This window comes from Molothrus ater, chromosome 25 (assembly GCF_012460135.2).
Source record: "Molothrus ater isolate BHLD 08-10-18 breed brown headed cowbird chromosome 25, BPBGC_Mater_1.1, whole genome shotgun sequence".
NCBI classification, from domain to species: domain Eukaryota; kingdom Metazoa; phylum Chordata; class Aves; order Passeriformes; family Icteridae; genus Molothrus; species Molothrus ater.
This window is the reverse complement of record NC_050502.2, coordinates 2904970-3186739: the sequence shown is the minus strand read 5'-3', so window position 1 is coordinate 3186739 and position 281770 is coordinate 2904970. Positions and strand designations below refer to the sequence as shown.

Here is a 281770-nt window from a genome sequence, read left to right as displayed (position 1 = left end):
TGTAAACTCTGAATCAAAGCAAAGTCAACAGAGTCAAGGAGAGTTGATCTGGAGTTGATCCCAATCATTTGATCTGGAGTTTGGTTTATGAGGAAGTGATTTCTACAGCTGCTCTGTAGGGTTTGTGTTGCCAGCTGAATTAGCCCCTCCAAAGGGAAAATGAGCTGTTTACACAACACAAATTCACAAGCACAATATGAATTCACAAGCAATACATCCTTGTGGTGGCTTGTTACAGCCCTCACACTTTTGGAAGCTCTTTTCCCTCTTTCTGCCAGGATGATGTGGCTTGGGAGAAGCTGGGGATGGGGAGGATGGGGTGGATGAAGATCCCTGGTGTCCACCTTGGTACTTGGATGAGGATCCCAGGTGCCCATCTTGGTACTGAAGTGGATTTGGGGACTTTGCCCAGCTGGGTTCTGGCTGGCCCTGCAATTCCTGGAGCAGCTGCAGGATCCCTCCAGCAGGCCTGGCTGGTGGCCACAGCTGGGGGAGAAGTTGGAGCTGCTCACAGGAGGGAAATCCACTGGGAACAGCTTGCACTGGGGTGAGACACAGGAACTGGCGTGGAGAACGACCAGGGAATAATTCCTGCCCAAAACCCTGCCAGCCTTTGGATGAACCTTGAAGCCCAAAGCCCAGAGCTCACTCCTGGTTCAACAGCAAGCTGCCCATGGGCTCCTGGTGTGATATTCACATTTTCTGAACAGAGAGAGACATAATTCCCTCTCCCAGGATTTTCCTGGGAAGCTGTGAAAGTCTGGGAGAAAGCCCAGAGAAAGAAGAAAACATTTCTTATCTCTATCTGCTACTCCTGTTGTTTAGCACATGTGGAATGTGTTATAGAAATTGTTTGCCAAAGAGTGATTTCTTAATTGGCCACTGGTGATAGTTGTTTTAGATTGATTGACCAATTAAGTCAAAGCTGTGTTGTGACTGTCTAAAAGGAGTTTTTCTTTAATATTATACAGTTTTAGTATAGTAGAATAGAATAGAACAGAATGCTTTATTAAGCTCTTAGTAAAAATGAATGGAGCATTAAAATTAATATAATATAATATAATATAATATAATATAATATAATATAATATAATATAATATAATATAATATAATATAATTCCTTATTAAGCTATACTAAGAGGTTAATAAACATTAATATATAATGTAATATTATAAATAGAATAGAATAAATATAAGTGCCTTATTAAGCTCTTAGTATAGCTTAATAAAGCATTTCTCCAACCTTGTGAAATCAGAGTCATTACACATTATCCCCTAAGGGTCACCCTGCTACTACAACACTCCTGGCTGCTGCAGGGCTCGGGAGGGTGCCCAGGGCTGTGCAGCAGCCCCACATTCACCAGGGCTATTGCTCAAACCCCAGCAACGTCCCCAAGGTCCTGGCAGTGTCCTGGGCACAGGGAGGCAGGCAGGAGCACGGCTGTTGACTCTGGCATCTGCTCCAGGGCAGCAGCCAGCACCAGCAGGGTCAGAGACAACTTCAAAGTGTGCATGGACATGAGGTGGCCTCGTGTGGCATTCACATTCTCTGTAAAAATCCCTTTGCTCAGGATTTTGCTCCTGGGAAGCTGAGAAGCATCAGAGAAAAGGGAAAAAATTCTTATCTCATTTGCTTCTCCTGTGTTTTGCTCATGTGTTTGGAGATTGTTTACCCACAGGTGATTGTTTCATTGGTTTCATGTGAATTATTTTCACTCTTTAGCCAATCAGTGCCAAGCTGTGTCAGGACTCTGGAAAGAGTCACGAGTTTTCATTATTATCTTTTTAACCTTCTGTCTGTATCCTTTATGTATTCTTTAGTATAGTTTAGTGTAGCATTCTTTAATATAATATAGGATCATCAAATAATAAATTAGCCTTGTGAGAACATGGAGAACATTCATCATTCCCTCCTGCCACGGGGCACCCCTCAAATACAATAGCCTTGCTGCCTCCTCTCCCTTCTGGTGTCCCTGGAGGTGTTTTAGCTGTGCACAACCTCCACAGGGCCCTGGGATGGGGCAGACAGGCTGGAAAACACCAAGGATGTGCCTGTGGACTCACCTCTCCGGAAAGGTGGCACCTGGGGAGGCTGCAGAGGTGCCAGGGCTGGCAGTGGGCAGCAGGGAGATGGTGCCATGGGTGACAGTGCCCATCATGGTGTCCTTGGGGACAGTGCCCATGGAGGTGCCATGGATGACAGTGCCAATTCTGGTGTCCTTGGGGACAGTGCCCATGGAGGTGTCATGGGCGACAGTGTCCATCGTGGCGTCCTTGGGGACAGTGCCCATCATGGTGTCCTGGGTGACAGTGCCCATGGAGGTGTCCTGGGTGACAGTGTCCATCATGGCGTCCTTGGGGACAGTGCCCATCATGGTGTCCTGGGTGACAGTGCCCATCTTGGTGTCCTTGGGGACAGTGCCCATCATGGTGCCCTTGGGGACAGTGCCCATGGAGGTGTCCTGGGAGACAGTGCCCATTTTGGTGTCCTTGGGGACAGTGTCCATCATGACGTCCTTGGGGACAGTGCCCATCATGGTGTCCTGGGTGACAGTGCCCATCTCAGTGTCCTTGGGGACAGTGCCCATCACGGTGTCCTGGGTGACAGTGCCCATCTTGGTGTCCTTGGGGACAGTGCCTATGGAGGTGCCATGGGTGACAGTGCCCATCATGGTGCCCTTGGGGACAGTGCCCATGGAGGTGTCCTGGGAGACAGTGTTCATGGTGTCCTTGGGGACAGTGCCCATCTCGGTGTCCTTGGGGACAGTGCCCATCCCCTGTGCCCGGCTGCTGTGCCTGGCTGTGCTGTGGCCAGCAGGACGTGGTGCTGTGGCTCCCTCAGGAGTGGCTGTTCCTGGGTCCCGTGAGGAGCAGGTTTCTACAGAGAAAGGCTTTATTATTGACTTTTAAAAAAATTATTTATTTATTTATTATTTATTTGTTATTTATTTATTACTTAATTATTATTATTATTTTACTTTTTATTTTGAGGCTTTAGTACCCAGCCTTTGGCAGGGGCAGTGTGTTTGTTAGATTTACCACAGATTTACACATTTCACCTGGCATCGCATGTGAAAAACCACCAGACTCCGGCATTCCTGTTCTCCTGGGAGTGCTGTAAAAGCACTGATGAACACCTGGGTACCTGGCAAATATTCCTGCCTTAACCCCCCTCGCTGTGCCTTTGCCAGAGGAGCTGTTCCATGGATCTGTCTATTTACCCTCTGCAGTTTCTCAAACTGCAAAATAACTTTCAGCTTCTCTTCAGAGCCAAACACCTCCCTGTGCTGCACTTGCCAGGACCAGAACGTCACATCCTGGGGGTTTGCATCATAACTAATCAATAAAATCACCCAAACCTATTCCATTTCTTTGGAAAGCTCAGCTCAGCTCTCCCACCCCTGAAAACCTTCACCATCACCCCAGCTGCTTGCTAATAATGAAAGGAAAATGTAGAATGGTTTGGGGACTGTTGGATTTGTGGGGTGCCCTGTGGCAGGAGGGAATGATGAATCCAACTCCATGTTCTCATAAAATAATAGTATCATTATTTTATGATACTATATTTTATTAAAGAATACTAAACTAAGCTATACTAAAGAATGCAGAAAGGATACTTCCAGAAGGTTAAAAAAATAATAATGAAAACTCGTGACTCTTTCCAGAGTCCAACACAGCTTGGCACTGATTGGCCAAAGAGTCAAAACAATTCACATGAAACTGATGCAATGAAAATGAAACAATCTCCGAACCCATTCCACATGAGCAAAACACAGGAGAAGCAAAACAGATAATTATTGTTTTCCTTTTTCTCTGAAGCTTCTCAGCTTCCCAGGAGCAAAATCCTGGGCGAAGGGATTTTTCCACAAAATATGAATGCCACAGAGAACCACCCAGGCCAGGCCACCTACCCTTGTGGACGAGCAGCTTGAGGGGGGCTGTGAGCTCAGTGTGCCCACTCCTGGCCCCACACCAGTACCAGCCTGCATCCTCCTCCCTCAGCTGCCCCAGCAGCACCGTGGAGCTGCTGGACATCTGTGCCCGCCCTCGGTGGGACTCCAGCACGAACCCCTCGGTGTCCAGCAGCACCTGGCAGCTCCCTGCCCTCCACCTGCACAGGTATTTCCTCTCGTGGGTCCCCTGGGGGTCCTGGTGGCACTGGAAGGACACTGAGCCCCCGACGGTGCCGCTGAGGAATTTGGGTCTCCTGGGAAGGGTGGAGGCTGCAGGAGAGGGCACAGAGTTAGAACAGAGTTAGAATTTCATGTCCTTCACCCAGCACTGAGCCCCCCTATGTGTGGGAATCCATAAAATCAGAGGGGTTTGGGAAAGCTGCAAAAGGCCTCAGAGACAGCAGAACTGGGATTGGAGCTAAGCAGGAGCCATGAGATTGGTCAGCAGAAAAATTATGTAAGAAGTAGAAAAGTAAGGACAAATAGAACAATGGTCTGTGTATTAATGCTTGTCTAGAATAACTCCCTAAGCTGCAGAAAAGTTTATCTAGTGAGATATTAGGAAGTTCTAAGCTTAATAATGGAGTTCTGTGCATTGTGTTTGAAGGCTCACAAGCAGGTATTGTATTTGAAATAAGCAAGCATTGTTTAACCAAAGGTAACTGTGCTTATAGTGGTTGGATAGAACTACTGTCAATATAGATTATATACTATACAGATATAAATACTGTCAATGTGCTTTTGCTTTGTGTGATTGGTCAGAAAACTTTTAAAGTGAGTTGTAACATTAAGTTCTTGGTGTGCTGCCTGGGATGTGAGCTGGTGGCATCTTCCCATTGTCATAACCACGTAATGAGAGTGATGCTGGAAAATGAACCAGCTCCAGGCACGTTCCCAGCAGTCCTGTCCTGTTTGGGATTTGTACAGAGTGACAGCGAGCCCCTGACTGTGCCACTGAGGAGTTTGGGTCTCCTGGGAAGGGTGGAGGCTGCAGGGAGGGCACAGAGTTAGAATTTCACACCCCTCACCCAGCACTGAGCCCCCCATGCCCTGTCCTACCTGCGGCCACCTGCACAAGCACCTCCTGTGGGCTGTCCTGACCCTTCAATCCTTTTGTCCCACACAGATACAGCCCCGAATCTTCCTCCTTTAAGTCGCTGATCAGGACTTTGAAAGCTCCAGAGCTCTCCTGGGGGGTGATAACGATGCGTCCTTGGTACCTCCTGCTCACAAAGCCATCAGAGCTGGCGATGGGAGTGCAGCTGCTTCTGCCCACTTTGCACCAGAACCTCTTCTGGTCACTTTGGGTGTCCCCAGAGTCACACAGGACTGTGGCAGAGCCGTGGAGCTGCCCTTGGATGAGCTGGGTTGGCTTTGGCACCGTGGCATCTGTAGGGAGAGAGCAGGACAGGGACTGTCAGCACACAGAGCCCCCAAAACCTGCCCCATCCTTTTGGCTCTACTTATCTCAGGCCATGCTGCTGAGCTCTGCTCTAGGATAATAAATATTCATCTTTTTAGCTTAAAATATCTAAAAAAATATCCACACATATAGTTCACACCCTGCAACTCCAGCAGTTATCTCCTTTACCTCTCCAAAACCCATTCACTCAGACATTTCCCCTGTGCCCTTCCCCAGAACCTCCAAACCTTTGTTTCCAACAGGCAGCAGAAGGAAAATCCTTTCACATTTCTGAACAGCTGATTTGACCAAACCTGGGTGCTTTTACACCCAAAAATGATGAAGTTATAGAATAACTTTATATAAAAATACATTATAAAACTCTGTTATCTGGCTTGTCACTGTCATATTTTGTGGAAAAATCCCTTTGCCAGGATTTCTCTCCTGGGACGCTCAGAAGCCTCAGAGAAAAGAAAAACAATAATTATCTCATTTGCTTCTCCTGTGTTTTGCTGCTTTGGAATGTGTTTGGAGATTGTTTATCCAACAGGTGACTGTTTCATTGGTTTCTGCTGTGAATTATTTTGACTTATTGGCCAATCAGGAGCCAAGCTGTGTTGGACTCTGGAGAGAGTCCTGAGTTTTTCATTATTACCTTTTTAGCCTTCTGTCTGTATCCTTTCTGTATTCTTTAGTATTGTTTAGTTTAGTATTCTTCAATATAATATAGTGTCACGGACATATTTTATTATAATATATAACATAATAAATTAATTATGTTTTATTATATTATATTTTCAATATAATACAGTGTCACGGACATATTTTCTGAAAAATATTTTTGCTAAGATTTTTCTCTTGAGAAGCTGAGAGGCCTCAGAAATGAAATGTAACCAATGATTACCTGCTGCTGTGGAATGTAACAGGTGCATCTGTGATTGGGCTCATGTGGTTGTTTTTATTAATGGCCAATCACAGTCCAGCTGTCTCGGACTCTCTGGTCAGTCACAAGATTTTATTATCATTCCATTCCTTTCCTTTGCTAGCCTTCTGATGAAATCCTTTCTCTTTCTTTAGTGTCATTTTAATGTATCATTTTCTTTGAATATAATATATATCATAAAATAATAAATCAGCCTTCTGAAATATAGAGTCTGTCAGAACCCTGGAAATTCCTCTGGCTGCCCTGGAGGCCTCAAGCCCCTGCCCGGGAGCTCAGAGACCTTGGCACAGAGCCCAGGACACCTGTGCCTTTGATTTTGACCTATGGAGCAAATAACCACCTTTATATGAAAATTACAAGTCAAGAGAGTTTAAGTAGAATAATAGTTAGTTTGTCACAGGGTGAAAAATAGATTTTTGAGGTTTTTAGAATGGGGGCTTGGGGTCCCAAGATGGAGGAATTTGGGTGTGCCTTGTCCCTTTTCCTTCTTTTTCCTAGCCTTCATGTTCTGGGTGGTGTTGGCATTTTTAGATTGGTTTAGAGTAGAAACTCACTGTCTCTAACATAGGTGATAGGTATTGGGTAGTTATGGTAAATAATGTACACGTAGTTTTTAGTATAAAAAGACAACACCGCCTCTGAGGGTGGTCAGTGTGCCTCTGTCTGATCTGCTGGACAGATCTCAGCGGGTCAGAGAAAGAATTTTATAGATAAGAAATAATGAACAGCCTTGAGAATGAGAACAGAAAAATCCTGACTCCTTCTTTGACAGCTGGACTGACAAAAAGAGGCTTTATTATCTCAGAGTCACTCTGACCAGCAGAGATTCTGAGAGGAGTCAAGATTCTCATCTCTTAACCCATCCTAGGACCCCTTTGCATCCTAGGACCCCTGTGCACACCACCACAATTTAGACCATGAAACAATAAATTAACCTTCTGAGACCATGGAGCCAGATCCATCATTCCTTCATCTGGGCACCCCACAAATACAAGACTGGCTGACAACAAGAAGCTGAGGCACCTGACCCCAAACCTCTCCCAGACAAAGCCCTACCTGCCAAAACAGCCAGGGTGAGGCTGGTGTAGAGGCCTCGGTTGGTGCTGCCAATGCCACACCTGTAGGTGCCCGAGTCGCTGCTCCTCAGCCCTGTCATTGTCACTGTGATGGTGCCATTCTGGGGGACATCCCTCAGGGCCACCCTGCCCTGGTAGTGGCTGGAGGTGAAGCTGCTGGAGATGATGGTGGAGCAGAGCCCGTTGGCCGATATTTTACACCAATATTTCCGCTGGCGTTGGTTGGCTGGGGTGGGGGTGTAGAAGCACTGGTGGGTGATGGAGCCCCCAAGGCTTCCTGCCAAAACCCTGGAGCTGTGCAGGCTGCTGGCCACGGGCCCTGGGGGACAGACAGACAGACAGACAGACAAGGGTTGGGTTACTGCCAGCCAGCCAGCAGAGCCCAGCACGGCTCCTTCCAGGCAGGGCTGGGGTTCTGAGGGGCACCAGGGCACTCAGGGATCAGGAAATCTATTCTGGATGTGGTGTTTCCCCCCATGAGTGTCCCTGGTGTCACAGAAAATCTATTCTGGATGTGGTGTTTCCTCTTCCTGAGTGTCCCTGGTGTCACAGAAAATCTATTCTGGATGTGGTGTTTCCTCTTCCTGAGTGCCCCTGGTATCACAAAAAATCTATTCTGGATGTGGTGTTTCCCCCCATGAGTGCCCCTGGTATCACAGAAAATCTATTCTGGATGTGGTGTTTCCTCTCCCTGAGTGTCCCTGGTATCACAGAAAATCTATTCTGGATGTGGTGTTTCCTCTTCCTGAGTGTCCCTGGTGTCACAGAAAATCTATTCTGGATGTGGTGTTTCCTCTCCCTGAGTGCCCCTGGTGTCACAGTCTCCCACCTGTGAGTTCTGCAGCTTTTCATTAGTGAGGCACAAAGCGGCCAACAATTTCTTGTTACAAGGTCTTCTAAGGCTAAACCATCCAATTAAGAAATGACACTTAATTATCTTCTCTTTTAACTCAATAACTGATCTCTTGAAGTCCACAATGCAGACTTTTCTGCCCAATTACAAAACATCCCTCAAACTTATGAAGAAGAAGGAAGAAAAAGGTGAAGAAGAAGGAAGAAAAAGGTGAAGAAGAAGGAAGAAGAAGGTAAAGAAGAACAACTTGCTTCTACCCTAAAACTCCATCTTGCTTCATATTTATTTCTATATTCTAAAACCCCGAACTCTAAGTTTTCCACCCTGTGACATTACACACTTCTAACCAACTCCACACCCATAATCCCAGTGCTATTAATCAATTTTGGGAAGCTTTCTTTACAGCCTCTGCTCAAATGCAGTGTTCTCTGGTGAGTCTGTGCCTTTCAGAATAATAATAATAATAATAATAATAATAATAATAATAATAATAATAATAATAATAATAATAGTATTTAAAATTTTCAAGACTTAAAATTTAAAATTCTGAGCATCCAGGATTCCAGCCCAGGTGGGTGTGCAGGGGAGGATCCAGCCTGGTCCCCTGTTCCTGTCAGGGGCTGCCACTCGTGTCTTGCTGACTCTTACCTGGCAGCAGAGCTGCTAGAAGGAGGAGAAGCACCATGTCCAGCCCTCCTGAGTGTTCCCTGGGCAATCCTCACCGTGGGGAGGGGATTTTGCTGATTTCTGTGTTATCAAGCACAAGAGAGAGCTTGTGGCAACCTCTGCAATGCTCTGGTGGCCACCCAGGGCAGGGCTCTGAACCAAAGCTCTGACCTGGCCTGGGCCAAAAACAAGAGAATTTTAAAAGGAAAAAAAGAGTTAATGGTGCTCTGCAGATCTCACAGTCCTGCTCTGAACCCTGTGTGTCCCCCCAGTTTGTGCTGGTTTGGGGCACAGCTCCAGTGTCCCCAGTTTGTGCTGGTTTGGGGCACAGCTCCAGTGTTCCCAGTTTGTGCTGGTTCGGGGCAAAGCTCCAGTGTTCCCAGTTTGTGCTGGTTTGGGGCACTGGGCACAGCTCCAGTGTTCCCAGTTTGTGCTGGTTTGGGGCACAGCTCCAGTGTCCCCAGTTTGTGCTGGTTTTGGGGCACAGCTCCAGTGTCCCCAGTTTGTGCTGGTTTTGGGGCACAGCTCCAGTGTGCCCAGTTTGTGCTGGTTTGGGGCACTGGGCACAGCTCCAGTGTTCCCAGTTTGTGCTGGTTTGGGGCACTGGGCACAGCTCCAGTGTTCCCAGTTTGTGCTGGTTTGGGGCACAGCTCCAGTGTCCCCAGTCTGTGCTGGTTTTGGGGCACAGCTCCAGTGTCCCCAGTTTGTGCTGGTTTGGGGCACAGCTCCAGTGTTCCCAGTTTGTGCTGGTTTGGGGCACAGCTCCAGTGTCCCCAGTTTGTGCTGGTTTGGGGCACAGCTCCAGTGTTCCCAGTTTGTGCTGGTTTGGGGCACAGCTCCAGTGTTCCCAGTTTGTGCTGGTTTTGGGGCACAGCTCCAGTGCCCCCAGTTTGTGCTGGTTTTGGGCACAGCTCCAGTGTTCCCAGTTTGTGCTGGTTTTGGGGCACAGCTCCAGTGTCCCCAGTTTGTGCTGGTTTTGGGGCACAGCTCCAGTGTTCCCAGTTTGTGCTGGTTTTGGGGCACAGCTCCAGTGTTCCCAGTTTGTGCTGGTTTGGGGCACTGGGCACAGCTCCAGTGTTCCCAGTTTGTGCTGGTTTGGGGCACTGGGCATAGCTCCAGTGTTCCCAGTTTGTGCTGGTTTTGGGGCACAGCTCCAGTGTCCCCAGTTTGTGCTGGTTTTGGGGCACACCTCCAGTGTTCCCAGTTTGTGCTGGTTTGGGGGCACAGCTCCAGTGTTCCCAGTTTGTGCTGGTTTTGGGGCACAGCTCCAGTGTTCCCAGTTTGTGCTGGTTTGGGGCTCTGAGCACAGCTCAAGTGTCCCCAGTTTGTGCTGGTTTTGGGGCACAGCTCCAGTGTCCCCAGCTCTGCTCACTCAGGGCAGAGCCTCAGCAATTCTCTCACTGCAGCAACAGGGACAGAATATGTAAAAAATGGGGATTTTCACTCAAAGTCACAATTCCCACCAGACTGGAGGACTTGAAGCAATGAGAGCTAATAAAAACGCCCTGTAAAGAGATGAATGTTGTCTTTCTTTTTAAATAAAAAAATCAGTAAAAATGCAATTCCTATGCTTATTTAATCTTTTCTGATGTCCAGCAGTGCAATCCCTCCTTTCCTTAATTCTGCTCTGCAGGACAGAACCCTCAGCTCCATTTTAATCTTATTTAATGGCAGTTTTTAGGCAAGGAGTTGTTTTATAATGCTAACCCACAAACAGGCATTAAATATAAAGCAGAAAGAGACAAGAAAGAGCTAGAGAAATCCCAGGAGTAAACCATGTATGGTTGGGTTTTTCCTGTCTTTATTTCAGTCTTGTGAAAATGTTTTTAGGATCCATTTTTGGCACCATCCAGAACTAGGGTGCATTTTACCTTGTCCATATCATTTTTTTGGTTGTTCTTGGCCAAAAAGGGCAGTAATTCAATTTATAGCTTTAAAAGGAAAAAAAAAAAAATAAGGGCACAGTGGGGAGAAAAATCAGCATAAGTCACTGCCTTTATTTTATAGAAATAATTATGCTGAATTTCAGAACTGTTGCATCCTGTAGGTGAAATCTCTCTCCTATAATCACTCTTGAACAGCACTGTTCTCCAAAAAACAATATTTTAAGGGCAAATTGAGACTCACTTACCTTTGATTGTGATGCTTCTTCTGCTGGAAATTTTCTCTTCCTCCACCTCCAGCTCGGATTTTGTTTAATAAAGTTGTTTTTGCAGCCTGCAGCTCGGTTAGTCTTTCCTTTTCTCTTGATGTTTAATTCCTTTTTTTTCATATATTGATGTGTAGATTTTAAAATGGGTGCACTAAAGATCTTCTGAGGTCTCGATGTGCATTGCTGAGCAAAGTGGAGATGGACAAAATGCTCAGAGGGGTGGCAGAGATGTCATCAAAAAGACCCAAAAATGGTCTTTTTTAGCTCTCTAGGGATGTGACGACACCATGGAAGGGGGGAAAAAAGGGTGAAGAGGCCAGGAGCAGAAATTGCAGAGTTTGAGAGGAATTCCCCTGCTCTACAGACAAAATGCTTTCATATCAAACATGCAGCATGTCACAAAATGGTGTTTGCTGTGAGCCACTTCCAGGCAGAACTTCCCACCAAGAACTTTGTGAAAGGTTCCTCAGACACCTGTGCTTTGACTGGCCCTTCCCTGAGCTCATGTCTGTGTTTTGATCCTGTTTTGGGGTCAAAAAGAAGATTTCTGCTTCCATTTTTGCCCTAAACCAGTCCCTGAAATGTGACCAGGGTGGGTTCAGACCATGGGGTGTGAAGAACAAACTCAGGGCAGTTTGTTCCATAAACACAATTCCTCCTTTGCACCAACCAAAGGATTGAGAGGAGTTTATTTGTCATTTATTTATTTATTGAGGGATAGCTCCAAAACTACAGAGGCATTTCAGTTATTTCCAGGAACTTGGGGCTGCTTTGCCTTCCATTAAAAATGATGGATTAAAAATTAAAAATTCCCACCCGTGGCACCTCTGGGAGGCCCTGGGCTGGCTCCAGCACTTGAGTGTCCCCAGGATGTGCAGGGCAGCATTCCCTGGGTAATGTGTAACTGCTGAGCTCTCAGAGGAACCCATCCCACCTGAGACAGCTCTGATCCTTCAAATGGTACAAAATCAGCAGCATGGCTTCTGAAGTAGCGCTGGAAACATAAAAAGGTTTCGTAAAAGGTAAAATAACAAAGCTCTTCTAGAGAAAAACTGAGCTAGGGGTAAGAGGTCCTTGCTCCTGCTAGAAACCCCCACAAAACTATTTCCTTTATTATTACTTCCTTTATTATTATTTCCTTTATTCTCTCCTTTTTCTGGTGGGTTACCCAGGCTGGACCTCTTTGCCTCTGTCCAATGGGAGCCCCAGGTCTGAGGTGAAGTCCCAAAGGTCCTTTGGGAGGTGTCTTTGTGCCAAATTAAGGAGAAAATCTTCTGGGCTTTGTCACAGACACATTTTATGGAAAATCCTTTCCTTAGGATCTTTCCTCCTGAGAAGCTGAGAGGCCTCAGGAACAAAATGCAAACAATGGTTATCTGCTGCTGTGGAATGCAACAGGTGCATCTGGGATTGGTCCCATGCAGTTGTTTCTAATTATTGGTCTCATGCAGTTGTTTCTAATTAATGGCCAATCACAGAATGCAACAGGTGCATCTGTGATTGGTCTCATGTGGTTGTTTCTAATTAATGGCCAATCACAGCCCAGCTGGCTCAGAGTCTCTGGTCAGTCACAAGATTTTATTATCATTTCATTCCTTTCCATTCCTTTCAAGCCTTCTGATGAAATCCTTTCTTCTATTCTTTTAGTATAGTTTGAATATATCATTTTCTTTTAATATAATATACATAATGAAATAATAAATCAGCCTTCTGAAACATGGAGTCAAGATTCTCATCTCTTCCCTCATCCTGGGACCCCTGAGCACCACCACAGGGCTTTTTACCTTTTTAAGCAGACAAAAAAATTATTTGGTCACTCCATCAACAGGGAGCACATTCCTACACCTGGGTGAGGAGTGGGAAGGGTTCAGAGGCAGATTTAGAAATTCTCTCAGTCCTGTGGGGTCCAGGGCCTTGACCTTCCCCTCTGTTTTCAGTGTGAGACAATCCCTGAAGCACTTTGGAATCTCCCTGGCTGGGGATAAATTTCCAGTGAATAGTTTTGTGCTGTTAATGGTGATATGAATAATCTTGGATTGCAGTAATTGTTGTGTTTTGTACCAAACCTGTGCCATAAATTCCCCACTCTTGGCCGGGCTCCAGCAGAACTGAGGGCATTTATTGCCCTGAGAGCATCAAAGCACCAGGATTGGCTTTGTGGGAGCAATAAAATGGGATAAAAGTGCTGGTGGGAACCCCCTGGGAATAATCAGTGTTATTTCAGAGAATCATAAAATCATGGAATTCCAGGAGACCCTCCTGGGGCAGTACCACTGCCTTGCACCCTCCACTGCTAAAGGAGAGTCGAATTCGATTAAATTTAAGTTTAAAAATGTAAAAGTTATATTTAATTTAAAAATTATTTAATTTAAAAGAATTAATTAAAAAAAAAATCTTAAATTTAAAAAAATTAAATCTTTAAATTATAATTTTAAAATCTTTAATTTTAAAAATTAAATCTTAATTTTAAACTTAATTTTAAGTTTAAATTGAGAGTTAAATGAATTCAGTTAATTAAAGGAGAGTTAAATTCTTCTGGCTGTGCTAGTAAAGGAAATTCCTGATCCTTGCTCTGACAGAGGTTCTGGAGGGGGAATCTCCTTCCTGGAGCAGCACCAGGACAGGCAGAGGCTCCATCCCACCATTCCCATCCCTGTGCAGATGTGGAGGTCACTGCCTGCACCTCAGCCCAGCCTGTCCGTGCTCAGAGCTGTAATTAATTAATGAGAACAACCCCTGGCTGCTCCTCAGGGCCCAGTTAATGATCAAACCCCTGCTTGGAGCCAGCCAGGGCTGGTCTTGTGCACATAAACCCCTCTGCAAGGAACAACACTGCCCCTGTCTGTCTCCTCCTGGACTTCCAACCCCAGGGGTGCTGGCAAGAAAAGAGATCTTGGGGAGGTGGAGACCTGCAGGGTGATCCCAAACCCACCAGGATTTACCAGCAGGAACTCCAGGTCTAGCTCTGCTTTAGGGTATTATCAGGTAAATTTGCATCACTGGCAAAGAGAGGAAAGCAAAACCCAAACCAATAAAATCTGGTTGCTCTCACACAGCAGTGAAAGGCTGCACTGGCCCTGGTGGGTGTTGGTTCTGTTGGTTTGCAGGGTGCTGCTCCTGTGGGGCCAAGCACGGCTCAGGTGGGAGCTGCAGTGACGAGGTTGGGCCTTTTTTCATTTACAGTTCCATTAGAAACAAAGAACAGGGGCAAAAAAAGGAACAAAGTGATAATGGATGCTGCTGAACCAAGCTGGGGAACACCAAACCTGGGCTCCAGGATCCAGCTGGGATCACTGCAGGATTGAGCTGGGATCACCCCAGGATCCAGCTGGGATCACTGCAGGATTGAGCTGGGATCACTCCAGGATCCAGCTGGGATCACTGCAGGATTGAGCTGGGATCACCCCAGGATCCAGCTGGGATCACTGCAGGATTGAGCTGGGATCACTGCAGGATCCAGCTGGGATCACCCCAGGATCCAGCTGGGATCACTGCAGGATTGAGCTGGGATCACTGCAGGATCCAGCTGGGCTCTCTCCAGGATAGAGCTGGGATCACTGCAGGATCCAGCTGGGATCACTGCAGGATAGAGCTGGGATCACCCCAGGATCCAGCTGTGCTCTCTCCAGGATCCAGCTGTGCTCTCTCCAGGTTCCAGCTGTGCTCTCCAGGATCCAGCTGTGCTCTCCAGGATCCAGCTGTGCTCTCTCCAGGTTCCAGCTGTGCTCTCCAGGTTCCAGCTGTGCTCTCCAGGTTCCAGTTGGGCTCTCCAGGACTGATCTGGGCTCTCTCCAGCCCTGTGGGAGATGCTGGAGGTGTTTGAGGCTTTTTAACCCCGTTCCAGCACGGTTTGGGCAATATCCAGGACTGAGGCTCTGCCCTTTCACAAGAAGACAAAAACCTTCCCAACCCCACCATGCCTCTCTTCATTACCTTTCTTTTTTTTCTTTTTTTTTGCCCCTGTTCTTTGTTTCTAATGGAACTGTAAATGAAAAAAGGCCCAACCTCGTCACTGCAGCTCCCACCCGAGCCGTGCTTGGCCCCACAGGAGCAACACCCTGCAAACCAACAGAACCAACACCCACCAGGGCCAGTGCAGCCTTTCACTGCTGTCTTAGAGCAACCAGATTTTATTGGTTTGGGTTTTGCTTTCCTCTCTTTGCCAGTGATGCAAATTTACCTGATAATATCTTAAAGCAGAGCTAGACCTGGAGTTCCTGCTGGTAAATCCTGGTGGGTTTGGGATCACCCTGCAGGGCAGGGTGAAGGTCTGCACCTCACTCTCAGCCTCAAGGCTCCCCTGATGCAGCCCTGGAGGGGCTGTAATTAACTGTAATTAGCACAAATTATTTCTGTGTGCAGCTGCTGCTCCCTGACACTGCCAGAGTCCCACCAGCCACTGCTCCTGAGTTTGATCTTGGTAATGAAAGATGTGCACAGGGATGTTTTTAATTGGGACAGGAGGTCTTGACAGGCTCATGCAGACATGGAAATGACAGGTCTGAGCCAGGGTGGGACTGATGGGTAGGAATTAGATGAATATTCTGTGCAAAATGCAAATTCTGGGTGCTTTCTTTGTTGCTTTTAACATTGTTAACACATAAACTCAGTCTGGATAATCAGCCTGAAGACACTGAGGGTACATTCACCAACCCTTCTGAGACTTGTTCCTGCTGCAAGGCTGTGATCTCTCTTCCTGGCTGTTTTGTGTCTGGGCCCTGCTGGGATTTTGCCTTCCAGGCACAAATCAAGTTAAATATGCCCAGAATTAGAGAATCACAGAATGGTTTGAGTTGGAAGGGACATTAAAGCTCAGCTCATTCCACCCCCTGCCAGAATATGAAGCCTGATTTTGATTTCAGGAGTTCCAAACAAGACCCCAGGAGTTCTGCTGGGCTCTGCCTGAACCTGGGGGTGGATTTTGTTTGTGTTGCCCCCACCCAGCCTTGGAAAAAGCTGGGATGGTGAAAGGGGGATGAAACTGGAGGAGCTTTAAGGTCCATTCCCACCCAAACCATGCCATGATTTTATGATGGTGACAAACCAAGAGCCTTTGTTCCTTACAGGCAATTTAATTTCCAAACTAATGCAGGCTTTCTTTAGAGAGAGGGGCTGACCCGTGGAGGCGATTACACTGAACAATTAACTGATGTTAATGAACTGCTTGCAGCACGGAGCTGCACTCAGCCCTTGCCATCCCTGACCTTGCAGCAGCAGCAGCAGAGGCACCTTTCCAGGACAGGCTGGGAACACCAAACAGGCACAGCCCACACCAGGCTTTCAATCCCTCTGCAAACATCCCTGGAGCTGCAGAGCTGCACCACAGGAAAGGTGTGCACAGGGTGCTGACCCTCAGAAAGAATCCAAGGGATGAGAGGCAGGGAAAGGAGCAGGGAAATGCTGGTTTGTAGCTGAGCAATGAATTGAATTATTCTGGGCTGGCACACTCCACAGCCAGGCTTTAAATCCCACTCCAAACATCCCTGGAGCTGCAGGGCATCCTGCTCAAGAGCTGCACCACCCCAAAGGTGTGCATAGGGTGCTGACCCTCAGAAAGAGTTCAAGGAATGCAAGGCACTGAGGCAGGGAAACGCTGGTTTGTAGCTGAGCAATGAATTGAATTATTCTGGGCTGGCACGGTCCACAGCCAGGCTTTCAATGCCTCTGCAAACATCCCTGGGGCTGCTCTGCATGGACAGAAGGGCAGGGCATCCTCTAAAGAGCTGCACCACACCAGAGGTGTGCACAAGGTGCTGACCCTCAAAAGGAATCCAAGGGTTGTGAGGCAGGGAAATGCTGGTTTGTAGCTGAGCCATGAATCCAGTTCTTCTGGGGCTGGCACACTCCACAGCCAGGCTTTGAATCCCTCTCCAAACATCCCTGGAGCTGCAGGGCATCCTCCTCAAGAGCTGCACCACCCCAAAGGTGTGCACAGGGTGCTGACCCTCAGAAAGAATCCAAGGAATTTGAGGCCGGGAAAGGAGCAGGGAAATGCTGGTTTGTAGCTGAGGTGGCCTCAATCCCTGCAGGAGCAGGAGTAAGAGTAGGGCAGGAGCATGAGTAGGAGTAGGAGCAGGAGTAGGGCAGGAGTAGGAGTGCAGGAGCAGGAGCAGGAGCAGGATCCCTCTGCCAGGTGAAGGAGAAGGAGAAGGAGAAGGAGAAGGAGAAGGAGAAGGAGAAGGAGAAGGAGAAGGAGAAGGAGAAGGAGAAGGAGAAGGAGAAGGAGAAGGAGAAGGAGAAGGAGAAGGAGAAGGAGAAGGAGAAGGAGAAGGAGAAGGAGAAGGATCCCTCTGCCAGGGGCAGAAGTAGGAGCAAGATCCCTCTGCCAGAAGCAGAAGGAACAGGGGTAGGAGTAAGAGCAGGAGCACAGGAACAGAAGCAGAAGGGGCAGGAGCAGGGGCAGGAGCAGGGGCAGGAGCAAGAGCAGGATCCCTGTGCCAGGAGCAGGAGCAGAAGCAGGAACAGGAGCAGGATCCCTGTGCCAGGAGCAGGAGCAGGAGGAGGATTAAGAGCAGGAGCAGGATCCCTGTGCCAGGAGCAGGAGCAGGAGTAGGATTAAGAGTAGGAGCAGGATCCCTGTGCCAGCAGCAGGAACAGGAGCAGGAGCAGGAGCAGGATCCCTGTGCCAGCAGCAGGGCTGGGCTCTGGGTGGCACCAGGCACAGTCGTGGGCTGCTCTTGCATCAGGCCCCAGCCCTGGGGCATAAACAGCTCAGTTTCTAAGGGCTACAAACACATCCAGCAGGTAAAATTCCATATTGCCCTGGCAGGATTAAAGGGCTGGTGGAATGGGACTTGCCTGTGGTGAGTGATTCAGCCCAGAGCATCTGGCAGCTCCAGGAAAGGCACAGAAATGTGGAGTTCATGCCCAGAGGAATGACCCTGCTGCTCTCTGGCTGTTGTTTTAATATGTTCTCTTTTGTTCCCACTTCATAGCAGCTCCTGTTTGTGAGCATCACCACGTCACAGAGCGATAAGGGATCTTTGGGAGTGAGATTTCTCCTTGGAAATCTGAACAAAACTCAGCCTTCATGACACCAGCACACAATGGCTCTGACTAAAGCCAAGGATTGGAAGAGAAGCCTTTTGTTTCCAAAACAATCTGGTTTTAAGAAATGTTTAGGTTCTGTTTCAGGGCAAAAATGCTTTGAGAGAGTCCTTAATGCTCTCCTCCTTTCTCATTAGATGAACAAGCTGAGATTTCCCTTGGGACTTGCACAATGCAGGTGCTGAGCACTCAGAGGAGAAAAAAGAGAGCTCAGAGGGGAGGAGCACAGGGATGAAAACACAGCTTTAACCCAGGCAGGAGCCTGGCTGACCCTTTTATCTCCCCCCCCTCTCCTCTCTGTGTTCTTGCTGCCTTTAAAGTCAAACATTTGCAGGTGGAAGTGCCCAGCCCGAGCTGCTGGGGCTGGGGGGAAGCCTCTGGGGTTGGCTCAGGCCTGGCAGCAAACATGGGAGCACCAGGAATTCCACATTCCCTCTTTGTGCCTGCAGGGAGAGCTGGCAATTACAGCACCATGCAACGCTTTGGGTTGGAAGGGACCTCAAAGCTCTCCTTGTTCCTCACAGGCAGGGGCCACCTTCCACCATCCCACGGAAGACTTTGCCTGTGCTAATCAAATAATTCCATTTTCTAGGTGGGACAGACCTGACCTGGCTCATCCTTTCTCTCAGAACTCTTTGTTTTAAACCCCTTTTGTTTTTGTTTTTAAAATATTTAGGGGCATTTATTATTTATTACCTGACTGTGACATAAATCTGTACCACATGGCACTTTCTGATCACACACAGGTTTATTTAGGGACATCAGCCACCTCTGTTCCCCAGGGTGAGCAGCAAGGTGTTGGCAGCATCAGAGGTGCCAGGACAGCTCAGAAGGGAGGAGTTGGAGCTGTCCCAGCTTTGCATCTGCCCCATTTTGGGCAGCACTTCTGGATCTGACACCAGCACAGCCTCTGGCCTCCTCAGCTGTTGTTTTCCTGCAGTTCAAGCCTCTTCCAGGTGCTGGATGCAGGTGGTCAGGGCTGGGTGGGAGAGCAGAGTGTGCCAGGGAGGCAGTGGCATGTCTGGGCAGTGGCATGTCTGGGCAGCCCACCCAGCAGGCAGTGATGATTTTGCAAGGCACTTTCACATGGCAGGTGAGTGCTCAGCTCTCAGAGGCTGTGATAAAATTAATTTTAAAAACCCCAAAAAGTTCTAAAGGAGCAGCAAAGTCCAGCAGTTCTTCCCAGAGGCGCTTTATCCACAGGCAACCCTTTTGAAAACAAGCCAAACCCCGAATTCCATGGCTTCCCTGTTTTGATGGATCCCCAAATGCACTAAAGCCCTTGCAGGAGAACACACCCCATCCACGCTGAGAGCTGCCTGGTATAAAAATCCCATGTACACCTGCTATATACAAAATATCCTGTACACGCCGCCTTCCTTTACTTGATGTGAAGCTCCCAGCACCTCTGGCAGCAGATGCTCGTGCCCCAAGGCAGTGCAGGCCGCTGGATTTGGGGTGAAAATCCCCTTTTCCACCAGCCCCCACGAGCTACTCCTTCAGCAGCCCCAGCTTCTTGAGCGCCTCGCGCCGGTTCTCATCGGCCGCGCCTTTGGGCGAGATCTTCACGCTGACAGCAGAGCGTGGCGGCCTGGGGAAGCTGGGCAGAGGGTGGGATCTCCTCTTGCTGCTCTTGTCCTTCTCCTCCTGCTCCTTGAGCCCCCCAAAGTCTTTCCCTGCCGCGAGGGAGGCGGGCCGGGGGCGGCTGCGGAGGAAGCTGGGCGCCAGGCGCTCGATGAAGGACATCTTGCCCAGGGAGCTGCTGCTGCTGCGCCCGTTCTGCTCCTTGGGGCTGCCCATGGAGCTGCCCAGCCCCACCCCAGAGCGCTCCAGGGTGTTGGATTTGAAGGGGATCTGCCGGATCCCCGGCACGGAGCCCTCCCCAGGCTGTGGTGTCTCCCTGGGGTGGGGATGGAGGTGGGCGCTGGGCTCCCGCCTGTCCTGGGACAGTCCCAGCTTCTCCAGGGCCTCCCTTCGGGCTTTCTCCTTCTCCTTGGGGTCGAGGTGGCCTGAATTCCCCTTCTCAGCAGTGCTGTCGCTGGCAGGGCTGGCCTGGGAGGTGGCTGAGGGTGGAGGTGCTGCTTTTACCTTCTGGTTGTGCTCCGGCACGGGGCTGGTCCTGCTGGTTTTCAGGATGATGTTTGGGGGCAATTTCCGCGGTTTGGGGGCGGTTGGAGGCCCACGTTTGGCATCAGGGTCCTGAGGGGCCTCCTCCAGCGTGGATTTCTCCTGATGGCCCCACGAAGTCCAAGTCTTGGTCTCCTTGGGTGCCTCCCCCCTGGCATCTGAGCGCTGGCTGCGTGACCACTCCAGGTCATCCTGGAAGGGGTCTGGAGGTTGGATAATCACGGACTTGGTGTGGCTTCCCAGGTCCAGCCTGCCCTCCTTGGGCACCTCCTGGGCAGGTTTTCCTGCTGGCACTGTGGGGACACCTCCTTTGCTGCCAGAAGCTCCATTTGCTGCAGGGATGTTCCTGGGGAGGCTGGAACAACCCGGGCCTGGAGCAGCTGCTGGGGCTGAGCTGGATGGGGCAGAGATGATTTTACCACTCCTCTGTTCAGCCCCACGTTGCTGAGCTCTGCTTGCAGGGGGAGTCCTGTTCCCCAAATCTGGGAAGAGAGGGAGTTGGAGTCATGCTCTGGACACAGAACAGCCCTCACCCCTTCTGGGCCAGCACAGGCACCCAGGAATCCCCCAGCTCCTCTGATGTGGAAACCCAGGGCACACAGGGAATATTTCTCTGTCTGTGCTGGGGTGCCCTGACCCCCAGGGGAGCTCTGACTTTGACCCTCATCCATGGAGAAAGTTTCCTGGACTTCAGGATAGACTGGAATACCCAAAAGTGTGAAAGAGATTATACAGAGTAGTGTAGGTGTATCATTCAGGTGGGAAATTGAGGTTTTGGGATTTTTAATATGTTGTGGATGGAAGCAAGATGGAGGGCACAGGGTGTGGTCCTGGGTTTCTTCTTCATGCTTCTTCTTCCTCCTTCTCCATGGGTTTGGGTGGCATTTTGTAATTGGGCAGAAAAGTCCCCATTGGGGGCTCTGTGGGATCAGTTATTGGGTTAAAAAGGAAAATAATCTAGGTGTTCTTAATTGGATGGTTTAGATTTAAAAGACCTTGTAGGAAGAGATTGTTGGCCATTTTGTGCCTTCTAATGAAAAGCTGCCCCACTCTCAGTAGTGAGACTGTTTTACTGATAAGAAATAATGAACACCTGAGTCTGAACATGAACTGCCATCTCAAGTGCCTTCAATCCCGACCCAGAGAAACCCACAACTGGTACCCCCACACTCTGATCCATCACTGCTGGGGAAATTGGATCCTTTGGGCCTGACAGAGCCTCGTTAATTACTGTGATTACTGACACTGAGCAGGATCCCTGCAAGATATTTATATATTGTAGAATTTCAAAGCCACTGAGTTGAGGTATCGGAAAATTCTGTAAAATATTCATGCCTAGACAGGACGTGTATTATACGTATCTGTGCTTGAGAATAAGGCCTGTAGGAAACTATTTTGGGGAAGGAAATAAATAGATTTTTATATTTTATATTAAAATCTTATCTGCAGAAGGGTTTCCAGCTCACCCCGGGGCACAGGGCCTTTCCTGGGCTTGGAGGGCTCCCCGTAGTCGGTGTCATCTGTGGACACCCCACTGTCCCCCTCTGCATCCAGAGAGCCAATGGTTTCCTCCAGGAACATCAAACACTCCTTCTCTTCCACAGATAAATAGTCATAGCTGTTGTCACTCTGGAAAAAAAAAAAAAGATAAAGCAGAGCAGGTAAGATAAAGAGGTTTACTTTATACACACTATATATATATATAGTGTGTATATATAGTATATAGAAATAAAAATATATATGTATATATTTATTATATATACATATAAAATATATAAATATATATGTATATATGTATAAGTGTGTATAAATATATATAAGAAAGAGATGTTTACTTTATACTACATATATATATAAAATACCTATAAATATATATGTAGTGTGCATCTACAGTATATAGAAATACAAATATTTTCTATTTTTATATGTATATATTTATTGTATATACATATAAAATATATAAAAATATAAATGTATATATTTATAATATATGTATGTGTATGAATATATAGAAATATATATAAGAAAGAGAGGTTTACTTTATACTATATATATTAGAAAGATATATGTAGTGTATATATAGTATATATAAATATATAACCATATTATATTTGTATATATTTATTATATACAAGAAAGATGTTTAATTTATACTAAATATATATAATAGATATACATATAAATATATATGTAGTATATATATTATATATAAATATATATTTATATATATTTATAATATATATGTGTATATAAATTTATATAAGAATGGTACTTTATACTATATATATGAGAGGTTTATGTTATACTACACACATATATAACTTTATATCTATAACTTTTAATATCTATTAAAACTGTATGCATTTTAATATATTATATGTTATTTTAATATTTTCTATATTTATATTTAATGTCCAGGTAGTTTAGAGAACCTGTGACAGCTGCTTGTCCAGTGGCTGTTCAATAATGAGTATTTACAGATCCAGAACACTAGATAGCCTCCTCTAAAAATAAGAAATATATATATACCTAAAGCCTTTTTTATATTAACCTCCTCTGTGGGTCAGAAGGTGGATTATTCTGAACTTGGGAACTTGGCCTCTAACTTTCAGTTCTTTAAACTGGAATGTGAGCAGATGGGTAACAAATCTGTGGGTACAGACACCTGTAGTGCTCAGCAATGCTGAACCTGAACAGAGAACACCACCAACACTGAAGGGCTCTGTGCAGGTGATGAACTCTCCTTGTTCTCCCATTCATTCCTGAGCCAGAATTGTTTAATTTTTGTTGTATTTTGAGCACCAGGAGATGTTATTGCAGTATCAGATATCAGGGTGATTCCTGCAACCTGTCATGAACAAAATGAGGCACAGGACAGGATGGAATGTGCATCAGATCAACAAGCACAGGGCAGGAATTATTATCCCAGGTGGAGTTGTTTTGCAGGGACACCTTATCCAAATCTTTTACCAGGCAGTATCACAACCAGTTCTTCCATCCCCATTAAACTCAGAGGGTTTGGTTCTGGTTTGCAATACATCAAATGGAAAAGCTGCCAGGACTGAGCTGCTCTCACACATATCAATTATGCTCCAAGTCAGGCAGGATGTAATTAGCCCATCAATCTTGGGATCAGTGTTGGGAGACAAACAAGCTTTAATGGACAGATAGTGAAAAATTACACATCTACACCCCTGGTCCCAACTCATCCCTGCCTTAACTGGGGAATTCATCCGGTGCCAGGCAGGAGGAGCTCAGCAGGAGGAGCTCAGCTCGCTGTCTCCTGCAGGTGTTGTCACTGCTTTGAGCCAGCGTGACCCAGTTACACAACTGGTCTGGTCCCTGCACCCCTGGCAGCACAGGAGCCTCTCCAGGGTCAGGATCCCCTCTCCAGGGACAGAACACCCTCTCTAAGGATCCCCTCTCCAGGGGCAGAACACCCTCTCTAAGGATCCCTTCTCCAGGCACAGGATCCCCTCTCCAGGGCTCCTCTCTCTAAGGATCCCCTCTCCAGAAACAGGATCCCCTCTCCAAGGATCCCCTCTCCACAGATCCCTGCTCCAGGGACAGGATCCCCTCTCCAGGGGATGGATCCTCTCTCCAGGGATGGGGTTCTCCCTCCAGGGCTCCCCTCTCCAGAAACAGGATTCCCTCTCCAGGGTTCTCCTCTCCAGGGATTCCTTCTCCAGGGACAGGATCCTCTCTCTAGGAGTCCCCTCTCCAGGGACAGAATCCCCTCTCCAGGGACAGGATCTCCTCTCCAGGGCTCTGTCCTGCCCCACAGCAGCCCCTGCAGCACTAAGAGCTCCCCACACACGTGGCAGGATGGAAAGGCTGGGAGTGCTCTGGGGCAGGGATTCAGGAATCCACCTGGTCCTGCTGCTGTCTCAGGGCCTCCAGCTGCCTCCAAAGCACTGACAGAAAGCAGATTTGGGCTGAGATCTGCCCAAAATCCTTCTCCAGCTCAGAGGGGTGAGCTGGGCTGGGCACCCCAGGGTTACTCACCCGCTGGGAGTGGTTGGAGGCCGTGCTGACCATGCTGTCACAGCTGCCAGAGTTGCAGCCAGCCATCCCCAGCTCCTTCCTAGGCATAGCCTGGGCTGCCCTGGAGGCTGGCACAGCGGGAATATCCTGGCTGGAGCAGGAAAAAGGAGAAGCATTGAGTTGTGAGGTTCCCCCAGGGGTGACTCAAGCACGCTGGGAGGGAGACAGGCAGGCTCTGAAGCTGCTGGATGGAAGAATTGTGCTCCACCTTCAGCTGCTGTCTCCAGGAGAAGGCACAGCTGGGCTTTTAAAAATCATCCTTGAAGTTTTCCTCAAAATAATTGGGAATAGGGAAATCTCTGCACAGCCAGCTGGTGTTGGTGGCTCTCTGCTCACCACACAGGGGTGGATAAGGCACAAGAAAAGCTGTGAGCCTGGCTCAGAAATCCCAGCACAGCCCCAGCCCCAGCTCATGGGACCTCTTTCCTCTGCCACACCCTGTGCCAGCCCTGCAGCTTGAACTTGTGAACGTGCTGGCCCAAAATGCTGCTGGTTACTCACATCCTTGCTCTGTCAGGAGCTTCCTCCTGGCAAGGAGCTGCCTCTGCCACCCTTCCTTGGGGGCCCTGGGGAGGTGTCCCCAGGGAGGTGGCCCCAGGGAGGTGCCCCTGGGCCTTTGGGGCACGCCTGGGTGTGTTTGGGCACAGGGCTGGCACAGCCTGTGGGGAGCAGGGCAGGCTGGGGGGGTTCAAGCAGCACCCCAATGTCCCCTTTGCTCGCAGCAGATGCAGCCCAGACCTCCCATCACCAGTGGGACCCCAGTGTGGCAGCAGGGTGACAAACAGCCTGGATTTGGGTTTCTCACATTGGGACAGGGTGCCCAGGGCGCTGCTGAGCACCCACAGAAGGTGCCATTGCTGAGGGATGCAAAGCACCGAGCTTCCAAAAATTCCTGGCACTACTAATGAGTCCCCTCCACATGCACCACCCACTTCTTGGGGAGGGATTTGGGTTTCCCCCCAGCCAGGGGGCAGAGGGCACAGTTATCCCTGCCCACAGCTCTGCTGAGCACCCACAGAAGGTGCCATTACTGATGGATGCAAAACACCGAGCTCCCAAAATTTCCTGGCACCATCAATGGCACCACAGAAGGTGCCATTACTGATGGATGCCGAGCACTGAGCTTCCAAAATTTCCTGACACCACCAATGAGTCTCCTCCACGTGCACCACCCTATTCCTGGGGAGGGAGCTGGGCTGTGGGGGCGAGAGGGAGCAGCAAAACAAACACCAACAGCCCCTGCAAGACACACGGACCCACGCGAGAGGATTTGCTCCTTGGGAGACAGAGGAGCCCTTTGTGCTGTAACCTGCAGGCAGGAACACTCTGCTGCTTTTTTTTTTTTCCTTGTAGCAGGATCAGGGAATTAGATCCAGAGATAAAGTGAGCAGAACTGGCTGCTTGTTCAGAGTGTTAGACCCTGAAAGAATTCCTTTGTAATTGGAATACGCCGCAAAAATCAGATTTCGACACCCACGCCCTGACAGGTCTAATCCTTCCACGCAGGAGGAGTTTAATATTTCAGTCTCAGCTTTGCATTATTTACTGCTTAAGTGACGTTGAAGTAAGTGGTGCCTTTGGAACAGCAATTCCCTGGATTCTTTGAATTCAGATCTCTTCATAGCCAGGGATTTGAGCTGTGAGGAAGCAGAGCTGAGCTTGGGGGACTTCAGGCCTCTGCAGGGTTTTACTGTGCACTGGAGCATCCATAATGTGAAATTTAGATTTATATCAAAACTATTCTAGATTTACATCGACTCCTGAGTAGCAGGAGGCTTGGCCATGGTTGTTGTGCTGCTCCTGGCTGCCTCCCTCCCAAATTTCAGTCAGCAAAACCCTCCTGGGGAAGTGAAAGCCTCACTGGAACTTGAGCGTGCAGCTGCTTGGGGCCAGCAGAGAGGCATTTTCTCCATGAGGAACCCCTCCACCACCAATCCACTTAAGAAATCATTTTCTCTCATTCAAAACCAGAATTTGCAGGGATCTCAAGCAGCTGCCAAGGCTTTGGCACCCACTGAGCCCCAGCTCATGGGAGGCAAAGTCCAGCCCGAGCTCGCCGGGCACTGCAGAGGATCTGCACCGAAACAAGAAGTTCCTTTTCCTACCCATTAGTTCTTGATATGATTACAGCTCCAGCACACTCATCCAGCATGGGAAAGGGGAAAAAATCAATGTTGAAACCCTCGGTTTTAATGATTCAGAAGGACTTTAGTTCCCTCTTTGCCACAACAGTAACAACCACAAACTAAAAACGTGACTGTTTGATTTAAAAGACACAGTACTCAAGAAACTGGTTTATAGCTGGGTTCCAGTGGTGTAGCCCTCTTCCCCAAGTAAAAACATATCTGGAAGAAGCTATTTTTTATCAAAATTCATAGGCCAGGTCCCTCAGCTCTTGTGGCCGTTGCCATAACTGTCCTTTAAAAGCCCACAGAGCCATCAAAGAGGTGCCGGGTAGCAATTAATGCTAATTGCTTTAGAGAAGAGGCTACTTTCTTTCAGCCAGCACCACTCCAAGCTCTTCATCCCGGGGTTAGAACATCTCACTTTTGCTGAATGGGGTACAGCAACCAGACCCCTCCTGCCTGGGAAAGGCTTTGTGCTGGCCAGCCCCAAACACAACCCAAAGCAAACCCTGCCTTGCAGGCACTGTCCCAGCTCTGGGCAGCCCAGGGGATGGATCCCAGCTCAGTCCCAGCTCTGGGCAGCCCAGGGGATGGATCCCAGCTCAGTCCCAGCTCTGGATGGATCCCAGCTCAGTCCCAGCTCCGGGCAGCCCAGGGGATGGATCCCAGCTCAGTCCCAGCTCTGGATGGATCCCAGCTCAGTCCCAGCTCTGGATGGATCCCAGCTCAGTCCCAGCTCAGGGGCAAAGGGGTCAAGGGCAGATCTGAATTTCCTCCTATCTCAACAGGTAAATGAAGCACCCCAGCAGCTGGAAACCTGTGCTCAAGACAGCCTGAGATGTTTCCTCAGCTTTCCTCCCACCACCACCACCTCCAAACCACCTCGTCCAGCTTTGCTGGTGAATCCCCCACCACATTTCACCCTTGCAAAAGCAGAGCCCTGCAGGTACCCAGAGCCCCCCAGCCCATCCAGCAGGAGAAGCACAGAGAGCAAAGGACAAGCAAGGACAGAAATGATTATTAATCCGTTTTGTAGTTTTACCAGGCTGTCCGTCGTTCCGTGCTGCCCAATTCCTTGTCCCGGCCGTGCCTATCCCAGGACTTCTTTGCTTTTCTGGGCTAACCAAACACAGCCGGGTTACACATTAACTCCGCTCCGCCGCAGATAAGGTGGAGTGCTCGGCAGGTACGTCCTGACAGGCGATCCCTGGCCCCTCACCTGCACCCAGCCCGAGTGCAATTCATCCTGCAGCCCTGCCAGGCGCTTTTCCTGCTGTTCCAGCCTGGATCGCAGCGTGGCTGAACCCCCAAACCCCGTCCGTGCTGGGTGTGAGCTGGGGCAGCTCTGCCGGTGCCACCCAGCTCCTTCACTTCCCTGCTGTCCCCTGCTGTCCTGGGCACGGCTTTGGCCGATAGGAGACTCCTTAATCCGTCATCCTGTTCTGCCGCATAGCTGCTGGCTGACAGCGGAGCCCTGAGCCCAGCCTTGCCCTCGCTAATTACCGGGTTCTGCTCTCCGGGATGCCGGGCTCAGCTCTGCAAACAGCCTGGCCCGGGACAGGTCGCTACTTGCATTTCGCCACAGCTTCCCAGAGGCCAAAAGTTTGCTGCTTGCAAAGGAAGGAGGTTGTAAAGACAGGCAGAAAGTGTTTTGGGGAGGGAAGATTCGGCACGGATTTATTGACGTGCCCAGGTCTGCGCAGCTCCCCGGCTCCGGCTGCCTGTCCCGACCTGCAGCTGCTTTTGCCCCAGTTGGCACCGTGCCCTGTGGGCACCAAAACCCTCTGCAAGCTCCTTCCCCGTGCTGGGGACTCCTTCCACAGGCAGCTCCTGGAGCTCTGGTGAAAGCTGAAGCCCCCCGAGATGCCCATCAGGCTCATCTTCACCTTCTCAGAACCTCTGCAGGTGAAAGCTGAAGCCCCTCAAGATGCCCATCAGGCTTGTCCTCACACTGACACCTCTCAGAACCTCTGCAGGTGAAAGCTGAAGATGCCCAAGAAGCCCATCAGGCTCATCCTCACACTGACACTGTCTCAGAACCTCTGCTGGGGCATTTCTCCAGCAACATCTCCTGAGCCCCTTGTGCCACCCCTGCTGCCTCCTCCAAAAAGGGGCCCAGATGTCCCCACCCTGTGCAGGTGACACAGACCCCCAGGGGCAGGCAGAGAACAGCAGGGCCTCCTTCTTACCCTGACTTTGGGCTCTGTTGTTAAAATTGGAGCTTTCCCTGCTGATTAACAATGCTTTGGCCATTCCCCACACACAGCATGGACTTGTACCTGCTTGACAAGGTGCTGCTCACTGCAAATCTACAAACACCCTGCAGGAAATTTCCAGGGCTGACACAGCTGCTGGATTCATTCACATTTCCACGCTCCAATGATTTTTTTTTTTTAATTGGTATTTTTAGCAAAAGGATTTGTTACCACACATGCTCCCTGCTCCACAGAACAGGGAAGTGGAAACATCAGCTAATTAAAGCCAGGGGAAGATGGAAGGAGAGCAGATGACCCAGAGGCTTCCACAGGCAGTGCTGAGCCCAGCCAAGTGCTGTTCCAGAAGGGAACATGTGCTGCAGAGCAGATCCACAAAGCTGAGAGCCCCAGCCAGCCCCAGCCCTTTGTGATGTCCCTGGTGAGGGATGGGGATGCAGCCAGAGCTGCTGGAGCATTGTCACAACCAGGGGTTGAGGGCAGGATTGGTGCCAGGGCTTCAGGAGCTGTGAGTTTAAACATGGTATTAATTAATTAATGAAGTGGGTTTGGTTAATGCACCCTAGCAGCTGCCTGAGCTGTTTGCTGTCCCAAACCCAGGTTTCCCCAGCTTTTAGTGAATTAATTTTAATTTGAAGTGGAAGCTTTAGACCTGCCTGGGTTTTGTCGAGTTGTGCCCTGTACTGAGGCTGCTCTGAGGAGGGAGGAAAGCAAAGCTGGGGTGATTTTGTTCAAATTTCAATGAATTAATTTTAATTTGAAGTGGAAGCTTTAGACCTGCCTGGGTTTTGCCGAGTTGTGCCCAGTGCTGAGGCTGCTCTGAGAGAGGGAGGAAAGCAAAGCTGGGGTGATTTTGTTCTTGCAGTGCCAGCAGGGTGTGAGTGAGCAGCAGCAGGGCTCCAGTCTGGGCAGTCCAACAGGCAGAGCTGGCAGGAAAGTGTCAGGATCCATTAGGAGAAATCTGGAGCTCCTCTGAATCAGGAGCCCAAAAACAACCTGTTCCTTTTCCACATTCCTCTCCCTCCAACAAATACAAATAGCTACAACTCAAAATTGTAATGAATTAATTTTAATTTGAAGTGGAAGCTTTAGAGCTGAGTGGGTTTTGTCGAGTTGTGCCCTGTGCTGAGGCTGCTCTGAGGAAGAAGGAAAGCAAAGCTGGGGTGATTTTGTTCAAATTTCAATGAATTAATTTTAATTTGAAGTGGAAGCTTCAGAGCTGCGTGGGTTTTGCTGAGCTGTTCCCAGTGCTGAGGCTGCTCTGAGGAGGGAGGAAAGCAAAGCTGGGGTGATTTTGTTCTTGCAGTGCCAGCAGGGTGTGAGTGAGCAGCAGCACGGGCCAGGGGTGTCTGACAGCAGCAGGGCTCCAGTCTGGGCAGTCCAACAGGCAGAGCTGGCTGCCTGCAGCCCCTGTGGGTCAGGAAAGTGTCAGGATCCATTAGGGGAAATCTGGAGCCCAGAAAGAACCTGTTCTTTTTCCACATTCCTCTCCCTTCAACAAATATAAATAGCTGCAACCCAAAATAAGGTGTGATTTCACACAGATGGCATGAAGGATATGCCAGGAGTCAAATGATGCAGAGAAAACTTCCCAGTGCCCTGGAAGGACTTTGGCAGCTTCACAGCCCTGCTGAGCCTCACCCTGTTCCTAAACACCAGGGCACAAGTGACTCAGGCCTGGCCCTGAAGGAAAAGCATCCACAGGCGTCACTGATAAGATTCCTGTCAAGGTAGGGAGGTTTTTGTGACTCTGTGGGACTCCTGGGCACTTTCCTTCACCCAAATTGCAGGCACAGCCTGTCTGCTGCCAAATCAGTTATGGAAAATTGCACATAGTTAATGCCTCCTGTTGCACCGCACTCATTAAACCTTCCTATGGCCAAAGAAGGTTTTATTTATTTACTAAATAAATATCTATTTATTATATAAACATCATTTATATAATATTTATATAAACATTATTCATGTAATATTTTCTTTGTTTCACAAAAAGGAGCTGGAGAATGTAGTTAATGCTTCCTGTTGCACAGCACTCATCAAACCTTCCTATGGCCAAAGAAGGTTTTATTTATTTATTAAATTAATATTTATTTATTATATAAACATTATTTAGATATTTATTTTCTCTGTTTCACAAAAAGGAGCTGGAGAATGTAGTTAATGCCTCCTGTTGCACAGCACTCATCAAACCTTCCTATGGCCAAAGAAGGTTTTATTTATTTATTAAATAAATACTTATTTATTATATAAACATTATTTAGATATTTATTTTCTCTGTTTCACAAAAAGGAGCTGGAGAATGTAGTTAATGCCTCCTGTTGCACAGCACTCATCAAACCTTCCTATGGTCAAAGAAGGTTTTATTTATTTATTAAAGAAATATTTATTTATTATATAAATATTATTTAGATATTTATTTATTTATTATCTCTGTTTCACAGAAATGAGCTGGAGAAGGGAGCTGAAGTGTTCCCATAGCTTGCTTACCTTTAACACCAGAAGTGAGGAGGCAGCTCTCAAGCTTTAATAGCTCCCCAACATTTTCCTCAAGACTTTAATTAAAAATAATAGACAAAGGCACTGTGGTCCTGGACAACCTGATTTTGTTAACTCCTCTGTTGTATTCCTGTTTCAGGGGGGAGTTGGTGCTCAGACAGCTGAAACAGCAGGAGTGATTTCACCAATTGGAAGGAATTTTATTTGGAACAAACCTGACAGCACTCTCAGAGCTGGATGCAAAGTTTGATTTCAAATGCAGGCAGACATTTAATTGCATGGCAGCTGCAATTTTCCAAACAGCAAGTTGACAACTTTTAGTTCCTCTTCTGGAGAGTTTCCTTGGCAGGGAGAGGCTGCCAGGGCTGGCCCATGGGTGGGTTGTGCAGTGAAATCAGGCACACACAGATGATTCAGCACCCAGCCTGTGTCAGTCTGATTGCTCAGAACCTCCAGCAGCAGCAGAGAATTTCTGCTCTCCTCATTCAGCCCCTGCCAAGAGGGACAAACACAACACTGTGGGGTCAGAGAGGTTCCAGCTGGCCCAGAACAGATCCCAGTTCCAGAGCTGGGATATTCTCCAGGAGAGCAGGACGGGCACAGGACACTGTCCCCAAACTGTCACAATGGCCCCCTGTGACTGTGCCCAGGGAAAGGGGCTGATTTGAGATGTACCATGGAACAGGATGTTCCTTTTCTCAGTGCTCTTTTGAGAGGAGGTTGCTCAGAACTTCAGAATTTAGGTTTGTCCTTCAGAAATTCCAGTTATTGCTGATTTTCTCCCCAGACTGCTCTTTCAGTCTGTTCATCCATGGAGTAGATCTGTGTAATACTGGACACAAATACATGTGAAGTTGGTTTAATAATTTGTATATAAGATTCTGGAGGGATGTCAAACTCCCTTTACAGCTGAGTCCTGATATCTCAGGTACCATATTTCACAGAATCCCAGAGTGATTTGGTGTGGAAAGGATCTTGAAGCTCATCTCATCCCATTCTGATATTCAGAGTTCATCCCACCACTAGAAGGATGCCATTTTTGGGATAATTCCCTGACTTTGTCACTAAGAGCAGGAAAATCCTAGTTAAAAAGTACTAAAAAACACTCTAATTTATTAAAAGAAAAAGAGTTGTACTTTAAATCTATCCAGCCTTTTATGTTTTAAATAACGGAGATACTTTTTGTTTGGGAAAGTTTAGCAGAGTAAGGAGAAATTTTTCTTGCAGTCAAGGAGTTGTTCTTTGTCCCCCTGTAACAAGATCAACTTTTACCACCACAAATTACAGGTATATCTTTTTTTTTTAACCAAAGAGATTTTATTTTTCTAGGCAACAAAAGAGAACATCCAAGCAGTGATAGTGACACGTCTCCCTCCAAGGGAACTGATTCTCTGGTAGCAGATTCCCAATGCAAACATGATCTAGCAAAGCTAAACACTCTGGATTAAATAAAGCTCATTTTTCAAATACTGCAACTGAGAAATACCAGGAAAAAAAAAAAAAAAAAGGTTTCACACATTTTGAGAAATCCATCCAGGACACAAAGCTAAAATCTAAGGGTTGCTCCCCAAAGTCAAGGCAGACAATAAATATGGATCTTCCACTTGTGTTCCAAAGACACCTGGTGCACCTCTCTGAGGTAGGTATTGTGTCCATGTGACAGATGGCAAAGGGGGAGGATCAGCTCCTTGTGCCAGGCATGTCCCTGCTCCCCTGGGACAGCTCAGAGCACACCTGGGGCTTGCCAGTCCCTTGGTCTCGTTCCTAGCCAGTATTTCAGCTCAAGTAGTTATAACACAGTGTCATCTTCAAGTTCCTTTGAACTGTCAGGTACTTCTGGAGGTTTTTAAGCATCAGCTTCTACAGGGCTGGGTTTAATGCTGGGTTTTGGGGGGTTTTTATCTTCTTTTCCTAATGACAGGCTAAAAGCAGAGTGGGGTTTAACACTGGAAGCTAAGTGGCTTTCTATAGGGAACTCCCAACAGTGCTAATGTGTGTTTTAATACTGAATTAAAAACAAACCCAGTCCACAGTGCTCTGGGTGATCCTAGAGCTGTTCAATTATTCATGCCTTAATTCAACAAAGCACTTAAGTAATTATGTTCTTTCTTCAGTAAAACCCTCCTGTATTTCAAGATCCAACTGGGAGCCTCTGCTGAGAACTAGAAATAGGATTTTAGCAGAAAAGGTGGTGTGGCTGCACCAGTTTGGTCAGGTGCCTGAGGGAACAGAGCCCTTTCAAACTGGGTTTTAGGTTAAACCCACGTGGGTTTATTTCTGCCTCAGTCTGAGGATGCTCCTTCCTGTTCCCCAGTCTAAAAGTGCAAGGAAGGTCACTCAAAACAGTAACAGAAGAATGGCAGGCAAATGATATTTTAAAATTCAAGAAATAAGGATGTGTTGCAGGCATTTCAAAGAAAAAAAAAAAAACCACAACATAAATCCCCTTCAGTAATATGCACCTTTACAGCACCTTTTAAAAGCCCTCAAAAGCACTTGCTGTTAAGCTTCACAACCCCACTGTGAGGTAAAATAATTCCAATTAAACCAATTTCACCTTCCCTGATTCTGAACAGTCCAAGGAGTGGGGCACTTTCCCCAGCTTATTTTCATCTGAATATTCAGCTGTGATATTTCATTATCACAATGAAAGTCTTGCTACTCCACAGTCAGTGGTGAGAAATCAAACACATTAAGGCAGAAAGCAGATGGAATTTCAAGCCTCCCTTCTGGCTCTGGCCTTCAGAGGGCAAAACTTTTTACCAGCAAAGAGTGAGAACTCAACCTTAAAGTGCTCATTCACAGTATTTGGAAACTGGAACAGCTTAGTAACACCATGGCCTTAATTGGCTCTACTCAAGTAAAATATTCAATGTATTCATTTAACAGATGCAAATTAAGTCACTTCCCTAACTACTCACTTCCCTCTTGCAGGAATTTCCAATGCTATTATGAAGAAGAATCCCAAGTATTCCAGGCAACATGCTTATGCTCTGATGCAGTGTAAACACCAGGGGGTTGAGAGTTATTTTTCAAGCAACTAAAAACTACCTACGGAGGATTAATAAGTTTTATTCAACACTTATCCATCTACTCATTAATTTAAAGGCTACCTTAAAGCTTAGAGGCCACAGCTTTCCCTAAAGTTCTCTGCACACAAACTACACAGTCTATTCCTGATGGTATAGGGCAGCTCAGAGATCCTTTTTCCACTACAAGTTGTATTTTTGATATCACACTTGGTATTTCCATTATAAATCATGCACCACACGAGCAGTTTCCCCTCTGAGAGCTGCACATACGTGCAGAGCCCAATTCTCAGTGTGAGTGATGCTGATATGTGTGTTTCCCAAAGCCTCAGATTAATTGAATTCCCCTGAAAATGTACATTCAGCACCTCAGAGATGGATTTTACAGCAGTGTTGGTAAGCCTGGCTGTGTGTGTCTGCTTAGATCACGCATTCAGCACCTCAGAGGTGGATTTTACACAGGTCTGGTTGTGTCTGTCTGCTCAGATCACACATTCAGCACCTCAGAATGGATTTTACAGCAGTGTTGGTAAGCCTGGCTGTGTCTGGCTGCTCAGATCACACACTCAGCACCTCAGAGGTGGATTTTACACAGGTCTGGTTGTGTCTGGCTGCTCAGATCACACACTCAGCACCTCAGAGGTGGATTTTACAGCAGTGTTGGTGTAAAATCCTGGCTGAGGATTTTACAGCAGTGTTGGACAAGCCTGGCTGTGCCTGTCTGCTCACTCACACACACACACACACACAGAAGGTGATGCAATCAAGGTGTGGCTGCCACTGTCCACCACCAGCCCAAGTGCCATCCCTACTCCCAATCCCCTACTCCCAAGCCTGCGTGTTGGCCACCATGAAGTTAATTTAGTTAATTAGTTAATAAGCTTTTCAAGCTATGTGAACGGAATTTTATGATTACAAACAGCTTATCTGGGACTCCAGAATCTGATTCCAGAGCGCTGAGGTAGTCGATGGCACCCTCCTCGTGCTGCTGAGCTCACACCTCGCCGAAGTTGGTGTGTCCAGTCTCCCTGGCGTGCTCCCTGGCCTCCAGCTGCCCCGTCAGTCCCTTCTGGCACACCATGCAGCGCAGGGCGAAGCGATTCACATCCGTGAACTGCCTCTTCCTGCGGGCTTCATCCGCCAGCTCCAGAGCCTGTGCCAGCACCACATCATCGCTGCTGGGGAAGATGGTCTGGGGAGGAAGGTCCGAGGAGGGCAGGCGGCGCTCCAGGGGGTCGTAGTGGATGCCATCGTAGATGAGCAGCACGCGCTTGCTGTAGCCGGCGTCCTCGCCGAAGCGGTCGATGCGCACGGTCTGCGTGTCCACCACGCAGATCTCGCACTGGTAGAACTTGGAGAGGATGGAGACCTCGATGGCTCCTCCCCAGGTCTCCTCCCTGCGGATCCAGTCACAGTATTCCCTGTTGGTTTTGCCCAGCACGGCCTCGCAGTACGACTCGGGGTCGCTGGCCACGATCTGGGCGATGAGGTTGCGCATCTCCGGGGCGCAGCCCGGGTCGTACACGCCGCCCTCCACCACGTAGAAGACGCTGGTGAACAGGCAGGAATTGTCTGCTGGCACCACCCTCCTGACCAGCACGGGCACGGCTTCCCTCACAGGCTGGGACATGGCTTTTTTGGCGATCACCGGCGAGCCGGGCTCAGGTTTGGATGTATCCTCTTCCACTATCAGAGTGTCACCTACCACACAGGAGGAGGGACATAAAGGGGAGAACTAAATTAAAGGAGAATTACTCCTCCAACACAACAACACAGCTGACATTGCTGAGGGTCACAGAAGAGAATCACAGAATAATTTGGGGTCTTAAAGACCACCCAGTCCCACCCCTGGCAGGGGCAGGGACACTTTCCACCAGCCCAGGCTGCTCCAAGCTCTGTCCAACCCGGCCTCGCACACCTCGCCCGTTTCCCCCAGCTCGGTATCCCGCCGGGAAACAGCCTCGCCCAACAGCCGCCGGCACCACAACGGTCCCCGCGGGACTCACCTGGCCTGGCCCGGACCCCGTCCCCTCCAGCCCCGCGCGCTTCTCCCTCCGGACCCCCGGGACGCAGCCAAAGCACCGGCGGCGCCCGCAGCGAACAGGAAGCGCTGCCGAGCCGGGCGCTGACGCCTCCCACGGCAGAAGGAACCGGCCCGACCGCCGGTTGATGAGGGGTGTGTGTGCCACGGCCTCTTTAATTAACGTAATTGCAGCCGGCGGAGCTGCAGAGCCCTCAGAGCGCCGCCCGCCGCCCTCCTCCCCGCGGGGCCCTCACCCGAGTGGATGCCGAGCTCGCCCAGCCGCCGCTCGCCGTCGCTGAGGTCGAGGCTGCGCGGCGGGAAGCCGAGCAGGAGGCGCTGTGCGGGCGCGGGCACTCCGGTGAGCGCGGCGAGCGCGGCCTGCATGTCGCGGAGGCGGGAGTGCGGCGACAGCCCCGGCAGCGCGTGCGAGCCGCTCCGGGCCTTGCAGCGCAGCCGCAGCATCCTCGGGGCCGCCGCCGCACCGGCCGCCGCCGCTTCCGCTTCCGGCCCGTGTCTGCCCCGCTCTCGCGAGAGCACGCCAAGCCCCACCCCCCCGCAACCCCAGCAAGCGGCCAATCAGAGCGCGCGCGGCGCCCGGTCATTTGCATAGCGCCCGTACATTTGCATAGTGCCGGGCTCATTTGCATAGAGCCCGTGTCGTCGGTACGGCACGCGGGGCATCTGATTTGCATACAGCAGGTGACACCACCCACTTAATGTGCATGCAGCCGGACACCTCCTTGCCATCTCATTTGCGTAACGCGAGGTGTCGCCGTGATTTGCTGTCCCCTCCCTTCCGCGACGATTACCTCCCCATTTGATTTGCATAGCCCGCCTGGATTTGCATAGAGGCGCGAGCTCCACTCCCCTTTCATCACCGTCCATCTCATTTGCATGGCGCGCGTGCTCCGCTTCCCCACTCGCCCCTCCCACCGCCCTTTCGGTCTTATTTGCATACTGCGCGCGGCTCTCCCTCCCTCCCGGTCTTATTTGCATACAGCACGCGGCTGTCCCGCCCTCCTGATTCATTTGCATACAGCGCACAGCTCTCCCTCCCTCCCGGTTAATTTCCATACAGCGAACGGTTGCCCCTCCCTCCCGGTCTCATTTGCATACAGCGCGCGCCCCCGCGCGCGTGACGTGGGCCGCTTTTCCCGCCCCTCCGCGCCCCTTTTCCCGCGTGTTCGGTCCCCGGTTTCCGTTCCCCGCTGCTCCGCCGTGCGCGAGCCCCGCCGCTCATTTGCATGCGATTTGCATGCGGCGGGGTGGCGGAGCGGAGCCATGTCGGCGGCGCCGCGGGGCTGCGGCGGGGCCCCGCGGGGTAGGGCCGGCGAGAAGCAGTGCTGTGAGTATCCCCGGCCCGGAAAGGAACGGAACCGGTACCGGGAGGGGGATAGGGCTGCGCCTTCGCCCCGAGCCTCGCGTCCGTCCCGCGCGGATCCCTGTCCCTGGCTGTCCCCTCCCGCCCGGATCCCATCCTGCTGCCTGTCCTGGCTGTCCCCTCCCGCCCGGATCCCATCCTGCTGCCTGTCCTGGCTGTCCCCTCCCGCCCGGATCCCATCCTGCTGCCTGCCCTGGCTGTCCCCTCCCTCGCTTCCCCTGTCCCCAACCTCCTGGATGCTGCTGCATCCATCCCCATCCCGAGCTTTTCGCCCCAAATCCGCCTCTCCGCGGGCGTTTTGGGAGCCTGCTCGGGCTGTTGGCCGAGAGAACGTGACCGTTTTGTTAAAAACATCTTTGGTTCGCCCTTGACGGCGCTGCCCGGGCGGTAAATGCTGTTAACACTGAAAGCCCCATTAGGCAGCGGCGCTGCCTCATGAGCGAGCACCTGGAGACCACAGAGCGGTCACAGCAGCTCATTAACGACAAGGACACAAGGCGAGCCCGTCCTGGGATGCTCGGAGGTGCTTGAACCACCGGGAGATGGGATAACGCTGTGCTGGGTTCTCGCTTTATGCTCTCCAGCGCCCCTGATGCTGTTTTGGGGTGGGTTTGGGGTTTTTTTTTGGTTTTTCTTTTGCAGCATGGGCTTCCTACATGACCAACTCCCCGACGCTGATCGTGATGATCGGGCTGCCTGCCAGGGGCAAGACCTACATGTCCAAAAAGCTCACCCGCTACCTCAACTGGATCGGGGTGCCCACCAAAGGTGGGTGTGTGTGTGTGGGGACACCCCTGCCCCGTGCTGGGACGTCCCTGCCAGTGGAATGCCCTCACCCTCCCCTCTCCCGTGTGTGAAGTGTTTAATTTAGGGGTGTATCGGCGTGAAGCAGTGAAGTCCTACAAGTCCTACGACTTCTTCAGGCACGACAACAAAGAGGCCATGGAAATCCGCAAGTGAGTCTCTGTCAGGGCTGGGGGCACTGGAGTTTTGGCAGGCTGTGGGTGTGAGGAGCAGAAAATAACCCAGAGTCCCTGGGGAAGGGAGAAGGAACAGCACAGCCTGTGCAGGGATCCTGCCAGGGACGGGCGTGTGGGTTTGGGGTGGCACAAAGCTCAGGGGCTGCAAGGGTCAGGTCACAGAGGAGGTGCCCCAAGAGTTTTGGGGCTCTTAGGACAGTGCAGGGCTGTGAGGGAGGTGTTTGAATCCCTCCCTTTGCTGTGGGAATGCTTTCCATCAGCTGTGACCATCCCTATTTCTGTCCTGCAGACGCTGTGCCCTGGTGGCTCTGGAAGATGTGAAGTCTTATCTCTTGGAGGAGTCTGGGCAAATAGCTGTAAGATCCTCTGCACTAAAAATAGTTTTACATCAGGGCAGTTCAAAGCTGCCTGAAGTGTTCAGGCACCTGATTTGGGGCTTAAAAGTCTTGAGATAAACTTTGCTCAGTGCTCCTTCCTCATTTTCTGCCAGGTGTTTGATGCGACCAACACGACTCGGGAGCGCCGGGACCTGATCTTAAACTTTGCTAAGGAAAATGCTTTCAAGGTAATGCTTCAATTGTGTGTGTGATTAATTGTGTGCTTAATTTGCAGTCACTGTGGCTCCCTGGCACAGGAGCTCTGGAGTTTTGGCTCTGAAATGTGCTCCCTTGCCTTTTTCCTAGGTGTTTTTCGTGGAGTCTGTCTGTGATGATCCAGAGGTCATCGCTGCCAATATCCTGGTGGGTGCTGCCCTTCCCAGGCTGGGCTGCTATGGGAGTTTGGGTGCTCAGTGCAAGGTCACGGGCTCAGGGAGCTCCTGGGGATCTCTGCAAACGCCTCCCTCTTGCCTTTCACCTGCCCAATAGGCAGCTGGGATTTGCAGGTTTATTAAAAGGCAGAGATGCCGTTATGTGAGAATGTGGAAATCAAGTGGAGCTGGGAATGGGTGACCTTGAAGCTGAGCTGGCGAGGGAGGGAGGGCAGAGCTCTGAGCCAGGGTGTCTGTCAGGGCCAACCACTTCAGTGCCTTAAGAGTCGCCCTTTGTTTCCTCTCCAGGAGCAGGTTTTTCCTCGGGGCAGTGTTAAACAATGTGGATTTGTCATCTTTTGTTCTCTCTTGAGTTTGCTTAACTCACTATGTCTATTGGGCAGGAGGTGAAAGTTTCCAGCCCTGACTACCCGGAGAGGCACAGGGAGAATGTGATGGATGATTTCCTGAAGAGGATTGAGTGCTACAAGGTCACCTACCAGCCCCTGGACCCGGATGCTTATGACAAGTAAGCAAATCCCTTGGCACATCGCTTTGTCCTTGGGCACAGGAGCTGCTTTGCTGTCAGGATGCTCCAACACCTCTGCCCTCCCCAGGTGTGGCTGTGTGCAGGTGAATCACAGGTCCCAAGTGAGATTTGAGGGGATTTTTCCCTGTGTGCTGCAGAATCACAGGATGGTTTGGGTTGGAAGGAATCTCAAAGCCCATCTCTAAGAGCCATGGGCAGGGACACCTCCCACTATCCCAGGCTGCTTCAAACCCTGTCCAACCTGGCCTTGGTCACTTCCAGGGATCCAGGGGTGCCCACCCAGGGCAGGATTTTTAAGCCCAGCAGTTCAGAGCCTGTCCTGCCTTTCCTAGAGGAGCAGTAGCTGGGTGACACCCACAGCTACTCCTGCCTCGTTTTTCAAACCACCCATGTGGGTGTTTTTATTTTATATCCACTCCAGAGATCTGTCCTTCATTAAAGTGATCAACGTGGGCCAGCGGTTCCTGGTGAACCAAGTGCAGGACTGGCACAGACATCTTTTGTGAAAAATCCTTTCCTTAGGATTTTTTCTCCTGAGAAGCTGAGAGGCCTCAGGAACAAAGTGTAAACAGTGATTATCTGCTGCTGTGGAATGCAACAGGTGCATCTGGGATTGGTCTCATGGGGTTGTTTCTAATTAATGGCCAATCACAGTCCAGCTGGCTTGGACTCTGTCCGAGACAGAAGCTTTTGTTATCATTCCTTCTTTTTCTATTCTTAGCCAGCCTTCTGATGAAATCCTTTCTTCTATTCTTTTAGTATAGTTTCAATATAATATATATCATAAAATAATAAATCAAGCCTTCTGAAACATGGAGTCAGATCCTCATCTCTTCCCTCATCCTGGGACCCTTACGAACACGGTCACACAGGACTGCATCCAGAGTAAAACTGTCTATTACTTCAAACAAACCACCACGTGGGTGTTTTTATTTTACATCCATTCCAGAGATCTGTCCTTCATTAAAGTGATCAACGTGGGCCAGCGGTTCCTGGTGAACAGAGTGCAGGATTACATCCAGAGTAAAATTGTCTATTACCTGATGAACATCCACGTCCAGCCACGCACCATCTACCTGTGCCGCCACGGCGAGAGCGAGTACAACCTCCTGGGCAGGATTGGAGGGGACTCTGGGCTGTCACCCCGGGGCAAACAGGTATGTGGGAGTCAGGGCTGATGCCCTGGAGTGGTTACCCTTAAGTTTTAGCTTTTGGGTTTCTTGGATTCTGTGCTGGCTCGGTGTGGGACTCTTGAGCTTTGTATGAAGTGTTGTCTCACAGACATTGCTTTATGAAAAATCCTTTCCTTAGGATTTTTTTCTCCTGAGAAGCTGAGAGGTCTCAGGAACAAAATGTAAACAATTATTATCTGCTGCTGTGGAATGCACCAGGTGCATCTGGGATTGGTCTCATGGGGTTGTTTCTAATTAATGGCCAATCACAGCCTAGCTGTCTCAGATTCTCTGGTCAGACACAGGATTTTGTTATTCATTCCATTCTTTTCCTTTGCTTGAAAGCCTTCTGATGAAATCCCTTCTTCTATTTTGTTAGTAGAGTTTTAATATAATATATATCATAAAATAATAAATCAGCCTTCTGGGACATGGAGTCAATATTCTCATCTCTTCCCTCATCCTGGGGCCCCTGTCAACACCACCATAAAGTGTTAGTAAGTTCTCTTCATAGAATCACAGAATCACCAGGTTGGAAGAGATCTTTAAGATCATTGAGTCCAACTCATCCCTAACACTCAGGCTCTGCTCCCAGCCTTACAAAACCCAGCTGGGAGGAGCACAGAACACAGGGACTTTGTCTGAACTGCCTTTGTTGGAGCACAGCTCTGTCCAGCAATCCATGTGCCATGCAGGGGCTGCTTGCAGCTCTCCTGGGGGGCTGCAGGCATGGAGAGGCCATGGGATCTGCTCCCAAATACAGGAAATCCTGCCTAGGGTCACTCTCCCTTCAATAAAATACCTTTCCTCCCCTCTTTTCCCACATCCAGTCTTGTTTTAAACACATAGGAATAGTGACTCCACCACCTCCCCAGGCAGCCATTCCAGAACTTGATTACTCTTTTCTGTAAAAAACTTTTTCCTAACATCCAACCTAAATTTCTCTTGGTGCAGCTTAAGACTGTGTTCTCTGGTTCTGTCAGTGCTGCCTGACACATTCAATTCCTTTAGAATTCCTGACCTTTTCTCAACACTTTTATCATCTATCATTTTCTGTCTAAAGCAGCATCTCTTTCATATTCTGTCCTAATCACTGCAGAATCATCTACGTTGGCTTTCACTACACATGCATCACCTTTTCACTCTTTACAAATTATTGCAGCAAGTTCCTCTTCCTGGGCCAGGCTGATCCCCCAGCATTCCTTTCTGAAGCCTTACCTAACTTACACTTTCAAAATAAGACTCAACTGAAAAATACAGTCCAACAGAATCAGAAAATGCTCCAAAGTACAGTTGTAAAAGCAAAACAGAAATATTGGAAATGATAACACTAGAACATAAGTAATACTTTATTGAAAATATATTCTGATATAAACTATATCTAGTTTTCAAACAGGGTAGTTAGACAAAAGAATCCTTTTCCAGCTGGAGAATCAAGGACCAAAAAGCACAAACAATGGTGAATTGAGGGGAGCAGACCAGGGGGTGGGGACTTGATGACCTGAAGCTGTAACTGGACAATTAACCCCAATATGGAAATGGACCAAAAACTTACATGGGACCCATCTTGGATCCATCCTGGGTGTAGCCCTGGCCAGGCTCTTGTATCCTTTAAAGGCTTTTCAATAATTACCTGATTTATTCTTTTAGCTCTGTCCAGTCTCTGTTCCAGATCAGCCTCTCTAAGCATCACAGGGGCTGGACAAGACTAAGAGAATAAGAGTAGGTATTTATTAAAGGCCCTCAATAGATACACCTTGGGCACTCAGAAGAGGCTGCACCCAACATAAGTGATGGTCATGAGTTTCTCAGACTAAAATAAGTCTGGTCCATTTGCATATCAGGGGTTAATTCTGCAATTCCAGCTCCAGGTAATGAAGTCAGATACCCCCAGTTCCTCTCCCTCATTCACTTTTGTTCACCCTTTTCTCCTTGAGTTCCAAGCCCAGAGGGATTGTTTTGCCTGGCCAAAATGTGAAGATGGTAGTTAACCCTTTATATGGAGTTTAGAGTTAGGCACTAATGCAGTACAGCATTGAAAATGATAAAGGTTAAAATAAATTATAAAGGTTAAAATCTGAAGGCATCAGGGCTCCACAGCCCCCAAAGATGCTCAGAGCAGCTGCAGCTTCCCCTGCCCCTTCAATGCCTTAGGATTTTAGCTTTTTTGTATTTAATATATTTGTAACCCTGCAGTTCTTTAGTGTATAACTCTAAACTCCATATCCAGTGTGAGCTGCTGCTTTCCCATTTTGGGCAGACACAGCAATTCCTCTCCAGGCCTGGCAATCAGGGACACTTCCCTGCCTCAGGCCCTGAGAGATGGAAACAAAAGTGAGTTGTGGGGAGCAAATTACTTCATTACCTGAAGCTGTAATTGGCAGATTAACCTCCAACATGCAAATGGCCCAGACTTACAAAAGTGTGAAAACCTGTGACCCATGGTCCATTTTGGGGTGTAGCCCTTGGGGGGATTTTTCTGCCCTAAATACACCTGAATATTTATATTCAATAAACATACCTGCTTTTTATTCCCTTAATTTAGTCTGGCCTGTGTTTTTAGGGAGCCCAAAAAGGCATCACCCTCCTCCTAACCTCCCTGGAGCTTTTCTCTCCAGTTTTCCCAGGCTCTGAAGAAGTTCATTGAGGAGCAGGAGATTGTGGACCTGAAGGTGTGGACGAGCCAGCTGAAGAGGACAATCCAGACTGCAGAGTGCCTGGGGGTGCTCTATGAGCAGTGGAAGATCCTCAACGAGATTGATGCTGTGAGTGAGAGGCTGCTTAAAAACCTCAGCTTTTCTAGGTGGGGAATAATGTTTAAAGCCAAATTATTCACCATAAACCCAGCTGATATTTGTTGGAACCCTGGATGGTGAGAATTTTCAATTTTCTGTGCAGAGCACTGCATTTGACCTGTGGAGAAGGTTTCCAAAATTGATGAATAGCACTGGGATTATGGGTGTGGAGTTGGTTAGAAGTGTGTGATATCACAGGGTGGAAAACTTGGAGTTTGGGGTTTTAGAATATAGTAACAAAGATGAAGCAAGATGGAGATTTTAGGGCAGAGACAGGTTGTACTTCTTCACCTTCTTCTTCTTCACCTTCTTCTTCTTCTTCTCCATGGGTTTGGGTGGTATTTTATAATTAAACAGCCAAGTCCACACTGAGGGCTTCAAGAGATCAGTGCTTGGGTTAAAAAGAAAAATAATCTAGGGTATAATTTCCTAATTAAATAGTTTAGCCTTAAAAAACCATATAACAAAAAATCATTTACCAATATGTACCTTACTAATAAAAGACTACAGAACTCATTGCTCTGAGGCTGTAGCACTAATAAGAAGCAATAAACATCTAAGTCTAAACATCTCAAGTGCCTTCAATCTTAACCCCAACAAAAGCAGAAAAAACCAACAAAACCCCACAATTTCTGTTGATTTATAGCCATGTTTTTGTGTCATGGACCTCAGCCTTCCAGGATGGGGTTTGGGGTGGTTTTTAGAGGGCTGAGAGTGTTGAGAGCTGCCAGGTCTTGCTGGGGATATTCCAGGTGGTGTGGAGGAGGAAAAGAACACTGAACATCCCAGACATCTGTCACACCCTCCTGCCTGGGCAAAGGTTGCTGCTCCCACTCTGATTCTCTCAGGAAATTGCAGGGTGGTTGCTGGGGAAGTGATGGCTCATTTTTCATCCCTGGCAAACACCAGGGATGCAATCTTTTTTTGGTTTTGAGATAAAACCAAAGCCCAGCCTCTTCAAACCAGCCTGGCACCCACGCTGGGGGCAGGGCTGGGTCACTTGCAGCACCCAAAATTTCCATGCCAAAAAGGGATCTTGACCTCAGCCTCTGCTTTTCCTCCCCTCCCTGCTGGCCCTCTGATGAAATGAGGTTTGTGGTAAGCAGTTTCTCCTTCCCTCAGGGGGTCTGTGAAGAAATGACCTATGCAGAAATTGAAGCCAAGTATCCAGAGGAATTTGCCATGAGGGATCAGGAGAAATATCTTTATCGTTATCCTGGAGGGGAGGTGAGGAGCCTAAAAAACAACAACAACAACAACACACAGTGCAGTGAAACAAACATTTATGTGGGGGGTTGGACTTAAAACTGACTCAATTTGAAGTTATTCTGCCAATATTTCTATGCAAAATTGCAAATTTTCATCCTAATGAAAACATTAGGATCCCCAGTTCTCTTTTGGGGGAAATGTTTCTTGATTTCCCTCACTGGGGTGTGCAGATGATGCTTTTCAATCCATTAATTTGGCCACTTGCTGGGTGCTGCCCTCAGACGCCATCAAGGGGGTTCTGCATCCCAGAATTGTCACTGAGAAACCACCTGGGAAACAAAATTATCATGGGTGTGGCCTGGAGTCACTTCTGGCTTTACTCACAACCTGTTTAAATGAATCATTTACTATTTTATTTGGTTTTTTCCCTGACTGCACTCATTGACTTCCCAGTAATCTGAGCCCTCCCACGGTCTGAGGCTTCTGACACTGAATTTCACTTTCTGCTGTTGCCTTTTTTGGTTTTTTTTTACTATTTTGACCCCACTCCCCATAACCTCCTTGAACTTTCTGCTGCTTTAACTGATATTTCCCTGAATGTGACTGTGTTAATTGCCACCTCTGTTTAACCCTGTGTTTACACAACCCCTTGACCAATTCCTGTTTGGTTTTCCAGTCCTACCAGGACTTGGTGCAGCGCCTGGAGCCAGTAATTATGGAGCTGGAAAGGCAAGGAAATGTCCTGGTTATCTCCCACCAGGCAGTTATGAGGTGCCTCCTGGCTTATTTTCTTGACAAGAGTGCAGGTACAAAAATAAAGGGATGGCTCCTCTCCCTGCTTCCCCTCATGGGGTTTTTGAGAGGGTGGTTTGGAATGACTGGGTGGATTTTTATTTTATTTTTATTTTTATTTTTATTTTTATTTTTTTATTATTTTTATTTTATTTTATTTTATTTTTATTTTATTTTTATTTTATTTTTTTCTTTTTCTTTTTCTTTTTATTTTATTATTTTTTTCATTTTATTTTTATTTTATTTTATTTTTATTTTATTTTTATTTTATTTTTATTTTATTTTTATTTTTATTTTATTTTTATTTTATTTTTATTTTATTTTTATTTTATTTTTATTTTATTTTTATTTTATTTTATTTTATTTTTATTTTTTGTTTTTATTTTTTTTTTATTTTATTTTCATTTTATTTTTATTTTATTTTCATTTTATTTTCATTCTTATTTTTATTTTATTTTAATTTTTTTTTTTTAACTAGGCAGGGTTTTTTAACAAGCTGTTTAAAAAAGGAGGAAAGGAAAGGTTTCAGCAGTGCTTTAACCCTTGCACTGCAGCAGTGCAAGGAGCTCTCCAGGGATGTGCTGCTGTTGTGCTGCCCAGGTGTTGTTCCTGGAGCTGTTTTCAGCAGCAGTGCTTACAGAATGTGTAAGGGACTGGTTTTTAATGTAAAAAAAAAATTAAAAAGTCATCATTTTCTGATGAATTAAAGAGCCTCAGTGGCCTGGCAGGGGTGGCAGGAGTGCTCCACCCCAGGGCAATGCTGGTTTCTTGCACAGCACACACACCTGGAAGGTTCCAGTGTCCTGCAAGCTCCAGTGAGTGGCACTAGAGCTTCATAAAACTTTTAATGATTAATAAACTTCTAAAAAACTTCATAAACTTTTAAATACAGCTCTGAATGAATCTCCTGTGGGCCTGTGGCAGCTCTTGCTGAGGTGCTTTCCCAGCCATGTGCCACTGGAGAGGTTTCCTCTGGCCGGCCCTGAGCACCGGAAATGGAATTATGGAATTATTTGGGTTGGAAAAGCCCTTTTAGAGGGTGGGATCCAACCCCTAACCCAGCACTGCCCAGAGCCCTGAGCCACCCTGGCCTCCACTCTCATTTCCAGCTCCTGTATTTTGATTTTCTGTGTGTCACTGCTGTCCTGAGTGCCTGTCTGGGTGCCATCCACAGGCTGCCATCCCCAGCACAATTCCCATTCAATCCTGGAATGGTTTGGGTTAAAAAGACCCTTAAAATGGTTTAATCTGGGTGCCATCCACAGGCTGCCATCCCCAGCCCAATTCCCATTCAACCCTGGAATGGTTTGGGTTAAAAAGACCCTAAAAAGGGTTTAATCTGGGTGCCATCTACAGGCTGCCATCCCCAGCACAATTCCCATTCAACCCTGGAATGGTTTGGGTAAAAGGACCCTAAAAAGGGTTTAATCTGGGTGCCATCTACAGGCTTATTCCCAGGACAATTCCCATTCAATCCTGGAATGGTTTGGGTTAAAAAGACCCTTAAAATGGTTTAATCTGGGTGCCATCCACAGGCTGCCATCCCCAGCACAATTCCCATTCAATCCTGGAATGGTTTGGGTTAAAAAGACCCTTAAAAGGGTTTAATCTGGATCCCATCCATAGGCTCTCACTCCCAGGACAATTCCCATTCAACCCTGGAATGGTTTGGGTTAAAAAGACCCTTAAAACGGTTTAGTCTGGGTGCCATCCACAGGCTCTCATCCCCTGCACAATTCCCATTCAATCCTGGAATGGTTTGGGTTAAAAGAACCCTTAAAGGGGTTTGGTCCAACCCCTCTGTGGTGGGCAGGGACATCCCAGTGCTGCTGTGGGGCTGGGGAGGGGACAGGGGGGCTGTGGCATCCCAGGTGACCCCAGAACCCCTTTTTGTGCCCTAGATGAGCTGCCCTACCTGCGCTGCCCCCTCCACACCATTTTCAAGCTCACACCCGTTGCCTATGGTAAATAACTGCTTTATTTTCATTTTTAATTTGAGTTCCTCTCCTGGTTTGTGTGTGGGGATGCTGTGGGCAGGTTTGGGTCCATGTGTGGCAGCACCTGGCCGTGCTCTAGAAGCTTCTGGTAATACATAAAGAGGTTATTTCCTGGTTAATATACAAAAAGTTAAAATAGAAAAGGGATCTGGAGGGGTGGGGAGCAGATGTGGAGGTGCAGGATCTTCTCCCCTGGCCTCTCTTTTAATGAATTGGATTTTCCCTGTGGGTGAGGAAGGCTGTGCCTCCAAACTTGGGGTGCAGTCAGTTCAAATTGGCTTTTCTGCGCAGCCCAAACAACTCAGGGCTGTGCTCTCACACTTGAAAACCACCAAGTGTAAAATTCTGTTTGTGGGGTGAACTGTGGATTTGCGAGCTGGGGTATTTTTATAAATAAGATATTTACTCCTCTTCATTCTCCCTGCTGTGTTTTTAATAAATTACTCACATAAACCTCTCTTTCTCTTGGGTGAAGGCTGCAAAGTGGAGACAATTACCATGGATGTGGAAGCAGTGAACACCCACCGCGAAAAGCCCTCCCTGAACTCAGTAAGTTTTGCTGCGCCCCTCTGGCTCCACCTTTTCCAAAACAAGCCACAAACCCTCTTAAGCACTTGCTAGAACTGCCTGCTGCCTTTCAGGGAGCAGAAGGATTCTCTTCAGAAGTAACCCCCAAAAGCAGAATTAATTTTAAGGTGCTTCCCAGGCCAGGGGGGATATTTTTCAGAGCTGTTGTAGGGAGCAGAAATGGGCAAATTTAGGGCATAAGATTTTAAACTCCAGGTTTTGTTCTCAGTTTTCAGTGCAGTGTTTGTTGCTGATGTTTATGGGTAATTTCAAAAAGACTTGGCAAAAGGGTTAAAGTGGATTTTTTCTCCTTGTCTTGATGAGTTTTCTCTTTCTGAAATCGTCTCTCTGCTGTTATTTAAATTACTGTTGCCATTGTTTAAGTTGCTATTTAAATCCACCTTGTAACCACCTCAAAAATCTGGGGGAGCTGCTGATCTCTGAGGGCCTTGACTTTGCAAACCCTGTTTTCCAAAGGGACTGTAAGGAAAGCCTCAGTGATTGCCTCTAATTAATTCCCCCAATTAGAGAGCACAAACCAGCTCTGCTGGCTCACAGGAACTCTGAATGCATCTGATTTTAGGTTTTATCCGTTCAGGCTTTTTGTTGTAATTTATGAAGATCCCTTGGGCTGGGATCTGGTTATTCTTTTGTGCTGAGGGCCTGGGGAAATTGGGAACCTGCAGCTGGGCCTGGAGGCTCTGTGGAGCTGTCAAATGCCAAACTGAGGACATGGGGCATGATTTGTGTGGATCCTCGTGGTTTCCAGCATATCCCTGCTCACAGGGGGTTGGATTAATGATGTTTAAAGGTTCTTCCAACCCAAACCACTCTGGGATTTATCACTTTTCCAGCTTCTCTGTGACCCCTGCATGGAAATCATTGCTGCCCACTTGGAGGCTGCTTCTGTTCTTTGCTTTGCTTGGGTAACACAGCTGCTTTGGGGCAGAAGAAACAAGAAGAAGGGAGAGTTTTCTGTTTGCTTATTTTTTTCACTTAAATTCTTCGTGCAGAGAGAAAGAAAAACAAACAAAAAAAACCAAAAAAAAACAAACCCAAAAAAAAAACCAACACCACCCAAACAGAGCCACCTAAGCAAAACAAAGGTCCCAAAGGGAAGTAAAACTGCTGAAAAATCACTTTCCAGTTGTCTCCAAGCTGGATGAAGTTGTTTCCCAGGCTGCTGCAGACTGGGGAAGGCCCAGCCCGGTGCGGGGTCACTCAGGGTGGGGTGCTGGAGGTGTGGGACGTGGCTTTAAACTCTGGTTCCCCCTTTTCATTCCTGGTGATTCCCTCTGTGTGGGATCAGCACGAGCTCCCCAGCAGGCAGAGCCCTGTGAGGATGAGGAGGAACAGCTTTACCCCGCGGGCCAGCGCCGACACCGTAAAGCGCCCGCGGCACCACAGCCTGGGCAGCAAACCCCTCCATCTGCTGGGGCCTCTCCCATCCCTGGAAGCTCGAGAAGGGGCTGAGCAGCCACAGCTGGAAGTCACTGTCCAGGTGCTACCATCCCTCTGCTCCCCTCCTCGCCATTGCCCCGGGTCCTGCCCGAAATCCAGACCCAGGATCTTGAGCAGGGTCTCTGTTTCTGCATGGAAATGATCCAGGCTTGGTTGGATTAAGGAGAAAAAAACAAAACAAACTGGAAAACCCCTTCAAAACCAACCCCAAAACATCAAAATCCCCCTATCCAACTGGAATTGTGGTGCCAGTCTTTCAGAGTCAGGCTCCACGCAGGCAGGTTTCCATCAGTGCCGTGGGGTTTTGCCAGGGGGGCTCTCCCATGCCTGGAAGCTCGAGGAGGGGCTGAGCAGCCACAGCTGGAAGTCACTGTCCAGGTGGTGACATCTGGATACCATCTGGGTACCATCCCTCTGCTCCCCTCCTCACCATTGCCCGGGGTCCTCTGTTGAATTTGCAGGCAACCCCAGCAAGGGAAGAGATGAGAATCTTGACTCCATGTTTCAGAAGGCTGATTTATTATATTATTTTATATTATATATAAATATATTATATATATATATATATATATATATATAATTTTATATTATATATATTCATATATATATTATATTAAAAGAAAATTATATAACAAAACTACACTAAAGAATAGAAGAAGGGATTTCATCAGAAGGCTTGAAAGGAAAGGAATGGAATGATAATAAAATCTTGTGACTGACCAGAGACTGAGCCAGCTGGACTGTGATTGGCCATTAATTAGAAACAACCCCATGAGACCAATCCCAGATGCACCTGTTGCATTCCACAGCAGCAGATAACCATTGGTTGCATTTAGTTTCTGAGGCCTCTCAGCTTCTCAGCAGAAAAGATCCTAGCAAGAGGATTTTTCATAAAATATGTCCATGACAGTCCTCTCCAAAGTCCAGACCCTGCCCAGGATCTTGAGCAGGGTCTCTGTTTCTGCATGGAAATATCCAACCTGGACTGGATTAAGGAAAAAAAAAAAACAAACAATTAAAAACCCCTTCAAACCAACCCCAAAACATCCAAACCCCCTATCCAACTGGAATTGTGGTGCCAGTCTTTCAGACTCAGGCTCCATCAGTGCCACAGGGTTTTGGCAGGGCGTTTAATTCTGGATAGGATTTTGCTTCTGGGCTAAAACCTGATTGGAAAAGTTAAAAACACCCTCTTTGTCCCAGTTTTTTATGCAGCCAAGTGCTGTCCCTGCCTTCTGTCACCTCCTGCTGCAACACAACCCTGCCCTGGGCTAACAGGAAATTTTGGGGCTGTTTCACTCCTCCCTCATTTGCTTTGCTGCTTTTCCTATTTCAGTCTCTTTAAGATGCACTATGAGCCCTGCTGTGCTTCTCTGTTTCCTTTGCAGCCTCCAGAGGGAAATGCTTGCCTCTGAGTACCACTGCAAGCAGCTTGGGTGTGCTCTCTTTGGGGTTAGTAAGTTGGATTTCTCTTGATTCCTGTTGCATGGAAACCACTCTGGGCAAAGACAAACCCATGGAGCAGAGGGAATCTTGTGCTGGATAAAACCTGAGATTCTGGGGGACCTCAGTGGGGGCTGAGCCTGCTGATCCAGGGGCTCCAACTGGGCTTGTGCTTGTGCTGGCTGCTGGAAATTGTGGTTTTAGCCCAGCTTGCTCCATCCCTGGAGCAGGACATGGGGTGGCTCATGGTGCTGAGCAGGGCAGGGTCCCAGGACAGGGTGTGGTGACATTGCTGCTCACAGGGATTTTGTAGGAGTCACTGGATTGCGGATTTACCTTTGATTTTCACTGTCTGAGCGTGTTCCTGGTGTCTGTTGGGCCCTGAGTGAGGCAGAGGAAGGAGTTTTGTCAAAGCTCTAAGTATTTATTGTGGTTAATTTGCAAGGTGGTCACTGTGATGGTTCTTGGGTGGTTCTGGCAGTGTCATTCCCCATGGAGAAGGTAAATAAAAGTGAGAAACCAACCTGCCTCCTTCCTCCTGAGCTTCTTCACCTCTCTGAGCTTGTGTGGGCTCAGGCTGAGATGGGAGAACCCTTCAGGGGGGCTTGGCAGGAGGCTGAAGTGTCACTACAGGACACAGAGCAACACAAGGGCACACACTGCTGCTCTCAAGGTGAAGAAAAGGGAAGTTTATTTTTCTTTTGACTCCAACATTTATAGATTTCCAAAAGTGACCCTGGATTGGAGGGTGACAGTACCACCTCTCCAATGACAAACCAGCAGCCCATCAAATTTGTCCTCCTCCATAAAAGAATGCAAAACAATCAGTTATTCACAGAAAGCGTGTGAGAAAGTTTGCTACAAGAATGTAAACATCAGAAGGCTTAGAAAATCTTAAAAAGTCAGGGCAACATGGAAGGGTGATGTAAAGAATGAAAGAGGTCTTTGTGTGTCAGACAATGCCTTTTCCTGACTTAGAGATGAGGCAACTGAGAGGTGTTTAAAAACTTTTATTCCATTTTCAGTCTCATTTGAAGGGTGAGACAATACAGGTGCTATAATTCACACTATCACCATCAAAAGCCAATTATTTCCTAATTACAATACATTCTCAGTGTTTCTTGGCCTATCAGCTTTTTGCCACACCATTCTCTAAATGCCTTAAAGCCAAAAATCTAAAACTACCCCTCGTGGGTCCCATCACACACATTTCCCATATTTTCGTGCTTGGATGGAGCAAATCCTTGGATGGAAGGGATGAAGCAAATCCTCAAGGGGTTCCTGCCCTGGGCAGCGGCTCCATGGAGCTGGACTCACCTCTCCATGAGCTGAGCTGCCTCCTGCTTTACCCCCTCCTGCCTTCCTTGCTGTGACCTCTCCTGTTTATCTTTTCCCTGCAGAAAATGGCCACTTTAGGAGTGTAGGAGTTCCTGCTTTCCCCTTGGGTCCAGCTGGGAATTCCAGCACCAGGAGGAGCCGGGACTGGAGCATCCCTGGGGTACCGTGAGCCACCCTGGCCAGTACTTGCCTTGAACTGTGATTTTAGAGCCTGTCTGTGTCTTTTTTTCTTTCCAAATGCTGCAATGTCTGTCCATGGGGCTGGAGAAGATTTCCTGTGGAGATTTTCCAAGCTGCTTTTAGTGCTCCTAAGCCAACACATCCCTGGGTGTTGAAATTGTGTCCCACGCCTTTCCTCCTGGCCAGGAGCCAAAATTAACCAGAGTGGGAGGACAAAATAATCATGTTTTCACTCGCTGAGGCAGCTTTTCTTTGGAAAAGGCATTTCCAGGCCAAATTCCCGAGGTTTTAGTTCTCCATTTCCAAGTTATTTCCAAGTTCAACCTCAATTTTTTCCTGGTTTTCAGCCATCCAGGGAGCTCCAGGTAGGGTTTGACTTTCCCTCCTTGAGTGCTGGTGTGAATCCCCCCTATCTGAGCCAGTTCCTTTTTGTCTGGATGCTTGTTCCAGGCTTTTTCTTGCATGTGACACCCAGATCAGCACATCCATCCCCAGGGCTGCCTCCTGTGAGGGACAGATGGGATAAACCCTCCTGCCCCTCTCTGGGAGCAGCACAGCTCCCAGTGCTTTAAATCCCATCTCAAGCCCTATTTTAGCTTCTCCTCCCTACCTAAACTCCATCCTCTCACTCATTTTTTCCTGCATTTTGGGGGTGTTTTTATCCATTTACCCCAGAAAATGGGAGCGTGGCTGGGACCAGCAGGGCTCCTGGGCAGGGTTTGCAGGAAGCACAAGGTTTTTTACCAGTTTTCTTTATTTTACATCAAATTTTAGGCCCAACAACAAGCTTTTAACTTGCCTCTGAATAAGCTGTGAATGTTCCCAATGCTGCCTTTCATAGTTTTAAGCTGTTGCAGAGTTTGGAGCACAGGTGGTGCAGCTCTGTGTGGCCGTGTTTTAACTTAAATCCTTCCCTTAAATCCCCACCAAACCCCAAATTTTCAGTTCTCTCCCACAAGTCTTGACTTGCATTTTGCCAAACTCCATTTTACCCCACTCCAGCTGTTCTTGCAATAAGGGCAGGACCCTCAGGTTGGGTGAAGAAAGGAACATTTGGGTCCAGAGCAGGAGGCTGTTCTGGACCTGCTGTTCCCAGGTGACTCCAGGATTTATCTGAGCAATTCTGGGCCCCAGAAGTTGCTTATTTTAAATGTGTAAATAAATGTTGGATATACCTACAGCAGGGAAAATATGCCCTGGCTGTGGAGGAGCTCAGCAACCCCAGAGCTTGAGGCTTAACCTGGGCATTTTGAGCTCAAACTTGGTTGTTTTAAACACTCCCAGAGTTGTAATTTGATAAAACTGAGATAGAGAGGACCAAGGCACAAATCTGGACCCCTCAGGATTTCTGAGGAGCAGAAGAACGTGTTGATCTAAAGCAGTTGTGCCACAGAGGGGTGAGATTTGCTGGTGAGAAATTGAGTTTTTATTCGTTTTTCTCCTCAGGGTTTTCCCCCCCAGGTCTGGTTTTGGGTTTTAAATGTTTTTATGCTTAGAAATAAACCAGGAAAAAAAAAAAAAAAGAAAAAAAAAGAAAGAAATGTTGAAGGAAGAGATTTAGAGCCTGTCCATGGCAGTCCTGACTGTCACACTCCAAAGTGCTCTGAACGCACAAACCCGTCCTTGTCAGGCTGGCTGCTCTGACCAAACCCCTCCTGCTCTGGAAAAAGGAGTGGAAAATGTACTGTAGGATGTTTACACACAAAAATGCTGGGATAACTTGCTGAAGAGTTCAGGATGTTCATATCACTGAGCAGTAAATGATTGTAAGGAGACGAAAAAGAAAAAATCTATATTTTTACCTGCTGGGATTTGTGAATGTCGCTGTTGATTTGTTGTTGGTGGTCGTGACTTTTTTTTTAAAATCACTGCTGAAAATCTGGTGTTTTGCAGTTTGGGTCAATGGCTCCTTTTGGGGCTGTGGGGTGGAATTTCATCTTTCTCTGCAGTGTTTGTGCCTCAGTGCTTTAATTAAAGCTTTTTCCTCCTGCATTTTTAGCCTTGGAATGGTTTAAAGCAAACATACCCGGAGCAGAGCAGCAGATTTGGGAGCAGATCATTGCCCTGAGGGGCTGCAGGGCTGGGGTGATGCCAGTGGGCATTTCCTGGCAGCTCCCTGTGCCAGGGATTACCTTGAAACCACCTGATTTCCCTTGGCACCGGGCGTGCAAACACCCCAGAACAAACAGACCTTGCACAACGAGGTTTTTTGAGATGTTTTTTGGTGGAACAGCTCAGCAGGAGCTCCTGCTGTCAGTGGGATCAGTGCCGTGGGCTGGGCAGGTGGAGGTGGGTGTGGAGGTGCATTTGGAGGTGTGGAGGTGCATTTGGAGGTGTGGAGGTGCATTTGGAGGTGTGGAGGTAGATTTGGAGGTGTGAATGTGAGCCTGGCACCTTCCTGAGCATTTCCCCAGGACTGGGGGGGTTTTGTGACCCCCTGATTTTCTGTGCCTCTGTTTCAAGCAGCACAGGTGGAGCTGGCTGCTGTCACCTTCAGTGGGACCTGCCTGCTCCTGTGTGTCACTGCAGAGAAAAAGGAGCACTTGGGCTAAAAAACTGCCCCATCTCTGGGAGAATCTGCAAAATGGGGGAAAAGAGTTCAAGCCAGCCTGGCTGGCTGCTCTGTGTACACTGGCTGTGACCTCAGAGCTGCCACCTCTGCCAGGTGTCCCCTTCCCGGCAGCTTGGGTGGGTGACACTGAAACCCAGCCTGGCTCGGCTGCCACGGAGCAGCTGAGGGAGGGGAGGCACCTGCACCAGCCTGGCCAGGGCCACCTGCCCTGGGGGTGTCCCCAGGGCTCACCCTGTGCCCCTCTGAGGGTGAGCAGTGCCAGTGCCACCCCTGCTGTCCCCTGCTCTGCTTGCACTGCAGCTCTGCCTGGAGTGTTTGGTCAGAGGGATCTCACCCAGCTGTGACCTTTCCTGTTCTGCTGCCTTCTAAGTGTTTGGTTTTTTATAGGTTTAAAAGCTGCAGTGTCTGTCAGCTCGTGCTGTGTGTTGTGTGCTCTGTGCACTTGAGCATAAATATCTGTCAGTGTTTATTTACAATAAAGAGACTTAAAAAAACACAGATAATGTCCTCTGTTCTTTTCCATTGTTTGCTCTACCTCTCCACTGGGTGCTGGTTTTCTGAGGAGCTCAGGGAGTCTCTGGGATGTGTTTGGAGGAAGAGAGGCTGCAGGGGTGGGCAGGTGTCCTCTGGTTTGGGAATCTGAGTTGAAAATGGGGGCTCTTAAACCCTACTGGTGTTCCCCTTGTCTTCTCACCTTTAAGGGTGTTTTTCCTGGAGGTCAGGATCCCAGGGTTTCCATGGAACTGAGCTTGGTGCTTTCCAAGCAAACCATTCTGGAATTCTCTGTGTGTTCTGCTCCGAGCAATGCTCCCGGTGCCCTCCTGGGCTGCTGAGCTCCAGCTGGAGCTGCTCCCATGGAGAAACCCCTTTTGGAATGCTCTCTGAAACCCCTTTTGGAATGGTCTCTGAAACCCCTTTTGGAATGGTCTCTGAAACCCCTTTTGGAATGGTCTCTGAAACCCCTTTTGGCCATGGCTTCCTGAGATCAGAGGGTGTCAGAACAGGACATTCCTCTGACTGCCCTGGATGGCGCGAGACACTGGCAAGGTGCTCAGAGGCCTTGGCACGGAGTAAGAACACCTGTGCCTTTGATTTTACCCCATGGAAACAATTACCAACTTTGTGTGAGGAGTTACAAGCCACAAGAGTTTGAATAGAACGATAGTGAATTTGTCACAGGGTGAAAAAGTAGAATTTTGGGGTTTTCGGTATGGGGGTTCAAGAGGCAAGATGGAGGAATCTGGGTTCTGTCTTTCTCCTTCTTCTTCTTGTCCTCCATCTTCTGCTGTGCTGGTGGCACTTTTGGATTGGTTTAGAGTAGAGGCAGACTGTCTAACATAGGTGATAGCTATTGGAAAATTATTGTAAATAAAGTACAGGTAGTTTTTAGGATAAAAAACTAACACCACCCCAAGGGCAGTCAGTGTGCCACAACCCAACCTGCTGGAGAGATCTCAGCAGGTCAAAGAATGGAATAGATAAAAGAAAATAACCTTGAAAACCAGAGCAGAGGAATCTCGACTTCTTCAGTCTTGGAGCTGGGAAAAAAGGCTTTTTAATACCTCAGGAGCCATTTCAGCAACGCAAAACCCGAGAAGAGGGGATGAACTCAGGCTGGCCTTGCCCTGGGGTGGAGCAGCTCCCCTGAGGACACCCCTCAGTGCACCCGAGCTCCCAGTGGAGCAGCTCAGCAAGGATTATTTCAAAGACTTGGCACCTCCACACATAAATCCAAACAATTTCAACATCTGCTTGGGTTGCATTCAGTTTTGTAGGGTTTTGCCCTGGGGGTGGAATAAACTCCTTCTTGCTCAGGAGGAGTTAATGATTTATGGGTCAGCGGGCCAGCTCTGATTTCTGCAGAATTGAAGTTTCTCATTGTGGAGCCAGATCTGAGCGTGTGGGCACTATAAAACTCCTCCTTTGCCTGGGGGCTGGAGGAGAGCAGTCCCTGTTCCATCCTGTGAGTGCTGAGCACACCAGGGCTCTCCATCTCCTGCCTCCACAGCCCCAGGTAAGACAAATCCCAGCCTGGCAGCTCCAAGGGCTGCCCCTGGGAGCTTGTGTGCAGCTCCAGCAGGCACCCAGGTCAGGAAATTAAATCAGATTAAAGCAGGAGGGGTGCCAAGAGCTGAAAGAAAGGCAGAGGAGTGAAGCAGGCATGGGAAGTGTTGGGTTTAGGGCAGGGAGCACCCAGGTCAGGAAATTAAATCAGATTAAAGCAGGAGGGGTGCCAAGGGCTGAAAGAAAAACAGAGGAGTGAAGCAGGCATGGGAAGTGTTGGGTTTAGGGCAGGGAGCACCCAGGTCAGGAAATTAAATCAGATTCATCCACGAGGGGTGCCAAGGGCTGAGAGAAAAGCAGAGGAGTGAAGCAGGCATGGGAAGTGTTGGGTTTAGGGCAGGCACTGGGAGATTCTGGAACTTTGGGAGGGCTCAGGCTCGTGAGTGACCCTGGATAACACAGAGAGGGCTCTTCCAGCTCCCTAGGGGTGCCAGCTGAGTGCAAATTGCACTTAAATTCCATTTTGTAAAGCAGTTTGGTTTGATTGGCCTGTGACCCTTACAGCTTGAAATATTCCCTTCACTCAGGGAATATTTGCACAGACTGATGGAACTTTTTGCTTGGATACTTCTCTCTCTCCCCGAGGGTGATTCATTGTCAGGGAGCTTTTCTGGTGACCCCTGTAGGATTTCTCCTGACTAGGAATTTATTTCCTTCCAAAGAGATTTATTACTACCAATAAAGTGTTTTACCAGTAAGTTTCCAGAAAAGAAATTCAGCTCCTTCTCCTTCTACTCCTCTCCTGTGACTGTAGGAACTGCTCAGGGGTGCAGAAATAAGACCTGTGCATGTAGCTGAGTATAAATACCCCAAATACCCCTCTGCTGTCTACACAGGTACTGTCCCACGAGGGGAATGTGGTGACATCCGTGGGACCTCCAGGCAGGAATAATCATGTCAGCTTTGGAGCTGGGGAGGCAGAGGAGCTGTGCAGCTGTGCTTGGGTCACTCCTCACTGCTGCTCTCATTGTCACTGTCCACAGTAAGTGAATGAGTCCACCAGGATGAACTGAGACCCCCTGGAGGAAAACCTTCTCCTGGGCTTTACAAGAATTGAATCTTTCTCTTTTCCTCATTGCCTGTGCATTTCAAGGGCTCTGTAAATCTTTGTGATCAGCTCTTCCTTTGCCTTTTTTTTTTTTCTTTCTGTGGGAAGCAGGTACAAAACTATTTTAGCTGCAAAAGTGCAATAATTTATACTAAGTGAGGAGAAGAAATGCTTCATCTGGACTTTGTGTCCAGCCTTTGAATCTGCTGGGTGAGATGCAAGGAGTGGGACTGGAGGGGTCAGATCCCTGCCAGCCACAGGCTGCTCTTCTCTTTGCTTTGGGGTGCTGAGGGGAACAAACCAGAACAATCTGTGACATGGGCTTGTGGTGTTTGTGAGGTCCCCAGGACGAGGTGAGAGATGAGAATCTGACTCCATGTTCTCAGAAGGCTGATTCATTATGATATGATATATTATATTATATTATATTATATTATATTATATTATATTATATTATATTATATTATATTATATTATATTATATTATATTATATTATATTATATTATATTATATTATATTATATTATATTATATTATACTAAAACTATACTAAAGAAAGAGAAAGGATACATCAGAAGGCTTCACAAGAATGATAATGAAAGCTCGTGACTGACTCCTCAGAGTCTGACACAGCTGGCTGTGATTGGTCATTAATTAAGAACAATTCACATGGAACGAATCAAACATTCACCTTGTGAAAAACGCCAATCACTTGTTTTTAAAGTTTTAAAAGTTTAATAGTAATAAAATGGTTATAAAAATAGCAATATAATTAGAGTAATAAAAATTTGGACAATTTGGATTAGGACAATATGAGATGATAAAAACAAAGAGTTATGGACAGTCCGGGTACCTTTTTCTGGGCAAAATAAGCCCAAAAAAGGACCCACATTAACAGAGGATTAACCCTTAAAAACAACAGCCTGTTGCATATTCATACACCTCATACATAATGCATAAATTCCATTCAAACAAAGGATTCTGTCTGGGCAGTGTCAGCTTCTTCTTAATCCTGATGGCATCTTCAGAACAGAGCAAGGCAGGAAGAAGTTCATTTCTCCTGATAATGGAGCAATAAATTCTTTTTCTCTGAAAGATTTAGGTGTCCTGTGGCTGCTATCTGGTGCAAGTACCTCATTCCTTTCTTAAAAAAAATATCTCGCATACATGGTTTCTACTTTAACATTATGTTATAACCTAAAACTATATTTAACACACTACTTAAAAAATTAATACAGCATAACTTTCCAACATAACACATATAATATTGATTTTAATAATTGCGAAAAGCCAATCATAAAATACACATTTTTCACACACCTGTTGGTAAACAATGTCCAAGCCACATTCCAAAGCAGCAAAACACAGGAGCAGCAATCAGATAATTATTGTTTTCATTTTTCTCTGAGGCTTCTCAGCTTCCCAGGAGCAAAATCCTGGGCAAAGAGGATTTTTCAGAAGATGTCATGGGTGTTTTCATTCCTCTCTGAGGCTTCTCAGCTTCCCAGGAGCAAAATCCTGGGCAAAGAGGATTTTTCAGAAGATGTCATGGGTGTTTTCATTCCTCTCTGAGGCTTCTCAGCTTCCCAGGAGCAAAATCCTGGGCAAAGAGGATTTTTCAGAAGATATCATGGGTGTTTTCATTCCTCTCTGAGGCTTCTCAGCTTCCCAGGAGCAAAATCCTGGGCACAGAGGATTTTTCAGAAGCTGTCATGGTGACAGGGCCCTGTGTCCCCAGGTCGCTGTCCCCCTCCACCACGATCACCGTCAGCAGAGCCCAAGCGGCGGCTGGAGGGCATCGAGGTCTTCCCCTATGGCTCCAGGATTGAGTTTGTCTGCAGGCCAGGCTATGTGAGAAATGCTCGCGTTCCAAACGTCCTCACCTGCGGAGTGAACGGGCTGTGGCGTGGATCGAATGACATCTGCATACGTGAGTGTGTCTGGGGGCGTCCCTGCCCTTGGGTGTGGTGGTTACGGGGTCCCCGGATGGAGGAGGAAGGAATGAATCTGACTCCATGTTCTCAGAAGGCTGATTTGCTAATTTATGATATTATATGGTATTCAAGAATACTATAGTGAAACTACACTAAAAGTGTTGGAACACAGGAAATTCCTCTGGCTGCCCTGGAGGGCTTGAGCCCCTGCCCAGGGGGCTCAGAGACCTTGGCACAGAGCCCAAGACCCCTGTGCCTTTGATTTAGCCCTTGGAAAAACAATTACCAACCTTTATATGAAGAATTACAAGTCAAGAAAGTTTTAGCAGAATAATAGTTAGTTTGTCACAGGGTGAAAAATATATTTTTGGGGTTTTTAGAATGGGAGTTCAGGGGGCAAGATGGAGGAATCTGGGTGTGTCCAGTCTTTCTCCTTCTTCTTGGCCTCCATCTTCTGCTGTGATGTTGGCACTTTTAGATTGGTTTAGAGTAGAAGCTTACTAACACAGGTGATAGGTATTGGAAATAATTGTAAATATTGTACATGTAGTTTTTAGTATAAAAAGACAACACCACCTCTGAGGCGGGCAGTGTGCCTCAACCCAACCTGCCAGACAGATCTCAGCAGGTCAGAGAAAGAATTTTATAGATAAGAAACAATAAACAACCTTTGGAACGAGAACAGAAGAATTCTGACTCCTCCTTCAACTGCCGGGTTGGGAAAAGAGGCTTGTATGTATCTCAGAGTCACTCTGACCAGCAGAGATTCTGAGATAAAAGAATACTAAAGAACAGAGAAAGAAGGCTGGAAAGAATGATAATGAAAACTCGTGACTCCCTTCTGAGAGTCCAACACAGCTTGACCATAATTGGCCAATAAGTAAAAACAATTCACATGTGACCAATGAAACATGCACCTGTTGGTAAACAATGTCCAACCCACATTTCAAAGCAGCAAAACACAGGAGAAGCCAATCAGATAATTATTGTTTTCATTTTTCTCTGAGGCTTCTCAGCTTCCCAGGAGAAGAATCCTGGGCAAAGGGATTTTCCAGAAAATATGACAGTGACACTTGGGTTGGTACAAGATCATCTCTAGGGCCCCTCCCCAACCATTTTGGGATTCTGTGGCATTGGTTTTGATTGCTGATGCAGCCAGCTCCTTCTGTTGGAGAAGAACACAAAGCGAGCCCTGGGGATGGTGGCAGTGAGTGACCTGAAGGGAAGCACTGGGTTTGTTCCTCTGGGTGCTGGCAGTGATGGCAGGAGCTGAAATCACCTTTGGTGCTGGCTGTGCTTCACTGCTAACTCAAAGGATGTCCTTCTGCTCAGGCATTTTGAGCCCCTGTGTCTAGAAAAGCACTGGAGCTGCAGAGGGAGGGTCCTTAAGCTGGGAAGAGATGGTGCCACAGGTCTCTGCAAAGCCCAGAGGCAGCAGCTCACAGGGCAGGTCTGGCCAGCACCGGGAGTCACAGAATAACCTCAGGTTGAGGGGACATCTGGAGGTGTCTGCTCCATCCCCTGGCTCAGAACTGGGCAATTCTTTGGCTCTCCTGCCAAGAAACTGAGCTGGGAGCTGACTGGAGCCCTGTTGTCCCCAGCCAAGGCGTGCAGCTACCCCGGGGAGCCGGTTAATGGCAGACTGGTCCTGCCTGAAGCATTCACCTTTGGTACCAAAGTGAACTTCACCTGCAACACTGGGTAAGCCACGAGCACCTGGGCCACAGGGCTGCTTCCTCTCCAGCCAGTTTTCCAAAGCTTTTTCCCCCCTTTGCTGTCAGAGCCTCCTCCATGTAGGTAATTGCAGACCCTGACTGAAATACCTTTTAAGCTTTCCTTTGAGAGCTTTAAGACGGACTGTGAGTGTCTTAATCTCCTACTTTGAGGCAGTTCTTCCCAAACTCAGGTTCACCCTCCTGGCTCTTTTCAAACCATGCCCAATGTTTCAGGGTCCTTTTGAAGGAAAGATGTGAATACTGAGCTCAGAGCTGTAAGTAGTTGATAAAGATTACTCATTTCCCTAGAAACGTGTCATTTTTTTAAATTAAAAAAATGTTTTTGTCAAAAGCCAGTGTGTCCTTGAGGAAGTGACACTTTCTGACCAATTTCTGATCTCTGGAATTCTGACAAAGGAGCCCGAACCTTGCTGGTGGTGATGTGGGTAACACATCAGGACGGAGTCTGTGGAGTAATTCCCTCTCCCCTGTCTCACACAGGTACAGACTGATTGGAGACTCTGAGATTGAATGTGTGTTCAGAAATGAGGTTCTTACCTGGGACAGAGAAATTCCCATTTGTCAGGGTAAGCAAAGCTCCTTAATTATCTATTCTTTAATTATCAGGGATGTGGCTGGGGCTGGATAAAGAGGCTGTTGTGTTGCTCTGCTGAGGATTTTGGTATCTCAGTGGCATCTGCAGTTTGGCATCTGCCCAGGATTTTGGCATGGTGGAGCCTAGAAAGGCATTTTTAATCTGTGTTTCCCTTCCTGCAGAAATGTTCATTCACTCTCTGGGAGAGATGCAGCTACATTTGAGCCTGGGATATCCCAAACCCCCTCAGTGCCCAGCCAGAGCTCGGGGCTGGTGCAGCTCCTCAAGACCTGCCTTTGATTTTTGACCCTTCTGCTACCTCCTGTTTCCACATTTTTCTGGCCAGATCTTTGGTTCAAAATTAATTAAATTCTTTTTTTTTTGTCTTCTTCTCATTCCCATGATGATCTTCCCCTTTTTCCACAGCAATTCCCTGTGCACCCCCTCCAGAAATAGCAAATGGGCAGCACAGTGGGATGGACAAGGAGTATTTTCAGTATGGGGACTCTGTCACCTACCAGTGCCACAAGCCCAGGATGGGAGAGAGACCTTTCTCCTTGCTGGGAGAGGCCTCCATTTTCTGCACAAGCAAGGACAACGTGAACGGTGTGTGGAGCAGCCCAGCTCCAGAATGCAAAGGTGAGCTGCTCCCACATCCCAGCACCAGCCCCTGCGCTGCTGCCTGCTCCTGCTCTGCTGTTTCCTCCCTTGGAACCTCCTCTCCCCTCCATCCTGCTGGAATGGAATCACCTCTTGCAGATGGGACCCTCTGAGTGTGGCAGCTGTGACAGGAATTGGGGTCTCCCCTCACGGTCACAGTGTCAGCAGGGAGGTGGGAGTGGGATTTCACTGTGCCCACAGGGCAGGGGATCCCTCTCACCTGCTGTGAAACAGAACGGCTGCAAAGAATTCCCAAACCTGCTCCTCTGGGTTCTCTTTATGCTTTGCCTTAAAAACCCCTGCTGTAACATGGGGCAAGATGTAGAAAACCACCACGTCACCCCGCTGCTGTTTTCAGCCCTTCTGAAAAAGGTGATGGGGTTTTTTTCAAAACCCATATATCCCATATATCTGTCTCAGTTTGGAAAGCCAAGTGTCTGCTAAAGAAGGCAGGAGCCTCCCCTGTAATGGAAAATGTAAACCCCCTCTCTCCAAATTGTTATAAATTTGAAATTAAGGGGATCTCAGGCAAAAAATATGGGAGCAGGAAATAACAGTTCTTTATTAGGGAAGAAAATAAAAGGATAAAATAAACAATGCAGTAAACCAAAACAGCACTGACAGAGTCAGAACACAACCTGACACCCTGTGGGTCAGGCTGTTGGCAGCAGAACCATTGGAATTGTGGCTCAGCCCTCCTGCAGTGCCAGGGCTGGTTCTGCTGGAGCAGGGATCCTGGAGAAAGGTGCAGTCTCTGCCTCTGAAGATCCAGGGGCAGAGGCAGCTGCTGTTCCTCTGGGCAATCCAGTGCAGAAGCTGTGCTGGTGTTCCAGAATCTCCAGATTATATCCAGGTAGGAATGCTTGGCTCCTCCCTCTGGGCTCACATCTGCCAATGGGATGCTGTAGCTCTTATCAGCCATGCAGTGACATTCAATAGTCTGTTATCAGCAGATGTCTCTCTGGAGGGAGGATTGGTTGTGGAAGAGATGAGGAAAACTGCCTAATTAACAGAAGATAACTGCCACACCTCTAACAGATGGCAAATAGAATACACCTTGCCTTGCAATCTGGGACAATATCACAACCCTCATATCTCCATCTGGAGCCTAACTGCTGCTTCCCTGTGTGCTTCCCCTGGTACAGTGGTGACCTGCAAGCAGCCAAGAGTGGAGAATGGGAAGCTGCTGAGTGGATACCAGCCTGACTACAGCTTTGGGGACACGGTGCTGTTCGACTGTAACCTGCACTACAGCCTCAGTGGCAGCGAGGCCTCCACCTGCAGGGACAACGGCCTCTGGGAGCCCCCCCTGCCCCTCTGCCAGCGCAGTGAGTCTGCAGGGACAGTGCTGTACTGCACTAAGTAGTTTATTTAGTTGTTGATTTGCACTGGGTGATTGGAGATTTGCACTGAGTAATTGCACTGAATAGTTTATGTTATATCACATGGTTTGCTCTTCCCCTCTCTTATCACATGGGTTTTCCCTCACACACCTCTCTCCCCAGTACCCTCTGGTGGGGGTCTCTCCCCTGGCCCGTCCCTCCCCTCACCCCTCCTCACTTGTATCCCATTGGCTGTGGTCACTAAATAGTTTATATAGTGTTGTATTGCACTAAATAGTATATTTAGTTGTTGTATTGCACTGGGTGATTGGAGATTTGGACTGAGTAGTCTATGTTATATCACATGGTTTGTTCTTCCCCTCTCTTATCACACACCCCTCTCCCCAGTACCTCCTGGTGGTCTCTGCCCTGGTCAGTCCCTCATCTCACCCTCCTCACTTGTATCCCGTTGACTGTGGTTCCTCCCCTCCAGCCCCTTTCCAAGCTCTTAAAACCCCCTGACCTGGCCTCTTTCCCACCTTGGAAATAAATGTAGGATGTTGGTCTCTATGTGGAGAAGAGAGCTTCTGGTCTTTTGCCTTTGTCCATGTAAGATTGTGTGGGCTGGGCTCCATAGCTTCTGGATTGGACCTGGACAGCCCACCAGACACAAATTCTTACAGTTGGCGCCCAGCGTGGGTTGGGGATTCTTACAATTGGCGCCCAACGTGGGTTGGGGATTCTTACAGAACAGCACCCCTGGGGACCCCCCCACACTCAGGGAGTATCATCTTGATTGGAAATTACAGATTGTTGTAACAGTGAAAATCGTTGTGTGGTACAAAATCATAGTCCTGGAATGGTTTGGGTTGGGAGAGACCTTAAAGCCCATCCCACCCACCTCCTGCCATGGGCAGGGACATCTTTCACTAGCCCAGGCTGCTCCAAGCCCTGTCCAACCTCTCCTTGGACAATTCCAGGGTTGGGGCAGCCACATCTTCTCTGGGCATCACCCTCATAGGGAAGAATTTCTTCCCAATATCTGATCTAAACCCAACCTCCTTTATCTTAACGCCCTTCCCCCTTGTCCTGTCACCCCATGCCCTTGTGAAAAGTCTCTCTCCAGAGGGAAAAAAATATCTGTATATCTTCATTTGTCTCCTTTGCATTCCCTCTTTCCCCTTCCTGAGCCTGGATGATTCAATGCATGTCAGAATGAACAATATGAGCCCGTGCTTTTCACCCAAACTCCCTCCATGCCAGGCCCTGTGATGCAGCACTGTCCCTAAATTGCTGTCTCACCCCCAGGCAGTTGTGATGACCCCCCAGATGTGAGGAATGCTCTGAAAACCAGGCTGGCTGGCAACCTGTTCCCTGTGAACACCGTGGTCACCTACGAGTGCCAGCAGGGCCACCAGTTCAGAGGAGGGCAAACCACCTGGAACATCAGCTGCCTGCAGGATTTTGTGTGGAGTGAAGTCCCACCCCCATGTGAAAGTGAGTGCCTGGGGCTTTTGTGACTGCCAGAGTGTGTGAAGGAGCTGCACGTGGGGTGGGGACAGCCTGGGGGACAGGGGGATGCTCCAGGGCCCAGCTTGGTCTTTGCTGACTCTCGAATTCCTTTGATTTATTCCTCAGCTGCAGAGTTGCCTTGCTTTATTTGCCAGCTCCTTGAACCTCTGGAAAACATCCAATGTGCTCTTGAGGCTCCACCACCAACATTCCACACCCCAGGAAAGCCCATGGATGCTTTTGGGGCAGATTTAATGTCATGATGTGTCTGTCCATGCATCCTTGTCTTCACAACAAATTTCCCGTCACCCAATTGGCTTTGCCATGGTTTCACCCTCACTGATGTTTGGCATTTCCCAGGAATTCCTTGCCCAGATCCACACATCCCAAATGGAGGGCCCTTGCACCCATGGCAAATGAAAGAGGTTTATGAGAGCGGGGACAGGCTGGAGGTGGCGTGCAGTGAAGGATTTGCTTTCAAAGGCCATGGCAGCAGCGTCACCCTCCGCTGTGGCAGAGATGGTGAATGGAATCCAGCAGTGCCAGAGTGCATTCCAGGTGGGACAGAGTGGTGAAATGAGCATGACAGAAGCCATGGAGAATTTCCCACCCCCACTCCAGGTGGCCCCAGATCTACTTCTCCTGGGTTAATGTGGAATATACAGGCAGCAAAAGGTCCAGATGGGCCCCGTGGAAAAAGGGCAGGGTTTTGGCAGGGCTGAGCTGGTGTCTGGAGGGTGCAAGGGTGGTGGGTTGGAAGCTTCTAGAGGCTTGGGAGGTTCCTGAGGAACCCAGGGAGACATTTACCCAGCTGGAAGGGGATGTGGTTTGTGCTTGGGGCTGCTTTTCTGGGGAGCAGAAGATGTTCCCAAGGCATTTCCCCTGTCAGGAGAAAATGAGTAAATAACTGACACTGCTCCAACTCCTGACCCAGCACCACAGCAATATCCCCAAAAAACTCAGGAAAACCTTGCCAGGAGGGAAAAACCTGCTCCACCTCCCAGGGCAGGCAGATTAGAGCATGGAGAATTCCCTGTACTGACCCTTCAGGGTTACAGGGGCAGCCTGAGACCTGCATCTGGGGCGTGGTCACTTTTCTACCATGGTTCAGATTTGTTGGTAGCTCTTTTCCATAGAAAACATAAGTGGAGTTCTTTTTGGAAATGCACAACATTTTTTATTTCCCATTATTTCTAGAACTACATTGCCCAAAGCCAGATGTCCCTCATGGAAAGGAGGTTTATAAAAGCAGCAGTGACTACTCAGTGGGGACCCGGGTGAGGCTGGCCTGTGAGGAGGGCTTTGCCCTCAGGGGCTCTGAGTCCATCACCTGTGGGGCTGATCTGAGCTGGGAGCCCGAGGTGCCCTTCTGTGACAAAGGTATGTGTGACACACAGGGGACAAGAGATCTGCCACCAGTGGGTGATGTCCTGCCCCCAGTGGGTGATCTGCCTGCAGCACCTGCTCCTGGGGACACGACCTCAGCCAGGTGTCCCCTCCCCAGAGCTGGAATTAGAATCATTAAGGTTGGAAAATACCTCCAACATCATCAGGTCCAGGTTTTGAGTGAATCCCACTGTGCCATGTTCACGTGTTTCTTGAACACTTCAGGAGTGGGGTGGCCACCACTGGAAATATCCTGATATTTCTGGGGTGCTGCAAAAGGCCAGAATCCAGGCAGCAGCTCCCTGTGAATTTGCCTCACACCAACCACAAAATGAACTTTGTGCTGATTTCACAAAAATGTTTTTGATTCTCACCTGAAGGTGCTAACTGCACTGCACGTGTCTTTCTTTCTCAATTCCCTTTTTTCCACAGCGTGTGGGCCCCCTCCCCAAATAGCCTTTGGGCAGCACTCTGGCAGAGGTGGCAGGGAGTTCTCTTATGGCTCCAAGGTGACCTACAGCTGTGCAGAGGGGCTGTCCCTGGTGGGGGACGAGTCCCTCTACTGCACCTCGGACGATGGCAAGAGCCTGGCGTGGAGTGGACCTGCCCCAGAGTGCAGGGGTGAGTGGTTTTGATAGTGAAAGATTTTAAAATCATAGAAAATTCGGGGGGTTAGAAAGAAAGTTAGGCTTAGTAGGCCCTGGGAAAATGTTAAAGGTAGGCCCTGGGAAATAATTAATGTGGAGGAGACACAAACAAGGCCTTGAATTATCTAGAATATGTTAGGCCTTGTATTTGCTAGAATATGTGAAACTACACCTGTGTAGTCAGTATATGATAAATGATATAATTGTTAGATGTGATTAGATATAATTATTGTTTAAAGAATCATGAGAAACTCTGTTAGGGGTTTGAGTGGGATCACAAGAAATCCATGCTTGGATGAAATCAATGTATACAATAGAACAATGTAAGTTTAATAATTAATATATAATTTATATAATGATAGAATATAAATATGCATAATATATACGTATAAATATAAATATAAATATAAATATAAATATAAATATATAAAATAAAAAATATGTTCAGCTCGAAACCATGTTGGGTCAGATTTGGGTCTATGCACCCCTGACACCCAGAGCTCTTCAATAAAAGCACCTGCATGTAATCATTCTGTGATTATGTGCTCTTGAACGCTGACAGTTTGGGGTCACTGTGGGATCAGGGCATGGCAGTGCCAGCACTCAGAACAACGGGGTTAAAGTGAGCAGGGCTGCCTGCAGATGCTGCTTCCTCCACAGGAGGGGGGGATGATCCCTCGGGAAGTGGCAGACTGTAAGAGCCTGAATGAGGGATGTGGGATCCAGGCAGCTCTGCAAAATGCAGTTTATTCCATCCAAGATGTCACAGCAGCCCAGGGTTGTGGGTGACAGAGCTGTGCCCACAGCTGTCAGCTCCAGCTGCAGGCAGGCCTGGAGACCCTTTGGGTTTGGTCACAATGCATTATAGACTTTTCTTTTGGTCACAATGCATTATAGACTTTTCTTTGCTGAGCATCTCAATACAGTAGAACCAATCTATACCTTAACTATTATCTATAGCCCATCATAACTGCTGTAATTACCATATTCATGTTACTGTTCTCCAATCACTCAAAGTTAGTACATTACAGTTTAAGCTAGAAGTTGTTTTTCAGATTTCTTGCAGTGGAAAATTCTGAGACCTTTTTTCTAGTTGCAACTTTGCTGATTTGTTTGCCTGTGCTCTCTTTCTGCTTGGTAAAAACATCTTCTTGTTTGGGGTGGGTTTATCTTTTGCTCTAAGTCATAACATATTTTTTGCTTCCTTGGCTATCCAGTAAGACTGGCTCAGCAATTCTTTTCTTCGATATCAAAACTTGCTTCCATCTCTATTCCTTCTTCAGATTCTACATTCAAAAATCTTTCTGCTAAACACACATATCTGTGAGACTTCCTTGTCAAACTTTCATCCTTCCCAACATCAGACCCTGGTTCTCCTCTCCGGGGGCCATCAGGGCTCGGCAGGAGCAGCCCTGCCCGGGTTCTGCTGTGCCCAGAGCCCAGTGCCAGCTCTGCTCTGTCCCACAGCGGTTCGGTGCCCCAAGCCCGTGGTGGAGAGGGGAAGGATGAGCCCACAGGTGTTCACCTTTCCCTATGGGCTGCTCCTGCACTTCTCCTGTGAGGAAGGCTTCAGGCTGAGTGGTGCTGCCCAGAGCCAGTGCCTGGCTGATGGCACCTGGGACCCGCCCGTGCCCACCTGCCAGCCAGGTGAGTGCCAGCCCTGCCCTGCTCGGCCCGGGGGCTGCTCTGCTGGGTCACAGGGAGAGTTTTCTCTTCCATCTCCTCCCATTATTGGGTTTTTTGTGTGTGTTTCCCCCTCAGTTCAGTGCTCCAGGCTTGCCAGGCAGGATGATGTGGTGATTAACTTCAACAAGATGTGGTATGAGGTGAATGAAACTGTGAACTTCTACTGCAGACATCATGGGCACTTAGAGGCACCTTCCAAAACCACCTGTTCAGCTGATGGCACCTGGACACCACCACCCACATGTGTAAGTCCCACCAGCTGTCCCGTTTTTCCTGTTTCTTGCCCCATTTGTAGCTTTGGTCCAGCTTCAGGAGGGTGGTTGCTTTGTCACCCCACACTGGAGTCTCACTCTGCCTTTGCTTTGGTTCTTTTTAAGAGGAGAAGTGAGGTGTGTGAGAGGGTTCTTCAACACAAAGCAGCTTTCCAGTGTGGAATGCCTCTGTCAGAACTGAAAACCCAGCTGGAAGTCAAGAAGCTGCTCCTGGAGATCCAGAAACTTGAAAAGGAGCTAAAAGCCATCACATACGGCTGACTGGGATTTTAAGAACCATCCTCTCTGTGTTGGATCATGATGCTGACTGAGGATCTTTATGACTTTGTAATTTGTGCTAATGCTGAAGTAGCCAGGACAAAGTTTAACAATTGGCCACAGATTTGGTCACATGAGGAGTCAATGACTTGTGAGTCAATGACTTGTGAGTCCATTTTTAGAGCTCACCAGGTTCAGTTTGTAGATCACTTTATGCCTTTCAAAGCTTCACATTTAGATCTGTTTGCTACACTGGCAGTGCACAGTTAGGAAGGAACTGAGTGGAAAGTGAATTTTGGTGGTAGAAACAGGCATGAACGTGGTGAGAGCCACTCACCTGCAGCTGCTGCACCTCTCCAGTCTATCCCAGTGCTGCCCAGTTCATCCACACTGCACTCATTAGTGGGAACAACCCCTTCACTGCCTAATTACTTTTCTCATCACCAAGAAAACCTCAAAGCCTCTATCCTAGCAAAGCAAAAATGCCAGGTATTCTTCCCAAGCAGGATGGAAGTGCCACATCTCTGTGTGTACCCCAAGGACAAATAACAGTGTACAGAAAGAAAGGAATGGTTTTGATTTTTTTTTTATTTTGCACCATCCAGTGAGGGGGAAGCACTATGTGGGCCACGTATCTTGTGATGGGAGATTAAAATAAACCTGAAATTGTAAAGACTGCTCTGTCTGGGTTTTAATAATCTGTTCTATCTCTAGTAAAGGGAAGTATTTCTGTAATAGGTATGAAGTACAGATAATATACAAAGCGTATATAATAAATAGTTTTATTTATAGTGTACATAAATAAACAGCTCAGTTAGGTGCTGTTCCATGAGTGCAGGGATGTGGGGGGTGTTTCCACAGCGGCCTGACACCCCCCACCCCACCTGCCCTGGGTCTAAACCTGCCCCAGACACGAGGCCAGGCTGCTGCAGAGCACTTGGAGCTGTGAACCCCCTTCACTCCCTCTGTGCCCAGAGCAGCCTCCCTTGCCTTGCACATCCCAGGGCTGGGGGTGGTGTCAGTGGTGTCTTTGGCCTGTCCCCAACTTCCCACTGCTGCTTCCCCTTCCCTGGCAGGCTCTCAGGGCAGAATCTCTCCTTGCCAGGGCAGCTCCCACCCTCACCATGCCAGGGCAGCTCCTGGCAGTGCTGGTTCTGCTGCTGCAGCCCCTGGGGACTCAGGGTGAGTGTCCTCCCCTCCCTCCATCCTCGGGGTCTGGGCTTCTGGGGCTCTGCTTTCCTTCCACAGGGGCTTTGGGAAGAGCTGACAGAGCCTTGCAGGGCCTGAAGGGGCTCCAGGAAGGCTGGAGAGGGGCTCTGCACCAGGAATGGCCTGGCAGGGAAAGGGGAATGGGTTTAGGGTGAATAAGGGCAGGGTTAGATTGGGTGTTAGGAAGGAATTGTTCCCTGGGAGGGTGGGCAGGCCCTGGCACAGGGTGCCCAGAGCAGCTGGGGCTGCCCCTGCATCCCTGGAAGTGCCCAAGGCCAGGCTGGACGGGGCTGGGAGCAGCCTGGGACAGTGGGAGGTGTCTCTGCCCAGGATGGGGTTTAATGTCCCTTCCATTCCAAGTTTTATGTCCCTTCCATAATGTCCCTTCCCTGCTTCTGTGACTGATTCTGTGATGCCTCAGCCCTGGGGCAGGCCCCAGAGCTGCCCAAGGCAGCAGGGCCATGGGCAGGCATCCCCCAGGCTGACCTCAGAACTGCAGAAGTGCAAATCTGCTGAGCACTGAATGTCTCTGGGAAGGGGAATAAGCAGCAGTTTCTGTCTGGAAGTTGGGGGTTCAGTTAAACCCAAACCTTTCCAGAAACTTCTCCAGGGTGCACAGCCCTGCACCAGCACTGCCTGTGCACTCTGCTTTTATTGTTAATATTTATTGCTTTTACTTCCTAATGCTTCTCAGCCCATTTCCCAAAGCCAAACATTGCTAATGAGGTGCCAATAATTAATGTGGAGGAGACACAAACAAGATCTTTTCCAAGATATTTTCCATGGGGACGGCACCAAAGGCAGCATGGGTGGCACTGCCCTGGCACGGTGCAGGTGGGGGATGCTACAGCACCTGGATGTGGACCAGGATGTTCTGACATGTTTTTAACTCTGTCTTGGGGACCTGCCAGCACTGCCAGGCAGGAAGAAACCCCAGTTAGAGCTGCTGGAGTTTTGTTTACTCTGTTATTTGTGATAAGCCCCCAAATATTTCTCATGGGAGACATGGAAAGAGGAGTTTTTTGTTGGGACATCAGTGATGTGCAGGTGTGACAGAGGTCATGCAGTTGTTGTAGAGCCTCTTTTTTTTTTTTTTATGAGGCTGGAGGGAGCTGCTGCACCTGAGCTGAGTCACTTCTGCCCTGCCTGAGCAAGGGCTCCAAGGGAAAGGCAGGAAAGGTTTTGGTTGTGTGGAAAGGAAACCCTACAGGTTTGGGGTCCTGCTGATGGCTCAGGATGTTTATAAACCTCCAAACCTCTGCCTCAGTCTCTGTAGTCATTACACAGCTTTGTCTCTGTGGATATTGACAGCCTGGCCAGAGAAAGCCAGATAAACTTCCCCAGGAATTGTTCTGGGGAGTTTTGAGAAGGCTGAGAGAAAGAACTAAAACAATCTTGCAGCTGGTGTTTTGAGCAGTTGTTTTCTCATAAGGTGTTTACCAAAGGGGATTTCCTTAATTAGCCAGTGGTGATGGTGTGTTGATTAAATGACCAATCAGGTCCACCTGTATCAGAACAGTGTACAAAAAGGAATGGCTTTCGAATAAAGAGATCATATATAAAGTGTATATAACAAATAGGTTCATTTATAGTGTATGCAAATAAACAGCTCAAATAAGTGCTGTTCCATGAGTGCAGGTGGGAACCCAGCACATCCCTCTGGCTGTCCAGGATGGCCAGGACCCTGCCAGGGGGCTCAGAGACCCTGGCACAGAGCCCAAAACACCTCTGGGTTTGATTATGACCCATGGAGCAAATTACCAACCATAGATGAAGATCTGCAAGCCACAACAGTTTAGGTAGAATATTAGTGAAGTTATCACGGGGTGGAAAAGGAGATTTTGGGGTTTTTGGTATGGGAGTTCAAGGGGCAAGATGGAGGGAACTGGGTGTGTCCAGCCTTTCTCCTTCTTCTTCTTGGCCTCCATCTTCTGCTGTGATGGTGGCTCTTTTAGATTGGTTTAGAGTAGAAGCTCACTGTCTAACACAGGTGATGGGTATTGGAAAGTAACTTTAAATATTGTACAGGTAGTTTTTAGTATAAAGACATAACCCTGCCCTGGGGGCAGGCAGAGTGCCTGGAACTGTCCTGCTGGATGGACCTTGGCAGGGCAGGAGAAAAATTTTTATAGATAAGAAACAATGAACAACCTTGAGACCAAGAAATGAAGAGCCCTGACTCCTTCAAGCGCCGGGCTGGGAAAAGAGACTTTGAACAATCTCGGGGTCACAGCGACCCAGAAAGGCCCCGAGATGCAGGGATGTGGGGGTGTTTCCAGCAGCTGAGGAGTTATTGTTATTGGCCTGCTGAAGAGAGCTTGTGTCACCTTCACTTCTGTTCCTGACCCAGCAGTGCCACATCTCCTCTCCCCCCCAGCCATAGCTGCCATGACATTTGGCCACCATGATGCCATTATGCAAAACACCCCTAAACCCCCCTTTTTTTCTTCTCTTTTTTTTTTTTTTTTTTTGATGCTCCACAGAGTCTCAATGTCCCATCCCTTCCATCGCACACGGGCAGCTGAGCTCTGCAGAGAACTTCACCTTTGGCAGCACAGCCACACTGCAATGTGACCCCGGCTTCGTGGGCACTGCCAGCACTGCACGCTGCACACACAGCGGCAGGTGGTACCCACGGGTGCCCTCCTGCATCCCAGGTGAGCTCACACCCCCTGCTGGCCTCTGCCAGCTGCAATCGGCTGCTCCTGTTTCCCCAAAAGCACTTTGGGGGGGGGGGTTGGAGGGTGGGCATCACCGGGAGCGCTGCTGGCTGGCAGGATTCAAGCTGCACCAAGGGAAATTTAGGTTGGATATCAGGAAAAAGTTTTTTACAGAAAGGGAGAGTTTTTATAGAAGTTTTTTACAGATAAAGTTCTGGATTGGCCTGCTCAGGGAAGTGGTGGAGTCCCCATCCCTGGGGGTGTTTAACAAAGCCTGGATGTGGCACTGGGTGCCAGGCTTTAGTTGAGGCGTTGGGGCTGGGATGGACTCGATGATCTTGAAGGTCTCTTCCAACCCAGTGGTTCTGTGAATTCTGTGAATTCCCTCTGGGATCACCCTGGGGAGCGTGGCAGGGCTGTCCCTCCCTGCAGGGGACACCCACAAGGTACCAAAGCACACAAGAATAAAGATTCTCACTCAGTTCACATTCTCTGGGGAATTTTCCCCGCTGTTTCTCCCTTTCTCTTCACCCCACAGCCAAGCTCAGGGGTTCTGCTGTCCTCACTTATTGTTGGGGTTTTCCACCAAAGAAAAGCTCCCAGTGCTGAGGCTCTCTGCTGTCCCTGCTGTCCCCAGGGTGGTGCTGAGGCTCTGTCCCTGCTGTCCCCAGGGCAGTGACAAGGTTCTGTGCTGTCCCCTGAGGCTCTGTGCTGTCCCTTGCTCTGTGTCCCCATGGCAGTGCTGAGGCTCTGTGCTGTCCCCTGAGGCTCTGTGCTGTCCCTGCTGTCCCCAGGGCAGTGACAAGGTTCCGTGCTGTCCCCATGGCAGTGCTGAGTCTCTGTGCTGTCCCTGCTGTCCCCAGGGCAGTGATAAGGTTCTGTGCTGTCCCCAGGGCAGTGTTGAGGCTCTGTGCTGTCCCCTCCTGTCCCCATGGCAGTGCTGAGGCTCTGTGCTGTCCCCTGAGGCTCTGTGCTGTCCCCTCCTGTCCCCAGGGCAGTGATAAGGTTCTGTGCTGTCCCCAGGGCAGTGTTGAGGCTCTGTGCTGTCCCTGCTGTCCCCAGGGCAGTGACAAGGCTCTGTGCTGTCCCCAGGGCAGTGATAAGGTTCTGTGCTGTCCCCTGAGGTTCTGTGCTGTCCCTGCTGTCCCCAGGGCAGTGATAAGGTTCTGTGCTGTCCCCAGGGCAGTGCTGATGCTCTGTGCTGTCCCTGCTGTCCCCAGGGCAGTGATAAGGTTCTGTGCTGTCCCCAGGGCAGTGATAAGGTTCTGTGCTGTCCCCAGGGCAGTGTTGAGGCTCTGTGCTGTCCCTGCTGTCCCCAGGGCAGTGATAAGGTTCTGTGCTGTCCCTGCTGTCCCCAGGGCAGTGATAAGGTTCTGTGCTGTCCCCAGGGCAGTGATAAGGTTCTGTGCTGTCCCCAGGGCAGTGTCGCCACCCTCCCTCTGTGGAGTTCGCCGATTTCCAGCCCCGCCGGGAGTTCCCTGTTGGCACCACGCTGTCCTACTCGTGCCGAGCCGGCTTCTCCCTGATCCCCGGGGTGTCCCCAACCATCACCTGTCTCCAGAACTTCACGTGGTCTGCGGTGCCCAGGCTGTGCCAGAGTGAGTACATCAGTGGTGTACTCTGTCATGTTTTCTGAAAAATCCCTTTGCCAGGATTTCTTCTCCTGGGAAGCTGGGAAGCTTCAGCTTCTCCATGTTTTGCTCCTCTGGAATGTGATTTGGAGAATTGTTTACCCGGCATATGAATTGTTTTAACTTAATAAGCAATCCCAGTCCAGCTGCATCGGGCTCTCTGAGTCTGTCACGGGTTTTTATTATTCATTCTTTTCTATTATTCATTCTCCTTTCTTTTCTTTAGTGTAGTTTTAGTATATAATTTTCGTTTAATATAATATCATATCATGAAATAATAAATCAGCCTTCTGAGAACTTGGAGTCAATTCTCATCTCTCACCTCATCCTGAGGACCCTCAACAACACTGCAACAATTGGTGACCACAATTGGTGACCACACTCAAGGGTGATCCATCTCACCAAGGCATCTTCAGGAGGCTGGGATGAATTCAGAATAAAAGGATCAGTTTCTGCCAGCATGTTCTGCCATCGTGCTCTGCCAGCACATCACCATGGGGTGACACCACTGTCACACCCTGCCCGGGCTTCCTGCAGCACCCTCGGCTCTCCCTGGCAGTAATTTCGCTGCTCAAAAGGTGGCGTGCCTGGATAGGAAAAGCTGCAGCTCCCCCTGGTTATTTAGAGGCTCCAATAAGGATTCAGGGATGCAGCCAGTGAGGAGCCATCCCCCAGCGCGATTTCCAGCTGATCACAGGCTCTCACATGGAGCCCCACATTTCTCTTCACACAGAAAAGCAAGGCACAATTCTTCCCAAGAATATTCTTATCTCATTTGCTGTGCCTGTGTTTGTGCAAAAGCAGAATGCAATATGGAGATTGTTTGCCCAAAGTGATGGTGTCGTGTTTCCTTGGCCTGTCACGGCCAGGTGTGTGTGTGTGTGTGTGTGTGTCAGGACTGTTGGGTGACAATTACGAGACGAGTGCAGTTGTGTGCAGGGTTGAGTGCTTGGCAGATTCAGTTTAGATGTAATGTAATATTGTGTCATATAATATAGAATAATATAGTATAATAATATACTATATAGTAATATATGATTATATTATATGATTATATTATTATATTTATTATAGTAATTATAATCTTAATATATTTATTAATGATGTATAATATTCAATAATATGTAATATTAATAATATTATAATATCAATATTATATTATACATTATATAATATTAATATATAAATTATAATATTATTTTATAATATATTATATGATATTTAAGAATGTATAATTATTATAATTGTATATATTATTAATAGAGTTATTATATTATTATTGTATTATTATAATAATATTATATTATCATACTATATTATATTATTAATGTAATATAGTAATAATTAGCCTTCTGATATCAATAGACTCCTCATCATTTTTCCCCCTCATTGGGGTTGCCTGTGAATACAATACTCACATCCTTCTGCCTTCCAAGAGCAGCTCTTGTTATCCTGTAATTGCCATCCCTGAGCCTGCCAGCTCTGCTTTGAGGTGCTTGGCAGCGCTGCCTGGCAGCTTGGCTGGGAATGGCTCTGTGCCAACCTCTCTGCTGCTGCTGTCCCCCAGAGGTGCAGTGTCCCAGCCCAGCCATCCCCCACGGGACAGAGACCAGCCCCAGCAGAGCCGAGTACACCTTTGGGCAGCAGGTGGAGTTCCAGTGCGACCATGGCTTCATGCTCCGGGGCAGTGACAGGGTGCAGTGCTCCTCTGATGGGATATGGAGACCCCCCGTGCCCTACTGTGACAGGGGTGAGTGGGGACAGGGCTGGGGATTCCATCCGTGGGGAGGTGTCAGGTGTTTTTTCTGAAAAATCCCTTCACTCAGGATTTTGCTCCTGGGAATCTGAGAAGCCTCAGAGAAAAAGGAAAACAATAATTATGTGATTTGCTTCTCCTGTGTTTTGCTCCTTTGGAATGTGGTTGGAGATTGTTTACCCACAGGTGATTGTTTCATTGGGTTTCTGTGAATTATTTTGACTCTTTGGCCAATCAGGGCCAAGCTGTGTCGGGACTCTGGAAGGAGTCACGAGTTTTCATCATTATCTTTTTAGCCTTCTGTAAGTATCCTTTCTGTATTCTTTAGTATAGTTTAGTTTAGTATTCTTTAATATAATTTAGTATATAAAATAATAAATTAGCCTTCTGAGAACATGAAGTCAGATTCATCACCATGGAGCACCCTGCAAATACAACAGGGAGGGACAGCAGGGAGAAAACCATGTGAGGTGTGAGGAGAAGGTTCCCAAGCCACAGCAGGGAAGGGCTTTGGCATTTCCATCCTCTCCCAAAACTGTGATTGGTGAAATGTGTTGGTTAATGGGATTTGCAGTCATTTCTGAAAGGATTCTTCAAGCGGTTTATGATGTTTACCATTCCCTGACCTTGCTTAGGAGCAGGATGGAAAAGAGAGAGGATGAGGAAGGAGAAGGGGCTGAAGGGGAGGGGACGGGTGCTGCAGTGCTGGGGCTGTGCTGAGGGTGGGTTCCTCTGCTGGGTCAGCCTGGGAGCACTGGCACAGCCAAGGCCAAAGCGGGCCAGGGGCAGGGAGGACTGTGAGGAGAGCAACACATGCCATAAACACAGAGAACCAGCCTCTCCTGTTACCTCCCTGCCTTCTGCCTCCCTGATGGAATGAGGAAAACCTGACTTTTCCCTTTACTCTCACACAGTCTGTGGTCCCCCTCCCAAAATCACCAACGGGCAGCACTCTGGCATGGGGTTCACACAGTTCACCTACGGCTCTGAAGTGAAGTACAGCTGTGCAGAGGGGCTGTCCCTCATCGGGAACAAATCCCTCTACTGCACCTCCGAGGATGGGGAGAACCTGACCTGGAGTGGGCGTGCCCCGGAGTGCAGGGGTGAGTGGTTTGGGGTCACTGTGGGATCAGGGCATGGCACCAGCCTGAGCCAGGCCCTGGGGGCAGTGCCAGCCCTCAGAACAAACCGGGCAGGGCTGCCTGCAGATGCTGCTTCCTCCACAGGAAGGGGGGATGATCCCTCTGGAAGTGACAGACCCTGGTTCTCCTCTCCGGGGGCCATCAGGGCTCGGCAGGAGCAGCCCTGCCCGGGTTCTGCTGTGCCCAGAGCCCAGTGCCAGCTCTGCTCTGTCCCACAGCGGTTCGGTGCCCCAAGCCCGTGGTGGAGAGGGGAAGGATGAGCCCACAGGTGTTCACCTTTCCCTATGGGCTGCTCCTGCACTTCTCCTGTGAGGAAGGCTTCAGGCTGCGTGGTGCTGCCCAGAGCCAGTGCCTGGCTGATGGCACCTGGGACCCGCCCGTGCCCACCTGCCAGCCAGGTGAGTGAGCATTTTCTCCTCCACCTCCTGTTCCTGGATTTTTAATGTGCATTTTCCTTTCAGTTCAGTGTCCCAAACCCCCACGGCAGGAAGATGTAGTGATTCACTAACAAACTGTGGTATGGGTAAATGAAACTGTGCCCAGCTACTGCATTTAGGGGTGCTCCCAAAATCTCCTGCTCAGCTGTGGCCCCTGGGGTAGAGCAGAGGGCTTGGGGTGCAGGATTGCCTGCCTCTGTCTGTCCTTGGGGCTTCCTGAGTCCTTCTCCTCTTTGCAGATGAAACATCTTTCCCAAAGCTGGTGTTTTCCAGGTCATAGTTGAGTTTTTATTGACAGCTGTGTATAAAGGAGGTCTAAGACAGGTCAGGAGCTCACTGACTTTCCTTTCCCTTATTGCCAAATGTTGACCCCCACCATGGGGATGCCTGGATTGAAACACTGCCAGAAACAGCAAATCCATAAGGAATTCACAGCCCCTCACAGGGGCTGCTCTGACCTTCACCCTCTTCTTGAAGAGAAATGTTTTTGATTTCACAGCTCCACAATTTTTAAGTTCCTCTGCACTTCCCAAACTCCTTTCTGACCTCTGGCTGAAGTGCCTTCTGCCCTGGGTTTTCCTTTCAGTCCTGTGTCCACCACCACAAGTGCCCTTTGGAAAGCTGAAAAGCCCTTTGGGTGAGCAAAGGTGGTACCAGACCAACGAGACTGTCACCTTGGAGTGCCTTCCTGGCTACCAGTTTCCAGACAATGGAATGATGGAAAATGCCTGGACAGCCACGTGCTTGCCTGATGGCAGCTGGACACCACTGCCCAAGTGTGTGAGTACTACAAAATTACAGAATGGTTGGGTTGGGGGGAGCCTTAAAGATCATCCAGTTCCACCCTGCCATGGTTGAACCTTCCCAGGTGCTCAGAGCCTCAGGTTGCTGAGCCTGGCTGAGTCCCTGGGTGGGTGCTTCCTGATTTCTAACATGAAAACTGCTTAAACTTCTCAAAAGATTTTCATTTCTGCTCCTGAGGATGACGCAGCCCCTGTTGGGACAGGGCAGCCTCACAGCTGAGGAGTGGGTGGCTCTGCCTCTGCTGCAGTCCATCCTCACAGGCTTTTCTGGGGTTTGTTTTCCTGTTTAACAGATGAAGGAAGGTGATGCTGATGTGTGTCAAGAGGTTCATTACATTAAATCGACCTTTGAATGCGGTATGCCTGTGGAAAAAGTGAAAAGTCTGCTGGAAATCCAGAAACTGTTCCTGGAGATTAAAAAACTAGAGATGGAACTAGAAAACTGAAAGGAAACTGGACCCCTGTAACACTCACCTTTCCTTTAGTGAATTCAGAGTTTGTGCAGTCCCAGCATCTCTAAAAAGGTTCAGGGTGATTTTGTGGTTTATGTTTGCATGCCTGGAGCCAGGAAAATAATCACCAGCTCATGGGAGGCTGCTTTTGCTGTGCTGGATGCCAGAGCAGGGAGTGGGTTTTGCTCTAACCTACAAGCTTGATTTGCTCTCTAACTAATAAGTTGTTTCATGTTTCATATTAGGAAGAATAGAAAGAAATTAAATTTAGCTTTTTAAAATCACTGTCTTAACTGTGGTAAGCTGAGGCAAAAGGGAGTGAAGTCCAGAAAAGCTGAGATGAGTCCAGAGTTGGCTCTGAAGGTTCTGCTGCCATGGTTTGGGTACATTTGGGTACATGGTTTCTGCTGCTGAGGTTTGGGTACATTTGCACCCTGCTGGAAACAATGGTGGCAATAAATTTTAAACCTGATTTCTGTCCATCCAGCTCCTGATTTCTGTTTGTTTGAGTAAGGGCAGCTCACAAGAAGTGTATTGTAAAGGTTGCCTCACCTCATCCCTGGGTTCAAACAGGTTCCTGGCCATGCCAAATATCTGAGCTGGTGTCTTCTTCCACATCCCAACTTTTGGTGCGTAAATGCTTAGAATAATTGTTGGTCGGTGCTCACTGCCAGCCTCAGCACAAAATAAGAACAAAGCAACACAAATAACACCTGCCTGGAACCCAACAAATAAGAAATAACCTGCCTGGATCCCAACAAATAACAAATAACCTGCCTGGATCCCATCTGGCTTCTCTGGGGCTGGGCTGGGGGATGCCACAGATCCAGCCCTGGCTGGTGCCTTCCCACAGGGGAACCTTGGGCCATCCCAAGCACCCTCCTGGGGTGGGGAAGGGCTCAGAGGAGGAGCTCCTCACCTGAGGAGATGCTCTCCTGCCGCAGGTAACTGTGGGCCCCCTCCTGCCATGAACCACTCCAGGCCCTCCAGCAGCTCCAGCAGCTTCCCAGGGGGATCCAGGGTGATGCAGGATCCCAGGGCTGCTGGACACCAAGGGGACAACCCCGCTGGGCTGGCAGTGTCCCTGCCCAGGGGACAAACCCTCTGTGCTGGCAGTGTCCCTGTCCCTGGGGACAACCCTGCTGGGCTGGCAGTGTCCCTGCCCAGGGGACAAACCCACAGGGTTGGCAGTGTCCCTGTCACAGGGGACAACCCGCTGGGCTGGCACTGTCCCTATCCTAGGGGACAAACCCTCTGGGCTGGCACCCTCCCTGTCCCCAGGGACATCCCTGTCCCCAGACCTGGACGTGGCTCAGGTTGGCCGCTGGCTTTGGGCACCTCTGCGGACAAGGAGCCGGGGCTGTCCCCTCGCTGTCCCCAAAGTACGGCTCATGAGGACGTGTCCTCTCACTCAGGGCTCCTGCAGCTCTCCCCACACCCCAAACTCCTGTCCCCAGCCCGTCCCCAGTCTCCTGCCCCATCCCCGCGGCTCGGGGGCAGCGCGCTGGCTGGGGCACGAAGGGGTTAAAGCGCTCGGGGCTGGTCTGCGGGGAAGGAGCAGCGTCCCCTCCCTCCCTGTGCACATCTGGATGCAATAAGGGCTGGGGAGGCCGGAGCATTCCTGAGCACTGAGCTGGAGGCTGCAGCGCTGCCGGCCATGGGGCCCTGGCGCTGCCTGCTGCTGCTGCTGCCGCTGCTCGCCCCGGCCCTGCGCGCCCAGCAGCAGCAGTTCATGGAGTACGTGGAGCGCCGCATCACCCTCCTGGAGGTACAGCCAGCCCCGCACCCCGAATCGCCCCGGGACAGGCAGCCAAACCCTTCCCCAGGGAGGCCGGAGGGGCTGGGAGCGGGGCTGGTGAGGAGGAGCCGGGGTGGGGATGGAGCAGGGGGTGGGGAGCCCTGGAAGCTCCTGCCGGGGTCCTGCACAGCCCAGCTGGGATACACAGGGGCAAGATGGGTGTGGGAGCACTGGGGGATGGGGGATCGGGGGAGCAGGGGCATTGTGGGCCTGGGAGAACCATGGGGGCATCACAGGAATGGGAACATCAGAGCCACAGGGGACATCACAGGAATGGGAACATCATGGGAAAGCAGGGACACTGTGGGTCTGGAAGAGCCATGGGAACATCACAGGAATGGGAACATCAGAACTATGGGGATATCACAGGAATAGGAACATCAGAACTATGGGGATATCACAGGAATGGGAACATCATGGGAAAGCAGGGACATTGTGGCTCTGGGAGAGTCATGGGGACATCACAGGTTTGGGAACATCGCAAGAGAAGGGGCGTTACAGTCCCAGGAGAACCACAGGAGCAGGAACAGGGTGGGATGGGACCCAGAGCCACAAGCCCCGTGTGGGCAGGCTGGGACAGCTGCCATGGTGGGCTGTGAGGTTTGGAGACCTCAGTGTCCCCTTGGCCACCCCAGGAGAGGATCTCCCAGTGGCATGACCAGAGCAGCCGCTACTCCACGGAGCTGCGGGACTTCAAGAACCAGGTGCTGGGGATGCTGGAGGCGGCCGAGAAGGAGCGGGAGGCGCTGCGGGCGGAGGCCGAGGGCGCGGCCGTGCGCGTGGACCGGCTGGAGAGGGAGGTGGACTACCTGGAGACACAGAACCCCGCCCCGCCCTGTGTGGAGGTGGATGAGACGCTGATGGACAAGCAGGTGGCCACAGCCAAGCAGAGGAAGAACGAGAAGTACACCAAGCTCACAGGTGAGGGGCTGCCGTGGCTCCCTGGGGGATTGGATATTATGCAAATGCTTTATAATTCAAATTAAATTTGGATCTGGTGTTGTAGAATGGAGTTTAAATGTTAACCAAGCTCTTAGGCAAAGGTTTAAATCTTGGAGGCACTATAGGAAGAGCTAATATTTCCCACAAAGTTGGAATTGCCAAAAGCTGTGTTAGGGTGACTTGGATATGAATTGGATACTGCCCTTGATGGCTGGGTTCAGGGAGACCCAGGAGCTCAAACTCCCAAGGTGCTCAGCAGCCTGCATCCCCCTGCACAGCAGATGAAACCACCCCAGGTGTTGGAATGACTCCTGTCTGAGCGTTACCCTGACCCTTCCCAGCCCACCCCAGTCCAGGTGTCCCCCAGCCATGGGCCAGGGCATTGTGTCCCAGCAGGGCATCTCAGATGCCTCTGGCACAAGCTCCTGCATCCCCCCTGGCCTGAGAGCTGCATCCAAGCCCCGGGCTGGAACCCTGTGCATCCCCAAAGCCTCCGGGGCAGGGCTGGGGTGAGGGTGGCTCCTCTCTGTGTCATGGGTACACTAGGGGACTTCCCAATGCCACCTAAATCACCACCCAGGGATGCACCTAAACCCCTTCAGTGAATTTCCAAGGGGTTTGGGTGGGACAGGGTGAGAACCCAGCACGGAGCAGCAGCAGTGCTGCAGGGCCAGGCTGTTCCCAGGCTCTCACAGCCATCCCTCTCTCACAGACTGCAGTGACACCATTGCCAGTGTCAGGGCCATGAAGATCCTGAAGCGTTTCGGCAGCGCCTCGGGGCTCTGGACCAAGGATGCTGCGGGGACCTCAGAGAAGATCTACGTGTTCGACGGCACCGCCAACGACACGGTTTACGTCTTCCCCCGCATGCGGGAGTTCACCCTCTTCTCTGCCACCCGCAAGGCCGCCCGCATCAAGCTGCCCTACCCCTGGGTGGGCACCGGGCATCTCGTCTACGATGGCCACCTCTACTACATCCGCCAGCAGGGCCTGTCCTTCCAGGTGATCAAGTTCAACCTGGCCAACAAGACGGTGGTGGACAGCTCGGTGTTCCCGGCCGAGGAGCAGATCCCCGTCTTCGGCCTGTCCCCCTCCACCTACATCGAGGTGTCGGCGGACGAGGAAGGCCTCTGGGCCATCTACGCCACCAAGGAGGACGAGAAGAACATGTGCCTGGCCAAGCTGGACCCCGCCTCGCTGGACATCGAGCAGATGTGGGACACGCCGTGCCCGCGGGAGAACGCCGAGGGCGCCTTCGTGGTGTGCGGGGCGCTGCATGTGGTGTACAACACGCGCCTGCCCAGCCGCGCCCGCGTCCAGTGCGTCTTCGACGTCAGCGGCACGCTGGCCCCCGAGGACGCCTCCCTGGTCTATTTCCCCAAGCGCTACGGCTCCCACGCCAGCCTCAAGTACAGCCCCAGGGAGAGGCAGATCTATGCCTGGGATGACGGCTACCAGATCATTTACCGCATGGAGATGAAGAAGAAGCTGGAGGTCTGAGGGTGCGGCCCGGCCCAGCCCGGCCCGGCCCTCAGGACAGCGTCTCTGCTCCTTCTCCCATCACTGTGAAATGAAGAAATGCTGGATCCCCACCCCAGCCACGCCCTGGCACTGGTGTCCCCACCTGGGAGCAGCCAGCAGAGTCCTGGACTAATTTAATGAGGTTTTTCTTTTCTGATATAATGAATAAATAGTACGCAGCGAAGTGCGGCCGCCTGCCTGGGGGAGCGTGGGGTGCTGGGCAGGGCTGTCAGAGCCCTGAGCTCCACCTTGCCCCTGAGACACCCCAAAAATCACTTCCCAAGGGTGGGGTGTCCTTGCAGGGCTCAGAGCAGGGAGCACAGACGGACCTTGGGAGGGTGCCTGGGCAGGGGTTTGTGTTTGGTGAAGGTTTTGGAAGGGCTTAGGGCAGAGATGGAACACGAGGCTTTGGGCAGGCTGCTGCTCAGGGCCAGCTCGTTTTACATGTACAAAACTGTGAGCAAACAGCAAAATCCTTTAATCTGGGAGGACAACAGGAGATTTCCCTCCCCTGCTGGGGCGGTGCTCCAGCCAGCAGGCCCCAGATGTTGCTGATTTACTGAGTTTGTTTCTAACGAAGCACAGGCCACCTCCCCCTGCAGCCACAGAATCTCCACCTTATGTAAGGCCCAGTTTGCCCCATCCCCTTCCCTTCCCTCTTGCTCTGGCATTGAGCAGCCCCAGAGGGGATGGGGCAGGACAGGGCAGGTGCTGGGAGCCCCTCAGGGACTGGGGACAGTCCCAGTTGTCCCCACACCATGTCTGTCCTTCCTGCCCCAGCAGAGACTGTCCCCCGTGCTCTCCTCACGCACACCCCTGCAGGGTGCAGGGTTTGCCCCATTTCTGTCCCTAGAAACCCAGGATTGCTGTGGTTTGTTCCCATCACAACATCCTGAGAGCGCAGAGGATGGATTAGGAGGTGTTTCAGTGCCATGAGTGTCCCTTTTTTCCCCAATTCTGGGGACAAGCAGTGCAGCCATTGGCCAGGCTGGCTGGGTGAGGGTTGCATCCTGCTGATGCCAGTGCCAGGCTGCTTTTTGAACACCCCAGGGAGGTGCCAGCGCTGTGGGGAGCACCTGAGGGGCAGCACCTGCTCTTCCAGGGCTGGGCAGTGGCCGTGCCACCCTGAATCCCATCCAGCTGTGCCCAGCTCAAGCCAAACTGTTCAGCCACATGGAGGGCACTTGGTATTTGCCTCAAGTTCTTTGGTATTATAATCAAATTTGTTGCATAAGAAAAATCTTCAAATACCCACTTTGAATGACTGTAATTGGCTGGTGCTGAAAGTTCAACACACAGTGCAAGTCAAGCAGAGAAATTATTCAAGTGTGAAGGACTCTGTGAACTGTCAAGTTAATTTATGGCCCTTTTCAAGATCAATAAGGGCAGTAACAGAAATATAATTTTCAGAAATCTCACAGTAGTAAATAATTACACCCATGATTTCTCCAGCCTGAATTAAAATTGATGGGGCAGTAATGATTGTGCACCAGAAACATCTTGTAGCCTGGAACATGTCCTGCACTTCCCTGTGACACCTGGAGCCTTCTCTGCTCCAGGTGAGCACCCCCAGCTCTCCCAGTGTAGGATAGATGGGGGTGGCACAGGTTGGGATGGATGGAGATGAGAGATCTCTGCAGCCAGGGCTTGGAACTTGTGGGTTATTGCAAAGGGCCTGGGTGCAGGGCCCTGCTGGGAGCTGCCAGCCACAGCTGGAGCAGGACTGAGAGAAGAGAGGGGGAGAGAGGATGAGAGAGGGAGAGAGTAAAAGGGTAAGAGAGTAAAAGGGGTAAGAGCATAGGAAAGTAAGAGCTAAGAGACAAGAGGTAAGAGTTAAGAGAGTGAAGTTCCCATTCCAATACAATAAATAATCTCCTGTGTTGAATATTCTAATTCTCACTGACCAATCTAGTCCAAGATACAAATCCTATAGCATTTCCATACAGCCTATAAGAATCATTACATTCCACACTGTGTTACATTTTAAACCCTACAAACTCCTCTTTGGGCCCCTTCTGCCAAGCTGGCAGGGTCTGCTCTGACCCTTGGGCCTGTCTGCAAGCAGAGGGTGTTGTTCCATCAAAAGGGGATCACCTTCAGCTGGCCACACCATTGTTTTCCAGTTGTTCAGTAACTGGGGTATCTCAAAGCTTGCTTTCATTTCAATCTCACTTATAGTTTCCATATTCTCAAAATGTTTTGCCAGACAATCATATTTATAAGGCTTTCCTGTCTCATCTTCCCCATCATCCCAGCCTGGCTCCAGAGGGGCTCCAGCCCTGGAGCAGCTCTGTGGCTCCTCTGGGATCTCTGCAGCCTCCTCCCTGCGCTGAGCACATGGGCAGAGGTGCCACTCACTAAACCAGCTCAGCCAGAGCCCCACCAGCTCCTGTGGGATTTGTTTTTGTACAAACTCTTTGGGAATGAGGAGGAAAAGGAACAAAATAACTGCAGCACCCGATGGGCTCCTAGAGCACAGCACTTATCTCACACTCCACATCTTCAAAGCACTTCAGGAAACGTCAACTAATTAATCCTTGGAATAACTCCCGTCAAGCAGAGCAGCCTGATCTCCATCTGCTGGCAAACAAGGGACAAACCCCACGTGTCTGATCAGCAGGGGTGGCTCAGCTCTGAGCTGGAGGCTCCTTGTGACACCAGGTAGGGAGCAGGGCCCTCCAAGCTCTGAGTGCTCCCAGCTCCTGGAATCAGGGGTGTCCTGAGCTGGAAGGGACACACAAGGATCAAAAGCAGCTCCTGCCCTGCACAGAAACCCCAAACCCCACCCTGGGCATCCCTGGCAGTGCTGTCCAAACTCTCCTGGAGCTCTGCAGCTGTGCCCATTCCCTGGGCAGCCTGGGCAGTGCCCTCTGGGGGAAGAAACTTCCCTGAGATCCAACCTAAACCTCCTGACACAGCTCCAGCCCTTCCTTGGGTGCTGCCACTATCACAGAGAGCAGAGATTGTCCCCAGGCTGCCGCCAGGACGGGGTCACCCTCCTCATCCCACCAGAGCTGAGTCCCTGCCATCCTCCAGTGCCACAGAGGAGTGTGAGGGACCTCAGAGACACCTGTGTGGGTGACCCTGCTGGGGTGACTGCTGGGAGAGAGGAGCAGCAGGGCCACAGGGTCCTGCTTGCCATGGCATGGACACCCCCAGCCCCATGGAGCCCTGCAGGTGCCAGAATTCATCTCCTGCTGGGGTCATCAATTCCTTTTCTTCACTTGTTTAAGTAATTATTGGCCCCATGGGGAGAAAGCAAAGGCTGTGCCACAGCTGGGGCAGTTGTCAGAGCCCTTGGTGCCCTCAGGGGTGTGGATTGTCCCCATCAGCCACCCTGGCACTGCTCAAACCCAGCCAGGAGCCCCAGTGGGAGCAGCAGCCCCTCCATGGGACCCGGGGATCCCTGGTGGGATGCAGGGACCCCAGAAGGATGCAGGGACCCCAGTGGGATGCAGGGACTTCCAGCAGGGTCCAGGGACCCCAGAAGGATGCAGGGACCCCAGTGGGATGCAGGGACTTCCAGCAGGGTCCAGGGACCCCAGAAGGATGCAGGGACCCCAGTGGGATGCAGGGACTTCCAGCAGGTTCCAGGGACCCCAGAAGGATGCAGGGACCCCAGAAGGATGCAGGGACTTCCAGCAGGGTCCAGGGACCCCAGAAGGATGCAGGGACCCCAGTGGGATGCAGGGACTTCCAGCAGGTTCCAGGGACCCCAGAAGGATGCAGGGACCCCAGTGGGATGCAGGGACTTCCAGCAGGGTCCAGGGATCCCTGGTGGGATGCAGGAATCCCAAAGGATGCAGGGACTTCCAGCAGGTTCCAGGGACCTTGGTGGGATGCAGGGAACTTCCAGCAGGTTCCAGGGGCCCTGGTGGGATACAGGGATCCAAATGGGATGCAGGGACCCTGGCAGGGCTGCCTCAGCTCCCTCTGTCCTGTGTGGAAATGGATTTTTGTGGCTGCTCCCAGCTGCCTCTGCCCTCCCACCATTCCTGCTGCGCTGACAGATTCTCAGGAAAACTCAGCCTTGACTCAGGGTCTCCAGTGGCAGAAACTGCCTGGTGCTGTGCAGGTGCTCACCTGGGGCTGGCATGGGCAGCCTCTTCCCCACAGAAAGCTGTGGAAAACCTTCATTCCTTCATTCCCTGCCCGTGGTTCTGCTCAGCCCCAAATGGGGGCAGCTCTGGGGCCAGCATTGCTCCTGTCCCCCCTCCCAGGGCTGCAGGAGGAGGTGGCCCCACAGTCAGCCCAGAGGCACTGGGATCATCCTTTCCCAAAGGAGGGGGCAGTGGAAAAGATGCTAATGGGGCTGCTCCAGCCCTCCCCCGAGTCTGCAGCTCCCTGGGCTTTAATTGCCAAATACTTTATCTCTTTAAAGAAGAGCCTCTAGAAGTAATAATCCCTTTCATCTCTGCTCCTCTTGAAAAATGCTCCTCTTTGCAAGGCAATCTGGGCAAGTAAATTGAGAAGTTGTGTTATCAGTGAGAAAGAGAAACTCAGATCTTTGGGCTAATTTTTTCTCCTTTGTCTCATTCTCAAGGATATTGACTTTATTCCCGTCCCTGACTCTTTTCCAGCTCACAGGAGCAATTGATAAAGTGAAATGGTGGCTCAGTGTGTCCTGTTGGAAACGGGGGAACTAAAATTAAAACCAGGCAACTTAAACAAGTGCATTATGAAGCTCCCATTGTATTGAAACAGGAAGAGGGGGATAATTCTCCATTTAATACTTCCTTAATGGCTGGTTGGCAACTCTAATCACTGGCTTTTAACTTCAAATAGGTTCTGCTGCCCACAGAACATCTGGCTGAGGTGAAACTCATCCCACACCAGCTGCGAAGGGAGGCAGAAAATCTCCCCTCAGGGGTTCCCAGCAGGGCTGGGAGGACACAGGGCTTGGGGACATGCCAGAAGGGACACGGAGAGGCAGCCAGTCCTCAGCATCTCCTAATGGAAGTGCAGAGGAAGCAAAACCGCATTCACCAAAACAGTTCCTGCATCGTCCCTCTGGCAGGGGGATCTGCGATGGGGCACAGGGGTTTGGCCTGTGTGCTCCAGCCCAGCTCTGACATTTCTCATTTTGGCACTGTCAGTGAGCCCAGGGACCTGCAGAGCACTTTGTGGGACACTTTGTGTCCCTCCTTTGGGGACAGGACTGGGGGGTGCCAGGGGAGGTGGCAGATGTGCCCCTCACCTGGAGCTGGCCTGGCCAGGGACAGAGCCCTGGGCCCCCTCAGCCACAGCCTGGTGGAGATCCTGGTGCTCTGTTGAGATCTCAGGATGGGCACATTGTGCCCCTGTTGCCCTGATTTTTTAAGATTTTCTAAGCCTTCTGATGTTTACATTCTTGTAGCAAATTTCTCACACACCTTCTGTAAAAACCTGACTGTTTTGCATTCTTTCATGAAAGAGAAGAAATTTAATAAACTGTTCGTTTGTCCAGTGTCATGGCAGAGGTGGCACTTTCACCCTCCAATCCACTGTCTCTTTTAGAAAACTATAAATGTTGGAGTCAAAAAATAATCTTCCCTTTCCTTCACCTTAAGAAGAGCAGTGTGTGTGTGCTCGTGTTGTTTCATGTCCTCTGTAACATGTCCCAGCTGGGTCCATTCCATCCCCACCTCCCCCTGCCCCACTTCTCCTCCTCAGACCCCAAACCAGCTCCTGCAAATCCTCCATGGCAGGATTGACCCCTTCAATATCAATATCAGCGTCAGCTGCCACCTCCTCTCACTGCTGACCTGGGCTTGCCTGGGAAATTGAAATGTTCAGCTTGGTAGAGAATAAATGAAGAAAGAAATATAATTTAATCAAGAGACACCAGTACCAAAAAATCCCATGAAATCTTGCACAGCTGGGGTGTAGTGTCATCATCAGCTCCTCTCCTCCCTCCTCAGCCCCCCAAACCCTCCAGAGACCTCACACCCCCTGCCCTCCCCTCCTGCTGCACCTTCCCAAAGGAAGGGACACAACTAAAATTTCCTTTTAAAAGCTGAATTTTGCAGAATGACAGGGGCCCTGCACATCTGGATCCCCATTGACCCAGCCAGCCTGGGGATGCCCAGGCTCCTCTCATTCATCCTTCCCAGTGTTGCCTGCTCCTTCCTTCCCTCTGGAAAGGAGGAATAAAAATAAAGCCTTCAAAGAGGGAGCTCACAGCCCTGTCAGAGGAGCACTGGCTTGTGACACACCAAGTTTCAAGATTTTCTGGACAGTTTCATTTACTAACAGATTTTTTCTGCTATTTTGGTTCTTTGATCAAGATGGATTATTCTCCCTGAGCTGCTCCCAGTGGTGGTAATGTGTCTCCATCCCCTCCAGGAAGGATTTTGCTGACACAAGGGAGACCCACACCCCATCCCAGGGATTTCACACATCCTGCAGGCTCTACATGATTTCACCAGCATTTTCTTTGGGGTGTTATTATTACTAATGCTGTTATATCAAAGTTGTTTCCTGAGGACAGAAAAATACCAGCTCAGCTATTCAGCTAAGCAGTTCTTTAATTTCTTGCCTCTCAAAATCAGCTCCCCAGTGCTTTTTTGGAATGGATCTGAATTTTCTGCTTTAATCCCTCTTCCTGAGGCAAAAGTGCTGAGGGGTGAAGTGACTCTCCCTGGGAAAGGAGGGCTGGGGTCTCTTTCCCAGTGCTGCAGCTCAGGGATTGTGAGTGCACTCCAAGAAATATCAGTAGAGATTTTTTTATCTCTTTGCCCCTCAATCCCTCATCCCCAGCGGGGAGACAGCAGCAAATTTGGGGTTCCCAGCCCTCCTGACTTCCCATCTGCTGGCTGGGGAAGGGGGAGTGGTGCAGGCAGGGCAGGGGAGGCTGGGGTGGCACAGGGGTGCAGAATTTGGGGGTTTGGAGCAGTTTCCCCCCAGCACAGCAGCCCTGGCTCTGCCCATGCTGCTGTGTCCTCCTGCTGTAGGTGGCCAAGGTCCTGGAGGGAGATATAACGAGATATAACCATGGTAACTGGGATTATCCTGGAAAATTGCTGCCATTGCTGCAGAGGTAGGGTCAAAACAAACAGAAATTATCAATTTTTCCTTTTCTAATAAAATGCAGAAGTGTGTTATTGACTTGCTAATTGCTCAGCTAAACGGATTTCTCCTAAATTACCTCCTAACCCTTGTAAATGAAAATAGTGCTAAGATTAGCACTTCCATGGATTTGCTCAGGGGAGGAAAAATGAAAGGTCTGATTCCCTGCCCATGGCAGGGGGGCTGAAACTGGATAATCTTTACAGTCCCTTCCAACCCAAGCCATTCCATGATTCTATGATTCCCTTTTAACCTAAAATTGCTCCAAGCTTTGCAACCTGGGGGATTTTTGGCACCACACAGGCCATGGAGCCACACTTGGCTTTGTGAGCAGCTTCTGCAGGAGATTGCAGCTCTCAGCTTCAGCTCTGAATTGTCAATTCCTCCCTGAGTGCAGGTTTTCAGGAAATCAGAGGTTTAAATGAGAAGTATTCCTCTCCAACTGAGCCCCCTCAATATCAGTGTCAGCTGCCACCTCCTCCCATTCCTGACCTGGGCTTGCCTGGGAAATTGAAATGTTCAGCTTGTTAGAGAATAAATGAAGAAAGAAGTATAATTTAATCAAGAGACATCAGTCCCAATAAATGCCATGAAATTTTGCACAGCTGGGGTGTAGTGTCATCATCCCCTGGGATGCTCAGCTGTGTGCTGGCAAACCAGGCGGCTCTGAGCCCTCCATTCTCCTCTTCACTGCAAGAGCCACTTCCAGAGGCTGGCAGGGCCGTGCAGGTTTAGGAAATAATTATTTTAATTGCATCATCAGCTCCATTCCTGCTGCCAGGAACTTTTGTTCGCATCCAAGAGAACCCCAGGGCAGCAGAGCCCTCACGAGTGGCATTGTCCTGGAGGGATGAGCTTGGGAAGGGCCTGATCCATGGCAGCACCATCCCTTTAGTCTGGAGACTAAATAATCCATGATCCCAATGAGCAGCCAGAGGAGGAGAATGCCCCACATCCGTGTGGGATCCTGGGGAAGGAGGGGAGAATTCCCTCAGCACTCAGGAGCAGGTGGAGCATCCCTGCAGAGGCAGCAGCTCCCTGGGAGCCAGCAGAGCAGCAATTCGAGGTCATTAGGCAAAGCCCAGGTCATGCAACAGGCAGGAAGGTGCTCCTGATTCCTGCAACCATCACATCCCAGAAAAACCCCGTTAAATCATCTCTAGGAGGTGGGAGCTGCTCCCTGTGCCGCTGCCTTTGGGGCAGAGGCGCTCAGGGGGGTTTCACCTCTCAGGATTTCTGCTGGTCAGAGTGACTCTGAGATATGTACAAGTCTCTTTTTCCAGCCTTGCAGTCGAAGAAGGAGTCAGGATTCCTCTGTTCTCATTCTCAAGGTTGTTTATTATTTCTTATCTATAAAATTCTTTCTCTGGCCTGCCAAGGTCCGTTCAGCAGGTCAGACAGAGGCACACTGACCACCCTCGGAGGTGGTGTTGACTTTTATGTCCCCCCCTTCTAAAACCCCAAAATTTTACTTTTCATAAAATTTTTTACTATAATTTATTTTTACTTTTCATAAAATTTTTTTACTATAAAATTCTTTCTCTGGCCTGCCAAGGTCCGTTCAGCAGGTCAGACAGAGGCACACTGACCACCCTCAGAGGTGGTGTTGTCTTTCAAACTAAAAACTACATGTACATTATTTACCATAACTAAATACCTACCAATACCTATCACCTATGTTAGACAGTGAGCTTCCACCTTAAACCAATCCAAAAGTGCCACCATCACCCAGAAGGTGGAGGTTAGGAAGAAGAAAGAAGAAGGACAGGGGCACGCCCAAATTCCTCCATCTTGGGACCCCGAACCCCCATTCTAAAACCCCAAAATTTTACTTTTCACCCTGTGACAAACCATTATTCTACTTAAACTCCCTTGACTTGGAATTCTTCATATAAAGATGGTAACTTGCTCCATGGGTCAAAATCAAAGGCACAGGTGTCTTGGGCTCTGTGCCAAGGTCTCTGAGCCCCTGGCAGGGGTTTGAGCCATCCAAGACAGGCAGAGATGTCCTGGCTTCTGACATCACCCTGCCAGGACCTGCCTGGGTCCCCCTGGGCTGGTGCAGAGCAGAACCAGGACAGGGACACTTGGTGGGGTGTCCCAGAGGAGTGGGCAGGGGGTTCTCCAGGAAATCAGCAGCAAAATCCTCCCTCGTCTCTCTCAGACATCCGAGAGCAGCGCCGGCAAAGCGACTTAATTAAAAAATTACCAAAATTACCGCTCCTCCACTCGGTCCCTGCCGACAGCCACAAAGCCTCAAGCACGGCAATTTGAAATGGAGAGGGATGTGCAGCTGCTAATGGGAGATTAGGAGAAATCTTCCACTTCGGAAGCAATTAACGAGCCAGAAGAAGTATTTGCATGTGTGAATTGGATGGCTGGGTCGCACTCCCATCCTCCACCTGGCTCTGGGATGGTTCCCCGCTGATGCCTGGTGCTCAAATCCCTTCCAGGCTGCCCCAAGCCCCATCCAACCTGGCCTTGGGCACCTCCAGGGATCCAGGGCCTCCCCACCCTCCCAGGGAGGAATTCCTTCCCAATATCCAGCCAGGGTGATATTCTCCACTGCTGGCTTCCCACTGATCCCATCATTGTGTGATGAGCTTTCTTTCATACATCAGCAACACATTTGTTTGGCAAAGGGGAGAATCTTGTCATAACAATTCATATTTAGTCTCCAAATGTGGCCTTTAATTGCTAATTACAGAATGCTACTCGCAGGTTGGCAAATCACACACACCAAACAGAAAAAAAACCCCAAAACAATTAGGAAGAAAACAATTGGGGGTTTATAAGGGTTTAAGAAATAAACAAATGTGTTTTGGTGATATTTTTGCCCGACGTCCAGGAGGAATGATGAGGAGGATTCCATGGATATCAGAAGGCTAATTAATTACTTTATTATACTATATTATACTATATTACATTACATTGCATCTAAACTGAACCTGAACAAGCACCCACCTCCACTCCACTGCCCAGCATCTCATGACTGTCAGCCCACAGTCCCCCCCCACACCTGGATTCAACTGGTCAGTGAATCAAAACCAGAATCCAGTTCCCAATTCCCTTCAGGTAAACAATCTTCCACAATGCATTCCACTTGTTCCAAAACACAGGAGCAGTAAATGAGATAAGAACTGTTCTTTCTTTCTCTGAGGTCCAGAGAATGTGAACCCCAGAAATATCCTTGGGAAGTTGTGCCTTGCTTTTCTCTGTGAAGGAAAATGCGGCTACAAACGTGATCTTTAATTATCTTAGGGGGAAAGATAGCAGCTGAGAAATAAATGTAACTCCAATATTGATGTCGCATTCCTGTGGGGCTCCAGCACTGGGATGGCCACTCCACCACTCCCGACAGCTCCTCCAGCCCTGGGAGATGGGATCTGGCCCAGATGTGCCACAGCTGGCACGGCAGCCAGGAAAGGCCACTGGGACTGGGGCTGGTTCTGTCCCCAATCACATTTTCAGCCAGGAAAGGCCACTGAGACTGGGGCTGGTTCTGTCCCCAATCACATTTTCAGCCAGGAAAGGCCACTGGGACTGGGGCTGGTTCTGTCCCCAGTCACATTTTCAGCCAGGAAAAGGCCGCTGGGATTGGGGTTGGGGCTGATTCTCTGTCGGAACCCAGGAAATTCCTCTGACTGCCCTGGAGGACTCGAGACCCTGGAAAAGGGCTCAGAGACCTTGGCACGGAGTCACAAACACCTGTGCCTTCGATTTTAACCCATGGAAACAATCACCAACTTTGTGGGAAGAGTTACAAGCCACAAGGGTTTGAGTAGAATGATAGTGAATTTACCACAGGGTGGAAAAGTAGAATTTTGGGGTTTTTAGAATGGGGTTTCAGGAGGCAAGATGGAGGAATGTGGGCATGTCCTGTCTTTCTCCTTCTTCTTCTTGTCCTCCATCTTCTGCTGTGATGGTGACACTTTTGGATTGGTTTAGAGTAGAGACAGACTGTCTAACATAGGTGATAGCTATTTGAAAATTATTGTAAATAAAGTACAGGTAGTTCTTAGTATAAAAAGCCAACACCACCCCAAGGGCAGTCAGTGTGCCACGAACTGACCTGCCAGACGGATCTGAGCAGGTCAGAGAAAGAATGTGACAGATAAAAGAAAATAAACAACCTTGAAAACCAGAGCAGAGGAATCCTGACTTCTTATTTGAGCGCGGGCTGGGAAAAAAGACTTTTTAATACCTCGGGAGCCATTTCAGCAACTCAGAGCCTGAGAGTTCTGTCCCCAGTCACATTTTCAGCCAGGAAAAGGCCACTGGGGTTGGGGTTGGGGCTGGTTCTGTCCCCAGCCACATTTTCCCCGGTATTTCGGGTGCTCTTGGCTGTTCCCACGGCAACAGAGCAGGCTCTGTTTGTCCTGGCCCATCCAGGTACTTCATTAGCTTTAACCAACTGCATTTTTAATAGAAGCCTATACTGGGTTTTTTGAGATGTACGTGCTTTAAATACCATGTTTTTAATTAAAAATGACACGGGAACGTAAAATATGTAATTATATTTGCATGACTAATGCACTGTCTTTTATATATATATATATATATATAAAGCTGTAAAATATAATTACAAATTATCTTTGGGAAAAGTCCAGGAAAAAAAAAGACATTTCTTGTACATTTAAGTAGCACTGCTGATGAAGGCTGCAGGGTTTGAGAGTCAGTCAGGACTCCTGGGATGCCTCTGGCTCTTGGACAGAAATCCGGAATATCCAAGCCTGTGCATCTGCAAAGAGGAGACAAATTCCACTTCTCCCAGGCTCACCTGCAGCTCTGGCTTCTTGTCAAAGTGGATTTTGGAGTGATGCTCACCCCAGCAAAGGAGCAAACTGCATCACTTCTCATTGCCAAGTGAATCACAAAATGACAGGATGGTTTGGGTTGGAAGGGACCTTAAAGCTCATCCAGTTTCAATCCTGACACCTTCCACTGTCCCAGGCTGCTCCCAGCCCTGTCCAGCCTGGCCTTGGACACTCCCAGGGATCCAGGGGCAGCCACAGCTGCTCTGGGCACCCTGTGCCAGGGCCTGCCCACCCTCCCAGCCAGGAATTCCTTCCTAATGTCTAAATTAATCCCCTCTCCTTTAGTTTAAAACCATTCCCCCGTGTCCTAATCCAGCTGGCGTCTCCTGCAGTGTGCAGAGACAGCCCAGCTCTCCTGGGATACCCAGCGCAGGGAGGAGCATCCCACCCCCTGTGCCCCTTGGGCTTGTTCAGGGAGGAGCTGAGAGTCCCTGGAAATGGCAGCCAGGGTTTGCAGGCCCAGGGAGAACATCCTTGAGTGAGGAACTCACAGCAGAGATGAGATCCTGACCTGGCATTTAAATAAGTGCACAACTGTACTGATGGATAATCTTAAATGGCAGGAAGAACAATGAGGCCCCTGGGGGAGAAAACCTCTGGCAAAATGAGATTGAGAAGTCTGGGGTTGCCTAATTAGAGACACAATTAGGAGGGCAAATAACAGAAGTCGTAAAAGTGAAGAACAAACAGAGACTGAGATCAGGATCTCAAGGATCAGGGCTGCAATTTTCTCCAATGAGCTATATATAATTTTCTGTCCAATTTATTATCTTGCAAGCAAAGATAAAATTATCTGGGCTGACATTGCTTGAACTGAAGACTGAAGGAGGACTGGGACTGAGCCCATTGACTGAATGCTCTTTACAGGCTAATCAAGAATTATGTGTAAATAAAAAGTTTGTGAAGAAATAAAATAAAATAGAAATCAAAGCACACAAAGCTGCTCCTGCCAGAGACCTGGGCCCTGGGAGGTGCCCACAAAGCCCTGTCTGTCCCCTCTGGGTCACCCTTGGGGGTGGTGAGATCCATTGTCCCTGCTCTGCCCTCTCTGCTGCTCCCAGCATCCCAAAGCTGCGTTTGAGACCCAGAGCCCCAGAGCCCCCAGCTGTCAGCCCCTGTCTGCAGCCCCTGCCATCCTGGTGGGCTTTGCCACTCTTGTTCCCACAAACTCCCTGCAGAATTAGTGATTCCCAGCCCTGGGGACAGCCATGCTGTGGCAGCTGTGACATACCCCCCTTCAACATCAATATTGGAGTTACATTTATTTCTCAGCTGCTATTTTTAACCTTAAGATAATTAAAGACCATGTTTGTTTATTTCTTTAGCCCTTATAAACCCCCAATTGTTTTCTTCCTCCCTGGCTTTTTCTTTTTGGTGTGTGTGATTTGCCAACCTGCGAGTAGCATTCTGTAATTAGCAATTAAAGGCCACATTTGGAGACTAAATATGAATTGTTATGACAAGATTCTCCCCTTTGCCAAACAAATGTGTTGCTGATGTATGAAAGAAAGCTCATCACACAATGATGGGATCAGTGGGAAGCCAGCGGTGGAGAATATCACCCTGGCTGGATATTGGGAAGGAATTCCTCCCTGGCAGGGTGGGGAGGCCCTGGCACAGCTGTGGCTGCCCCTGGATCCCTGGAAGTGCCCAAGGCCAGGCTGGACAGGGCTTGGGTCACCCTGGGACAGTGGAAGGTGTCCCTGCCATGGCAGGGGTGGAATGAGATGGATTTTTATGTCCCTTCCAACCCAAACCAGTCTGGAATTTCATGCCTGGAACTCACTTCCCACTGGATGTTTTCCACCATTTTTTCTCAGATACAACTCATTTTGTCGTTCAGTTGGTGGGAAGGAGCAAGGCTGGGACAGTTCCCAGCCCTCTGAGCCCTTGCAGTGAGCTGGACCCGTGGGATTTCCCTTGTCCCTGAGTCCCCACATGAAACCAACCCTGGCCACCCTCCCTGCAGTGTCCCCTGCCCTCCCTGCAGCCCCAGCCAGTCGTTGATGAAAATGGAGACTGGGAGACTAAAACTGAAGAGAAAGGAGGGAAAAAAAAATGAAAGGAAGGTCTGGGAATGCTCCATGTGTTTATTTTGCTTGCGCTACTCAATAAAACAGACTATTCATTTGTGGCTGCTTGCAGCAGCATCCTCCCCTTTGCAGGGACTTTCAAAGGAGCCCCAGCATGGCCAAGCCTCCTGTGGGACGTGGCCCTGGGGTGACCCTCCTTATTTTGCTTGGAAATAATTGAAATGTCTCTATGAGTTGCTATTACAGGGTCAAGAGCAGCAAGTGAGGAGCAAGAAAACAACTCAACAAATCTTGGCATGGCACTTGTGCTGGGCTCAGCTGCTTCCCAGGGCTCTGATTCCCCCCTGGATGGAAGGGAAGTGTTTGCTCTGGTGTGTGGAGCTCATCCCCATGAGTGTGACCAATCCCCCCCAGTGACAAACACACAATGGGCTGATTATCCCCTGGCTGAGGGATGTGGCAAAACCTCAGCATTTAAAATATAAATGAAGGGGGGGGTTGAGCCAAGCAGGCGTGGGTGTTATTCACTAACGTGAGATCCAGTTTTCCAGCAATGCAAGTGACAGCCAGTATTGAGTGGAAATTGATTATCTGTGTGAAGCAAGGATTAAAAATAGCAGCTTTGTGTCAAACCCCACGTATGTTTTGACTAAATCCTCGATAACAAGGAGAATGGATAAAAGATGGAGATTATACAGAGAAAACCAAAACCAAAAAGCCTGGATTAGAGAAGAAAAGGATTTGAGTGGGTTGCTGCAATTAATGATTGTCAAGTGCCACCAGCTGGGACTGCTGTGGCTTCTTCTGGGGACGTCTTGTCCTTTGGTTTGCCAACCTGCCAGAGGCACTGCCAGCTCATTGCCCTGCTCCCCTGAGGCTCCTCCAGCTCAGGCAAAGGTCCAGGGGCTCGTGGGCAGTGGTTGACCCACCCAGTCAATCAGTTTTAATGGCCAGAAACTCATCCCCTTAATTAAACACAGGAAGGATGATGGTCTCAGGAAGGTTGTCCTCCCCTTGCTCCCCAGCAGAAGCTCTCAGAACACTCTGTGCTGGGAAACCAATGCCCTTTTACCACTTTTTTTTGTGGCAGTGTGCTTGGAATGCACTTTTTGCTGCTGCAGGGGCTGTCCCTGGGATGGTGTGGCTGTCCCAGCCCATGCAGGGGCTGCAGAGCCAAGGTCTGCTCCAAATGCCAAGCGTGCCCCTGCCCAGCCCCACACCATGCCAGGCTCTGCCATTGTCACATTTTTATGGCACCCTCTGTGATCACTGCACCCATCCAAAACCACACAACCCACAATTCCTGCTCCCACAGGAGGAAATATTCCACCAGACAGGGCAGCACTTACAAATCAAATCATTTTATTGAGTTTCTGCTCCTATAGCATGTGGCACATAAAGAGAATTAAGACACAAGGTGTGATGAGGAATGATGTATTTACCCTTCACTGAACAAAGGATTCATCTCACCCAGGAGCAATGCAAACAGCCCTCTGTGCCAGCCCTGATGTGCAGCCAGGGGTGACGTGGTGACATTTGGGAAAATGGGAACTGAAGCTGACCTGAGGATTGGGGCTGATGAACACAGTCCTGCTAACCTGAGGCTGCCTCGCTCACAAATTCTGCCTCCAAACTAAAATATTTGCTTTTGCCTAATTTAATTAGGGTGGAATAAACAGCACTAACACGCTTCTTAACTCAGAGAAAAATCCAGGATGAGAAAGTGTCCAAAATCCACAGCTGGCTGATAAAGATCAGCTGATTTAGCTGTAAAGCCAGTGCTTGGGATATTCTAAATTCATTCTTGGCTTCTACAGCCAAAGAACCAGCAAAGCTTCATTTTTTTTTTCCCAGAACTTGACCTTCCTTCAGGGCTTGGGCTGAGAAACTTTATTCCTTAAGAAAGTGCTGACAGTCTTTAGAAAAAAAGTTTGGAAGCTTTTTTAGCATCAGTCATGTTTATGTAATTCCCTTTGCCCCTTGGGTCACCCATTATTACTTGGATGAGATAAGAAATGGAGACCCAGTGGTCATGCAGGGCTGTACCCATTTCTAAAATGGGTAAAGTAAAATGGGTAAGTAAAATCTTCCCACTTTTTTCTGAATCCCACCTGTGGCCGCACTGTTTCCTCCACTCCAGATAACGTGGGGATGTCCTGGGGGATGAGCAGCAGCTACAAAGGGGGCTGAAGAAACTGTTCATGCAAATAGCTCTGGGGAGATTTCAGATACAGGGGAAAAAACCCAGGGTTCCCCTCCTGAGGAATCAACAGCATTTTTTAAATATATGACAAAAGGAATTATGGGGTACACACTACACAAACTTCTAAGAGCTCATGGACACCCCTACATGAACAGGAAACCCGGGGACACTCTGCAGGGCTGGGGCTGACCACGAGGATGGAGCTGCTGGTGGCTTGGAAGAGTCTCTCCCATCTTCTGCCACGGCTTTCCAGTGGCCACTGTCCCCTGTCCCCTGTCCTGGCCACCTCTGCTCTCTGCAGACACCTCCTGGCCCCTTTCCAGCCTTTTCACACACTAAAAACTATTTTACACATTATTTTACAGACCAAACTCCCGGCACGTGTCTCAGTCCACCTTCTCCCTCTGGAAACAGACCCGTACAGCAAAAGCCACAAAAATAACATCACCTTGGGAGACATATTAGACAAAAACATATTTGACCACAAAACGGGTTTCTACCTTTACTTACGCAGGAACAACTACCCGGAAAGTCCCGCTGCTGCCACCGCCCCTCAGCAACCACTGAGACTGAAGGCCAAGTGCAAAAATTACTTGGTTTAGTCCCATTTTGCTGTCCCTGCTCCAGATCATGGTGTGGGGGGTGGTTTGGGGGAGGGACAGGAGCCCTGGCTGTCGAAGCTCGCTGCCCGGCCGTGCCACTGGGGACAGAGGAGAAATCAAGTTAATCAAACAGGAGAGGTTGGCTGGGATTATTCCCAATCCTGCATTGTGCTGTCCATCTCATCTTCCTCAGGATTCCCATCCATTCCATCCCACCCCATGGATTCCATCCCATCTGCAGATCCCATCCCATCCCATCCCATCCCATCCCATCTGCAGATCCCATCCCATGGATCCCATCCCATCCCATTCCATTCCATCCCATCCCATCCCATCTGCAGATCCCATCCCATCCCATCCCATCCCATCCCATCCCATCTGCAGATCCAATCCCATGGATCCCATCCCATCCCATTCCATTCCATCCCATCCCATCCCATCCCATCTGCAGATCCCATTCTATCCCATCTGCAGATCCCATCCCATGGATCCCATCCCATCCCATCTGCAGATCCCATCCCATCCCATCCCATCCCATCCCATCCCATCTCATCCCATGGATCCCATCCCATGGATCCCATCCCATCCCTGCTGTGCCTCTCTTCTGCTCTACAAGTTCCATTTTATGCAATGCCCGTGTTTAACCACTCAGGAGGAATTGCTGAACAATTTACTTTATTGCTTTGTAAATCAATTCTCAATTGTGAGGATTCCTCACCAAAAAAAAAAAAAAAAAAAAACCAAACAAAAAGGAAAATAAACAGTGTCTGTGTGTGCTGTGAAGACAAAGTGCTCTCAGCTTTTCCTTGCTTTATTGCTGTTGTCTCTTTGGTTTAAAAATACTGTCTAAGCTCAGGAGTACTTGAGTCTTTCCAGTCTGCTAATTTTTACTCCACAGCAGCTCTGTCCACAGCACCAGAGACATTTCTCAAAGGGAAAATCAGATCAGAGACTCGGTGGATGGAGCAAACATTTTTTTTTTTGCCATACTTAGGGGATCATAAATTATTTGTCATCTGCCTTGGGGGCTATTATCATAATTCAAACCCATTATTCCTGAAGCTTTTGAGCACTTGCCCATCTCACCATCTTGTTATATTAAATTCCAGTGACAAATGATAGAAATCTCCCAGAGACAACGGGAGGCAGGATTTCCACTGCCTGGATCAATTCCCTCCCCTCCCACATCAGCAGAAACTTTTTGCTGGCTGATATTAATGTTTAAGCATGTATGAATTTCATTTCTCTGGGTGAAAACCCACTTGGGGAACCAGACCTCACCCTTGCCTTGGCAAAACCATCTTGAATGAAAACAAGGGAACAGCAGCCTGGTGCTCACAGGGAGGCTGAGCAGGGCAAGCAGCTCCTTGCAGATGCTCCATGGGTTTGGAATGGTCAAAAATGTGGCCAATTTGGCCAATTTCCTTCCTCAAAGAGATCAGTCAGTGTAAAGTAACTCACTGCACAGGTTTGCACTGAACAGCCTCTATTTCATCAGGGCTGAGCAGAAATTAATGAATGAAGAAGATGAGAAGCTCATCCTGCCAAACAGCTGCCTTAAGGTAAGGAAACACTTTCCTCTATGCTTCTCATGTCAAAAAAAATGTCTAAAATCCCTGAGGAATTGATAATACAGGTACAACCTCCCCATGAGAATTGCCAGGGAACAGATTGCAGAAATTACAACAGGAATGGGCTTTTGGCAGAGCCTTCCCATGCTCTTTGCCTTGCGCTGTCTGCATGACAATGACAGTGTTGCTACTCCAAAAATGTGATGAAAACTCTTCCAAGGACAGGTCCAAACAACCAGAGAGGAACCTGGAGATACTTTTCCTTCATTTAATTAGAAAAGGTGAGCCATGGACTGTGCAGCCAACAGTCAGAAACCGGGACCAGTTCAATCAAAATCAAACTGACCCAGAAGTCTGGAAGGGCTTATCTTTAAAGACAATTATTCTTCGTTATGGGCATGACTTGGCTCTCAGGAGAGTTACCAGTTTTTATCTGGAGCAATGCTTTTAAACCAATAAATGTTGAATGTCTGAGGCACTTGGCAGCATCAAAGACCCGTTTTGCATCGCGCTGATGACGCGACCCCGCGATTCCAGGGTTTGTCTTTCACAGATCACAGGGAAAATCCCCGTTTTCAGAAGTTCCCTTCAAATCCTGGAAGAACGAGCTGTAATTTCTATTTCCCTTTGTGCACACAGCCCTGAACCTGGCTGATGGGTGGAGGAATGCAGGAGGAACAGGGGTGCGGTGGCTGGAGGACCCGGGGAGGGAGCAGCTGCCAGCAGGGCCTCGGGGCTGAGCACTGGGAACAGCTTGTGCTGAGGGGAAGAATTGACTGCCAGAACAACCCCACAAAGAGGGATTCTCCCTTTCTGCTCAGAAACTCGCCTTCTGAACATCTGTGTGAGGAGGATAGCGCTTAAAAGCCTGTAATTAATGATTCATTTGCACATGTTCTCCATGTTCCCTCTTTAATGATGATGGTCATTAGAGAAGTGCAGTCATTATGGTTTGTTATTCACTGTTGATAAATATGGAGCAACCAAAGACATGATGTGCATCTGAAGTGTTTCCCTTTTCACTGGAGCCTTTTCCAGCAGTGAAAGCAAAGAGGGAGCGGCACCAGCTCATGGAGGAAGGGCCCAAGTGGCACAAAAATGAGGGGTTGGGCCATGTTAGCCCAGCACTGTGGCTGCTGGGACAGGCTGGAGCTGCCCAGGTCCTCATGGCGGACAAAGAATCATGGCTCAATACAGGAGGAGGCTGTTGGTCCAACACCACGGACACAACCATCCATCCATCCATCCATCCATCCATCCATCCATCCATCCGTCCGTCCGTCCGTCCGTCCGTCCCTGCTGTGGCAGGGTAAGGGGGTCAGGACTGGGCCATCCTCTTGAAGCAGCACAGCTGTGGTGACATTTTCCTGGTAAATTCACCAGAAATTGTGACTCTGAGCTGTACTCAAAATATGGTGGGAGCTCCTTCTCCTGGCCAAAGCTTTTCCAAGGCGCACCAGGCAGGGTGTTGGTTAGCAAAGAAATTCCATATTTCCACACTTTTCTCCCTCCTGAGGGGTGGGGAGGGGTGTGGGACCCCAACCACAGCAAGGGGAGATGGCAGTGCCTGGAGCAGCTCCAGTCAGCATCCCTCCATTTAGACATCAAAGGGACAATTCAATCACGGCTCCCTCGCCTTGGTTTGAGGTCAAGCACTCAATCAGGGAAGATTTGGATGGAGCCAGAGGCTGCTACTGATGGTCAGAGCACACAGAGACCATCACGAGGATCAATTGGGAAGCAAATGCTCCATTTGCTGCTGCCCGGCACAAACGCGCTCGCAGAGGAAGGAGATGAAGAGGAGGAAGAAGAAGACGAAGAGAAAGATGGAAATGATGGCTCAGGATGCCAGCACAGCCTGAGGTCACCCCAACAAAGGTGAGGAAGGCATGAAGGGCCAGCAGTTCTCCCCCAGCATGCTCAGGACAGATGGACAGACAGCCAGCAGCAGGATGCAGCAGCTGCACAGAGACCCAGAGCTGGGATTACAGGACAAAAACCCCAAATTTCTTCTCAAAGATACCCAAACACAACATGGAAAAGGTGATACAATGTCTTGTATACCAACAAATACCATTTCCCATTAATTTCTCCCCAGGAGCCTGTGCCTTTTCTGTTTGGTTTTTCTTTTAGGCTGCACTGGGGATTTGCAGACAGCAATGCTAAAACCTAAAAGGGCAAATAAACACAGGGACCATTTGCTTGCTGGCTCTCTGCACCAGTTTGTGGCAGAAATACCAGAGCAGATGATCAGAGGGCTTTTTCTTTCCTTTTAAGCAGAGCTCCTGACCTGTGCATTGAGGGGTGAAATGATTCACTCAGTTTTTTTCCAGAGTCTTGGGGGCTCAGCCATGGTTTTCAAAGTATATTTTAGAAGGTGAGTCATCTTCCATGTCTTCCTTGGTTTCTCTGTGTTTCATCATAACAATAATGCCTTTTTTACTTTTTTCTTAGTGATTTTCAAAAACTTTACTGGAGTTTTTCTTTCAAAACTCCATCTGCATCTGAAAAATAGTGCAGTAAAGCCATAAAAATTGCAACCTGGAGAAGGAGCTCCTGCCCCTGGGTCAGCCATGGCTGTTGGTGTCACACTGTGAGGTGCTACAGATGCCAAGAGATCAAATGAGAGATCAATTCCATTTCTGAACCTTGTGGCTGCTGGTGCCCAGCTCCCCTGTGGCAGTGGGAGGTGACACTCAGAGCCTGCCCAGATGTGGCTCCTGCCCAGGGCCAGCAGGGGCAGGGGAATGAAGTCCTGGAGCTGCTCATCACCCAAAGGCAGAGCTGGCACTGCACACAAAGTGCACAGGGGTTTAATTCTGCTCTGACTCACCCCAGCCCTGCACAGCTGATCCCTGTGCTGATTCAAGGTGAGCTCACAGATCACCTCAAACAAGGGAGGCAAATTTTCAGGTGTCTATTGTCTGATAGATCCACCTCCACTGTGTCTTAAGCTAAACTATCAACTGCCAGGTTTTTCTTTGTGTGTAACCAACCTGGGCTGACAGAGGGCACTGAGCACAAACTGACTTAATCGTGCAATGGTTTGGGTTGGAACTTAAAGATCATCCAATTCCACCCCCCTGCCGTGGGCAGGGGCACCTTCCACTATCCCAAGTTGCCCCAAGCCCTGTCCAGCCTGGCCCTGGGCACTCCCAGGGATCCAGGGGCAGCCAGAGCTGCTCTGGGCACTTCGTGCCAGGGTCTGCCCACCCCTTCTTGTTGGAGGAAAGAGCAGATTTCCCAGAAAGACAGGGTTTATACACTAATTCACAGTACTGTGGAGTCTCAGCAAGCCCAGTGTCTGCCTTTCAGCACAGCTCAGCACTCAACTTCAAGGGGAAAATGAGATGATTTTTGTTAAGTACTTATTCTGTGGCTTTGAGGGAAAATACCTCCTCAGCCCCAGATACAGTGGGAGGCTTTATTGCCTTTATTATTGTATCACTGGCCTCAAATGTTGGTGCTTTGTTCTCATACTTGAAGTGTCAAATGCGTGTGTGCCCTTTTCCACATCTCTGTCCTCCAGAAATTATGACCTAAATCAGGCAAAGCCAAAGAGCTCCACAGAAGCGTGAGAAATTGGAGTGCAAAGGGGAAGAAAATGCCAGAGATGGTCGAAATGGTACCCAGGCATTTCAGCCCTATTTTATCATCTGGGGCTGCATCAAGTCAATCTCTTTCTCTGGAGATGCTTAGAGCAATTACATTTGTTCTATTTATTCTCCCTCAAAGGCTCGGAGATGAGTCAACAGAAAAATCTTTTAGGATGAAAAATTGAAACTTGAAATAGGCAATATCCCTGGACAATTTGTTCTGCAATCAGAGCAGCATTCTCTTTCCTTACTGCTCTCAATTTCTAATTTAAAAAGGAAAAGTAAAAAAAAGAAAAAGAAAAAGAAAAGAAAAACCCAAAATGTAACAGTCACATCTGTAAATACAGTTCTTCTCAGTCTTGCTTGCAAGCTCAAGGAGCTATTTCGAGGCAATACAGAAGTGCTTGTTTTCTAGAGTTCATTTCTGGTGAGAAAATTCCCTCAGCTCTGCTCAGAAAATCCCAGGCGAGAGCAGGAGCTCTCTGAAAGCCTGGAGCCAGCCCAGTCCCGCCCAGCCCAGGCACTGGGAGGGAAGGACACCCCCACGCACCTCTTTGAAGGATTTCTTCACCTCCACCAGCGGGTGCCAGTGGGCGATGGGCTTGCGGGGGTAGGCCAGCATCTCGTTCCAGTGGTCTCTGCCCAGGCCCTCGGCGTTGACCCCCACGCGGCAAACCCCGATGATCTCGTTGTGGCCCACCCTGAGGAACGGCAGAGAAGGAGCACCATCACCATCCACCCATCCATCCACCCATCATCCCATCCATCCCTCCATCCATCCATCCCTCCATCCACCCATCCATCCCTCCATCCATCCATCCATCCATCCATCCATCCATCCATCCATCCATCCATCCATCCATCATCCCATCCATCCACCCACCCATCATCCCATCCATCCATCCATCCCTCCCTTCCTTCCTCCTTCCCTCCCTCCCTCCCTCCCTCCAGCCATCCATCCATCTGTCCACCCAATAAAAGGGTACAGGGATGCACCTACCTATTCCTGATGTACATCCATCCATCCATCCATCCATCCATCCATCCATCCATCCATCCATCCCTCATCCATCCCCCATCCATCCATCCATCCATCCATCCATCCATCCATCCATCCATCCATCCCTCCATCCCTCTGGTTGCCCAAACCTGGCCAGGTAAAGCCTGGACCCTGCTGCTGGTGAGCCTGGGCTGTGGTGTCTGCCCCAGCCCTGCCACCACCACAGGTAATTACAGCAGCTTTTAAATTATTTCTGCAGGTCAGTCCAGACACAGAGGCGTGAGCAGTGCCCAAGAATAACCCCAGCTTCATTAATACATAATTCATACACCCAGAGCTGCTTGGGCTCACACTATTTGCTTTCTAAAATGGGTTGCAGGACAATAAATAACCAAGGGGAACGTGGCACTTGCTCAAGGAAATGCCATAAAGCAAGGAGCAGCCTTGTCAAACTCGTTATTTTTCCATAACCATAAATATCAATGTCACTGTAGCAATATATCACCAGAGACAGGTGGATACCACTGAGTTCTGCCATGAGGCTATGGAAAACACTGTGGAAAATTGCATTTGAGCTGGAAAATCTGCACCCAATAGGATGCTCTCCCCTCCAGCTCTCCAGAGCCTCCCACCTACCGATCATAATCCATGACAGAGATAAGGAGGCTGACTTGATCCATGTTCTCGGGGGGAATGTCAAAGATTATTGCTTCATTGTAGGTGGGATTAAGTGTGTTTTTCTTTATGGTGGTTTTCTTCTTTTTCAGTCTTCGCCCGTCACAGAGCAAAGACACTTTGACGTATGGATCTAGGGAGGAAGAGACAGAAGACCTTTTGTTGATGAAAATGTGTTTTGTTACTTTTGCAATATAGAAACAGCTTTATCAGAGGATAGGCTGTGAGTTCCCATGAGCCAGAGGTGCTCTTCAAATGGACTTTTAGAAAAAAGTTTATTTGCAGACCAGTAAAATCTTCCATTTCTCATACTGGTGTGGGTGGTGACCTGAACTTCAGGCACCAGAGAACCAGCACTGCATGATTATTATTGCAGAAAGGGTGAGCTGGCTTCACCTGAAGTCTCAATTCTCAGACATTTCATATGGCATTAAGCTCCAGCTGAGCAGAAACATTTTTTGCAAAGGTCTCTGTTGTTACTGCTTTTTGTACAATGAAATTCAAATACTCTGAAGTTAGTGTCTGGAAAAGAAATTGGATTTTATGATGAAAACCAGAATTTGTGCGTGCTAAATTTGCAAGTCAGCTCTTTGAAACTGCAAATGCAAACAGTCTATAGATGGCTGTGATCCTCAGGTTTGACTGCTGGCCACTGCACAGGGGAATGCACATTCCAGTGGGATTTACCCAGGTGGGCCATGATCCTTTCCTGATCTTGGGGTCAAAGAGTTGATTCTGGCTATAAAGGGTTACAAGGGATCTAAGTGTCCAAGCCAAGAGATGGATCAGAGCTCTGACCCTGCAGACCCTCCAGGGGATGGGAAAAAAGTGACAAATTGTCTACTTTAAAAATTTTGTTTGCACTTGAAACACAGACAAAGCTTTCTCAGGTTTTCCTGTGATGGTTCACCCACCATCTATTGAGGGTAGAGTGAGGGAAGAGGAGGAGATGTGGCTTCAAGGGGATCCTCCTCAGCCACCAAACACCCACCTGAGTAACCAGTGATGTCCATAGCTTTGAGATTCCTGCATTTAATGACTGTTAAGGTGAGGCGACCTGCAGTTGGCAAATAACAAAGGGAAAACATGATCTCGCCCAGGTCCACGCTTTCCTTCAATAAAGCAGAGAACAGATTTTATTGGAAATGTGCAGAACCAGCCAGGTGCCTCCTCCTCCACCCCAGCATTTCCTCTGCTCTGCCATTTGTAGCAAAGGGTATTTTACTTTATCAGAGTGCACCCCAACACGATTTGGCTAAAAATGAATACAGAGAATGGGAAAAATAGGTTACACCTCCACATCTTAGTTAAGGACAATCTTCCTCTGCCTCAGTGGAGTTTGTGCTTCCTATTGCAACCTCCCAGCTATGCACAGCTAATGCACAGCACTCCTGCTCCACTGCTCACACAGAGGAGATGGGATATCTCACACCAAATCAATGCAGTGAGGAAATCAAATTAGTATCAAGTCTTGTTTGAATGTACTGTACATGTCTCTGGTGCCTGGTTCCTCCAGGAATGTGACAAACACAGTGAGGTGACAGAAAGATGAGCTTCTGGCATGCAGTGGTGCCATGTTCTCCAGTTTGCACTGCAGAAATCTCCTCAGAAACTTTCTGTGACAGCCAGTGCCATCAGTTCATAACATCACAGACTGGTTTGGGTTGGAAGAGACCTTGAATATATTCTAGTTTCAACCCCCTGCCGTGGGCAGGGATGAATTCAGTAATGAAGGTTTGTGACTGACAGTGCCCAACATTTCTGCATAAAATAAAAATGTCTTTCAGTAACACATTGGTTTTCTCTGAAGGTGAGCAGGAGTTTTTGGGCAGTTACAAACTGGGGGGTAAAACTTTAAGCCAGAAGACAGCCAAGAAGGGTCTGTTGAGCTTTTAGTTTGTGACATGTCCACATTTGGACCACCAGGCCCTTTGAGATGCCCTCAAGGAGCAGGCACAGCACGGGGCTGTGTTTGTGAGTATAAATGGGGAATTAACCAGCAGATGGCACTCAGAAATGTCTGGTACTTTAGGATTACACAGAAGCCAACACAATTTACTCTTTTAGTGCCCCATCAAATAACTTTTATCCGTGGCTCTTAGCACTTCTTGTACCTGCAGCTTCATCGACTACACCTCCTAAAAGCCCTTTCCATCACTGCCTTGCCCATGGGAAGTCAGGGGAAAATAAACAAACCAAATGTCTGATTTAAACTAGAAAGCATCGTCATCCGAAGTCAGCAGAAAGATTTCCAAACACCTTCTAAAAATGGATTTAAAAAAAAATCTTATTTTTCTACATACAGATCCCACATCTGTAGAGCAAACAACCAGTTTATTTTGGGAAACAGTGTGTTTGATTCCTTTCGATGTGATATAATGATCTGCCGAAGAGAAATTGTGGCTGTTAGGAGTAGAGTGATGGAACTAGAAAGACAAGTAAATGCACTTAAAGCTTTTCTAAGTGTTAGGGGAATAGATCTTGTTGATGGATGAGGTTTTTGCCAAATTATTTCCTGCTCATTCTCAGGTAAGGCAAAGATTAAATCTTTATTCCACTTAGATGTGCAGAATACTAATGAATATTATATAAAATTTTGATTGGGTCTGTTCTTTCATGCATTCTTTGTTCTTAGTTGGTGTGGGAGGGACGAGGGCAGGAGACTTTGGACAAGATGTCAGAAGAGAGCAGCCCTGTGTGACATGGTGAGAGCACCCTCTGGACACTATCTCATCTTCTATTCCTCTCCTTGCACTGAGAGGACCCGTTCAGGGTATAAAATGAACATAATTTATTCTTTGACCTCATTGTATCAGGTCAAGAGATCTTTCTTTGCAACCATAAATACAAGAGAGCAAAGCGTGTCCTGTGGGTACATTATTTTCTTGCAGATTATAGACATTGGGACATTTCCAAAATTCATATCAGTACTTTTAGGAAATAATGGAAGCTCTGAGTCAATAGACTTGAAACCAAAGATGTTTCCCTAATTCACAAGCTGTACAGTCATTAATTAAGTAGCTGAGTGCTGGCTGCTTGACCAGATCAGTTCTTAAGTGTGTTCCTACCCTCTTACCCACACCATTGATCTCATGCATTATTAGGCACCCAGAGCTTTCTTGGGGTTTTGTGCAAACTGTATTTACCCTTCTCAATTTTGATTAACCAGAAATGTCCTTGGGTGTGCTACAGCTGGCTGGGATGTTCCAGGAGCAGCTCATTCCTTAAGAATGGCACAGAGAGGATGAGGGGATGGAGCCAAACGTGGTGCTGGACGTGTCTGTGGCAGCTCTGTGGGGTCCTGCTCAACACATCTTGGCCATGGGGCTGGCTCTGCTCCCCTCACACCTTCTCTGGAGGCTTTTCCCTCAACAGCCCTTCTGCTGGTCTATCTCCACCTGCTTTTGTGGGGTTTTCCCCCATTAAATGAGATTATTTAGCCAGGAAAACATCCACTATTGCTTGCAGAAGCAACAGGCAGGTTTCTCCAGGAGGCATCAGCACATCAGGTGCACTTTGCTCCCCTTCCAGCAGCCCCTCTCAGGGTGAAGGATGTGCCTGGTGCCTGCTTGCCTCTCTTGCCAGCATTTCTGCTTTCATTACCACCCATCAATCACAAGAGCCGTGGCTGTTTGCAGGTTGGAAGCCAAGAGCTGTGAGCACCCTGCTAACTCAAACTGTTGCTTTCCTCATGGTTGATCCTGTGCCTCCTTCCTGCAGCTCTCCCAGGCAAGGTGCTCAAAAGGCAGCACAGCAGCAGCTCCCAGCACTGCCCCAGGGTGCCTGGCAGGCACCACCTCCACCCCTGTGTCCTCAGGCTGGCAGGGCCAAAGCTCTCCACGCCCTCCCAGGACAGCTCCAGCCCCTGAGCCACCTTCCAGGGTGATGTGATGATGTGCTGTGTGTCCCCTGAGTGCCCTGGGACCCCGCTGGGCACAGGACACAGGGCTGTGCACACCTGCTGGGCTGCCAGAAGGCTCTGCACACCCTGCAGCAGGAGAATGAGCACTGCTGGAAGTCACCAAAAGGTTCAGCTGGTGGGAAACATGGTGCTGAGAGACAAAGCACCGGAGTTACAAAGCAAATATCTTGTGGCACTGCTGGCCACAGTAAATATTTGTGTTTGACAGTTCCCTCCTCGGCACAGAAAGCAGGGGAGCAAAAGGTATGAGATGAGCTATGAGGGAAGCTGCAGGACAGATTTTTGCAAGTTGTGGCATTCTGCCAGTCACCAGGAAAGATGTGACAGGGCCCACGCTTCCAGCCACAGGGGTGGGGATGTCTCATCTTTCAGTCTCAGGAATAACAATGTGACATGACAATGACAATGGCTGATTTAGTGTCCAGCTGCAGAGCAGTTCAATCGTTCATTCGCCCTGAGGACCAGCCAGATCCTCCTGGGAGGGCAGTGGAGGAGCAGGCAGCTATTATGGAGAGGTTAATGTCACTGCTCTGCACTCAGTGATCAATGTGAGCACTTGGCTTCTCCTGCCAGCTCCAGTGGGACACAGAAAGGGCTGGGACTTTTCCTCTCTGAGCCTTGGTTTCTCTTCCAGAGGGAATTCAACAGAACTATTAAAAGACCCAAATCCAGCTCTGGAAGAACTGCCAGCAGCACATCCAGCACCTCTCAGTATCAAGGGGTTGGTACTGGCCCTGCAGAGCTCTTCCTTACTGTGATCATGTGGTGCCTTAAGTTTTTAGCTTTTATATTCTCAGATCCTGTACTGCACTAGTGTAGAACTCTGAACTCCATATAGAGTGTCAGTAAGCTCTCTTCACATTTTTGTCAGACAAAACAATCCTTCCAGGCCTGAGAACCAAGGTCAACCTCTGCCTTGGGTAACCAAGTATAAAAAGTATAAACAGAAGTGAATTGGGGGCGTAAGCAAACCAGGGAAATATGATTTTGTTACCTGAAGCTATAATTGGACAATTAACCCCTGATATGCAAGCAGACCAAACTTTTATCTGTCTGAGAAACTCGTTACCATTGTCCATCTTGGGTGTAGTGTCTGCAAGGTTTTTGACTGCCCAAGGTGTATCTATTGAAGGCCTTTGATAAAAACCCACTCTATTCTCTTTAATCTGTCTAGCCTCCATTCTAGGTAGCCAGTCCAAGGCATCCCATGTGCACATGGCAGAGAGCTGGGCCATGGCTGCAGGTCCTGGGCTAACAGGAGGTGAGGAACCTTCAGCTGGGAGCCATGGAGGATTGATTTGGAGAACCCCCACCCTGCCCAGCAGATACTCACCGTCGTGGCATACTGAATGTCCCTCCAGATGGAAGTCTCCCGTGAGAGGTCCGAGTCCTCGAACAGGTTCTCCAAGATAACTTCTCCAATCATGTCGTGCCTGGAGAACCTGTCAAAGTCAAAGACGCTCAGGTGGAGCTTCCTGCTCGCCAGCTCCTCGTGGGGCACGGGGAAGTGGAAGGACTCGTCGAAGGTGGGGTTCAGAGTCTTCCTGTGCACGCGCGTCTGGAACTTGCGCTTGCGGTCGGGCAGGAGGTAGATCTTCACGTAGGGATCCGAGCTGCCGCAGAAGTCTTTGGCTGGCAAGTCAAAAGCCCTGAGAATCCGGACAGTCAGCGTCTCGTTCTCGTAGTCGTACTTGAGAGTGAAGTTGATTTTCCCACAGGTTTTCTCTGCCTCTTTCTTGGGGTCCTCGGTGTCCATGGTCTTCTGCTTGTAGAGCTCGGGCTTGATGCGGCCGATGCTGGTGGGCTGCTCGGCCACGGCCGGCGCCTCCAGCCCGTAGTCCATGCTGGACACGTGCATCTGCCGGGGCAGGTGCCTCTTGAAGGAGATGTGCCTGCAGGAGGGAGACACCAACAGCTCTGTGGGTTTCCAAGGACATGGTTTTCATGTCCTTTTTCACCCCTGGACTCAAAAATCAGCACAGAACGAGCTCCATAGGTGCTCCTGAGCTCTGCACTGAAACTGGGTGTGTTATGGAGGGAACGCTTCCAAAAACCTGCAAGGATCCAATCCAGCAAATTTCTTAAATTCCAGAGCATTGCACAAGCTGTGTTTTCTCACCTGTGGCAGAAGTCACAGCCCACAGCTGAACAGATGGGCCCCAACAACTCCTTACCCAAACCACAGACAGCACCACGTGGAGAATTTCCCCACCTCAGTCCTTACACTTCTAAATACTGGCACTAACCTCTCCCAGACAAAAAAACCCTTTTTTTTCTGTTTTTTTTTTTTGTTTGTTTGTTTGTATGTTTGGTTTTTTGTTTGGTTTGGTTTTGGGTTTTTTTGTGAGAGAACCACAACCAGTTCAGAAGGTGAGGCTTTCTTCGTAGAACTAGAACCACAGAATGATTTGGGTTCAGAGTGTTTTAAAGCTCATCTCATTGCATCCCCTGCCACAGACAGGGACACCTCGCTTTCCCCTAGATCAGTTTGCTTCAAGCCTTGTCCAGCCTGGATTTGCTGGGTATTGCTGCTTCCAGACTTTTCCAACAGACTCATCAGAAACTGATAGATAATTGTTGACAGGGAGGGAGGCACAGCCTCATCAGGAAGATTCTCTTGCCTTGAGCTCTCCTCCAGCACAAGCTGTATGTAAGCAAAGCCTTATCTGAACAAAGCATAAAAGCTTTCTGTGGACTGAGGGCATTATTTCAGATTATCTGGTGTTTACAAGAGCAGTTTATAGAGTTATTTAACTAAACTAAGAACTCTACACCCAGAGCATTAGCCTTCAGTGATACGTGGTGCTTGGAGACCTTGGCAGGCTTCTCAGAGGTATTTTGGACAGGGTTAGGCTGGGCTGTGAATCAGAGGAACCTGCCAAGGAGAAAGTGTGTTTGAAACCTGCCCACGTACAGCGAAGTCCCACTTTGTTTGTCCTAATTCAGACTGGCTGAAGGTTTTCTCCTCCTCTGTTGGAAAGGTGTAATAAAAGCAGAAGGAGAGTGTGCATGCAGAGAGGGAATCAGCTGCCCAAAAAGCAGTGTGGATAAATAAAAGAGTGTGGCTCACAAATGCAGGTGGCACCGTGCTGATCTAACCCAGCTCCTTTAAACAGGGAGCTGCCATCAGTGCCTCACTAATCCTGCAAAAGTGCAGCCAATTTTCTGAGCTGTGCCTGATTTCCCTGTCACACTCCTGTGCACATCCCAGGCACGGCCAGCGAGGCAAACAGAAGTGCTGGGGCACAGCCAGGACCCTGTGATCCCTCTTTCCTGTCCCTGTTTCACCTCCTTCTGTGTCAAGGAGAGATGCTGCATTTCACAGAATGGTTTGTGTTGGAAAGGAGCCTCAAAGCTCAGCTCCTTCCACCCCCTGCCATGGGCAGGGGCACCTTCCACTATCCCAGGTTGCTCCAGCCTGGCCTTGGGACAGTTCCAGGGATGGGGCAGCCACAGCTTCTCTGGGCACCCTGTGCCAGGGCCTCAGCCCACTCTGAGTAAAGATCCCCTTTCTAACATCTAATCTAAATCTCCCAGTGTCCAAGGTTCACACAGCCTTTTCCTGACTTCCTGAGGATGATGTTGATGTCTCTGTCCCCATCTGAGCACAAGCACCGAGCACAGCTGGTTCAGGGCTTGTGCAGTGAGCGATCCATCAATTGTGCTGATCTAATTGTTTCTGCCAGGAGCCACAACAGAGAGAGAGAGCCAAAAGGTCTAATTCTGTCTGACAGGGTACATCACTGATACTTCAGCCTGCCTCTCATATTGGAACAAAATTAAAGTGGCCAAAGCGTGTGGGTGACTTGACACAATGAGGTCAAGTCGCAGTAACAGGACTTGAATCCCTAATTTTTTAAAAGAGCCACAGTCTTAACACATTCATTGGTTAATGGCCAAGCTTTGGACAGTAATCTGCTGTGTAGGTGCTCTCTTTAGTCTCCCTGATGGTCTCTGAACCTCTGGCTCCATCCAACAATCCTCCCACCTCCCCAGCTGCTCACAGAGCAGTGTCCCTGCTGAGCACCTCGGCCCCACCCAGCAGAATCATGGAATATCCTGAGCTGGAGGGGACCCACAAGGATCATCCAGTCCAGCTCTTATCCCTGCACAGACACCCCAACAATCCCCCCTGTGCATCCCTGGCAGTGCTGTCCAAACACCCCTGGAGCTCTGGCAGCCTCGGGGCTGTGCCTATTCCCTGGGGAGCCTGGGCAGTGCCAGCACCCTCTGGGGGAAGAACTTTTCCCTGATATCCACCCTAAACACCCCTAACCCATCTCCAGCCATTCCCTGGGTCCTGTCACTGTCACAGAGATCAGAGCTGCCCCTCAGGAGGAGCTGCAGCTCTCATCTGCAGATCCCATCTCATCCCATGGATCCCATCCCATGGATCCCATCCCATCCTATTGTTAGCTTTCAGAAACACATAATCACATAAGCCATTATATGCAGTGCTTTTTATTAAGAGCTCTGGGTGTCAGGAGTATTCAACTCAAATCTGACTCCGACCATACATTCGAGGTGAACGTGTTTTATACTCTATCATTATATAACTTTCATGTTAATTATTAAACTTATATTGTTCTATTGTATACACAGATTTCAGCTAAACATAGCCCCCCTTTAAATTTCCAACATAGTTTCTCATGATTCTTCTTATGGTTATATAATAATTACATTTAATTACTAAACAATCATCACATCTAGCAATTATATCTTTTATCATACTGCATACGCAGGTGCAGTGATCTGAGAAAACACAAAGCTTAATATTTTCAAGGACTATTTTTAACATTTTCCAGGGCTCCACTATCACTTTCCCATCCCATGAAACCCATCTCATGGATCCCATGGAACCCATATCATGGATCCCATGGAACCCATATCATGGATCCCATCCCATCCCATCCCATGGATCCCATGGAACCCATATCATTGATCCCATTCCATGGATCCCATCCCATCCCATGGGTCCCATCTCATGGATCCCATGGATCCCATCCCATTCCACTCCATCCCATGGATCCCATCTCATGGATCCCATGGAACCCATATCATGGATCCCATCCCATCCCATCCCATGGATCCCATGGATCCCATCCCATGGATCCCATCCCATGGATCCCATCCCATCCCATGGGTCCCATCTCATGGATCCCATCCCATCCCATGGATCCCACCCCATCCCTCACCTGGTGGAAGAGGCTGGCTCCGTGGTTTGCCTCTGGATCCGCGTGCGCCTCATGATGTGATCCTTCATGGACATCTGGACCTCTGCAGGGATGTCTGGGGAGGTGTGGCTGATCTTCACAGCTGCCTCCAGGAAGCTGATGGCCCCCGTGTCCTTGAGCTTGTCTGCCATGCTGTCCTTGTGGCCTGCCTCGCTCCTCAGCACGGCCAGGTGGGAGGAAAGGGCCTTGTTCCTCCAGGGAACCCAGCACAGCTTCCAAAAGAGAAACACAAACACTGCCACCAGGGCCAGGCCACACACAATGACTATCACTGCAAGGAGGCTGACGGAGAGCTCTGAGGGAGACAAGGACAGCGACAGGGAGGGATGGGAAAGAAGAAAAGAAGAGACAGATGGTGAGAAGATCGTAAGTAAAAGGAAGAAATGGTCCAAACTGACTTAAATCACAACTAATGGAGAGCTCTTAGCTCAGAGCCAAGGCCAAGTGAGCACCCCCTGGCAGGCTCGGGACACACCTTGGGAGAAAATGGGTGTCTCCATATGGGCAGAGCTGTGAAGTTTTACACCCTGATGCTTAAACTGGCGATAAAATACCATCCTTGGTTTGTTCTGCAGCATCAGCAAACTGCTGAGTCTGAAATCAAGATCTGTACAATTCCATGATAGAAACAAGCTCTATGCTGGGTGCCTTTTTGCTTCGTGTCACAGCTGCTCAGGCACAGGAATGAAAAAATCCATCTACCAGGGTCCTGGAAGTGAATTGTTATTGTACTGTCAGCACCCACATCTTGTCCAGATGCGCCCATAGGGAATACAAAATAAATACCAACACCAAGGAAAAAAATAATCACAAGCTGCTGATGCAGAGAAACCAAACATAGCAGGAGTTTGTACAGAAAGTGCTACACAGTCTCCCTCACTCTGAGCAGCACAGGAGCTGCTGTGTGTTCTGATGCTCTGAGACACTTTTACCTCATGTGTGCTGAATTTCAGTCTTTTTCTGGAAAGAGCTTCCATACGTGTGGCTGACGAATCAGGAAAAATGGAAAATGAAGATATATATATATATGTGTGTGTGTATATAAATATATATATATATACACACATCATCTAGGCTGCGAAATGATTCACAGCGCTGCACAAAGAGAAAACATTGGCTATTTTTGCTTCTTTTCCTACAGTGTATTAATTCCCAGATCCTCATCCAGACCAAAACTTTGAGAGCTCAGAATTCCAAGGAATACCAGTCCCTGATGGTGGAGGCAGGATTTGTTCTGGAGGCAAGTCTGCAGCATCAGGACTGTGGAGAATTCCATCATGGATTGCTTTGAGCTCTTGGACATTTCCTTGATGGCTGTGTTATTTGTAGTGCCCAGTAAAACCACACTCCTTAAACTATCCAAGTGCAAGTCAGGACAGAAAGACAAACAAAAAAATCACCAAAACATGCAAAAGTTTTTATGGAACAAGCATTACCTCTTATCCATCCTATTTATGTCTATTCCTGGACCACAAATGTTTTGCGTGAGTTTGAATTCCCCACCTGAGCCCCAGGGAATGGGGTGGGCGCCCTGAGCATTTCTGAACTGGGGAGCTCCTCTCTGGGCTGCATCACAGCTGCTCTAAGTGTGAATCCTGATGTGCTTTACCTTAAACAGGAGCCATAAAACACCTCCTGTTCCCTTTGATCATGCAGTTTAGTTTGTAAAGCTGTAATAAGACATTTAATCATAAAATCACAGGATGGTTTGGGTTGGAAGGAACCTTGTAAATCATCTCATTCCACCCTCTGCCGTGGGCAGTGACGCTTTCCACCAGACCAGGTTGCCCACACCCCCATTAACCTTGCCTTGGTGTTAAGGCTGAGAAAAATCTGTGAAAAATGAGGAAAGACTTGGTTTTTAATCTTGAATAAATAGATGAATGTAAAAATTATGGAAAAATACCCCCACAATAACAACAAAACAACAAACCCCCACCCACCCCTGGCGAACCATGACAGCAAAGTGCTCAGGAGCACATTTGTACCATCACATTTTGCTCAGGTCTCTCAGGGAGTGCAGCAACCACTGCAAATTTGGGATAAGTGAAATCTCCAGGCAGCACCAGACACAAAATGTGACATCCACACCCGAAGAAGCCAGCCCTGCACAGTGCCTGGGAGCCATCTGTTGTTCCTGATATCCTGGAGGATTTTGTTTTTCCACAAAATTACCGAGCCCAGCAAATCCAGCAGGAGCTCCAGGCAAAGCTCCCTGGCTGCCTGTGGGTTTTTGACTCGAAGAGAAGGGCTGGAAGGGATGGGATGGGAAGGATAAACATCACCCAGAGGTTTTTTCAACTTTCTTTCCCTTCCCAGCCTCCTGTACGGGTTCATTTATTTTCTGTTGTAGCTCTGAGGTGGAAACACAGATCGCTGCTGGGGGGAACAAACAGATCCCATCTTACTCAATAATAAATAAGGCTGTACCAGCAGCAGAGCTTCCTCAGAGATTTGCCTAAATGTATTCTCACCAAAGCTGAGAGCACAGAGGTTCCACTGCACTATCCTTTGAGTTAAATCTTGGAATTGTGCCCAGGAAACTCAGTGTCAAACATTCATAAGAAAACTCAAGAACCTGGACTTTTTGCAAATACCTCTGTGTTGGTACAAAGGAAATCATTGCAATGCAGAATCTCTCACTGCTGGGAATTGCTGCGTGACAGGGAAGATTTTTTAAAGATATTTCCACCCATTCCAAGGAGTTTTATAGGCTGCATGTCTCTGCCAGCACACCAGGCTCATTAATGGGAACCATCAGAAATAATCAATTATCCTTTCAGAAAACCTGTTGCCAGCGTGAGAAATATCCTGGCTCCTGTCACTCCTTGCAGGGCTGGCATTCATAATGCATCTGACAGGATTCACAGATACTTTTATGCATGACCTCCTACTCCTTCCTCTGACAGCTGACACAGAGCACGAGTGGAAGGGATCAGGATTTTACAGACAGTTTTAAGCATCTGCCTGCTTAGAATATTGCGTTGTTTGAAGATGACACTGAATTTTCCAAGACTTTTTTGTGACTTATTCAACTTAAATATCAATTGGACAGAGTTGACCTTCATTGAGTTAATGATCTTTCTCTTATGAATTTGAAAATACCTGTTACTTTCTCAAAAATACCAGGTATTGAAAATGCTACGCTTTAAATGTCCTTTAACTTACAAGAAACTGTAAAAACAAGATAATTCCTCACCTAACAGAAAATGCCCTGGGGCCAGAGGCTGCTTTGGTTTTCCTGGAATGAGCGGAGGTAAGGTCAGCTCCCCCAAAAGGACACCTGAGCCCAGGGGAAGAATGAGCTCCTTGGGTGATATTATCCCCCCTTTTTCAAGGTTTGGATCCAAGATTTGGGGAAGAGAGGGAAAAGAGAGATGTGCCTGCATCCAGCAGTGAGGAAGAGCTCTGTCTAATGCAGGAACAGCTCAGATCCCAACTGCTCACAAGGGAGACTCACATCATCATTCTGAGCAATGTCCCACCTGGGGAAAAACACGACAAGAAATATTGTTTTGTTCTGTTTTCCTCTTAAAAATTCACAGTTATTTGCCACTTTGTTATCAGGTAAGTGCTGTGGTACAAGTGCAGAGCAGCTCCAGCCGTTCCTCACCCCAGTACCATAGAACTCAGTGCTGCTCCCTCATCCTCACCCAGTTCCCATGGGAGACCTGGGAGAAACTGGAAAATTGGTCTTATTACAACTTGTAATTGAAAAGATAAAGCTTAAAAGAAGGAGGTTGCAAACACAAATTAACATGGCTCTTTTCCAGCCTGGCTCCCTTTGGGAGCAAGCGCTGCTTCCCCGAGGAGCCTTTGGCTGGAAAATGCTTTTGGATGCAGGGCAGCAGTGACAGAGCTCCCTCCCTCAGAGCAAGGAGGAGCAGGGAAGGGATGGACATGGACACTGACAGGATCCACCCCTGGAAGTGCTCAAAGCCAGGCCAAAACTTTGAGCAGCCTTGTCTAGTGGGAGGTGTCCCTACCCGTGGCAGGGATTTGGGACCAGATGATCTTTAAGGTTCATTCCAACCCCTCAGTGTTCCATGATTCTGTGATTCTGTGATCTACCTGCTTTAGCTGATATGTTTAGGATAAGCCATTGAGCTTATGTATTTATTATATACCTATTTTATATCCCACTAGTTACCAAAACACCACAGAAAAGTCCTGAAGCTGACAGCAATGGGGACACCAAGAGCACAAACAAGACTGGATTCCCTCAACATCACCCAAAACTGATCCCATTTCTCCTTTGACTTGACTTCTTGGTTTGTGTTTTTACTGGTTTTGTAACACCCTAACCCCTTGCTACTGAACCACACCAAAAAACTCAAAACTGCAACATTTCCAAGGTCACTACTTCTTGCTGCCTTTAAATCAAAGATAAACAGCCCAGGGCAGGACAGAGAATCAATGGTTTACAGTTTAAAACTGTGAAGCTCAAAGAAAACTGAAGAAAGGGCAAACACTCCTTGGTTAGTCCAGCCCTTCCCACCACGGTTTCCATGGATCACAGAGCAGCTCCTCGGCACAGCCCTTTTTTGTTTCATCCTGGATGGGAGCTAATGAAGAGATATGGTCCAACAGCCTTTCAGCTTGATGTCCCTGCTGACTTCCTAATGCCTAAACTGAGTTACCAAAGGGGATAATTAGCAAAAGTCCAACCCAAAAGCGATTAATAATATGACAAAGTCATGATTAGAGCAGTCTATTAACTGCAAGACAATAGTGGTCTAATTGTGGCAACATTGACTTTTACTGCTGTGAAGTAGCTTGTGCTGTCATTAAAGAGATTCATGGATAACTCTGAGTTTAATGTGCAGAGTTATATTTAATATCCCAAGATGTAATTTAGCTTTCCTTCCACCCACTCCCCACAGAGAAAACACAACATGTTTGATGGCTCTCTCAGCACTCCAGCAGCCATTAGTCATTCCAGCTACCTGTTGCATTTAAACAAAGTTGAAATGGCACGAGTGGAAGTTGGAGAGGCTGGAAATTCTCTGTGAGGTGCAGTGTGGAACCAGGGTGATGCCACCAGCCCCCAGGACCTGGCTGTCCCCTTCCTCTCTTGTCACCTGTGAGGGCACAGATATTTCCTCAGGCCCTGGAGCCCCTCACCAAGGCAGTGGTGACACTGACCTGAGCTTCTGCCACCTTCTGCCAGGCACAGCCACCAGCCTGACCCTGCCAAGAGTCCAGGGACATCTTCCTTGTCAGAGGTTCTTCCTCCTAAGCTCTCTGGTGGTTCAAGGAAAATCTGGGCATCAGGGAGAGCTTGGGATCCCTTCAGCTGAAAAAGCAGCTCCTGGCTGTTCTGAGCTGCAGCCTGGGGCATGGAACATCCTCCCACAGCCAATGCCCCTGGAAGGGCAGCTCCAGGAGGTGGCAGAGCCCAGAGCAGGGTGATGGTGATCACCTCACTCTCACTGGCTGGGTGACTGCCTCCCCACACTGCAAGCATTACTCACACCAGCCCAGCAGATACTTGCAGGCTTCTCTGTCCATTATCTGCTGGTTTTTTTCTCTTGCAGGAGTGTTTGTGAGGATATATTGTTCTGTTTCTGCAGGGCTTTGCAGGGAGCACGCACTCAAGTGATGGATTGGTACAAGAGGTGCTGCTGGAGGAGAGCAGCAGCTCTGGGGCTACAAGAGACCACGTGAGGCTCCCACCAACTGCTGATCTCATTTTCTCTCGATTGAGGAGCATCAGAAATGTAAGCCTGATTAGCTGAGGGCTGGAAATTGGGCACGGGGGGCTGTGGTGGGTCTCAGAGGTGAGGGCAGGGAGGTGCACAGGGCAGCAGCTGCACAGGAGGAGGAAGGGTTCCATTAAACCCTGGTCACAGAGATGTTTATTTAGCAAAGCTGCTCAGCTTTGGAGGAAGGAATGGGGACTGGATGGAGCGGAAATCAAATATTGGAACCCCACAGCAGCACCACAGAGACAAGAGGGAATGTCCCCTTTGGGGACACAGCACAGAGCAAACCCTGAGGGGCAGCAGGGAGGGCAGCAGCAAGCAAAGCCCTTTGCAACAGGGATTCTGGAAAGGCAGCTGGCTGGCTGATAAATCCTGGGATGCTGCACTGGGGGAGAGGTGAGCTGCAGTGCAGCAGTCCTCAGCCAGCTCCTCATCCCCCTCCAAGCCTGCCGTGGCCTCGGGAATGGTAGCAGAGCAGATGGTACAGATCAGACTGTCCCTGTCACCCCACAGCCCCAGCTCCTGCAGCAGCAGGCTCTGTGTCCCCAGAGCTCACAGGGGGAGCACAGGGCGTGGCAGTGACAGGGAAGCACTGCAAGCCCACTCAGATTTATCCCTCTTTGGTGGGGTTGTGTCCAGTGTTTCAGTCCCCTACTGATGGCTTTGTTGTCACATTTCAGACCCCCTCGCTGCCATTTGGCCGCCATTTGAAACTTCATCAAGTTCTTGATTTGCTGGTCGTGTTCTCCAGGCTGGCAGGCAGGCAGACAGGAGCTACAGGAATATGCCCTGAAATATTCCTGAGCTAGACGAGTCATTAGGAGTTGTCACTTCAAAGTCTGGCTGCCGTCAATTGGCTCTTCACAGGCAGCCTGGCAGCAGGAGCTGCTGCTCCAACAGCAGAGCTGGGTCCTGGAGAGGGGGAAATATTCCATCAGCTTCTCAGCAGATGTTAAAGGGCCAGGTCAGGACACAATTCTGGGTGGGGCAGAGCTCCTGCTGCCCCTCAGATGTTCTCTCACGCTGTGGGAGGTGGGAAGGGCTGCAGAGCCCCCCTGCAGCAGCACACCCCAGCCCGTGGATCACTGTGGGTCCCAAGGTCACAAATATGGCTTTTTAGGCCCTCACAGCTCCTGCTGGCAGCAGCAGGAGCAGGTGTCAGCTGTGGACACCCTCAGAGCAGGCAGAGCTGTTACACCCCACTCAGAGCAGCCAGAGCTGCTCAGGCTCCCTCAGGGCCCACGGCCCAGCCGAGGGCAGCGCTGCACCCCAGAGTCTGGGGAGAGGGAAAGGAAATCACAGCAGTGCTTGGCACTGTGACCCATCCAGAACAAGGCACAGAATCACAGAATCACCGAAATACAGAATTACAGAATCACCGAATCACAGAATCACCGAATCACAGAATCACCGAATCACAGAATCACCGAATCACAGAATTACAGAATCACCAAATCACAGAATTACAGAATCACCGAATCACAGAATTACAGAATCACAGAATTACAGAATTACAGAATATCCTGAGCTGGAAAGGATCATCCAGTCCAACTCCTGCCCTGCACAGACACCCCAAATCCCACCCTGGGCATCTCTGGAGTGTTGTTCAAACACTCCTGGAGCTCTGGCAGCCTCGGGGCTGTGCCCATTCCCTGGGCAGCCTGGGCAGTGCCCCAGCACCCTCTGGGGGAAGAACCTTTCCCTGATTTCCTACCCTGGCACAGCTCCAGACCTTCCCTCAGGTGCTGTCCCTGCTCACAAACCAGGTGTTTTATTCTCTTGGTAGTGAAAGTAAAAAAACACTGATTGTTCCTCTCATTTGACCAGGGCTGCACAATGGTATGAAACATCCAGGGGGACCCTGACCCCTCACTCTGTGCACACTCCCAGCACCACAGGACAGGTTTCTCCAGGTGAAGGCAGCCAGTCCCAGGTGCTCTGGACATGGCCAAGCCTTGTTTTGTTATTCCATGCCGACCACAAGTAATTCCACAGAAGACAGCACAGGGAATGGGATTGAAAATGAGTTCTCACAGTTTGCTGAGCACTTTCACACTCAGCTCATCACACAGAGCTCAGTGGCAAAGGCTCCTTTCAAAGCAGAGGGCTGGGAATGCTCAGGAGGGGAATGTTCTGAGAGGAGACATTCATAAAATCATGGAATCATGGAATGGTTTGGGTTGGAAGGGACTTTAAAGCTCATCTCCTTCCAACCTCCTGCCATGGGCAGGAACACCTTCCAGCTTCCAGGTTGCTCCAAGGCCCATCCAGCCAGAGTCTCCCTGGAAGCTAAAATGAGATTTTTCCTGTTGCTGTGCTTCCCCAGTCCTTGGACAGTGAGTCCTGCACTATCAGCTCCCACCAGCTTCCTCCTGCCAGCACAGGCTCCCCAGGAACCCTGACAGAGCCTCCTCATCTCCTGCACACACTCAGCCATGAAATGGATCCTGGAAGGTCAGGACAGGAATGCTCCAAGTGGCTGTGCCAAAGTTTCAGTTAGACAGCAAAAAACTTCTTAAAAATTAATTTGCTGCTACCACAGGGTTCCTGCCATGCAAGAGCTTATCAGAATGCAAACTATAAGCTTCAAAGGGGAGGATGAATCAGAAGCTATTTTGAGAGTAATTATATAAGACTATAAAACTCAAACCATCTCATTATTGCACGTTGAGGATGGAGACAACCCCTTCATATGGAGACCTCGCAGGGATCCAAGTGTTTTCCAGTGGCTGATCCATGGCCAGGAGCAAACAGCAGCCTCATCCCCCCCAGCCAGGCAGAATTTGCTTCACTGAGCAAGGCCAGGGCTTTCCTCACCATTGGCTGTGTTTCTTTGTGGGGATTTGATTCTGCAGCTGGGAAATGAGCTGGAACAGGAGACAACTTCATCCAAAGTGTTTTCCTTTAACTGATGCATAATTTAGAATATCCTGAGCTGGAAGGGACCCACAAGGATCATCCAGTCCATCCTCTGCCCTGCACAGAGAGCCCAAAATCCCACCCTGGGCATCCCTGGAGTGATGGCCAAACACTCCTGGAGCTCTGGCAGCCTCGGGGCTGTGCCCATTCCCTGGGGAGCCTGGGCAGTGCCAGCACCCTCTGGGGAAGAACTTTTCCCAAAATCCAAGCCTAAACTCCCTGGCACAGCTCCAGCCCTTCCCTTGGGTGCTGTCAGTGGTCCCAGAGAGCAGAGATTTCTCTGAGAATTGGCTGTCCTGGATAGCAGCTCTCAGCTCATTAGTGCAAACACTTGCAAATTCCCCAATTTTATAAACTCCAAGTTATAATGAAGGAGAAAATGCTTAAACCATAAATCTGCACATGGAATAATGTTCTATTCCAGCATCCCCAGCCACAGCCTCGAGGCTTTCCCATGTCAGCCTGGAGCCTGGGGCACCTCAGGCTGGGAGAGGATGAGCTCCTGGGACACCCCCGAGCTGTCACCTGCATTGAGCCCTGCCTGCAAGCAGCAAAGAGAGTTTTTTTATCCTTGTCTACACATCCAGGCTGCAGCTGAAGCTCCTGCTGTGTGCTAAAGATACATATTATAATATTGGCTTTTTTGCAGATATTAAAATGGATTTTATATGTGTAATGTTAAAGTAACTTTGTTATAAAGATGTAGTTTTTATTTCTGTTGTTAATTAAGCTTAGTGAAATAGCTGATATAAGTGTGCTTGTGTTAAAATGCCTGCTTGGATGGGATAAGATCCAGTGAACACAGGATGAGGACACCTGTACAGATCTGCCAACCATCAGCACTCAATGTCTGAAGCCAGTGAGGACCAAGGCCCAAAAACTGGAGGTGATAAGAATGGACTAAAACCACAACCAAAAAATACACATGCTCTGAAAAGGCAGAACCAAAGAAGAGATATGCTAAACAATTCTTGGAGCATGTAAGCTAGTTTGGGCAAAAGTTCACTGTGCCTAAGGGTCTGTGAATAAGCAACAGGCTGGTGTAAGGGTAAAGGTATTTAAGAGGTGTCCCCAAAGATTAGGGGTGCTCTTGGCTGAGTGCCAATCCTAACAACCTTTGCTCTGTGGTCCTTGTCTCCCATTGTCCTTTATTAAAGTTTTTACATTTTCACAGGAGAGTGAAGGTGTTTTTCATGTGTGTCTTGGCCCAGAGGAGGCAGCACAGAGATCTGGGTGATGCCAGAGCTGTCCCCATCCCCTCTGCACCCCATCCCTGGCTGGGGACTGTCACACCTCATGGGCTGATTAAAAGAGTGCATTAAACAGAGAAAAGACACTGTCACACCCTTTGTCACCTGGTGCTCTTCAGTTCATGGTTTGGTCCTTCCTTCAGGGAACAGACAGCAAATGCTCTCAGACATGGGAGTGAGAGCTGCTCCAGGCCCCAGGGGAGTTTAAAAAACAGAGAGAAATCTGAACAGAATAATTCATAGGGACACATCAGAGGTGATTTTCAATTGCAGAGTCAACTGTGAGGACTTCACGTCCCTATGTGAATATGTAACAAAACAAAGGAAAAAAAATCAACACTTACAAATCACAGAATCCCTAAGGTTGGAAAATGCCTCTAAGATCATCTAGTCCAACCAAATGGAAGTGCAGAATACACCAAAGAAAGGGATGTGAGGTCAGATGAGAGTTTAGTGGCCTGGAGCTTGTGCTTTTCCCACTGAAACAGAATGGAGAACGAGTAAATTGCCCAAAAAGAAGGCAAAAATCCTGAATAGCTGAGGAGCACTGCGTGGCTCTCCAGGCAGGAGGAGCCTCCAGTGCAGCAGCCAGAACAGAGCTCTGAAACCCCAGAGAAGCTGCATCTCTGCAGGGCTGCAGCTCCAAACCTGAGTATCCAACATCCCAGATTCCCCCCTGGACCCTGACTCTGCCCATGGACAGCCCTCAGCCCATCCTCAGCTTCATCTCCCCTGGTGGACCTGGGGACAAAGCTCCCCTCTCCCACCACCAGCCACAAACCCCGCTGGTGACAAGAACTGACCCCCAGAGAAGTGGCTGGGCGGGAGGAGACCCATCACAGGCTCCTGAAGACAAAAAATGTTGGTTTTCTGCCATTATTGACTGATTTGGGCTTTCCCTCCAGGCTGCAGATTTGTCACTGAAACTTCTGCTGGCATGTGCAACCCAAAGGGGAACTTTGTGCTGTCAGAAATGCAGCATTTCTGTTATCAAAAGTGACAAAAAAAGAGGAAAAAAAACTTTTCCAAGCCGAAGGAAACATTCCCTGGTGATTTATGTCACTTTGTGACTTAATCAGCTGCTCTCTAGAGCATTATAAATGTGATAGGAAGAGTTGTCATTGCTTTCTGCCTAACTGATGACAAGCTAATGAACTATTATAAGCCACAGTGAATGCAATTATGGCACAAGGCTGTGTGTTAATCCCTTGACATTTTATCACAATATGCTGTAGCAACATCTGTAAACAACCCAGTGGTGCTGAACACACCCAGTGGCCAGGGCTGGGGTTAAATCCCTGCTGAGCATCCTCATCCCCCGGGCTGTGACCCTGCACAGGCTGAGCCCTGTGTGCCAGGGCAGCCTGGATGAGGCTGCTCAGCACAGGGGAAGCCTCTGATCCAGAGCTGGAGCTGAGCAGAGCCAGGCAGAGAGGAAACCACGGGAATCCAGACACTTCTGGGCTGCAGAAATCCAACTGCGTTTCAGGATGCAAAACGGAACAAGTGAAAGCTTTTCACTCTCTCTCCCTCTCCCCTGAGCAACCAAAAAACCCTGGAACTTGAAATTTCCTTTTAAAAACTTGATCAAAGCTGTGTCTGCTGTGAGACACCAGGCTCAGCAGTGCCTCTGTGCCCAGACTCTCCCTCCTGGAGCTGCCACATCGCTGCCCCTCACTTCCTACAGTGGGATCCAATTTTGGGGAAAGGCTTCCCTGTGTCTCCCTCTCAGACCCCATTTTGGCTCAAAACCCCACTAAAACCAGGCTGCCTTGAAAAGATCTCAGGGTAAAGCTTGGCAGGGAGCAGAACTGGGGTCTCTCCTCATCCCAATGCTGGAGGTCTCCCAGGCTCCGCAAGAGGACACAGTCTGGGGACCCCAAAATCCTCATCCAGGCTGGGCAGAAGACCCCAAGCATGGGACAAGGCAGCCCTGAAAAGCTTCCCAGAGCTTTCCTGAGTGCCCCCCGCCCAGGATACAGAGCCCCCCCAGCACCAGAGGCTCCCTGAGCTCCTGAGACGTTCTGGATGCATTTATTGCCTGGACCTGCCCCATGGGACACCCAAAACTGGAGGTGCAGGATTCTTCCAGAACTGCCCTGCCTCCAGGTGCTGCACAGACCAGGTGATGCCCAGCCTGGTGCCCTGGAGCTGCGAACTGGAGCCACCTAAACCCAAACCAGCCACACAAACCCAGAGCAGTCCCCCTTCCTTTGTGCCTCTCAAGCAGCACAGAACGGGCAGAGCAGCACTGGCACACCCAGAGCTGGGCTCAGGTGGAGCAGCCAGGAAGGACTGACCTGCCTGGAGCCCCTACAGGGTACAGGGAGCCTGCACTGAAATGCAGAGGTTTGGAACAGAGCATTTCTTTGTTCAAGCTGCCCTGAGTGAGGAGGGAACTTCCTCCCCATGGTTCTGCTCCTGCCATCAGCAGCTGCTGCTGCTGCTTCCATTAGCTTGGAGCAAAGACAGGGATCTTGAACCCCTCCAATGTGCTGCAGTGAGCAGGCTGGGCTGCCTGATCCTACTCATTGATTAAATGGATTCTGAGATGCTCTTTTCCAACAGCTCCTACCACTCCATCCCCTGCAGCTCACAATTCTTTCAGCACAAGCATTTTGACCAGAGCTCAGATTCAGAGCTGGGATCAAACAACTCCAAGTAAACGCTCACCAGCATCCAGGAGATGAAATGCTGCATCTGGAGAGAGAAACTGAGAGGTGGCACCTCACACTGTGCCACACAACTGTATTCATTTCTTTGCAGCGGCTACAAAAGCACAGAAAATCAGATTATTACAACACCAAGGGCTAGAATTCCTGGGCAATCATTATTCCAAACGGTCCAGGGCCGTGTGCCTCAAGGATGGTTTGGAGAGGGCTGGTGTGAAGGGAGCTCCTGGCATGCTGCCTTCAGGCTTCACTGCACAGTTTGCTGTGATGTTGTCAAACATGAACCTGCTACAGCACAACAAACTGAACTAAACAGAGAGACACCCTCAGTCAGCAGCTGCGGCTCCGCCGCGCGCAGGGCTCCCCGCAGGAGAACTTTCTTTTTTCCCCCAGACAGGGAAAATGTACATTTAATAGCCAATCACTCCAAAAATCTCCTCCCTGACCCTCCAGGATGCCATTTTGCAAGGTACAAATATAATTAAAGACAATACATGGCAGAGGGACTTAATTGCATCTCTCCCCAACAACTGCCAGGGCGATTGCTCTGTCAGGGAGTGCGCTGGATGGAAACACTCCCAGACAAGATCCCTGATTTTCCAACACACAGATGGGAAGGGGAAATATAGATTGTCGTCTTTGAAAGAGAAACAGCAAATATTAAAGGTAGAAAAAGCTGCCTAACCAAGAGGAGATGGAAACCTAGGGTCCTGAGAAAGAATAAAAGAACATTTGATTGTAGCTGGAAATGTGAGCAGTGAGAAGAAACAGTCATGAAAAACAAGGGTAGCTGAGGCTACAGTTAAATAAAACAATTGGATCAGACACCAGCCCCATTCTGGGTCTGGTTTATCCCTGCACAATGAACACACACATGGGAGAGGATCCAGCTGCCAGGAGCACACACAGCGAGTGCAGCAACTCCAGCACAGCCAGGATGCCAAGCAACAAACACCTGCAAACCCAGAAACACCAAACACCTTCACAGAGTCATCCCAAAAAACCGCGGGGAAGCTCGGGCTGTGCCCTGGTTTGAACCAGCTCAAAGCACACGCTGCCTCTCCGTGCTGGGAGAATTCTGAGAGCAGGGGGAAAAAAAATGTTTCAACAGCAAAGGCGTTTTGCTGAAATTATTTCCATTTAAATTATGAAAACATGCTTCATGTTATGAAAAGAAAAAAGCAAAGAATGATTAAAGTAACTTAAGAAATGTGGACTCACCAGAGCGGCGGCAGCTCCTCAGCGCGGTCCCTGCTCGCGCATCAATTCGCAGCAGCAGCGATCCCGCTGCTGTTTCTATGGAGTTGGGGATGCTGAGCCCTGACTATGCATGAGGCTGCTGCAGCTGCATGGGAGCGGGCTCCAGGTCCACACGCATCACAAACAGCAGCAGCCTCCCTGCTCTGCCTCGGGAATGAAGCGAGCAGCGGCAATTAGGCGGCTGCAAAGCTGCGCCTATGCAGAGAGGGGCTCGCGGAACACGCACACTCCACTCAGCTCCAGAGGGGCATTTTATTTGCCAGGACCATCACAGAGCATAGCCAGAGGCAGCTGGAGAGCCATGGATCCACACATAACACACGAGCAGAGACACATGTCTGGAGACAGGCGATTTAATCTGTTTTTTCCTCGATTTACTCGGCCGGTTTCAACCTTATTTCAACACAGTTTTACAAACCTTCCTCTGGCAGCAAGGTTTGAATCTGATACCTCCAGGATCCCAGCCTGGTTTAATTGGGCTAAAGAGCAAATTTGCTGCACGTAGCTCTGGCTGGCTCTTTCCTGGGAGGAAAGGCAAGATCCATTTTGCAAGTGCATTACTCTGTGATAAAAAAGATATTTGCCCCAAGGAGCTGCTCCTCACATGCTGGGCCTCTGGAAACTCAGGCTTCAGTGATTAATATTAGCTTTGCCTGGGTGGCTTGGAGCATGTTTACTGTTATATTGACTTAAAATACACTTGAATGGCAATTCAGAAAAGTGTGTTATTGTGCCTAGTGAGTAAATTCAAGACATGCCCATATTTCACAGGTAGTGGCTGAAGGCATCCCATAACCATGAATGAAGGTGTCTTCAGTTCTCCCATTAGTCAAGCTAATCTTTCAGGGGATAGGTTTTTTTTTTCCCCCCAGAAATACTCCAGAACCAATTTCTCAATAAAAAATGATCTTTCTGCACCAACGTTCCTGCCATGAAAAATCCTTTATTGCCCAGAAATTCCCCCCTATTTCCTGCCTGCAGCAAAACCACTTCTGTGCTTGGTTTAACATTTTAATAGTCTTTGCCAAGTGCCAGGAGGGTGTTCAGCGCTGTACAAGCTGTACTGCCTGCACCAGGACCTTCAAAAAGAGCAGTTCACACAAGGGGCAAAGCAGTAAATGTGCTAAATGTGCTCTGAATTATTGGGGGTTGGACACAGGCGAGCTGACACCGTGTGCTGGGATTTTCAGGAGGTCTCTCTGACCCTGTGCCTTCCCCAGCTGTCCAGTTCCCTCCTCTCACTCCAGCATTCTCCTCCTGCAGCAGGAAAGCACAGGAGCATTTTGCTGGGGTGGATCAGTGTGTGAAAGAGGGTTTGAGGAGGGGTCTCACCATGCTGAGATGAGCAGGGTCTGCTGGGAACAACCTGCAGCCCCTCTGCACATCAGCCTCTGCCTCCTGCCCTGGTTCCACTGGGCAGCAAAGCTTTGTACAAATGGACCACTAAGGCAAAAAAAAAACAACCTAGGTTGTTTAAAGAAAGTCTCAGCACAGGAGTGCTGAAGATAGAAATCAAACCCAGAGGCTTTCTCCTGGATGTGCTTTGATCCCAGGATAAATTCCTTCCTGTACCGAGGCACTGTCCTTTAAATCAACATCACCAGATGCTGGTTCCTGTCACAGAATCATGGAATCCCAAACTGGTTTGGATGGGAAGGAGCTTGAAGATCATCCAGTGCCACCCCTGCCATGGCAGGGACACCTTCCACTGTCCCAGGGTGCTCCAAGCCCCATCCAGCCTGGCCTTGGACACTTCCAGGGATCCAGGGGCAGCCACAGCTGCTCTGGGCAGTGCCAGGGCCTTGCCACCCTTCTCAGGAAGGAATTCTTTCCCAATATCCCATCAAAACCCACTCTCTTCAGTAACTCTCATCAGCCCTGCAGGATCATTTCGGAAGGAGTCAAGCTTCCCCTTTCCCCCACAGGATCCCCTGGGGTGGGCTGGCAGCCTCTGTCCCTGACAGGCTCTGTGGACCAGGGGGAGCAGGACCCAGCTCAGGGGGGCTCAGAGCAGCCTGTGGGGAGCCACAGAACCTCCTGAGCTGGGAGGGACCCAGCAGGACCACTGAAGCCCAGCTCCTGGGCCTGCACAGCACCCTGTGTCCCAAAGAACCTGCTGCAGCTCCACTCCCACGGGCAGAGGGGATGGGGAGATGGGACACATCACTGTCCCCACAGCCCTGTGGGCTCCTGACTCCCCTGCTCCACAGCCCAGTACAGCTGCACCACAAACCCTCTCAGCTACACCCAGGAGCTCTCACTGCCCCTCCAGGGCACAGAAAGGATGAGCCCATTCTCTTGAGGGCCATCACCTGTGGTTAATGCTGTCCCCACAGCCCGGGTGCCTCTGCCAGCTGAGGCCTGGCAGGGAAGAGAGCGATCAGATGGAGGCAGCTCCGGGGGAGGACAGGAGACAGGCACAACAAAGGGATGCTGCAGCTCGCTCCATCTCGGGCCAGCCAGGAGCTCAGCTCTATTCCTGGCACTGCCACGGGCCCAACTGCAGGGAGAGCTCCCCCTCCCAGCCCCCCTGACAGCAGCCCCAAAACCTTGCCCAGCCCAACTCCTCATTTTTCTGACAGGTTTGGCTGCGGGTGAGGCAGCAGCCAGAAATCCTCCTCTGTTGGGTGTGCAGAGAGAAATGCTGCAGCTTGGCTGCTCTTGTTGGCTGTGAGGAGGAGATTCAGCTGTTACATAACCAGGGAGTAGAGGTGCATCCACTCCATCCACAGCAGCCCTTGCAGCCACTCAGTCCAGAGTGGTTTTAAAAAAAATTAAATCACCGCACAAAAACTTACTCTTACATAAACTCTACAGTAATATTTTTATATTCACAGGTTTTTTCCACTCTTGGACACAGCTTCAGTAAGGCTGATGATACCTGGCTCCACACATTCCCTGAGGGTACTGCTCCCCATCCACGCATGAAAGAGCAGAAAAGACCAAACTGCCCCCGTGCTGAGCTGTGCAGGAGCAGCCTGGCTCCAGCTTTGGCAGTGCTTCCTTCAACCTGAACTCCAGCAGGACATTCCACAAGCCAAACTGATCCAGCCAGCAGTTAATAGATTTATCCAGGAGGCAACAAACTGCCCGAGAAGCCAGAGACTCCACATGAAGATGACAAATAAGGCCAGTTTGACTCCAGCAAATTTGGTGTTTGGCTGCTGGGGCTGTGCTGCCTGCATGGGGCAACTCCAGCAGGAGCCAGGGCTCCTCTGCCCTGCTCCTGACACAGCACCTGCCTGGTGCCATCTGCTCACCTCCACACAGACCCACCTTCCCCTGCCTGCCTTTGTGAGGACAGATTTGCTGGGTCTGAACACAGGACCACAGCCAGCCCAGAGCAAATCTGCTCCACATGAGGCTTCAGGATAAAATGGACAAGGCATCAATGCAGATAATTAGATAAACATCCAGACACTGATGGGGAAGATGGTACCTCTGTGACTGTGTTAGTAAACACTTGATGCAAATGGATTTTCCCCCTTGCTGGAGCAGCTTTGCAGCCAGGAACTGAGCTGGTACATGCTCAGTTGGTACATGTCAGGCCCAAACTGTGTCCTCTGTGCTGTCTAGACATAAAAATGGGCCCAGTCATGCAGAGCAGAGACAACAGCCCTGGCTGCTCGTGCAGCCAGCCCAGCCCAGCTTGCCTGGGGCACTGGGGCTGAGCACAGCTCAGAGCACACAGACATCCCCCCTGCTAAAGGCAGATGATGATGATGATGATGATGTGATCCTGACATGAACACGAGGTCCTGGACAGGCTGCACAAACAAATGCAGATCTGTCATATCAGGGTGGACAGAACAAGAGCAGCATGGAGTATTTCTGCTGCAGAGTCAGGAAAATGTGAATGTTGGTGCAAGGTAAAGAATTCCAAATTGATGCAATAAGTTTGCAAGCTCTTTGCTCTGTTTGCAATGGCTGCACAGGATGTGATGTGTAAGGACACAACTAGCCATGGTAAAAGGCCTCCAGAACAGACAGGTATAAAACAAACTCATTTAAAGAGGAGAATTAAGTTACAGGCAAAGTGGGCTGTGGAAGGAGGGTGTTTGCCTGGAGCTATCAGCAAAGCTGAGCTGGAAGCAGCACTGCAAACCAAGGGCTGGCAGAACCCTGGTGCCCTGTGCCCTAGAGGTGCCAGCTGCACCCCAGCATGAGATCCTGGCAGAGAGGGGCAGGAGAGAGGGAGGGAAGGTGACACAGAAAACTTGGGATTGATGGGCAGCTGTGCTGCACAGTGTGCTCAGCAGAGGAGGAGAGATTGTGAAAACTCATGGTGTAAAAAACACTGTGAAATCCATTGGATTTACAGATCATTGACTACAGGAACCTCAGAAGAAGCCCTCTAAGAAAATGTTGGACTATATAAACAAACAAACAACTTTGAGCAGGTTACCAATACTTGTAAAAACTATGAGATTTGGGGTTTTGCTCCTCAGCACATGAGCTTGAGTTCCAACTGCCCCTGCCAATGTCTTCTGAAGTGACAGCAGATCTCTGGGGTGAGCAGCTGTGAGGGCAGGTGTAGGGACAATTCCCCACTTTGCAAACAGAGCTGCCCCTTTGCCCCTAGAGCAGAATTCCTGCTCCTGGCTCATCCCTGCCACACCAGAGTCCCTCTCTGGCTCTACAACCTGACCAGGAACAACTCAGGCAATTCTTAGGGAAGGTAGAACACACACATGAAAGTACACCAAGATTCCTTACTGATGAACAGAAATCCATGCAATCCATGGGATTCCCTCCATTCTCAAACACCAATCAGTTTCTGCCATCCCAGTGGCTTCAGTAGGCTCTTTACTGCTTTTTGTTGGTTTGGTTTTGTTTCATACAGGACAGGAGTCTGTGTTTTTGGAAAAGGAACTTTCACAGGAACTTTATCTTGGCAACTTTATCCCATCTGTCCCCCCATGCAGCCATCCCGTTCCACATCAACAGGTGAGAGACAGGACTTGACCCAAAACTTGACCCAAAACTTCACCGAGGAACATGTGGGAAGGGAAGGAACCCTCCCAGAGAGGTGCCAGGACCAACCCCTGGGTCCAACACGGGGCTCCCAAACATTTTCCTCCCCTGTAGGGGATGGATGTCCCTCCTGCCTTCCATGAGCACCCTCCAGCAGACAGGAGCAGGGGCCGTACCTGGCTCGGAGATAATCAGGCTCTGGTCAGAAGGCAGCAGGAGGAACTCCCTGCAGGTGTCCAGGTCCAAGCTGGGCAGGCTTTTCTTCTGGCACAGCTCGGTGAGGATGCTGATGGCCCTGCGACAGCGGCCATCCTCCCTGGGACCGCTCATCGCCCCGTCCGCATCCTCCGCTCCCTCTGCTCTCTAGGAAACTCTCGGCAGGAGCAGAGGCCGGGCTCGGGGCTCAGCACAGGAGCAGCTTCACTCCAGTTCCATCCTCTGCCGTGGCAGCACCTGCTGGGACACGCGGAGCTGCCCCAGGGCCGCTGCTCGGAGCCGGAGCCCGCAGCCCCCGGCGCTCCCGGTGCCTCATCGCCTCTGAGATCACAGCTCTGTTTACTGCCAAGGCTGCTCCAGACAAAGAACCTCCTACCAAACTCAGTTTCGTGCCCTCCACACGAGACGCATTAAAGCTGCAGCCCAGATAATTCCTTTTAACCCTTTCGCTGCTGCCCTCTCTCCAGGTGAGGAGTTTGGCGTCCCAAGCCTGGATTTTGCAGATAAAAACGAGTGGTGGAACCTCCTGGCTGAGGACAGCACATCGCCAGAGAAGAGGTACCAGAGTGCTCCCACAAACACTGCACAAACTACTCACAACTGCCAAAGGCAGCAGAAGAAAAGCTGCAGGTTTTATTGATTTGTTTGTGCTGTCCTAACACACCAGGCTGCAGGTGGCAATAGAGATTGAGAACGCCATTCTAGTTCATAATTAGATTTTTTTCCTTTTACTTTCTGCAGTATTTTTTTTATTCCTGTTGCAATTTAGCAGGCAGGTCATGCCACACGACAGAGCATATATTTGACAGGCAATTGTGGAGCAGGCAATTAAAATTATGTACAGCAGGATGACTTCTTGCAGCTTGTACAAACCTAATGAGCATTTTGGAGAGCCAGGGCTGAGGCTGCACGAGTCCCTCAGCCCCAAAGCACAGCAGGGCATGCTCAGATGGTGTTTGTGGTTTTGTTAATGACCTGCTGGAGCACTGGGAGCTGTCACAGCAGAGTGTCCCAGGGGTGGCACCAGCACCCAGGACAGCACAGGCTGCCCTGGGCACAGAACCTGCTCCACATCCCGTTCCCAGGCTGGACAATTCCTCCAGCTCTTGGGCTGGTGTGACACAAAGGGTCTGGGTGGCACTTGAGGAGCACAAAGGCATTGCCCAACACCCCTGGAAAGCTGCATCAGAGCCCTTTTGGCCACCCTGGTCCTTCCTTGGCCAGACCAAGGTTTTTTGGACACGTCACCAGCACATCCCTGCTGTCCCCACGTGGCACCTGTGTCTGGCAGAGCCAAGCTCTGCTTCTCCCAAAAACTTCTGTTGCCAGGACAACGTGAGTGAAACCTTTTATTAACCCAGTAACTGGTCACAAAGAGAGACTTTTAATTAGACACCAGACTGGCCAGTGCTCCATGAGCTGCTGCTGTGGACAGGCTGAGGCAGAGGTGCACCCTGAGAAGCCCTCCTGAAGGTGTTTGTCACCTGTCACCTGTCACCTGCAGCCAGCACCAGCAGCCCCAGAGGTCTGTGTTTACTGGGGAGAGGTTCAGACACTGGGAGCTAAACCAGAAACTTCCCAGAGATGAAGCTCAGGTAGAGTTTGCTTTACATTTAGATGACAAACTCCCTAAAGCTGCTCACCCATTAGTTTTTAAGAAAATTGAGGCTCAAATGATGCCTCAAACCTGAGATTTGGGTCCATACAACATCTGCTTGGTTGGGGAAGGAACAGCTCCTCTTCTCTGCTCCTCTTTTCACTGCCTGCCCTGGGGCATTTGTGTCCCAGAGTCCCAAAACCAAAGGATTTGCACCCAAGGGGATGCAATGAGCCCCAGGCATCACGTCATGTCTCCAGCACAGCAACAGTTTCTGCCTGAGCCACCAAAACTGGCACCAAGAGAGGAGTTCCTGGAATATATCAGTCAAGTCTTGCATCTGAAATTTGAATTTATCTTGAATGGATTTCAACAGACAAAAAAACCACCGCAGCTAAACTCTTTGAAAAAGGTTAATGCCCAATTGAGAGCTTGTAACACAGAAATCAATAATAAAATTCAATTATTTGGGGGAAAAAAGGGTAATTTTATTACAAAGCTAATACCAAGAACTTTTACTTTTAAATTTAAAGTCACCTTGGGTCAAATATTCACCTTGATTTACATATCAGAGGATTCCAGGCTCGCTGGATACCAATAACAGAAGATCCTGCATCCATACTCTCAACAAATATTCCTTCAGAACAAAAATCAGATTTTTTTACACCTTGTACCTTTGAATTTATGTCACACACACTCTTTATCGTCCAGCACAGAAGGCTGGGAAAGAGCCTGGTGGCAGCTGAAAATCCAAACGCTGCTTTTCCCAAGCAGGAGCTCTGGTTCCCAATTCTCCTCTCCCACACCCACACACCCACACCCAACAGCTGGGGCACAGATTTTCCCTCTCATGTCCTGCTGAGAAACTCCCACTTTGCCCCATGGAGCAGCCCTGGAGAAGTCAGATCCCATCCCCAGACCCTGCAGCTCCCTCCACCCCTCAGGGCAGCTCCTGAGCTGGCCAGAAATTCCTTTTTCCAGCTGCCTCAGACTGAGCTGGCACTTGGAGACCAAACTGCTCTCCAAGCTGTGTTTCCACCTCCCAGGGTGAGAAGAAGAGCAATTCCCCAAATCCCAGGGAGCTGGCAGAGCTGATTCTCTGCAGGGGCTCGGTGGTGTTGTCTCATCCACATCCCCCCTGGCATTTTGGGTTTCCTGTGTCTGGCAGAGCTTTCCCTGCAGCTGCCTGCCCTTGGCATGTAGGGAAGTGTGGATGCCTCTCCCTCACAGGGCAGCATTTATCTCCCCCCTGCTCCTGTCCTGGTGTCACACTTGGAGAGGCAGAGCCAACAGTTAAACACAGCAGCAGCTACCCCAGAAGGGCTGGGAGTGGAGTAAACTTTGGGAGAAAGTGGCTCAACAGACTCAACAAAGAAATGAGTTACAGGCAACACAGCAGCTCTTGAATTACCTCTGAAACAACCCCTGAGGACAGGAGCACAAAATGAATGAAAACTGCAAGGAAAGAAGGAAAACTGCAGCTTGTGGCAGCTCGAGGCTGCTCAGTGAGCAAGGCAGGGAGTGGGAAAATTCCTAAAATCTGAGAGGCACAAAAGAGCATCATTTTCCCTGCAGAAAAGCAGAAGCCAAGCACCAGAGACAGCATTGCACAAGCATTTGAGGAACTGGGAGGTTTCACAGCACGCTGCAATTGGATTAATGAGGGTGGTGTGCTCCAGACATATCCACTGGAGGGGATTTATTTCAGGGCTGGAGCAACCTGGGCTAGGGGGAGGTGTCCCTGCCCATGGCAGGGGCTGGAAGGGGATGAGCTCTGAGATCCCTTCCAACCCAAACCATTCCATGATTCCATGAATGTGCCACTAAGTTGGAATCCCAATATATTTGTCCAGCTGAGACAGCTGAACATGCTGTTCATTTAATCCGCATTAGGATCTATTTGAAGCTGATATTTTTATTTCTTAATAATACCCAAGTCTGGAGAGGGAGCAGCAGCATTTATTCGTGCCAGCTCTATCTAATAGCATGGCATTGTTTACTTTCCCAGTTAATATAATAATTGGAAACAGCTCACAAAGGATCCAGAGCTTCTTGCCAGGAAAAATGACGTGGATCTGGATCCTTTGGCAACGGCGCCGAGTCATCTGTGGATAAACACAACATTTGGGATTGCTGTGCCCCTCCACACACTGCTCCAGGGTGGTGGAGGTGTGTGAACAGAGAGAAACCCAAAATCTTCACCTCATTCCTGCCTGCACAGAGGAGGAGAGCACCTTGTCCTATGGAGACAGCGAGGGAGATTTAGTTGAAGTCCAATACAATTAGTTTAAAAAACAATTACTTTGTGCTAAGTATCAAATCTGTTGCACAGAGCAAGAGCAGAAATATAAAGGAAATATAAAGGAAATATAAAGGTTCCCTCCTTGTGTGTTCTGAGTGTCTCCTGGCTGTTCATTCCCTGTGGAAATTTGGGGGTTGGGAAGAGTTATTTGATTATAGACACTCCTTGAATATCCAGGAAGGAGGGGAGAAAGGGAGGGAAAGAAGAAGAAAAAAGGGAGGGAGGGAGGGAGGGAGGGAGGGAGGGAGGGAGGGAGGGAGGGAGGGAGGGAGGGAGGGAGGGAGGGAGGGAGGGAGGGAGGGAGGGAGGGAGGGAGGGAGGGAGGGAGGGAGGGAGGGAGGGAAGGAAGGAAGGGAGGGAGGGAGGGAGGGAGGGAGGGAGGGAGGAAGGAAGGAAGGAAGGAAGGAAGGAAGGAAGGAAGGAAGGAAGGAAGGAAGGAAGGAAGGAAGGAAGGAAGGAAGGAAGGAAGGAAGGAAGGAAGGAAGGAAGGAAGGAAGGAAGGAAGGAAGGAAGGAAGGAAGGAAGGAAGGAAGGAAGGAAGGAAGGAAGGAAGGAAGGAAGGAAGGAAGGAAGGAAGGAAGGAAGGAAGGAAGGAAGGAAGGAAGGAAGGAAGGAAGGAAGGAAGGAAGGAAGGAAGGAAGGAAGGAAGGAAGGAAGGAAGGAAGGAAGGAAGGAAGGAAGGAAGGAAGGAAGGAAGGATCATGTTGAATTTATAGCCTAAAATGAAAATCCCTGGACTGCAGCACGAGCACTCTCTGAGATGAGGAGTTTAAAGATAAATAACACATTTCCCTCCTGGGCACAGCCTGGGAGGAAACTGCTCAGCCCAAAGGCCACAGTGGCAGGGGGTGGCAGTCCCTGCTGCCAGCTCCTGTCCTGCAGTGCCAGAGAGGCATTCTGTGCAGGGCTGGCTTCATTGGATTCAGGGCAAGGAAATGTGGCTCTGTGTCCTGAAAAGCTCTGATTCCAAGAGGCATCTTGGAATATGCTGTGTTGCACACAAAGCTGGAGCCAGGGCCTGGGGGATTTGGAGCTGTGTGTATCCAGGCAGGAAGAGTTCCAGAGGCAGGACTACCACCAAAAGCTCTTTCCTGGTGGTGAGGCTTCTGAAATACATTTTATTGACCTGGAATCTTTGCATATCCTCAAGGTTAAGAGTCAGAGCCTGACTTGGCAGGGCTGGAAGCTCTAAAAAGCCATTTCTGCTCCAGCAGCATCAGATGGCTGATGGTATCAGCTGAGCTGGGCTCAGGAGGCAGAGGATGAGCCGTGCTCAAAGCCATTGTCCAGAGAGCTCAGGGAGCTCTGACCTTCCACAGCTGCCTTTAACAGCCTCAATAAAATGAATGAAGTGAAAGCCTGGCCTGGCTGAAGTACCAGGGACCCAGGGAAGGGCTGGAGCTGTGCCAGGACAAGTTTAGGTTGGATTTTGGGAAAGGTTCTTGCTCCAGAGGGTGCTGGCACTGCCCAGGCTCCCCCAGGAATGGGCACGGCCCTGAGGCTGCCAGAGCTCCAGGAAGGTTTGGACAGCGCTGCCAGGGATGCCCAGGGTGGGATTTTGGGGTGTCTGTGCAGGGCAGGAGCTGGGCTGGATGGTCCTGGTGGATCCTTCCAGCTCAGGGTGCTCCATGGTTCCATGACTTGGCAGCCTGGTGCCACCCAGGGCTTTCAGCCTTTGTCAGCCTGGCAAGCTGGGCTGATTTAGGACATAAATTTCAGGAAGATTATGGCAGCAAATCTCTGGAATGAGCATTAGGCCGGGATTAGACCCATTTCAGTTCCTCTCCCTGACTAAAACAGTTAATTCTACCTCCCCAGGTCAGAGTGGCTGCTGTTGGTCCAGGGCTGACAGAAGGTTCAAGCTGGCCTTTGCCTAAATGTTAATGATCAATATTAACACATCCTTTCTCTGAGAGCAGATGAAAAACTGCTGCTTTTAGGGTCTCATTTCAGCCTTCTGTGCCATGGACACCTCTATCAGTATCACTGCATAATTTATTTTTAAAAGACTGCACTTTCTTTGAAGGCCAATAAAGTGCTGGTGTCAGAACCCAGAAGAGAGATTAAAATTTGTCCTTGGTTATAAAGTGCTAAAGATTCCTGGGAAGCCTTTGCTCTCACATCCTGCTCAGCCACTGCAGCTCAGGGGAGCAGGAGGAGCCCTCTGACATTTAATTCCTGCAGGCTCCAGGTGGCATCCAGGGTTTCCAGAGCAAGACAAGGCTTTGGCCATTGATCCCCAGCTCCAGCAGCCATGAAATGAGGGATTTTTAGGTTTGAAACATCCCCAGTCCACACAGCATATGGCTTTATCTCAGCACCATTTCCAGCAGGAAAGAAGAGGGCATTGGATAAAAGGCCCTGGATAAATTCCATGTGTCTGCACAGTCAGAGATTGAACACATCCATCTGCAGCCACCTTCCAGTAACACCTGGCAGGGAGGGCAGGAGGTCCCAAGCCCCACATTCCTTGGAATTAACCCAGGCTTTAAACCATGAGTGTTTTCATGGAAACCAAAAAGCAAAGCAGGATATCCTTAATCTCAACCCTCTGGAAGAACCACTCTAAGTTGCTGTCTGTAATGAGAAATAAGGAGTTATAAGGGTTTTTTTTCTCCCCAGTGTGCTAACAAAGTATTTGCTGTATTCTGGTTATTTTTATCTCTCCCAGTGGAAATACAAGTAATAAAAATAGCAGTATTTTATAACAGGGAAAACAAAACCTATGGTGCACAATTGTGCCTCGGAGAGAAAACGCTGTAATGTTTTTATTTCAGGAGAATATTAACATGTGAAAAGAAACCTGAGAGCTCCTTGATTAACCTGCTCCAGCAGCCTCCAGAGAGGAGCATGGATGTGCAGGAGCTGCTTTTCCTGGGCTGCTGCTTCCCACCAACACTTTCAAGGAGCCAAGTGTCTGACCAGGTCTCCTTACCCCTGTCTCTCCTGCTCTCCCAGGCACCTTCCAGCCCTTGGGAGTGTGGTGTGGGTCACAGCCATTCCCAGCTCATCCCACCCAACCATCCCAAACCTCTTTCACAGACCCAGAGCCAGCAATCCCAGTGTTTTTTCCTGGTTAGAGGCATGTGGACGTGTGTGGAGGAGCTGTTTACACATCCAGCTCACCCTCAGAGCCTCCTCTGCAGGGAGCTCCCCAGGGAGCCCAGAGCAGCATTTGCAATACTCCTATTAATAAAAAGAAAAAAGAGAAAGCCGTTGTCAATCACTTCACTACTTAATAATCTCCTTCCACGGGTGACAACAGACAGAATCCTAAATGACAGATGTGCTGGCAATCATGTCCCCAAGGACCCTGGTGGAGAAATAACCGGGTTCAGCTGAGCCATGCAGCACGTGGGCCTTTCCCAGCTTTGGTTCCTGCTGCATCTGCTCTCCCAGAGCTCCATACCCCCCAAAAGAGGGGCACCAGTCTGGAATAAGGCTGTCCTTGCCAGCTGCCCATGGGCAGAGCAGGACAGCCCACAGCAGTGGGATGGTTTGGGAGGAAAGGGTCCTTAAAGCTCACCCAGTGCCCCCCCTGCCATGGCAGGGACACCTTCCTCTACCCCAGGCTGCTCCAAGCCGTGTCCAGCCTGGCCTGGGGCACTCCCAGAAGAAAATTTACAGAGTGCCCTCCCAAACACAAAGGTTCTTCTCACCCTGGAGAAAGGCTGGGATGGTGGGCAAGGGGATGGTACAGGAGAATTCTCTGTGGGGTGTTGGCTGCTCCTGCCAGCATCAGATCCCAGGGCCAAAAGAGTTCACTGGGAATTTTTTTTAAGTGTCTTTTCTTACTGATAACATTATTTCCCAAGGCTCTAAATGACAAGAGAAAAGGGCACCCTGCTGTTAGCTTTGGCAGAGAGTTGTGTGCTGAGTTCATCTGCTGTCTGACAGTCACACATCCTCCCAGCACTGCCTCAGAGCCCAGCACCAGGGCAGGGCTGCAATGGGATGGACTCTAAGGTCCCTTCAACCCACACCACTCTGTGATTCTGTGGCTCTGAGAACTCAGAAGCAAACAGGAAAGAGCACTGTAGAGTCAAAAGAAAGAAGTAACTCATCAGGGAACTGAGGATACAGGTCTTGATTTGGATGAAGCTCTGCCATCTTACAAATATGGCCCAAATAAATCACATTTCAGCCATGATTCTGCAGCCAGAAATCCTTCCTGTGAAGCCACTTGCTGTGCCCATCACCCAGGAAAGGCAAGAAGGAGAGAGATCCTTGGAACCACAGGGCAGGACAGAGTCTCCAGACCCACCAGCATAACTGAATTACTTTCCACAGAATTTAGTTTTCAACAGCCAGCAGCAAATAAGGTGGCCTGGCACACTGATGTTCTGCTCAGCCACTAGAAGGACCCTGGGCCTGTATCTGCAGGAGAATTAGGCTGATTATAATTGGGCAGGAGATTAAACTGGTTTGACATGTCCACAGTCACCCCTGAACCAGCAGCATCAGATCTCCTGCTGGGAAAGGGAACTGGGAAGTGGAGGAGTTAACAAAGAGCAGGCTGAGGTTTTTCTGGACACCTAACTGGGAAAGAGAACTCTCAGACAGCACAGCAGAGGATTGAACGCTGACTACACACTCTGATTAATCAGGTTTTCCAGAGGGCAGGAGAGCATGGCACAAGGCTGGAAAAGCCAGGAACATCCTTCAACTTCATCAGCAGACACAAAGGAACCACACACAGGAACCCACAGCCCCATCAGCTCTGGCAGTGAGTAAGGAAGTGAGTAAGGCAGGAAGAGCCAAAATGTCTCAGTTCCCTGCCATTCCCTGGGCCACACTGGGGCATCTCTGGGGTCATCCCACAGGTACCCTCAGAATGGCCTTGTGAGGGGGGCAGATGGAGCAGGGCTGAGCTGTTCCCTCAGAATGAATCTCTCTTTCCAAAACTCTTTCCCAGCCATTCCCTGGGCCACACTGGGGGAATCTCTGGGGGTTACCACCTCAGCAGGACCCTGTGAGGGGGGCAGATGGAGCAGGGCCGAGCTCTTCGCTCTGAGAATTTCCCTTTCCAAATCTCCTTTTCCTTCCCGGCCATTTTCTGGGCCACACTGGGGGATCTCTGGGGATCACCCCACAGGTTCCCTCAGCAGGGCCCTGTGAGGGGGGCAGATGAAGCAGGGCTGAGCTCTTCACTCTGAGAATTTCTCTCTCCAAAGCTTCTTCCTGGCCATTCCCTGGGCCACACTGGGGGATCTCTGGGGTCACCCCACAGGTTCCCTCAGAGCCCTGTGAGGGGGGCAGATGGAGCAGGGCCGAGCCCTTCACTCTGAGAATTTCCCTTTCCATATCTCCTTTTCCTTCCCAGCCATTTTCTGGGCCACACTGGGGGATCTCTGGGGTAACCCCACAGGTACCCTCAGGAGGGTCCTGTGAGGGGGGCAAATGGAGCAGGGCTGAGCCCTTCACTCCAAGTGAATCTCTGTTCCAAAGCTCTTTCCCGGTCATTTCCTGGGCCACACTGGGGGATCTCTGGGATCACCCCACAGGTTCCCTCAGAGCCCTGTGAGGGGGGCAGATGGAGCAGAGCCCAGCCCTTCACTCTGAGTCTCCCTTTCCAAAGCTCCTTCCCGGCCATTTTCTGGGCCACACTGGGGGATCTCTGGGTCACCCCACAGGTGCCCTCAGCAGGGCCCTCCCCACCTGCAGAACCCAAAGCCGAGAGTTTCTGCCCCAGATCGGCTCCTGCTCCCCCGGATCCCGGCGTGCGGAGCGCTGTGCTCACAGCACCATCTGCTGCCGCCATCCGGGCAGCAGATTTTAAGGAATGAGCAGTTAATTTGGGGATTCTTGGCAGGATGGTGCCTGAATTACACACCGTGGTCCCTGCCTTCACAGTTATCCAGAGCTCTCCGTGTTTCCCACCCCATCTCTGAAGTAGCAGCGCCTTCCCTGAGCTCCTGAGCTGACCCAGCCCCAGGCTGGCTCCAAATCTGACTCCAAATCTCTGATTTAGGAAGCAGAATTCACCCTGAGCCTGGGCCCTGCTGGTTGCAACATCTCCTTCCTCTGGAAACATTTAGTGCAAATAGAGAAGATGAAGAATTTACATTTAGGATTGCCTGGAGACACAAACTCAGAGAGGAAACGACTTAGTTTGGAATTTTGCACCTCATTCTGCAGTCAGCAGCAAACCCCTGTCAGATCCAGGGCACAGACCTGTGTTGCTGTGCCTGGTGGCAGCTGCAGAACTGCACCAAACACAGCTCCAAAAGAAAAATCCAGATGAGTTTGGGTTCCAGGCACTTTCAGAGCTCTCTTTTCCCTGTCAGGAAGGTGATCTGAAACAGATGCACACTACAATGCAGATCCCATTGTCCACAGCACAGCCCAAAGGTGTATCCTAGCCCCATATTCCCACAGTGGTGTAAATCTTCAAAAGATGTCATTTCCAAACACTTCTGAGCAATTCTTCCACCGCAAAAGGCTTTTGGTTTTGTCTCTGATATACAAGATAAAAAAATTAAAGGTACTCTGAGCCAGGCAGCTGCTGGACAGGTTTAGTTGGGGTGGCTCATCCTGCCCAGCCCCAGAGGTTGTGTCTGAGGGAGGGCAGGCGCTGAGCTGCACAAACAGCAGCAAGTTCTGTCCCTGGGCAGTGCTGGGGATGCAAAAAGGGCCAGTCAGCAGATCACAGAATCCCAAAATAATTTGGTTTTTAAGAAACCTTAAAGCTCATCCCATTCCTGCTGTGGGCAGGGACACCTTCCACTATCCCAGGCTGCTCCAAGCCCTTTCTAGCCTGGCCTTGGACACTCCCAGGGATGGAAAATGAACATCAGAGCCAGGATGAAGCAGCAGATACAGCCCAGCACCCCCTGCCTGCTCCTTGGTGAGGCGTCCCCCAGCACCCCCAGCCACTGTGACCCAGCCTTGTGCCATCTGAGATTCTGTGCTAAATATGCTCATCTGATGTGTCAATGAGAGGAGCAGGAGTTTATATCCCTGGTTTTAAACCCTGCTAATTTAGCAGACATTATCCAGGTTCCTAAGCATTAACCCAGGTGGAGATGAGCCAGCACTGTGCTGCAGCCCATGGGAGGCAGTGGAAGGTAATTTGGCCAAGAGCTGTTTGCTCAGCCTTAAATGCTTTGTTCTGCTCCATCTGCTCCACCAACACTGAGCAAAGGACAGGAACAGTCAGGAGAGCAGTTCAGCCCCTGTGAGTCTGTTTAGGCACTGGAGCGATCCAGAGCTCACATGGGGAGGGAGATTAATCAGGGGAAGGAAGGCCAGTGCTCTGGAGGAGATCCAGACTCATCATCTCAGCCCTCAGACAGCAGTAACTCCAAAATCATCTGTGTCTACAGAGATATCCACACCCTGAAAGTGTCCAAGGCCAGGTTGGACGGGGCTTGAAGCAAGATGGGACAGTGAAAAGTGTCCCTGCAATGGCAGGAGTGGCACTGGATGAGTTTAAAGCCTTTTCCAACCCAAACCATTCTGGGATTCTGTAACAGATGTGAATTCTACAATAGCAGCAAGAGGTTGAACAGTTTAGCAGCCGTTTCTAATCCTTGGTAGGATTTTGGGATGGGATTTTTCACCCCGGGTTGAAATGAAAATTGGTGACTGTGTGATGGGGTGAACAACTCAGTGTCACTGGAGCAAGCCAGGAGAATTAATTAAAGCCAGGAGAATTAAACCCAGGGCATTAAGAGAAAGAAAATCCAAGCAAGCCTGACTGGAGTCAAACAGAGGAGCTGCAAATGCCAGATGCCAGCCCAGCCACAAAGGCCAACTGCAGCCACCCAAAGAGCTGGAGCAGATGGGCTGGCAGGGCTGCAGCAGATGGGCTGGTGGAGCTGGGAGTGCCCTGGACACAGCCAGGCAGCACCTGGCAAAGAGAAACAAACCCCCTCCCGAGACCTTGATGCCTCAGGTTTAGCTTTTATATTTTCAGATTCTGTGCTGCTTTAGTGTGTGGGTCTGGGCTTCACGTTAGGGGATGGTGAGCTCTCTGCACAGAGTAGGGAGACAAAACAGTTCCTGCTCTAGCTGGGGACCAAGGAAAAATGATCCAAATTTCAGGCCCAAGAGCACAAACAATGTGGATTGAAGAGAGAAAAACAAAAAGGATGGGACTTCATGGGCTGGAGATGTAATTGGACAATGAACTGCAAGATGCAAATGGAGCAGAACTTATAAAAGTGAGAGACCTGGTCAAGCATTTTGTGACCATTTGGGTTCACCTTGGGTGTAGCCCTGGCTGGGCTCTTGTGCTGCCCAAGGTGGATGCATTGAGGAGATCCTTTTAATAAATCCCTGCTTTATTCTTTAGCTCTGTCTGGTCTAACTCAGCCCTCAGAAGGCATCAGGATCCTCATGGCTGCTCTGGCAGCTCCAGGGAGGCTGAGCAGGGCACTCCCACCCTGGTGCCCATGCAGAGCCAGCACCAGCTGTGCTGCCAGGGTTTGGGCTGAAGGTGCCACGGTTCAGGTGCAAACCACCTGTGTAAGTTTTGCCTGAGCCCTGGGTCTGCAAAGAGACAGGAGCAGTTGTTGGTTGGTGTAAAGGTGTTTGTTGCATGAATACATCAGCCTCAAAGGCGAGGAGTTCAGATTATTAAATCTGGGCTAAAAAAACCTAAAAGTTTTCTGCCATAGAGTCCTGATGTTCTGAGCAGAAGTAGCAGAAGCTACTACCACCTTTTTTTTATTTTTTACCCCAATACAGGGGGATTTTATTCATAAATCATCCATTCAGCTAAAAACATGATTCTACAACATTCTTCCTACTGCTCTCTGAGCTTAATTCCAATGTGAGAAAGCAGTGTCAGTTCTTACCCAAAATCTACACAAATAGTTCTATCTGTTCATTCAAATGGTTCTATCTGTTCATTCAAATGGTTCTATCTGTTCTATCTAGAAATGCAAGCAATGTTCTGCTATGTTTTTGTTATGTCTGGAGCTAAGTTAATTTTGTATAACATTACTGAACTTTTGGGCTTTTACTGGCTACCACAGTCCCTTAAGGCACTTAAGATATATTTCTACTTCTGACACACCCCCAGGCTGGGAGGCATTCCAGGGTACCAGAGCTCTCCCTCACTGGCTGCAGAAAAATTATTCCAAGGGAACTTTAGCTGAGGTGTGTAAAAAGTGACAGATAATATTGGCTTTCACATTTATGTATTGGATTTTACTTGTTGTTAGTGATTATAAATATTTAGAAATAGTACCAGTTAAAAATAATTAATATAATATAATATAATATAATATAATATAATATAATATAATATAATATAATATAATATAATATAATATAATATAATATAATATAATATAATATAATATAATATAATATAATATAATATAATATGCACTGTGTTGCCCATAGAAATAGTCGTGTAATGGATATAATATCTATGTATTGCTTATGGAAATAATAGTGTGATGAAGGTATTGTATGATAGCAAAATATAAGATTTTTTTAAAAAGGCTTTTGTATAACTAAAAGCAGTGTAAGGCCATTCACTGACCAACATGTCCAAGTGATAACTGACACAAAGCAGAGCACTGGAGGACAATTAGGGAATACCAAGTTAAATTTAAGGACGATTTGAGATACCATGTTCAAATGAAGGAGGACACACTGAAATCTTATCAGAGGATGTGAAACAGCAGGATGGAGAGACAAGAAATAAAATAGATTGCACACCCAGGACATCATGCAGTGCAAAGAAGTCAAACAAAGGAGTTCCCAAAACTTCAGAAAATTCACAAGAATGTTTGAATAATGCATGTAACACATGGATCTGCATGTGATGTTATAAAGATAACAGTCTGCATGTACCTCTGTGTTCTTTGGCTGTTGGAAATTGATTTGTAGAAAAGTTTTGAAACTTGTTTCTAGCTCCATTTCTCTCTCAATAAAGTCTTTCTCATTCCGTGGCATTTCTAAGCCAGCATTTCTTATCTCAGTGTTTGCATACAGATGCACACTGTGTGAGCCTTCTGTCAGGTTTGGAGAATTTTCTACAAATCCATTTCCCCCTCTCTCTTGAACAGAAAAAACTTCTTTGATGGTTCAAAAGACTAAAAATAGAATAAAAAATTTAAACACCTCTCAGTTGGGGTCTGAAAAGGATATAATTCAACACTGGATTTTTGTCTCTTATTTTATCCATTATTAAACTTTACAACAATTCTTTATCCTGTTTTTCACAGGTGCAAACTCAGTCCCCTTCCTCCTGGCAGGAGCTGCAATCATTCCTGGCTCCTGGCAGAGCAGTCCCTGCTCCAGCTGCTGAGCTGAGCTCAGCTGAGCCTGAGACCTACAAATCTCAGTTCTAGCTCTGGTTCTGAGCAGGGAGTCAGGACACGGCTCCAGCAGCAACATCCACACAAAAATTGGGATTTTACAGCACTGAGGAGCAGCTCAAGGCACATCCACCAGCTCCAGGGCAGGGAACACAGCAGAATTCCAGGTGTGCAGCTTTTCACTGCATGCAAAAAGTCCAGAGACCTCCCAGCCCTTGTTGTCTCATGCCCAGGTGTAGATAAATGTGACAAATCATTTTTTACAGCTTCAGCTGGGCTCACCTGGGCTCCTGCAGCCCAAATTTCACCCTATTTCAACACTGCAGGTGTTGTCAGCCCAAATTTCACCCTATTTCAACACTGCAGGTTTTGTGCCAGGTGTGGATCTGTATCTGATGATGTGCAAGAAAGAAACTCGAATTGAAAGAATGATTTTTCTAATTTAATAGAAATAACCAACCAAAAGGGGTTCCAAACAATGCTTTAAACTGAGCTAATACAACTTCTACAGCACATTCCAGAGCACTTAACAAGAAATATTTACAGGCAGCTAAAGTATTAAATAACCAGGGAAAGAAAAATTTGATTTTAATTACACACCAGCAAAAAAACACAGGAACAGAACAATTTGAAACAATAACTCTTTTTGTTTAAAAAAAAAAGTTAAATAGGATGATTCAGATAATACAATAGCACAGAAACAGCACTTGGGTTTTTTTGAAGAATCATATTAAAAGATGAGGCAAGTTTATCATGTGCAAAATGAGCCAGCTCCAGTACTGGAAGCAGGAAATAATTGAAGAATCAAAGAATGCCATGATTTAACCCTTCCAGGAGAATGTTTACATGTAAAACAAGCTTTGCACTGCACAAATCTGTATAGGATTATTTACATGTGTCCTGGTGTTCTGAGCCTAAAAATCCCCCAGCGCAGATGAGCACAGGGGAGCTCACTCCAGACTGAATCCTGCCAAAGTCCAGCTTACAAAATATTCCAGTACCTCTCTTTGTAGAAATCCCATCAATTCTAAAGCCAGCAGCCTCCAGCTGTGATTTCACCCAACAGAAAAGGCCCAAACTGCATTTCATGCATCTCACAGTCCACTTATAATAAAGGTTCCCAAATGAACTGCAATTTTGGAAAGCTGTTTCAATCCTGATGCATCAGAAAGCACAGAAAAAAGGATCCCCATAAGCCAGGTGGAAGTAGATGGAAGAGTTACTGCACACACACTTTGAGAAGACAAAATAAATCACCATACCCAAAGATACAATCCATATGTGCCATCTGTGTAAACTGTGGCATTTACATTTTTATTTTAAAAAAGTACCTCCATTATTTGCTCAAACAGCTACTTCTTAAAAAAATATGGAACTCTCCCCAACTTTTTAAAATAAAATGCCACACTCTATATTGTCAGGAACTGCTGCAGACTTTGTTTTTAAAAGCTAGGCTTTGTAATTTGCATACAAACTTCCCTATAAAATCGTTATCCTAAGGAAAGGATTCCTGTCATGCTGACAGGCAAATGACAAAGCAGTTTTATTGCTTTTTTCTGAGGAAGAGAGTGAGAAAAACAAGGAAAAGCCAACTGGGAAAAGCCAATTCCCAGTACACCACACAAACAGATTCAAAATACTGTTGCAATAACCTAAACTTTTCCAGGTCAGCCAAAACCAGGTGATAAACCAGAAATCTGGGCTCATTTTAGGGACTTTTCCAGTCACTTGGAATGTTTGATCCAGCATGAAGAGTGTCACAGTGAAGTGTCACAGTGACATCCCCCCTTGAGGAACAACCTCTCCACCCTGAGCTGAGCATTTCTGTTTGCAGCAGGTGGGGAAATCCCCTTCTTTTGAATAACAGCTCTGCCTTATTGTGCTTTGGGCCACTTCATTCCAGGGCACAGCAAAATGACACCCTGAGCCCATTTAGCTGTTGAATTCCCTCTCAGCACCAGGAATCCATGGCAGGACAGCTGCCCACACTGGGCCCTTTGCACTCTCATTTCAAATTGCCTTTTCCTTCTTTGGATTAATTTAAAACTTGAGTGACAACAAAAATTCTCAGCCAAAATGAAGACATAAATTTTTGGGAGTATTTGAAATGAGAGCAGAGTTGCACCAGAGTTGCCAGATTCCTCTTGCCACCCCAATTTTACAGATTTCCTGATGCAATCTGTGCCCTGATTCCCCAGGTAAAGCCACTGCCACATTGCACACCCAGCAGCTGGCACGGAGAAGATGCCCAGAGAATTCATGGGGCTCATTAATACAAACCCAGTAATGAGTTACACCAAAAATTGTTTCCACTGAGCAAACCCTTCCCAGCTCTGTGATGAACACCCAGACTACAGGATCAGGGAAGGGATTAGCAGAGTTTATCTACCCTTTCAAACAGAACTTGGCTGCTTTCAAAACAATCACTGAATTGCTGCTTTGGGAGTTGAAAAATGAAGGGGAAGAAGGAGAGAATGTTTTGTTTCCTTGTTTGAAGGAAACACTTGAGATTTCTTGCACACATTCAAAATTCCACATAATCCTACTGAGCACTGGGGATGGGTGGGAGGAGCAGTTCTGGAGGCTCACTGGGGTCTGTGCAAGGGAAGAGCTCAGGCTCAGCAAGGTCCAGCTCAGCTGCACTCCTGGTGTGCAGAAGATGCTGAGCACGAGCTGGCCAAGTTCTCCACCTGCAGTGAAGTGTTGGAGAGGCCCCCTCAAAGGAAAGGCTGTCCCAAAACTCTGGGAACTGCTCTGGGCTCTGGGTGGGGAGCAGAGGGTCCTGGTCCTGCAGCAGCTGGGGGACACGAGCTTCTCTGGGGGGTTTGGGGTGAGTCCTTCCCACTGTGCTCCACCTGGGATCTCCTGGGCTCCATCTGGGATCCCCTGGGCTCCATCTGGGATCCCCTGAGCTCTGCTGGGATCCCCTGACTCCATCTGGGATCCCCTGACTCCACCTGGGATCCCCTGAGCTCTGCTGGGATCCCCTGACTCCACCTGGGATCCCCTGAGCTCTGCTGGGATCCCCTGACTCCATCTGGGATCCCCCATCCCATCCCACGTTCTGGCTCAGGGTCTCTGCGGGATCCAATCCCCAGCTGCTGCCCAGGGAAGAGCTCAAAAGGTGAGGCCTGAAGGTACCAAAGTGCCACAAAAACAGGAGGCCCGAGTGAAGAGAGTTCACAGAATCTTATTTTCATGATAATTTTAATAATATTCCTTTTGCAAAATGAAGCTGAGAAACTAGAAATGCATAAATAGGCAATACACAGAGCCATGAAATGATCCCTTGTCACTACCAGTGTCCTATTCACACATCAGCTTTTCCACAGGCAAAGTTGTTGCTCTTTGTCAATTGAATATGTTGAAGTGGAATTCCTTTTCCTTTCACATACAAACTGGTAAAAAATAAACTTAAAACAGCACTGTTCATGTCTAAGAAATTAAAAAAAACCAACCAGTTTGAGTTTGAAGTGTAACATTTGAGTGAAGAAGTGAGCTGGAAGTTAAAAACATCTTCAGTCCCCTCATTTATTGCAAGAGGGAGAATCCCAAGGTACACAGACCTGGTTCTTATAAAAGAAACCAAATCTGCAGTGATTTGCATAAGAACTGCTGAGAGCACTTCTCAATTTGATATTGTGCTAAATTATTTCTCTTTACCATGATGGTAAAGCATGGGCAATGTCACAGGAATTGCTGTGCTGAGCACACCAAACCCCAGGGATCTCCCACAGAATTGCTGGATCCACACAAACCATGGCAAACTCAGAGTCTGCCCTCTTGAGCTCATTGCTTCCATGAATTCTTCAACTTCCTTTAACAAGATCAATATGAAGGCAGAAATTGTATTTATTTCTAGTACTGACTTGTGTCAGTAAAGAAAACAACTTCTGGAGCTGTAACTCCTTGTGATTCCATGATTTCTAACCAGGAATGCTGGGATGGAGGCAGTGCAAGGGAAGGCACTGCAGAGGCGCCCCAGGGGTTACTGAGGAATTGGGAAATTGTTCTGTTCTCACTCTTTGACCAAAAACCACTCAAGGCCAAACCCTGTGCAAGTGCTTTGTTCAATGGATGGACAGGCAACCCAAACTCAGACTGATTCCAATCTTCCTGCACATTTCCCTCACAAGCTGCTTCTGAAGAAAGTTCTGAGAAGTACTCTAAGAAAAATAAGACAGAACCTCAAAATGAATGCAATGTTAGAAATAGCATATATTACAAATCTTTTCTTGATAGGAACAATCAATAAGAATACATATTAGCTTAAAAACAGTTCAGCAAATGTTGCTGACCTGCAAGAAATCTCAATTCACTATTTACAAATAAGACAAAGTGAATACAGGAAATTTTACACATTTGGTAGTTAATAGGTTATTGTTTGCCGAGTGGTCTATTAGAAACTGATATTTAGGAAGACTGGAAAAACACCCCAACCAGTTATTACCTCTTCAGTCTATATTTTAAGTACAGAAAAGTAGAGAATGAACACTGGAGAGAACATTCTGCCTCGTCAGGGGGTCAGGGACAGATGACAACGCTGAGACTTCTGCCATGGATGCCATTAAAATGTTCTGGGCACAGGAGTTAAATAAATACACCTTGTCCTACTGAAAGGGGTTGGAGCCACCAGCTTAGCCTTTCATCTGCCTCCCATTCCTGCACTCACCCATTCAGAACAGTTTAATGATTTTTCTTTCTTCTTCCTTTTGCTATACATGAAATGGAGTAAAGAAAGCAAAATGTCAACAGTTGGATGGACACAGGAGATCAGTTATTCACAGTCCTGCTTCAATGAGATGATCAAAGCAACGACCAACACACACTTGAGTGGACACAGAGGGGATTTCAGGAGCTCTGCTCACAGTTTACACTGCAGTGGAATGCAAGACACAGTCACTGAGTGGGTCCAGTCCTGCAGGTCGTGTCACTACAGTCTTATCTGTACATGGAACATCTCCTATCAAATCTGCTTCTCTTCAACATTCCTCCACCTCTGTCTGTGGGACCAGCGGGAGTGTGTCCCCTCCATCAGGAAAAGAAAGAATATAGCAAGTAATCAAGGAAAAAAAAAATACAAACCACCAAAAATTTACAATACAGGTTTTTTCCCCTTTTGATGCGAATGTTTTTCTGTACAAGTGTTTTTTGTTATCTAATACTGTTTAAAAAGCTATCAGCTTCTGCAAGATGGCCACTGTAGGCATGATAATATTCCAGGAACACTTAAATAACAGTTTTTACAATAAATTTTAGGTCCATATCATTAGATTACTTTATATGCACTGGTCTCTCATCTGATTTTAGGCGTTTTCTACGTGGTTGTATAAAATCTTCATCGGAGTCCTCAGTTATTTCACCATCATCCTCTTCCTGCTCAAATTCAGGCAAAGGCTGGAAGGTCCTGTCTGAGTAGATCTCTGTAAGTTTATCTTCAAAGTACAATGCAACTGCCTTCCCTGCCTGTGCTACTTCTGAATCAGCCTGTGGATGAAAGAAGACAGGAATATTCACCTGTTGGAAATGCACATCCCTTCACCAAGTGTGCATGGTCTGAAACGCTTACCTTCAAATTAATCTCTTGTGTTTCTGCATAAACTTGAACAACTTTCATCATCTAAAAAGGATACCAGAGTCAAAAAAAATGAAATTATAATCCTTTCTAAAGTTACGAGATTGCACAGGATTGGATGACTAAAGTCAGCCATAACAACAACACAGTTTGTTATGGTTTGTTAGCTTTAGTTCCCAAACTTAGGCAGCAGGTTTAAAACAGTCTTAGGAGGTAAATAAACCTTCAACAGAACACACAACTTTTGTACAAGTGGCTCCCAGCCATTTTCTACTCATGACTGCTTTCCTCACAATAATAAACTGGAGTTGCCTGGACATGACTGTGGGGAATTCTCCTTTGGAGAGAGGAGCTCCAGGAGATTTCCTGGGGATTGCCCCACTTGGATTTCTGCTTTGGAAAGCATTGCTTAGAGGCACCTGACATGATGCTGCTGTGAGAGGTCAGAGTGACTCAACTTTTGCCATGAGCCAGGCAAGCTGAAACACTTTATTTTTTATTTTTTTCTTTTTTAAAAAAGAAAAAAATCACCACATTCCCTCAGTCCTTCCTCCCTTGTTGTACTCTGGTCTCTAAGAGCTGCAGCATGTTTTCCTCTAGAGTGGATGCTTCATTAATTCCCCTGATTGAGAAGTTTACATAATTAAATTACCTCATGAACCTCCTCTAATGCAGGGACATAAAGGAGTCAGGGCTGTCAAAATCCCAAATGTTTGTGAGCAGTTCCAGCATCACATCATTGACCCTGATTTTTCCTAGGGAGGTTTTAATTGCAGCTTTGTGCAGTTCCTTCAGTTTCCTTCTGCACAGGGCCAGAAATGCAGCCCAAACACTGCAAGTCCACGTTACATTTTGCAGAGAAATGAGAAGTATTGGCTGCTTTCTGCATTTTAAGGTCAGAAGAAAGCCATTCCTTGTGATGCCTTTTGTCATTCTTGCTTTAAAGCATCTCAAAGATTAGGAACCCCCTTAGCTCCTACTCAGTTTCAGATCAATATCACCTTTTTTTTTTTAATATATTCAGATTATTTTTTCCATTGCTCAACTAGCAGTAACATTCAGTTCATTTATCTCCCCAAGTCACATTTCAGGTGTAAGAGATATTTCATTATCAGATGGGATCATTGCAAAATTAGTAAAAAATATGACCCCATACCCAAATTATTCACTGAAAACTGATTTTTGTGAGAGCCCAACTACCAAGGGGTTCAAGCAGGAAGGTTAATAAAAGCCATAAGGGCCACAAAGCTTTGCTGAATTATTTATGTGAAGTACTAAAACCAGAATAACTTCAGAAAGGCAGATTTCTCCTCAGTAGAGGAAGTTTCTCAACAGATTCTACACTGTTCCACGAGTGTAAACCAATTACCTGGGCAGCTTGAGACACTTTTAAGGACTCTTTGGTTGTGTTTATGGCACTTCCTAAGCATTTCTACAATCAATCTGATGCACAGTAACCAGGTCACCCTGCTCCTCATTCACAGAGACCACTGAATGCATTTGAATAGTTCCCTCTGCTCTCCCAATTTAATTAAAAATGTGAAGTTATTCTGCAATTGCCTTGAGTTTGGTTGGGTTTTTAACTGTCTGATTCAGCATCTGCTCCAGAAGCAGAAGTTACAGCTGGAAGCAGAGCTTTTCATGGGAGAAGCTGCACAACCAGGTTGAAATAAATCTCCATTTAAAGGACAGATGGTGCTGAGATTGGAAGTTAACATACTTCATTAAACCTTTCACAGTTCTTGAAGATCAGCCGGACGTCGGCCACGAAGTCCTCGGGGGTCTGGTAGTGTTGGGAATGTTTCTTCTGCAGTTTCTTCTTCACCGTGGATAAATCCATGGGTTTCTTTATGATTTTGTAGTAGTTTGGTATCTGTAAAAAACCAACAGTGATTTAGCACTGAATGGCTACAGAGTTCACAGCTGAATTTCCACACTGGAGGTGTCAATCCCTCATTTCAGGCACATTCAGCAAAGCAGAACAACTTCCTGATTTTCTTTCCTCAAATGGAACTTTAAAAAGTTCTTTATAAGAGTATGGAGTGACAGGACAAGGGTGATTGGTTTAAAATTGAAAGGGGGTAGATTTAGATTGGATATTGGGGAGAAATCCTTCCCTGGGAGGGTGGGCAGGCCTGGCACAGGTGCCCAGAGCAGCTGGGGCTGCCCCTGGATCCCTCCTGGCAGTGCCCAAGGCCAGGCTGGACAGGGCCTGGGACAGTGGGAGGTGTCCCTGCCATGGCAGGGGTGGCACTGGATGAACTTCAAGCTCCTTTCCAACCCAAACCACTCTGGGATTCTTTCTAACCTTCAGTGTCTCTCACAGCACCACAAAGCTTTTCATTACTTACTTCTTTTACAGATGAAAACACGAGAGTTAAAGCAGTTTATTCCCTCCTCTCATTCACAAGTTTGTCCAGAAAGCCCTCCTAAAGCATTTTGAGTTTCATGGGTAGCCTGAGACATCTTGTTCCAATTCAATAACTGCTAATTGGAAGTATTTTTAAATATCTGGGTTTGAGACTGGGAGTGAAGCATCTGCCTGGAGCAGCTCCAGAATCAGCTGCTCTCCCTCTCAGCCCCATGAAATGCTGGATGACTGCCAGAACTTTCAGACTGATGCTGCTGGAAGCAGTCAGTTCCTTCCCAAACTCAGCTCCAGGCTCTCAGGGCTGTTGCACCCCTCAGAAATCCCCAGGTTTTCAGGACACTCACCGAGGCTGGGACTGGCTCTTGGAACTCAATGCTCAGCTCGTGGCAGTACAGGTAAAGCAGGAGGCGTTCACATTTCTTAGATAGAAACAAACAGGGTCAGATTAATATTCTTAATTTATCCCTAGCCCAGAAATTCATACATCCATACTTACACAGGCTTCTAATTTAACAGCATAGTAGTAGAAAATTTAAATGCAACCCCCTCAACTTAATTAGAAAAGGTAAAGTCCTCAGGAGGGCAGAGTTGAGAGGCAGAACCCCATTTTTACTGTTCACCAATTTCCTCTTTGTTTTCTCCCTCCTAACCAAAAGCTTAGGGCTGAAGTCAAGCATGGAGAGACATGCTAATATACTGCAAATTAAAAAATAAAATACCAACTACAACCACTTTTACTGCTTTTGTCCAATCACAAGCACATGCAACAGGAAAGGACTGAGCTGCAGACTTTTCCCCACAAGACAAAACTGAACAATCTGAAAGCAGAGCCAGAGTGTTTCTATAAATTCCCTGTTGAAATATTTTTCCTTGCTTTGCTTGTAATTCCTTTAGAGGAATTTGATTTGACAATACTCCTAACACTACACAGAGGCTGATTGATAAAGCTAAAAATAATTCTGATTGTCAAGATCATTAAAATTCCCCAAGAATGCACCTGAACACTCTCAGCACCTCTCACAGAATGCACTTCAACACACCAAGCTCCCAAAAATATTTTATGAAGGTGACACCACTGCTAAATGCAAAGAACTTTTAATCAAGTGCATGATGCCTTTAAATACAGAATTTGTGTTAATGCAGAATTTTAGCTCCTCAGTGATTACAGTCCCAAGGCACTGGGCACTCCCATGGTCACCAACACCTGGAGATGTGGCCACAGCAGGAAAAATCTCATTTGGATTGTTTTGCAAAGCCATAACTACATTTAATTTGCTTCAGCCAAAGCAAAACCATCTCCAGTCAGTGAGGGGGAGCTGATGTGAGAAAGCTTTTTCCTGGGAAGCAGATTCCTGCAGGTTTGACACCCACCCTTTGGTCCACAGGACTCAGGCCTTGTGCTGTCTTGCCCTTCTTGCTGTGCTGGGAATTGTCACAATCATATTCCACTTCAGGTTTGCTCAGGTCTCTGCAGAATGTACATATCCACTCTCCACTAAAGAGAAAAACACAATTATTCCAGACATCCAGGGATAAATTCTCATCAGTGATGACTACAAATAGTTTTTACTCACTCTTAAAGATTCACATTCTACTGCAGTAAAGACTTGGATACCCAAAGCCAAGGATTGACCCTTAATGCTCACAATAATTCTGCCAGTCAAGGCCATTTTTCCTGCCCTCATATGATGCTTTAATACTTTATAAAGTATTATTAACTTTATAGCACACCCTTCTCACCTTGCCTTAAAATGAACTTTACACAACAGAATCGCATGTGAGACTTTACACAAACAGATAAACAGAGCGGGATTCTGTTACCATATAAACACTGATCAGAGTTTATATGGTAACAGAGTGACCTCGAGAAAAGTTGGAAAGTCTCTTTTCCCAGCCTGGCACTTGAGGAAAGAGTCAGAGCTCTTCATTTCTCGCTCTCAAGGTCGTTTATTGTATCTTATCTATAAAATTCTTTCTCCTGTCCAGCTGAGGTCCACTCAGCACAACAGTCCAGGCACTCTGCCTGCCCCCAGGGCAGGGTTATCTTTTTATACTAAAAACTACCTGTACAATATTTACAATTACTTTCCAATCCCCATCACCTGTGTTAGACAGTGAGCTTCTACTCTAAACCAATCTGAAAGTGCCACCATCACAGCAGAAGATGGAGGCCAAGAAGAAGAAGAAGGAGAAAGGCTGGACATGCCCAGTTCCCTCCATCTTGCTCACCCAGAATCCCCATTCTAAAAACCCCAAAATCAACTTTTTCACCTTGTGATAAATTCACTATCATTCTACTTAATTTGTCATGGCTTGCAGATCTTCATCTAAGGTTGGTAACTTGTCATAATCAAACCCACAGGGGCATTTTGGGCTCTGTGCCAGGGTCTCTGAGCCCCCTGGCAGGGGTCTGGGCTGCTCAGGACAGCCAGAGGGATGTCCTGGGTCCTGACAATCAGCTACACATAAATAACTCAGGCAAGGCCTTGGCAATATCATATTGCTGTAGTATAAGAATATGATATTGTTGTAGTACAAGAAACCACCCAGAACAAGCTGATTTTGGAGGAAACACCACTTTGGGTTCCGTGCCCAACCTCAGCCCACCCCGCGATGCTGCTGGGGGTACCTGGGGAAGCTGAGCAGTGTGGGGACGTGGCAGGTGAGGTGGAACACCTTGGGGCACTTCTCACAGCACAGCAGGTCCCCCCCGTTCTGGCACACAGCACACCAGTCCTCGTTGGGGTCGTCATCCTTGTTGTTTCCCTCTCCTGCCACGCGGGCCGAGCGGTGCATGAGGCTGCGCACGGGCGATTTCCCGTTCACCAGGCCGTGCCCCGACTGCTTGCAGCTCTCGCTCAGATCTGCTGGCTCTGTCTTCACGTGGTTCTCCAGGCTTCCCAAAGCTTCCAGTTCACTCTCCAGGTGGAGGTTAGTGGATAGTGGTGGTGTCAAGCTGCTCTCGGGGCTGCTGAGCTGGAATGAGAGCGGCACATGGGAAATCAGAGTTGATTTTATTGTAGGATATTCAAAATCCTCCCACCATTCAAAGGCACCATGCTCACATCCCAAAATCCATGAGGAAGAGCTGATTTGCACACAGTATTGAAAACTGCTTTTTCACATGTCCTTTCTTTGTAGAACACTCTCATTTCTTCTGATATATAACCAGAGAAATGCTCTAACAAGACAAACACACTAAGTCATTAGGAGCTGTTAATGACAGACAACTTGATTGTCATTAGGAAAAATCCTCAACTCCACCACTCTGCTCCCTGTACACAATCCTGTTCAATCAAGCATAGCTGGGAAACGCTGAAAAATATTCATTTGCTAATTATTTGATTTATACTTTGGTTCAAGAACTTTTGACTGACTAGAGGTTTCCTGACTGCAATTACCTATGTGGGAACGTCCACTATAAATGGGTGACTGACAGCTTTTAATAATTAGGGATTAAAAGCAGCAAATACACTGTATTACACTTCATTTCAATCATTAAAGATAAAATTTACATTACAGGCCACTCTGTGCCTGGCAGAGCATTATCAGAGAGAAAATACCTCTTAGAATGAAGCTTCAGAGTAAAAATACCTTTTTTTTTTTCCCCCTTTCTAAATTCTTAAACATGCTGCCAGGAAAACACTGAGCATAAACTAACTTTACCATGCAAGCACTCCTTCTGCCATCCTCTGTTTTTTCCTGCTTTACTGTTCCTGAGAAGCTGCAGATCTCTTCCTCTGTGCCTGGCTCTTGCTTTACTTTCACCTGGTCAGCCTTGAAGCCAATGCCAGTTTTGTCAGCAGTCCTGCCTGAGGAGCCACAGCTGCAGAGACATCAGCACATCAGGAGATAAATAAGAGGATAAATCAACAGGGGAAAAGAAATTCAGGTAACTGTTTCCCAAAAGAAAGGCAAAAAGTGTCAGCACATTTACAACAGTTTACAAGACACAGGAGAATCACAGTGCAGGAAAAAAAAAAATTAAAATATAAATCTTCATGTAAGCATTCTTCCATTCCTCAGTCACAGTTATGACAAAGCACAATTTGCCAATTGCCAATTCTTTTTTGGAATTATTCATGCCTGACATTTTCCATGTGACACTCACCTTCCTCTGCTGCCTGTGCTGGAGGTGCTGGGGGGCCTCACAGGAGTGTGGGAGTTGGATAAACCTGCAGAGAAGCAGCACAGAAGGTGATTTGGCACAAGTTTACATTCAGTGACCAGTGCTGAGTAACCCCAGAGATGCTGCAGGAATATCCCAATTTACCAAGTCACCTAAGCCAGCTGTTCTCTCAGTCTTGTGATCACAGCAAATCCAGCACATCACATTAAATTAAAAGTGACAACACAAGAGTCCCAATAATTATTGCACCAAATCCAAACAGTGCTAAAGCCTTCAGACCATTACATCCTCAAATTTTTATGCACTGAAAGCCACCAATAAAGTCAAAAAAGCAGCCTCTGCATGGTTTGCATGCAGGTTTGGAGAAACACAGGAAGCCCCATTGCTGCACCCATTCATTGACAGGACCTTACAAGTCTTGTAGAGAAAACCAAGAGAAACATCAAATCCCAGAGTGGTTTGGGTTGGAAGAGACCTTAAATCCCATCCAGTGCCACCCCTGCCATGGCAGGGACACCTCCCACTGTCCCAGGCTGCTCCCAGCCCCTTCCAGCCTGGCCTTGGGCACTGCCAGGGATCCAGGGGCAGCCCCAGCTGCTCTGGGCACCTGTGCCAGGGCATCACCACCCTCAGAAGGAAGGATTTCTTCCCATTGACTGAAATAATCTTTTTACTTATAAAAATGGACATTTTCAATGTTTAACTACCTCAGTATTAGGTACTGGTGACTTAATTTGTTCACATGCATAAGAAAAGCTCTACCATTACTTAGTTATATTCAGAATGACCCTGACAGTGTCTCTATATGGATATATATAAATATATACATATACATACATATATAAAAATATATACACACATATATATATCTGGAATACTGCATCCATGTGCTGGTAGCTTGTTACTATAAAGACATCTCTAAAGGAGGGCAAAATTTAAATTTCTGGAAGAATCTATTTCTGAGCAAAACAAATTTTAAATAGAACATTGCTTCCCTTCTAGCAGGAAATGCTAAGCAATTATTTTCAACTTAAATACCAGAAATACTCCTCACATTCTGGAATAACTAGAAAAACCCATCAGATTTACCTGATGACCCTGGAGACAGAGCTGAAGGTCCTGGGGAGGGGTTCATGGTGCTGGTGGGCTGTGGGGGGAGGTGGCTGCCTGTGATGTACCTACTTAGCAGATTATCTAAACTACTGGAACCAGCATCTTCCAGCTAAGGAGGAAAAACAAAAACCTGAATCAGAGAGGTCTCATTCACACCTTTAAACTGTCATCACTAATTTTACTGGAATTGTTCCCTCTCCCTTCAAGGATTCGGGAAATCAGCAAATATTTTTATCAGTTTCATGCAGAAATCAGGCTTTCAAATCAGAAACTCCAAATGACATTTTTCAAAAGCTCCTAAATTTGAGGTTTTTTTCCAGTATGATCCTGGGCTGCACTTACACAGGGTCACTGCAAACTTTCTGGTTCCCAGCTGCTCAGTGTGTCAGTCACACACATGGTGCTGTGTTAGTCATGAAATACCAGATTTCTGAGGCTGCAGAAGTTATTCCATAATTAAGATATTAAAGGAGGCCATAATCTTGTCTTTCTTTAACATGATGGGAAATCTCCCACTCACTTTTCAAACAGATTTTAGTACTTGTTAAACCCAAGGAAACAGGGACCCTGTTGCTGTAACTGCTGAGATGTGTTAAATGCAATAATGTGTTTGAAACACACTGCATTCCAAGTGGGTTTTAATGACTGTGCCAGCAGCCTGAAGGACTAACACCTCCTATCCACTAAACCAACTAAAATCCATAACAGCTATTACAGGAACAGGTATTAAAAGAAAAGTATCTCAGCAGAATTCTGCATTTTCAGTGCACCTGGAAGCTGCATGGTAATGCTTTGTTCTAAAGCCTCGCTCAGCACTGCAGGCTGCTCCCACTGAGATGGGATTCCTCCTTCTCCACCATTCTCACATTAAAAATGACCTGCAGCCTCCTGAGAACACTGAACACACTGGCCCTGCACACTTAAGAGCTGCAAAGTTGCAGCTGATATTCCAGCAGACCATCTTGGATGAAATTTATTTTGTTTCCTGTATGGTGACCAAATCTCCTGGGTTTTACAGGGGCATTTCAATGCCAAGGTCCTGCTCTCAGGATGAAGCCATCATCCTCCTCCCCTCCCTGGAGAAAACACATTACTTTTATTTTATTTGCCTCCACATGTACATTAAATTGTGCTTTTCACCTATCTAAGTGAGCTTCAAAATCCACCTCAGCTTGTGTCCCCTCTCTGTGGGACAATGGGACATCTGTGCTCCCTTCTAGGAACATCCAAGAGAAACTCCAGGCAGCTTTAACCCTGAATAAATCACCATTCAGAGCACTCAAAATACATCACCATTCATTATTCTATCTTCCCACAAGATGGTCTGGTGGAAGAAAGGAAGTGAACACAGATTTGGGATTAATTAAAGTGTAAATTTTACTACAGGACACATGAAATACTGATTAATCTAAAGGTTACCAGGTGGAGCAGGTCCTTCCAAGGTTTGTGCTATAGACATAAAATATTTCTTGGCATTGGCTTCTGCTTCCTCATAGGTGGAAATCTTCTGGGGCAAGGTCAGGAAGGGAAACCCAAATATTCCTGGGTGAGACCCCAGGGCTGGGTTCTGATTCTTAACAAGTCTAAAGGGAGACATTTGACCCATGACATCGGGATTTCAACCATCAGCTCAACTAGAGTTCTTTGAAGAGTTTGATTCATCCTCTCCACACAACCAGAACTCTGGGGATGCCATGGAGTAAAAAATTCCCATTTTACTCCCAGGGCTTGAAAAACTTTTTGCAATATTTTAAGAGGTGAAATGAGTTTGAATTCTACAACTTTAAATGCTAATTATACCATTCCACAGCCAAGTCCTGGCACCTACCTACAAAAGCAGAGCAGCTGAGAGGAGCAGCACTGCAGGATTACAGGATACATTAAATATTGATTAATCTAAAGGTTACTTGGTGGAGCAGGTCAGCCCTACATGAATGCCTAAGGGAAAAGCTGAAGATTTTAATCCTACAGCTTTAAATGCTAATTCCATCATTCCATGGCCCAGTCCTGGTAGCCAACTACAGAAGCAGAGCAGGAGGAGCAGCACTGACCTGGATGGGGGGGATGTCTGGCAGGGAGGGCAGGGTCTCAGAGCTGGTGACTGAGAACTTTTTACAATATTTTAGAGGTGAAATGAGTTTGAATTCTACAACTTTAAATTCTAATTACACCATTCCATGGCCACCTACTATTGGCCAAATTTAAATGCTAATTCCATCATTCCATAGCCAAATCCTGGTAGCCAACTACAGAAGCAGAGCAGGAGGAGCAGCACTGGTCTGGATGGGGGGGATGTCTGGCAGGGAGGGCAGGTTCTCCAGGTTGGTGACTGAGAACTTTTACCAATATTTTAGAGGTGAAATGAGTTTGAATTCTACAACTTTACACCATGCCATGACCAAATCCTGGCACCTAGGCACAGAAGCAGAGCAGGAGGAGCAGCACTGACCTGGATGGGGGGGATGTCTGGCAGGGAGGGCAGGTTCTCCGGGTTGGTGACGGACGGGATGAGCTCGATGGCCGACACGGACGGGCTGGTGGGGCCGCGGTTGGCGCTGGCCATGGTGGCCGTGGTGGGGCTGGTGGGGTTGATGGTGGTGTTGTGCACTGAGACCACCGGGAAGGGCCCGGCGTGGCCGGGGTTGGAGTGCTGGGGAGACACAGACACCACGCTGGGCACGGGGCCATGGCAGCTCCCACTGCCCTGAGACAGACCTGAACCCGAGCACAGCCAGCACAGCACTGAGGGCAGAGCAACTGCTCCTCTTCCTCACTTGGGAAGGAAAAAATACTTGATGTGGCTCCATTTTAAACAGACAGCACCAAGTTATTTCGTATATAGTAGTATTTTCTTAATTACTTCCTCCAAAGATAGCTTCAGAGGTTCACATGTCTAATTTTTTCTTTAACTGTTTCAAGTAATATAAAGTCACTTTTGGTATTTCAGTCACATTAACATGCATTGTCAAGGATTTTTATTCTTAATGGCATGCAGAGCTCTGCATCAATGCTTCAGGTGTGAATTTAAAACCACTTCAGCAGCTGATTTAATCAAAACCCCTCAACTACATCACTTTGAACTTCACCACTCTTCACTATTCTCTAATAAACCTCTGAATGTTCTTTTCAGCTGAATGCCACTGAAAAGTGCAAAAGGAAATGTTTTACTTCCCAGAACTAAAGTGCAACACAAACATTTCATTTCATTTCCTTTCCACCCCTAAGGTTTGAATTTCCTTACGTTCAGCAAAACTGTCACAGCAAAGTAAAGCAACATGGAAAAGAAGAACTCATATAAATGAGTGTAGCTGTGAGCTACAGGGGGACAGATAAACACATTTACAGCTGGAGGTACCATCTACTGGAATGAAAGGCTGGCACAATGGCACAATGAAGCATGTACACAGGATATACTTGTCTTTGAAGGTGAGGTTGCATCATGGAGTACTGAGGTCCATTGTGGCGTGGGATTCCTGGAATACGAGCAGCATTCTGAGCCATTCTCATCTGATGTGCTTGGAAAGCCCCACAGTTCATGTTACCCCTCTGCATGGTCTGCATGCTGATCAACCTGGGAGGCTGCAAGGGTTTGGGTTTTTTAAAATTTGTGCTTTTAACATGGAGAAAAGAAGCCCATCTCTTTCCACAGCAGTAGTAACAGAACATCAAGCAAAGCCAAGAGCTGTCACATTAAAGTATCTCAAATCTCCAAAGATTTTAATTTATAAATTGCTTTGTAAGTTTAGATCCGACAGGGCAATTTTAAATCTCAGCGTTATGGTGAAATAAAGTGAAAGAAGGTGAAATAAAACCACATAAAGGACTCACCTGCTGCTGCAGGACTTGGGGGCTGCTCTGCCTGGGCACAGAGGCAGAGGATGGCTGGGCCATCCTCATCTGCTGCAGCTGCTGGTGTTTTTGGGCATACACCTGCTGCTGCATGTGCTGCAGCCGAAGCTGGGCCAGATTGATTTGTCCTGGAGCTTTGTTGACGTGGTTTGTTCCTGGAGGAGTTTGCCCAACCACGACATTGGGAGTGTAACTAGGGGTTGGTTTATTCTCAATGACCAGGTTACCTAGAAAAAGCCAAAGAAGCAATCAACAGTGAGATCTCATCATTCTCCAAAGGTTGACATATGTGGAATATTCAGATGTTTCTAATGCAGTTTTCTCAGAGCAATTTAAGCTTGAAAGCTTAAAAAATTTAAATTTAAAATTTAAATATAATTTAAAAAATTAAAATTTAAGCTCTTTGTGTCTTCGGTAACCAGACACGATAAAAGCAAAAAGGGAACTCAGACTACAAGAACTAACAGCAAAATTAAAAATATGATCTGTGAGGGAAGAGTGAAAGAACTGGAACTGCACAGCCTAAAGGCCACAACAGACAGAAATTATTTCTCTGCTTTCACAAGAAATGGACAAGATGAGAAATAAAACAGAAAACAATCATTTTGAGCATAAAGTTTCTATGTCTAAAGAAGCAAAGCCTGGGAAGAGATATTTGAGTGTCCCACCCCTGAATGACTTCAAACAGGTTCTACAAACACAACACCAAACACTGCTACAAGCAAGTCCTGTCTGGCTCCAGTGTCATGGACCATGCTGCCTCTCCAGGTAAATCCTGCCCTATTTTTATATGGAAAGGCAAAATTGATTTTTTAAATCAATTTGTGAATGTGCACTCAGTAGAATCTTCATGTCCCTTTTTATTAAGGTGGGCAGTTTCCATTCTGCCCTAGAGAATAAATACTCTTGACTGAAGACAGGAACATCCCAACCTTGATGGTGGACACAGAGCAAGGAGTGAGTACACACAAAAACTGGTATTTTGATCCGATTTTCCACGGATTTTTCATCCAACAGAGAAGTTCACAAGCAGGTGCTAACAGGTATCTCTGTCTCACTGTGCTCTGCCCTCTTCTCTCATTCCAAACCTACACTTTGCAAACTCTAAGGCAATGGCACAGGACCAGTGTCCAAACCAGAGAAGCTGTGGCTGTGCCTGGATCCCTGGAAGTGCCCAAGGCCAGGCTGGACAGGGCTTGGAGCAGCCTGGGACAGGGGAAGGTGTCCCTGCCCATGGCAGGGGGTGCAATGAGATGACTTTTAAGGTCCTTTTCAACCCAAACCACTCTGTGATTCTGTGATTAGGGCCATTCCTAGAACCAGTCTCAATACAATATCCATTGCATTGGGAATATCCATTGTATCCTGGAAAACAATATCCACTTAGAGAAAGCTTTGCTAACAGAAAGAACAGAGCAGGTAAGGAGAATAATCAGGGCTGGATGGGTTATGAGAGTTTATGGTCAACAAGAGTTTTTGTCTCCTGCATTAAGAGACACTGCACTCACTATTGTTGGAGGAACAGCCCCAATTCAAGAGAGTTTTCCCAGTAGCCCAGATTAAACAAGCAGGGGATTCTCACCCAGGTTGACCACGTTCTTGGCCCAGAAGGTGGGGTCACAGTGGAAGCGGATGGCGCCGTTGGCAGCGGGGACGGGGTCGCAGCGAGCCTTCAGGATGTGCCTCAGCTGGAAGGTTATCTGAGAGAAAACAAAAACACTGCTGCTGCCAGAGAAACAAGAATGAGAAACAAGCGTGTGTTTAGGCCATGGAACACCAGCAAGGACTGGCAGCAGCAAGTTTGGTTCATAGCCTGGGAAATTCTCAATCTGGCAGGAAAATCCCACACTGTACAATTTCTTTACTCTGAGAAAGAAGAGCAGAGCAGCACTGTTACACCACAACATTATTGAAATGAGTCCAGGGAAACACTGAGGTGCCTTCAAAGAGCTGACCCCATTCCTTCCACACTAACACTCCCTAAACCCTTCTGGTAAAGAGTGAATTGTTGCACAATTGCTTGGCTCTGCTGTAAGATCTGAAGATAGGGTGCCATGATGGACCCACATGGCAGAACTGGGTGTATCCTTTGGATTACCAACATTTGACCTCATTTGTGTCTTAATCTCACTCTGGATATATTTGATTTCCCTGCCCCTCTGTGTTTGTGGCTCAGGACACATTCCCAGACTGGGAAAGTTGGTGGCAGAGTGATGGTGAGCACACCCCTGGGCTTGCAGGTGCAGAACTGGGTGTATTCATGTCAATAAAAGTGAATTATCCTGTTGGTTAGCAGCACCTGACTTTGTGTTTTATCTCACTCTGGGTATATTGGAATTTCTGCCCTCTCTGGACACAGGGACTGGGACAGAACTGCACAGCCAGGTCTGTGCAGTCACACAAGGAGTGGCTGAGGGCACTTTGTTCTGCTGGAGAAGAGGAACCTGAGGAATTCCTGACTTGGATTCCTATCAGAGAATGCTTTGTGACATTTCTTGAGCCCTCAGTTTAATTATTACCCATGTGACTGTCTCTTCAAGTGTGTAAAACTTCTCTGCTTCACAATGGTGCTGTGTTTTGGGAGCCTCACTGGGGGCTGCAGCTTCTTCCTCAAAGGGATCTTGTGAGCAGGGACAGGACCTGAGGGAAGGGCCAGAGCTGTGCCAGGGGAGTTTAGGTTGGATTTTAGGGAAAGGTTCCTCCCTCAGAGGGTGCTGGGCACTGCCCCAAAGCTGCCAGAGCTCCAGGAGCATTTGGACAACACTCCAGGGATGCCCAGGGTGGGATTTTGGGCTGTCTGGCAGGACAGGGGCTGCACTGGATGATCCCTGTGGTAATCACATATCCTCTGAACAGAGACAGACATAACTCTCTCCCAGGATTTCCTGGGAAGCTGTGAGAAAGCTCAGAGAAAAGAATGAGAAACAATTCTTATCTCCACTTGCTGCACCTGTTGTTGTGCACATGTGGAACGTGTCAAGGAGATCTGTTTACCAAATTTCTTAACTGGACACTGGATGGTGTTTGGATTGATTGACCAATTAAGTAAAAGCTGTACTGGACTGTCTGGAAGGGGATGAGCTTCTTGAGAAGTACAGTATAATACAGTACAATAAAGTGATTGATCAGCCTTCTGTAATCATGGAGTCAATGCTAATTATTCCCTGATTGTGGAAACCCAGGGCACACAGGGAATATTTCTGTCTGCTCTGGGGTGCCCTGACCCCCAGAGGAACTCTGACTTTGACCCTCATCCATGGAGAAAGTTTCCCAGACTTCAAGATAGACTGGAATCCACTAAGTGTGAAATAGATTATGCAGAGTAGTGTAGGTGTATCATTTAGGTGGGAAATTGAGGTTTTGGAATTTTTAGGATGTTGTGGATGGAAGCAAGATGGAAGGCACAGGGTGTCCTCCTGGGTTTCTTCTTCTTCCTTCTTCCTCATGGGTTTGGGTGACATTTTGTAATTGGGCAGAAAAGTCCCCATTGGGGGCTCTGTGGGATCAGTTATTGGGTTAAAAGGGAAATAATCTAGGTGTCAGTTCTTAATTGGATGGTTTAGTCTTGTAACAAGAGATTGTTGGCCATTTTGTGCCTTCTAATGAAAAGCTGCCCCACTCTCAGTAGTGAGACTGTTTTACTGATAAGAAATAATGAACACCTGAGCCTGAACATGAACTATCATCCCAAGTGCCTTCAATCCAGGCCCAGAGAAACCCAGAGCTGGTCCCCCCACACCTGATCAGTGCTTGCTGCTGCCAGGAGCCCCTGGCAGCCCCAGGTGCCCTCACCAGGCGTTTGCTGTAGAGCAGGGCAGTGCTGCTGCCACTGGCAATGGCCCAGTTAGTGAAGTTCATCACGTGCTTCACTTGGCGGGACAGCCCAGTGATGTCGTTCTGCTGCTGGAGCAACTTCATCTGCCTCTCCTTGGTGACGTTCTGCAAAGAAACAGAGGCTTCATTGCAGTAAATTAACTGTCAATTGGAAATTGGAAAGTAATTTAGTACAACGGGGCACTCAGATGTAGGAGGAAAATGCAGACTGCTGGCAGGTTTTGGATCAAAAGGGAAATGTCCCAAGGGAATTTTAATAAATGCTAAGTAAGTAAGAAAAGCCAAAGTTCATGTAATTTTGAATTATTTATTTTACTAATGATCAAGTTACGCTATTCTTCCAGGAACATTGGATTTCTTTGCCAAATTAATGTTCCTTAACCAGGAAAAATCTATTGTGATTCATCTGATCTTAAATTTTTCATGGCAGGCTGGCCATATGCACTGAACCAGCTTCTTACAAGGGATTTTCTCTTTTCAGATAAAACAGGTAATAAAAAGTTAAATTTTCATGGATTTTAATAAAATCAGAGTGCAATTATTCCAAACATGCCATCTGGAAAGGATGCTTGAACTCATGGTCTCTAAAGTTGTATTATACAACTTTAAATACCAGCATTACATCTTCATGTACAAATACTGCTCTGACTGTTCTTACATGAACATTAAAAAGCTATTGGAGGGAATTATTAAATCATACACACCTTAGCATTATGTTATAATACAGAAATATGTCAAACAGAACATGAAAAGTGGATTTTCAGCCACTCCTGTACAATGAGCCCAATTTTGAATATGAGCTAGAGACACAAAACTGAAGGAGCTCTGATGAGAGGAGAAATAAGAAATTTAATTCCAGCGCATCCCTCAGAGGCAGTTTCAGTGCTGCAACACCTGCAGTCACACCAAACCAACCATTTGCAAATATTTCCCCTCAATAGGGGACTGGAAACTCAACACCACCATTGCTTTTTATTTCAAGTGTACCTCGAGGTGCTGTAGGAGAGATTTTCCCTTTTTATTGATTTCATTGATGAGGGTGAATATAGCCACTTTGATTTCCTGTTCTACTCGTTTGTTGGTTTCATTTACTTCTTTTATCCTAAAAAACAACAAAAAAGAGCAATGGATTGTCAGTCACTTTACACCTGACTGCCAAATACAAATTTACAACTTGTTTTACTTCAAATAATATGAAAGTCCTTGTAGTTTACACACTTTATAGAGAGAAATTTAGAGAAAAAACCAGCCACAAGCACATGTGTCTGTATGGACATTTATAACTTTATATCCAAATTGTGTCACTATGAAAAATTTGTATCTGATGCTTTAAACTTTTAAGATAATTTATATTAACCAGAAATCAATCCTGAATTTCAAACTAATCCCTCCCTTGTAACAAAAAAAATTACTGCAGACCTGTAATTAATAAAGAGATAAACATTTCACTAATGATGTGCCTGATATTAGTTTAGATTATTCTCTTGTGCTTTAATACTACTGGCTGCCAGATTTTTATACCTCTTCATCACTGCCATTTTCCCTCAGTTTTAGTGCATTTACAGCTTCTTTAGACTAAAGAAAACCATCTTGAGCTCTGGCCATAGGATTTGAAATACAGCATTTCTTAAACTCATGGAAATTCTGGATTTATTTGATCCTACACTGCCTTAATCTTACAAGATCACATTGCAACAGAATTCTTTGCCATGAGCCAATGTGAAGACTTCAACTGTCCTTTTTTGAAGAGTTTGTTTTGCTGCCAGCTCAAGGATCTGATGTCACTCAGCCACAGGACCAGCACTCAGTGCTGATGAGCACTGCTGGAGCCAGAGCCCTTTAAGGCACCTGGGACACAGGTGGTGTTTCATCACCACCTGGTCTCCAAAAAACACCCAACCAACCCTTCATTAACGCCATGGCATCCACCCTTGGCTTTGGCACCCAACAATTATTCCAGCAGAGCTGTTCCTTCACTGTCGGGTCCGGCTGTCTGTCTGTCTCTGCCCTGACACGGGTACGGTGGTTCTTGGGTGGCGCGCGTTTCAAAGGACGAGTCTGGACTCTTCAGCTTTTCGGTCTTCGATTGTTTATTGTTCTTATCTACAAAATTTTCTGTCTGCCCAACAGAGGTCTGATCTGCAAGCAGTCCAAGGGCACTCTCTGACCACCCACGGGGCAGTCATGTCTTTTTATACTAAAATCTACGTACATGATATTTACCTTTATTTCCCAATACCTTTCACCCATGTTAGCAAGTGCACCCTCACCATAAACCAATCCCCAAGTGCCAACATCACCACAGGAGATGGAAGACAAGAAGAAGAAAGAAGAAGGACGAGACACGCCCTGATCCCTCCATCTTGTCTCCATAACCCCCCTGTACCAAAAACCTTAAAGTTTATATTTCACCTTCTAAATGTGTCTCTTTTACACCTTTTACTCTAAAGTGATTCTCTTGTCCTCAAACTCTTGTTATTTCTGTGGATGGATCAAAATCAAGCCACCAAACACTTCTGGCAACATTCCAGGATTTTCGAGACCCCCCAAGGGTTCTCTTGGCATCTCTGGACATCAGGAACGATGTGCTGAGATCCCACACTTCACCACTTCCATGCTCTACCACCACAGATGATGGTGATTTTGTGCCAACACTGACAACAACACTGTAATACCTTCATTTTTCCCATTCCCTGAAGATTTTAGGTTGATGGATTTTGTGTCCTACACACCAGCAAAGCAGTGGAATGAATCGTCTCACCTGCACCAACCACTTGGCTCAGCAGAAAATTGAGATCTTGACACAATCCCAGCTGCAGAAATTCACTGAAGCCAGAAACTCTTGGGCAAAAAAAACCCCCACCATTACAATGTGTTAATTCCATCACCCATTCCTGGCCTGGAATTCCGATCAGAGAATGTTTTCTGACATTTCCTGCGCTCCCAGTTTAATTATTGCCCATGTGACTGTCTCTTCAAGTGTGTAACATTTCCATGCTTCCCAGTGGTGTTGTGTTTTGGGACCTTTCAAAGACTTCCATGGAAAATCAGCACATAAAAACACCAATTTTCATCGCTTCCCTCTTCCCACATTTGCCTTGGTCATGCTCTATGTTCCTCCCTTACACTGCTTTTTATTTTTAAACATAGATGGCACCACAAGGAGTTAAAAATTTACATCAGAACTCTTCTCTTTCTATCTTGGTGCACATCCTCCTGCTGCCCTCGTACTTTCCACCCCCAGCTGATGTGTCACTTTGCAAATGACCTCAGAGCTGCAGAGGGCTCAGCAAACCACAGAGACCTGGGGTGGAATTCCCTGAGCTGCAGCAGCCCAGGGCCAGCAGGGCCCGAGTGCTCCCTGTGCCTCTGATCTGGGGTTTAAAGTGAGGCTGAATTTCAGCCAACCCTGGAAATCTTAAGTGAAGCTACCTAAAAAAAACCCCAATCAAAACCCCACAACCAACCACAATTTCCTATTCAAATTCACACGAAGTTTTTGTTACACAGTTTTCAGAGGCCTTCATATGAAACATGAAAATATTGATATTTCAACTGTCACAGTTGAATATTAAACAATATTTTAAGATTTCAGCTTGTTACACAGTTATCAGAGGTCTTACTATGAAACCTAAAAATATTTTAATATTTCAACTGTTACACTTGGATATTAAAGAATATTTTGATATTTCAACTGTCACAGTTGGATATTAAAAATTATTTGAAGATTTCAACTTTAGTTACACAGTTATCAGAGGCCTTCATATGAAACATAAAAATATTTTGATATTTCAACTGTTATAGTTGAATATTAAAGAATATTTTAATATTTCAACTTGTTATACAGCTATCAGAGGCCTTCATATGAAACATAAAAATATGGTGATATTTCAACTGTCACAGTTGGATATTAAAAATTATTTGAAGATTTCAACTTTAGTTACACAGTTATCAGAGGTCTTACTATGAAACATAAAAATATTGTGATATTTCAACTGTCGCAGTTGGATATTAAAAATTATTTGAAGATTTCAACTTTAGTTACACAGTTATCAGAGGTCTTACTATGAAACATAAAAATATTTTGATATTTCAATTGTCACAGTTGAATATTAAAAATATTTTAAGATTTCAGCTTGTTACACAGTTATCAGAGGTCTTACTATGAAACATAAAAATATTTTATGATTTTGAATATTAAAAGTTGAATATTAAAAAATATTTGAAGATTTCAACTTTAGTTACACAGTTATCAGAGGTCTTACTATGAAACATAAAAATATTTTAATATTTCAACTGTTACACTTGGATATTAAAGAATATTTTAATATTTCAACTTGTTATACAGCTACCAGAGGTCTTACTATGAAACATAAAAATATTTTGATATTTCAACTGTTACAGTTGAATATTAAAAATATTTTAAGATTTCAATTTGTTACACAGTTATCAGAGGCCTTACTATGAAACATAAAAATATTTTGATATTTCAACTGTCACAGTTGGATATTAAAAAATATTTTAAGATTTCAGCTTGTTACACAGTTATCAGAGGCCTTACTATAAAACATAAAAATATTTGAATATTTAATATTAAGATATATATAAAATATTGAATATTTAAAATATTTTAAGATTTCAATTTGTTACACAGTTATCAGAAGTCTTACTATGAAACATAAAAATATTTTGATATTTCAACTGTCACAGTTGAATATTAAAAAATATTTGAAGATTTCAACTTTAGTTACACAGTTATCAGAGGCTTTACTATAAAACATAAAAATATTTGAATATTTAATATTAAGATATATTTAAAATATTGAATATTTACATTTTCTTAATATTTCAACTTGTTGCACAGTTATCAGAAGTCGTACTATGAAACATAAAAATATTTTAATATTTCAACGGTTCTGTCACCTAAAGCTAACCTAAAAGAAATTATAGGATGGGGTTTTCATGCCTTTTTTATTCATTTTTTTCTCCCCCATCCCCAAAGTGTCATGAATGTGTCACACCTTTGGTTCTATTCAAAATTGTCACAAAAAACATAACCTTTAACATTTATTTCTTGTAAGAACTCCCAAGAGATGCAGAATCTTGTAGGGTCAAATAAACATTAGGAAAAGTAATTCAGATACAGAATTAACTCCATTGTTTTATTCTAGCGCCACCATTCATCTTCCTGTGGCTCATGAAAAAGGCAATGCAAGAGCTGATCATTTTGGGGAACTCACCTATTTTGACTTGGGCAGCTGCAAAATTTACATAATTCTTCTTCTCAAGAAGTTTGGCCAAGAGGTTCTCAATTGCACCCTTCTGGTTCTGAAAAGCTTCTTCCAGGAACTGGTACCTTTTCAACAGGCAAGAGAAGACACTGGTTACCAAGGGACTGCAATTCAGCTGCAAAGCCATGAAATTTGGAAAAAATATGACTGAGAAAAAAAAAAAAAAACACTGAGAAAAAACACTGAGAAAAAACACTGAGAAAATCAGACTCTGCATACTCTGATCAGTGTGCAAAATGTTCAAGTGCTGAGAAAGTCCTTTGGTGCTGGCCAAGGAGACTGAAGCTCTGTGGGAAATGATCAATTCCAACCACACAGGGATGCAGCACCTCAGAATTAGGTGAGGAAAATAGCTTAAACACAATTAAAGGGTACTAAAAACAACCCCCTAAATTATCCCAAACTCCCCAGTTTTTCAGCTGAGATGGTACTGCTCATGTTTGACTGTGTTAGTTTAATCTGAAGAAAATTTCCTTAGTAAAAAATTCAAGTTTTTTCCACCTCTGCTGCTTCCAGGTGAGGAATATTCCCTTCCAGCTCTTTAACTGAACAGCTGCTATCAAAGGTACTTCCATTACTTCATCTGAAAAGAGGGTAAGTACCAACACTGAGGGAAAAATAACAGGATTAGGTGCCTTTTCCTAAAATATTGCAATTAAGAATGCCACAGAAGCAAAATGCTTTTACAGAAAATGGCCAAGGGGAATTAAAATGAAAGCAGCTCCATGAATTTCTGATCAACTGCTCAAAATCCAGGATTCCTAACAGCCAACTTGCTAAGTCTTGTCTTGGCAATAAATAAACTTCCTGCTTCTGAAATGTAATTTGTTAACAATAGGGGAAACTTAATGTCCCAGAACACCTTGGCAATGTTTTCCCAATATTCAAATTGGCAGAAAATTGCTGCAATTAATGAAGCATTCTCTAAGGTGCATTAGGAACAATTTACAGCATCTTCCAAAGAAAATGAAGAAGAAATTAGTGTTGTCTTCTGTCACAGTGTAGAACATTACAATCCAAAGGAAAAGACTGGATTATCATCAAACTGACAGCAAGACAGTTCTTTAATTTGAATTACTCACAACCACGATAACAGGGACTCAGACAAAGAACATCATTCACAACAAAACCAACTCTACTCCTGTTAATTCAGATTGTACCAGCAACAGACAAATCTGAGCTCCAAGAGTTGAGATTCTTCATTCTCAGGGCTGGAATTTTGCTTTTTCTAAGGACACTTGAAAGTTCTTGCAGACAGACAGCAGCACAAGATTTTAGATACTGTAATACAAAAAAGTGGCACTCCTAAAGCCTAAAGACAGCAAAACTTGAAATGTTTGGAAGCTGATTTTCTGAAATTATTTTCATTAAGTTCAAAATTATATTTCCACTTAAGGAGAAGTGAAAAATCTACATGCAGCTTTGTACTGCTAAAATTTCACTATGGCTCTTGCTACAGCAAAAATCCTTTTATTTTTTTAGTATTGCACTTCCAACTTCCCAAGTGTGTGGACTGGAAACAACCCAAATTAGAAGAATCCCACAGCATCAGGCAGCTCAAGAATTGTCAGGTTTCTCCAGAATCCCCAGCAATCCCTGCCCTGACAAGGGTGGAACTGGACCATCTTTAAGGTCCCTTCCAACCCCAAACCACTCTGGAATTCTAAAAAACATGGGACCATGGGGATGCAGAACTGGTGATTCACCCTCCTTTGGGGTAAATTATTAGGATTTCAGGTAAGAAGAAAACAGGGGATTCAAATAAATTCATTTTCCACTTGGCATGACTCTGCACAAAAATCTCAGCTGTACTTCAGGCAAACAAAGCAGTGCCTTAATCATCTGTAATTCACACCTGCACTCAGAACCACATGGAAAGAATATTCTGCAATAAAAAAAGCACATTAATAATGACAAATTCTCCTCTGGAAGAGCACAGGGAAGTAGGACAAAATCCATCTGTTCATCCATCAGCAACATGCACAGAACAGATGCAAAGGAAGCAACTGGACCAAGTTAGTGAATATATCCCAGGAGAGCACCCTTTGTGACAAGGGAGTCACCAGGATATTTGTGATCAAGCCTATGAAAGAACAGAGCAGGAGTATTTGAGGGTGTTAAAGAAAAAAAAATAAAATAAAATAAAATAATAATAACAATAATTTCAAAGTAAAAGTTTTCCACAGGCTGCTGTAGCAGTCTAAGAATAATCACTATTCTGAGAAAAACAGAGTAGTTTTTCTAAAAACAAAACATAAAAAGAAGAAAAACAGAATCCTAAGTTTAGTATTACCCCTTTAGAGAGAAGAGTTAAGGAAAAGCAGTGGTGCAGTGGTTGATAAATATGTATTATCCCCAGATTCTCTGTTATAACACTGCAAAATATTTGTTCAGACATTCAAACAACTTCATGACAGAGCAGGAAGCTGGAATGTGTTTTAAGGGATTCCAACTTCTTTTCTAGCAGAGGCAAACCCAGCATTTCCTTTTACCTGGAATGAGGCAATTTTTAACCAACTAAACCCAAACCATTTTCCCCTCTGCACAAGAAGAATATATCAGTATAAAAGGCAAAATTTAGACTTTCCTTTACAAAATTCCCCTAAAGACTGTTACACAACCAAAAAATGCCCTTTCAGAAAACTCATTACCTCAGCCATGACTCACTCTATCACTTTTGCTTCTTTTACAGCACCAGGTGTTCAGGGCTGCAGGAATTTCCAATCAAGTCCTGACCACAGTGATAGCACTGGGAACTGCCAGGCAAATGAACACCTGAATCACAGCAAAGCTCCTCAGCCCATCTTGGTTTAAATCTCATCTCAGGGGACTCGACAAAGCTCAACCAACTGACCAAGTTTCCATCACTCCACACAGGTTCTCTGTTATATCACATTTTTTGAAAAATCTCTTCACCCAGGATTTTCTCCTGGGAAGCTGAGAAGCCTCAGAGAAAAAGGAAAACAATAATTATCTCATTTGCTTCTCCTGTGTTTTGCTCCTTTGGAAGGTGGTTTGGACATTGTTCACCAACAATTTTGTTTCATTGGTTTCATGTGAATTGTTTTAACTTGATGTGATTGTTTCATTGGTTTCATGTGAATTGTTTTAACTTGATGTGATTGTTTCATTGGTTTCATGTGAATTGTTTTAACTTGATGACCAATCAGGGCCAAGCTGTGTCAAGACTGGAAGGAGTCACAAGTTTTTCATTATTATCTTTTAGCCTTCTGTCTGTAACCTTTCTGTATTCTTTAGTATAGTTTATTAAAGTATTCTTTAATATATTATAGATCATAAAATAATAAATTAGACTTTTAAGAACACAGAGTCAGAGTCATCATTCCTCCCAAAAAATACCACAATTCTCCTCTGCAAGGGATGGTTTCGGTCCAACCAGGAGTAAATGCAGCAGAATTTTTAACACAAGCAGCTCCCATCAATGCCACTTCATCCTCTGAGACAGCACAGCACAGGAGTTAAGAAATATTTAGAATATTTGTACATTTGTACCTGTGTTCTTTGTGCTCCAGTAACTGGCAGTCTCTGCAGGTCAGCCTGTCACAGGTTTCACAGAAAAGTTTTAACTGCTCTTGTTTGTGGACAGGGCAGAAAACAGGACGTTGACCAGATGCTCCCACGGCCTCTGTTTTTAAAAATAAACCATTTGTGCATTTTAAAATAAAATTGAGACAATCTGAAGAGCAAAACAACCTCAGTAACTTCCAGTAACAACCAAGAACTTGCAAAGGCACCTCCAGATGTGTTCTCAGGCTGAGGTTACTGTGAGAACACCAGGTCAGGGGTTGGATTTGATGATCTCAGAGCTCTTTCCCAACCTTCATGGCTCTGGGATTTACAGTGCCAGTGGTTAAGAGCTGTTTTCACTTTATTCATTCATTTTGCTTTATTCATTTATTCATCTTTTCTCACGAGCACCCTGTAAGCTGCACACAAACACCAGCACGGTGTACGTGTGTTTATAAAGATTTAATTCCATATAATTTCACCTCTGACACACTGAAGGGTGGCTCAAACCTTTCAAACTTTTTTTTAAAACCCTTTTTACCTCATGGATTTTCCAGCTCATCCCTTCAAACACCTCATTTAGCCAAACACAACTGAAGTGGGAGCTGCAAAGCAAATGTTGCCTGTCTTAAAAGTTACTTAAACCCTCAAACAACAAATAATGGCAAAACAGCTCTGGGTTTACTAAAAAATTCCAGTACAGGGCTCTGAAGATATTTGGAGCTTAGCAAAGAGGAAAGCAGCCTTTGGAAGGTACAGCAGGTAGGGTTTAAGGTAATTTCCCTCACTCTCCAGTGTTTCTGAAGCTGGTTATATCAGGCAAGTTATTGGAAAGAAAGAGCTGATGAAGCTACAGCTGCCACTCACTGGGAGAAATTTAAAGTCTCCAGGGCACATCTTTGAGTCTAAGAAGGAAAAAAACCAATGACCAGCCCTTCCCCACAATCAGAAGAAATAAAATTTCTGATGGAAAGTTTATTTTATGAACTTTATTTTATAAACTTTCTGTTTAAAATATAAAATATTTTTTATGTTTTATATTAGAATATAAAATATTTTCTTTTTTAAATTATATTTTTATATGTTAAATATTTTAAAAATTTAGTTTAAACATTAAAAATATTTAGTTAGTTTAACTAACTAGTTAGTTTAAGAATAGCTTATTTTATAAACTTTATAAACTTTCTTGTTCTGGAACAGTCACTTTTCAGCCCCTTCCCAGCAGGTATCAAAGGGAAAGCTGAGCTGTAATATCACATTTAAAGTCACAATTTAGCTTTCCTTGTAAAAACATCAGTAATTCTTTCTTGGGCCCTATAATTTGATTGAATTTAAGGGTTTCTCATCTGTGAGGCTTAATACATTGCATCTTAAATGGATAATATTTCTTATTAAAAATATTCATTAAGGCATAAAGAGAAGCTCATTAGAGCAAATGAAATAAGATCCCTGTCTAAAAGAACTAAGCTCAACAGCAAACTTTTTAACTATTAAACAATTTTAGAAAGAAAAGTAGTGTTTGTTCCTTTGAAAGGATACAATAAAACAATTATGGAGATTTTAATTCATTTTAATTCATTTTAAATGAAGTTAAATGAAGAGAGCAAAGTGTCAAGATCTCTCTTCCTCAATGTGATCATTTGCAGACACATCCAGATTGTGGAGAACCTACAAGTCTGTAAATCAGAACTTTTAACCCATCTACAAATAGAATTTTCTAATCTAAAATCCAGATAGCCTGGACCTGTTTGGAGAACATTTTCCACATTACCTCAACAGGCTCTAAATGATAAAATCCAGATAGCCTGGACCTGTTCTGAGATGATTTTCCACATTACCTCAACAGGCTACAAATGATAAATGATCAAACAACAGTTCAAGAATTTATTTCTAATAAGGCTGCACACCTGAACAAACCCTACACACACTTCACATATTAAATCTTCCTCACTGAGAGATTAAACCTAAAATAGATTCAAATTCTACATTTACTCAGCAATATCAATACAAAGTAACAGCATATATTGAAGGTAACTATATAAAATATATAGTTATAACTATAAAACTAGATAAACTATATAGCTATAACTATATAAAATATAAAACATATAGTTATAACTATTTAACTATATAGATTATGTAACTATATAAATTATATAACTATATAAACTTATATATACATTTCTACAGGGAGAACTATAATTGCTTCTCATAACAAAACACAACAAAATGGGTAATTTAATTTCCTTGGACAATGGATAAGATTATCAATATGCCACTGTTCTCTAGATTTCAACCCCTCCATTTAGTTACTTGTTCTACTAAACAATCTAATTCTACTAAATTACTAATCTAGCATTCTACTAATCTAGAATTCTACTAATCCAGCAAGATTATTAAGAATGGATCTAAATCCTTTCCAAATGCATTGGACATAAACTGCACAAAGTATCACTGTTATAAATTTAGTTCTTCCTCTATTTTTACAGCTTCTAATTTTGCACTGGTAACTTTTTACTGCACTTTTCCCAAATCCTGGGGGGAAAACACACAGAGCTGGTTGTTACCTTCATCCTCCTCCCTTTTTTTTAACATAAAAAGAGAAAAGGCTTTTGGAGCAGGCAGGACAAAGTGACACCCAACACTCACCTGAGGACACATCCTCTTTTTTCCTGATCATGTGGTCCTTAGTAAACTTTACTCGCTGGTGAGCCTCGATGCAGGTCTTACACAGCCACTCCCCACACTCCACACAGAACCCCACAGCACTGGCATTGTCCTCACAGCTGGTGCACACCTGGGGGGGAACAGAAACCACAATTGTCCTGGAGAGCCCCAAAGAGCAGAAAGGGTTGGGGGAAAAAGGCATCAGAGTTGTTCTGGGGAGAGCTGACAGGACCAGAAAGCAGAAAGAGGAGGGGAAAAGGCACCAGAATCGTCCTGGGGAGCACTGACAGCACCAGAAATCAGAGGAGGGTTGGGGAAAAGGCATCAGAATTGTTCTAGGGAGAGCTGACAGGACCAGAAAGCAGAAAGGGTTGGGGGCAAAAGGTACCAAAATTTTCCTGGGGTGCAATGGCAGACCCAGAGATCAGAGGAGGGGTGGGGAAAAGGCAGCAGCATCGTCCTGGGGTGCTCTGACAGACCCAAAGAGCAAAGGAAGGGTGGGGAAAAGGCACCAGAATTGTTCTAAGGAGAGCTGACAGACCCAAAGAGCAGAGCAGGGGTGGGGACAGCCATGAAAACTGTCCTGGAAGCACTGACAGGACCAGAGAGCAGAGGAGGAGTGGGAAAAAGGCACCAGAATTGTTCTACGGAGAACTGACAGCCCCAGGGAGCAGAAAGGGTTTGGGAAAAGGCACCAGCATTGTCCTAAGGAGAAATGACAGACCCAGAGAGCAGAGGAGGGGTGGGGAAAAGGCACCAGAATTGTCCTGGGGAGCACTGACAGGACCAGAGAGCAGAAAGGGTTGGGGGAAAAGGCACCAGAATTGTTCTGGGGAGCACTGACAGGACCAGAGAGCAGAAACGGGAGGGGAAAAGGGACAAGAATTGTTTGGGGAGCACTGACAGGACCAGAGAGCAGAAAGGGTTGGGGGAAAAAGGCACCAGAATTGTTTGGGGAGCACTGACAGGACCAGAGAGCAGAAAGGGTTGGGGGAAAGGCAGAGGAGGGGTGGGGAAAAGGCACCAGAGTTGTTCTGGGGAGAGCTGACAGCCCCAGAGAGCAGAGGAGGGGTGGGGAAAAGGCACCTAAGGAGAAGTGGCAGCCCCAGAAATCAGAAGCTGGGGCAGGCAGGACGGTCCTTACCTGCTCTGACTTCTCGTCGGAGCTGCTGGGGCTCTCCGAGGTGTCCTTCACAAAGTAATTGTCCACCAGGTCGATCTGGCGGCACTCCTGGCGGCAGATGGGGCACCTGATCACCCCCACTGCAAAACACAGCACAAACCAGGCTCTGAGGGCAGCCAAACACAGCACAAAACACAGCACAAACCAGGCTCTGAGGGCAGCCAAACACAGCACAAAACACAGCACAAACCAGGCTCTGAGGGCAGCCAAACACAGCACAAAACACAGCATAAACCAGGCTCTGAGGGCAGCAAAACGCAGCACAAAACACAGCACAAACCAGGCTCTGAGGGCAGCAAAACGCAGCACCCCACTGTAGTCCCACATTTCTCTTCACAGAGAAAAGCAAGGCACAATTCTTCCCAATATTTCTGGGTTTCACATTCTCTGAACATCAGAGAAAGAAAACACAATTCTTATCATTTGCTGTGCCTGTGTTTGTGCAGAAGTAGAATGTAATATGGAGATAATTTACCCATAGTGATGGTGTTTTGTTTCCTTGGCCAGGTGTGTGTGTGTGTGTCAGGACTGAGGGTGACAGCCACGAGATTCAGTGCAGTGTGTGCAGGGTTGAGTGCTTGGAAGATTCAATTTTAGATGTATAGAATAATATAGTATAATAAAGTAATTAATTAGCCTAGAATAATATAGTATAATAAATTAATTCATTAGCCTTCTGATATCAATGGAGTCAGATGCATCATTCTCTCTCCCCTTTGTCAGGACACTCACACCACTGCAATACCCCACAGGCTCTCAGGGCAGCAAACTCACAAATCAACCTGCCCAGAAGCACCAAACACACTCAAGCACAGAGGCACAGCACACTCAACCTGCCCAGAAGCACCAAACACAAAGCAAACTCCTCCTCTCACCTGGGTAAAGGATTCCAGGTTGGCATTGTCATTAAAAACCAGCCATTACAGGTGTGGAACAGGTTTCACCCCAAAATACACTCCCTCGACTAATCCCAAAATACCCCACAGGCTTCTACAGAAAAGGATGCCCCACCTTGTTGGGGATTTCCCTAATTTTCCTAATTCTACATCAAACTCAGTTTTTCCTACTTATTTCTTCCCCAAAAAAATCCTATCTTTTCAGCAAAGTAATTTGTTATCCCTAAACAAATATTTAATTTTTTCCCCTGTTGATTTTAGATAACAACATTCAAGACACTTGGGTTTTTTTAGATTATTTTTTAGAACAGTCTATGGTCCAGCCTGTCTCAAGACAAGTATTAAGAGGACTGTGCCCAGAGAGCTGGGGTGACTTCAGGGATGTTCCTGAAAATGCCACAGCATGTCCCAGTGTTCTCCCAGGTAGATTTTAAATATAATCTATTTCCATGGGGTCGGGGAGGCAGATGAAGCAATAAAACACCAGCATCCTGCTTTGTTATCCTTTGTAATCACTAAATTAGTTTTAAATCCTCAGCAGAGCTGCAAAGGAGTTACTACATGAAGCAAGCTGACATTTAAAGATGTCTGTGAACAGCCCCCATAAAGGTTTGAAAACCTATTTATAACTTAGGTAGTGGCTCACACTTCACAGAAGTGTCATTGGATCTTAAATCAAATTTCTATACAATTTATTGAGAAAATAATCTTCAAGAAGCTTTCCAAGCCATTGGGTATTTTTACACACTAAAACAACTTTGAGAAGTGTAATTAAATGATGCTCAGCTCCGTTGTGGATATTCAATTAGGACAGTAGGACTTATTTCAGGGAGATTAATTACATTAGTAGTGGAGTAGCATTAATTTTTTCAAGTGCTAAAATTAATGATGGCTTCAGAACACAGGAGATTCACTGCAGAGCAGCAATAATCCAACTAAAATTTCCCTGTCTCACCAAACCAAGCACATCTCAAAAGCAGGATATGAAAAATAACCAGTACTGCAGCAGCTACACATCCAAGAGCTTTCACACACAGTGAAACCTTCCCCATATGCAGAACTTTGAGGTTTTCTGACAACTGAGAGACAAAATTCTGTAGGGAATACCAGCTGAAAGCCATCCAGCAGCTGATGTATACAGACTTACAGAACAAAAAATTCAGATATTTACCATTAAAACTACTCCATCCAAAACAAACCAAACCTCAACTTCATTTTTAGTGCTGCCTTGGGTCAAACAAACAAAATATTTCAGGAAAACAACAAAACAGAAGAAGCTCAAGATCTGTAATCTCTAGACATCAGAAAAGTCAAATTCTACAGATGAAAATCCCTTCCTGTAAGGCAAATTTGGGCTGGATTTAAAGTAGCCAAACCAATGAAAGCTTGAACAAAATCAAGCCCTTTGATCCAAGTGAGAGCCCACAGGTTGGACTCTGGCCAGGGGTAATCCAACACCCAATTCTTGCACCTCCACATTCAAATACAACCTGCACACAAAGTGCCCCCAGTGTTCTGCACAAACCTCAAGAGATCAAAACTCAAATTGAAGGCTTTGCCATTCTCATTTAGCACATTACACTCCTTTTTCACATCTCAACACCCTTTATTTCCAACAGCAGCTTTCCAATAATATATGAGCCACTAAACATCTCATATCCTGGTCTTTTAATCTAATAAAAACCAAATTACTGCAGCAGCCTTTGTACTAGAAATGGATGTACTGAAAAGATACAGATGTGGCTAATTTTGTAAGGCAGGAGGGAAAAGTAGAGAAAATCACACTGAAATAGCATTTACATAGAAAAAAAGATTCTTAGCTGTCAAAACTTGAGATAATTTGTGAGCTAACAAAGTTTATTGCAAAAAGTTTATTGAGAAGGTATTTTAGGACAAACTAAGATTCAAATGTTTACATAACCTCTATGAAAAACAAGTTTTCACTGTCAGTTTCAATTTAAAAAAATCTTATTTAAAAAAAATAAAAGTAAATACAGAAGTATCATCCTATTTAAACTCCAGCAGAACTTACTCTGTTGTTTTTCTGCATCAAACAAATCAAACACATTAGACTTGGTACAAACATTCCCACTGTAACTCTTGCTTTCCAAAAGCATTAGCACATAGTAAAAACTACTGTTTAAAGATCAATTTTATTTTTCAAATCACAGGTGAATTAAAATAAGACACATTCATCCAAATTCTGACGGTCAGACTGGTTTTATGACCTCCCTTTAAGCCTAATTATTACCATCAAGATTTCCAATGTCCTCAGAGATGGCTTCATATGATTTTTGAGCTGTAAATTGTTGCTGCAGAGGTCAAGAGCAGCACTGAAGCAAAGAACTGAGAAAAGGGAAGTTTCTTTCAGGAAGTTGTGACCACACCACGTGAAACCCTGCACAGGGGCTGAAACCCTTTGTGCAGCAGTTCCTTTGTGCCTTACAGAACTGCCACCAAAACCCTGCCCTCAGCATTAATGCAGCAACACAGTTCTGCTTCAGGGCCCCAAAAAAAGAACAATTCAGCACCCTAAAAACTCCACCAGGTGCTGCTGTGGATATCAGCACTTGCATGAAGAAATTCAGGGAGAATCATGCTTTCAACCTAAAAGGCCACAGGAATTTATGAACTATTTTACAGCAGCTGCAGATAACAGGAATGGGCTTCCAAGCTTCTTTAGTTGTACTTTAGAGGACCAATATTGCTCATTTTTCCACTTGTTTCTATCACAAGACCTGTAACAACCATGAGCTCCAAATAAATAAATAAATAAATAAATAAATAAATAAATAAATAAATAAATAAATAAATAAATAAATAATAACAACAACAACAACAACAACAACCAAAAATACTCATTACCCCTCTTCCACAACTCTCTGCGCCACATTTCCCCTTCCCTTATATCCTATTCCCAATTAATGATGCAGAGTGCAGATCAGATCCTGCTTTTGGTCCCACATTTCTGCAGAACAGCACCCTACAAACTTCACCAGCCACCCCCAAGGTGCTGCTGTGGATATCAGCACTTGCATGAAGAAATTCAGGGAGAGTGCTTTCAACCTAAAAGGCCACAGGAATTCATGAACTATTTTACAGCAGCTGCAGATAGCAGGAATGGGCTTCCAAGCTTCTTTAGTTGTACTTTAGAGGACCAATATTGCTCATTTTTCCACTTGTTTCTATCACAAGACCTGTAACAACCATGAGCTCCAACAACAATAACAACAACAATAATAATAATAATAACATTAATTATAACAACACTAACAACCAAAAATACTCATTACCCCTCTTCCACAACTCTCTGCACCACATTTCCCCTTCCCTTATATCCTATTCCCAATTAATGATGCAATTTGGATCAGATTCTGCTTTTGGTCCCACATTTCTGCAGAACAGCCAAAATATTTCCAATCATGCACATTCCCTGTCCCCCATCTGCTGCCACACACAGCACTCTGCCCAAATGGAGTTTTGTTTTTCCTTTCATCCTGCCTAAAGGGAGAAGCAGGAATAGTTTCCGATCCAATTTTGGGAGGTTTTTTTTTGCAGTTTTCCTATCTGGAGATTTGTTTTGCCAGTTTCCAGTGGGGCAGGCAGGAAAAGCCTGGCACTGCCAGCCCTGCTCCAAGGGAGATGGGTTTCAGCTCCTCACCTGAGCCATCCCTCCCTGCCAGAACCTGTGATACAGGGAGGAAAGAGGAGACTCCCATGGGGTCTCCAGAGCCTTTCAGGAGCTGAGGAGCAGCACAAAGCACTGAGAGAAACCCAGGAATGTGCTCAGGGATGGATCTGTAGGAGCTCCAGGAACCTGCCCATGGGAGCAGCACATGGCTGGGAGCTGGAGCAGAGCCCACACTGCTGTAAATGGGAATTTTGGGACATCCCAGAAATGCTCCCTGTCCTGGCAAGGGCTGCTCCTGCCCCACTGGGAGCCCAGATCACTGCAAGGCAGGAGCAATGGGAATTTTGGGACATCCCAGAAATGTTCCCTGAACTGGGAAGGGCTGCTCCTGCCCCACTGGGAGCCCAGGTCACTGCAAGGCAGGAGCAGTGGGAATTTTGGGACATCCCAGAAATGCTCCCTGTCCTGGCAAGGGCTGCTCCTGCCCCACTGGGAGCCCAGGTCACTGCAAGGCAGGAGCAGTGGGAATTTTGGGACATCCCAGAAATGTTCCCTGAACTGGGAAGGGCTGCTCCTGCCCCACTGGGAGCCCAGATCACTGCAAGGCAGGAGCAAGGATGAAACCAATAACACAAAGAATCTTCCTGGAGGCTCCAGACCTGCCCTCCCCACCCAAGGAGCCCAGGGGAAGGCTCCATCCCAGCAGCACAGAGATTTCACTGGCAGTTATACAACTGCAGGCACATCTCCTTAAACTGCAAATCAGATCTCCTGATTTGTCCAAGACTTTAAGAACACTAATGAGAGCAGCATCTCTGTAATCCTTTTAACTGCTTATGGTGGAGATAGAGCACACTGAGCCACAGCACAGACATCAAAGCATGTCAGAAAGCACCAAAGTGAAGTAAACTCAGGAGGAAAGTTGATTTTGTTTTTCTAAAAACAGAAAGGCTGCTAAAAACCCTGCTAAAAATCCAGCAGCAAATCACTCTGGAACACTGCAAAAACCTTGAGATTTCAAGTGGAAGCTGCTTTCAATCTACCACTCCCAACTCACACCTAAAGCTGCAACACAAGTATTTTTCTTAATTGTAACTCAGAACTCTGTGAATACCTTTTATATATTTATACCTTTTTATATATTTAAGTTTAACACTCCCCAAGGGTAACTATGTTCCTCTGAATGCATCTCAAAACAGGTAATTTTTTCAACAGGTTTCATCTTGAATTAGTTTCAATAAAACAAGTATTAAAAACCTCCTTAGAATTGCTTTCTCCAGGCTGACATATCAATACCAACAATACTAAAATACTGCTGAATTTCAAGGATGGTTGATTTCTCTGTATTTCCAGTCTTGTAGGATCAAAACAGAGACACTCACGTCAACTCTTTGCCTACTGTCCCCACTCCAGCCTGATATTCAGAAATCAGTGTGTGTTCAACTCATACCCATTGATTTAGCACCAGAAAAAAACTGGAATTTTCTGAATCTTCTCTGTTCCCTACCCACCCTTCTGGGCATTTCCTTCTGGAATTCCCTCAGATGTTTGAGGGAGCAGCTGTACAACAACAAGGCTTCCTGAGCCAGTAAGAATGAACCTGTTCCCCTACCAAATCCACCTCCAGCCATCCTCTTGATCTGGATTTTTAGTTTTTGTTTACAAACAGTACAGAAGCCTCCAGCCCTGCAAGAGAAGAGGGAGGTGGGGTGAAAAGAAAGGGGAACACACACAAGGAGCCAAGGAAATTCATCTACAGCCTAAATCCACCACAGCAGCCAAAGCAAAATAAGGAACTTTTAGAAGCACCACACTGCGGGCTCCAAATTCATTTGTTGGCTTCCAAGCTGACTTCAATCAACTTAAAATAAACACATCACAGCCCACTGAAATCTCACTGAGAACAAAAAGCAATAATGGAATAATTAAGAGAGTTATTGATCTGAATGATGATGGCATGGATGAACAAGGGAGGGCAGATCATGCACATGATGTATGAGATCCAAAAATCCCTTTGCACCTCAGCAGCACCCAATGGATCCTCTCCATCCCTGGGACATCACAGTGAGTCTTTCCAGCAGTTCAAATTAATTAATTCAAAGTTTATTCAAACATTGACCCCAAACACTTGTGTTCTTAAACACCTCTACTTACATACTAGAATTCCTATTTCTGTAAGATTCAGCCCTGATGTGTACCACAAAAATCTTTATCAATTTTTAGATACTTCATAACATTTGGAGTACTGAAACTATATTAAAAAAAAAAGAGGATAAATAAGTAAGTTTGACCTCAATACCCTAAAATAAAATGTTTGAAGTATTATGGACAACAAGTTGAACAGGAGCCAGGAGCAGATCATTCAGAAGACAGCAACGTGTCCCAGGCTGCAGCAGCAGGACAAGGACAGCCATCCCTCCTTGTGGGAATCAGAAAAACAGAAACCTCCACAGACACTGCAGGGTTTGATTGCAGCCTTGGGAGAAGCTTGGATTGATGTAAAAATACAATACACAGACATTTAGCAGAAAAATCATAAACTTTTGTTTCTATATCTGTAATTAAGACTATACCTTGTGTAAGTGAGAAACTGTGTTGATAAGATGGTGAAGGGTTTCTAATGTAGGGGTGAGGTTGTACAGAATAAGCTGAGAGTTTAGAAGTTATAACAGAAACACAGGTGGGCCTGTGAGTAAAAAGCCCATTAGATAAAAGTATCTGCAGAGCAGTAGAAGTAAGTAAAGGTGATAGGTCAGAAAAGCAAAATAAACCCTGTAACAGCTGTCCATCGGGTTAGAAAGTTCTATATTGCCTTGTGACAAAAAATCTTGTGATTACCCTCGAGCTATGGCCAACTGCCTGCTCCTCCAAAATCTCACAGCCTCTGAGACTGATGTTCATCTGAGCAATAAATTGGTTTGGCTTGAAAATAGTCCCATCCCTTCTTTACTAGCAGTGCCAATGATAGCTCCTCCTGCTCAGCACTCCAGGAGACCACACTGGGCCAGTACAGGGCTCCCAGGACAGGGCAGACTCCCAAACTGGGGCAAACCCAGCAGTGGTGAGCCAAGAGCTCAGGGCTGGAGCTCACAGGGGTGAGGAGAGACCTGAGCACTGCCTGTGGGGCAGGGGCAGAGCCTGGGGTGCACAGCAAGGGCTGGACAGTATCACTGTCACTGCTAAAAGTGAAGGGATGGAACTATTTTCAAATAAAATGATTTATTGCTCAGATGAACATCAGTCTCAGAGGCTCTGAGATTGTAGAGGAGCAAGCATTCAGCCATAACTCCAGAGTAATCACAAGTTTCTTTGTCACAGTCAATATAGAACTTTCTAACCCAATGGACAGTTGTTACAGGGTTTATTTTGCTTTTCTAACCTATCACCTTTACTTACTACTGGTGCACTGAGGATACTTTTGTCCAATGGCTTCTATCTCACTTGCACACAGATGCTTCTGTTATAACTTCTAAACTCTCACTTTATTCTGTACAACCTCACCCCTACATTAGAAACCCTTCACCATCTTATCAACACAGTTTCTCACTTACACAAGGTATAGTCCTAATTACAGCTACAGAAATATAAGTTTATGATTTTTCTGCTAAATGCCTGTGTATTTTATTTTTACATTAATCCAAGCTTCTCCCAAGTCTGCAGACCAAACCCTTCAGTGTCCTTGAAAGTTTCTGTTTTTCTGATTCCCCCAGGCCAGTGCCAGCAGGAACAAAGGGATTTGTGCTCCCCAGGCTCCAAGGAGGATGGTCCAGCACTGCTCATCCCAGCACACCTGGAGCAGGCTGGAGGAACCTCCTGTCACTGCTGTCACCAAAGCAGCTCTGGGCAGGGCTGGGGCTGGGCACACCTGGCCCTGCCACCCCACGTGATGCCCACTCCAATCAGTTTGTGCCAAAGAATGGTTCAAATTCTGCTGATCCATGGGAGACTGCAATGAGCACAAGCCTGAAACCACCACATCATCCCCTGACAGTCAACCTCCCAAAATCTAAATTCTGTAGAGCAAGCAGCACCATTTGAGACATCTGGTTCCACACACAGCCTTGGGCTGGGGGCAGTACCACACTGATTCCCCCCACAGAAATGCTGAGGAGATAATTCAAGTCCTTTCAGATATTTACACTGTCACAACTGATGCCTCAGGTTTAGCTTTTGTATTTTTCAGATTCTGTGCTGATTTAGTGTGTGGGTCTGAGCTTCTTATAAGGGGATGGTGAACTCTCTTCAGAATGGGGAGAAAAAATAATTCCTTCTCTAGCTGGGGACCAAGGACAGCCACCCAAATTCCAGGCCCAAGAGCACAAACAACGTGGGCTGAAGAGAGAAAAACAAAGATGGGACTTCATAACCTAAAGCTGTAATTGGACAATTAACTCCAATATGCAAATAGACTAAAACTTATCAAAGTGAGAGACCCCATGTGTCCATTTTGTGACCATTTTGGTTCATCTTGGGTTCATTTTGTGATCATTTGGGTTCATTTTGTGATCATTTGGGTTCATCTTGGGTGCAGCCCTGGCTGGGCTCTTGTGCTGCCCAAGGTGGATCCATTGAGGCTTTTAATAAATCCCTGCTTTATTCTGTAACTCTGAGAGTTTTAATCAATCCCTGCTTTATTCTGTAACTCTGAGAGTTTTAATCAATCCCTGCTTTATTCTCTAACTCTGCCTGGTCTCTCTTCCAGCTCAGCCTTCTCAAGGCATCACAATGACAACAAAACTTCCCAGTTCAGGAAATATTTGCAAGCACTTGTGCAACCCAGTAACTCCAGGTTTCCTTCTGGGCTCAGGCTTGGCAGGGAATCACCCTCTCAGGAATGAATCCCTGCCAGGTCCCATGGATTGGGTGACAAATCCAATAGTAGTTACTCCATAATATTGTGCATAATATTTATTTCTCTTAGCACTGCAATGGTTCAAACATGTTTCTGCACAGCCATACATCAAAACCCTGCTCTAATTTCAGTGATTAGACCTTGAAACAAACCCTCACAGGTCAAGGGAGTGATACAATCAGGTTGAAATCTGTCAGAATAAAAATACATTTTAAAAAATTACCTGCTTTCAAGGTCTATTCCTAGCTCAGCTTTTTGTTTTTTGAACAATCCTTGACTATACTGCAATTATCACACACTGAACTGACAATACATTATAGTTAATAATAAAAACAAATTACAGCTGCCACAGATATTAATTCTTATAAAAATAACACATGCCTTAATGTTGTCTGATGGAAATATTTTACAATACACTATTAATTTAAACTGAAATTTAAGTTTCACAGCAAGATTTTTAGTAAGTCCAGAATATGAACTGAATATTTTCCAGGACTCAGCATACAGTCTTGAGCCTCACTTATGAACACAGGAGAAAAGTAAAGAATCAAAAGAGTTCAGGTGATGTCTACTCACATCCAGTTTAATAAAGCTTAAGATGCTGGATTTAAACAGCTTAAAGAGCCTTATTTGATGCAGGAATTTTCATTCTTTTAGACTGAAAATACAGTAACTCCCACCAAACTCAGGGTAAGGGATATGTCACATCCTTATACACATCAGACCTTTTATGTTCTCCTTTCACAGCAAATTAAAAAAAGAAAAAAAAATCCTTTATGTGTGATTAATACAACACAGCAGCAGTGGGTACAGGAGCTGAATTCAGCACATCAAACCCATTTCTGGTACCACACATCACAGCTCTGGGTAGTAAATGTGCTGCTCCTCAGTTTACACACACAACCAACTGTGGAGGTTTTTCAGCTCATTTGGTTTTTCAGCCTAATTGGAATTGGGGCATTCCCAAGGAGCTGGGAGAGCCCCACGCTCTCTCTGCTGAGATAATCTTCTTTAGAGAGATTGGAAATATCTCACCCAGGCAGTGAAACTACAAAACAACCTCACCTCCAGGAGCAGGAGCAGCAGGTGCAGGAGAAGTTGTTTTACAGTATCTGTTACAGTCTGAAATCTCTCACTTGGAAATCAGGGATTTTTTTCAGAATACTGTGATACAAATGCAGGCATTTCCTTGTAAGCTACTCAGGCTGAAAGGAGGAGTCCAGTTGGACAGCTGAAACACCACGACAAAATCATCCATCCACCAAATAAAATGCACATTCCCATAACCAATTGAGAAATTAAACTGAATATTATATGATATTCAGTTAAATTAAACTGAAATATTATATGAATGCTGAAATATTATATGAATTAATATATTATATTAACTGAAATATTATATAAAATGCACATTCCCATAACCAATTTAGAAATTAAACTGAATATGATATGATATGATTTTCATGTTAAACAAATGCATATGTTTTAAATATATCAAACAAGAATTTTCTATTTTTTCCCTACATAAATGTAATCAACAGCAAAATAAACCCTTTTCACCAGCAAAACAGGTGTGACCCACCAAGAACTTGTTTTTAATACAACAAACTACAACTTCAGATAATTCTTTTAAGCTTTAGTCAGGGATTCTCTAACTTTTAGGAATTGAGGTGATTCTTCTGCCTTGCTCAGCAGTGGCTCTGAAGGGAGTGGGAGCCTGGCAGAGGCAGAGATGCTGATCCAGATCCAAATCTCCAGGAGGGCAGAGGAGGTGCTGTCGCTCACAGAACTGCTCTGGGGCACCAACCTCACACTCCTTTTCCACAGTTTTTACCCAATAAATACACTTATCTACTGTTTCAAGTCCTGACAGCTCTCACTGAGCAAACTCTCAAACTAATTAAGAAAGCAACCAGGAAAACATCACTTGTACTTTTCTGGTTTATGTGAAGAGATGCTGAAATATAGCAGGGACACAATCCAGCAGTGAGAGCCTGGTAACCTGCCCCAGGTACAGCTACAGGTGCCATTTCTCTTGAATTCTTCCTTCACGAAAAAGCACCTGCTCGTCATGAAGGAGACTTGAGAATCAGCAGAAGTGGAAGTAACACTTCACACTTTGTGACTACCAGAAGAGGGAAGGAACCTGTGTGACTAAGCACTGTGGTGCCTCTCAGGAGGCTCAGAATGTCCATTTTCTGTCTGATTTACTGGTAACCATCTCCTGTGCCACTCCATAACATTGGGCATAATATGATTCCAACTGATTCCAGCGTCAAGGTGCAGAGAGCTGCCCACAAAAATGCCTCTGCTGGTCCATGGCCCACCCTCAGCTGAGGATGAGCCAATCTTACCATATTTCAGGGTGTACTTTTAATCCCAACTGCAAAAGTACCAAATATAAAAGAAACTAATTTCTCCTTATAAGTCCTTGAGGAGATTCCCTCTAGAAATTGGAAATATTTGACTCCAGCCAAATTTTGGCCCAAGAGCATTTCCTACTTTCCTAAGGAAACAGAGATTAAAACTAAATATCCAGAGACATCAGGATGTAGCTGCCAGTTCCTGTGCTCGTGCAGGCTGAGGTGGCACCACAGCTGGATCCACAGCTGGATCCACAGCCCTACAAGACAATCCCACAGCAGCACCTGTGTTGGAAGGCACCTCTGCAGATCACCCAGTCACCTGGAGCAGATGGCTCAGGAATGTGTCCAGGTGGGTTTGGAATGTGTCCAGAAAAGGAGACTCCACCCCTTCTCTGGGCAGCTGCTCCGGGGCTCTGCCACCCTCCACAGCAAGAATTTCTTCCTCACTCAGGTGGAACTCCTTGGGTTATTATTGATGGCCATTGCTCCTTGGCCTGCCCTGGGCACCACTGAAACGAGCCTGACACCATCCTCTGACCCAGCCTGGAAATACTCCTACAGATTGATGGGATCCCCTTTCAGTCTTCCCTTCTCCAGACTAACCAGGCCCAGCCCTGCAGTCTCTCCTCACATCAAAGATGCTCCTGCACCTTGCTCACATCACCCAAAACTTTTTTGCTGCAACAGTCCAAACACAAACTCTTTCTACACCAAAGCACACCAACAAGCATTCTTAAAACGTGTACAACAAGAAGTGATATTCCAGTTTGTACCCAGTGGTTCCCACACCTGTGGGGAAGACACCTCCCACGGACACAGCAGGACTCAGATAATCCTGCTAATTGCTAACAAAATAAACCCTGCTTCCCAAGTTCTGCGTATGTCACTGGCAGATCACTGCCCTGGCAGGGTGGGCAGGCCCTGGCACAGGTGCCCAGAGCAGCTGGGGCTGCCCCTGGATCCCTGGAAGTGTTCAAGGCCAGGCTGGATGGGGTTTGGAGCAACCTGGGATAGTGGAAAGTGTCCCTGTCCAAGGCAGGGGTGGGACTGGATGGGTTTTGAAGTCCCTCCAAACCAAATCACTCTGTCACTCTATGATATAACACAAAATGTAGAATGTGGAATTTAAAGACATGGATCACAAAACCACCTGAGTGCATCAGTAAACTGTATTTAATACATCATCTTTTTAACACCAATGAACTTCCTAAGATCACATCCTAGATGGACTTCTGAACAGTCTGGATGAAAAAATCTCTACCAAGCCAAGTTAATTCCTTCACTGGGGAACACAGGAAGGGCTTGAGTGTAAAGATGTCACCAAACAAGGTCTCCCTGACCAGAGAGCCCATTTAGGACCTGCAAAACCACTTACAAAGGCCCTACTTTGCTCTGTACACACAGCCCATGAGTCACCCCATCTAAAGCTCTGAAAACTTTTCAATCCCATCCCTGAACACATATTAGAAAAGAAAAATCAAACCCAAGCTGCGGTTCTGCTAAGAGCAGGTGGAAGGAGCAGTGTACTCCTGTTCCCTGGTACAAATTCTGTAGAGGCAGAGCTGACAAACAGCACTGCAAGGTTTTATCTCAGTGCTCAGCAAAGCAGGGGCAGTGCACACAGCGTTCCCACCTGGGCGGGTCATACTGCAACAAGAGTGAATCTCAATTTAACCAGACACGTTTTACCCCAGCGCTGGAGAACCCAGCAGCTGCCCACCCCCGCTGTGTCACCGCTGAGAGCCAACACAAAACACACGGGAGGAGAGAATGACACAATATTTGGGGTTGGAAAAGGCCTTTAAAGGGCATTAGTGCAACCCCCCTGTCACGGGCAGGGACATCTCAGATTCGAGCAGGTTGCTCGGAGCCTGGTCCAGCCTGACACTGAAATGTTTCCACCGCCTCCCTGAGCAATTTGTTCCGATGTTTTAACACCCTCATGGTAAACATTTCTTCCTTACACTTAATCTAAACCGATCCTGCTCCAGTTTAAAACCATTACCCCCGGTCCTATCGCAACAGGTGCCGCTAAAAACTCTGTCCTTATTTTTATTACCTACTTCCTTTAGGCACCGGGAGAGGCTTTGGGGTCTCCCTGGAGCTTCTCTTCTCCAGAATACCCCAATCCCCTCAGAGCAGGGCTGCTCCACCCCTCCCACCAACTCTGCCCGCTCCAACAGGTCCGTCCTTCCCGGGACGGACAGCCCCGGCCGCGATCCGCGCTCCCGATCCCGAGAGCTCCCGATCCCCGCCGCCCCTGCGCTGCCTCAGCCCCCCGATCGCAGCATCCCGCAGCCCCCCGATCGCAGCCCCCGCGCTCCCGGACGGGCCCGGGGATCCCCGCGCTGCGTGCGGGATGTCCCGGAGGAGCCCCGCGCTCGCCGCGCTCACCTTGCTGCACGTCGCCGTTGGCGCCGCCGGGCACGGGCACGGTGAGCTGGCGCTCGGGCTCGGGCAGGCAGCGGCGGCAGAAGGAGTGCAGGCAGGGCAGCAGCTTGGGCTCGGCCTCCCGCCGGCTCTGCAGGCTCTGCGCGCACACCGCGCACGTGTCCAGCAGCGAGAACGGCCCCGGCGCCGCGGGCGTCAGCGGCGGCACCGGGCTGGGGCCGGGCCCCGCCGCCGCACCGGGCCCCGCCGCCGCCTCGGCCTCGGCCTCGCCGCCGCCGCGCTCCGCCGCCGCCGCCCCGGGGCTCTCGCGCTCCTCGGGCGGCGCGGCGGCGGACGGCGAGCCGGCGGGAGGCTCCAGACAGCCGCTGCCGCCCGGCGCGGCCTCGGCGGCCGCGTCCCCGCCGCCGCCGCCTCCTTTGTTTTCCGCCATGTTTCCTCCTTTGAACCCGACCCCGCTCCGCGCACGCTCCGCGTCACCGCGTCACCGGGCGGGACCGGGCGGGACCGGCGCCGCGCACGCGCGCGCGCTCCCGCGGCAACGGCGCGGCCGGGAGGGCGGGGTGTGACGTCACGGGCAGGCGGGGCTCTGTGCCGACGGCTGAGAGCCTATTGGGCGGTGGTGGCGGTAGGGGCGTGGCCACGCCCCCTTCGGGAACGCCCTCGGGAACGGATAACCGGGCTGGGGAATAACGTACCGGGAATAGGGAATAATGCACTGGCAATAGAGAACCGGGCACCGGGAATAGGGAATAACGCATCGGGAACAGCGCACCGGGCTGGGGAATAACGCACTGGGCTGGAGAATACCGCACCAGCAAACACCGCACCGGGCTGGGGAATGCCCCATCGGGAGGGGGAATACCGCACCGAGGTGGGGAATAACCCTTCCGTACGGGAAATGACACACACAGGCTGGGAAATAACCCACGGGGGAGGGGAATAACCCACAGGGGACGGGGAATAACGCGTGAAGACGGGGAATACCCATCGGGGTGGGGAATACCCAGAGGGAAGGGGAATAACGCCCTGGGAATAACCCATCAGGACAGGGAATATCTATCGGCATGGGAAGTACCCATTGGGATGGGGAATAACGCTCCAGGAAAGGGAATGACCCATTGGGACTGGGAATAATGCACTGGGGTGGGGGAATGGGGCACCAGGACAGGGAATAACCCACTGGGATAGGGAACAAAGCACTGGGATAAGGAACACCCATGGGGAAGGGGAATAGGACACCAGGATGGGGAATAATGGACCAGGATGGAGAATAGGGCATCAGGAACAGGAAATAGCAGACCTGGATTGGGAATATCGCACTGGGATGGTGAGCAGAGCAGCAGGATGGGGAAGGGCACCAGGACATGGAGCAGTGCATCAGGATGGGAGTCAGAGATGGGGACAGGGCAGTGGGAGCAGGAAGATCAGGAATTATGCCCAACATCAGGAACAGGGCAGGAGGTGGCACATGGCAGCAGCTCTCTGGCCACAGAGAGCAACACACAACTTTCCCAGGCCTTTCTGGGGAAGGCTGTGAGGAGATCAGAGAAAAGAATGAGAAACAATTCTTATCTTCACTTACTGCACCTGCTATTGTGAACATGTGAGATTTATTTACCAAAGGGTGGTTTCCTAATTAGCCAATGGTGATGGTGTTTGGACTGGAGGACCAATTAGGTCAACCTGTATCATAAATATACGATATTTCTATATTATATTTGTATACTATCTATAAAAGCCATGGGTTTCTTAATAATGATATAATATAATAAAGAGATTAATCAGCCTCCTTTGAATCATGGAGTCAGTGCTAATTATTACCCAGCTCCTCTGTGGGCACTGCACAGCCCCAGTGCTGCAGAGACACTTCCCCACCCCAAATTCCAGTTTCCCCCCACTTCCCCTGCAGGGGATTCTCAGGATCCACCTGGCCCAGCCATCTCCTCTCCACAGCTCTGGGCTTTGGACATGAAGCAGAAGCCAGAGAAATAGCAAAACAGGATTTATTAAAGGTGTAGGGGGAAACACAACAACACGAGCTCCTGCTTTAAGAGCTCCTGCTTTAAGTATAGAAAAAGTGAAACAATTCACAGTACATTTAGTGGTGGCTGTGATACATTTAAACAGAATGTTTAGAGTCCACCCTTCCTCCTCCTAGAATTTAAAACAAGGAAAAGAAAGGATGGAAATACCCTTTTACCACCTCATACAACTGCAGCTAGAGGTGTCTACAGACACAGCAGCTCCAAAGTGTCTGCTTTGTAGCTTTTAACACATGCAGCACTAAGATAAGTCAGGATTAATTCACTGAAAGTCTTGCTGGATATTCTCCTTGTTTGCTTCTCCATGCTGCTGCTTGATTTGTGAAATTTCATTTTCCAGCTGCACAATAGTTCGTTCAATCTCATAATTTTTACTGACAAGAGAGACCCACCTGGAAGGGAAAAGAAATAAAAAGAGCCTTTAGGTGTTATGTAACAGTCCTCTGGTTAAAAATCAAATACAACCATTGCTCCAAAGCAAGCAGAAACACCAAATAAAGCAGTATTCTTCCTAACACATGATAATCCTCAGTTGACATCAATGGTCACTGGAACAACCAAAGTGACAATGAGTAATTTTTAATCCTGTTAAACCTGAAAACACAAAAAAAAATTAATGACTTAACTCATCCACCAACTGCCAATACTGGGATAAAGAAGAGTTTAAGAGAATTTAGGAAATTTGAAGCAGCTAATAAATATACCCTCTTCCCACCTGTTGATTCACTCAACCTCAGCAAATACAATATGGAACCAAACTACAAATATTTTAAAACACTTCCTGCAAAGGAGCAGTATCCTACAGCAGCACCAAAGCACCACTGAATTCCAAGTGAATTTCAAGCAATGGGGAAAGCTGTGGAAGGGTTAACAGAGAAATATCAATACTCACGTGGATTCCATCTCTCTCAGCTTAGCCCCAGCTGTGAGCTGCATGTTCTTCCTCTGCCAGTTCAGATCTTGAATATTTTTCCTGGGGAGAAAAAGATGTATTTTTATTTCCTCATTTCTTTGGCATCTGCAGTACCTGTTGCTAATTTCCAAGTACACTCAATCCCTAGAAGTACTGCCAGAAAACATTTGTGTAGCCAGGACTGTAATGACAACATCCAGATGGACAAATCTCGGTACAGGGTTGACAGAGAACCCTGAGATAAATAAAAGGCCAAACCCAACATGAGGGAAGATGTTCTTACAGAGACAACTACACATTAAATTATCAGTGGTAAAGTGAAATTTTACTTCTGCTAACTTCAGGGAGGATTCCACAAATCCAGAGCAGAGGTTCAAACAAACCAAACACTGAATTTTGAGTAGAATAGACATGATGAATGTGACTGTCTGGGAGAGCAGGGTCACATTTCTTAATTATTGTTTTTACTGAGTCTTTTTCCCTGTGACCATGGCAGCAGCCAGCACATACATCTTCCTCTGTATAGCATGGGGGGGAGAGAAAGGTTCGCTTACAATTTCAGTACAAAAATATAAATAAGAATGACCCACCTCAATTTCTGAAGCTCTTTCTGGGCTTGTTCTATCATATGAACCAAGTGCCTGATGACAGAATGCAAGCAAAGCATTAAAAACACACAAATGGTAAATCAGGCCCATTTCACCTGACATTTAACTTCTCAGAGTTAAGGATGCAACAAGTCCCTGCAGCACCTTGGCCCAGCCAGCAGATCCTTTACCTGCTTTCCTTCTCTCTGAGCTCAGGAACTCCCTGCCTTCTCTCAGTTTGGAATTCCTTTGGCCTACTCTTTTATCTAAGGCTCAGCCAACCCTTCTCAAAAGTGGGCATTAAAATTCTCTGTCTGAAATAGACCCAGTGCTTCCTGCAGCCACACTCTACAACCTTTTCTTGGCTTTTGAAACAGCTTTCTTACAGCTCCAGGCTAAGTCTAGGATCTGTAGTAACTCATCTTCATTTCCATTACTGAGTTATTCCTTCACAGGCTATCAGTAGCCTTAATTGACACCCACTATCATCAACAACAACCCACAACATTCAAGACTGGGATGTATTAAAACACATGCTGTTTCTTGGCCACAGAGGCAGCTTTGAGATCAGCCTCTTCTTTCTCTTACAGGGGTTCATCTGTTCCAGGCTACATTCCAAAGGATTTACACCCAATTAATAGACAGAAATTCAACACAGAACTTGGTGTCCAGCAGAGCAGCTGAGGCCTTACTCGTTGTACACCTTCCAGGCATTGCAGCCGTGCCGGGACATGAGCTCCAGGTTCTCAATGCGCACGGCCTGGTGCTCCAGCTGTGCCATGGAATTGTTCACACACTCCTGCCACGCCGTGATGTCGTTCTTCTGCCCGGAGGAGGGGGCGGGCAGCTCGTACCTGCAAAGGGCAGGGGCTCATCTGGGGCAGGGACTCATCTGGGGCACTGGGCACAGCTCACCAGGGGCAGTGGGCACGGCTCACCCGGGGCACGGCACTCGGGCACGGCCCTGCTGGTCCCCCTCACCTCTTCATACTGAGCAGCTCCAGGGGCTGCCGGGCCGCCAGGCGCTCGAACTCGTTCCGCATGATCTCGGTCTGTGGGGAAGGCAGCGGTGAGGGACAGGGGAAACAACGAGGGGCGACACAAGCGGGGTATGGTGGGGAGGACGGGGAGAGGACACAAACAGGTAAGGGGGAAGGGACAGCCGGGACAGAGGGAGAGACATAGGAAGGGTACGGCGGTGGGCACATAAGGGGGGTACGGAAGAAGGACGGGGACAGGACACAAACGGGTAACGGGGGAGAGACACAGGAGGGGTACGGCAGGTGGGCACAGGGGAAGGACGGGGACAGGCAGGGTCTGTCCCAGCCAGGTTACGCAGTGGGACAACCAGGCTATGGGGGCGCGGGAGCCCGGTCGGGGTACGGTGAGGCACCGTGCCGGGCTCTGGGAGCCGCCTCAGCTCACCTCGAAGGCGCTGTAGTCGTGCGCGGGCAGGTAGCTCAGGTAGTTCTTGGTCGGCCGGTACCGCCGCGTCTCCTCCTCCACCAGCGCCGCGGCCTAACGCACACGGGCCGTCAGGCAGGCGAGCAGCCCGCCCGCCGCCCCGGCCCCTCCCTGCCGCCGCCCCGGCCCCGCACGCACCGCCTCCCGCACGCCCGGAGCCTCGTAGCCCTGGTCGAAGTAAGGCAGCGCGTCCACCACGACATCCCCGGCCACCAGCCCCGGGCCCGACATCTTGGCCGCGGCCGCGCGCACTGCGCGTGCGCACTCACGTCACGCCCGGTGGGACCGCGCACGGCTAGAGCACAAGCCCCGCCCCCAATGATCAAACCCCGCCCCTCCGTGACCAAACCCCGCCCCTTCCCGGCCCGCCCCTCAGCCCAGGCCCCGCCCCTCCCGGTTGACTCCGGCTCCGGTCCCGCCGCTCCCGGAGCGTTGTCAGGCCTGCCCCGCCCCTCCCGGTATAATTCCGACTCTGGCCCTGCCCGGTTCCGCCTCTCCCGGAGCGACTCCACCCCTGGTCCCGCCCCTCCCTGCCCGTCCCACCCCTCCCCGCCAGGCCACGCCCCCTTAAGGAACTGAGACACGTGAAGGGTTGGATCGATGGGCTGTTATTGATCCATGGAACTGCTTATCGGTCTATGGAACTGGTTATCGATCCATGAGCTGTTATCAGTCCAGGGAACTGGTTATTGATCCACGTAACTGGTTATCGATCCATGAGCTGTTATCGATCCATGGGCTGTTATCAATCCATGGAACTGGTTATGGATCCATGGGCTGTTATCAATCCATGGGCTGTTATCAATCCATGGAACTGGTTATGGATCCATGGGCTGTTATCAATCCCCATGCCAGCTGTTCCCACAGCTCATGCAGAACCCCCAGCCCAGCCCGGCCCTCCTGGGGCCCAGCTCAGTCCAGCCCGGGCAGGGTCCATGGTTCCCCCTCCGCCGCTGTCCCGCAGCAGCACCCGGTCACTTCTTCTGGAGGAATTTCATTTTACTGCCTGCAGAGGAAAAACAGCATTAGGAGCTTTAGGTGAGGGCGGGCAGGCCCTGGCACAGGGTGCCCAGAGCAGCTGTGGCTGCCCCTGGATCCCTGGCAGTGTCCAAGGCCAGGCTGGGCAGGGTGCCCAGAGCAGCCTGGGACAGTGGGAGATGTCCCTGCCATGGCAGAACTGGTCCCTTCCCACCCAAATCATTGTGGGATTCTGTGAGCTGGAGACACTCCAGAACTCATCAGGCTGAAAAGCTTGAGGTGGAAAGCCACACATGGGAACCTCTGCCAGCAGACACAACTTCTGTCCCCTGGGCACATCCTCAGCCCAGACCAAAGTTAAGGAACAAGCACTCAGAACAGCAACTCCCACAAATTTTATCTAAAGATACAAAAGCTTAAAAAGAAAAGAAAAATCTTACACAGTGTTCACTGTCTCCTGAAACAGTAAATGTAAACAAGGGAACCCAGGTGCAGAAGGAGAAGAAGGAACTTTCCTCTCCTTTGTAACAAATTAATTATTCCATAGCTACAATTAATTTAAAAAAATGAACAAAAGCAAGGGGTGTTCCTTTACCAAGACTGCGAAGGATTTTGTTCATTCCAGTTCGTTCTGTCTCTGGAATACGCTCCAAATACTCCAAGGCACGGACCTCAAAAAGGCCTAAAGAGAAAAAAAATTTAAAAATTAAAAATCACTCACCCAATGAGTTACTCCACCTTTTAGCATGTGGCATCATGATTAACAAGGCCCCAAAAGAAAATCTTGTATGTGGTGTGTGTAAGTTGCAGGATGAATGAGAAGAGAGAGAGAAATTCTTTGCTTTATAAACTGAATTATTTTGAGTAATTACAAGGTCACAGGGTATGTGATTGGTTTGATTCTGGTTTGATTCAGCACAGGGAGCCCTTCCAGGGCCTGTCCAGAGCTGGTCCAGAGCTCCAGAGCCAGGCTGGAGCAGGGAAAAAGCTCCAGAGCAGCAGCTGGGGGGCGAGGTGGCTCTGACATGCAGGGAGTGAGGCTGGATGGTGGCAGGCAGTGAGGCTGGATGGTGGCAGAGAGTGAGGCTGGATGGTGGCAGGCAGTGAGGCTGGATGGTGGCAGGCAGTGAGGCTGGATGGTGGCAGGCAGTGAGGGAAGGTCGCCTGTGGCTGAGAACTGCTTGGGAGCTCGGACAGCCTGTCCCGAACAGGACTGCACTACTCAGGACTCCTGCAGCCTGCTGGGGACACCCCCAAACCCAGCAAAAGGCTGCAAGAAGGCTCCACAAGGCATCACCTTTGGACAGGCTCTTGCTGAGCTCGCGGTCCTGGATGAAGCCGGCGAACATCTGGGTCTCCATGAAGCAGTGCAGGAAGTGGCGCACGGTGCGCGAGCCGTGGCTCTTGCGGAAGGGCTCGCGCTGGAACACGCGCTGGCCCTGCTCTGTCACGCTCATGTGCAGAGAGTAGTGCCCCACGATCTCCACAAAGAACTGCACAAAAGCCTCCGACACCAGGGAGTTCAGGCTCGTGTCACCTGTGGGGAGGACATTTGGCACTTTGGTCATTGCTCTCTGTCCCAGATTGCAAGGCAAGATGTCAAGATGGATTCTGTTTGCCATCTGTATTGCAGTTGTCTTTTGTCAAGTGGGCAGTTTTCCTTATCTCTTCCACAATCACTCCTCCCTCGGGAGGGGACACCTGCTGATAACAGCCATTGAATGTCCCTGCATGGCTGATAAGAACTACAGCATCCCATTGGGAGATGTGAGCCCAGAGGGAGGAGCCAAGCATTCCTACCTGGATATAATCTGGAGATTCTGGAACACCAGCACAGCTTCTGCACTGGATTGCCCAGAGGAACAGCAGCTGCCTCTGCCCCTGGATCTTCAGAGGCAGAGACTGCACCTTTCTCCAGGATCCCTGCTCCAGCAGAACCAGCCCTGACACTGCAGGAGGGCTGAGCCACAATTCCAATGGTTCTGCTGCCAACAGCCTGACCCACAGGGTGTCAGGCTGGGTTCTGACTCTGGCACTGTTGGTTTGGTTTACTGCATTGTTTATTTTATCCTTTTACTTTCTTCCCTAATAAAGAACTGTTATTCCTGCGGGAAATTTTTTTTTGCCTGAGAGCCCTTAATTTAAAATTTATAGCAATTTGGGGGAGGCTCCTGCCTTCCTCAGCAGGCACCTGGCTTTCCAAACTAAGACACTCTCTTATCAGCTTCCCTGGGTCTGGATTGAAGGCACTTGAGACAGTAGTTCATGTTTGGACTCAGGTGTTCATTATTTCTTATCAGTAAAACAGTCTCACTACTGTGAGTCCCACAGCTTTTCATTAGCAAAGCACAAAATGGCCAACAATCCCTTGTTACCAGGTCTTTTAAGGCTGAATTATCCAATTTTAAGAAATAACACCTAAATTATTTGCCCTTTTAACCCAGTAAGTGATCCCAAAGAACCTGCAGTGTGGACTTTTCTGTCCAATTACAAAATACCACCCGAACCCATGGAGAAGAAGGAAGAAGAAGGTGAAGAACAACAACCTGTCTCTGCCCTAAAACCTCCATCTTGTTTCATTTTTGTTACTATATTCTAAAACCCCAAACTCTAAATTTTCAACCCTGTGACATTACACACTACTAGCCATCTCCACACCCATAATCCCAGTGCTATTAATCAATTTTGGAAGCCTTAGGTCAAATGCTCTCTGGTGAGTCTGTGCCTTTCAGCACAGAAAGTTTAAAATTTTCAGCATCCAGGGTTCAACTGGATACAATAAAATTCAAAGCATAAAGGAACTGATGCTGGTGGCCTAAAGGAAACTACAGTTCTGCACATACTAACTGTAAAAAGAGGAACTGTCAGCACACCAAACTTCTCACACATTCACAAGATGTTCTTAGCAAGACCACAGAGAAACAGCTAAAATGTCACTTCTTAGCATTTGGTTCAATTTGCTCATTTTTATCAACTCCATGGTAGAGATCTACTAATGGAAAACATTTTTCCACAGAAATCTTTCCACAGAAAGTACCTTGTGTGTCACTCTGCTCGTGTGACAGGATTTCACTCCGTTCTTCCAGGATTTGTACAAGTGCAGCCTGCAGTTTGTGGGGCAGGATCTCATCCTCATCTGATACCTACAGACAGAAACAGCCAAGGAAGGATTTTTGTGTTATTCCCGTCAGCAGGAGAACCAGGGGGTAGATTAGAAATATTTATATCATGCCTAAAGCAGTTAGAGAGGAGTTATTCTGTGATATATCTTAAAGGAGACAATATATTTATCTTGCAGCCACAGAAATTAAACACATTTGCTCAGCATGCCCCAAGTAGATTTTATTAGAATCACACACACAACTGGCCACCACACAGACTCAGGCTTAATTCACCAGTAAAACATACAAAAACAATAAAAGTCTGTTGAGAAAATATGACAGGTCTCAATAATATGGTTTAAAAAATCCCCCATTCCTTTAATACCTTTCTCCAGTTGCAGGCTGCAATGCAAAACAGAACAGTGAGGCAAGGAAAAGGAGAAGCAAATATCCTGAGCTAGTAATGAAATCCCCAGCATTTTTATAGCAACTTGTGTCAGGATGCAGAAGCACTTTTGGGGACGTTCAGCAGAGAAGCCCAAGTGAACTGTGATCATTTGTTCCCTAGACTGTCACTCCTGGGAAAAACAAGAACCCAAACCAACAAACACCCCCCAGCTGGATGAGAGAGGAGGAAGTGCTGCACAGAACAGGGAGAGACAGACAAAAAGCAGCAGAGAATCTTAGGGATCCCCTTCCCCATAAGAAACCAAGTAGGAGTTTTTAAATTCAGCTCAGATAAGCAGCATCTTTGGCTTTGCAGAGCTCTCCACCTCATGCAACCTCAACGTTGCAACAAGGATTTGTGAGCCTGTTCCCTTCTCTGTCAGTTCCAAGGATTACAAGGTATTTCTTCAGCCACTGGAGTCTCCATATGAACACCAGCTTCTCCTGATTTCTTTTTATTATTTTTTTTTATCAATGTCTTTTCCTGGCATAAACCCACAAGTTACACTCACCTCTTGCAAGAACTTGTCAGCACAAAGATCAACAATCAGAACCTGGGGAGACAGAAAACACACTGACTCATAACCAGGTATGTGGCTGTATGGAAAAAAAAAAACACAGGTTTTAATTTGTTTTCTTAGACGCAGGATGTTTTATAATAGGGCTGTCACACACAAAACACAAGTTTTGCATGGGTGCAGCCTCTGAGAACAGTGAATATTATTTATTTTTGACAATGCTGGAACATCCTGACATTTATCTGGCAAATTCACCAAGCGGCTCAGAGAACTTTGAGAGTTTATACTCAGACAGAATTCAGAGGTTATTCCAGAGAGGTCAACCTCATCCCACTGGCACTGTCTGTGTCTCACATATCCTCACCTCCTCTATGGGCAGGTCCCAGAGCTGTGGCAGGGAGCAGGAGAGGATGCCAATGAGGAATGGGGTCGGAGAGCACACGATGTCGATCATGGAAGCTGGCAGGACAGGGATGTAGGTGTGCTGCCAGGTGAAGGGGTAAAGAGTTGCCACTGCAGCGTGCCCACATTTAGACAGAGTGCTGGAGAGGTGGGAGAAGCACAGGAAAGGTGGTCAGTGTCTCCTTCAGGGCAGGTGTCACTTGTGTACTGTCTGTGCATCAGCAGACAGCATCATGCACTCAGTTAAGGGGAGCTAAAACCACCATCAAGCCAAGCTAAAGAGGAAACATCCCCTTATCTCCTCTTGTGTAAACAGCAGAATCCAAATTCTAGGCATGCACATGCTGTGTGGGGAGTGCAGAAGGTTTTCAAATGGAACTTAACTGCAAAACTAGACAAGCTTGGACATGGGACAGGTCCAAACACAGAAGAAACAATAACATCCAATGACAGCCTCCCTCAGCAAGAGCCACTCAGACTCATCTTTACCTTAAGTTGTCAGCCACAAAGATGACCCTCCTTTCCAGCAGGAGAGAGGCAAACACCCGGATGGTGTGGGACACACTCAGACACTGCAAGAGGCACTCAAAGTCCACGTGCTCCAGCCTGGAGTCCAAGGGGCGGCACAGCTCCATCACCTGGAGCACACAGACATGGGGAGAGCTGGGGAGCAGCCCAGAGCAGGGATCTCAGCCTGAGGCAGAGCTCAGCAGCTCCTCCTGAGGGGCAGCACCAGGGACAGGACCCAGGGAAGGGCTGGAGCTGTGCCAGGGGAGTTTAGGTTGGGTATGAGGGAAAGGTTCTTCCTCCAGAGGGTGCTGGGCACTGCCCAGGCTCCCCAGGGAACGGGCACAGCCAGGAGAGTTTGGACACCACTCTCAGGAATGCACAGGGTGGGATTGTTGGGGTGCCAGGAGTTGGACTCAGTGATCCATGTGGGTCCCTTCCAGCTCAGGATATTCTCTGAATCCACGATTTTACAGAGAATCCCATGACCCAGACAGCTGGGGCTGCACAGAAGAGTGCTGCACAGAAGCTCTTCATTAAGAAGCAGGGAATCACTTCCATGGCAGATGATTCCACAGCAAACAAATCTCTGGGACAGCCTCCCTTCCAACTCCAGAATTTTTTCTTCACACCAGGGACAGGACCCAGGGAAGGGCTGGAGCTGTGCCAGGGGAGTTTAGGTTGGGTATCAGGGAAAGGTTCTTCCCCAAGAGGGTGCTGGGCACTGCCCAGGCTCCCCAGGGAATGGGCACAGCCCTGAGGCTGCCAGGACTGTTTGGACATCACTCTCAGGAATGCACAGGGTGGGATTTTGGGGTGCCAGGAGCTGGACTCAATGGGCAAGGGGCAGCACAGAAGAGTGCTGCATGGAAGAGTGCCCCAGAAGCTCTTCATTAAGAAGAAGGGAATCACTTCCATGGCAGATGATTCCACAGCAAACACATCTCTGGGACAGCCTCCCTTCCTACTCCAGGATGTTTTCTTCACACTAATGATTTCCAGGCACCACTGTGCAGTTTGCAAAGAGCCTCTGTGCCCCAGAGAGAGCAGGCAGCTCAGCCTGACCTGTGTTACCTCATCTCCTGCTCCTGGCAGGAAGCTCCTGACGGTGATGGTGCGACCTGGGGCGGGGAACGGCGCCTCCATCACGCTGCGCATGAAGGGGTGAACCAGGGCTGGGGACATCTCCCTCCTCTTCTCCACCTCATCCAGGATCTGCAGGGAAACACACAGAGCCTCCCTCGGGTCACTGCTGCTGCTTGGGACATTCACATTCTCTGGAAAAATCCCTTTGCCTGGGATTTTTCTCCTGGGAAGCTGAGAGGCCTCAGAGAAAAAGGAAAACAATAATTATCTGATTTGCTTCTGCTGTGTTTTGCTCCTCTGGAATGTGTTTGGAGATTGTTTACCCACAGGTGATTGTTTCATTGGTTTCATGTGAATTGTTTTGACTCTTTGGCCAATCAGGACAGAAAATCTCCAGAAAACTGGAAGATTTAGTTACTACAACAAAGTGGACCAGGATTACATGAGGTGCAGTGCAAAGGACCAAAACATGCCAAAACTAACCTCACAGATGTTGCAAAAGCAGGGAAAAAAATCAAGGAGGAAGACACAACTTTGAGGGGAAGATATGAGGGACATGGCATGGATACTTAAAAAAAAATCTTTGCCAAAGTGAAAGCTATCAAAAGGCATGGGATGCCACCAAGTGCAGGGACATGGACCAAAGCTTGCCCAATTGATCCCCACTGAAATCCAAGATTTTGTTTCCCTTCCCAAAAGGAAATAACATTTCCAAGCTGTGTCGAGACTCTGGAAAGAGTCAGGAGTTTTCATTCTTATCTTTTTAGCCTTCTGTAAAGATCCTTTCTGTATTCTTTAGTATAGTATAGTATTCTTTAATATAAAACAGTATTATAAAGTAATAAATGAGCCTTCTGAGAACATGGAGTCAGATTCACCATTCCTGCTTTCATCAGGGCATTCCCAGCAAATACAACAGCTGCTGAGCAGAGGGGAGAATCCATCAGAGCATTCCCATGGAGAAGGCTCCAGCACAGACCCACTGCCCTCTCCCACCTCACTAGGGACCCCTGTGAAATTCATCTCAAATGTCTGAACAGTCAAACAGGAACAGCTTCCTGTGAGCACAACTCCCCAGTCTCCTGCTACTGGAAGGAAATGTCCTGTATGTAGTAATCAAATTGTCATTATTTCGAGGAGTTAGGAGGAGCAACACCCATCCTCCCTAAGAAACCTCCCTGAAACGCTGTTCTAGAAACTCTGTGCTCCAACAATCAGAACCATCTTTCATCAAAGCTTGCCCCTGTACTCTGCTGCAGTACCTACCCTTCATCTGCAGCAGCTTTTCCCAGTCCTCACCTCCTTATCTCCCCTCTTCATGGTGCTACAAAAAACCAGGGGAGATCCAACCCCATCCCAAAATGATTTTCCATTTCCAAGTCACAGGAGAAGAGGATGAAGGGGCACCCTCAGTAACACCAGGTATTAGAAGGCCCTTCCTGGCAGTAATTGCTGAAGGATTTGGCTGACAAGGCTCAGCACCAGGATTTTATTTCCCTGCTCAAAGCAAAGACAGAGAGGAAGCACCACTCTCTTGGGATGAGCTGCAATCACTAAGCCTGACAGAAGCATCCAGTCACTCTGTGGAGCCTGCAGGCTGTCAGGGCTCAAGGAACAGGCTGTGCCAGCTCACCTTGGAGAAGAGGTTGAAGCAGCCCAGGCGGCTCACGATGCAGTACACCTCGGGCAGGCGCTTCCCTTTCCCTTCTGGCTGAAAGGCAACAGCAACAGCTCTACTGAGAACAGGGGGGCAAGGAGCAACCCAGCACCCACACTGCAGCTGATCTGCAGAACTCCTTCTGCTGCAGCCCCCCCCTACACTTATAACTATGAAGATTCTCAAGGAACACCCAGTTCCAGGAGCTGGTTCATGCCCAGAGCCCATATTGCTATTTCTGGGCACCATCGTGATCCTTCCCTCTGCATCCCAAGGGCTGGCACCACCACAGCAGCACAGGATGGGCAACCCACGTGGGAAAGCAGCCCTGAGTCATGTCCTGACAGTGCTCCCTGTACCCCCAGCCTCCCAGAGATGCTCACCAGGAGCTTCCTGCAGTACCCGAACCAGCGGCTGCCGTCCTCCCCCGTCAGCACGAAGGAAAAGGTTTCACTGGGGAACAAGGCAGAGTCAGGGTTAAATTCACCACACAGCCCAGGGGACAGGTGACAAAGCACACAGACTCCTTCTGGTCATGCTGACAAGGGCCACAGCATGATTACAAGGACTTTGGGATCTGTTCAGGGTAAAAACTTGCACTCCATGAGCTTTTCCATCTCTCCTCCATCCCAGCTCCTCTCACTGAGCTTTTCCAGCTCTCCTCCATCCCAGCTCCTCTCACTGAGCTTTTCCAGCTCTCCTCCATCCCAGCTCCTCTCACTGAGCTTTTCCAGCTCTCCTCCATCCCAGCTCCTCTCACTGAGCTTTTCCAGCTCTCCTCCATCCCAGCTCCTCTCACTGAGCTTTTCCAGCTCTCCTCCATCCCAGCTCCTCTCACTGAGCTTTTCCAGCTCTCCTCCATCCCAGCTGCTTCCCCATTCAGCCAAGGAGCAGCAGAAGCACTTCCAGCTCCAGCAGCTGGCCTTGGACAGATTTTTCCTCCTTACAGGAAAGGCAGCAGCAGCTCTCTAGCCCAGCTCCACACCTCATCCTCCCTCCTACCACAGGGATTTCCTGGATCCTTTCCCCTTTTCCCCTGCTCTGACTGCAAGCTCCTCTGGCACAGTCCAAAGCTTTCAGCATTGCCTGTCTCAGTCACAAGTATTCAAAACCAAATCTTTACCTTTTAAGGTCTGCTGAAGGGAACCAGTCTTTGGGATCTGGAAAGCAGAATTTGGGAATGACCTTTAGCCTCTCTTCAGTATCCTTTGATGGTCTGAAGGGATGTTCAGGCTGGAGGGGTAACAGATGCATTTCAAGTCACTGAAGTTGGTGCACAGCTGCAGCATTTAAAATACAGAAAAGCATCTTCCTGACACTTCCAAAGGCTGATCCATCACACAGCTAATGCACAGGTACAGGAGAATGTGTTCTGACCATTAGCAGATTCCCAGTTCCCTCTTGTATTTCTCCAGCTGATTGGAGCTTTGTAAAATGGCCCAGCTTGGTAAGGACAGAGTGATGATCTACAAGCATGGCTAAGCTAACTGGAAAATGAATGTAGAAATGAGCCCCCAAATGATGGCTGGGTCAGCCTGCCTTGGTTCTATCCCTGGGAGATTTGAAAACACTATTAGGAACAGGAATGTGTTCAGCTTTTGATGTGCAGATTACTCATAACTGAAATGCAGAAAGTGTCCCTAAATCACCTGTTCCAGCCACATCACATGTGGGTTCAAATCAAATTCCTCAAGGACTCCAGGACACTTTCAATGATCAAAACTGCTCAGAAAGGGCAAAAAAGAGTGTTCAGATAAGAGGCTCCATAATAAATGTAAGGAAATTTTACACATTTAAGTAGGAAATGCCCCTGGGAAGTGGAAAGTTTATTGCATGAAGTTGATTTTAAGCACTCAGCACATCCAGGCTATTCCAGTGTCCCAACTGTGACAGCACAAAGTGTTAGGAAAACAGAACAGCATTTTGACAGAGTAACAGTTGTACAAAAGCTTAGATGTCCTTGGGCACACAGCCCAAAGCGGAGGGTGACAGCAGATTACTTGGAAGCAAAGCTAATATTAGAAGGGAGACACCCAACCTGACCCACTGTCCCATCTAAGCCACTCACCAAAACACTTCCCCTTGAGCAGAAGATACATAAATCTGAGAAATTTTTTTTTGTGTGTGTCAGTGCCTTTATAAAAGCCAGTAGAGAGCAGGAGGGGAACCCTGCAGTGCCCTTCCCAAAGGCAATGGACAGACTGAGAGGCTGCACCAGGGAAAAGCCAAACCTGCTGCACTCCTTTCTTTCTCCCAACACCCCAGAGTTTGCACTTTTAGCAGGTATTATTTGGGTGTGCTCAGTTTTACCCACTAAATTAACACTGGGCACTCTTTCTGGCTGTAGTTCCTTATTCATCTTGTCAACCCAAGGCATTTACACACTTAAGACACTGGAGTTATTTGCACACAAATCCTTTAGGCAGCAGGAACTGGGACACTGTGGGACCTGCTGGGGTCCCACACAAGCTCCCTGGGTGGATCTGACATCTCCTCTGTGTGGATGACATGCAGATTCCTCAATCATCCCTGGCTTTCTGTTCTGTTTTCAGTGGAAAGCAGCAGGTATGAGCCCAGACACTGAATATTCATCTCAATCTGGTATCACACAAACACCAAGGCTCCATCTCAGCTTCCCAACTTAGTTCACTGAGCTATAATTCAGTCACACACTGGTTTTGCCACGCATTTGGTCTGAACACTTATTTCAAAGGGCTTGGTTTAGCTTCAACTTCCACAGCTCTCCTGGTTGTGGGGGCTTCTACAAACAGCTTTGCCATTTTTTTATTATTCTTTTTCAAAACAGTACAAATAAGCATAAAAGCCCTGGGATTCCAGTTCCTGTGTGCCATCAGTGCCTCACTCCTTGTTTGTAAAGGACAGACTGCCAGGATGAGGACAGAGCTCTGCACTCCTTCCTCTCCTTCAGCTGGTATCAAAGACCCCATGACTTCATCAAATTTGAATTAAGTAGGAAAAAAGCAGTTCAAAAAAGACAATAAACTCATTATCAAGACACATATCCAACAACCTCCTGACACCACACATCAGGTGTGTCACAGAGCAAGGTGCCTCACATCTCAAACCCAGATCCTGACCAGTGCAGCTCAGGAGGGGAAACAGAGCTGAGCAGTTCCCTGGGCAGGTTCCCACACATCTCCTACCTTGCTGGGGAACTGCTGGATGATGTGTGGTGTGTAGGTGACCTCAGATGCTTTCTTGTGCAGGGACACCACCACGAAGAGCTCGAAGAGCCTCTGCTCCTGGAGCTCGATGAGATCCCTCTCCAAGGTCTGGTAGTGCGGGTTCCTCTTGGAGGGCGAGCGCCTCAGGCACCTGTGCCGACCTGGGGAGAGCAAAAAACCCCAAAGCAGCCTGAGCTGGCACTGCCACACACCTACAGGGCACAGGAGAGGACTCAGCAGTGCCATCAGAGGGGGGAAAGGGATGGGTGGATTTGCCCAACATCCAAATGCTCCCCGTGGGATATAAAACCTGTGTCAGCTCCTCGTGCACAGAGCTGATCTTCCCCCAGGCAGGAAGCAAATAACCTCAGATTCCACTGGAGGAGGTTTAGATTGGATATTAGGGACAATTTCTTCACTGGAATGATTGTTATCATTGGAGCAAGCTGCCCAGGGCAGTGGTGGAGTCACCATCCCTGGAGGTGTTTAAAAAATGCCTGGATGTGGTGTCACAGACGTTTTTTGAAAAATCCTTTCCTTAAGGTTTTTTCTCCTAAGAAGTTAAGAGACCTCAAAAGCAAAATGTAAACAATAATTATCTGCTGCTGTAAAATGCAACAAGTAAATCTGTGATTGGTCTCATGCAGTTGTTTCTAATTAATGGCCAATCACAGCCCAGCTGGCTCAGACTCTGTCCGAGCCACAAGCCTTTGTTATTCATTCTTTCTTTTTCTATTCTTAGCCAGCCTTGTGATGAAATCCTTGCTTCTATTCTTTTAGTATAGTTTTAACACAATATATATCATAAAATAATAAATCAGCCTTCTGAAACATGGAGTCAGATCCTCATCTCTTCCCTCATCCTCAGACCCCTGTGAGCACTGTCACAATGTGGCATTTGAGGATGTGGTTTAGTGGTGAGCACGGTGCTGCTGCTGGGTTGATGACTGCACTTGATGACCTTAGAGGTCTTTCCCAACCTTAACACTTCCAGGATTCTGTGATTCAGACAGGAAGCACTGGCCTGCTAATCCAAAATCCTGCAAACTTGCAGCTCTGCACATTCCCCCTGACAGATACTGAAATTTCTCCTGCTGCCCTGATGTTCTTACACATCTCAGAGTGGCACAACAGGGTTCCAGGGAGTGAAGGCTGCTCCATCCAGGTCAGGAGCTGTCAGGACTCAGGGAGCCACTCCAAACACCAGGGGCACTCAGGAGAGGCAGAGGCACCCCCAGGCTGGGCTGTCCTGACAGGCAGCACAGGCTCACAAGCACAGGCACAGCCCTCTGACGTCAGGAATTCCTGTGGCCCAGGCACTGTGACACATTCTAGACACTCTCAAACAACTCTTCCATCAGGCAGTGACTCAATCCTTCTGAAGAAATCTCAGTACTTCTCCTGAGATTCTTCACTCTCCACTATTCTCCTTCACACACACAAAAAAAAAAAAGGAATTTCACTTTTCATTCTAAGTTAAAGCCTTTTGAGTGTTTCCCTCCAAGTAAATGAAACACCTAAAATAAAATCATAGAATAGAATCACAGAATTCTTAGAATCTTTGAATGTTTTGGGTTGAAGGGACCTCAAAGCTCATCCAGGTCAACCCCCTGCCATGGCAGGGACACGTTCCACTATCCCAGGCTGGCCTTGGACATTCCAGGGATCCAGGGGCATCCACAGCTGTGCCAGATCCTTCTGTTTAATCTGTCTTCACATGGAAGCTAAAACCAAGTAGGTGTTTCAGGTCTGGAGTCTATGATCCAGCTCAGAACATTGGAACCAGACAAATACTCAGGTAAATTCTCCCCAGAGGAAAGGACATTTCACAGCATTACAGAAAACAGAACCAAGGGAAGGAATTAGGAGGGAGATAAATTCAAGCAGCAGCAGCAAAGGTGATCAGGAACAACCTCCTACCAGCCCAAAAATGACTCTGCTTCTGCTGACTGGCAGAGTAGTGGCATTAAACATCAAGGGCTCAGGGAAAGGGCAGAAACTGAGGTTGGTTTGCCACAGCAGCAGCTGCCAGACTTGGCCATGTGGCCTCTGAGAGGCTCCCTGGCCCTGTCTCAGCAGATTCCACACGTCAGCTCATCCCACCAGGGCCTCAGCCAAGGGTGCAGTGCTGTGGGACAGGACCAGCCCTGTGATTCACTCACTTTTGGGCTGATTTTCCGTATCGCTTTCGTTCCCGCTGGTTTCACCTGAAACACACACAGTTTTCACTTATTAACCATGCAGAAGGAAGATGGGCAACACCCAAAGTTGGGAAAGAGAGACAACCTGAGACTCATCACATCAACATCCTTCAGGGCTGCCCACCAATCCTGCCCAAAGCATCAGCCAAGGACAGCTGGAAAATGTGTTACAACAGCAAACTGCAAAAAGCAGAGCTGATATCAAGGCAGTGGTGCCAGTGAGTGACCTGCAGGTCAGCTGAACATGGGCACAGAACACAAACCAGCTGGTTGGTTGAGCTGCTATAAAACTTAACAGAGTTGCTGAACAGAATAACTATAAATAAAACCCCTATAACTATAAATAAAGACCCTACTATAAATATAAATAAAGACCCTACACAGTCAGAACAAGGCACACAGATAATGAGTGCAGGAGTCACTGGTAGCTCTCATGATAGGTGTTTTTTTGAGGAATTTTTGCTTTAATCTGCTTTTTTGAAAAAGCACTTTTAACCCAGGCTCAGAATCCTCCCCTTGTGACAGTGTTAAATTTGGCTCAGGCAGGTGTCCCTGGAGCTGAAGGCTCAATTCCAGCCACAAGCGTGGGGTTTGCACTGCTGTGTCAGCATGAGGTGGTGGTGCCAGGCCAGGGGCAGGGGAATTGTGCCACTCAAGGTGTTTAGAGCACAGACAGTGGTGCTGGAGACCCCAATACCTTTCACTGGAGCTGTTTCTCTCCCAGCAGGACTGAGCAGCTTCACCTTCTTCTTTCCACGCTTGGAATCAAAGATCTCCTGTATTTTTAGCACCAGCTGAAAACCAAAGCAGAAGGAGAGGTTAATGTGGGGGTCCAGAGAAGGCTCCAGGTGCCAACAGAAGGGCAGCCCAACAGCCACCACCCAGGACCTGGGGAAAGCTGCCCAAACCCTGGCTCAGAGGTTCCTTCTAGCCCAGCTCACTGCATAAAGAAGGAGCACAGATTTCTGCTGCAAGAGAGAGATCCCTGTCAGCACAGCTCAAAGCTGACACCAGACTGTACAAGCACTCTGCAAACTGTCACACTTGCCTTCCCAAATAGAAGTGACAAACTGTCTGGCATCAGATCTCCATCTTCTATGCAAAGGCACCTGCAAGAACATCTCAAACCCTGCAGCACAGAGGACTCAGAACATGCTCCCCAACTCCTTCCAAGCCCAGAAAAAGCAGAGCTCTCTCACTGTAGCTTGGGGGTTGGGTTTTGGGTTTGCTGCTGTGGTTGATGTCAGCTCAAGTCTCCTAAAGCACAAGGGAGGCTGCTCCAAGCACAAGCCCTGCTCCAGGTGTTTGCTGGAATGAGAGGATGATGGACTCAGAGTACCCTGCTCTACTGGAAGGTGTCCATGGCCATGGCAGGGGGTGGAATGAGGAGCAATTTAAGGGCCTTTCCACCCAAACCATTCTGTGATTTTGCACAAATGAAGACAGACAGTAGGACAGAAAAATGGGTCTGTGCTGCAGGACCACACACTTGGTTCAGTGGAAGAAAACAGCTGGGTAAAAGCACAGCCCAGTGCAGACTAAGCCCAGACATGAAAGAAGGGTCAGCACCTTAACACTCTGCAGTGGTGCTGGCAATCCTCCTTCCACTGGCCACAGCAGCCTGAGAGCCAAAGTCCTGTCACTTTCTGTGTCCCTGTCACTGCCTGCTCTGTGCTTTCCCCTCACCTGCCAGCGCCCCAGGGGCTCCTGACTCCCCACATCAAAGGCGGCTTCGTGGCAAGAGGGATTTACCCTAAATGCAGGGAGCAGGTCAAGTTCATTCCTGCCTCAAGAATTCATTAAACTGAACACAGGAGGGTGGGGCCCAGCCATTTGTCATCACAAATACAGCATAAAAAGAAATATATTAAAGAGAACCTGTTGGTTCAGCTCAAGTGTTTAATCCCCAGCTCAGCAATCCAGGCTTAGGTTCTGCTTTTTCAATGGATTTCTCTCCATTTTCTGCCTCAGCACTGAGGGAACAAACAGCCCACTGCAGAGAGCACTGCTCCTCCTGCCAAACCTGCCTTCTTTCCCTTTTTACCCAGCCTTACCTACGAGATCCTCATTTCTGTCCTGATTTTTGTGCAGCTGAGTCACCACCCTGGGTGTGTTTAAGGCAGCCATGTGTTTCTTAGGCAAAAGGTTCTGTCTTTTTAGACCCCATTCCTTTTCTCAACCTTTCAAACAATCTTGGCTCAATTCCTCATGAGCAAAGAGAGTAAAGTGCTCTTCCTGCATGTAAATTGTTACCAGATTTTTGGAATAGATTTGCTTTAGGAGAACATTTTATTTTCCCCTCTCCAAATGAGAGATACTCTCCATCACAGCATTTTTATAATCTTGCCATCTCCTTCCTGATTTTCCAGACCTAGAATTTGTTTAAAAACACAGACAGAAGTTACTTGATACTCCAAAGCACTTTAAAGGTTTGAAAAGTCCTTTGCAGCTGTCCAACTCTACCTCACAGTCTTGTGCAATCTGAGCAAATACACGTGATTTTCAGATGAAATAAAGATCTGCTGAAGTGAAATGGTTTTACCACAGCAAAAATAAGTCCCTCTCACTACCACAACTGGAATTTGAGTCCCATGCACCAAGTGCCACCACAGTGGCAGCTGCAGCTGCCCTTCTACAGCACATGGTGCCTCTTGTCACAGAGGGACGTGAGCTGGTAACCAACAGGAGGATCTAGAAACCTTCCCAAGGCACCAAACTGAACAGGTTCTCTGTGTGAAGGTGGATTAAAAGCCTTCCTCACCCCTCTGGCCTCAGCAGCACAATTGTCTTTGCAGCCAGGCAGGAGGGAGAGGCCAGAAGGGACAGCTGGATGAGGGCTTTGTGAAATGCTCTTATCCCTGAGAGCTCCTCTGCACCCTTAAACTGTGAAACAGCTGCTCCTGGTGCCAGTCCAGAACTCCTGGCCAACATTCCAAGTAACCAAGGGCCCCACAGCTCTCCCACAGCTCAGGGGCTGCAGTGGAACACCAGGATCAGCCTGGGAAGGAAGGCACTGGGAGCAGGGACACGTGCACACAGCATTACAGAGCTGCCCCTGGAGCTCTCCAAGAGCACAAAGCCAGCACCAACACTCCATGGAAACACTGGGAACAAGGCTTAGGTGACAAAGCACGAGGAAGGGCTTGTGCTCACACACACAGCCCTGACCTCCAGGCCAACACTGAGCACTTTGTCTGCCCACAAAAACACCACTGTGATTCCTGACCAACAAAACCAGCACTGTCCCAGCTGCAACTGGCACTCAGACCCCCAAACACCAGCCCTGGCACTTGGAGAGGGAATGGCTGGAGCAGCAGTGCCAAGCAGCAATCACCTGCCTGGCCCACAGCTCTGTGGCCACTCACAAAGCACTTGGAAAGCAGCAAGAGCCTGAAATGCCAGGAAAGAAGTGAAGTTTTACATTTGAATCTCACCCAGGGCAGGTTCTTTCTCCTGCTGGCAGCCTCCACTGCTCGGAACAGCTTCCACTCAGACAGAGTGACAGGCAGGGAGGTCTCCCTGCCCACCTTCCCTTGGAAATTTGTCTGGGAGGGCTTCAGCTCCAGTGACTTACGGCTGAGGAAGGGAGGTTTTGGGGGAAGCTGGAAACAGACAGAAGAGATAGGGAAGCATGAGATCCAGCTTTGGTCCAAGCTCACAGGCAGAGGAGTCACATTACAGCTGGTAAATCTGCTCTACCAAGCTCTCCATCCCACCTCCCCGCTCAAGCATCTCACCAAATCTTTCTTGTTCCTACTCTGTTGCTCCTTAGCAGCTCAATCAGCTGCCATGGCTGCTCATTATTTACATTATACATTATTTACATTCATAATAAGCTATAGAACAATAAGGCAAACCAATGACTTGCAGAGTGGAATGTGAGGCTGAGCACAAACGAGGGCTCTTGTGGGAATGGTTCTGAACAGTTCTGACCCTTTAATCCCCCACCCTACCTTGGGAGCCCCTCTGATGCTCTGGGGAGGGGGCAGCTTCCAGACAGATGGGACCTTCCACAGGGGCAAGGGCAGTGCTCTGATATCTTCATAAGGGTGTTCTTTTGTAGGACCTGGAAAAAGCATTGGATGGGGGTTTATGAAAGGAGACAAAGCCCTGTAATTTCAGCCAGGGCTATAAGAGGGGAGAGTGTGCCAATAACAGGGTCTGTGAGACCTGTTTGAAGTTGGATGAGGTTCCCACCACATCCTTCTAACCCACTGCCATCAGCTTGGCAAACTGCACACGGACTCAGCAGAACAAAACACTTCTTCCCCTGCAGAGCAAGCAGCTCTATTGCAAAGCAGCTCATTTTGGCAGCGTTCACACGATCTCTGTGCAACACTCAAGCAAAGCATTCCAAGGGCTAATAAAGAAATCAGTTTAGCACAGGCCAACTCCAGTGACCTCCAATGACATCTGAAATCAGGCTGTTCACGTGCAGATGTCACCAACACCAACAAAGAACCCCAGATGGGGAAGACCTTAAAAACCCCAGAGCCGGAAAGGGCCTCAACACATCCTCACCCTCACTCCTCCCTCCCCAGCACAACTTCCACCCTTACCCACGGTGAGGACACCCCCAGAAGCCCAGGCACGTACAGATAATGTCCTCGTAGATGTTGTCTTCAGACTGAGTGCAGAGCAGCCTGGATCCTGCAGTGCCATTGCTCTCCTCCCGGGGTCTGTGGGAGCCGCCGCCCGCCGGCCGCTTGCGGAAGCCCTGGATGTCCTCAAACTCAAAAGATTTCCTAGAGGAAAACCAGGGTGATTTCTTCTAAAGGTCCCTGCTGGAGCTGCTGTCTGCAGTCCAAACACAGTGTGGCCCTCCCTGGGACCATCCAGCATAGGATACTCCACTCTGGGCTTGCATTTCCAAGGGTTGAGGTCTAAGCCCAGGCAGCAGCTCAGCCCCTCACTCCCAGCCCATGGGATGGGGGAGAGAATCAAAGGGTAAAGAGAGAAAATGGGTCAAGATGAAGACGGTTTGGAAGGTAAAGCAAAAGCTGCACAAGCAAGGAAAACAAAACAAGGGATTCATTCCCCATTTCCCTCGGTGCTGAGCCATGTCCAGGGGCTCCATCATGCATAACAGTGACTTGGGAACACAAACTCCAAATTTCCCCCCTTTCTGCTTCTTCCCCAGTTTTTACTGCTGAGCAGAACATCACAGGGTCTGGAACATCCTTGGGGTCAGCTGTCCCTGCTGTGTCTCCTCCCAGCTCTGCGTGAGCACAGCTCACACACTGCTGTGTTACCAACATTTTCATCACAACCCCCAAACACAGCAGCACACAAGATGCCAAGAAGAAAATTATCCCAGTCAAAGCCAGCACACCAAGTGAGTCCTGCTCACTTATTCTGGGAGAGTAATTAAGTAAGAAAGGGAGCTGGAGGCTCCATGGCCAAGCACACTCCAAGCAGGCATGGCCAGCCCCATCAGGTCAGAGGCAAGAACCCAAACCATGTTTGCAGACTTGCAGCAGCTCAGAACCAGGGCACTGCTTCCTACTGGCCTCTCCTATTCGTGCTCAAGGTGCTCATGCATTTGTGGGTTGGCATTTCCATCCACTTGGCCACTATTTTGAAATCACGGCACTGAGGTGACAGAAGAGCTGGCAGGGATTTAGCCCATCACAATCACAAAATCTGAGTTGTTGCTGCACACTTTGCCACAGTGGAAGGTTTCAGAACCTCAAGCCACATCTCTGCACACCAGTCTAGCACAGGCAGCTCACCTCTGAGCAGGATTTGCATCAAGCCACCTCAGAAGGTTATGAGAAAGAGGGAAAACCAGCCAAACCTACTGCAAGAGCAGTAGCCACAGCCTCCAGCCTTAAGTAACAAGAGAAACTTTCACTGCCAGGAAAACCAAACACTCAGCAGCCACAGTGCCCCAAGAGAAAGCTACTCTGCCATCCCCAAAGTGCAGCTGAGGGCAAGCAGCAGGCAGGGAGCAGGCAGGGAGCAGGCAGATCTCTCCCTTGGGTCACTCCACTCTGCTCTAAGGTGTGGGCTTCTGTTTGGAACCTGGAGCCTTCTTTGCAAGACTGTCAGCAGCAAAAGCAGGATATTTTCACCCAGGAACATCCCTTCCCCATGAAAAGAGGCATCATCACTAGCAGCACTCCACAAGGACATCATGCCAAGCAAGCTGCTTAAATCCACCTAGAAAGTAATTTAAATAAATATTTCAGACATGAGAGATGAACTATGTACCTCTGGGCTCTCCCTCTGATCCTCCTGCTGGCTATTTTCTTCTCAGGGTTGTTGGAGGATGACACCAAGTCCTTTCCACACTGTTTTTGCAGGGGACCTTCCCTGGTGGCACTGGCAGCTCTACGACCCCCAGCACCCTTCTCTGCCAGGTAGTGGAAAGTCCTGCGGGGTTTGGGGGGTGGATCAGGAGCTGCCTCCTCCTCCTCTTGCCCCTCAACCTCAGAGTAAATGTTCCTCAAGCTCCTCTCTGCCCTGCAGAGAGCGTCCACTCCTTTGATTTGAAGTTCTCTTTCCGTGGAGCCAGAGCTGCCTCGCTTCCTCTGGAGGTCCAAGGCAACAGGAGAGGTTCTGCCAGGCAGGGGGGGATCTGCTCTCCTCCAAAGAGCTTGTGAGGTATAGAAGTTCCCTGGGGGCAGTGTCACCCCCGGGCTCAGGAATCCTGTTTGCCCCTCTCCTTTCTCCTTGGCTGCGGAAGCTGGGCCACCACAGCATCTCCGTGCATCTTCCCTGAAATCCAACCCCAGGCTCTTGGGATCTTTAGCCCCAGCCCTTCTGCCATTCTCTGTGCATTCTGCCTTCACTTTGGGTAGTGCATTGCAGCTGGGATCATACTTGACTCCAAAGTCCTTGAGCTGCTGCCTGTCCTTGCTGGGGCAGCCCCTTGTCCTGCCCTCCCACTGCGAGATCTTCTGCTTGATGTTGCGGCAGTGGCTGCGGGACAGGGTCTGGCTCTGCACGGCCCCACGGGTGAAGCTGCTGTCCCCAGCCCCCACGGGGTGCATGGCAGTGCCAGGGGGCTCACACACAGCCCATGCCCAGCCCTGGCCACGTCCTGCTGTGTCCTGCACACATCAAAGCTGGCACCACGCTCCCAAGTGGCCCGGCGGTGTCACAGAGTCCGGGCTGGCTGCTCCGACCTGTGGGTAAAACACAAGAGCCATCAGCTGCAGCTGCACTCTGTGGTAATCACAAAATTTGGGGAAAAATGGTGGAAATTTGGGAAAAAACGGTGAAAATCGGTGAAGAAATGGTCTAAAAATGGAGAAAATGGGGTTATAAATGGAGAAAATGGACCCCAAACCCAGCTCCTCCACCTTCACCGTGTAGATGGCACTTCCTGAGGAGAAAAATCATAAAAATGGGGAAAAATATGAAAATCGGGGTAAAAACAGTGGAAAAAATGAGGAAAATTGGATTGGAAATGACCCAAAATTGATCCCAAGCCCAGCCTGAACCCAGCTCCTCCACCTTCACTGTATAGATGTCACTTCCTGGGGAGAAAAATCACAAAAATGGGAAAAATGGTGAAAACAAATCCTCTGAGCAGAGAGAGACAGAGCTCTCCCAGGATTTTCCTGGGAAGATGTGAGAAAGCTCAGAGAAAGAATTAAAACAATTCTTATCTCCATCTCTGCACCTGGCAGGCAATCTCTGTTTGTCAAAGAAGTTTACAAGAAGGAGTTTTCCCTTCTTGACCAATAGGTGAGAGAAGATTCCTAAAGGCCAATCAGGTCTTAGGTCCACCATTGTTTCTATAAGAACTGTGAATTTCTAATAATAAAATGCTTTTTCATGCTTTCTGCTGATGGAGTCTCTGTATCACCTTTGTGTGTCCCTGATACCCCTTCCAGCAGCTCGGTGCATCTTCCCTGAAATCCAGCCCCAGGCTCTTTGGGGTGACAGCACCCCAGCCATGCTCCTCACCCCAAAGTCCCAGCTGCTCCCTGGCAATGGCTGCAGAACACTCCTCCCCAAATCCCATCCAGCACGTGCTCAGGACAGGCTTCCAGAGCTCCCTCCCCACAGGGTCTGTTTGTGCACACATGGAAAGGGAGCTGAGGCCTCACCGGCTCCAAAAACAAACACAGCAGGCACAAAACACCCTGAGGGATCCCAGGCATGCAAACTGAAGGAAATTATTTAATGGCAGAGGAACACAGCAGTGTGGATCTCAGCCAGCCCTCCTGCAGGAGTGCAGCTCCTCCTGATGCTCAGGCAGTAGAGATAAATCCCTGTGGCACCTGAGCTCCCCACTCAGCAGAGACACAGCAGGACACGAGGCACCAGCAAAAAGGAGCCACATCTGCCTCTCCAGAGAGGAGCTGCTGCTTCACACAGGATGAGAAGAGCTGTGGTGGCTGGAGAAGAGTGCATCCTCCTCCCAGAAGTGCTCTCTTGCTCCACAACACAAGTGAAAACCTGCCTGGTGCTCTGTTTGCCAACACCCGACCTAAATTTGCCATCCAAGAGACTGGAGGGCAGTGGTGCCCAGCCTGTGGAGTTTCAAAAGGCAGAAGAAACAAGGGAGTTTTCATCTTCAAGTGAAAAATCACCCCATGTGTAGATCAGCAGAGAAGGAATGCTAAAGAAACACTCTGGCTTCTCCTTGCCAAGCAGAGCCTGCACAAACAGGAGCTGTGCTCTTTGAGACTTCCCACATGTGGGATCCAGGGGATACAGCACACATCCTCCAGATAGTCCAGCAAGGAATGCAGGTGAAACCACCAGGGAGAACTGGGGTGGCTGTACCAGAGCCAGCAGGTCCAGCATGGCCTCAGTACAGACATCTCATGTGTGGAATCCTCAGCTGTACCTAGGATATTTTCTGAAAAATCCTTTCCTTAAGGTTTCTTCTCCTGAGAAGCTGAGAGGCCTCAAGAACAAAATGTAAACAATAATTATCTGCTGCTGTGGAATGCAATGGGTGGATCTTTGATTAGCCCATATTAGTTGTTTCTAATTAATGGCCAATCACAGCCCAGCTGGCTCGGACTCTCTGTCTGAGCCACAAACCTTTGTTATCATTCTTTCTTTTTCTATTCTTAGCCAGCCTTCTGATGGAATCCTTTCTTCTATTCTTTTAGTATAGTTTTGATATAATATATATCATAAAATAATAAATCAAGCCTTCTGAGACATGGAGTCAGATCCTCATCTCTTCCCTCTTCCTTGGATCCCTGTGAACACCCTCACACTCAGCCTTGGAGCCCTTTTGCCAGCAGAGGTGCAAACCCATCCTGGACAGAGGACAGCAGCCCATAGGCTCTACCAAGCCCTGTTCCTCCCTTTCTCTGGGCAATTATCCCATTTCAGAAGTTCCAACCCTCCAGCTGCATTTAACAACCTCCCTTTGCAGCAGGTGAGAAGGGCTCAGCTCAGGCCACGGGCCACTCTGCCTCTGGTAACATCTCCCTGGCACCAAGAAGTCTCCCTGCAAAAGGCAGGGAAACAGCAGAATTCCACACATGCACAAAAGCAGAGGATCCCTGCAGAAAGGAGCCAGACCTGCTCCAGGTGGGACCAGGGGCCAGAGTGACACCAAACCTCTGCCCCAGCTGCCGCTGCCACTCTGGGCACGTGTCCTCCACAGCCAGTGCCACCACACCCGGCCAGCACTGAGTCACCACAGCCTGGCAGAGTGGGCAGAGCCAGGGATGGGCAGCAAACCACGCTGGGAGGCACAGGAGCTCAAACCTGTCTGGCAAGGGGTCGTGTCCCACTCTCCAGGCTGGGTGTGGAGAGCCCCCAGCAGAGCAGACCCACACCCTGCCCACTGCTGGGACCACACCTCAAATGCCAGGGCTCAGGGCTATCCCTGGAGCTGCTGATCTGCTTGGCAGAGGCATCTGCAGTGCAATTAAAAGCAAAGAACTGGCCTTGGCAGATCTCCTTGATAGCACTAGTGAGAAAGCTCGCTGGTCAAGGACATCCCAGGGCTCCCAGGCAGTTCAGGGATGGTTTGGGCACACATGGCACCAAGCCTTGGCTCTGCTGCACTCTCCCCCTCTGCCAAAGCAGCACAGTTGGTGTGGGAAGCAGCTCCCTATCTCCACAGTGTTGGTTCCTGCAGGCTGGAATGGCTCAGCCCATTGTCCCAGACAGCTGCTGGTAACTCTCCCACTCAGCAGTGAATGGGATAAACTTGGACAATCTGGGTAAGCCCCAAGCTGGGGATATTTGCTCCATCATCAGCCCTCTGTCCCTCATCAGCATTCCAGCCTGTCCTCAGTGCTTCTGCAGCCACTGGAGACCCTCTTCCCACAGCAGCAAGGGGCCCCTGCCCTCTCCTATAAATAGGCATTGTTGCCAAAACATCCTGAGCCAGAGCAGAGCCATCCTTCCTCCGTGTGTGTCTGCACAGCCCTGATTAGCAGACAGGAAAGCAGCTTTCCTCTGCTGTGCCACTCAGCTGCTGCAGCCCCAGGACACTCTCAGGACCCAGGCAAAGGGACAGCCAGGGGGGGACAGGGCTCAAACAGCCTCCCCAGCAGCCCAGCTTCACACCAGGATCCTCCAGGGCCTTCCAAACCTTCAAACCCAGCATTGCTGGATTCAGGAGTGGCACAGGGAGCAGAACCTGAAGGATCCCATGGTGTGGAGCAGGGGTTTATCTGACCCAGTCCAGCACCTTCACTCACAGCCTGTGCCCACAGCTGCTCTGATTCCAAGAGCACTGGCTGCTTTCTCCTAAATGCCCCAGCTGGGAGCTCCTCTGGGAGCAGCCTGGCAGAGAATCATGGAACTCCCCTGGAAGGGAACCACAAGGATCATCCTGTCCAATTCCTCCTGGCCCTGCACAGGACACTCCTGCAGCTCTGGCAGCCTCGGGCCGTGCCCATTCCCTGGGGAGCCTGGGCAGTGCCAGCACCCTCTGGGGGAAGAACCCTTCCCTGACACCCTCCACCATCCATGAGGACAAATGACTGCTCACAGGAGGCTGAGTAGCCCTGCACAGCTTTCCAGGTGGGTCCACCCTTGCTGTGCCCAAGCTGGGCAGCTCTGCTGGCTGCCAGCCCACCCCACATCCTTCCTGCCACAGCTCACGTTGGGAGGGCTGCAACAAAAACTGCCTGTGCTGCTGCTTCCTCAGACACACAGACAGACAGACAGATCCATTTCTGCTTCCTCATCTCAAGCCATGGCTGAAGTCAAGGCCTGATGCTCCTGCCCTCTCCCACTGCCCAGCTCCCTGCTCACATGGTAAGGCACGCCCAGGAGCTGAGCAGGAGGAGAAGCTCAGCCTTGGCCAGCACATGGAACTCCAGAATCCCAGAATGGGTTGGGTTGGACTGGGAGGAACCTCAAAGGTCATCTCCTTCCACCCCCTGCCATGGCCTTCCACTGTCCCAGGTTGCTCCAAGGCCCATCCTGTCACAGACATCTTTTATGAAAAATCCTTTCCTTAGAATTTTTCCTCTTGAGAAGCTGAAAAGCCTCGAGAACAAAATGTAAACAATGGTTACTTGCTGCTGTGGAATGCAATAGGTAAATCTTTGATTGGCCCATGATGGTTTTTTCTAATTAATGGCCAATCACAGTGAGCTGGCTTGGACAGAGAGTCTGAGCCACAAGCCTTTGTTATCCTTCCTTCCTATTCTATTCTTAGCCAGCCTTCTGATGAAATCCTTTCTTCTATTCTTTGAGTATAGTTTTAATATAATATATATCATAAAATAATAAATCAGCCTTCTGAAACATGGAGTCAGATCCTCATCTCTTCCCTCATCCTCAGACCCCTGTGAACACGGTCACACCATCCAGCCTGGCTTTGGACATGCAGGAATGGGACCCACAGACAGCTGAGCACAAGCCTAAAGCTCTCCCTGCTCAGTGCTGCTCCCTTGGACTGTCTCTTCCAAAATATCCATCCAAGGAAGGGAGGAATGCAGCTTTTCACCTGCCCAGGCTTGCTATCAAGAACCAGGCATTTGATCTCAGCTCATCACGTGAGCCCAGGCAAGGGCAGAGGCTGAGCTTTGGTGAAGAAAGAGCACACTGGGGTGGTGTGATCCAAGTGAAGTAACTCTTCAATGCAGTCCAGGACAGGCTAAAACACAGTTCAAGGACACAGAGCTGGCAGAGACCACCTGGGTCAGGCAGCCAGCACTTGAATCAAGCACTGTACAAATCATTGCTGTCACAGAATAACCAGACTTGGGACTGCTTCCATCCTGACCTCCCCTTCCAAACTCCTTCAGTGGCCCCAGTGTGCTTCCTCGTATTTCCAGAGAAGCCAAATTTATCATCCTTACTGCAGCAGAACTTAGAGGAGATCAGTGTAGTTAAGAATACTGAATTATTTCACCAGAAGCAGCCGTTTGGGGGAAAATTACATAATTTCTAGACAAAACACCACCCATTTCTGCCAAAACACTGCCTCTCTGATCCAGGCTGTTTGGAAGCTCCCAAAGCAGAAGAATAAGGCACGTTCCCAGCACATGACAGGTAGCCCTGACTCTTTTTCCAGCCCTGAAATCCAGAGAGCACACTACACATTTTCCATGCAAAGCCTCGAGACAATTCCATTTCCTGAAACCACATTCCCAAGGAGAGAAAGCTGCAGTTCTGCTGTTCCAGAATAAATCCCTGCCTAGTGCTGAGGTCAGTCCCCCCCAGCACCCCGAGCACCCTGCAGCAGAGGCACTGACACAGCACCTTACCTTGTCCTGGGAACACAAACACTGCCTGGACCAGCTCGTGCAGCTCTGAGGCAATCTCAGTCCTTTTGTGAAAGCTGTGCAGTCCTAAACCACCCCAAGCCTTTGTCACCAAGCCTCCTCCTGTGTTAGCAGCCAAATAAAAAGCAGTTTCTGGTCTTGTGGAACCTAGGGAAGCTGGCAGCTCATTCCTGGAGGGAAAGGACCCCTTCCAGAGCTCTCAGCTACTCCCATCCTGTTCCTCTCCAGAAGAACTCTGATGCTCCTCTGAACAGCTCTGCCATGCTGATGCCTCAAAGACATGGGCAGTACCAAACAAGCAGATTTTATATCAAAATAAGTAACTCTCCAGGAATGCAGAGTGCTTAGTCATTTCCATCTCGATACAAAGCTACTCTAACCACGAGGTATTAACTCCTTCCATGCTGCTGCATCTCCTGCTGAGGAGCAGTTCTGCCCCATTAGATCCATGGCCACAGCCCCTGGCCACAGAAAACGTGCTGCTAATCCCAATTACACAGCAAAAGGAGGTTAACTCTGACCCTCACGGGTGCTGAGACTTTTCTACTGACTGTCCTTTTCTAAAGTGATGAAATTCAACTTCCTGAAAGCAACTTTTTCCTCAAGATATAAAAATACCCCAAACCAGACCACTTCCAGCATGTAAGCATTGAAGGCTGCTACACCAGGGTGCACATGGACAGAACCCACAATGTACTATTTTTAAAGTCGTGGGTTTTTGACCTGACTCACAGGATCTGAATGCCCAGGGTAGCAATACTGACAACAGCAGTTGACTCAGCCCCTACACCCTGGGCTGGCTGCCAGCCCCAGGAGTGTTGCAGCTGCACACCAGAAATGAGGCACAAGCTGGGCATGGAGTTAAAAATCAATCACAACTTATCCTGGAGCACTTCCTTGGTGCCACCATCAGAGGTGAGGTTCCAAAGGAAAGTCACAAAGCCTGTGTGGCTTTACATGGGCCACCCCAGACAGGCTGTGTGAGGCCACAACCAACCACTCATTCCCTTGGGAATGTCTCAGCAGCACCCAGGCAGCTGCTCCAGGAGGTTCAAAGGGTGCAGACTAAGGCAGCACCAGAAAACCTCTCAGACACCATTCAGATTATGTGTTCCAGAGCTGCCCACTGAGTCATATCCATATCAGATTATTACAACTGGAAGACTGAGAGTAAAATTTTGCCAAGCAGCAATGGACAGCACTAGGACTCAAGGTCACATCCAGGTCAGATCCTCCAGCCACCAGTGCTCAAATACACATTTCCAGGGGCTGGTTTTCCTGCAACTTCTCTTCTACCTTCCTTCCATCACTCACTGATGCCAGTCCCAGCTGCGAGGGGGAATTGCTCCAGCAGTGCCTGGGCTCTGTCACAGCCAGGTGCCCTCCCAGCCAGGCCGTGTCACTGGAGCAGAGAGCTGTGTGTATACAGCGAGCTGGGGAAGGCAAGGGGAGACTGGTCCAGCGTGCCAAGGAGCTCTGAACACATCCAGCACCACTCACCTCAGTGCAACAAGCACAAATACCCAGCGAGCCCTAACCCAGCACAGGCCAGCAGTGTGTACAGCTCGGTACAGAAACACAGAATGGGGCAGTGGGAGGGACCCTCGGCAGGTGTGACGGGGCCCCCTGACTCTTTTTCCAGCCCTGAAATCCAGAGAGCACACTACACATTTTCCATGCAAAGCCTCGAGACAATTCCATTTCCTGAAACCACATTCCCAAGGAGAGAAAGCTGCCAGTTCTGCTGTCGGTGCCCCGCTCGATGGTTTTGGCCATCCCCGCGGGCAGCCCCTGCAGCAGCAGCAGCTCCGAGCAGCCCGCGCTCCATCGCCCTCACGGGAGAAGCGCTCCCCGACGGCCAGCGGGGCCCGCCCGCCTGTGCCCACCACCGGACACCCCCGGCTGGATTCCTCCGGCACCCTCCCCCTCAGGCATCTGCACGAGTGGGGGACACGAACCCACCCCAAGCCCGGCTCCCCCGGGAGCTGCGTCTCCTCCGGGCAGCTGGAGCAGCACCTGCTTCCTCCGGCTCGGCAGACACGGCCAAGATGCTGCACCGGCCGCTGCCCGCCTGTCCGCAGCCGGGACGCGGGGAACCCTCGGGGCCCGCAGCTCCGAGCCCGGCCGCGACTGCGGGAAGCCCCAACCCCCGGGCCACCCGCTCGCCCTCCCGGCGTAACCCCCGCGCGGTCCTGCCGCCCCTCGCTCCGTCTCACCGCGGCCTCGGCCCGCTCCCGGCCCCGCTCCCGCAGGACGCTCCCGGCGCGCACGGAACCACCTCCCATTGGCTGATGTAGCCATCACTCAAGCGGTGACCCCGCCTCCTCCCCGCCCCGGAGTGCCCGGAGCCGCTTCCCGTTGGTTCACGCGGCCGTCACTCAGAAGGAGACCCCGCCCCAGCCGCGCCCCGTCCCGTCTCTCCGCGGCCTCGGCCCGCTCCCGCAGGACACTCCCGGCGCTCACGGAGCCGCCATCGATTGGCTGCTGTCGGCTGTCACTCAGCTCGAGATCCCACTCCCGCCCCGCCTCAGGGCGCACAGATCCATCGCCCATTGGCTGGCATGGCTGTCACTCAGGCGACAGTCCCGCTCCCTTTCCCTCAGGCGCTCGGAGCCGCTTCACAGACGGGGTTTTACTGCGCTGCTGCCCCGGGGCCGCGCAGTTCGGCACGGTCCTGTCCCGACCCTGGCTCCCCTCACAGTCCGGCACGGCCCCGGTCCCGGCTCCCTTCACAGTCCGGCACGGCCCCGGCCCCGCTGTCCGACCCCAGCCTATTCGTTCTTCAGCCCCTCGGCGATGAGGTTGAGCTCGTAGCACCAGGTCTCGTAGCGATAGGCAATGCGGATCTGGGCCACGTTCGTCTTCCGAATGTCATTGCCATCGGGCCCGTCTTCCCGGTAGTTTTCACCCAGGAACTTCACTTTCTCCTGCCAGAGGCAAAGACAGCGGTACCGACCTCAGAAGTCGGTAGAGAGAGAAGCTCTGAGCCCACGAGTGGAGCTGGTGCCATTCTCGGGCTGTGGGCAGGACCACCCCAGAAGGACCTCGTGGGGCAGGAGACACTGCAGGACACCCCCTGCATGGGACAGGACACCCACGATGTGGGAGAGGACACACACCTCATGGCACAGGACATAGTGTAGGACACCCCTCCATGGGGGAGGACACACCTCGTGGGATATGAGACACTGCAGAACAGGCAGCTTGTGACACAGGACACACTGCAGGACACATCCCTCATGGGGCAGGACATACTGCAGGACACACGTCTCATGGGGCAGGACATACTCCTCATGGGACAGGACACTCCTCATGGGACAGGACACACTGCAGGACACATCCCTCATGGGGCAGGACATACTGCAGGACACACGTCTCATGGGGCAGGACATACTCCTCATGGGACAGGACACACTGCAGGGCACACCCCCAAGGGGACAGGACACCCACCTCGTGGGACAGGCCACACTGCAGGACGCTGTTCCTGGCGATCTCACACATGTCACAGGTGCTGAGCTTGAACACCTGGGCAGCGATGGCGTACTCCTCCATGAGGGGCTCCTGCAGCACAGGGTTAGGGGTCAGCAGCCTCTGCCAGCACAGCCTGTGCTCTGCAGGGGCTGTCCCACAGCTCACTGAATCTTTGGGGCTGGAAAAGTTCTCCAGGATCAAGTCCAACCTTCAGCCAACACCCCCATGCCCACTAAACCACACCACAAAGAGCCACGTGTTCTCATTTTTTGAAAACTTCCAGGCACCACTGCCCTGGGCAGCCTGTTCAGATGCTTGACCCCTGTTTCAGTGGAGAAATTTTTCCTAATATCCTACCTGGACATCTGCTGGTGGAGGGGGAGATGGCCCAGCATATGCTGAACCCTCTGCAAGTGCCACTGGCTTCCAAAAAACCGAGGCCCACACAGTCCCAGCCCCAGCGCTCAGCTCACACTGTACCTTGGTGTAGTGGAACTGCATGGGGTCATCTGTAGAAAGGGACACCATGAGCCCTTTCTGGTGGAAGTCAAGCAAAGGATTCTTGGCGTACTCCAGGAAGAGGCTGTTGTTGCTGAGTGGGGACATGGCAATGGGAATTCTGGCAAGGAAGTACAGGTACTGCAGCACCGGGCTCTGCAGAGAGGAGCAGAGGTACCATGTTCAAGTTCTGCACTTTCCACCTCTCCAGAGTAAGATCAGACTGGTCCCAGCCAGGGAATTGTGTGCAAGGAGAGAGATGGGCCAGCCAGCACTCAGTGCTCCAGGGTAAGGAGCACAAGAGGCCAAGTGTCACAGACGTGATTTATGAAAATCCTTTCTTTAGGATTTTTTCTCCTGAGAAGCTGAGAGACCTCAGAAACAAAATGCAAACAATGGTTATCTGCTGCTGTGGGATGCAACAGGTGCATCTGGGATTGGTCTCATGGGGTTGTTTCTAATTAATGGCCAATCACAGTCAGCTGGCTCTGGACTTTCTGGTCAGTCACAAGATTTTATTATCATTCCATTTCTTTTCTACTCCTTTCAAGCCTTCTGATGAAATCTTCTATTCTTTAGTGTAGTTTCAATATAATATATATCATAAAATAATAAATCAAGCCTTCTGAAACATGGAGTCAGATCCTCATCTCTTCCCTCATCCTGGGACCCCTGCAAACACCATCACAGCCAAGGAGCTGTCTGATATCAAACTTAGCTGGCTCTAGTGATAACAATCCTATTCTGTGATGGGTCTGTGAGGCTAAACCCCCAAAATCTAATACACTGCTCAGCCACATCCCCAAACATGCCTGGAGAAGCCCAGAGAACCATTTAACATCTGCCTGAAGCCGGGCTGTGTCAGTGTAAAGCAGTGGCACAGGTATCTGCCAGCTACCTGAGGCAGCTGTGAGCCCTTCTCCCACTCTGCCGTGCCTGGGCTGCTCCTGGCAGTCCTGCCCCACGTACCTTCTTGAGGTTGAGCCCGTGGGAGATGTTATCAGCTGTCATGAAGGCTGCCAGCAGGTGTGTGAGGGCCCCGGCCTCGCCGCAGTGCGGGCGGAACAGGAACGTGTTCATGCCACGCTGCCTGGGCACAGGGAAGGAGCACTCAGAGCAGCAAACAGCAGGGTTGGGTGGCTGGACCCAACTTCAGGCCCAGCTCTGCCCCTACCATGAGCCCCCAGGAATCCAGCTTGACCTAGGAGCACATTACTCCTTCTCTTTTCTCCTCTGTGTGTGCGATAGATGCGTCTCTGCAACCCCTGAACTTTCTCCCCAGTGCATCACCCCTCCTACCCAGGGGGGTCTGGATTGCTCTGGGACATGATGCTCCAAACAGAGCGAGGAGAGCCCCCATCTTCCATACCAACAATCCAAGAACTGAGGCAAGGCAGGAGGCAGCCCCTTGGCGGGTCCCAGGCCTCACCTGCGCAGGTTGTTCAGCACCAGGATGTTGGCATACATGTAGTAGATGTAGTAGGTGTAGGATGGGTTCTTCGGGGAAGTCCACTCCTCTGGCTTTGGGCTTTTAGTGCTGAACATGTGTCCACTGTGCTTGGATTCATCATCCACGCTGTCAAAGCCCGTGATCTGGTTGGCAAAAGGAACAAAAAAGGTGCATCTCACACTCCCCACCTCGTCACTCCCAGGTGGGCTCACTCTGCCCCACCACAGCTCACCAGAGCCTGGCTCTGCCCCACAAGGGCAGGGTCAGGCAAGGCTGCAGACCTTGCTCTGTATTTATAAGGATTATCACAACCCCCAGCGCTGTCCAGCACCAGGAATAAAGCTCACCCCTCCCCAGGAGATGGGTACACAGCAATTCCCCACAGCAGCCAGCCCAAGCAGTTTGACCCCTCCTGCCCTTCTGGCCACATCCCCCTTCCCCAGAATGAGGCAGAGCCCCCTGGCCCACTGATGCCATTTTCCCTGTCAGGGCCAGTACCCTGTGCACAAACAGGGATGCGAGTTCTCCCCACACCTGACAACATCACCAGGTGACACTCACATGGCGTAGAAAGACACTCAGCTCTTTGTGGGCTTGTGGATTGATAGTTGCCTCAAACACAGGAACAAAGATATATTCCAGCATTTTCCCGAAGTGGGGAAGGAAATTCTTAGACCTGAACACATCACTGTGGACAAAGGGATTAATTGCTACCAGAGGGACAACACTGCCCACTGTCCCCACAACCCTTTCAGGGATGAGGGGTCTATAAGGCTCTGTGCTCCCTCAGCCCCACAGCACGTACTAAATCCTGGGCACTTGGATCATCCACTTCATGTTGGGGGAATAGACCCTGTGGGTGTTGAACCAGCTGGCCAGCCTGGCCCACTCCTCAGGTGACCGCCCGTAGATCGAGAGCCGGGGCTCCTGTGTGCTGGTACTTGGCATCCTCCAGGTCAGAGCCAACCTCCTGCAAACCAGAGCACACCATGGCAAGGGGAGCCAGAGCAGCAGCACAGCTTCACCCTGTTCTCCTGCCCTCTCTCCATACCTTGATGATGGTAGCAAAATACTCGCCGTTGATGGCGTTCTCTGTCTTCAGGTAGAGGTCCCTGAGCTCGCTGGCCCCCACGGGGTTGTACTTATCATTGAACTTGTCGAAGCGCTGGAATGTCTGCCGGCCCTGCAGCAGGGAGCTCAGGCTCAAACACTGCCCTCACAGCTTGGCAGGGAGCAGGGACTGAGCCAAACCACCCAAAACAACATCACCAGGAGCTGCTGCACCCTGACACAAATCTTAATGCACACAACAAGTGTGGGTGCACAGAGAAGGCAAAAGCCATGGGGGGAAGAGTGGCCCAAGAGTGATCTTACATTAAATGTCCTACCACTTACAGCATGGACATCCAGGGAATCCACTGTCAGGTCGTAGGGGTGCAGTTTGAGCTGCTGGAAAAGCTGTTTCAGGGTGAGCTGCTTGCCCTTGGCATTATAGACCACACGGTCAGCATCCACACGGTAGGATTTCTTGATGAAACGCAGAAGGTGCTTCTGGTTCATGCAGGCTGCAGCATGGATGTGTGTGTCCACCTGGGAAAGCAGGGACAGCTTCAGGCTGGGATGCTCAGGTACCATCCCAGGGGGGTGAACAAACTCCTCAGGTGAGCACCTTGTGTGTGAGCAGGGCTCAGCCCAGCAGGTGAACACAGCCAGAGGGCACAGCTTTGCCAAGAGCATTGAAGGCAGCAGATTCCCACTCACAGGAGCAATGCTGCTGCTATACACATGGACTCTAATACCCAATTAGGGAGGGGCAGGCACCATGACAGCTCCTCTCCAGGGTCCCTGGAGCTCTAAGCCTTGCCTTTTACCTTCCTGCAGTTGTAGAAGTCACGGTGGGGGTTGTTCTTCAGCTCCTTCATCTCCTCCATCTCATTGAGCATTTCATGCACTTGGAACTTGGATGAGAGGAACTTGAGGCGCCGGTGAGTGTAGGTCTTCCTGGTGAGAGCAAAGGGCAGAACAGGCACTGGGCTCCTCTCCCCTCACAGCACAGGGACACAGATTCCACCTGGGCTGGAGGAGCTCGTGCTGGCCAGCCCTGCTCCCCTGAGGTGCCTCCCCTGGCTCTATCACAGAGCTCTGAAGGAAGGCTGGCCAGCTGGGAGCCTACCTGCAGCTCCTGTCTCCAGCCCCTGAGTGCTGCTTTGCTTAAGACCCAAGCCAAGAGGGCTGACAAGCACTGAGGACACTTGTGCAGGCAGGTGTGTCACCAGCAGGTTCCTCCCTGTTCCAGGAAGGGAGTGGGCTGCCCTGACCTCCCTCTGCCCACCGAGGCAGGATCTGGTGGGTTGTGCACTTACACAGGCCCCTGTGCAATCAGGACCAAGAGGAAGTTCATGTCATCAATGAAGTGCTCGAGGCTGGGGTAGGGCAGGTCCTTTGGCTCGTTTCTCTCAGCTGCTGCCTTGTCTGCATAGACATAAACGATCCCATCCTTCATCTGCACGTGGTATCCCAGGTCCTCAGGGAGGTTCCCACTGTCCAGGGGATCCTGTCCATCCTTCACTGGTGGGGTGAACACTGCAGCAGAAGGAGAATTCCATCAGGCTGCCAGCCCAAACCTCCCAGGCCTGCCTTGCTCCCCCACCCCACCCCTGTGACACCAAGGAGGGGGCCTGGGCAAGCGCCTGAGCCCTGCCCCGTGCTGAAGGCAGCCCCTGGGGTGCTGGATGTACCTGGGCCAACGTCACTGGGTTTCCAGGGCTCGCCCTCGATGGCACGCAGGTACTGCGAGGGTGTCTTGGGGAACCTCTGCAGTGACTGCTGCATGTTCTTCTCCCGGATGCACAGCGCCCGGTACAGGCCCCTGCACACCACCTCAAAGTCTTCCACTGTCACCTGCAGGGGAGGTGATGCTGAAGGCACCCACACAGCTGGAACAGGACGCACCAGGGTGTGCCCAAGAAACACACCCTGGTGCACCCAGCTGGAGGGAGATTTCGGTCACGGCAAGATAAATGTAAAAAAAATGGTTTGGGCTGGAAGGGATCCTAATTCTCATCTTGTTCTAGCCCCTGCTGTGGGCAGGGACACATTCCACTGTCCCAGGATGCTCCCAGCCCCATCCAACCTGGCACTGGACACTTCCAGGAATGGAGCAGCCACAGCTTCTCTGAGCACCCTGAGCCAGGGCCTCCCCATCCTCACAGGGAACAATTCCTTCCCAACATCCCATCTAACCCTGCCCTCTGGCAGTGGGAAGACATTCCCCCTTGTCCTGTCACTACATGATATTGTAAAAAGTCCATCTCCAACTTTCTTGTCATACCATACAATCATATCATATCATCCTCTATCTCATCTATCTCATCATATCATGTACCAAATCCTATCACATCAATGTCCCACTGCTCTGCCTGAGCAAGGCAAGGAAGGGATGATAGGCAGAACCCAGGCATGACAAAGGGAAGCTCCTGGTTGCAGAACCAGGGAATTCTGATGTCACCCCCTCTTACATTCCTCACTGCAATCAGTAATGGACCCTGAAATGGAAGCCAGGCCTGGGCAAAACATTAAAGCTATTTTTGGAGCCAGGCTGAAACTGAAGCAGGAACAACAAGATGCACTAACCCTGTGTGTCAGTGATTTTTGATTTACTGCACAAACAAGTGGTTTGGGCAGTCAGGAGATACTGGAGTGGAGTAGGTCAGGAAACCAGCACTCCCAGCTAGGACACACATGGCAGGGGGAATGTGCTCAGTGCAGGGAGGGATTTCCAGATCCCCTCTGCTGGGCAGCTCCAGGCTGAGCAACATTCCAGGAGGTTCTTAGAAGCAGCACAAATGTAATAGGAGGCTGAGGAGGAGAGGGAGGCAGGATTAGCATGGGATGTGATAACAGTCCTGGTCAAATGGCTCCAGGTGACCCTGCCTGACCAGGGCTTCGTGAGTACCCTCAGCTGTTCTGGGATCCCTGGATGTACACAGAGCTCAGACAGAGCTGTGTGCAAGCAGAGAGGATGTGACAGAGTGAGCACAGCCTGCCCTGCCAAGCTCTCCCTGGAGAATCCCATGGGAATATTCAGCACCCCACAGCTCCTGCTGAGGAATTCAGCTCTGGATGCCCAGGGATGCAGCAGGGCACCCCCAGATGCTTGTGAGGCACAGTGGGAGGCACTGTCCCCACTGCAGCAGGTACAGAGGGGTGGAAAGGGAGCAGCCATGGCCGTACCTACCCCAGAGGCATAATCCCCAGTGATCTGCACCCGCTGGAAGTGGGGCACGGTCTGGTACTGGGGGCAGGTGGAGCTGGCCTCCTCGGTGACAGCCAGGCTGGGGACAGCCCCCGGGGCCACGGGCGGGGCCAGCACTGTCGTCTTCATGCGGATCAGCTTCTTCCTGCTGCGAGGAAAGGCTCAGGCAAACAGCCCCGTTCCGTGGTCACACACAGCTGCAGGGCCAGGGGCACTTCCCCCAGCTGTGTTCCAGCTGTGCACATCGCGATCCAGCTCACTGGTGATTCCTGAGCACCTCAAACAGGCACTGCCATGAAATAGCTGCCGGCTTGTCCCCAAGTCTCCCTCCCCAACAGCTCCGTGGCCGTGGCTGTGCTGGCACCCAGGGAATGGGCCAAGGGCGTCTTTCTGTCCAACAGTGGAAGCAATTAGAGAGGAAATCCTGGAGTACCTGACAGATGCCCTGGGATTATCAAGGATTTATCCCACAGGTGTGGTGAGCTGTGCCCAAGGGCCTGATTCCATCCCCCCTGTTTGCTGTGGCCAGGAGGTGCAGGCTGTGCTCCTCCCCTGGGAACTCACCGCATTTCCACGGCGGAGCTGGCCTCCTGCAGCATCATGTGCACTGTCATTTCCTGCCGGGAGATGGGGCAGATATCCTCCACATCAAAATGAGAGATTTCCCCCCTGACCTCCTCATCCTTCACCTCAGAGGCAAAGACCTTCTCAGCAAAGGAGCGCAGGGACTCGTCCATCTCTGCAAAGAGGAGTTTCAGTGTCCCACAGGGAGGAGATTCCCAGTGGGTGCCACTTCCAGGCAGCTCCGTGCTCAGCTGCCCTTTCCTTGTGGCCCCCACACCCTAGAGAAGACTCTGAGCCACCTCCCAAATTTGCAGCAAGGCTGGGCCACTCCTGGTGGGCTGGAGACATCCCTTGATACCCCCAGTACAGCAGGAAAAGTAAACACAGTCCCAAAATGCTGCCAAAAGGCCCAGAGAGAAGCAGGTCTTGGGAAGGGCACTTATGGGATCATGCACTGGGAGAAGAGGGGAACGTGGCAGAGCCCTTAGAGCTCCAGGGAGCCTAAAATCCACTTGCTGCAGCAGTCAGGGGGAGACAGAGGCATGGATGGGGCAGAGCTGGCAGCCCAAGCGCTCAGCTCCACCATCCCAGGGCATGCCCAGCTGGGCACTCCCAGCCCACCACGTGCATCGTGCTGCAAATGTGCCAGGGCCACCATTGCCACAGGGCTGGCTGGAGCTTTATGGAGGAGGAGAAGGAAGGTTAAAAGGCCTTCCTCTGCCAACAGAGCACCATAAAACAAGAACCCAAGGGTTCTGCTGGCAGCAGCTCCGAGAAGCGGATGATTGCATGGCAGCACAGGGGCTCTGACAGTGGGTTTTGGCAGCTGGACATGAAGCAAAGTGGGGATCAGTGCCCAAGGATGGACCTCTCCATCGAGTGTCACACAGGACATGGTCACAGGTGAGGACCAAAGCAGAGCAGACAGAGCTCAACAGCACTCAGGATGCAGAATGGTATTTAACAAATTGCATCTTTTGGTGCTGTATCAAAGGACCAAAAGGTGGGACCATTCTGTGTAACACCGATGGGCAGAGCTGGCACTGCCAGGAAATAGCATTTCCCAGCTGCTGAAGGATCACCAGGATCATGATCTTCATGATCTTCATGATCTGCATGATCTTCATGATCTCCATGACCATGTAACTGCTGCATGGTTCCAGAGATCATGTCTAGGCAGTAACACAGCAGAGCAGAGAGAAACCCAGCAATACTCACGTTTGTGTTCTGCTGTTTGAGATAAAACAGAGACAAAAGAAAAGCTGTTGTGATCAGCCCCTCAAAATCTGAGCCTTTTAGCCTTGTCACCTCATCAGTCTTTAAAAAGGGATTAGCAAAGTACAAGTTTAGCCAAATCCTTCCACTTAGAAAAGAATCATAGAATCCTAGAATGGTTTGGGTTGGAAGAGACTTTAAAGCTCATCTGATGTGCAGGGACACCTCCCACTGTCCCAGGCTGCTCCAAGCCCTGTCCAAGCTGGCCTTGGACACTTCCAGGGATCCAGGGGCAGCCACAGCTGCTCTGGGCACCTGTGCCAGGGCCTCAGCACCCTCACAGGGAGGAATTCCTAATTCCCAATATCCCATCTAAACCCACCCTCCTTTGGCTTAAAACCATTCTGCCTTGTCCTGTCATTCCCTGCCCTTGTGAGAAGTCCCTCCAGCCTTCTTGTAGCCCCTTCAGGTACAGGAAAAGGAAAGGGCAGAGCAGAATTTGTCACTTTGAGGAGCACAGAGGGACGTTGAGCATTGCCTGTCCCACGACAGAGCCTCGGTGATGCCTCAGTGTGGAGCCAAACCCCAGTGCAGGTCCCTCCCTCCCAGCCAGCCCAGCCTGGCTCTGGCACAGCTTCTGCCTGGCACAGTCCCTGCTTCCCCTGCAGTGCCCAAGGTGGAGCATCCTCCAGAGCCCAGATCCTCTCACTCCACACCTGGCAGGCACCAGTCCTGTGCTGGCCTGGAAGGGCTCTACTGCACCTGCAGGACACAGGGAGGGCAGCACAGCCTTCTGCTGACCAGGCAAGCAGATATTCCAGACTCAGAGCACCAGGCTTTGCTATTTTTTGCCCTTGACTACCGTCCTGTGCGGCCCCCAGCGTGGGTGGTCATTTCAGAGATGCCGAGTTCCATCGCCCTGTGCTCACAGCTCCCCTTATTCCCCAGCAGGATCAGACAGCTGGGACACTGCAGTCCCTCAGAGCCTCTCAGCTGCTCAGACAGGGTGGCAGCAGCACTCTGAGGCTCAGCCCCTGTCCTTTTTCTCTGACCCAGCAGTTCAGGCTGCAGCTCTGGCATCACAGCTGCTGACTGCCCAAAGCCCAGCCTGTGGAACACACGCTCCAGAATCCTGACTCCACATATTCATCTGCCTACAAAGCATCCCAGAAATGTTTAGTTTGACCTTTCATCTCTTTAGTGGATGGAAATTGCACTCAGGAAGGGTCAGAGCCTCCCCCTGATGGTGCAGGGCAAGGTTTTAACACCAGCTTCATGTGCTGGGACAGCGTCTCTGACACCACAGCCCTGCAATTCCAAACATGCTCTTATCAGGGCTGTTTGGGGCTGTTATCACCCAGGGCTCTGCAGTCACCTGCCACATGTCCCTCTGCACTGCCCTGCAGAGCCTGGCTGGCCCTGCTCCTGCTGCCCAGCTCCTGCTCCCAGCCCCTTGGGGCTGCAGCTCCCCACAGCTGAGCTTCACCAGGGTGCCCAGAGATTCCTGAAATCCCTCTGAGCCCTTCCACAGGGATTTAATGATGTCATTTCAGGACACATTTCACCCGGAAGAGACAATATTTTCCTTCATTACAAGCAAAGGAAGGTTTAAACAATAACACAGTTTCTTCACTGCACTATCCAAAACCATCTCCAAGCAGGAAAAAAAATGCTCAAAGGCCCCAGTGAGGTCCCCTGGGCACCACACATCCAAATCTCTGAGGCTGTGGGGCTGGAACCTGCCCTGTGGCCCCTTGGCTCACACTTGGCTTTCAGACCTACCTGGAATTCTCACCCGGGACATCTCAGCAGCGTTTGCAGAGCCTCAGTAACACCCCAGAGTCCCCGAGCACAAGGGGCCAAGTGACTGCCTGGCAGCTCAACACTAATTTTACTGCTTTCCCTTCCCTGTAATCAGACTCTCCCACTCTAAAAGGAGAGTGGAGATCAACTGTGGGACTATTTAAAGTGCAGCCACAAGCACTTGCACTGAAACAGGTGAAAGCAAGGCTCAAATTTAATTAAATTTTATTTAATTAATCAAATTTAACTAATCTTTTTCTTTAAGTCAGGTTTGCGTTTTTCATTTTGTGAAGTGTCACCTGGTGTCTGGCCAGATTTCTGATTTCCAGGGCAGCTGCTCCTTTCTAATGTGGTCTGTGGAATTCAGTCTTTTAAGAGAGACTAAAAGAGAGACTAAAGAGAGAGACTAAGAGAGACTAAAAACTGATGTCTTCTATGCTGAACCAAAGGTTTAAAGGAAATTCCCAACCAGAACAGGAGCTGTGGATAGGTACAAACCATGTGCTCTCACCTGAGCTGTTCAGAGGCTTTTCCTGAGGGAGGGATGTGTTTGAAAGCCTGGATTTTACCCAGGGCTGCCCAGATGTCCTCTCTTCTTCCCAGCTGAACCCAACAAATAAAAGGAAGGTGCAAGGAGCCACAGTTTGTTCCTGAGCTTGTCAGGAACTGCCTTTTCCAAGCTTTGTGTGTAATGTTGATCTGATAATCAGGACATGGTGAGCCACAGCTGAGGTTGATCTGACAGAGAGCAGCTCTCAGTCAAGCCCAAGGGGGGCCAGGGAGCTCCTGCCTTAGCTTGGGTCTGGCTCAGCAGCTCTCAGCTTGGGAGGCACCTCCTGCCTTCATCTGAAGCAGTTTGTTTCCAGCAAATTGGCTCTGAGGGCTGCACCCTCCTTCAGGGTGTCCTCAAACCTTCTTCAGATCTCACCTGCAGCTGGACATCACCTGTGAGTGAAGAGGAAGGCCAGAATTTGTTGTGTCCTGCCTGCTGCCAGGATAACTCTGAGCTCCTGATTCAGATTCCTGGTGGGAAGTGGTGAAACTGAGCAGGTCAGGAGGATGAAAGAGTTCTGAGGTGAAGAAAAGTCTCTCCCTGTTTGTGCTTCTATTCTTGATGGAGTTCAAAAGCTGCCCTGGAATAGGACAAAGCATTTGGGCTCTGGTTTAAAGGGTGGCTTTGGTCAGAGCATTGAAGGGAACAGAAAAACCACCTGGAACAGAACCGTTATTTGGAATTCTATGTGCATCCAAGGGATTCCTGTGCCACATTTTGCAGGAGCAGCTATGGAAAGCTCTTGTCTAAGAAGAAGGCTAGAATAGGTGAGAGAGTCACCTGCACAAATAAAATAAAATACAATAAAATACAATAAAATACAATAAAATAAAATACAGAGCTGGAAATAACAAGCCATGGATTTTGTCCTTAGGAGCACAGGAATCCAGTGAGGTGAGACCTGGAGCACCTTCTCCAGCTGAGATCATTTCCACAGCATCCAGAAACTCTTTGGAAGAGATGTTCCCTTTATTTGATGGGCACAACTTCAAAACAAGCTGGGTGACAATTGAGAAATTCTTCAGAATTTAGGGAATTTTACCCCCCTTTCCCTGTTATTCCCCAAAAATATAAATTTCCCTCCCTGCAACTGCAGAGGAGCAGCACCAGGGCAAAGCTGCGATGATGGTACAGCTTTGGTCTCCCTCTCATGCTGATAAAATTTGCAGGTTCTGAATTCTTCTTGCTCTCACCCATCCCCAAGTTTGAGAGTCTCCAGACCACATTATTGTTTAACTGCTTCATTCAAGGCCCATAAAATCTGTTTCCTGTTGTTTGCTCTCCCACATGGACTAAATCAGCCCTTAACCCTCCTTGGGATCTTGGGATTCACATCTGAAACCAAAAATGACCTTTAGGATACAGAGGTCATCTTCCTCAAGAGAATCTTGGTCTTTTGATCCCTCAGCTTTTTTAATCACAGGGTGAGATTGGGTGGGCTCATGGTGGAAATCTGAGTAAAGCCTGGGCATGCTGTGCTAAAGTTAGATCCAGGGCCTGTGCAAACTCAAGGACTGACACAAACAGCCTCTCTTCTCACTCTTTTTCAGCTGGAAAGTGAGGGATTCACACCCAGAGGCTTTGGAGTGCCTCTAAACCCCCCCCACTTTTACCTCTGAGCTGCCCTGGTTCCAGCCAGGGAGAATGGTTGGAGCAGAAATTTGGGTTACTGAGCAGGATCTTCCTCCAGCTTGTACCCACAGAGGCCGTGGGGGAAGCTTTGCTAGAAAATGGTTTCAATTCCTGAAGAGGAGGAGTCTGAACAGGAGAGGATCAAGTGGATCCCACCAGGGCATCCTGGCTGTGCTGGGCCTTCCATCAACCCTCAGCAGATTCTCCTCTCCCCACCCTGGGTAATCACTGAAAATCCTCTGAGCAGAGAGAGACAGAGCTGTCCCAGGATCTTCCTGGGAAGATGTGAGAAAGCTCAGAGAAAGAATTAAAACAATTCTTATCTCCATCTCTGCACCTGGCAGGCAATCTCTGTTTGTCAAAGAAGTTTACAAGAAGGAGTTTTCCCTTCTTGACCAATAGGTGAGAGAAGATTCCTAAAGGCCAATCAGGTCTTAGGCCCACCATTGTTTCTATAAGAACTGTGAATTTCTAACAATAAAATGCTTTTCATGCCTGATGATGGAGTCTCTGTACCACCTTTGGCTGTCCCCAGCACCCCTTTAGTGACAATTGTATTTGCTTTGTGGCAGGCAGGAATGATGGCTCTGACTCCATGTTCTCAGAAGGGTAATTTATTATTTTATGATACTATATTTTATTCAAGAATACTAAACTAAACTATACTAAAGAATACAGAAAGGATACTTAGAAAAGGCTAAAAAGATAATAATGAAAACTTGTGACTCTCTCCAGAGTCTCCCCTTGGCCCTGATTGGCCAAAGAGTGAAAATAATTCACACCAGAATCCAATGACACAATCACCTGTGGGTAAACAATCTCCAATCACATTCCAAAGGAGCAAAACACAGCAGAAGCAAATCAGATAATTATTGTTTTCCTTTTCTCTGAGGATTCTCAGCTTCCCAGGAGCAAAATCCTGGGCAAAGGGATTTTCCAGGAAACGTGAATGCCACAGGTGACACCGCCTTGCTCTCAGCCATCCCCTGCACAGACCCCCAGGCTGCTGCAATCTCTTCCAGGGCACAACCCAAACCAGGTCCCTCTGCAGGGAGCTCCTTTCTAGGAACAAACCCATTGCAGGGAAACCTTTCCAGAAGCCCAGAAACCCTGGGGTTTTCAGCACCCACCCCAGCTCAGGGTGGGAATGCTCTGGGCACAGGCTGGACCTGCAGTGGCAGGAATTGTGTGTCTCTGTTCCTGGGGGTCTGTTTTTGAATTCCTGGCATAAAACCCAGGTTGGACTCCAGGTTTCAGATGCCTGACACGAGGTCTGAGGAGAAATACCCTTGAAGCACATTTACTGACTGTGTTCTCTGAATAAATTTGCCTTCTTGCAGGAGGGAAGGCAACAGGGAAGTATTTTAGAAGACTGAATCAAGCAATTTAAAAGGCTAACAGAGCATGATTTGGGCACAGCAGTAATTTAATAGCTGGTTTTGCCATTGGAGTATCAAGTAAAGAAGTGACTTTAATGTTTTTAATGTAAATCAGCATGAGGGACCCCACTGCAAACAGAGATTCAGCAGCAGCAAGATTAAAACTGGACTGGACCAAGCCTGTGGCAGTCTCAAGGTTCCTCTCACTGCTCATTAATGCTTAGGGCACATCTGTGATAGAGCTGGGCCTGCCCCAGGACAGAACGGAGCAGATCCCACCCCACAGACAAAGCAGATGAACCTCCTGTAACTCCTGGATCCTGTACCCAGAACCCAAAGAAAACAACCAAAGAATTCAAAGTTTATTCTTTAAAAAAGTTATTTAAAGAAGCAAAATAATTTACTTCAATCCAAACCAAAAGAGATGCATTATTGAAAGCAAATAATTAAACAAAGTAACAACAAATTAGCCCTTGGGTTAAAAGTCCAGATCCCAACATTCCCAACCGTCCTGAGGGTTACCACAGGCACACACTCAAGGTTTGGGGTTTTTGAGGAGCACAGACAGGTCAGAATGTGATCCCCCACAGGCCTGAGGCTGCTTGAAATCCAATGCTAAGGCTGAGCTGCACTAAAAATGATGGCAGCTGAAAGATCCTGGTTAAAATCCGAAGTCCCAGCAGGGACAGGGACAGAATCTGAGCATTTGTTTGAGCAAGAACACGGGGTGAGGACACAGAGAAACAACCCCAGGATTCCGCTGGCTCCACTCAGCCACAGCTACAGAAACATTTGCTCCAGTCATTGGCACTTGGAAGTTCTGAACAAGAGCTTTACCCTTTTTAAATATTTTAATATTTTTAGTATTTTACCTCAAAAGTTGTTCATGTCTGTTCTGCCCAGTCAGGGCAGTGAAATCAGTGAAACTTGGCACTAGTGCAGAGTTGTGCTGTTGTAAATAACAATATTTGGACCAAATCTACTAAACCCCCTTTTCCAGGGACCAGTCTTGTGCAAAACCTTCTGTGCTTATCTTCTAAATAATTTTCCCCAAAGTTCACAGGGTTTTGTCCTTCCAGTTCTTGGCTGCCACCAAACCCAGGGGTTCTCTGTGAGGCAGCTGGAAACAAATGACAACCATTCAGTTCACTCCTGACAGTGCATCACCTTGATTTTGTATTTTCTGCTGGATTTGGAACTACACTGATGGACTTGGGAGTATCACCTGTGCAGGTCAGCTCTGCAGCACCCTAAAAACTGAAAAAAAAAATTCCTAAAAAGCATTCTAAAGGTTCCAAAGGTGATACAAATACAGACCTACCCTCACCAGGGCTTTTTCCCTTTTCAGGTTTTATAGAGCCCAAGAGAAAGGGAACAGCAAAGAGCAGCAGATGCATTTTCCAGTCAGTTCCCACACATTGCTGAGAATTCCCAGCCTTGGAGCTGCAGCTGGTATATTTTAATGCCAGAGCATGCAGAGCAGTGTGGAGCACTGCTATGATGAATCTCCATCCAAATAATTCTCCAGGTTGAGCACACACCCCTCAAACATCAAATGCCAGAGGCTTCCCATGGCCACAGGCAGCTGAGCTCTGGCCAGGAAACAAATTCCTGCATTTCCCAAGAAATCAAAGCCCCTCCATGATGGCAGAATGTCACCATTCAGTGTCCTCACAACCCCCACACTGCCCTTCCTGCTGGTTCCATGTGTATCCCAAAAGCTCTTCCCCCTTTCCCAGGGGTGTTTTTATTGACTGGCTGCCCTTGTGCCCCACAGCTCTTCAGGAGCAGCCCCACAGGGAAGGTTTTCACAGAAAATCTTCCTGACAAAGCTTTCTCAGCCCTGGCTGTGCAGGGTGGCAGCTCTGCCAGGTTTAACCTGCACTCATGGAATGGTTTGGGCTGCAAGGGGCCTTAAAGCTCATCCCATGGGCAGGGACACCTTCCACTGTCCCAGGCTGCTCCATCCTGGCCTTGGACACTTCCAGGGATGGGGCAGCCACAGCTGCTCTGGGCAATATCAAATAAACTGAACCTGAGCCAATGGTCCCCACGATTCTGCCCACCATTGTGTGTATGTTGCTGGAAAATAATATTTTATGTTAAATTTTTTGTGGATTTAATTCTTATCAGTCACATCAGTCAAAGTTAAAATAAATTGAAAAAAGTATTTATAAGGATTATCACAGATAAAGCAAATGTGATGCAGATTGATCCTCTTCATTCCAAGAAGAGAATTAAGACTGTAATTAGTGAAGGAAGCAACATTAAAAGGAAAAATTCTTCTCTCTCTGTTTACTGCTTTCCAATGCCCATTTGAAATTGAGCACTCCAAATTAAGATGTGTGACTGACACCAACAACCTGAAACTGAGCCTCCTGAGGCTCTGCTGGCCTGGCACTGACCAAATGCTCCCTCTGTTGGCTGAGGGCTCCTTCCTCCTCCTCCTCCTCCTCCTCAGAGCTGAAGTGAGGGCAGAACCCAGCCCAGCAGCACAGGGACAGCAGTGAGCACAGCTGGGCACCAGTGAACCAGGGGAGGCTGTTCTGGTCTGGGGAGAATTCCCTCAGCTGGAGGGAAGGGCTCACAATTCCCTCACTCAGAGAGCCCTGAATTCCACCAGTCTGTCCCCCACCTCCTGTGGAGCCATCACTGAGCTCATTTCCTTCCTCATTTTGCAAGGATGCTGCAATCAGAAGCTGGCTCAGGTGCCTGTGGCAGCTCTCAGCCTCCTCCCCTCCAGCACAGAGCCCCAGGATGGTTTGGGTTGGAAAGGACTCAAAGCTCATCCCATGCACCCCTGCCATGGCAGGGACACCTTCAGTGCCCCAGCTGCTCCAACCTGGCCTTGGGCACTGCCAGGGATGGAGCAGCCACTTCCTGCACCCCTGACAGAGTCAACCCCAACCCTCCACACTCCTTCCCTGACAAAGAAACTCCAATTTTACAGTCTAGAGACATTTTGAAGAGACTCTTTACAGTCTGTGGTAAGAAAATAATTCAGAATAAAACAATTTGCAAGTTACAGAGAGAGCTGAATAGCAGCTGTCCAAAGCAACCTCCAGTTACCAGATTAATGAGTGAGAAGCTGCCCAGAAATGTTGGCAGTTCATGTTAAAAATGAACAGCTGACAGGTTTGGTCCAACTTCGAAGAGATCTGAATGCTGCAGGAAAACAATACAGAATATAAACTGTTCCACCCACAAAGAAAGTAAAACACAGATGCAGTGTGTCCCCTCCCTTGTCCAAGAGTCTCTCAAGTGCCTGCTGGACCTTCCAAATTCCTCCAAATTCCTGCTGGAGGATCCTGCCAGGCCCAGATCACCCACAGCACACTTGCCTGCTTGACACAACGAGCTCCCAAGAAATTCCAGTCCTTGGGGTTTTCCTCAACCCAAGGGACAGCTTCAAATCTTCTTAGCAAACAGGCACTTAGTTAGGAAAGGTTTTCCTTTTTATTACAGCAATGGAGGATCAGGTAGGTGGCACTCCTGGCCCTGGAGATGTTGCATTTGTGCTGTACAGGTGCACAGAGAGCAGACACCCAGCTGGGAGGGGACAGGGCGGCACAACCCCGTGTGACACCGACCGTGCCACTCCTGTGCCAGCACTGCACGGGTTCCAACAGACAGGGGACACACAGCACTTCTAGCTTTTACTCTAGAGGTAAAGTGTCATCTTTTTCACAGCATTTAGTCTCTATAGTTCACTTTTGGGACTGGTTTTCTTCTGGAACAAAGCCGGGTGACAGCGAGAGAAGAATCCCAGCGCATCCCGAGGCGCTGCTGCTCCGTGAGCTGAGCAGGGAGGTAGATGCCATGGATGTTCTCTTCAGATGGACCTTGTGCTAATTAACTCTGGGGCCCAGAGTCTGTCACTGGCACCCAAACACTGCAGGGAGCAGCAGGAGAGGCAGCACAGATCGAGGCTTGTCCAGCAGCTGCACCTGAACCACGTTTTCTTGGCATCTGGAACAGAAAGGCAGCTCCAATTAGCACTAATTAGCTCTGGGGTGGGTGTGCAGTGCAGCAGTGCAAGTGCTGAGCTGGTCTGGCTGTTTTCAGAGTCATGAGCAACATCTTACAGGGAATGGTTAAAAGGAATTTCCCTCAGTTGGGAACTCAGATTTCATTATTTTAATTGGTTAATGGGGAAAAATCTGGAAACAAATGAGAAAAAATCTGGGAATAAATGAGAAAAACGTGGGAAAAAAAAATGGGAAAAAATCGGGGAATAAATGGGAAAAAAACCGGGAATAAAATGGAAAAAAATCGGGGAATAAATGGGAAGAAATTCTGGAATAAATCCGGGAATGGGAAAAAAATGGGAATGGGAAAAAATGGGAAAAATCCTGTGGGAGTAAATTGGTAATTGGTTATTTCACCATTTTATTTGGTTAATCCAGGAATCAGCATGTTCCAGATGAACGCAGCTCAAGGGGAGCTGTGCAGGAGTCAATCACTCTGCTGTGCACACCCCTCTTTCAAGGTGTTTCCTCAGAAATTACACCTTCTCCAAACAGTCCAAATGGTTTCCCAAAAGGAGACAGAAAGGAATGACACAGCAAATCACACCATTGGAATTGGTGGAAATCATGGAATGTTTTGGGCTGGAAGCAACCTTAAAGACCATCTTGTTCCATCCAGCCATCAGCCAAAAGGGTGATGTGAATGAAAATTCCTTTTCTTAAGCTCTGCCATCAGCTTAGAGGGGAATTTTTCTTTTTTGAGCATTAAAACATTGTAGGATCCAATTGCAGGATCCATTGTAGAATCCAATTCTCTGGGAATCAATGTGTGTCACAGACATCTTTTATGAAAAATCCTTTTGCTAGGATTTTGTCTCCAGAGAAGCTGAGAGGCCTCAGGAACAAAATGATTAAACAATGGTTATCTGCTGCTGTGGAATGCAAAAGGTGCATCTGGGATTGGTCTCATGTGGTTGTTTTTAATTAATGGCCAATCACAGTCAGCTGGCTTGGACTTTCTGGTCAGTCACAAGATTTTATTATCATTCCATTCCTTTCCTTTCAAGCCTTCTGATGAAATCCTTTCTTCTATTCTTTTAGTATAGTTTTAATATATCATTTTCTTTTAATATAATATATATCATAAAATAATAAATCAGCCTTCTGAAACATGGAGTCAAGATTCTCACCTCTTCCCTCCTCCTGGGGCCCCTGCAAACACCACCACACTCGGTGACCCCGAGTGAGGAACATTCCCACAAAAATGTTCTATAAAAGGGGAAAACCCCACCTAGAGCAGGCAGGCAGCATTTCTAAGCCCCATTTAGGAGCTGCTGGAAGGCAGAGGAGGCAGGGCACAGTGAGGTTCCAGCTCACCTTCTCACATGACGAGGCAGGAGAGTCCCATGCAGCCCTGGTTCCCATCCTCGCTGCTGTTGAGCTTCTTCATCCGGTACTGCCGGATCTCCCTCACCAGGGTGTAAAAAGCGTCTTCCACACCCTGAATGCAAACACAAGGTCAGGCATTTTCTTCCCTCAAGCTTTTGAAATCACTGATCTGTCCATCCCAGAACCCCTTAATGGGTTTGAAAGTCACAATTCTGCAAAGAGCAGCACCCAACTGATCCTGTGGCTCCTAAGAGGAGGAATCCCATATGGATGTCCCAGCCTGACTCCTCCTGGGGTAACAACTACTAAAATAAACATGGAAAACTGTTGTATCTCAGGAAGGTTCCATGCAGGAAACCAGCTGCTCCTTGCCTACTTTTAGAATTCTGAGAATTCAGGATTTTCTGGCTGCTGCTCAATAATTGCACCTTCTCTGCTCTGTTCCCCTGCTCCAGGGCTGGCTGGACAGGCCCACGTGGCCAAGGAGGCTTGGGAGAAGCCCATTAGTCCAGTCTGGGGAATTCTGTCTGCAATCATAATCTGCTAATTGGCTTTCATTAACGAGCCAAGAGAACCCAGCAGGCCTGGGGTGAGGGAGCTCAGCCTCTGACACTCCAGGGAGAGCAGCTGAAACTCTGCTGCTCCTCCTGCCAACACTGCAGGTGCTGAAACTGGCTGCAATCAAAATTTTAACATCACTGGAAGCAGTAGAAAGTAGCTGGGTTTCTTTTTCTTCTGTGTGTTTTGTGAGATTTTATAATAAGATATTTATTTATTACAGTTAAAATGTGGCTTTTATTTAAGACATAAGTATTATTTTTTAGGAATTGTTTTACAGGCATTTGTTTCTTATTGGGAGGTCTTTTTATGGTTTTGGAGGTTTATTAAGAGGGGTTTTTGGTGGTTGCATTTGAATGTTTTGACAGTAAAGGAGAATTTTAATATTTTTTTGGTCATGTGTTATTTTTTCTTGTTAGGTAATTTTCCACAAAACCACTGTAGGTCTCTTTACATTTACTGGTATCAGTTATGTTTATTATTTTGAGTATTTTTTTTCCCTAGTTAGTTTTTATTAGTAACTTCAGGGGACTTGAATTTTTTTTATTCTCTGTTATTTATCAACATGACCCACTTGAAAAGAAGTCAGGGCGAGTCTGAAGCGATTCCTGCACTGGCCCAGCCCAGAACTCTTTCAAAAAAGTGAGTGGGGAAATAAAAGCTAAAAATGTAAAGGGATTGAAAAAATGCTTCTCCTGTAAATAAGGCAAAAATACATGGGAAAAATGTTCTTGATGCATTTCCCAGGAAGAAGTCAGGCCCTGGGGGAACCCCTCACCTGTCTCGTTTTTGCAGAGGTCTCTATGAAGGGGATTCCGTAGCTTTTTGCCAATTCTTGGGCCTGTTTTGTGTCCACTGTCCTCGTGGGCAGATCACACTTGTTCCCCACCAGCACCATGGGCACATCATCTGAGTCCTTCACTCTCTTGATCTGTTCTCTTTAGGAAGACAAATTATTAAAAAAAAAATAATAAAATTAGGAACTATTTTCTAAATAGAAAAACTGATTTAGTTCAGTATTCAAACAACCTTGTGCCAGAAAAACATATTAAAGGTGAGCAGGGCCTGAGAGGTCAGCAGCATGGCCAAGCACTTTGTACACTTCATGTTCTGTCCATGGATAACTCCACTCTGGATTTCTCACCCATCTCCTTAGAGATTACATTCTGTAGCTGCAAATGGCAGCTGATTCACAGAATCCCAGAACAGCTGGGCTTGGAAGGGCCCTCTGGAGATCACTCAGTCCCACCCCTCTGCCAAGGCAAGATCACCTGAACAGGTGACCACATCCTGGAGGGTTTGGAATGTGTCCAGACATGGAGACTCCACAACTCCCTGGCAGCTGCTCCAGGGCTCTGCCAGCCTCATAGAAAGAAGTTTTTCCTCACATTGAGGTGGAACTTCTTGTGGTTTAGTTTATGGCCACTGCTCCTTGTCCTATCCCTGGGCATCATAGAAAAGAGTCTGACACTGTTCTCGTGGCACTCCTTGGAGATATTTATATGGATTGATTAAAAAAAATAATAAAACTGGATAAAAATCATCCCAGTCTTAACTGACTAAAGGTGGTGCTGAGGCCCTGGCACAGGTGCCCAGAGCAGCTGTGGCCGCCCCTGGATCCCTGGCCAGGCTGGATGGGGCTTGGAGCAGCCTGGGATGGAGGAAGGTGTCCCTGCCCATGGCAGGGGATGGAATGGATGGGCTTAAAAGTCTCTTCCAACCCACCCCTGTCTGTGATTCCATGCACTGGCACAGAACAGTGACAAAACTTCCTGAAAGGAGTGGGAGATTCAACATTTGTCCGTTCCTGAGCCTTCCCTGAGGCCCTCCAGTGCTTCACTCAGCCAGTGTCCCCAGCCTGTCCCCCTGTCCCTGCACTCCCTGCCCCCGGGGCAGCCCAGCTGTACCTGTAGAGGTTGATGTCAGCGAAGGATTTGCTGTTGTTGATGGCGAAGACGCAGAGGAAGCCCTCGCCCGTCCTCATGTACTGGTCCCTCATGGCGCTGTACTCCTCCTGCCCCGCCGTGTCCAGGATGTCCAGCAGACACGTCTCGCCATCGATCACCACCTGCTTGCGGTAGGAGTCCTGCAACACACGGCCACTGTGAGCCCTGCACTGCTCCTGCCACCCCAGGGCCACGGGGGAAATGTAAAAATAATCATCAAAACGCAGGAGGAGCTTTGCCAGCTGTTCTGCAGAAGATGTGGCTGTCCCTGGATCCCTGGAAGTGTCCAAGGGCTTGGAGCAGCCTGGGACAGTGGAAGGTGTCAGGGTTGAAACTGGGTGAGCTTTAAGGCCCCTTCCAACCCAAACCAGTCTGGACTTTGTGATTCTCATCCATTTGTGATTCTCATCCATCTCTGACGAAAAACCACCACACCTAAAACTACAGTATTTTAAATATTACTCAAACCATCACATTTTAAACCATGCCCAAACTACCCTATTTAAAATGAGACTCTAAGCCCTCTCATCCTTTGTTACAAAACTCACAACTCCTGTTGCTTTAAAGAAATTCCTCCACAGGAGAGGAAAATAAAGAACAATCACAAACACCCTCCCTGCGAGCAGAACCCCCGCCCTGCCCAGCCCCGTGCCGGCCTCTTTGGCCGCCTGCGGCTGCTTTAGGGAGCCCGAGGGGAACGAACAGGGGAGGAACCGCTCCCAGAGCCCCGGGCCGGGCCGGGCTGCGGGGAGCTGGCGGCGGATCCGCTCCCGGCCCGGCGCGGGCGGCGCCCCCGGCCCGGCGGAGCCTCCCCCGCGCTCCCGTCCCGCGGCCCCGCGCACCTCGATGGTGGGGTCGTACTCGTCCACGAAGTGGTTCTGGATGAGCTGGATGGTCAGCGCGCTCTTGCCCACGCCGCCGGCGCCCACCACCACCAGCTTGTACTCGGTCATGGCCCCGCGGCCTCGCCGGGCCCGGCCCGGCCCCGCCGCCGCCGCCGCCGCCCCGCGATCGCCCGGCGCCGCTTCCGCCTCCCGCCCGCGCGTCACCGCCCGCGCCGCTTCCGCACACGCGACACGGGCGCGACACGGGCGGGACACGGCGGGACACGGGAGAGATACGGGGGGACACGGGAGGGACACAGCAGGACATGGGACACGGGCGGGACACGGCGGGACACGGGAGAGACACGGGAGGGACACAGCGGGATACGGGACACGGGAGAGACACGGGCGGGACACAGCGGCACACGGGAGGGACACAGCGGGATACGGGACACGGCGGGACACAGGAGGGACACGGCGGGATACGGGACACGGGAGAGACACGGGAGAGACACGGGTGGGGCACAGCAGGACACGGGACACGCGAGGGACACGGCGGGACACCACGGGACACGGGAGAGACACAGCGGGACACGCGACACGGCGGGACACTGGACACGGGAGAAACACGGGACACGGCGGGACACGGCGGGACACGGCGGGACATTGGACACGGGAGAAACACGGGACACGGCGGGACATTGGACACGGGAGAAACACGGGACACGGGAGGGACACGGCGGCACCGGCACCGCGGCTCCGAACCGAGCCCGCAGCCCGAGGCTTTAATTGGCACCGGCCCCGCATGGCGGAGCTTTCAAGGGGGAACAGCACCGGGCCCGCGGCCCCGAACGGGGAACGGCACCGGGCCCGTATCCCGGGGCTTTAGAGGGGGAATGACACCGACCCCGCAGCCTGTGGTTTCTAAACTGGGAATGACATCGAGCTCTCGGGATTTGAAAAGGGAATAAAGTCAAGCTTTGTGGTTTTTCAAAGTTGTTGATGAACAGCTGGAGCCGGGCAGCTCCGGGTAAGGGACGGCAGTGGGAGCATCCTGCACTCGGATCGTTTTTTAAGATCCACAAGCCAAAGGAAAGGTCTGGCTCAGAGCCTGGGAGGGAGCAGGAACGGGGAGAGGGAATTGCAGCAGGGGGATCACAGACCCCGCCAAGGAACAGAACCGAGCTGGGCACGGGTGAGCACGGGGAGGGCAGAGCTCATAAATGGGGCCGGACACTAATTAGAAGTGATGTAATTTGTAACCAGTGAATGTTGGTGTTGTGATAATGTATAAATAGTGTAGGGTTGATGATGGGGCCTTTCAGACTGGAAATAAAACACAGAAATCCCTCAGGGTGGTGTGAGAATTGGAGGCACAAGGACAGAGCCTGTGATGGGGACAACACAGGTCTAACGCAGCCCCTGCTGAGGAAAGAAGAGGCTGAGCACAGCAAGGCTTTTTTCAAAATCAGTAAAACTTTATTCTATTTCCATTCTTTGCCATTAACAGAAAAAAAATTGGAGAAAGCAATGTTTTGTTTTACAAAGATAATGCATCTCCCAGAGAAGAAAACCCTAAATTGAGAATAGAGGTAACATGAAAAAAAAAAAAAAAAAAAAAAAAAAGGAAAAAACCAAACAAAAAAATTAACCAAAATAAAAATGAAATTAAAAAAAAACAAAACAAAACAAAACAAACCCAAACCAAACCACAGTACTGCCCTCTATTCCAAAAAGTAACTCCTGATCTTTTTGGTTAAAGTAATACTTAGACCAATCATTCAGTTTTCTTGCTTGATAAAGTGTGACTGGGGAAATGGAGGGAGGGGGGCAGGGAAGGGAAAAAAAAAAACCAAAACAAAACCAAAAAATAAACCAAAATAAAACAAAAAAAAACCAAACAAACAAAAAAAAAAGCACACAGACATCAACTAGTCACCTTGATGAAAGTCTCAATACAGCTATGGAAAGCCTAAGTATTTATTCTCTTACAGTACACTGGGTGCCGGCTGCAAAAAGAACAAAAAAAATGTATCCACTTCAGGCACAACTTCTTTCTTTTTAAATTTAAATCAGTAAAAGAAACTGGGTTTAGAAGCTGCAGTGTTCTAAGCAGCAGCAGATTTGTGCATTGTTTTAAATATATTTAAATTACCACACTGATGGCACACCTCAGCCTTATGAAATTCTGCACTGTCTGTTCCAGAACACTACAAAATCCACCGACCCTGGGAGAGACTTGCACTGAGCTCTAAGGACTGGCTAAAGGAGTCAAGTTAAATGAACTAGGAAAACACTGTAACATTTGGCCATCAACTCAAGGTATCTGAATGTTTGTGGAGATCTGACAGAAACAGAACTTATTCCACCCTCACACGTTCCTCAAAATTTGAGCAGAGTGAGCTGAAGTGAGTCTTCCCTTCCACTTGGGAAGGAAGATAATGCAACTGAGCACTAAGGCATAATAAACCTTGGCCAAAAACAAGGATAAAGCATAATAACTGTAGTGCAGAATTCCACAAGGTCTGCCCGAGCAGAGCTGTCTATGTTTACTCACAGAGGCAATGGAGATTGCAGTTACCAGTTGCGTTAAATGCACCATTCAAAACAAGCTTCTAAAATGTGATACTATAAGGCGCCACCTTAAAGTTCTCCAGAATGCAACTGTGCAGAAATTTAAAATGGTTTCGTAAATTTAATTTTAAACATAACATGAGAAGGTGTTAAAACTGGTGGAATAGCTTCTGAGAATTTGGAGGAAGGGGTGAACAGGGAGATATTCAGTACCCTTCGGCAGCCCCACCGCACGGCCCCACGCCGCCGCGGGCTTGGGATCAGTCTATAACACCAGCCTGGCGGATCTTTCTCTCTGCACCAAATCCCTGCAAGGAAAACAAAACACACTTTTAGCTCCAGCTAATCACACAATCATGAAATCATGAAAATCATGAAAAAAAATCATGAAAAAAATCATGAAAATTTAGGCTGGAAAACTGTCACGGATCTATTTTATGAACAATCCTTTCATTAAGATCTTTTCTCCTGAGAAGCTTCAGCTTCTCCATGTTTTGCTGCTTTCGAATGTGATTTGGAGAATTGTTTACCCAGCATGTGAAATTTGTTTTACTTGATGACCAATGACAGCCACCTGTGTTGAGGCTATGAGTAGTCACAAGATTTTATTAGCATTTCCTTTCAAGCCTTCTGATGAAATCCTTTCTTCTATTCTTTTAGTATAGTTTTAGTATATAATTTTCTTTTAATATAATATATATCATAAAATAATAAATCAGCCTTCTGAAACATGGAGTCAAGATTCTCATCTCTTCCCTCATCCTGGGACCCCTGTGAACACCACCACAGAAAATGATTTAAGGGTCTCCTCAAGCCAGGTCTCATAAGCTCTTGGAGATCTGTATCACACCCAAGACAGCTCAGCTACCTTGGAAGGCATAAAATCAGCAGGATGGCTTCTGTGGTAGTGCTGGAAACAAAAGTTTTATTAAAAGGGAAAATAACAAAACTCTTTACCAAGAAAAACCGAGCCAGGTGCAAGAAGTTCTTGCTCCTGGTAAACATCTCACAAAATTAGTTTCTTTGCTCTCTTCTTTTTCTAGTAAATTGCTCAGGTAAAACTTTTTGGTTTCTGTCCAATTGGCTCTCCTTAAGTTTGAGGTGAAGTCCCCCAGGTCCTATGAGGTGTCTTTTTTGCAAATTGAACAAAGAAGCTTCTGGCTTTTTTCCTTTTTAAGGAGACAAAGGAGAGCTTTGTCACTCTGTCAACAGGAAGCACATTCCTATAGGAAAAGGGCTTTAAAAATCATCACGTCCAACCGTGAACCTGGCACTGCCACTGGGCTTTGAGGAGAGCCTGGTCTGTTCCACCCAAGCAGCTCCCTTCTAATTAGTCATGTTTGTCTTCAGAAACAGAGACAGCAACAAAACAGGTTCTCTGGGGTGTTCTTGGTAGTCCAAAACGCAACAGAGATACCAAACACTTTTCTTCTGCTTATCAAGGAGTGCCAGAACACTGTGTGAAAGCCATGTCTAAGCAAACAGACTTCACTTGCTACCTCTGAGGTTTATAAATGAAGAACAAACTACAACAGCCAAGACAAACCATGACAGAGAGGCTCCAACACAGGCAGCAGTGAGTTGCTTCTCTCTCATGTGCTCTTCTGAAAGCACAGGGCACAGCAGTGACACAGGACACAGAGCACAATAGTGACACAGGACACAGTGTGACGGTGTTCGCAGGGGTCTTAGGACAAGGGAAGAGATGAGGATCTGACTCCATGTTTCAGAAGGCTTGATTTATTATTTTGTGATATATATTATATTAAAATTATACTAAAAGAATAGAAGAAAGGATTTCATCAGAAGGCTAGCTAAGAATAGAAAGGAAAGAATTAATAACAAAAGCTTGTGTCTTGGACAGAGAGTCTGAGCCAGTGTGATTGGCCATTAATTAAAAACAACCACATGAGACCAATCCCAGATGCACCTGTTGCATCCCACAGCAGCAGATAACCATTGGTTACATTTTGTTCCTGAGGCCTCTCAGCTTCTCAGGAGAAAAAATCTTAAGGAAAGAATTTTTCATACAATGTGTCTGTGACAGACACAGAGCACACACAGCACACAGCACTGGGCACACACAGGGCACTGCACTGGCACAATCCACCCTCACACAGCTCAGCTCAGCTCAGCTCTCTACAGAAGAGCAGCAGACACAGCTCAGGCCCCTGACAGAGGCACCAGTGTGTGTTTCCCTGGGCAGCAGGCCCTGCAGGGCTCTGCCCTGTGTGTGTGTGTACCTTTGAGTTGTCAGGGCCCCGGGGCTGGCGGAGCACCGTGAGCCGCGGGGCGTTGGCATCGTCCAGGTTGATGCTCTTTAGACGGTTCACGAGTCTATCGGGACGCGGAGCAGCCACGGCCTTGGCGCCTTCACTGCAAGAGAGCACACACAGGGCAGGGTCACCCCGAGCTGAGCAGGGCCCCCCAGGCTTTCCCAGGCCTTGGGCACAGTCATTTACTGCACAGGATTGATGCTGTGTGACAGCAGACTCAGCTGATGGGCTGGCCCTGCCCCAAACATCGCTGTCCACACTGGACTCTGAACAGAGGAGCTCAGTGATCTCCAGAGGGTGTTCTTTAGGGAGCAGAGTATTTACAAGTGCCTTGTATTTACTCTCATGCACACCTAACCAGTGTATTCTACATTTCTATGGTCCAGAGAAGCTGTGGCTGCCCCATCCCTGGAAATCTCCAAGGCCAGGCTGATGGGGCTTGGAGCAACCTGGCATAGTGGGGCAGGTGTCCCTGCCCATGGCAGGGGTGGAATGAGATGGCTTTTTAGGTTCTCTTCCAACCCAACCCATTCTGTGATTAAATTGCAATAATAAAGGCTTGCAAGTTGCCAGCATATCATGGCATTAACATCTTTGAAGATAATGGGAACACAGAATTTTGAGACAAAAATATTAGCTTTCTGTTACTACTGAAGTGCTATCTCAAGCTTAAACAAGATACAAATTATGCAGTCTTCTTCAAGTGTGTCTATAGTTAAAAAACCCCAAACCCATCACTTGTAAAAAATGCCATGCCAAAAAGAAGGCTCTCTAAAACATGAGTTTTCTATTTAAAAATTAAAGCTGCTCTTCAAGAAAGAGATGGCAGCACTGTGGAGTGTGCTGGCCAGTGGCCAGCATCCACACAGCAAAGCCATCACTTTCCTTATCATTAACTTCCACTTGCAAGCCTGTATCCAAATTCCTGCTACAGGGGGAGTTTAAGAATAGGTTAAAAAGGGAACAAGCCATCTGTAATTAGGAAAAGCTGGGAGTGCTGCTGCCTGCACTGGAAGAGCTGGGAGCTCTCAGGTGTGGCTGTCCCTGGAGGCAGCTGGAACCCAGAGCTCCTGCTGCAGGAACACCCAGCTCAGGCAGACCCAGGCTGCAGGGCTCTGCTGGGACACAGACACTGTGCCAGGGTCACTCCCTGCCATCCCAAAGCCTCACCAGACACGCCACACGTTACAGGCACTGCATTTTCCTGTGCGCTGGTTCAGGATTACGGAGAACTCCACTTCATCCCCAGCCTGGAGCTCCACACCATCCTGGACTTCTTTGACATGGAAGAAGAGCTTTTTGCTGTCACCAACTTCATAGTTAATGAAACCGAACTGAAAAGCAACACATCACAAGGTTATTCATTTGTTCTGCATCCAGACAAATGCAGTAACACATTTATTACTGTAGTTTAACTACTTTTATTTAAAACTTCAAAACTGTGGTGCCTAACAAAAGTGGAAATACAATTTCTGCAGTGATCAGAACATTCTTTCTGGAAACATCACTTCTGGAAATCCAGGCACTCTTCCTGGCACTGTAAAGTCACATTTAAATCCTGAAGTTTATAGAGCAAGTTCTGAAAACTGCCCTCAAGTCCTGGCAGTATTAACCTGGCAGTCCTCTGTATTAAACAGAGAAGAGCAGTGCCCCAAGCTCTGAGACTCCACCCTGAAGTTACACAGCAGCAATCACTCAATTTTTGGCCTGTCACTGGGATAAGAAGCCATTTACTTCTGTTTTCCATTCTACTCATGTATAAGCCAGGAATACTCATCCAACCTCTCCATAAATGACTGGAGATTAGTGCTGCGTGGTATCTGTAAAAACAGACAGCATTTGCAGCATTTAACTTTTTAATCATTCCAAGATGCAACGAGGGCAAAGATCAGCCTTTGCATTTCAGATGAGCTGTAATCACTGACTGCTCAATGCCATGAAGAAGCTTCTTCCAGAAGCAATGTACGTGCATGTTTTGTTTGTTTTTCTGAACACTTTAAACACTCTGTGCAGCAGAAACCAAGTTAGAGCAATTTCTAGGACATCTCAAAGCCAAATCTTCAGAATTATCTGCTGCCCAGCAGTTCTGATGTTTCAGCACCAAACCAGGCTCTGAGCCCACCTTTACTCAAGTCACACCAGGGTCTGGCATAACCTGGGTTACCACACCAGTTCCCTGGAGTGCTCAGCCATCTGTTTGGGCACAGCTGCCTGAGTTCCAGTGCTGAAGTGGTTCTGAGTTGCTCTGTGCCAGCTGGAGCAGAGATTTCCCATCCCCTCTCACCTGGTCCTTGACGCACTCCACGGTGGCCCTGCGGAAGGGGGTGATGTTCACAGCCATCGTCTGCCCGTTCTGACCCAGCACACACAGCTGGAACTTTACTGTCTCCCCCTTCTGCAGACAGTCACCTTTGTTTGCCATGCCAACAATTCCAAAGGGATAGACCTCTCCTTTCATCTCACCTGGGGGGGAAAGTACGAGACACAACTGAGAGGCCTTTGCCACCTGATGTCAGATTTCCAATAGTACAAATCAGCTTAGCTGTGTGGATAGAGTTTGTAGTGTGAACAAAATCTTCAACAGCTCTTTTTACAGTGCATTCGACTTGTGAATGCACTGTAAAAAGAACTTGCACTTGTGAAAAGAACACTTAATTAAAAGGAACCAATCTTACCATCCTCCATGACTTCAATCATGCCCTGGTACTCTGTCTGTGTGGGATCTACACTCCTCAAGGGACGAATTACTTTACCAGAGTAAACAGTTGGATCAGCTTCTTCAGTGATACCATTCACTGAAAAGAGACAGAGAATAGAGGAATAGGATGTTTTAATCATAGTTTATTTTAAAACTGATTTAAGTAAGTGATTCACATTGACCAGGAGTCAACGTTTTGCACTACATGACAATGAATCTAAATCACACTGATATACCATACATGGAAGTAGAAAAATTTTTCTCAAAAAACTTAAGGTCAGGAAGCTTGAAAAGCAAATCAAAGTGTTTCCTTCCTTTCTCTTCCATATTCCCTACTCACTTTAATCATCCAATAATCTTGAAGAATGCATTTGCCCCCACTCCCAAGTCCTTAATACCCTACCCCATCTGCCCTGCTCCTGCAATCTTTTCCCCTGTGAGGTACAGCACAATGAGTGCAGGTACTGATCTGGCCAGTTCTGCCATTCAGCCTCTCCTTATAACCCACAAGTGGGGGGGCCTGAGGACACTAAAGTCCACAGAATTTCTACTGTGCACAGAACTGTTGGTCTGTGCTTGTCTGTTCTCTGCAATCACAGGCAGCAGCTTTCACGAAACCAAAGACCACCCCACACTGAGCATCTTCCTGCTCTCAGCTCCAAATGTAAATGGATCATTAACAAACTTTACCCCCCAGCATGTGCCAAGAGCCCTGCAGACAGAAAACACCAGGTACAGCCTTACCTGCATGTGTTTTGTTTACTTTCTCTGCACTAACTTTGTTTCCTTTGCCTTTTGACAAGCTGTATTCCACAGTGTCTCCAAGTTCCAGGCTATCGATATCACCACAATATTCACTACAGGAAGAGAATGAGAAACAGTTTTCCTTTATTTTCATGACAATAGTGATGCTCACCCAACATCCACATCAGCTATCAGAAATTATTTTAATCCCTCATCACTTCACAAGGAACCTCCATTCAGGAAAATGAAACATTTCAAATACATAACACAACTGGATTTCTTGGCCTGGGAATTAGAGGCACAGAACACCAGGACTGCTGACTAACAGGAAAGCTTGAACCAGTCCAACAGAGATGATAAATAAAACTGTAGGTATTTAAGCATATATATAAATATATTATGTGTGTGTAAAGTGCAAATGGGTTCAAAACTCCACACCCTCCCACTTCCCCCAAACAGACACATAATGAAATAATAAAACTGTCATTCACCTGTAGTGGAAGAAGATCTCCTTATCATGATTGGCTGTTTCAATAAACCCAAAGTTATCTTTCAGGGCTGCCACATATCCCAAGAGCCTCTTGGAGCTGTAGTTGCGTCCCAGCATCCTGACAGAAACAGCCGTCTGCAGCCCGGTTCTCTTCACCTCACACACACAGAACTCAACCTGTGGAGACAGGGCCATCAATACCAGACAGAAAGAGGCAGAGAAAACCAAACACACTCAATACCAGACAGAAAAATGCAAAGAAAACCAAACACGTTCAATAACACACAGAAAAACACAGAGAAAACCAAACACGTTCAATAACACACAGAAAAACACAAAGAAAACCATGACAAAAAAAACCACAACAAAAAAAACCCCAAAATAATTTTGAAGCTGTGCAGCTCTGCAGCAGCACCAGTCTCTGCAGCAAAGTCATCTCCTAGTCACTACTTTCCCATAACCACATCAGTCATTGACATTTCCTACATCCCAGAGAGCAGCACCACACCTGGGATACCCGCAAGGCAATCCAGCCCCCAGCACTCAGCTTTTCACTCCTTAAACATGAGAACTTTTCTGTCCATGGGGATCATCTCCTCTCCCTACACTGCTCACCAGGGGCCCACAGTGGGATGTGCCTCACTTCACTCCTTGTTTCAGTTTTTAGAGACAATAACCAGTAACTAGAATGGCTCCTGAGGGTTTTGTTGCTCTTCCTGATCTCCAAGCTTTTTCCCTTTCTATTGTCCCTCAGGTTAATATGCTCATGAGGAAATATTCTCCCTCTTCAATATCCATCTTAGTCTCTATGCTAATTAATTTCCTCTTGACAAGCAGTGTCCACTTAGTGATAAAATTCTTTGTTTAAAAAGCAACATTTAGACAGTAAGACACTATTTCCACCTATGTATCACCAGGTTGGAGGGTATTTTTTACTCCTTTAAACACAACACTGCAGGTGATACCACACAGATGCCTTGTCCTCCATTTGCTCCAAGTCAAGACAAAGAGAACTCACTCACACCCCACAATGCTCAGAACAGCATTTCCCAATAGTACACTTAATTCTCTTACCTTATCTCCTATCTGGGGATTAGTAGATCCTTCCACATCCTTGGCCTGGTAAGGAATGGTCAGTTTTACTCCACAGTCATCATACACAATTATTCCATCTTCAGCTTCCTGCAAACAAGAGGTCAGAATTCAGCAATCAGTGCCTCTTTAGGAACAGTTTCCTACACACAGTTCAAGCACTGCTCACTGGAGTCTCAATGGTTTTACAATAACTGCTCAAAACCACAACCAAACTCTGGGTAAGGAGCTTTAAATGATGACAGACAGTATTTTAAAAGGCAATGAAGTATTGCCACCAGTTCCAGGAAGCATTTGTTGGAACTTTTAAGTGTTCTGGCATTGTTTAAAAAAAGCAGAACAAAACAGTAAGGGATGCTTCCCATGAAACTTAAATAATTCTATCTAGAATCTTGTGTACTGAGAGGTAGAAAGAAACTCCCCATCAATTTCCTGGAAATTATCCTCAACAACAATATGATCATTGATGATTATTAACAATACTTTTATTATCTTGTTCAGAGCAGTCAGTTTTCACTGACTGCTTTCATCAGCTGTAGTTCACTGTATACAGAATGAACACTGCTTCAAGCCCAGCTGAAGTAGAGATTTTAAGGAATCAGCCTCAGTCTGCAATGGCAGGAAAGCAGAAGAGCAGCATTACCTTTTCTTTGCCTTTATTTGGGCTAGTGGCTTTGGCTGGAGTGGCTTCTTTGTCTATAGTGCCCACAAAGCGATGCTCTGACTGGGTGTGGAAGGAAACCGTGCCCTTGGGGAGCTTTTTAATCCTTATGGCATGGTTCCTTTGGGCAGACAGCATATCCTGGAAGAGAAATCCATCAGGTAACAGACACACTGTGCATAATTTCCTACCTGCTGAGGTTTTATGGAAATTTAAATCCCACTTACAGGAACGACGGTGAACTCTACTTCATCCGAAATATGGAGCTGATTTCCATCCATGATCTCACTGAAGTGGAAGAACATCCGAGCATCCCTGTCCACACACTTAATGAAGCCAAAGCCATCCCTCATTGCTGCAATCACACCCTGCAACAGCCAAACCAACAGTTACAGTTTAATCCTTGGTATGTGACAGCTGTCCAGCTGCTCCATGGGTCAGGAGTGGGCAGAAAGGTCTGAGCCCTGGGAAAACACTTGGATTAAGCAATGTCCTTCCTTGCAAACCCTGCTGCTCACAGCCCTGGTCAAGCTGAAAGTTCTTCCCACCTCATTCCTGAAGTCAACTCGAGATAAAGAGTGAGGTGGAGAATATTAACTCAAGGACTGAAGTTAAAGAACCTGCCAGTACAGGGAACACAGTGGGGCAGCTCTGCAAACACTGTATCATCCCTAGGAGAATATTAAACACACAAACACACTAAAAGTACAACCATCTATAAAAACAGGAAATAAAATCAGTGTTCAGAGGAAAGTTTAAGAGAAAAACCAAGAGATTTCCAGTCACAAATGAAGGAATTATAAAGAAGCTGTTAAACAAGACTCCCATACCCGTGGGTGTGTTTTGGGAACACTCCCATGTGACACAGGAGTTTAGTGGCCTTCCTGATAAACCACTAGGAATGGAATGCTGAGTGAAAACAGAATATACTGACAAAAACCCAAACCCTAGCACCAGATGCTGCCAGAATGAAGGTAGAATTCATTAACACATTGCCTTCAACCCAGTTAATACAGAGTTTAGCAAGGCTCAGGACAAGCTCAGAGGATCAGAATGACAGTGCAAAGGTACCTTTCACCTTTAGGAACATTCTTCTCTTAAGCAGCTTTCACAAACTCCAGCAGACCAACCAACCTTCCCAGAAGCTGCCAGCACCTATGACCCCCATGAGAGCTCAGCTCAGGCAGGCAGGTGTATGTAGCCAGAGCAGAAATACAACAAGTCTATAGGATAGGAACCCAAAATCTCAAAGGATGAAATCAAAACTCAGGGTTTTCTTAAAGCCAAGGGACAATAATTCACAGCACACTGATGTGACAACACTGTAACTGAACTCCAAATTGCAAAGGAAAGCAAAGTTACAGTCTGGAACAGAACCAACACTCCAAGTTACAGGAATGAAAGATATTCTGTAATGCTCATTAGCACATCCATCTTAGTCCCCTGTAATCCTCAAAGAGTTTCTCGTACTGAGAGAACTCTGCTCTACCATCCTTCTGCTTGACCCTCAGACAGAGACTGGCCAAAAAACTTCAAATACAAAACCTGCTCAGAGTCTCTCCTCCAAGTGTTTACACTTTTCACTACCTGAACCAGGGTAGTCCCAAGGTCTCCAGTTTCCCAAAGGAAGATGAGTAATTTCCTCTTTAGACTCAACTATGTGAATTTTAAGCTGTCAGTTCAAGACTACATCACTTGTGTCTGCTACAACCAGCCAGCAATCCCATCCAAGAGGGTCAGTTAAATTCTAATTTCCTAATATAATTTCACTTAAATGTTAAAAAGTAGTTAAGACTTTATTCTTTTAAGGCAAAGATGCAGAGCATGAATTCTGAATTTTCTGCTTTGCTTGCACTGCAGGTCCTAGAGCTGGATTTCAGAGCAGGCAATGGAAGACACGAGTGATTTTGGTATCTATTGCAGAAGACAGCCCCCAACTCATTTTACTTTCACTTCCCTTCAAGAATTAGAAATATTTGGATACTTGCCATTTCTCTGGTTTCATTAGTAAACTGGAAAGTGTTGGGGAGAACCTCAATGTTGGTGGCTCGCTCCAGTTTGTCGCGCCTGTCCGTGGAAATGTTGAACCGCACGTGGTCGCTCTCCAGCAAGGTCACCTTGGATTTTGTGTCCTTGTCCCCAAAGGGAAGCTCCTTAGGAATCACAAAGTCCACTTTGATGCGGCCAGGCAATGGATCACTCTGGGGACAGAAAACCCAAGGCAAAGCTGAGTTCACCTGCAGGGCTCAGCACAGGGGGTCCTGCCAAGTCCTGCTCTGCTCCATCTCCACCACTCCTCATCTGGAAGTTGCCCAATGCAAAGTGGCTTTTGGAGCTGAAGGTTTTTTAAGCCCCAGCCATGTTCTACTTAAGGAATTTTCTCTATTTCTCTATTTGCTCTGGGGACAGAAAACCCAAGTGAAAGCTGAGTTCACCTGCAGGGCTCAGCACAGCTGCCAACAGCACAGGGGTCCTGCCAAGTCCTGCTGGACTCAGCTCTGCTCCATCTCCACCACTCCTCATCTGGAACTTGCCCAGTGCAAGGTGGCTTTTGGAGCTGTTGGTTGGCTTGAAGGCTTTTTAAGCCCCAGCCATGTCCTGCTGAAGGAATTTTCTCTATTTCAAGAATGAAGTTTATGACCGTAACACTTCTAAAATGCAGGCCCTTTCTTATTAAGTCTTCAAAACACCCCAAACCTTCCCACACTAACAGAGACTCAACTAAAATCTTAGTGGAAGTGCTCATGAACACTCCTCCAAGACAAACATTACAGCCCAAAAGCCTCATTAACTGTTAATGCTCACAAGAATCCATAGATCTGGCTTATCCCAGCAAATTTTTTTCCCTTTTCCCCGAGTCTTTTCCTTTAAGGATATGTCTAACTCCACAAAAAATTATAGCAAGTATTTGAAACAATAGAGTATTTGAAACATTAAACACACACTCCATGATGTACCACTACCCTAACTCTTCCTCTTTGGATTTGAAATTGAGAGTAAATCTTAATTCTGAAATGATGCTTATGCAGCAAAAGGTACTTGGAAATGGGAACAAATGCTTCCAGTTATTGACTGGAATTCAATACAATCAAACCAGCATTACAAAGATTTGTTTAACTACTGAAATTCACCTGGTTTTTGCTGGGTACTTTTGGAATTACTTTGGTTACAGTTCCTTCAAAATGTTCAATGCTGATATCTTCAAAAATGACAGTTCCTTGAGGCAGCAGTCTAACATCTGTTGCAACTTCTTTACCCTAAGAGCACAAAATCAGTCAAACACCCAAAGAAAAGAGAGAAAGCCACAGACATTTCCCAATGAACCCCAATGAACGTCCTCCCCCCTTTTTTAGAGCTGGGGAAAGCAGAGAGCTGTGCAGTTATTCCCCAGGACCTTTGCTTCCGTTTTACTGGATTTCGTCTTACATTTCTGTCTTTGATTGTAAACTCCACATCATCACCAGGCTGTAAGGTTTCTAGGTCACCTTTAAATTCACTATAATGAAAGAATATCTCCTTCACGACATCACCTCTCTCAATAAATCCAAAGGCTTCCTGTCAACAGAAGAAAAAAAGTGTTGAATTGTCCATTATTGGAACATAGCAATAAATCATTTGACAGGTTCTGGTAAACACAAAACAATCTCTGAATCCCAGCACAGCACTTACAGGTGTACACAGCTGACTGCCACAAGAAATATATAAACAGAAATAAATGGAACTTTCTTTGTTAAGAGGAGTATCAGTATCAAAGATGAGCTGTTTAAACCATTTCACACAATTTACACCCACAGCCCAAGCTGTTAACAGCTCTAAACAACTTAAATATTACTTTCAACAGCACTCTTCAAAACAGCATTTCATTTTCAAATGAAACTTAAGATCACTTACTTTCATGGCACAGACTACTCCTTGACAGCGAGCTTGTTTCTTTTTTAATAGCATAATGTTACGAGCACTTACAGCACCAGTACTAGAGAAAAAAAATAATTAAAAAAAAATCTGTAAACCCAAAACTGAAACAACAACTAAGATTGTATTTCATATAATAGTTCTTGGAATAGGTATGAATTCTGACTACTAAAACAAAATATGAAGCCAGAAAAGCAATACCAACTTACTGTTTATTTGTATCAATTATAAAGTTTATTTTATCTCCTGTTTCCAGCTGTACATTTCCTTCAACATCCTCTGGGGTGTAAGTCAGGTAAAATACTTCCTGTAAATTAACATTAACTAAAGTTACTCTATTTGCAGGATAGTTGTTTCAAAGAAAGATTAACACAATTGTAATAACAGTATCTGCTTAATTTAGTGAGAAAATCAACAATAAGAAACACGGCATGCAAAACATTCTTTTTCTGTCGTGCTGTTTTGGTGAGAATGTAACAAGCAACTGAAGTTGAAAGTTTTGTACATGACCATCTTTAAAGGCCAATTTCTAAATCTTAGAAGTTCAAGATAAGGATACATGAACTTCATCAAGTTTAAAAGAGAACAACTATTTGCCTCTAGGAAGTTCTCCACAGATACAAGCAAGCAAACTGTCTAAAAACCATTATTTTTTGTAGTAATTACCAAAGCATGCTTTTTTTTTTTTTCTTGGCCAAAAACTGCACAGTTCAGTGCAGTGTCAATTGTCTACATTAAACTGCTTTTTTTTGGTTTTTTTTTTTGTCATAGACCACAGTGATGGACCAGTGAAGAGTTCAAGTAAAATACGCAAGCTTTTTACCCCATTACGTTCGTAGCAAACACTCCCTGTTGGACTTTGACCCGGGGCAGCTGGAGATTTACTCTCTAAATTGTGAGGAACAGCACACACAACCTACCAGTCAAAAAAAAAAAAAAAAAATCCATTGCTAGTCATTTCAGGAGTGGCATTGTTGTACACAAAATGAATCTCTACTACACACTCAGCAGGGACTGCCACACTGCAACTTTTCAATCTCACAGAACCCCTCTTGGCTCTAAGAAGTGTTTGGAGCCAAGTAAGAGCTCAAACTGAAACTCTGAATTTTTACCAGAGCACACTGAAATATATTTCAGTGTAATTATACTGAAGGTAGTTAATACCCATGCTCAATTAACCCAGTTTTCTGTACTGGAGTAAAGGATGGCAATGATGCAGGTATAGAAAACAGGCACTAACTTGTCCATTTATTCGTTCTTCAGGTAATATTTCTGGCTTTATCTTCACCAATTTAATAGCAATGGGTTTTCCAGTTCGGCGGTCAGAGGACACTTCAAACTCAACATCGTCTGCAAGACAAGCGAACATTGCAATGCTGTCAGAGCTCTGGCTGGAATTGGGGTTTTTTACCAAAATCACTAAATGGCTGAGTTGAATTCACTGCTGTAGCCAAAAACAATCAAGTAGAACTCAGGTCCTTTTGTTACACATGATTTGCAAAAATTTTCTGGTTATTCTGCTTATTATCTCCTGTTGCCAATAAAATAGTCTGGTGTAATTAATTCCACAGCAATTCCCTCGCCCTGCCTTGCTTGCTGTACAGCAGACTTCACACTGAAGTTCAGACAACACAACAAAGGCCATGAATCAGTTTAGAAATTTCACTCTCATGGTAATTATCAGCATGAAGTTGCAGCCTCTGAAAAACACCTGGCCATGCTCAAACTAACCAAACAGGGAGCACAAGAGGTAAATTCTCCCACAGTCTGAGTACTTGACTCCATCTCAGCCAGACCAGTCTGATCTAACACTGCACCTTTTCCTTCTCCACAAGTTTGTACCAAAAGCTGCACAAAGTGCTGGGAAGGGCTCCCACCAGAAGCAGTGAATTATTCACAGGTGGTTTCTCTACTTTATCAGCAAAAAAGAAAAGGTTGTGGGGGAGGAGAAGTGCTCTAAAGAGTTTGTTTTGATTCTTACTACTTTTTTTTTTCTTTTATTAAATTTTCTTTATACCTTTTAAAATTTAAAATCTACTTTACCTTTCTCCTAATCTTATCTAACAGCAAGAAATAAACACCTTAATAATTAACCAACACAAGCTCACCACACTCACCAGTGCATTAATGAGGAAATCTCAAAATTAGCAAAAACTGAAATTAACCAAGAAACACCTGCCCATCCTCAAACTAACTCTAACCAAAGAAACAGGGAGCACAAGAGATGAATTCTCCCACAGTCTGAGCACTTGCCTCCATCTCAGCTAGACAAGTTTGACCTAACACTGCAGAAGTTTGTACCACAAACTGCACAGTGCTGCAAAGGGCTCCCACCACGAGCAACAAATTATTCACAGGTGGTTTCTTTACATTATCAGTGAAAAAGAAATTTTGTGGGGGGAAGAGAAGTGCTCTAAAGATTTTGTTTTGATTCTTACTACTTTTTTTCTTTTAATACATTTTCTTTATACCCTTTTAAAATTTAAAACCTACTTTACCTTTCTCCTAATCTTATCTAACAGCAAGAAATAAACACCTTAATAATTAACCAACACAAGCTCACCACACTCACCAGCGCATTAATGAGGAAATCTCAAAATTAGCAAAAACTGAAATGAACCCAAAACCACGAGAGCCCAGAAGCAGCAGAGGGTATTCTGTGCCAAAGCTCAGGTACCTCCTACTTTGAGCTCCTGCAGGTTGCCGTTGTACTGGGAGCAGTGGAAGAAGAGCCGGGCCTGCCGCTCCGAGCACTGGATGAAGCCGTACGAGGTCAGCAGCTTCTCGATGACCCCGGTCTCGCGCAGCGCTGCCGAAGTACCATTGGGGTACCCGTTGTGTCCATTGTTGTGGAGCAGGTTTGGATCAAAGCTCATCTGGGCCACACAAAGCAAACAACAATGCTGAGCATCAGCTTGCTTCCTTCACATCCTGTCCTGGATTGTCAAATTGTATTTTATCTGCCATCTGTATGGCACTTGGCTTCTGTTCAGTGGGCAGTTTTCCTAATCTCTTCCACAACCACTCCTCCCTCTGGGAGAGATAATTATTATTATAATATTAGCAGATAATTATTATTATAATATTATTATCTGCTGATAACAGGCTATTGAATGTCACTGCATGGCTGATAAGAGCTACAGCATCCCATTGGGAGAGGGAGGGAGGAGCCAGAGGGAGGAGCCAAGCATTCCTACCTGGATATAATCTGGAGATTCTGGAACACCAGCACAGCTTCTGCACTGGATTGCCCAGAGGAACAGCAGCTGCCTCTGCCCTGGATCTTCAGAGGCAGAGACTGCACCTTTCTCCAGGATCCCTGCTCCAGCAGAACCAGCCCTGGCACTGCAGGAGGGCTGAGCCACAATTCCAATGGTTCTGCTGCCAACAGCCCTGACCCACAGGGTGTCAGGCTGGGTTCTGACTCTGTCAGTGCTGTTTTGGTTTACTGCATTATTTATTTTATCCTTTTATTTTCTTCCCTATTAAAGAACTGTTATTTCTGCTCCCATATTTTTTGCCTGAGAGCCCTTAATTTAAAACTATAGCAATTTGGAGGGAGGGGGTTTACATTTTCATTTTACAGGAGGCTCCTGCCTTCCTTTGCTAACACCCGTCTTTCAAAACCAAGACAAATCCCCACAACACAGTAAGAGCTTGTGTAGTTACCAACATTCCTAAAATGTGTTTTAAGAACATTCCCAAAATGTCTTTTAAAACCACCAAAAGAGTTGAGCTTTTTTATCACAGTAATCCTTAAAATTTACACAGGCAACATATTTATAAAAGAAGCCAGAACTGTAACACCAAAACAAAGCTTGCTTAGAACAAAACAGACTTCTGGTATTTTTCAAGTACTACACCTCAAAGTACTCCCACATTCACTGTTTCAAACCAGAGCCTGAAAACATCTGAAGTATCTGCTTTTCCAAATTAAACAAGTAATTAGGAAAATGCAACAGTTCTGAATCAACACAATTAGGTTCAAATCCCTGCACAGTTTCTCCCTAATTCATGTGTTCAGTCTTTCATACTAAAAAATGCTATTAAGTAATTAAACAGTTTTGCACAGTTATGGAATTAATAACCAGAATTTAACATTCCTGTGGCATAGAAGCTCAAGTGCTAGAAAGACACAGAAAATTTGAAAATAGCACTAAAGGTGTAATGAACTCCTAAATTAACTGCCATCTATTAAAACATTTTATTTTATGGGGCATTTCTTCTTTTCAAGTCACAGATTCTCCCTTGAAACATTCCCAATCCCTTTAGCAACTCATTGGCTTTTTTGATGTACAAGTCTCTTTTTTAAAGCAGAGCACTTGGACTTACAGGCTAGCAATTAAATCAGATGAAATGTATTATACCTCACTGAACACTGCAATTCAAGAGAGACAACTGAAGCAACCCTCCTCCCTCCAAACATCTCAAAATATACAGGATTATTTGTTAGTTTCCAGAGGTTTTAATTTGGAAACAGAATGAGATCATATCAGTTCTCTGCTTTCTTGCTGCAACAAGCAGAGAGCTTAAAAATTACTCAGCAATGTGTTTAGTGGAGATAAAAGACACCTGAACAGCTTGTAAAAGGGTCATGTTTCTCACTCTAACACAGCCAGTGGGTTACTCAATGCATTAGAAGGCACAGCATCTTATTCTGCTGTTCGGAAATCAGTTTAAAGGTGATCAAAGAGCACCAAAAAACACCTGCAGTCAAGTTCTTGGGCAGAAATCTTTGGTCTTGGAGACTGACATTAAAAAAATAAATTGGAAACAAGCACACAAAGTAAAGACTGACAGTATTTTTGACCTCCAAGAGGAGAGGTCTTCTCCCCCCTTCTGCTTCAGACCCACGTGGGGTAGATGAAGAAAAACACAAGTAACAGAAGGTGGGGGAGTGATTTGAGGGGGCAAAGGGATCCCAGGACACTGTGTAATGGTCTCCATCCCACAGCACTGCTCAGCACTTCCACACTACCCTGTTACCACCCAAGGCTCTCTAAGAATTCACTGAACTGCTAAATCTGCTGTGATACCATTTCTGTAACACACACTGCTCATTTCCTTGCTCTACATCTCACTTTTCTTTCCCTTACAAACCAGTAACAACCTCTTAATTTCAATCAACGCTGCTCTCTTATTCTTACCTGACCAACCTGCAATAAGTGGCATAAATCAATACCCTTAACATGTTCAAGTCATGAAAGAGTGCCATGCCAGAAAATAATGAATCAGAAACAAGACCCTGTCAGAGACACACAGAGAGCTCCAGCCCATCCCTCCTTAAAGGCCTCTTGCCAACAGAGGCAGCCATGGCTTTGTCCAGCTGAGTCCTGGGACCTCCAAGGACAGAGGTTCCACACCTTTCTGGGGTAACTGTTGCCTCAGCAAAGATTTCCTTCCCCTCCTGTTCAGCCTAAGCTGCTCAAATGACAAAAGCCACAGCATCATATCTTCTTTATGCACTGGATTATGTCTAAAGGACACATTTTCTCTGAGTATTTAACAAAAAGCACTTGATAAAGCTGCTAAGATTTACTGACTAGTTCCTGTTAGCATCATGCCAAGATAATAATCCTCATCTTCTGAGGAAGGCAACCCCAGGACACTCCACAGCAGAAAATGTCCTTGTGGGAACACAACAGCTGAAGTGTTTTAGGCTATCCTAGAGTTTGAAATACTTTTCAAAAATAAACTGGTCCTGCAAGTAGGGTGGCTGGAAGAAGAGAAAATGATATGTTATTATACCTTCTCCCAGGAGAATTACAGGCCAGAGCATTAACCCATTCTGGAAGCTGGAATGAGCCTGCCAAAGGCTCCTGTGAGTCACCAAATGGCCACCTCACCTCTGATACAAGGGAAGCAAGTAGCAGACACCCTGCCTCAAACATGAACTAAAGTTACACCTGAGAGAGAAAATGACAAAAATCTAGCTTAAAATTTAGCTCAGAATAGCCTCTCTTAGGGTTAGAAAGCCACAGTGCTTCACCTCCTGCTCACACTACCACTGCATGACATCATTTGAACAGTCTGAGTTTAAAGGAGCACAGCACAAAGAACTCCTCATCATCCTCTAAAGCCTGACAACTTCAGTTCAAAGATTCCTCAGGTGGCACTAAAACCTCCTGTACAAAGATACATAAAGTATCAGCTTTTCCAGTTAAGTGTCAAATTCCTACATCTAATAACAGGAATATGAACTATTAACCCCATCAAAAGAAATATTTAGAGAAAGAAAAAAACCACCTGTGCTGTAAGATTGAAATACTAAAGAGAAGTTATTTGAGAAAAGGGATTGGAACCACAAATCTACTGTTACTAGAAGAGAGAAACACCAATAATCAGCTCTCAAGGGTTAGAAGTATTGTTAAATAGAACCACATGCAGCTACTATGGATTCACCAAAATAAATGAACGTAACAGTAAAGAGTCGTGGAACCAATGAATAGTTTGTGTGGGAAGGGGCCATAAATATCACCCTGTTCCACCCCCTGGCATGGGCAAGGACAACTTCCACCACCCCACACTGCCCCAAGGCCCATCCAGCCTGGCCTTGAGCACTTCCCAGGATGGGGCAGCCACAGCTTCTCTGGGCACCCTGTGCCAAGGCTTCACTATTAAATTAATTTATTATCAAGAACTATTTAAAAAACCCTCACCAACACCACCCCCTTCTGTTAAAAACTTAGTAAGACCCAAGCTCAAAACCACAGCTATAACTCTTTCCCCAGCACGTGCACCAACCTCGCAGTGATATTCAAATATTGCACTTTCAGTAGTATTTGCCGATTCTTCTGTTTCAGCACAAGTTTCTAAGGATGAAGACTGCTATTCTTTTAAAAAAGGGAACAAAAGGAAGAGAGACAAAAAGAGAAAGAAAAAGATAGCAAAAGAAGGTGATCTATCAAGCTCTAGAGAATACAAGTGCTGCTGCCCTGGGCAGTTTCACTACAGCACTGGAGAAAACAAAGACTACTATAGCAGCGTCGGGACGTGCTCTTTTGAAGCTGTTGAGTAGGCACAAACTTCTTGTTTCAGATCAAGCCTTGTATCTTCTTCAGTGTAAGTTGCCTCTTCTTTGGTCTTGAGTTGTTACAATGTGGTATACTTAGATTCTTTTCCTGATCTGAACTTGAAGCAGCAGTTTCAGGTGGTAAATTCTGTTCTGTTCCACTTCATACTGGAGGAAGGAGAAAGACACACACACTGAGTATGACTGCAGAGGAAATTCTCATCAAATTACAGAATGGACTGGTTTGCATGGGGCCTTAAAGACCATCTACTTCCAAACCCCCTTTGTGTATCAGTCCTAGGTCTTAATAATAACAGGGGCGTTTCCTCTACCTTAATACAGGAGGTTTAATCCATGTTAATAAAAGCTGTTTTACACATATATTTGGCATTCCCACTTCCAGTTTTGTTTTCTAAAAGACTGTTTGACTCCAAGCCAGTGAAATGGTATTTCCAATTTTGAACTTTTCAGACACACTTAGCATCTCAGGGAAGGTCCCAGTGTGTACCATTAAATGTCAACTTCATTTTGATCATGAGGATTTGATCCATTAGCAAACCTTAGTCCTCCCATCAATAACTTTATATGGGTGCTCATTAATTTATAGTATAATTTATATAAGTGCTCACACAGATCCTCAGAGGAGCACAGGATGTATATATACATTGGAATTAAAATGTCCTGATTACTTCTGATCCAAAGGTTAAATTAAGGCCTAGTGATACCTGAAGCACATTTAGAATTGTATAAAAATTAACAAACTTCTCAATTATGTGTACAGACACTGCCTGTACAATAACACAAAACCATTCTCTGGACTTCTGAAACAGTTTTTGTAAAACGTTGATTCCATGTGATGATATTTGTGTAGCTAACACCAGGAGAAGCCTTTCTGCACCAGTTACTAGTTAGCAATTAATTCCCTCCTAAAGTTTTCCAGTGCCACTTTGTCTTTTCATGAAAAAAGCAGTTTCAGCAAACTACAGAAAACATAACCTTCCAGAAATAGAAACCTTCCTTGAGAAGAAAACAAGTTTTGAGTTTGTTGCCTACTCAGTAGATAGGGAAAAAAAAGGGAGGATATTTTTGTGGACAAAAGCAGGTGAGAAGCAACAGAGCTCTGACCTTACAGATACACTGGCAGTTCTGCAGTCATCTAAAGTCATGAAAATCAGACCACAACTCTTCCCCAAATCATTCCACAAGTCCCACACCAAAAGAGAAAAAATATAGACAGAGCCTATTTCTCCAGTGTGGCAGGAAAGTGAATTTCACAACTTATACTGAGCTTTGAACTCCCTCTGGTGATTTGAAAGAGTCACTTTAAGTGACTGAAACCTGAATGCAAAGACACTTCAAAGTCTCACCCCCACCCCAGTGAAAATGCTGAGTGAAGGCAGCTACTGAAAGAACCCAAATGAGCAAACTCATCTCCAGTTTTACTGACGTTTGTATCTCAGTGATTTTCCCCAGCTGAAGCACCTCCTTCACTGAGAATTTCCAGCTGAAATGAGTTTTCCTGTCAGACCATCAAACACACATGAAACAGATTAAATAAACTGAGGGCTGTTCAAATCCGGTGTGAAAGGTTTGCACTGAAAGATTAGATTATAAAATATTCTAAATTAGAGGACACAAAGTCATTGCAAAGATAACAGTATCACTGCTTTTCCCTCACCTCAGCATTACACTGGGGCAACTGTTACCACAATCTTCCAGGACAGTGTTATTTTGGAGCAGCATTTCAGCTCTCAAATGAGCACACTGCATCCCAGGAACTGCTCAGACACACTTGGAATCTTCTCACATATTTCTCTCTCATTTAGTTAGACCAATATTATTAGAGCTCTCCTAGAGATGTAACTCCTATCATATTACATTTATCATTTTTTGGCCATAAAATATATCAATTTTTCATTTAATAATCAAAACACCTCATGTGATCAAATAAGACTAAAGCTAATTTTATCAATTGTGGAGTAAAGGCATAATCCTTTCCATTAAAACCCATTCTGATTTGATAACAAGATGGGTTCACTACACTTAAGTTCTCTAAAAAAAAAAGCTCATCAAGCAATCATAACTCAAGCAAAAAGAAATCTCACTGTGCTCATCTGCCTCAAATTCCTTACTTTTTAATTCAGCTACTATAAATACTCCTCCAAATGGTAAACACCCTGAGCAGCTGCCCAGCCCTCAAGTCTCAGAGCTTTCTGCATTTGTGTATTTACAGCTGAAAGATTTAATGCAAAGACAGGGAAGAGCTGGGCCCTGCTCCTGAGGCCTCTGGTGTGCAGATCCTGCTAAATGACAGCGGGTCACATGCCAGAAATCACCTACAGAGCCCCACATGGAACCTGCCCCATGACAGCATTGTTCTGCTTCCCATTTTCTTCACAAAAAGAGGCAACTGCAAGGACGTGCATTCTGTGGATCAGAGCACGTGCTTCCAGAAACAGCCCGAGGTACAATTCGATAAAGATAAGACTTCGCCTTCTCAGTGTGGACACACAACACAGATCCGTAGAGATCAGGCTCCTCCATCTCTTTTCAGATGGATATTGGAAAGCAGCACTGAGCTCTCGGGCACCCCAGTACGTGACAGCTTTGAGACAAGCCACCACCACAGCAATGAAGTCCTTTCCATGTCAGGAAAAAATACATATATGGGGGGGAAAGAATTAAAATCTACCAAGGACATCTGTTAAGAATGTATGGAGAAAAAACCCAAAAAAGTCGTTAAAAGAAGTATCCGGATTTTTTAAGGGTTCTGCGGTGCGGAGACGAGCCCCGCGCTGGGTATCGGTGCGGACAGCAGAGAACCGGCCCCGGACCGACAGAGTCGCCCAGGCCCGGTCCCTGCCGCGGCCCCGCTCGCTGCGCTGCACCAAGATGGAGGCGGCGGAGCGAGGGGCGGCCGCGCCGAGGGGCGGCGCCGGGGCCGCCGCCAGCGGGGCCGCCGTGCGCGGGGGCGGGCGGCTCCGGCCGGTGACAGCGCCAGGGCCGTTCGGGCAGGAAGGGCCGGGGGGAGCGCTCGCCCCGCACACAAAGGGGGGCGATGGCGGCCGCTCCCCGCACACAAAGGGCCGCGGCCGCGCTGCGCCGGGCGGGGCCGCGCGCGGCACGCCGGGAGCCGCCGCCGCCGCCCCTCCGCCCGCACGGCCCCGCCGCCCGCCGGGGCCCGGAGCCCCCGCGGCGCCGCCCCCTCCCGGCGCGGCCCGCGAGCCCCGGCCGCTCCCGGCACGGCCGGTCCCAGCGCGGCCTCGGCGCCGCCGCCTCCGGAGCCCCGCGGAGCGCAGCGCGCACCCCGCGCCCCGCGGCCGCCGCTCCATCCCCGCACCGCCGGCCTAGTAGGCCGCACCCCCCAACCACCCCCCCCCACCCCGCGCGCAACCCCGGCGGGGCTCCCGACGCGCTGCCCCGGGTACGGGCGGAGATCCGCGGGCGCAGGTCCGCGGCGCCCGGAGCCCGCCGGGACGGGCGAGGGTGGCGGCGGCGCCCGGCCCGCACTCACCCCAACAGCTCAGCGCCCCCGCTCCAGCGCCGCCATGAGCAGCACGGCACGGCACGTAGGAGAGAAATCACGGCGCTCTCGCGAGAGCCGCCCGCGGACGGGGGGGGGAAGGGGCGGGGCCGCGCGTGCGCACCCGGAGCCCGGCGGGTGGCGCTCGCGGGCACGCGCCAGAGGGGATGGGGGGGCAGTGAGGGTGGCAGCGCCCCCTTGCGGCCCGGGGAGGGAGAAATGGCCGAGGGGGGAGAGAAAACCCCGGGAGAGGGAGAATCTCAGGGAGGGGAGAGGGAACCTGTGAGGGAAAAGAGAGCCCCGGCTGAGGGGAGAGGGAGGACCTCAGGGAGGGGAGAGGAACCCCGTGAGGGGAACGAGAGCCCCTGCTGATGGCACTGAGCCCCGGCTGAGGGGAGTGGGAGAACCTCAGGGAGGGGAGAGGAACCCCGTGAGGGGCAATAGAACCGCGGTTGGTGGCACTGAGCCCCGGCTGAGGGGAGAAAGTGAGAGACAGGCATAGGGAGAGACACAGAGAGAAAACCTCGGCTGAGGGTACAAACTGACACGGCTGAGGGGGGAGAGAGAAAATCCCGGCTGAGGGGAGAGATCGAAATGGAGAGCCCCAGCTGAGGGAAGAGAGAAAACCCCAGCAGAGAGGGGACAGAGCCTCGTCTGAGGAGTAGACAGAGAACCCCAAATGATGGAGGAGAGCACACCCCAGGAACCCCCTTTAGGGGGAAGCCTCCGTGCTGGGCAGGCAGAGCCCAAGGGACAGACACGAACCTTGCGCTCGCTGAAGGACCGAAGGATCAGGGGGAGACGCTTTGAGGACAAGGCAGAGCATTTCCAGTCCTGAAGCTCCAGTCCAGTTTCCAACACAAGTGGAGCAAGTTCTGAAAATGCCCATGAGCCCTCAGGAACAGTGTACAACCAGCCACTTACATTACAGATCCAGAATGGGACAGGAGCAACTGGAACATGGAGCTGTGTCAGGGGTGTTTAGGCTGGATATCAGGGAAAGGTTCATCCCCAGAGGGTGCTGGCACTGCCCAGGCTCCCCAGGGAATGGGCACAGCCCCGAGGCTGCCAGAGCTCCAGGAAAGTTTGAACATTGTCCCAGGGCTGCACAGGGTGGAATTTTGGGGTGTCTGTGCAGGGCAGGGAATGGACTGGATCCCTGTGGGTCCCTTCCAGCTCGGGATATTCTG

General features: G+C 48.0%; 12 protein-coding genes across 16 annotated transcripts; 3 read left to right on the top strand and 9 right to left on the bottom strand.

Moving 5' to 3' along the window:
- Positions 1-18854: 18854 nt before the first annotated feature.
- Positions 18855-28173, bottom strand: C25H1orf116 (chromosome 25 C1orf116 homolog). Of its 2 annotated transcripts, XM_036398182.1 has the most exons (4): positions 27433-28173; positions 24226-24355; positions 21687-21849; positions 18855-20702 (listed from the first exon to the last, which is right to left on the bottom strand). In XM_036398182.1, exons 2-4 carry the CDS (start codon positions 24310-24312, stop codon positions 19585-19587), a joined length of 1368 nt encoding a protein of 455 aa, XP_036254075.1. In that variant the 5' UTR covers positions 24313-24355; positions 27433-28173; the 3' UTR covers positions 18855-19584. The 2 variants fall into 2 exon arrangements, with proteins under 2 accessions (XP_036254075.1, XP_036254076.1); XM_036398183.1 differs by lacking the exon at positions 24226-24355.
- A 2838-nt stretch (positions 28174-31011) lies between these two features.
- Positions 31012-36617, bottom strand: YOD1 (YOD1 deubiquitinase). Its single transcript, XM_036398271.2, has 2 exons — positions 36406-36617; positions 31012-35829 (listed from the first exon to the last, which is right to left on the bottom strand). Exons 1-2 carry the CDS (start codon positions 36611-36613, stop codon positions 35123-35125), a joined length of 915 nt encoding a protein of 304 aa, XP_036254164.1. The 5' UTR covers positions 36614-36617; the 3' UTR covers positions 31012-35122.
- A 545-nt stretch (positions 36618-37162) lies between these two features.
- Positions 37163-54756, top strand: PFKFB2 (6-phosphofructo-2-kinase/fructose-2,6-biphosphatase 2). 3 transcript variants are annotated; one of them, XM_036398267.2, is made up of 16 exons: positions 37163-37496; positions 38175-38300; positions 38392-38488; positions 38802-38868; positions 39003-39077; positions 39196-39252; positions 39665-39789; positions 40760-40967; positions 43601-43747; positions 44900-45004; positions 45663-45792; positions 47680-47742; positions 48251-48324; positions 49652-49843; positions 51192-51255; positions 52647-54756. In XM_036398267.2, the coding sequence occupies exons 1-15, from the start codon at positions 37433-37435 to the stop codon at positions 51216-51218; spliced, it is 1557 nt and encodes a 518-aa protein (XP_036254160.1). In that variant the 5' UTR covers positions 37163-37432; the 3' UTR covers positions 51219-51255; positions 52647-54756. The 3 variants fall into 3 exon arrangements, with proteins under 3 accessions (XP_036254160.1, XP_036254162.1, XP_054373241.1); XM_054517266.1 differs by lacking the exon at positions 37163-37496 and adding an exon at positions 37516-38055; XM_036398269.2 differs by lacking the exons at positions 49652-49843; positions 51192-51255 and having other exon boundaries at positions 37166-37496.
- A 1606-nt stretch (positions 54757-56362) lies between these two features.
- On the top strand, positions 56363-70986 carry LOC118696186 (complement component receptor 1-like protein). The gene is made up of 13 exons (XM_036398168.1): positions 56363-56378; positions 60187-60378; positions 61984-62083; positions 62599-62684; positions 63119-63331; positions 64498-64680; positions 65983-66171; positions 66547-66744; positions 67384-67566; positions 68005-68193; positions 69687-69866; positions 69981-70150; positions 70283-70986. Exons 1-13 carry the CDS (start codon positions 56363-56365, stop codon positions 70436-70438), a joined length of 2055 nt encoding a protein of 684 aa, XP_036254061.1. The 3' UTR covers positions 70439-70986.
- An 11196-nt stretch (positions 70987-82182) lies between these two features.
- On the top strand, positions 82183-84970 carry OLFML3 (olfactomedin like 3). Its single transcript, XM_036398385.2, has 3 exons — positions 82183-82293; positions 82959-83244; positions 83978-84970. The coding sequence occupies exons 1-3, from the start codon at positions 82183-82185 to the stop codon at positions 84763-84765; spliced, it is 1185 nt and encodes a 394-aa protein (XP_036254278.1). The 3' UTR covers positions 84766-84970.
- A 15058-nt stretch (positions 84971-100028) lies between these two features.
- On the bottom strand, positions 100029-136785 carry SYT6 (synaptotagmin 6). Its single transcript, XM_036398534.2, has 7 exons — positions 136443-136785; positions 117448-117781; positions 113586-114144; positions 109322-109442; positions 108292-108463; positions 107206-107356; positions 100029-101586 (listed from the first exon to the last, which is right to left on the bottom strand). The coding sequence occupies exons 1-7, from the start codon at positions 136594-136596 to the stop codon at positions 101515-101517; spliced, it is 1563 nt and encodes a 520-aa protein (XP_036254427.1). The 5' UTR covers positions 136597-136785; the 3' UTR covers positions 100029-101514.
- Positions 136786-151078: 14293 nt separating this feature from the next.
- On the bottom strand, positions 151079-198764 carry TRIM33 (tripartite motif containing 33). Of its 2 annotated transcripts, XM_036398354.1 has the most exons (20): positions 198338-198764; positions 184160-184278; positions 182998-183145; positions 180334-180466; positions 176766-176885; positions 172517-172631; positions 171488-171634; positions 169278-169395; positions 167675-167922; positions 167261-167425; positions 166296-166496; positions 163823-163955; positions 162716-162779; positions 162271-162430; positions 161234-161580; positions 159976-160099; positions 158949-159023; positions 157954-158106; positions 156228-156278; positions 151079-156145 (listed from the first exon to the last, which is right to left on the bottom strand). In XM_036398354.1, the coding sequence occupies exons 1-20, from the start codon at positions 198762-198764 to the stop codon at positions 155933-155935; spliced, it is 3261 nt and encodes a 1086-aa protein (XP_036254247.1). In that variant the 3' UTR covers positions 151079-155932. The 2 variants fall into 2 exon arrangements, with proteins under 2 accessions (XP_036254247.1, XP_036254248.1); XM_036398355.1 differs by lacking the exon at positions 156228-156278.
- Positions 198765-200323: 1559 nt separating this feature from the next.
- On the bottom strand, positions 200324-203592 carry BCAS2 (BCAS2 pre-mRNA processing factor). Its single transcript, XM_036398591.2, has 7 exons — positions 203479-203592; positions 203302-203394; positions 202858-202928; positions 202569-202730; positions 201880-201930; positions 201269-201349; positions 200324-200768 (listed from the first exon to the last, which is right to left on the bottom strand). The coding sequence occupies exons 1-7, from the start codon at positions 203569-203571 to the stop codon at positions 200639-200641; spliced, it is 681 nt and encodes a 226-aa protein (XP_036254484.1). The 5' UTR covers positions 203572-203592; the 3' UTR covers positions 200324-200638.
- Positions 203593-203927: 335 nt separating this feature from the next.
- Positions 203928-232378, bottom strand: DENND2C (DENN domain containing 2C). Its single transcript, XM_036398571.1, is given in 21 exon segments — positions 203928-204346; positions 204914-205000; positions 205616-205855; positions 207356-207461; positions 208379-208420; positions 208749-208926; positions 209276-209424; positions 210368-210508; positions 212013-212090; positions 212420-212489; positions 213160-213269; positions 215201-215382; positions 217384-217428; positions 218120-218216; positions 220857-221024; positions 221376-221488; positions 222019-222167; positions 223636-224422; positions 224425-224512; positions 224514-224552; positions 232310-232378. Coding segments are annotated over 21 exon segments (2970 nt in total). The 3' UTR covers positions 203928-204314.
- A 406-nt stretch (positions 232379-232784) lies between these two features.
- On the bottom strand, positions 232785-243395 carry AMPD1 (adenosine monophosphate deaminase 1). The gene is given in 16 exon segments (XM_036398167.1): positions 232785-233020; positions 233544-233654; positions 234045-234218; positions 235032-235152; positions 235492-235655; positions 236074-236200; positions 236318-236439; positions 236441-236482; positions 236564-236695; positions 236908-237102; positions 237384-237513; positions 237876-238095; positions 238251-238413; positions 239750-239915; positions 240332-240506; positions 243329-243395. Coding segments are annotated over 16 exon segments (2220 nt in total). The 5' UTR covers positions 243351-243395; the 3' UTR covers positions 232785-232864.
- Positions 243396-249869: 6474 nt separating this feature from the next.
- Positions 249870-255776, bottom strand: NRAS (NRAS proto-oncogene, GTPase). The gene is made up of 5 exons (XM_036398477.2): positions 255617-255776; positions 254736-254914; positions 253607-253766; positions 252259-252382; positions 249870-250882 (listed from the first exon to the last, which is right to left on the bottom strand). The coding sequence occupies exons 1-4, from the start codon at positions 255725-255727 to the stop codon at positions 252263-252265; spliced, it is 570 nt and encodes a 189-aa protein (XP_036254370.1). The 5' UTR covers positions 255728-255776; the 3' UTR covers positions 249870-250882; positions 252259-252262.
- Positions 255777-257053: 1277 nt separating this feature from the next.
- CSDE1 (cold shock domain containing E1) lies at positions 257054-280656 on the bottom strand. The gene is made up of 20 exons (XM_036398350.2): positions 280572-280656; positions 276790-277225; positions 272723-272921; positions 271286-271395; positions 270869-270961; positions 270255-270352; positions 270025-270106; positions 269560-269688; positions 269265-269390; positions 268122-268334; positions 266361-266501; positions 266116-266274; positions 265455-265562; positions 264382-264557; positions 263891-264003; positions 263124-263243; positions 262733-262911; positions 261619-261782; positions 260416-260548; positions 257054-258480 (listed from the first exon to the last, which is right to left on the bottom strand). The coding sequence occupies exons 3-20, from the start codon at positions 272919-272921 to the stop codon at positions 258433-258435; spliced, it is 2391 nt and encodes a 796-aa protein (XP_036254243.1). The 5' UTR covers positions 276790-277225; positions 280572-280656; the 3' UTR covers positions 257054-258432.
- Between the last annotated feature and the right edge of the window lie 1114 nt (positions 280657-281770).

Bases quoted from the DNA above. Each gene is read 5' to 3' on its own strand.
- C25H1orf116 (XM_036398182.1), bottom strand. From the start codon at position 24,312: ATGCCTAGGAAGGAGCTGGGGATGGCTGGCTGCAACTCTGGCAGCTGT. The intron at 21,850-24,225 runs GTGAGTAACCCT...TTTTTTTTCCAG, and splicing joins CCTCCAACCACTCCCAGCGG to AGTGACAACAGCTATGACTA. The intron at 20,703-21,686 runs GTGAGCTGGAAA...CTCTCTTCCCAG, and splicing joins GAAAGGCCCTGTGCCCCGGG to ATTTGGGGAACAGGACTCCC.
- YOD1 (XM_036398271.2), bottom strand. From the start codon at position 36,613: ATGCTGCGGCTGCGCTGCAAGGCCCGGAGCGGCTCGCACGCGCTGCCG. The intron at 35,830-36,405 runs GTGAGGGCCCCG...CCTGTGTGGTAG, and splicing joins CGAGCTCGGCATCCACTCGG to GTGACACTCTGATAGTGGAA.
- PFKFB2 (XM_054517266.1), top strand. From the start codon at position 37,968: ATGAGCGAGCACCTGGAGACCACAGAGCGGTCACAGCAGCTCATTAAC. The intron at 38,301-38,391 runs GTGGGTGTGTGT...CCGTGTGTGAAG, and splicing joins GATCGGGGTGCCCACCAAAG to TGTTTAATTTAGGGGTGTAT. The intron at 48,325-49,651 runs GTAAGTTTTGCT...GTGTGGGATCAG, and splicing joins AAAAGCCCTCCCTGAACTCA to CACGAGCTCCCCAGCAGGCA.
- LOC118696186 (XM_036398168.1), top strand. The intron at 68,194-69,686 runs GTGAGTGGTTTT...TCTGTCCCACAG, and splicing joins ACCTGCCCCAGAGTGCAGGG to CGGTTCGGTGCCCCAAGCCC. The intron at 70,151-70,282 runs GTAAGTCCCACC...GTTCTTTTTAAG, and splicing joins GGACACCACCACCCACATGT to AGGAGAAGTGAGGTGTGTGA.
- OLFML3 (XM_036398385.2), top strand. From the start codon at position 82,183: ATGGGGCCCTGGCGCTGCCTGCTGCTGCTGCTGCCGCTGCTCGCCCCG. The intron at 82,294-82,958 runs GTACAGCCAGCC...TGGCCACCCCAG, and splicing joins GCCGCATCACCCTCCTGGAG to GAGAGGATCTCCCAGTGGCA. The intron at 83,245-83,977 runs GTGAGGGGCTGC...CCTCTCTCACAG, and splicing joins GAAGTACACCAAGCTCACAG to ACTGCAGTGACACCATTGCC.
- SYT6 (XM_036398534.2), bottom strand. From the start codon at position 136,596: ATGAGCGGTCCCAGGGAGGATGGCCGCTGTCGCAGGGCCATCAGCATC. The intron at 117,782-136,442 runs GTACGGCCCCTG...TGTCTCCCTCAG, and splicing joins CCTGATTATCTCCGAGCCAG to AGCTCTCCGTCAGCCTCCTT. The intron at 107,357-108,291 runs GTAGGTGGGAGG...GCCGTTCCTCAG, and splicing joins TCTGTCATGGATTATGATCG to GGTGGGCCACAACGAGATCA.
- TRIM33 (XM_036398354.1), bottom strand. From the start codon at position 198,764: ATGGCGGAAAACAAAGGAGGCGGCGGCGGCGGGGACGCGGCCGCCGAG. The intron at 171,635-172,516 runs GTACACTTGAAA...GTTTCTTTGCAG, and splicing joins CTCTCCTACAGCACCTCGAG to AACGTCACCAAGGAGAGGCA. The intron at 162,780-163,822 runs GTAAATCTGATG...GCTTCTCTGCAG, and splicing joins TCTGTCTCCAGGGTCATCAG to GTTTATCCAACTCCCACACT.
- BCAS2 (XM_036398591.2), bottom strand. From the start codon at position 203,571: ATGTCGGGCCCGGGGCTGGTGGCCGGGGATGTCGTGGTGGACGCGCTG. The intron at 203,395-203,478 runs GTGCGTGCGGGG...CGTGTGCGTTAG, and splicing joins CTCCGGGCGTGCGGGAGGCG to GCCGCGGCGCTGGTGGAGGA. The intron at 202,731-202,857 runs GTGAGGGGGACC...TGCCCTTTGCAG, and splicing joins GAGCTGCTCAGTATGAAGAG to GTACGAGCTGCCCGCCCCCT.
- NRAS (XM_036398477.2), bottom strand. From the start codon at position 255,727: ATGACCGAGTACAAGCTGGTGGTGGTGGGCGCCGGCGGCGTGGGCAAG. The intron at 253,767-254,735 runs GTACAGCTGGGC...GTCTTCCTAAAG, and splicing joins GCTGACATCAACCTCTACAG to AGAACAGATCAAGAGAGTGA. The intron at 252,383-253,606 runs GTGAGGGGTTCC...GTTTGCATTCAG, and splicing joins CCTCTGCAAAAACGAGACAG to GGTGTGGAAGACGCTTTTTA.
- CSDE1 (XM_036398350.2), bottom strand. From the start codon at position 272,921: ATGAGCTTTGATCCAAACCTGCTCCACAACAATGGACACAACGGGTAC. The intron at 268,335-269,264 runs GTGAATTTCAGT...TTCTGTCCCCAG, and splicing joins AAGTACCCAGCAAAAACCAG to AGTGATCCATTGCCTGGCCG. The intron at 261,783-262,732 runs GTGAGAGGGGAT...GTTGCTTTTCAG, and splicing joins TGGAGTGCGTCAAGGACCAG to TTCGGTTTCATTAACTATGA.